The sequence below is a fragment of the Umbelopsis ramanniana genome (assembly GCF_025399195.1).
Source record: "Umbelopsis ramanniana AG unplaced genomic scaffold K450scaffold_23, whole genome shotgun sequence".
Taxonomy (NCBI): Eukaryota; Fungi; Mucoromycota; class Umbelopsidomycetes; order Umbelopsidales; family Umbelopsidaceae; genus Umbelopsis; species Umbelopsis ramanniana.
Window position 1 is genome coordinate 1 of NW_026252109.1, and position 238,086 is coordinate 238,086.

At 43.6% G+C, this 238,086-nt stretch overlaps 102 protein-coding genes and 1 non-coding gene across 103 annotated transcripts in view; 45 read left to right on the forward strand and 58 right to left on the reverse strand.

Moving 5' to 3' along the window:
* Positions 1-1,083: 1,083 nt before the first annotated feature.
* K450DRAFT_238228 (uncharacterized protein) lies at positions 1,084-3,376 on the forward strand. The gene is made up of 5 exons (XM_051588560.1): positions 1,084-1,505; positions 1,571-1,759; positions 1,832-2,298; positions 2,361-2,458; positions 2,531-3,376. Exons 1-5 carry the CDS (start codon positions 1,421-1,423, stop codon positions 3,186-3,188), a joined length of 1,497 nt encoding a protein of 498 aa, XP_051445117.1. The 5' UTR covers positions 1,084-1,420; the 3' UTR covers positions 3,189-3,376.
* A 2,264-nt stretch (positions 3,377-5,640) lies between these two features.
* Positions 5,641-6,671, reverse strand: K450DRAFT_187450 (uncharacterized protein). The gene is made up of 2 exons (XM_051584433.1): positions 6,400-6,671; positions 5,641-6,340 (listed from the first exon to the last, which is right to left on the reverse strand). The coding sequence occupies exons 1-2, from the start codon at positions 6,470-6,472 to the stop codon at positions 5,715-5,717; spliced, it is 699 nt and encodes a 232-aa protein (XP_051445118.1). The 5' UTR covers positions 6,473-6,671; the 3' UTR covers positions 5,641-5,714.
* Positions 6,672-7,338: 667 nt separating this feature from the next.
* Positions 7,339-8,768, forward strand: K450DRAFT_280111 (uncharacterized protein). The gene is made up of 3 exons (XM_051593351.1): positions 7,339-7,603; positions 7,690-8,431; positions 8,493-8,768. The coding sequence occupies exons 1-3, from the start codon at positions 7,396-7,398 to the stop codon at positions 8,545-8,547; spliced, it is 1,005 nt and encodes a 334-aa protein (XP_051445119.1). The 5' UTR covers positions 7,339-7,395; the 3' UTR covers positions 8,548-8,768.
* K450DRAFT_280112 (uncharacterized protein) lies at positions 8,493-11,471 on the reverse strand (the record flags this gene model as incomplete). Its single annotated transcript, XM_051593352.1, has 15 exons — positions 8,493-8,802; positions 8,872-9,146; positions 9,226-9,300; positions 9,372-9,603; positions 9,670-9,852; positions 9,911-10,017; positions 10,079-10,145; positions 10,211-10,248; positions 10,316-10,473; positions 10,536-10,630; positions 10,700-10,852; positions 10,917-11,020; positions 11,087-11,125; positions 11,213-11,233; positions 11,303-11,471. The coding sequence occupies 14 exons, from the start codon at positions 11,469-11,471 to the stop codon at positions 8,911-8,913; spliced, it is 1,677 nt and encodes a 558-aa protein (XP_051445120.1). The 3' UTR covers positions 8,493-8,802; positions 8,872-8,910.
* A 609-nt stretch (positions 11,472-12,080) lies between these two features.
* K450DRAFT_238236 (uncharacterized protein) lies at positions 12,081-13,321 on the reverse strand. Its single transcript, XM_051588561.1, has one exon. It carries the CDS (start codon positions 13,156-13,158, stop codon positions 12,109-12,111), a length of 1,050 nt encoding a protein of 349 aa, XP_051445121.1. The 5' UTR covers positions 13,159-13,321; the 3' UTR covers positions 12,081-12,108.
* Positions 13,199-14,056, reverse strand: K450DRAFT_238237 (uncharacterized protein). The gene has a single exon (XM_051588562.1). It carries the CDS (start codon positions 14,032-14,034, stop codon positions 13,309-13,311), a length of 726 nt encoding a protein of 241 aa, XP_051445122.1. The 5' UTR covers positions 14,035-14,056; the 3' UTR covers positions 13,199-13,308.
* A 311-nt stretch (positions 14,057-14,367) lies between these two features.
* K450DRAFT_238239 (uncharacterized protein) lies at positions 14,368-15,696 on the reverse strand. The gene is made up of 2 exons (XM_051588563.1): positions 15,466-15,696; positions 14,368-15,403 (listed from the first exon to the last, which is right to left on the reverse strand). Exons 1-2 carry the CDS (start codon positions 15,650-15,652, stop codon positions 14,499-14,501), a joined length of 1,092 nt encoding a protein of 363 aa, XP_051445123.1. The 5' UTR covers positions 15,653-15,696; the 3' UTR covers positions 14,368-14,498.
* A 1,133-nt stretch (positions 15,697-16,829) lies between these two features.
* On the forward strand, positions 16,830-20,656 carry K450DRAFT_238249 (uncharacterized protein). The gene is made up of 5 exons (XM_051588564.1): positions 16,830-16,936; positions 17,004-17,950; positions 18,026-19,142; positions 19,207-19,632; positions 19,724-20,656. Exons 2-5 carry the CDS (start codon positions 17,296-17,298, stop codon positions 20,499-20,501), a joined length of 2,976 nt encoding a protein of 991 aa, XP_051445124.1. The 5' UTR covers positions 16,830-16,936; positions 17,004-17,295; the 3' UTR covers positions 20,502-20,656.
* Positions 20,657-20,885: 229 nt separating this feature from the next.
* On the reverse strand, positions 20,886-23,062 carry K450DRAFT_238255 (uncharacterized protein). The gene is made up of 4 exons (XM_051588565.1): positions 22,318-23,062; positions 22,115-22,251; positions 21,751-22,025; positions 20,886-21,670 (listed from the first exon to the last, which is right to left on the reverse strand). The coding sequence occupies exons 1-4, from the start codon at positions 22,874-22,876 to the stop codon at positions 21,139-21,141; spliced, it is 1,503 nt and encodes a 500-aa protein (XP_051445125.1). The 5' UTR covers positions 22,877-23,062; the 3' UTR covers positions 20,886-21,138.
* Positions 23,063-23,613, forward strand: K450DRAFT_238261 (uncharacterized protein). The gene has a single exon (XM_051588566.1). It carries the CDS (start codon positions 23,250-23,252, stop codon positions 23,493-23,495), a length of 246 nt encoding a protein of 81 aa, XP_051445126.1. The 5' UTR covers positions 23,063-23,249; the 3' UTR covers positions 23,496-23,613.
* Positions 23,614-23,650: 37 nt separating this feature from the next.
* On the forward strand, positions 23,651-24,432 carry K450DRAFT_238262 (uncharacterized protein). The gene is made up of 2 exons (XM_051588567.1): positions 23,651-24,052; positions 24,133-24,432. Exons 1-2 carry the CDS (start codon positions 23,943-23,945, stop codon positions 24,389-24,391), a joined length of 369 nt encoding a protein of 122 aa, XP_051445127.1. The 5' UTR covers positions 23,651-23,942; the 3' UTR covers positions 24,392-24,432.
* Positions 24,433-24,453: 21 nt separating this feature from the next.
* Positions 24,454-26,255, forward strand: K450DRAFT_238270 (uncharacterized protein). Its single transcript, XM_051588568.1, has 4 exons — positions 24,454-24,474; positions 24,552-24,916; positions 24,988-25,446; positions 25,561-26,255. Exons 2-4 carry the CDS (start codon positions 24,747-24,749, stop codon positions 26,072-26,074), a joined length of 1,143 nt encoding a protein of 380 aa, XP_051445128.1. The 5' UTR covers positions 24,454-24,474; positions 24,552-24,746; the 3' UTR covers positions 26,075-26,255.
* K450DRAFT_238282 (uncharacterized protein) lies at positions 26,249-29,270 on the forward strand. Its single transcript, XM_051588569.1, has 9 exons — positions 26,249-26,934; positions 27,006-27,396; positions 27,502-27,659; positions 27,732-27,902; positions 27,977-28,449; positions 28,524-28,555; positions 28,624-28,729; positions 28,800-28,841; positions 28,920-29,270. Exons 1-9 carry the CDS (start codon positions 26,436-26,438, stop codon positions 29,172-29,174), a joined length of 2,127 nt encoding a protein of 708 aa, XP_051445129.1. The 5' UTR covers positions 26,249-26,435; the 3' UTR covers positions 29,175-29,270.
* Positions 29,271-29,993: 723 nt separating this feature from the next.
* On the forward strand, positions 29,994-32,464 carry K450DRAFT_238293 (uncharacterized protein). The gene is made up of 7 exons (XM_051588570.1): positions 29,994-30,338; positions 30,413-30,601; positions 30,667-30,732; positions 30,806-31,482; positions 31,555-31,969; positions 32,057-32,203; positions 32,267-32,464. The coding sequence occupies exons 1-7, from the start codon at positions 30,024-30,026 to the stop codon at positions 32,351-32,353; spliced, it is 1,896 nt and encodes a 631-aa protein (XP_051445130.1). The 5' UTR covers positions 29,994-30,023; the 3' UTR covers positions 32,354-32,464.
* K450DRAFT_238302 (uncharacterized protein) lies at positions 32,408-33,523 on the reverse strand. Its single transcript, XM_051588571.1, has 4 exons — positions 33,142-33,523; positions 33,012-33,071; positions 32,758-32,940; positions 32,408-32,687 (listed from the first exon to the last, which is right to left on the reverse strand). The coding sequence occupies exons 1-4, from the start codon at positions 33,154-33,156 to the stop codon at positions 32,463-32,465; spliced, it is 483 nt and encodes a 160-aa protein (XP_051445131.1). The 5' UTR covers positions 33,157-33,523; the 3' UTR covers positions 32,408-32,462.
* A 1-nt stretch (position 33,524) lies between these two features.
* On the reverse strand, positions 33,525-37,067 carry K450DRAFT_238306 (uncharacterized protein). The gene is made up of 8 exons (XM_051588572.1): positions 36,696-37,067; positions 36,500-36,628; positions 35,936-36,384; positions 35,707-35,858; positions 35,392-35,637; positions 34,040-35,301; positions 33,866-33,952; positions 33,525-33,778 (listed from the first exon to the last, which is right to left on the reverse strand). Exons 1-8 carry the CDS (start codon positions 36,772-36,774, stop codon positions 33,537-33,539), a joined length of 2,646 nt encoding a protein of 881 aa, XP_051445132.1. The 5' UTR covers positions 36,775-37,067; the 3' UTR covers positions 33,525-33,536.
* K450DRAFT_238309 (uncharacterized protein) lies at positions 36,658-40,679 on the forward strand. The gene is made up of 8 exons (XM_051588573.1): positions 36,658-37,065; positions 37,137-37,257; positions 37,318-37,787; positions 37,856-38,179; positions 38,260-39,654; positions 39,722-40,052; positions 40,148-40,476; positions 40,564-40,679. Exons 1-8 carry the CDS (start codon positions 36,952-36,954, stop codon positions 40,633-40,635), a joined length of 3,156 nt encoding a protein of 1,051 aa, XP_051445133.1. The 5' UTR covers positions 36,658-36,951; the 3' UTR covers positions 40,636-40,679.
* A 275-nt stretch (positions 40,680-40,954) lies between these two features.
* On the forward strand, positions 40,955-42,920 carry K450DRAFT_280124 (uncharacterized protein). The gene is made up of 2 exons (XM_051593353.1): positions 40,955-41,489; positions 41,580-42,920. Exons 1-2 carry the CDS (start codon positions 41,118-41,120, stop codon positions 42,636-42,638), a joined length of 1,431 nt encoding a protein of 476 aa, XP_051445134.1. The 5' UTR covers positions 40,955-41,117; the 3' UTR covers positions 42,639-42,920.
* A 198-nt stretch (positions 42,921-43,118) lies between these two features.
* On the reverse strand, positions 43,119-43,657 carry K450DRAFT_238315 (uncharacterized protein). Its single transcript, XM_051588574.1, has one exon. The coding sequence runs from the start codon at positions 43,610-43,612 to the stop codon at positions 43,316-43,318; it is 297 nt and encodes a 98-aa protein (XP_051445135.1). The 5' UTR covers positions 43,613-43,657; the 3' UTR covers positions 43,119-43,315.
* Positions 43,658-45,754: 2,097 nt separating this feature from the next.
* Positions 45,755-46,232, forward strand: K450DRAFT_280125 (uncharacterized protein; the record flags this gene model as incomplete). Its single annotated transcript, XM_051593354.1, has 2 exons — positions 45,755-45,818; positions 45,888-46,232. Coding segments are annotated over 2 exons (361 nt in total), but the record flags the coding sequence as incomplete, so codon positions are not given.
* A 102-nt stretch (positions 46,233-46,334) lies between these two features.
* Positions 46,335-47,821, reverse strand: K450DRAFT_238318 (uncharacterized protein). Its single transcript, XM_051588575.1, has 5 exons — positions 47,236-47,821; positions 47,046-47,162; positions 46,837-46,980; positions 46,664-46,769; positions 46,335-46,589 (listed from the first exon to the last, which is right to left on the reverse strand). Exons 1-5 carry the CDS (start codon positions 47,660-47,662, stop codon positions 46,499-46,501), a joined length of 885 nt encoding a protein of 294 aa, XP_051445137.1. The 5' UTR covers positions 47,663-47,821; the 3' UTR covers positions 46,335-46,498.
* Position 47,822: 1 nt separating this feature from the next.
* Positions 47,823-51,561, reverse strand: K450DRAFT_238326 (uncharacterized protein). The gene is made up of 13 exons (XM_051588576.1): positions 51,360-51,561; positions 51,023-51,235; positions 50,864-50,893; positions 50,714-50,791; positions 50,568-50,626; positions 50,353-50,490; positions 50,024-50,282; positions 49,795-49,960; positions 49,544-49,724; positions 49,285-49,451; positions 48,520-49,194; positions 48,221-48,453; positions 47,823-48,149 (listed from the first exon to the last, which is right to left on the reverse strand). Exons 2-13 carry the CDS (start codon positions 51,210-51,212, stop codon positions 48,043-48,045), a joined length of 2,283 nt encoding a protein of 760 aa, XP_051445138.1. The 5' UTR covers positions 51,213-51,235; positions 51,360-51,561; the 3' UTR covers positions 47,823-48,042.
* Positions 51,562-51,769: 208 nt separating this feature from the next.
* Positions 51,770-54,880, forward strand: K450DRAFT_271245 (uncharacterized protein; the record flags this gene model as incomplete). Its single annotated transcript, XM_051592998.1, has 2 exons — positions 51,770-54,338; positions 54,405-54,880. 2 exons carry the CDS (start codon positions 51,770-51,772, stop codon positions 54,878-54,880), a joined length of 3,045 nt encoding a protein of 1,014 aa, XP_051445139.1.
* A 296-nt stretch (positions 54,881-55,176) lies between these two features.
* On the reverse strand, positions 55,177-57,400 carry K450DRAFT_238334 (uncharacterized protein). Its single transcript, XM_051588577.1, has 8 exons — positions 56,903-57,400; positions 56,738-56,843; positions 56,587-56,675; positions 56,387-56,520; positions 56,086-56,307; positions 55,844-56,016; positions 55,724-55,776; positions 55,177-55,649 (listed from the first exon to the last, which is right to left on the reverse strand). Exons 1-8 carry the CDS (start codon positions 57,057-57,059, stop codon positions 55,219-55,221), a joined length of 1,365 nt encoding a protein of 454 aa, XP_051445140.1. The 5' UTR covers positions 57,060-57,400; the 3' UTR covers positions 55,177-55,218.
* A 443-nt stretch (positions 57,401-57,843) lies between these two features.
* K450DRAFT_238346 (uncharacterized protein) lies at positions 57,844-60,368 on the forward strand. Its single transcript, XM_051588578.1, has 3 exons — positions 57,844-57,912; positions 57,981-58,069; positions 58,292-60,368. Exons 1-3 carry the CDS (start codon positions 57,876-57,878, stop codon positions 60,098-60,100), a joined length of 1,935 nt encoding a protein of 644 aa, XP_051445141.1. The 5' UTR covers positions 57,844-57,875; the 3' UTR covers positions 60,101-60,368.
* A 1-nt stretch (position 60,369) lies between these two features.
* On the reverse strand, positions 60,370-63,219 carry K450DRAFT_238348 (uncharacterized protein). Its single transcript, XM_051588579.1, has 4 exons — positions 61,626-63,219; positions 61,361-61,550; positions 61,137-61,298; positions 60,370-61,062 (listed from the first exon to the last, which is right to left on the reverse strand). The coding sequence occupies exons 1-4, from the start codon at positions 63,052-63,054 to the stop codon at positions 60,462-60,464; spliced, it is 2,382 nt and encodes a 793-aa protein (XP_051445142.1). The 5' UTR covers positions 63,055-63,219; the 3' UTR covers positions 60,370-60,461.
* Positions 63,220-63,335: 116 nt separating this feature from the next.
* K450DRAFT_280132 (uncharacterized protein) lies at positions 63,336-65,013 on the reverse strand (the record flags this gene model as incomplete). Its single annotated transcript, XM_051593355.1, has 1 exon — positions 63,336-65,013. One exon carries the CDS (start codon positions 65,011-65,013, stop codon positions 63,667-63,669), a length of 1,347 nt encoding a protein of 448 aa, XP_051445143.1. The 3' UTR covers positions 63,336-63,666.
* A 41-nt stretch (positions 65,014-65,054) lies between these two features.
* K450DRAFT_238350 (uncharacterized protein) lies at positions 65,055-66,630 on the reverse strand. Its single transcript, XM_051588580.1, has 2 exons — positions 66,249-66,630; positions 65,055-66,107 (listed from the first exon to the last, which is right to left on the reverse strand). The coding sequence occupies exons 1-2, from the start codon at positions 66,598-66,600 to the stop codon at positions 65,197-65,199; spliced, it is 1,263 nt and encodes a 420-aa protein (XP_051445144.1). The 5' UTR covers positions 66,601-66,630; the 3' UTR covers positions 65,055-65,196.
* A 52-nt stretch (positions 66,631-66,682) lies between these two features.
* Positions 66,683-69,684, reverse strand: K450DRAFT_238356 (uncharacterized protein). The gene is made up of 9 exons (XM_051588581.1): positions 69,560-69,684; positions 69,338-69,495; positions 68,643-69,272; positions 68,407-68,578; positions 68,019-68,331; positions 67,652-67,953; positions 67,466-67,587; positions 67,052-67,394; positions 66,683-66,983 (listed from the first exon to the last, which is right to left on the reverse strand). The coding sequence occupies exons 1-9, from the start codon at positions 69,657-69,659 to the stop codon at positions 66,724-66,726; spliced, it is 2,400 nt and encodes a 799-aa protein (XP_051445145.1). The 5' UTR covers positions 69,660-69,684; the 3' UTR covers positions 66,683-66,723.
* A 41-nt stretch (positions 69,685-69,725) lies between these two features.
* On the reverse strand, positions 69,726-72,886 carry K450DRAFT_238359 (uncharacterized protein). Its single transcript, XM_051588582.1, has 6 exons — positions 72,775-72,886; positions 72,237-72,679; positions 71,666-72,121; positions 70,807-71,596; positions 70,376-70,727; positions 69,726-70,307 (listed from the first exon to the last, which is right to left on the reverse strand). The coding sequence occupies exons 1-6, from the start codon at positions 72,827-72,829 to the stop codon at positions 69,995-69,997; spliced, it is 2,409 nt and encodes an 802-aa protein (XP_051445146.1). The 5' UTR covers positions 72,830-72,886; the 3' UTR covers positions 69,726-69,994.
* A 66-nt stretch (positions 72,887-72,952) lies between these two features.
* Positions 72,953-74,750, reverse strand: K450DRAFT_238365 (uncharacterized protein). The gene is made up of 4 exons (XM_051588583.1): positions 74,644-74,750; positions 74,524-74,572; positions 74,197-74,347; positions 72,953-74,094 (listed from the first exon to the last, which is right to left on the reverse strand). The coding sequence occupies exons 1-4, from the start codon at positions 74,711-74,713 to the stop codon at positions 73,288-73,290; spliced, it is 1,077 nt and encodes a 358-aa protein (XP_051445147.1). The 5' UTR covers positions 74,714-74,750; the 3' UTR covers positions 72,953-73,287.
* A 1,651-nt stretch (positions 74,751-76,401) lies between these two features.
* K450DRAFT_238371 (uncharacterized protein) lies at positions 76,402-77,785 on the forward strand. The gene is made up of 6 exons (XM_051588584.1): positions 76,402-76,580; positions 76,839-76,889; positions 76,972-77,104; positions 77,166-77,313; positions 77,383-77,467; positions 77,538-77,785. The coding sequence occupies exons 1-6, from the start codon at positions 76,435-76,437 to the stop codon at positions 77,548-77,550; spliced, it is 576 nt and encodes a 191-aa protein (XP_051445148.1). The 5' UTR covers positions 76,402-76,434; the 3' UTR covers positions 77,551-77,785.
* Positions 77,786-77,876: 91 nt separating this feature from the next.
* K450DRAFT_238375 (uncharacterized protein) lies at positions 77,877-84,816 on the forward strand. The gene is made up of 17 exons (XM_051588585.1): positions 77,877-78,024; positions 78,093-78,144; positions 78,219-78,291; positions 78,355-78,545; positions 78,611-78,644; positions 78,713-78,882; positions 78,946-79,167; positions 79,239-79,511; positions 79,581-79,696; positions 79,784-80,939; positions 81,005-81,124; positions 81,193-81,480; positions 81,548-81,816; positions 81,891-83,916; positions 83,990-84,037; positions 84,099-84,617; positions 84,684-84,816. Exons 1-17 carry the CDS (start codon positions 77,990-77,992, stop codon positions 84,753-84,755), a joined length of 5,664 nt encoding a protein of 1,887 aa, XP_051445149.1. The 5' UTR covers positions 77,877-77,989; the 3' UTR covers positions 84,756-84,816.
* An 82-nt stretch (positions 84,817-84,898) lies between these two features.
* Positions 84,899-86,175, forward strand: K450DRAFT_238380 (uncharacterized protein). The gene is made up of 3 exons (XM_051588586.1): positions 84,899-84,934; positions 85,281-85,345; positions 85,419-86,175. The coding sequence occupies exons 1-3, from the start codon at positions 84,929-84,931 to the stop codon at positions 86,077-86,079; spliced, it is 732 nt and encodes a 243-aa protein (XP_051445150.1). The 5' UTR covers positions 84,899-84,928; the 3' UTR covers positions 86,080-86,175.
* An 18-nt stretch (positions 86,176-86,193) lies between these two features.
* On the forward strand, positions 86,194-87,364 carry K450DRAFT_238398 (uncharacterized protein). Its single transcript, XM_051588587.1, has one exon. The coding sequence runs from the start codon at positions 86,216-86,218 to the stop codon at positions 87,248-87,250; it is 1,035 nt and encodes a 344-aa protein (XP_051445151.1). The 5' UTR covers positions 86,194-86,215; the 3' UTR covers positions 87,251-87,364.
* A 33-nt stretch (positions 87,365-87,397) lies between these two features.
* On the reverse strand, positions 87,398-88,701 carry K450DRAFT_238400 (uncharacterized protein). The gene is made up of 4 exons (XM_051588588.1): positions 88,652-88,701; positions 88,416-88,523; positions 88,117-88,346; positions 87,398-88,056 (listed from the first exon to the last, which is right to left on the reverse strand). Exons 1-4 carry the CDS (start codon positions 88,674-88,676, stop codon positions 87,535-87,537), a joined length of 885 nt encoding a protein of 294 aa, XP_051445152.1. The 5' UTR covers positions 88,677-88,701; the 3' UTR covers positions 87,398-87,534.
* Positions 88,702-89,126: 425 nt separating this feature from the next.
* On the reverse strand, positions 89,127-89,464 carry K450DRAFT_271257 (uncharacterized protein; the record flags this gene model as incomplete). The annotated part of the gene is made up of 2 exons (XM_051592999.1): positions 89,127-89,236; positions 89,314-89,464. 2 exons carry the CDS (start codon positions 89,462-89,464, stop codon positions 89,127-89,129), a joined length of 261 nt encoding a protein of 86 aa, XP_051445153.1.
* Positions 89,465-90,422: 958 nt separating this feature from the next.
* K450DRAFT_238404 (uncharacterized protein) lies at positions 90,423-91,883 on the reverse strand. Its single transcript, XM_051588589.1, has 3 exons — positions 91,529-91,883; positions 90,953-91,274; positions 90,423-90,781 (listed from the first exon to the last, which is right to left on the reverse strand). Exons 1-3 carry the CDS (start codon positions 91,606-91,608, stop codon positions 90,695-90,697), a joined length of 489 nt encoding a protein of 162 aa, XP_051445154.1. The 5' UTR covers positions 91,609-91,883; the 3' UTR covers positions 90,423-90,694.
* Position 91,884: 1 nt separating this feature from the next.
* On the forward strand, positions 91,885-93,110 carry K450DRAFT_238411 (uncharacterized protein). Its single transcript, XM_051588590.1, has 3 exons — positions 91,885-92,351; positions 92,419-92,587; positions 92,659-93,110. The coding sequence occupies exons 1-3, from the start codon at positions 92,160-92,162 to the stop codon at positions 92,976-92,978; spliced, it is 681 nt and encodes a 226-aa protein (XP_051445155.1). The 5' UTR covers positions 91,885-92,159; the 3' UTR covers positions 92,979-93,110.
* A 27-nt stretch (positions 93,111-93,137) lies between these two features.
* K450DRAFT_209138 (uncharacterized protein) lies at positions 93,138-97,473 on the reverse strand. Its single transcript, XM_051584772.1, has 7 exons — positions 95,884-97,473; positions 95,465-95,717; positions 95,066-95,392; positions 94,368-94,994; positions 93,640-94,285; positions 93,499-93,563; positions 93,138-93,435 (listed from the first exon to the last, which is right to left on the reverse strand). The coding sequence occupies exons 1-7, from the start codon at positions 97,354-97,356 to the stop codon at positions 93,233-93,235; spliced, it is 3,594 nt and encodes a 1,197-aa protein (XP_051445156.1). The 5' UTR covers positions 97,357-97,473; the 3' UTR covers positions 93,138-93,232.
* A 40-nt stretch (positions 97,474-97,513) lies between these two features.
* K450DRAFT_238419 (uncharacterized protein) lies at positions 97,514-102,729 on the reverse strand. Its single transcript, XM_051588591.1, has 23 exons — positions 102,451-102,729; positions 102,281-102,381; positions 101,729-102,218; positions 101,588-101,654; positions 101,424-101,527; positions 101,182-101,353; positions 100,819-101,117; positions 100,728-100,755; positions 100,596-100,661; positions 100,413-100,509; positions 100,232-100,341; positions 100,081-100,169; positions 99,788-100,019; positions 99,616-99,703; positions 99,333-99,549; positions 99,007-99,263; positions 98,757-98,938; positions 98,613-98,688; positions 98,354-98,538; positions 98,134-98,277; positions 98,004-98,074; positions 97,831-97,937; positions 97,514-97,755 (listed from the first exon to the last, which is right to left on the reverse strand). Exons 1-23 carry the CDS (start codon positions 102,462-102,464, stop codon positions 97,550-97,552), a joined length of 3,402 nt encoding a protein of 1,133 aa, XP_051445157.1. The 5' UTR covers positions 102,465-102,729; the 3' UTR covers positions 97,514-97,549.
* A 4,699-nt stretch (positions 102,730-107,428) lies between these two features.
* K450DRAFT_238433 (uncharacterized protein) lies at positions 107,429-108,835 on the forward strand. Its single transcript, XM_051588592.1, has 2 exons — positions 107,429-108,419; positions 108,485-108,835. The coding sequence occupies exons 1-2, from the start codon at positions 107,447-107,449 to the stop codon at positions 108,757-108,759; spliced, it is 1,248 nt and encodes a 415-aa protein (XP_051445158.1). The 5' UTR covers positions 107,429-107,446; the 3' UTR covers positions 108,760-108,835.
* A 2,796-nt stretch (positions 108,836-111,631) lies between these two features.
* On the forward strand, positions 111,632-112,341 carry K450DRAFT_238435 (uncharacterized protein). The gene has a single exon (XM_051588593.1). The coding sequence runs from the start codon at positions 111,701-111,703 to the stop codon at positions 112,238-112,240; it is 540 nt and encodes a 179-aa protein (XP_051445159.1). The 5' UTR covers positions 111,632-111,700; the 3' UTR covers positions 112,241-112,341.
* A 522-nt stretch (positions 112,342-112,863) lies between these two features.
* On the forward strand, positions 112,864-112,936 carry K450DRAFT_t47. The gene has a single exon. It is a non-coding gene; the product is annotated as a tRNA-Thr (tRNA).
* Positions 112,937-113,013: 77 nt separating this feature from the next.
* Positions 113,014-114,366, reverse strand: K450DRAFT_299675 (uncharacterized protein; the record flags this gene model as incomplete). Its single annotated transcript, XM_051593712.1, has 6 exons — positions 113,014-113,356; positions 113,397-113,514; positions 113,581-113,675; positions 113,738-113,756; positions 113,826-113,986; positions 114,051-114,366. The coding sequence occupies 6 exons, from the start codon at positions 114,364-114,366 to the stop codon at positions 113,178-113,180; spliced, it is 888 nt and encodes a 295-aa protein (XP_051445160.1). The 3' UTR covers positions 113,014-113,177.
* Positions 114,367-114,857: 491 nt separating this feature from the next.
* Positions 114,858-115,633, reverse strand: K450DRAFT_238439 (uncharacterized protein). Its single transcript, XM_051588594.1, has 2 exons — positions 115,272-115,633; positions 114,858-115,203 (listed from the first exon to the last, which is right to left on the reverse strand). Exons 1-2 carry the CDS (start codon positions 115,598-115,600, stop codon positions 114,882-114,884), a joined length of 651 nt encoding a protein of 216 aa, XP_051445161.1. The 5' UTR covers positions 115,601-115,633; the 3' UTR covers positions 114,858-114,881.
* A 1,553-nt stretch (positions 115,634-117,186) lies between these two features.
* K450DRAFT_238450 (uncharacterized protein) lies at positions 117,187-118,660 on the reverse strand. Its single transcript, XM_051588595.1, has 5 exons — positions 118,432-118,660; positions 118,170-118,229; positions 117,558-117,815; positions 117,396-117,491; positions 117,187-117,327 (listed from the first exon to the last, which is right to left on the reverse strand). The coding sequence occupies exons 2-5, from the start codon at positions 118,219-118,221 to the stop codon at positions 117,302-117,304; spliced, it is 432 nt and encodes a 143-aa protein (XP_051445162.1). The 5' UTR covers positions 118,222-118,229; positions 118,432-118,660; the 3' UTR covers positions 117,187-117,301.
* K450DRAFT_238454 (uncharacterized protein) lies at positions 118,457-119,626 on the forward strand. The gene is made up of 5 exons (XM_051588596.1): positions 118,457-118,665; positions 118,736-118,800; positions 118,873-119,029; positions 119,104-119,301; positions 119,381-119,626. Exons 1-5 carry the CDS (start codon positions 118,663-118,665, stop codon positions 119,495-119,497), a joined length of 540 nt encoding a protein of 179 aa, XP_051445163.1. The 5' UTR covers positions 118,457-118,662; the 3' UTR covers positions 119,498-119,626.
* K450DRAFT_238457 (uncharacterized protein) lies at positions 119,577-121,152 on the reverse strand. Its single transcript, XM_051588597.1, has 7 exons — positions 120,941-121,152; positions 120,624-120,646; positions 120,469-120,538; positions 120,230-120,305; positions 120,098-120,162; positions 119,903-120,021; positions 119,577-119,830 (listed from the first exon to the last, which is right to left on the reverse strand). Exons 1-7 carry the CDS (start codon positions 121,095-121,097, stop codon positions 119,756-119,758), a joined length of 585 nt encoding a protein of 194 aa, XP_051445164.1. The 5' UTR covers positions 121,098-121,152; the 3' UTR covers positions 119,577-119,755.
* A 58-nt stretch (positions 121,153-121,210) lies between these two features.
* Positions 121,211-122,347, forward strand: K450DRAFT_238466 (uncharacterized protein). Its single transcript, XM_051588598.1, has 8 exons — positions 121,211-121,246; positions 121,308-121,353; positions 121,426-121,460; positions 121,532-121,635; positions 121,710-121,720; positions 121,805-121,867; positions 121,934-122,088; positions 122,177-122,347. The coding sequence occupies exons 1-8, from the start codon at positions 121,228-121,230 to the stop codon at positions 122,290-122,292; spliced, it is 549 nt and encodes a 182-aa protein (XP_051445165.1). The 5' UTR covers positions 121,211-121,227; the 3' UTR covers positions 122,293-122,347.
* Positions 122,348-122,698: 351 nt separating this feature from the next.
* K450DRAFT_238474 (uncharacterized protein) lies at positions 122,699-125,004 on the reverse strand. The gene is made up of 4 exons (XM_051588599.1): positions 124,573-125,004; positions 123,751-124,497; positions 123,539-123,661; positions 122,699-123,450 (listed from the first exon to the last, which is right to left on the reverse strand). The coding sequence occupies exons 1-4, from the start codon at positions 124,976-124,978 to the stop codon at positions 122,846-122,848; spliced, it is 1,881 nt and encodes a 626-aa protein (XP_051445166.1). The 5' UTR covers positions 124,979-125,004; the 3' UTR covers positions 122,699-122,845.
* A 148-nt stretch (positions 125,005-125,152) lies between these two features.
* K450DRAFT_238477 (uncharacterized protein) lies at positions 125,153-126,801 on the reverse strand. The gene is made up of 7 exons (XM_051588600.1): positions 126,604-126,801; positions 126,459-126,536; positions 126,241-126,375; positions 126,108-126,176; positions 125,880-126,009; positions 125,606-125,813; positions 125,153-125,535 (listed from the first exon to the last, which is right to left on the reverse strand). Exons 1-7 carry the CDS (start codon positions 126,700-126,702, stop codon positions 125,331-125,333), a joined length of 924 nt encoding a protein of 307 aa, XP_051445167.1. The 5' UTR covers positions 126,703-126,801; the 3' UTR covers positions 125,153-125,330.
* A 1,427-nt stretch (positions 126,802-128,228) lies between these two features.
* On the reverse strand, positions 128,229-129,443 carry K450DRAFT_238481 (uncharacterized protein). The gene is made up of 3 exons (XM_051588601.1): positions 128,655-129,443; positions 128,401-128,550; positions 128,229-128,333 (listed from the first exon to the last, which is right to left on the reverse strand). Exons 1-3 carry the CDS (start codon positions 129,065-129,067, stop codon positions 128,303-128,305), a joined length of 594 nt encoding a protein of 197 aa, XP_051445168.1. The 5' UTR covers positions 129,068-129,443; the 3' UTR covers positions 128,229-128,302.
* Positions 129,444-131,914: 2,471 nt separating this feature from the next.
* Positions 131,915-132,638, reverse strand: K450DRAFT_271274 (uncharacterized protein; the record flags this gene model as incomplete). Its single annotated transcript, XM_051593000.1, has 6 exons — positions 131,915-131,948; positions 132,014-132,072; positions 132,104-132,144; positions 132,210-132,334; positions 132,402-132,533; positions 132,601-132,638. The coding sequence occupies 6 exons, from the start codon at positions 132,636-132,638 to the stop codon at positions 131,915-131,917; spliced, it is 429 nt and encodes a 142-aa protein (XP_051445169.1).
* A 52-nt stretch (positions 132,639-132,690) lies between these two features.
* On the reverse strand, positions 132,691-135,979 carry K450DRAFT_271275 (uncharacterized protein; the record flags this gene model as incomplete). Its single annotated transcript, XM_051593001.1, has 7 exons — positions 132,691-132,731; positions 132,797-132,909; positions 133,145-133,306; positions 133,386-133,518; positions 134,004-134,037; positions 134,116-134,256; positions 134,333-135,979. The coding sequence occupies 7 exons, from the start codon at positions 135,977-135,979 to the stop codon at positions 132,691-132,693; spliced, it is 2,271 nt and encodes a 756-aa protein (XP_051445170.1).
* Positions 135,980-138,984: 3,005 nt separating this feature from the next.
* Positions 138,985-139,986, forward strand: K450DRAFT_238487 (uncharacterized protein). Its single transcript, XM_051588602.1, has 2 exons — positions 138,985-139,542; positions 139,606-139,986. The coding sequence occupies exons 1-2, from the start codon at positions 139,338-139,340 to the stop codon at positions 139,761-139,763; spliced, it is 363 nt and encodes a 120-aa protein (XP_051445171.1). The 5' UTR covers positions 138,985-139,337; the 3' UTR covers positions 139,764-139,986.
* Positions 139,987-140,037: 51 nt separating this feature from the next.
* On the reverse strand, positions 140,038-142,281 carry K450DRAFT_238490 (uncharacterized protein). Its single transcript, XM_051588603.1, has 9 exons — positions 142,011-142,281; positions 141,733-141,948; positions 141,579-141,665; positions 141,036-141,506; positions 140,922-140,954; positions 140,699-140,851; positions 140,530-140,628; positions 140,234-140,462; positions 140,038-140,169 (listed from the first exon to the last, which is right to left on the reverse strand). Exons 1-9 carry the CDS (start codon positions 142,266-142,268, stop codon positions 140,144-140,146), a joined length of 1,572 nt encoding a protein of 523 aa, XP_051445172.1. The 5' UTR covers positions 142,269-142,281; the 3' UTR covers positions 140,038-140,143.
* A 101-nt stretch (positions 142,282-142,382) lies between these two features.
* Positions 142,383-143,379, reverse strand: K450DRAFT_238492 (uncharacterized protein). Its single transcript, XM_051588604.1, has 2 exons — positions 143,163-143,379; positions 142,383-143,086 (listed from the first exon to the last, which is right to left on the reverse strand). Exons 1-2 carry the CDS (start codon positions 143,240-143,242, stop codon positions 142,537-142,539), a joined length of 630 nt encoding a protein of 209 aa, XP_051445173.1. The 5' UTR covers positions 143,243-143,379; the 3' UTR covers positions 142,383-142,536.
* A 400-nt stretch (positions 143,380-143,779) lies between these two features.
* On the reverse strand, positions 143,780-144,257 carry K450DRAFT_238493 (uncharacterized protein). Its single transcript, XM_051588605.1, has one exon. The coding sequence runs from the start codon at positions 144,220-144,222 to the stop codon at positions 143,995-143,997; it is 228 nt and encodes a 75-aa protein (XP_051445174.1). The 5' UTR covers positions 144,223-144,257; the 3' UTR covers positions 143,780-143,994.
* Position 144,258: 1 nt separating this feature from the next.
* On the reverse strand, positions 144,259-146,432 carry K450DRAFT_238495 (uncharacterized protein). Its single transcript, XM_051588606.1, has 2 exons — positions 145,429-146,432; positions 144,259-145,358 (listed from the first exon to the last, which is right to left on the reverse strand). The coding sequence occupies exons 1-2, from the start codon at positions 146,219-146,221 to the stop codon at positions 144,736-144,738; spliced, it is 1,416 nt and encodes a 471-aa protein (XP_051445175.1). The 5' UTR covers positions 146,222-146,432; the 3' UTR covers positions 144,259-144,735.
* A 2-nt stretch (positions 146,433-146,434) lies between these two features.
* K450DRAFT_238499 (uncharacterized protein) lies at positions 146,435-149,072 on the reverse strand. The gene has a single exon (XM_051588607.1). The coding sequence runs from the start codon at positions 149,021-149,023 to the stop codon at positions 146,681-146,683; it is 2,343 nt and encodes a 780-aa protein (XP_051445176.1). The 5' UTR covers positions 149,024-149,072; the 3' UTR covers positions 146,435-146,680.
* Positions 149,073-149,949: 877 nt separating this feature from the next.
* Positions 149,950-150,918, reverse strand: K450DRAFT_209180 (uncharacterized protein). Its single transcript, XM_051584773.1, has 3 exons — positions 150,766-150,918; positions 150,256-150,643; positions 149,950-150,190 (listed from the first exon to the last, which is right to left on the reverse strand). Exons 1-3 carry the CDS (start codon positions 150,897-150,899, stop codon positions 150,167-150,169), a joined length of 546 nt encoding a protein of 181 aa, XP_051445177.1. The 5' UTR covers positions 150,900-150,918; the 3' UTR covers positions 149,950-150,166.
* A 468-nt stretch (positions 150,919-151,386) lies between these two features.
* Positions 151,387-153,633, forward strand: K450DRAFT_238505 (uncharacterized protein). Its single transcript, XM_051588608.1, has 6 exons — positions 151,387-151,557; positions 151,650-152,031; positions 152,117-152,364; positions 152,451-152,864; positions 152,927-153,335; positions 153,403-153,633. Exons 1-6 carry the CDS (start codon positions 151,434-151,436, stop codon positions 153,596-153,598), a joined length of 1,773 nt encoding a protein of 590 aa, XP_051445178.1. The 5' UTR covers positions 151,387-151,433; the 3' UTR covers positions 153,599-153,633.
* Positions 153,634-153,705: 72 nt separating this feature from the next.
* Positions 153,706-156,540, reverse strand: K450DRAFT_238508 (uncharacterized protein). The gene is made up of 5 exons (XM_051588609.1): positions 156,198-156,540; positions 156,029-156,125; positions 155,885-155,938; positions 155,532-155,776; positions 153,706-155,449 (listed from the first exon to the last, which is right to left on the reverse strand). The coding sequence occupies exons 1-5, from the start codon at positions 156,512-156,514 to the stop codon at positions 154,192-154,194; spliced, it is 1,971 nt and encodes a 656-aa protein (XP_051445179.1). The 5' UTR covers positions 156,515-156,540; the 3' UTR covers positions 153,706-154,191.
* Positions 156,541-157,959: 1,419 nt separating this feature from the next.
* On the reverse strand, positions 157,960-159,485 carry K450DRAFT_238513 (uncharacterized protein). Its single transcript, XM_051588610.1, has 3 exons — positions 158,967-159,485; positions 158,794-158,887; positions 157,960-158,706 (listed from the first exon to the last, which is right to left on the reverse strand). Exons 1-3 carry the CDS (start codon positions 159,214-159,216, stop codon positions 158,154-158,156), a joined length of 897 nt encoding a protein of 298 aa, XP_051445180.1. The 5' UTR covers positions 159,217-159,485; the 3' UTR covers positions 157,960-158,153.
* A 416-nt stretch (positions 159,486-159,901) lies between these two features.
* K450DRAFT_238520 (uncharacterized protein) lies at positions 159,902-160,710 on the forward strand (the record flags this gene model as incomplete). Its single annotated transcript, XM_051588611.1, has 3 exons — positions 159,902-160,033; positions 160,113-160,332; positions 160,403-160,710. Coding segments are annotated over 3 exons (604 nt in total), but the record flags the coding sequence as incomplete, so codon positions are not given.
* A 922-nt stretch (positions 160,711-161,632) lies between these two features.
* On the reverse strand, positions 161,633-161,956 carry K450DRAFT_163305 (uncharacterized protein; the record flags this gene model as incomplete). The annotated part of the gene is made up of 1 exon (XM_051584034.1): positions 161,633-161,956. A coding segment is annotated over one exon (324 nt), but the record flags the coding sequence as incomplete, so codon positions are not given.
* Positions 161,957-162,283: 327 nt separating this feature from the next.
* Positions 162,284-162,857, reverse strand: K450DRAFT_166584 (uncharacterized protein; the record flags this gene model as incomplete). Its single annotated transcript, XM_051584058.1, has 2 exons — positions 162,284-162,716; positions 162,790-162,857. Coding segments are annotated over 2 exons (501 nt in total), but the record flags the coding sequence as incomplete, so codon positions are not given.
* Positions 162,858-163,180: 323 nt separating this feature from the next.
* Positions 163,181-164,657, reverse strand: K450DRAFT_238529 (uncharacterized protein). Its single transcript, XM_051588612.1, has 6 exons — positions 164,641-164,657; positions 164,355-164,540; positions 164,152-164,257; positions 164,036-164,088; positions 163,859-163,965; positions 163,181-163,787 (listed from the first exon to the last, which is right to left on the reverse strand). Exons 1-6 carry the CDS (start codon positions 164,647-164,649, stop codon positions 163,541-163,543), a joined length of 708 nt encoding a protein of 235 aa, XP_051445184.1. The 5' UTR covers positions 164,650-164,657; the 3' UTR covers positions 163,181-163,540.
* Positions 164,658-165,327: 670 nt separating this feature from the next.
* On the forward strand, positions 165,328-168,926 carry K450DRAFT_238540 (uncharacterized protein). Its single transcript, XM_051588613.1, has 13 exons — positions 165,328-165,543; positions 165,620-165,707; positions 165,776-165,915; positions 166,011-166,326; positions 166,402-166,482; positions 166,575-166,834; positions 166,900-167,139; positions 167,219-167,471; positions 167,538-167,585; positions 167,650-167,895; positions 167,988-168,125; positions 168,200-168,425; positions 168,500-168,926. The coding sequence occupies exons 1-13, from the start codon at positions 165,453-165,455 to the stop codon at positions 168,767-168,769; spliced, it is 2,397 nt and encodes a 798-aa protein (XP_051445185.1). The 5' UTR covers positions 165,328-165,452; the 3' UTR covers positions 168,770-168,926.
* K450DRAFT_238553 (uncharacterized protein) lies at positions 168,891-170,055 on the reverse strand. The gene is made up of 7 exons (XM_051588614.1): positions 170,026-170,055; positions 169,923-169,955; positions 169,779-169,844; positions 169,634-169,708; positions 169,522-169,575; positions 169,326-169,433; positions 168,891-169,254 (listed from the first exon to the last, which is right to left on the reverse strand). Exons 1-7 carry the CDS (start codon positions 170,042-170,044, stop codon positions 169,118-169,120), a joined length of 492 nt encoding a protein of 163 aa, XP_051445186.1. The 5' UTR covers positions 170,045-170,055; the 3' UTR covers positions 168,891-169,117.
* A 963-nt stretch (positions 170,056-171,018) lies between these two features.
* Positions 171,019-172,426, forward strand: K450DRAFT_238554 (uncharacterized protein). Its single transcript, XM_051588615.1, has one exon. It carries the CDS (start codon positions 171,068-171,070, stop codon positions 172,343-172,345), a length of 1,278 nt encoding a protein of 425 aa, XP_051445187.1. The 5' UTR covers positions 171,019-171,067; the 3' UTR covers positions 172,346-172,426.
* Positions 172,427-172,958: 532 nt separating this feature from the next.
* Positions 172,959-174,259, forward strand: K450DRAFT_238555 (uncharacterized protein). Its single transcript, XM_051588616.1, has one exon. The coding sequence runs from the start codon at positions 173,027-173,029 to the stop codon at positions 174,032-174,034; it is 1,008 nt and encodes a 335-aa protein (XP_051445188.1). The 5' UTR covers positions 172,959-173,026; the 3' UTR covers positions 174,035-174,259.
* A 157-nt stretch (positions 174,260-174,416) lies between these two features.
* K450DRAFT_238556 (uncharacterized protein) lies at positions 174,417-175,693 on the forward strand. Its single transcript, XM_051588617.1, has one exon. The coding sequence runs from the start codon at positions 174,568-174,570 to the stop codon at positions 175,423-175,425; it is 858 nt and encodes a 285-aa protein (XP_051445189.1). The 5' UTR covers positions 174,417-174,567; the 3' UTR covers positions 175,426-175,693.
* Positions 175,527-176,306, reverse strand: K450DRAFT_238557 (uncharacterized protein). The gene is made up of 2 exons (XM_051588618.1): positions 175,966-176,306; positions 175,527-175,896 (listed from the first exon to the last, which is right to left on the reverse strand). The coding sequence occupies exons 1-2, from the start codon at positions 176,181-176,183 to the stop codon at positions 175,629-175,631; spliced, it is 486 nt and encodes a 161-aa protein (XP_051445190.1). The 5' UTR covers positions 176,184-176,306; the 3' UTR covers positions 175,527-175,628.
* A 1-nt stretch (position 176,307) lies between these two features.
* Positions 176,308-176,952, forward strand: K450DRAFT_238563 (uncharacterized protein). Its single transcript, XM_051588619.1, has 2 exons — positions 176,308-176,746; positions 176,831-176,952. The coding sequence occupies exons 1-2, from the start codon at positions 176,431-176,433 to the stop codon at positions 176,908-176,910; spliced, it is 396 nt and encodes a 131-aa protein (XP_051445191.1). The 5' UTR covers positions 176,308-176,430; the 3' UTR covers positions 176,911-176,952.
* K450DRAFT_238566 (uncharacterized protein) lies at positions 176,925-179,908 on the reverse strand. The gene is made up of 8 exons (XM_051588620.1): positions 179,564-179,908; positions 179,309-179,480; positions 178,976-179,232; positions 178,477-178,901; positions 178,105-178,400; positions 177,687-178,043; positions 177,286-177,619; positions 176,925-177,220 (listed from the first exon to the last, which is right to left on the reverse strand). Exons 1-8 carry the CDS (start codon positions 179,652-179,654, stop codon positions 177,068-177,070), a joined length of 2,085 nt encoding a protein of 694 aa, XP_051445192.1. The 5' UTR covers positions 179,655-179,908; the 3' UTR covers positions 176,925-177,067.
* K450DRAFT_238572 (uncharacterized protein) lies at positions 179,564-180,844 on the forward strand. Its single transcript, XM_051588621.1, has 4 exons — positions 179,564-179,966; positions 180,033-180,114; positions 180,181-180,497; positions 180,560-180,844. The coding sequence occupies exons 1-4, from the start codon at positions 179,815-179,817 to the stop codon at positions 180,801-180,803; spliced, it is 795 nt and encodes a 264-aa protein (XP_051445193.1). The 5' UTR covers positions 179,564-179,814; the 3' UTR covers positions 180,804-180,844.
* On the reverse strand, positions 180,527-182,951 carry K450DRAFT_238578 (uncharacterized protein). Its single transcript, XM_051588622.1, has 7 exons — positions 182,793-182,951; positions 182,507-182,726; positions 182,361-182,438; positions 181,925-182,303; positions 181,565-181,850; positions 181,051-181,481; positions 180,527-180,999 (listed from the first exon to the last, which is right to left on the reverse strand). Exons 2-7 carry the CDS (start codon positions 182,719-182,721, stop codon positions 180,886-180,888), a joined length of 1,503 nt encoding a protein of 500 aa, XP_051445194.1. The 5' UTR covers positions 182,722-182,726; positions 182,793-182,951; the 3' UTR covers positions 180,527-180,885.
* On the reverse strand, positions 182,588-185,535 carry K450DRAFT_238584 (uncharacterized protein). The gene is made up of 6 exons (XM_051588623.1): positions 184,910-185,535; positions 184,091-184,845; positions 183,965-183,987; positions 183,415-183,895; positions 183,127-183,337; positions 182,588-183,054 (listed from the first exon to the last, which is right to left on the reverse strand). Exons 1-6 carry the CDS (start codon positions 185,084-185,086, stop codon positions 182,773-182,775), a joined length of 1,929 nt encoding a protein of 642 aa, XP_051445195.1. The 5' UTR covers positions 185,087-185,535; the 3' UTR covers positions 182,588-182,772.
* A 166-nt stretch (positions 185,536-185,701) lies between these two features.
* On the forward strand, positions 185,702-187,442 carry K450DRAFT_238605 (uncharacterized protein). The gene is made up of 2 exons (XM_051588624.1): positions 185,702-186,230; positions 186,387-187,442. The coding sequence occupies exons 1-2, from the start codon at positions 185,729-185,731 to the stop codon at positions 187,316-187,318; spliced, it is 1,434 nt and encodes a 477-aa protein (XP_051445196.1). The 5' UTR covers positions 185,702-185,728; the 3' UTR covers positions 187,319-187,442.
* Positions 187,443-194,013: 6,571 nt separating this feature from the next.
* On the forward strand, positions 194,014-195,763 carry K450DRAFT_238612 (uncharacterized protein). The gene is made up of 6 exons (XM_051588625.1): positions 194,014-194,129; positions 194,199-194,252; positions 194,320-194,530; positions 194,595-194,650; positions 194,722-195,113; positions 195,179-195,763. Exons 1-6 carry the CDS (start codon positions 194,026-194,028, stop codon positions 195,688-195,690), a joined length of 1,329 nt encoding a protein of 442 aa, XP_051445197.1. The 5' UTR covers positions 194,014-194,025; the 3' UTR covers positions 195,691-195,763.
* On the reverse strand, positions 195,764-197,280 carry K450DRAFT_238613 (uncharacterized protein). Its single transcript, XM_051588626.1, has one exon. It carries the CDS (start codon positions 197,178-197,180, stop codon positions 195,837-195,839), a length of 1,344 nt encoding a protein of 447 aa, XP_051445198.1. The 5' UTR covers positions 197,181-197,280; the 3' UTR covers positions 195,764-195,836.
* Positions 197,281-198,831: 1,551 nt separating this feature from the next.
* K450DRAFT_238617 (uncharacterized protein) lies at positions 198,832-201,367 on the forward strand. Its single transcript, XM_051588627.1, has 8 exons — positions 198,832-199,127; positions 199,197-199,326; positions 199,388-199,487; positions 199,544-200,109; positions 200,181-200,303; positions 200,374-200,598; positions 200,662-201,111; positions 201,190-201,367. Exons 1-8 carry the CDS (start codon positions 198,940-198,942, stop codon positions 201,226-201,228), a joined length of 1,821 nt encoding a protein of 606 aa, XP_051445199.1. The 5' UTR covers positions 198,832-198,939; the 3' UTR covers positions 201,229-201,367.
* A 394-nt stretch (positions 201,368-201,761) lies between these two features.
* Positions 201,762-205,059, forward strand: K450DRAFT_238622 (uncharacterized protein). The gene is made up of 15 exons (XM_051588628.1): positions 201,762-202,063; positions 202,145-202,250; positions 202,316-202,377; positions 202,441-202,524; positions 202,595-203,243; positions 203,311-203,414; positions 203,500-203,712; positions 203,779-203,860; positions 203,931-204,015; positions 204,092-204,129; positions 204,195-204,325; positions 204,391-204,445; positions 204,509-204,562; positions 204,622-204,770; positions 204,829-205,059. Exons 1-15 carry the CDS (start codon positions 201,824-201,826, stop codon positions 204,913-204,915), a joined length of 2,139 nt encoding a protein of 712 aa, XP_051445200.1. The 5' UTR covers positions 201,762-201,823; the 3' UTR covers positions 204,916-205,059.
* Positions 205,060-205,298: 239 nt separating this feature from the next.
* On the forward strand, positions 205,299-206,367 carry K450DRAFT_238625 (uncharacterized protein). The gene is made up of 4 exons (XM_051588629.1): positions 205,299-205,339; positions 205,649-205,736; positions 205,922-206,001; positions 206,081-206,367. The coding sequence occupies exons 2-4, from the start codon at positions 205,658-205,660 to the stop codon at positions 206,258-206,260; spliced, it is 339 nt and encodes a 112-aa protein (XP_051445201.1). The 5' UTR covers positions 205,299-205,339; positions 205,649-205,657; the 3' UTR covers positions 206,261-206,367.
* A 1-nt stretch (position 206,368) lies between these two features.
* K450DRAFT_238631 (uncharacterized protein) lies at positions 206,369-209,072 on the reverse strand. The gene is made up of 7 exons (XM_051588630.1): positions 208,849-209,072; positions 208,458-208,789; positions 208,043-208,386; positions 207,771-207,972; positions 207,273-207,714; positions 206,695-207,203; positions 206,369-206,612 (listed from the first exon to the last, which is right to left on the reverse strand). The coding sequence occupies exons 1-7, from the start codon at positions 209,036-209,038 to the stop codon at positions 206,478-206,480; spliced, it is 2,154 nt and encodes a 717-aa protein (XP_051445202.1). The 5' UTR covers positions 209,039-209,072; the 3' UTR covers positions 206,369-206,477.
* A 110-nt stretch (positions 209,073-209,182) lies between these two features.
* Positions 209,183-210,423, forward strand: K450DRAFT_238635 (uncharacterized protein). The gene is made up of 7 exons (XM_051588631.1): positions 209,183-209,220; positions 209,283-209,326; positions 209,392-209,406; positions 209,471-209,502; positions 209,578-209,644; positions 209,717-209,789; positions 209,863-210,423. Exons 1-7 carry the CDS (start codon positions 209,218-209,220, stop codon positions 210,016-210,018), a joined length of 390 nt encoding a protein of 129 aa, XP_051445203.1. The 5' UTR covers positions 209,183-209,217; the 3' UTR covers positions 210,019-210,423.
* On the forward strand, positions 209,601-210,423 carry K450DRAFT_238637 (uncharacterized protein). Its single transcript, XM_051588632.1, has 3 exons — positions 209,601-209,638; positions 209,717-209,789; positions 209,863-210,423. The coding sequence occupies exon 3, from the start codon at positions 210,052-210,054 to the stop codon at positions 210,364-210,366; it is 315 nt and encodes a 104-aa protein (XP_051445204.1). The 5' UTR covers positions 209,601-209,638; positions 209,717-209,789; positions 209,863-210,051; the 3' UTR covers positions 210,367-210,423.
* Positions 210,101-212,855, forward strand: K450DRAFT_238641 (uncharacterized protein). The gene is made up of 5 exons (XM_051588633.1): positions 210,101-210,783; positions 210,873-210,901; positions 210,971-211,067; positions 211,147-212,481; positions 212,549-212,855. The coding sequence occupies exons 1-5, from the start codon at positions 210,559-210,561 to the stop codon at positions 212,681-212,683; spliced, it is 1,821 nt and encodes a 606-aa protein (XP_051445205.1). The 5' UTR covers positions 210,101-210,558; the 3' UTR covers positions 212,684-212,855.
* K450DRAFT_238648 (uncharacterized protein) lies at positions 212,807-215,443 on the reverse strand. The gene is made up of 5 exons (XM_051588634.1): positions 214,815-215,443; positions 214,719-214,739; positions 214,280-214,657; positions 214,117-214,214; positions 212,807-214,037 (listed from the first exon to the last, which is right to left on the reverse strand). Exons 1-5 carry the CDS (start codon positions 215,287-215,289, stop codon positions 213,027-213,029), a joined length of 1,983 nt encoding a protein of 660 aa, XP_051445206.1. The 5' UTR covers positions 215,290-215,443; the 3' UTR covers positions 212,807-213,026.
* A 1,353-nt stretch (positions 215,444-216,796) lies between these two features.
* K450DRAFT_238654 (uncharacterized protein) lies at positions 216,797-218,698 on the forward strand. The gene is made up of 6 exons (XM_051588635.1): positions 216,797-217,117; positions 217,191-217,224; positions 217,283-217,441; positions 217,516-217,974; positions 218,069-218,128; positions 218,203-218,698. The coding sequence occupies exons 1-6, from the start codon at positions 217,003-217,005 to the stop codon at positions 218,465-218,467; spliced, it is 1,092 nt and encodes a 363-aa protein (XP_051445207.1). The 5' UTR covers positions 216,797-217,002; the 3' UTR covers positions 218,468-218,698.
* Positions 218,698-220,602, reverse strand: K450DRAFT_238656 (uncharacterized protein). Its single transcript, XM_051588636.1, has 3 exons — positions 220,404-220,602; positions 220,223-220,268; positions 218,698-220,149 (listed from the first exon to the last, which is right to left on the reverse strand). Exon 3 carries the CDS (start codon positions 220,135-220,137, stop codon positions 218,929-218,931), a length of 1,209 nt encoding a protein of 402 aa, XP_051445208.1. The 5' UTR covers positions 220,138-220,149; positions 220,223-220,268; positions 220,404-220,602; the 3' UTR covers positions 218,698-218,928.
* A 58-nt stretch (positions 220,603-220,660) lies between these two features.
* K450DRAFT_238663 (uncharacterized protein) lies at positions 220,661-221,846 on the reverse strand. The gene is made up of 5 exons (XM_051588637.1): positions 221,507-221,846; positions 221,385-221,434; positions 221,284-221,315; positions 221,115-221,223; positions 220,661-221,050 (listed from the first exon to the last, which is right to left on the reverse strand). The coding sequence occupies exons 1-5, from the start codon at positions 221,799-221,801 to the stop codon at positions 220,877-220,879; spliced, it is 660 nt and encodes a 219-aa protein (XP_051445209.1). The 5' UTR covers positions 221,802-221,846; the 3' UTR covers positions 220,661-220,876.
* Positions 221,847-222,017: 171 nt separating this feature from the next.
* Positions 222,018-223,607, reverse strand: K450DRAFT_238669 (uncharacterized protein). The gene is made up of 9 exons (XM_051588638.1): positions 223,512-223,607; positions 223,399-223,452; positions 223,226-223,335; positions 223,084-223,158; positions 222,666-223,018; positions 222,507-222,608; positions 222,316-222,443; positions 222,204-222,250; positions 222,018-222,131 (listed from the first exon to the last, which is right to left on the reverse strand). Exons 1-9 carry the CDS (start codon positions 223,562-223,564, stop codon positions 222,091-222,093), a joined length of 963 nt encoding a protein of 320 aa, XP_051445210.1. The 5' UTR covers positions 223,565-223,607; the 3' UTR covers positions 222,018-222,090.
* Positions 223,608-223,729: 122 nt separating this feature from the next.
* Positions 223,730-224,717, forward strand: K450DRAFT_238676 (uncharacterized protein). Its single transcript, XM_051588639.1, has 3 exons — positions 223,730-223,775; positions 223,843-224,325; positions 224,396-224,717. The coding sequence occupies exons 1-3, from the start codon at positions 223,736-223,738 to the stop codon at positions 224,605-224,607; spliced, it is 735 nt and encodes a 244-aa protein (XP_051445211.1). The 5' UTR covers positions 223,730-223,735; the 3' UTR covers positions 224,608-224,717.
* Positions 224,586-225,633, reverse strand: K450DRAFT_49545 (uncharacterized protein). The gene is made up of 4 exons (XM_051593820.1): positions 225,402-225,633; positions 225,281-225,336; positions 225,143-225,197; positions 224,586-225,068 (listed from the first exon to the last, which is right to left on the reverse strand). The coding sequence occupies exons 1-4, from the start codon at positions 225,592-225,594 to the stop codon at positions 224,827-224,829; spliced, it is 546 nt and encodes a 181-aa protein (XP_051445212.1). The 5' UTR covers positions 225,595-225,633; the 3' UTR covers positions 224,586-224,826.
* An 80-nt stretch (positions 225,634-225,713) lies between these two features.
* Positions 225,714-228,874, forward strand: K450DRAFT_238682 (uncharacterized protein). Its single transcript, XM_051588640.1, has 14 exons — positions 225,714-225,892; positions 225,962-226,134; positions 226,222-226,373; positions 226,432-226,522; positions 226,591-226,665; positions 226,736-226,908; positions 226,982-227,139; positions 227,211-227,361; positions 227,425-227,612; positions 227,687-227,760; positions 227,822-227,911; positions 227,993-228,106; positions 228,176-228,299; positions 228,369-228,874. Exons 1-14 carry the CDS (start codon positions 225,745-225,747, stop codon positions 228,827-228,829), a joined length of 2,172 nt encoding a protein of 723 aa, XP_051445213.1. The 5' UTR covers positions 225,714-225,744; the 3' UTR covers positions 228,830-228,874.
* Position 228,875: 1 nt separating this feature from the next.
* Positions 228,876-230,133, reverse strand: K450DRAFT_238687 (uncharacterized protein). Its single transcript, XM_051588641.1, has 6 exons — positions 229,952-230,133; positions 229,871-229,887; positions 229,695-229,803; positions 229,541-229,632; positions 229,291-229,474; positions 228,876-229,222 (listed from the first exon to the last, which is right to left on the reverse strand). The coding sequence occupies exons 1-6, from the start codon at positions 230,033-230,035 to the stop codon at positions 228,920-228,922; spliced, it is 789 nt and encodes a 262-aa protein (XP_051445214.1). The 5' UTR covers positions 230,036-230,133; the 3' UTR covers positions 228,876-228,919.
* K450DRAFT_238689 (uncharacterized protein) lies at positions 230,054-230,476 on the forward strand. Its single transcript, XM_051588642.1, has one exon. It carries the CDS (start codon positions 230,279-230,281, stop codon positions 230,435-230,437), a length of 159 nt encoding a protein of 52 aa, XP_051445215.1. The 5' UTR covers positions 230,054-230,278; the 3' UTR covers positions 230,438-230,476.
* On the reverse strand, positions 230,247-233,029 carry K450DRAFT_238694 (uncharacterized protein). The gene is made up of 11 exons (XM_051588643.1): positions 232,744-233,029; positions 232,328-232,672; positions 232,074-232,231; positions 231,706-231,995; positions 231,397-231,631; positions 231,258-231,338; positions 231,080-231,184; positions 230,853-231,014; positions 230,605-230,773; positions 230,400-230,536; positions 230,247-230,302 (listed from the first exon to the last, which is right to left on the reverse strand). The coding sequence occupies exons 1-10, from the start codon at positions 232,901-232,903 to the stop codon at positions 230,484-230,486; spliced, it is 1,758 nt and encodes a 585-aa protein (XP_051445216.1). The 5' UTR covers positions 232,904-233,029; the 3' UTR covers positions 230,247-230,302; positions 230,400-230,483.
* A 1-nt stretch (position 233,030) lies between these two features.
* Positions 233,031-236,349, forward strand: K450DRAFT_238703 (uncharacterized protein). The gene is made up of 5 exons (XM_051588644.1): positions 233,031-233,251; positions 233,336-233,441; positions 233,551-234,501; positions 234,577-235,804; positions 235,940-236,349. The coding sequence occupies exons 1-5, from the start codon at positions 233,202-233,204 to the stop codon at positions 236,185-236,187; spliced, it is 2,583 nt and encodes an 860-aa protein (XP_051445217.1). The 5' UTR covers positions 233,031-233,201; the 3' UTR covers positions 236,188-236,349.
* K450DRAFT_238706 (uncharacterized protein) overlaps positions 236,310-238,086 on the reverse strand; it is a 4,670-nt gene continuing 2,893 nt past the window's right edge. Inside the window, exons 12-19 of the mRNA XM_051588645.1 lie at positions 237,968-238,086; positions 237,692-237,906; positions 237,496-237,615; positions 237,300-237,431; positions 237,054-237,230; positions 236,899-236,988; positions 236,677-236,827; positions 236,310-236,613 (exon numbers count right to left, since the gene is read on the reverse strand). The exon at positions 237,968-238,086 is cut by the window's right edge and continues 478 nt beyond it. Of these exons, the coding sequence (XP_051445218.1) occupies positions 236,432-236,613; positions 236,677-236,827; positions 236,899-236,988; positions 237,054-237,230; positions 237,300-237,431; positions 237,496-237,615; positions 237,692-237,906; positions 237,968-238,086 (1,186 nt within the window). The 3' untranslated portion in view covers positions 236,310-236,431. The remainder of the gene's footprint in view (positions 236,614-236,676; positions 236,828-236,898; positions 236,989-237,053; positions 237,231-237,299; positions 237,432-237,495; positions 237,616-237,691; positions 237,907-237,967) is intronic.

The window sequence follows — 238,086 nt, forward strand, 5'->3', positions numbered from 1 at the left end:
TCCGATCTTGCAATGAGTCGGAGTCATCTAACGTCTTTGTAGTACAGGTGATAGAAAAAAATGGATTATAAAGGAGAGCTCCGCTGGCATGCTTCGGAGGTACCTTGGAAACGCATCATATTCTGCGTCTACCATGAATGCTGTGGTACTGTTACTGCACTCCAACATAATGAAATGACCAACAAATCTGATGCTACAAACAGAATGCAAAAAAGTGTAGTGGTTCAGGCTCTAGAAGAAAAAGGATTATGTGGGGGATTATGTGGGGGATTATGTGGGTTTTTTCAGCTAACTCCTTCCATTTATGGGTGACGATTTTATTTTTTGGCAGAGAACCTTAAAAATCCCCACATAGTCCTACGTATACTAATTCTAAGGAAGATCCCCCTCTGCCCGGTCGCTGCATTTCTGGCTCTGAAAAATCATCCAGGCGCGGCCCAACGACCGCCGGATAATCTCTTCGTTAACAGCCTCCACCCTGCCAAACCTATTTCGGTCGCGACAAAATCCTCTTGGCTTCGTGTCCTGACCAAGATGTCCACTGACTTGGTCCCAGTGCCTAGCATTCGCTCCTTAGCCTCAGACCTTGCTCTGTCGAGAGGTGTCCCCAAGGACGATGTCGTCACACTCGGAAACTGGTCCTCGGACTCCGTTTTCGAATTTCATTAGCGGCGCTCGCGCCTTCAGAAAACCAACATGTCTGCAGTCGTACTGCGTAACAGTCCAACTTAAATGACTTGGCGTACGCTGTAGCAGCAGTCATACCTGGAGGTTGTTTAAGTCCTACGGACAAGACTTATAATAAACGGTGATACGACGTCAGAGTATTTGGTAAATTATTTGGTTTTGGGGGGAATTATTTGGTTTGGTTAAACCAAAACCAAACCCCAATACCAACCAAATACCAAATAATTTGCGGAACTCATAAAAATTATGAGTGAACTCCCACTTGTGACTTGCGTTTATGAGTGAACTCTCGTTTGGGGCGCTTTTATGAGTGAACTCTCATTTGTGACGCGTGTTTATGAGTGAACTCTCATTTGTGACGCGCGTTTATGAGTGAACTCTGTTTTGGGTATTAGCGGTTCATTTCCAACCTCTCTCTATCGACATGTCCAGCAAAAAGCCTCAAACTGTCACCTTACAGCTAACTTGTCATGTTTGCGAAAAGGGTGGATATCGTACTGATAATTTCAGGAGACACCTAAGAAGTCACGGTATAAAAGACATACTGTAATGTAAATGGACTTCTTGAGACTGAAGAATTGCGCATAGGCATCGAGATTAAGGAAAGACGAGGAAACGGATTTAGAAGAATCGATAATGACCAGTAAGGAGCTCTATGCATTGATGAGTTAAACGTTTCTCAATTTCTGATGATTGTAGGTATATATATGCATCCGCAAACGATGTAACTGCCATGAAGCACCAAGAATGCATTGCTTGCGAGCATCATTGCGCTGATATATTGGATTTGAGAATACATATTATTGAAAGTCATACGGGTACTGTATGATATTTGGAGTTGTTTTAAGCAAATGAAAATGGGTAGTAACACTCGTACTTCTAGTGCTGCAAGTAGAAGAAAATGCTGGAAGCTCTTCTGATGGTAAGGAAGACGCTGCGCTGATAGTTGACATTGCCGATATCTTTACTGATGGAATTGTGGTAGAACGTGCGCAAGTAAAACAGTCTTCCAAGCGAAACAATGAGACTTTACAATCTCCTCCAATATCAGATGGATTGAGTCAAGCGTCAGGCAAGACTTTGATGGAACATGTGATTATGTTTAATTTGGACATGTATACTGATGATTGAGTTATCTCGATAGATGTGAGCGTAAAAAAAAGAAAAGGCTATGAGACGCCAACAGCAGTTCAACCGATTCAGCGGCATCGAAACTTGCTTGAGGAGTTTACGACCAGTCTGGAGGAAAATCCTTTTGATGATGATGACGACCCGCTTATCTCTGTTCCTACGGAAATCGGCTTCGAATTTAAGCGTGAAAGTGAAGAAGAATGGCTTTTGTATGGTGATGACGTCTTGGAGACTATCTACAATTACCAAAATACGAGTCTCAGACATTTACGCCAGAAGACTGCTATCAACGAGAATATCGAAAGGATACTGTCATTGTCTTCCATCATTTTACTCAGACATCAAAGCACGATATTTGATGGCAGCTCAGATCAATCGAAGCTGAGAGAAGCTATCAAATCTGAACAATTGAGCGCATTGCAATCGGAAATGAATAAAGATAAAAAATCTGATTTGGAATCGCTTCGGAAAACCTTGAAGGTGAATCTAAAGGCGGATTTCGCTAAACTGTCATCAGAGATTTTGAACTGACATGTTTGTAGATGACCCTTAAGGAAAATAGTCGTTCTTTAGGTTTGAAGGCAATCGATGCGACTGAAATGAAAGAGTTGAGTCGCTTGAAAGAACTGACACGCTATATGTAAGTCCACTTTCGTACATGTTACACATAATAAAGCGCAAATTCTCATTCACTTGTTGTAACAAGAATTAGTCAACACCCTTTTCGTGAAGTATCGCATGTCGGTCGTAAAAGTGAGACTGAGACACAGTGTACCGCAGCACACCTATACCCTTTCATGTTGAACATGTATGGTGATCCAGATAGGTTTCCAGTTGTCTTTGGTAACAGTTCTTCCACCGCTTCGGCAGCTCGCATCAACGGAAAATACCAAGCACGGCAGCCAGATGGTATCATACAAGTCGTCCATGGGCACACCATTCTTGAAGCTGGATATGTGGAGAACAAGTTCAACAACGCCACCAAGGCAAATGTTGCAAAGGACTTGATGCGACTTTGTCGATTTGCGAAGGACAGTTTGGATCTTCTGCGCAGGAGATCAGTGGATCCAGACCTCTTTATAACATTGAATCAAATTGTCGACCACCATGTGGATCTCCTCGTTGCAAAACGCCAGGCGGATGGCTACACCATAATCACTCAAGTTGGATCATACGAGTTGCCGAGCACCATTAGGGGCATGCTTGCTTTTCTAGATGATTATGAAGAACTGCACGCTTATTTTGATGCAAGCCTGGACTGCTGTCAAAAAGTTCGGCAAGTTCTTATGACGAACCCTCCGACATTGGCTGATACAGCGTATCGGCAATGTGTCAGCACACCAGATCTGAAAAAATTCTTGTTACTTTGAGATCTACGTACCCAAGATCATTGCTTGCATTTTCACCTACACAATCATCAACGTGTTTCATCTTTTGTTACATTAGCTGGATAAAACCATTTGCGTATACCCTCATACTTGCTCTCATTTACCTTCCTTCATTTTTTGCATTTTTCGTAGCTCAATAAACATCATCTCATTTATAAATTTGACACCTCTCATTATCAGACATGAAGCCATATATCAGATCGGTTATGTGTGAAAAACAAACGAAGGCCAAAACATCTTGCGTATTTAGGATGCGCATACATATACAAGTAATAGATCAATTTTGCAATCAGAGCCATGAAGGAGGTATCTGCGGCGTTGAAAGATTTTTTCCAAATGATGAAATGCTTTTAGAATTATGTTTGATGGGAGGCGGTGAACACATTTTGGCAACAAAACAGGAGTCAGCATAGATTTCCTCAGATTGTATATTTATCCTTGGATAGAAGTATGATGTTCTTCCATGTTAACAAAAGGCGTAGTAATACATATCTGAGTTATGACCCATACCTAATCGTACGCGAGGGGTAAAACCGAAGCCAGCAATTTTCTGACCTTTCGGATCACTTTCGCTAAACCCATCCGTACCGTGTCATAAACTGCCGTGGAAACTGGAAAATCATAAAAAGCAACCCTTTTTTCTTTCTCTCCCAATTTATTCAATTAAGAACTTTTTCAATTGCCATGCTCGAACACATGGAGACTACTTTCCAGGCCGCCATCGACGCTAGCAAGATCAACGGAGCTGTTATTTGTGCCACCGAGGGCCGCTTTGTTTACGAAAAGGCAATGGGCGAGCGCACACTACTGTCTGGCGAGAAACGTCCACAGAAGCTGGACGACGAGCTTTTCTCTCCTACTCCAGTCTCCGTTCATTTCCTTCTTCTCTTCTTCCTCAGTTCATATTTTTACTCGACAAGAACAACTAGGCTTACTCGCTTCGCTGACACTCGTTCCATTACGCAATAAAAGTTTCCTCAAATGTTATCGTGGCAAGCGAAATCTTACGACAGCGGGCTTTTAAATATTTCTCAGAATCTTGAACTCATGAAAAGGACATGAATGTCGTTCTACATTCCACCCTTCCCCAACTCCATCCCGTTCAGTTCCAACTTCAGTCCATTTCTACACCATTTTATTTTCTTATGTCATATTCTCCCAATATTTCATCATCGTCATCGCAGATATGACTGATTTAAATTCGACAACCTCTATGCGGCATCAACTCAACCAATCGATGTGTCCTTTACAGTGATAGCTCATTTGTACGCCAGGACCATGTAAGTTGACTTTCGTTTATGGATGTTAACATCGACCTTAGTGGCGAACATTAATGTTCATTTTCTCGGGTGAATGCCTAGGTTATATAGACTCAAACTTTCCCTGCGACATCTACACTTTCTAGAGTATACTGCCGTTGCCATGGATAGCCGATTTGAGCATTTGGTGTAAAAGGAACAGGAAGATGTATGCCATATGTTTTTATGACATAAATACGTATATATCCATAAAAGGCGAATTTACAAAGGCAACTAGTCTATAGTGAACTGCTTGATGTCGACGGCAAAGAGATACTGTACTTTATGCTCGCATTCAACAAATGAATTCTGAAATTTTGGCTAAAGATGCTCGGTTTTAATAAAAAATGAAAGCTCTATCCTTAAAACCATATCCTCTATGAAGAGGTGTGAAAGCCTAGCAAAATAGAGAAACATACGTCATATTATCAATGGTTTTGATGAATTATCGTTCAGAAATATAAATTTACAGACAGTAACGAAGAAAACACTTTCAAGGTTGGATCATTGTGTCCAGAATGCAAAATGTAAACACAAAACATAAAATTGAAATTCCACAAGTCAGCAAACATTGGTAAATGAACTATCGACTTTGTACAACGAATTTTCTTTACACTTACAGCAGATCAACATATATTATAGAAAACAAGGTAAGGCTGCAAACAGGTTGCCTCGATCACTGTTATTAAGCATAAGAACTGCTCAACACCAAGCACTTAGCACTTGTAAAAACTAGGCTGTAGTCGATAGTGTAAGCTATTAGCATGAGCACTTTTGCGCTTAAGAAAAACTGTATTAAGTACTGATGGCGACTTATACATCAATATACAAATACGTATTTGTCGCCTCAAAGTAGTAATCATCTTTGTGGCCGTGCTTTTTATCGTTTAGGATGAACGCATTCACTTTCGATGAGTATTGGATTTCAGTAAGTTTTCATGACATGTTGGACCTTTTGCTACGATTTTCTCCGATATTTACTGAGGTCTTCGCATTTTTCTGTGCCGTATGCGTAAGACTTTCACCAACGAAAAGATACAGCTTCTAAATTTTGAACCAACAGTCCACCATTTCCACCTCTTATCATTGTTATCTACGTTATATTTCACATCCCAAAGTCAGCACAAGCCAGAGCTGATGGTAATACCCTTGAATAATGGAGTGATTGTTGATCTCTTTATTGAATAGTGTAAAAATTCTGAGTTAACCTCTATTTCTTAGCTGAAGCAACGGCTCCGTTGTATCCGTCCATAAGTGCTTTATAGGTAGGGATGTGGGAACCGAACAAGTTTGCAAGACCCTCAAGATCCATTCGCCAATCACGGGCCAGCTCACAGGCAACAGCAAACCAATTCATGAGTTGAATTCCGCTAGCTTCCATTCGTGACCATGAAGCATCTCTGATAGCTTCATTAAATGTACCAGAAGCGTCGGTAACCACAAAAACATCGTAGCCAGCAGCCTTGGCAGACAAAGAAACGAATGTCACGCATACATCAGTAACAATACCTGAGATGATGAGCTGTTTCTTTCCGGTAGCTTTTACAGCTTTAACGAAATCAGGATCATCCCAAGCGTTGATCTGGCCTGGTCTAGCAACATAGGGTGCATTTGGGAACTTGGCCTTGAGCTCTGGCATCATAGGACCATTAGGACCGTCTTCACGGGATGTGGTCAAGACTACTTTCAAATCAAAGTATTTTGCAGTGTCACCAACGGCCAAGATAGTGTTCTTGAAAGAGTCTGGGTTAGTGTCTTGAACAAGATTGAAAAGTCCCACTTGGTGATCGATGAAGAGAACAGCTGCGTCCGAAATGTTCAAGCGATTGTAGCTTTCTACTTAAGGTGGTTATTATCATTCTTTCTTAAACACTTCCATAATGTACAATACGTACTTGCAGCCGAAGCATAGCTGGCAACGGACAAGAGACCGACGAGGGCGGTGGCAAAGTTGAAGTTGATACGCATTTTGAGAGAAGAGTTATTGTATTGGGAGACGAATACTTGTGTACTTGGATACTGACTGTGTGTCCTATGCTCGGTAGTCCTGATATTTATACTCCTGAATTGTGTATATTATAGCGAGATGATGGTGCCTTGAAATAAATTCCCGGCCGGTGTATACACATCAGATTCTAACAGTATAGCACAGCCACCGTGTTGGAACACGAAGAAGATCGAATACATGCATGTATGCTGTTAAAGTTTTTATCGGCATTATGATCTGGTATTAAATTCCAGTTTATGATCGTACGGCACAAATCATTACAAAGCTTTTGTGCCGGTGCAGATCTTAGATCCACAAACACCGCATATCTTCTCTCGCCACATGCGCTCACCCCCTTTAAGTCGTATGTCCGACCCACTACATCGAGTACTAATGTTAACTCTTATTAGCCGCCATGCTGTTTCTCGGATCTCCTCTATGGGTTCCAAGCAATGATTTTCTTCATTATAGGTGAATGACATTTGATAAAAATGTTTTTGGCTAATGCGTCACCTCATTCATGAGTGAGGTGGATGCTTAATTTCATTTATCGTACGAGTGTGTAGCCGATCACACGCAGTATTAGAATAAAGTTTTTTTTTTGGGCAATCGCTTGTGTGATTTTATTATGTTAAAGCGATGAGTAGTTGTGACCCCGCCTATTCTTAGGTCGTCCATGCAACTTTAATTTTGCCTTGGTGAACACTGCAGGGGAGAGAGCACCATAATATACATTGTGCAAAATAATATAGGATATTCAAATAAAATGACTTTCATATGTAGAATGAGAGCAGTTGAGGGGAACATTCCAGTAGCCATTCATGTCTCATGCGTTGAAATCATCTCTGCTCGGGATATGGTTGAACGTTAACTCTGATCTCAGGCTAAAATAAGCGTGACATCAATGGAGATCCCACGACATCTCTTTCTGTTCAACATGGCACCAGCATCAACATTACAGACTTCCGCTGCACAAGAAAATCGCCATATTACGACACAGTTGCAGTCAAATGGTTTCATGCTAGATATGTCTGACAAGCGACTTGGCTGGCTGACTCCTACTGACCCTCGTTTACCCACGGAAGCTTTACGTGAGATATTCGGAAAACAGGGTAAATTACTTGTTTAGCAAGCTATGCTGTGCGCACTGTAAGACATTCAGTTGCTAATAGTCAGTGCTCCGATCCAACAACTCCAGGGTATCTATTTCTTAAAGGATTAATTCCTGCGGAGTCTGCGCTGGAACAACGCCGCCATTTCTTCGAAAGTTACCAAGGTACCACGTTATTGGAACCTGGCACAACTCCTGAACAAGGCATTTTTAGTGGCGAAGACCCTGACGCTCACTCAGACCTTCAAATCAACTTTTATCACAAAACTACTGCCAGTGTCTATGATTTTGCTAAAAGGGATGACTTTTTAAAGTTTTGCCAACAATCTGCATTGAGGGAGTTTTTGCTCAAGTTTTTCGGTGAAGAGCCGTTTTTGTATACCAGGAAAATTATCCGATACAACCTTCCCAGAGAGGAACATTCAACTGCCGTTCATATTGACCGCACGTTTCTAAGGGACGCCTCCCCTAACTTAGTTTCAGCTTGGATACCGCTTGGACCAGCTACGGTTGAAATGGGTTCTTTGATGTATTTAGAGGGTTCTCATACTATTGGCATTGACATGGAGGAAGACTGGAAACAGGTCAATCGAGACTTGCCCCATGAAGAGAAGATCAACCCCTATAATGTCAATATGGGCGAAGGAGGTGCCATTGGCAAAGATGCCCCAGCGATTGCAGAAAAGTACGATCGACGATGGTTGGTAGCGGATTACGAACCAGGAGATGTTGTCCTACACACGCCGTACCTCATACACTCGGCGTGTCAAAATCAGGATACAGACATGACCATCCGACTATCAACTGATCTTCGCTTCCAACCTGCAAGGTTTGTATCACTTGAATCCTTACAAATTTCATCGTCATGAAATAACATGTTATCTTTGCAGTGAAACGATTTCACAACGTTGGTTGAACGATTGGGCAATTGGCGACAAACTATAATCTTAATTTATATGGCTTGCATTTTCTCATATTGTCTGACCTTGGTACAATGCGTGACTTTTTTGAACACCGGCACCAGTCTTTTTCATCATCAATGAGAAATAAAGAAAAAATTAACATTAACATTTAGATATGAGTAAGGCTATCAAGTTTTGTAAGAATCAAGTATTCAAAGTAAAGTGTTAAATCTGACATTTGGACCATGTGGTTTTTGTTTGCACACATTTGGAACCATTTGGTACAAGGGCATTTTGCCTGCTTCCGAGGAGGATAATTGTCAACATGAGATCACATACGGATGAAGCTTATTTAGTCCAGACTTACCATAAATAAATATTCATCAGTAACGATAAGACCTTTGCTCTACATTATCCAGCCCGATACTTTTGTCATCCATGCACGCCATTTCGGAACGTTATTCCGTTCAGTATCATCCAAGTCGTCTTGATCAGGTGGTGGGTGGAAGTAGTCTGTGTCAAGATCCATCTCACTCAACTTGACCCATTTTGTCTTATTTGCAATCTTGTGGTAGGCAAACAAAATAACGAAGAAGAGAACGGACACGTATGCACTGAAGAAACTCGATACATTAAATGGACCTGGTGGAAAAATAAAAAAGTTAGTTTTAAAATATTTCACGGGTATTTTAGCCTTTGCTCAATGTTGCTCGATACGTACTGAAGGAAGACCAGCCTTGAATAAACAGCATGATAATGTTGAGGGCGGTAGATGCTATATGCATATATGGGTAGCCTACCGAATGTGAATTCATGAGTATTGAGTTCATTCATATTCATATAGTTCCACTAGGTTTTTCAACATACCCGGTGCTCTATAAAGTAGTTCAGATTGTGAGCGACCCTGTGCAGACCATGCACGACGGAACCGGTATGCTCCAAATGTGATAGAAGCCCAGGCAATCATGGTTGTTACTCCGCTAAGAGCTATCAGCCATGTCAAAACCACACCGTTGCCAACAATTCCAGTGACGAAGCATACACAAGATCCGATGGAGGTCAGAAAAACAGCGACATATGGCACACCCCATCTGTTTGTCTTTACTATTCGGTTAATCCTTTTTTTTGTCATGAATTCATACTCCTGTTTCATAATAGCTCTTACCAGGGTTATGTATTTTTTGGCAAAAGATGGTCCCATATCTGATCGCACAAGTGATAGAAGAATTCGAGATCCACTATACATATTTGAGTTACCCGCTGACAGGATACTAGTCAGAATAACAGCATTTAGGATACTAGCTGCTGCAGACACACCGGTCTTTTGGAATGCAATAGTAAAAGGAGACTAGTTTTCAAGTTAGTACCTGTTTCACACAATCATAAAGCGTTCCTTTCATACATACCTCTACAACACTGTGGTCTGGACTTAGCAACCGTGGGTCCGTTTGACTGACAAGACAGCACATGCAGAAAATGGAAACAATGTAGAACAACAATATACGAATCCAAACTACATCATAACAGGTTAATACTGAAGAAGTTCAAATGTTTCATCTTCAAACGCAACCAACCTTTGTTTACTGCCTTAGGAATTGTCTTGTGAGGATCCTTGGCTTCACCAGCCAAAAGAGTCATGTTCTGTGAATGCGGATATGTAAGTAACAGGGTCAAGTTTAATAAGGAGTCATGCTACAGGGTCTTACTTGGAATCCACCATACGAAAATACGGCGTTGATCAACACTGAAGAACAAAAAAAATTAAAATCAATCACTGCCCTCGTTGATGTATCATACCAGTCGGTACTTACCATTGAGAACTCCAACAAAACCATCCTTGAATGGGCCGCCGCCAACATCAGAACCGAAATACTTGACACCGTATACAACGCCACCAATACCTCCACTGATGACACAAATACTAATGATGATAAAGACAATGATGGTGATGACTTTGATAAGGCAAAACCTTGAAATCCTGTGTTAGCACGAATTCATGTACCTTTTAGCAAGCTCTATCCAGTCACCTACCAGTATTCAATTTCGCCATAGACTGCGATACCTGGCATGTTTAGTAGAAGTAGAACCACCCAAAAGACGATTGACATAGCCCAAGTTGGTATGCTCTAATTTGTATGTAGCATATTAGTATTTTTCCTGTACATTTTGGAAATGCATGATGGGACTTTACTCACATCGTTCCAATACGCTACAACATTAGCAGCAGCAATCAGTTCAGATGCCAAGCCAGTGATAATATTAAACCAGTAACTCCAAGAAACAGCAAAACCAATAGAAGGATCTATAAAACGTCCTGCGAATACAGTCCAAGATGAGGCCACCGGTATCTGCGAATTCGTGATGGATGAGCCAGGGATGAGGAAATAAATGATGAGATGGGTTGACACTCACTGCGGTTGCCATCTCTCCCATGGCTTGAGATACAGCATACACCAGAAGACCAATAAGCGACCATGCAACTAATGCTCCTCCTGGCCCCGCTTGTGAAATCGTTGCTGTGTAGTTACAGACTTAGCCTAAAATAATTACCAACAAGATCACATGAATGCTCTCTCACATACCTCCTGAAGACAAGAAAAGACCAGTGCCAATGGAACCGCCTATCCATGCAGTATGAAGAAGCGTTCAGTCAGATTACTGATTCTCTTATGCTGTAAAAGATGATCTACCAGATGAAAATGGCTTACCGATTGCAATCATGGACATATCTATGATATGCAGTATGAACGTTAGGTGTATGACTTGAAAATCTTTAGTTTGAGCAAATCATTACTTACGTCTATCTTTCAACCCTCTTTGAAGTCCTGCATTGAGGGAGTTTGGATCCTTTTCAACGACATCCTGGTTGTCGAATATTTCGACGTTCTCGAGAGTGCTGATGTGCTGCTCTTTTGAATATCCACCAAACTCTAGATCTCCCGAGTTCCCAGTGTCTTTTAAATCCATAGTAAAGAGAACCAGTAAAAGAGTAATTTAGCAAAACTGGAGCGAAGCTTTGGTTCACTAGCTTTTAAAGGGTGGAGCGGATCAAATTGTCACTGCTCAAGAATTTTTCGGGGACTGATAAAACTCTATTGTTTCAACCCTTTTTTATGTGCCATCATTAGATATCATTAACGTCCGCGAAGTCGGATTTTGGCAGCTCTTTGCGTAACACTGCTTTTGCTAGAATGCGTGCAGTAACGATAGTACTTGTTGGACAACTTATCAACTTCATCATATACATACACTATGTAACATTGTAACAGCTTTACTCGATGGATCAAAAACTCATTACTCTCACAGTGATAAGAAAGTTAGGACGGGAAAAGTCTAGCCATATTGAAAAATAGTTGGTGGCTGGCTAATATAAACTCTACTTTGAAAGTGAAAAGGAATAGCCGGGAAGAACGGCAGCGGTGGAGGCAGCGGATTAATGTGAGGACAATTGACTTTGAAAACTGCAGTGGGAACATTATCCGAAAATAGTAATGGTATTCATGGTATATTGGATGTCTGGTTTCTATGAACTACTTTATTGTCGTTGAAACCATCTATTGTACAATGAAAAAACATCACCAACAAAATGTAATGGTAACACGCTTCACAAACCTAAAAGCTGTCGCATCTGTGCATCATCCAGTGAACTTTGTGCAAAGTCGTCAAAGTCATGATCGGTCACCCTGATGATATGCTGCTTGATAAAAGTAGCGCCTTCTACCGCACAAGCTTCCGGATGCTTGATCGCACACTCTGATTCCAAGACTGCCCATCCAGAATAGTCGTACTGTGCCAATTTTGTGAAAATGCCTTTGAAATCAATCTGTCCATCTCCAAGCGATCGAAACCGACCAGCCCGCTCTACCCAATTAGAGTAGCCTCCGTATACACCTTGTCTTCCATCAGGTCTAAATTCCGCATCCTTCACATGAAAAGCTTTGATCCTCTTGTGATAAATATCGATGAAAGCTAGATAATCCAGCTGTTGTAGTAGAAAATGGCTGGGATCGTAAAGGATATTAGCGCGCGGATGAAAATCAACTTCTTTCAAAAACCGATCAAACGTGACACCATCATGAAGATCTTCTCCAGGATGTAGCTCGTAACAGACATCTACGCCGACTGTATCGAAAGCGTCCAGAATAGGTTGCCATCGTTTGCCTAACTCCGCGAATGCTGTTTCTACGAGATTTGTCGGTCGTTGTGGCCATGGATAGACATACGGCCATGCCAAAGCACCGGAGAAAGTGACGTGAGTGGTCAAACCCAAGTTATGTGAGGCCGCCGCTGCCAGTTTAAGTTGACCTTCGGCCCAAGCCTGGCGCGCTTTTGGGTCACCTTTAACGTGTTCCGGGGCAAAGCCGTCAAAGAGTTGGTCATAAGCTGGATGAACAGCAATGAGCTGGCCTTGCAAATGAGTTGAAAGCTCAGTGATAACAACATTGTATTTGGCAAGTCTCGTCTTCAGATCATTGCAGTATTCTTTGCTCGTGGCCGCTGCTTGAATATCGATTAAGCGATCGTCGACCGGAACTTGGATTCCAACGTATCCTAAATCACTAGCCCATTTGGCAAGGTGGTCGATGGTATCGAATGGCGGCTGATCAGAAGTATACTGAGCCAAGAATATGGCTGGACCTTTGATTGTCTTCATCAAAAGGAAAGTAGCCCAGCCATTCGACCAACAAAATTATGTTGACATACTGGTCTAGCTGTTATTGAATCTCAGAGCAATCACCATGACATCGTTATACTGCTGCGACCAATAATGCCTTTAGCTTTCACCCATCCAAGGTGACCCAATTTATTCTGCCTTCACAATCCCTTCGTTATCCAAGGTTAGATCTGCTTCGCAAAAGTCGTCTGAATCCGGCAGCTCAATATCAATTTGTCGGATGATCGAGATTCCCGTGATACCTTTTTGTATCTCAAAGTCAAGACAATGACCGCCGGTAGTTCGGTCCTTTTTAATAAAGTGTAGATGATATCCAGCAACCGTGATCCCTTGATAGCATCCTGGCGATCTAAACCCTATCATAGTGCCTTCCACGTCTTCCATATCGATGACCCTTTGAGTCTTCGTTATGGTTTTCATCACATTTGCACCAGGTACGTCTTGCCCCTTCGCTATTCTAAATCTCATCTTCTTGAACACGCCGTCGAAGCGAATGGCAAGAAAGTAGTTTTTTGCGGTGGGAGTGATATCTTCTATGTGCTTCTGGAAGTTGGGTTTGAGCATGCCAGCTACAGCGACTGTGACGGTTGGTGTGTAGAATGTGACCATAGCGTACGGCAAACAGGTGCTTGGCTCCGCCACTGTAATGCTGCCATCGTAACTCATACGATAAGCCGTTCCGTCTACGAGAATCATCTCACCGTCTGCAAGTTGAAACGATCCAAGACCAAAATCACCATGCTTGCCGAGGTCTTTTAGTGGTATGCCATGCAAAGTCTGCCCGTCCATAAATGCACTGATTATAGAATACTGGTAAATTCTAGATGAGGTCTCCAATGGTTGGCTATCTGACATGACGATAAAATTACAGGAAAAGCGAAAAGTGGGATAAAATGTACCGACTGAAACCAGTTGAAATTTTAAGCTAGCAGGACGGCTAACCATCGGCCACTTTGGCGCATGTTTTAATGCCAGCAACACGGCAAATCATCGGTCACTTTGGTGCAGGTTAAAGGTTGATGATCATGTTTTCTGCGAATCCTGCTGTGAAAATCAGTGCCTAACTGTGGGCAGCCTGATTCAGTTTCAGCCATTGTTGTTCTTTCAGTTCCGTTAACTGTGCAGTTGTAATGATTAAGCACAGTACATAGTGCAATAAATAAACATCAAAAGAGACAAAGCTTTTACGCCTAGGACTAGACAGGAGGTAATGGTGAAAAATTCCATTTAATGTAGCAGGTCAAGAGCAGCTAATGGCTTCTAATTTTAATATACAAATAATTGATTCTAGTATCTAAGCATCTAAGAAAACTTCAGATTTACATCTTTGCGGTTTCATAGAAAGGATAATCAATATAGCCATCTGCTGACTTGTTGTTGTAGAAGGTGTTTCTGTTGTAGTTCGTCAATTCCCAACCGTTCTTCAAGCGAAGAGGAAGATCAGGGTTGGAAATAAACATGCGACCAAATACAAGGACATCGTTCTCGTGCTGGTTAGCAGCGGTAACGGCAGACTCCAATGTAAATCCACCAGCGCGAAGGAAGACTCCCTTCCAAATGTTGTGGAAAGGTTCCAAAGTCTCACTGTTAGCTACATCGTTTCTGTCAACATTGCCGTTGACACGAGCCTCAACAAAGTGAAGATAGGCAAGCTTGGGGAATCGGTCTTGGATCGCTTGAGTGACGGTGGACCAAGTTTCGTGAGGATTGGCGTCATGCATATCTTGGAAGTGGGAATAAGGCGAGAATCGGATGGAAGTTCGCTCTTGTCCGATGGCGCTGCTAACAGCATCAATGACTTCAAGAACAAGACGAGATCGGTTTTCGGCGCTACCACCATACTCATCAGTTCTGTGGTTGGTGTTGCTCTGCAAGAATTGATCCAAAAGATATCCGTTTGCACCGTGAATTTCAACACCATCAAATCCGGCCTCAACAGCATTGACGGCAGCCTGTCTGTACATATCTACGATTCCAGGCAATTCAGAGGTTTCAAGAGCACGTGGCACCTTGGGTTCTTTTCCTTCCTCAGCTGGGATAGGAATGGCGGAAGCAGAGACACTGGGGATGGCATCAGCACGGCCCAAGAACCAAAGCTGCATAAAGATATGACCTCCCTTATCGTGAACAGCCTTGGTGATCTTCTTCCATCCCTCGATCTGATCGGCGGTGTAAATACCTGGAACGTTGGGATAGTGTCCTGCAAGCTCAGAGATAAAAGTGGCTAAAGGTACAAAGTTAGATCAAAACTTTAAATGAAGTGGTCAGAGTTCTTTAGTATATTACCTTCTGTAATAATGAGACCTCCATCGCTTGCTCTTTGTTCATAGTATGTCTTGGCCAAATCGGTAGGGACATGGGCATCATCAGCACGGAAGCGGGTGAGTGGAGCCATGGCGACACGGTGCTTCAAGACGATGTTTCCAAGCTTGATAGGTTGGAACAAGTTGGATGTGGTAGTTGAGATGGTCATATTTTGTGAGGTTGATAGTGAGAAAGAAGAGCGACGAAATGTTTGGCCATTTATAGTATTTTCAATGTCAGGGCTGACAAATCCTACAGGCCTTTTACCTGCAAAAAATTTCTAGCGGAAAATTCCAGATCGGAATGTCACAAACCTGAAAATACAACTTGCATTATTAAACACCTTCGCAATATTCAGAATAACTAATCCATCCATCCACCTTCTCTCAAGTTAATTCATGTTATAGATTGTTACTATTACAGGAAACTCTTTTAATGTGTAGGCCAACCATTTTTTGAAAATATACACACAGCTGTAAACTTTTTAGTTTGTCAATGTTTGATTTGGATATACCTTCTTCCGTTAGCATTAATAAAGGCAGAGGCACGTCATTGGCAGTTGGCAATATCTTGCTGCAAGTAATTGGTTTCTCTATTATTAATTAAGATACTTTTGATTTTCGTCTTTGACTGTCTTTACAAAAGCTAAAATGATTCGTCTAGACACCCTGCCTTCATGTGGGTAATTATTGCACAATGAAAGCTTTGACCGAGAGAGATCGACCAATTTATCAAATGAAGCGGATACTCACAAATGCGTCTCAACGCCAATCTACAGCCAAAAATATTTATGTCACATGTATAAAAAGTACAAGTATCAAGAAAAACGCAACCTGTTTTCACTATAGGGGCAGATTTTTCTTGGGCGAGAGGCCACGGTTGTGGATGGATAAACGGAGAAATTTGGTGCCAAAATCTAAGGAAAGAGTTTTCTGAAACACAACCGTCTATTTTCTTCACGTGCATGTCTGAAATTGATATGGTTGACTCATCATTCTACTGAAACATAATGATATCAAGGTACAGCTTTCATATCACCAATATGGAATATTTCGTGCTGAAGCGAGAGAACGATACAGTAAACATAACATGATCTAATTTTTCTTTTCCGTACATTGGAAACCAGCGTCTAACAAAAAAAATTGAATTTCCGCGCTTACTATGGCCACAAGGGTCGGCCAACAAATCCGCCACAGTATAATAAGAAATTTTCTATCCTTGTGAGGATAGAATTTTACGACATTTGTATGGCATCGTGAGAAATGTAAGACAATGAAATAGCTCAGATCCCGAATATCTGCACCGCAGTTCTTTGCCATATTATAAGGAATGATCAAGGGAATCACTATGCTATACCCAAAATTCCATTATGTGAAGGTAGTCGTCGCAGCTGGGTGTATCGCCAATATACTGTATAGTGGCTGAATGCAATTGCTGTTGGTTATATGGAGAGGTATACAGCACTTGAGCGACCAAAAAAGAAAAACAAGATTTAACAAACAATTTTTTTTTAACTGCAGATGCTTTGGTAGAAGTTTCTTGGGTATCGGCCGGGCAAATACAACCAGTAACAAATATCATTCGCCAGTGCTGACTAACATAATTGATTAACCAAGTCGACACACACAATAGCAAATTGATCAACACGGTGGTGTATAGTCGTCAGTATGAGCTACAACTGCTTGTATGAGGTGATCAGAGTTTCGGCTTGTCGGTAGCAGAGCCCGCTACATCGGAGTGGTGTCAGGTTTTTGAGTCAACGTTTTTCAAATTCCGGTGAACTATAATCCAATTTTGCTTTATAAAAGTAGGATGGAAAGCAGAGCTATACTTTTTCTTGATGGAAATTACACTTTTATCCTAAATTTGTTACTTATTATCATGAAACAATCGAATATGGCAAAGGCCATCGATCAAAATCGACCTTGGCATATTCTACCGGAACAACAAGTCCTTGCTGCATTGGATACCAATACTACCACTGGACTTAGCACTGGTGTAGCAGAAAAGCGAGCCATTGATTGCGGTAAAAATGTCCTTGGCGGAAATGGCGGAAACGGTTGGTTCAGGGTACTCGTTCGTCAATTGGCGGACGCCATGAATTGGGTCTTTCTTGCTCTTGGTGCTGTGTCCTATGTGCTAGCCGACTACATTACTGGATCCATTTTGGTGACCCTTTCCTTCGCCAATCTTTATCTTTCATTCTCACAAGAATATGCTGCCGAACAAACGCTCGCTGCACTGAGAAATCTTTCTTCACCTACCGCGATGGTTATTCGCGATGGAAGAGAAGTAACCATTGACAGTAGAGATCTGGTACCTGGAGACATCTTAACAATGAAGGAAGGCGACTCTATTGCCGCAGACATTCGAATGGTCTACGTTTCGAACTTTGAAGTGGACGAAGCTCTGTTGACAGGAGAATCAATGCCGGTCAAAAAGACTATTGAAGCAGCTGAGGCTGAAGGTATGTCACAACGTCATCTTGAACTACAGAGTATGAACAGGAGGTTAAAATATGGTGTTTTAAATGTTGACTTAGATCAACCGCTCGGGGACCGTGTTGGAATGGGATACAGTTCGACCATTGTCACAAAAGGAAGAGCGAAAGGCATTGTTGTGGCGACCGGTATGAACACCGAAATTGGCAAAATTGCTAAAACAATCGAAGCATCTGGAAACGGAGATACCACTCGGCTTCAGCGCACACTCAACAAGATGTACATTGTACTGCTGGTAGCTGCTGCTATTGCCGCAATCATTGTGCTTGCTAGCAACAAGTTTGTGGTTAGTTACGATTTGGCCATGTATGCTATCACTGCTGCCCTTTCAGTACTCCCTGCCGGTCTAACGACCGTTCTTACCATCTCCCTTGTGCTCGGTGGACAAGAAATGACAAAGCAACGGGCCATTGTTCGTAAACTCAAATGTTTGGAAACCCTCGGCTCTATCACTCACATCTTCTCGGACAAGACTGGAACGCTCACACAAGCTAAAATGGCTGTCGTACGATTTTGGCTCCCTTCAACTGGATATTATTTTGTCACGACTAAAGGAATAGTACCCGAAGGCGACGTATATGCTACAAACACCTTTTTGGAAGATCAACCCACCAGCTCACCGAATTCTACAAAAATGGACAAGTCAAACATCTCTGCTGACTTGGAACAACTTGTCAAATGCTCTGCACTTTGCAACATGTCCAGCATTCACCAGGAAACCGAAAAAGAAAAGAGTGCGGATTCATGGGTGGCTAGTGGAGCCCCGACGGAGGTTGCTTTGCAAGTATTTGCTCATAAATTCAATATGGGCTGCCCTCAGCTTGAACGCATGGGATGGAGATTGATTCACGAGTATCAGTTTGACTCCACCATCAAGCGTATGTCCATCCTCTACGAAGATACTAGCAACAAGCAGCATATTGTATACACTAAAGGAGCGGCCGAACGCATCGTCACCTTATGTAACTTGGATCTCTCTACGCAAACCGAAATTCTCAGCCATGTTGATGCCTTGGCTACGAAAGGCTTACGGGTTATGGCCATGGCCTATAAGCAAGTTATCATGGACCAGGATATCATTGATAATATCAATCTTTATTCACGAGACGACATGGAAAAAGACCTTGTTTTCATTGGCTTAACTGGTATTTACGACCCGTAAGTAACGCATTCACAAACATTGGGCTAATAATGATTCTTCGCTAACGATTTTGACCTCTAGTCCTAGAGAAGAGAGCAGAAAAGCAGTCGAAGAAGCCCACACAGCAGGCATTTCCGTCCACATGCTTACTGGTGATCACGAAGCCACTGCTGTTGCCATTGCCAAGGAACTGAGAATTTTGAACGTCCACGAAATGTCGACTGAACAGATCACAAACCTAGTCACCACTGGTCCTAAATTCGATGCCCTTAGCGATGAAGACGTCGATAAACTGGAGGCCTTACCTTTGGTAGTCGCTAGATGCTCACCAGAAACCAAGGTTAAAATGATCCAAGCTTCCCATCGTCGACAAAACATTGCGGCTATGACGGGTGATGGTGTTAACGATTCTCCTTCTCTCCGTATCGCTGATATTGGAATTGCCATGGGCAAGAATGGCTCTGACGTTGCTAAACAGGCCTCCGATATCATTCTGACTGACGACAAGTAAGTTCCTTTCAACGAATCGATCATCACATCTGCTACATGGACGATTTTCATTGAGCTATTTGGACTTACTTTTCTTTTCATTCCACAGCTTTGCTACCATCATTAGTGCCATCGCCGAAGGTAGACGAATCTATCAAAACATGCAACGGTTCTTGTTGTACTATTGGATCTGCCTTGCCGGATGTGCTCTGATCATCCTGATCAACTTGTTCGTGAAAGACACAGATGGAACTCCTGTCGCGCCCATATCGACCATCCAGATGATCTGGATCTATGTCATTTTGTCACCACCGGCTGCTGCCTTGTCCGTACAGAAAGCTTCGCCAACCGTCATGCAGGAGCCACCAAGACCGCCTACCGAATCTGTGTTCAACCGTGAAATCATCCTCGATACCCTGGTATACGGCATTGGTATTGCAGTGTTCACGTTGGGCGTATTTTACATTGTTCTTTTCGGAGCTGGTAATGGCGTGCAAGCACCAAGCTGTGACTCCCACTACACAGACGGCTGCTATGACTTCTATAGAGCCAGAAGCGCCATGCTTGTCACTTTTTCGTACATCAGCTTGGTCTTGGCTATCCACTGCAGAAGTTACCGACGCCCAGAATGGAATCTTCGCGGAATTAAAGAGACCGTGCACACTACTACCTGGGTAGGAACCTGTGCCTTTATAACCATCGGCCTGTTGATATTCATTTACGTCCCTACCGTCAATATTCAAGGCTTCAGACAAGCTGCTATCAGCTGGGAATGGGGCTTGTGTATTGCATTTATTCTCCTTTGGATTGCATTTGGCGAAGGCTACAAGATGATCAAGCGTCACGTCATGAAGCCAATCCATGGTGCTCCACACTCCACTGTATAAAAAGCATACTCCAGTAATTAGCCATATGGTATTAATTTGTATTTAAACATTCCCTGTCTATTTTACCATAAATCATGATGATCCCAGCAATAAAGTTGAAGCAACGTCCTTTGTGTGATAGCGCGCATGGGTTCTACTATGAGTGCACGGTCGGGTTGTGGAGACTAGGTTGTTTGAGACCTTTTGGTTTGAGTCGGCTGAGCTGAGCTGAGCTGAGCTGAGCTGAGCTGGCCCATTTCAGCTGCAAGTGTCAGAAGACAGCGGTAGTGGCCACGTTCTCAAAGATAGGTGCTTGAATCGCATACCAGAAATGGGATGTGAGGTATGCCTTATACTTGCCGGGCGTTCATTCACATTCCTCGAGATGACTATTATGATCGAAGTGGCATATGGAAAAAAATTGGGGGATTTTAAAAAGTCATTATTATTAATTTTTTTGGGTGGCAAACTGACACTCGCCAATAACTCGGGTTGTGACGAAAAGTACTAACAGCTAAAGGCACAACTAAAGGTACTAAGAAACTACTGTATACATTAAACATAGAACAAAAGACAACAAAATTTATCGTCCAACAAAAAGGCAATGGCTGGTATATGGAGGACCGAATGATCCACAAAGAAACCTGTTCCAAAGAGCTCACTTTTGAGCTTCATCCGACTCTTCATCACTCTCAAGCATAGGCGAATCATATCCATTTGGATTTCTTCGTGTCCATCGCCACATATCTTCGCACATATCGTCCATGGTCCTGGTGGGGTACCATTCCAGCTCTCTATTGGCAAGCGTAGCGTCGGCGGTGCAGGTGGCAACGTCACCAGGTCGTCTGTCTGCGATCTTGTAAGGAATGTGTGCTCCGGTAACTCGTTCCATGGATTTGATGATCTGTAACACGGAATAGCCTACGCCTGTACCAAGATTATATGCAACGCATCTTGGTTTCTTTTCGAGCTTCTTGAGTGCTGCAACATGACCCGTAGCCAAATCACAAACATGAATATAGTCTCGAACGCCTGTACCATCTATGGTATCGTAGTCACTTCCAAAGACTTGAAGGTATGGTAAATGACCCTGAATAACCTTATTAACATACGGCAATAGATTATTCGGTACTCCTTGTGGATGCTCTCCAATCAATCCAGATATATGGGCGCCGACAGGATTGAAGTATCTAATTAAATTTGCCTATTAGCTTGATTGAAGTTGGTTCCAAACAACGCTTGATGCTAGCCAAAGCATGGCCCTACATACCTCAATAAACAAACGTTCCAATCTGAATCCGCTTCACACTGATCTCGCAATACCTCTTCTATGAAAAGTTTTGTTTTGCCGTATGGGTTGGTGACAGGACCTAGACGAGCTGATTCTCTGACAGGCGTGGTTTCGGGCTCGCCATAGACCGTGGCACTCGAGGAGAAGACCATGTTCTTGACGCCATGCTTTTCCATGACTCGTAACAAATTGAGTGAGCCAGTTAAATTATTGTGATAGTACTTTATGGGTAGTCGGGTGGACTCGCCAACGGCCTGACAAAAATAAGGTGATGTGTGGGTAAGGAAATGCGGGTGTGCTACCATTCCATATTCGGCACGCGGAAATTGGACCATTTTCTTACCTTCAAGGCAGCGAAATGGATTACAGCCCAGAATGTATACTTTTCGAAAACGGCATCAATCTCTTGTTCAGAAGTAATATCACACTTGTGGAAGTTGATTGAACGGCCTGCAAGCTTCTCAACTCTCCGCAGAGCCTCTATAAATACCAGTGCCAAGCATGAGTAAAAATACTAAGCGGTTGGCCAACTGAATTTGGACCTACCTAAATTAGAATTGCACAAATTGTCGATGATGACGATCTCGTAGTTGCAGCTCAACAGCTCCAGGACAGTATGAGACCCGATGTAGCCGGCTCCACCGGTGACCAGTACATACTTGTTGCGATTGACATCGTAGTAGTTAGTATAGCTACGGGTATTGGAATCTGGCAAGGTCTTAATGTGGGAAGCACGATCGATAGAAGTGTGTCTGTGGTGACGAGCTGAGGCGACCGACTTGGCTGGATGAGCGGTATTTTCAGCCTCACATTCAATTGAGTTGACGCCGCCTGGAGGTGGAAACAAAAATTGATTATCTTGAGCGATTGGTCGAGAAGACGGCATGAAAGAATGGTGTGGCGAAGAGGACAGGCCAAAGTGAGTGGAGCTAGCTGAAGACTTTCGTCTATGATGAGAGAACGATCGTCGTTTGGCAGTAGGAGATGAAGATGAGCCAACGTCCAAGACTTTTAATTGCTCTACGATGATCTCTGTCGACATGTTGTTTGGCTTCTGTCCTGAATCTATTTCGTACAGATGAGATGAGGTATTAGCCGGAGACATAGACAACGACAAGGGAGACAGGTACAAAATTTTAGGTTTCTCAAATTTTTTATTGCAACACTGGAAAGGTCTGAGCCAGTGGAAAAATCGGAATGGCACCAATAAGCAGTAAAGAAGTCAAATGAAACAAGAGCAATAAATTGCTTGGAAACCGGCTTTCCAGTCACAGCGGGTTCCGGCCCAAGAAATTCTATCAAAACCGCTGCTTACAAAATATCGTTCCACTTCTGAGCGCTTTTTTTCCATAGAACATGGTTTTCAAAAATCACATCATTTTTTTTATTACGAGGGGGAAGGAAAATTTTCCCAGAAATGTATATAAAGACCCGTGAATAACGATCAAGTCTTTCCACACACAAACACTCTCTCCAACATGTCCTCACATTTCTTCAAGCACTACTTCAGACCCGAAGTGACTCCTCTCGTTTTGATCATTGCTGGTGCTTTATCTGGTGCCGTCTACGTTAGTGCACATCAAGCCCGAGCACCCGATGTCGTATGGGATCACAAGACAAACGATCGACCTTGGAAAGACGTCAAGGAAGGCGATCAAGTCAAGTTCTGGCACACACAGGAAAACCCTCAATACACCCAGCGCTTCAAGCGAGAACGGTGGTAAATTATGATACCGTTTTGCAATCTCACCCACAAGGGCATGTATTATAGTTAATTAAGCTGTGACACGCAGCTTGTTTGAAATCGAATAAAACATTTTAAATTTTGGACTCGTAACAATTTGTTGGATTATTGAAACATGCAACACGGGCTGGGGTCCCCTAAATTGCTTTGGCTGTGGTGCGTACCAGAACAAGTAACTAGTATGTACGTGAGGAATGATAGGTCGTGAGAGATGCTTTGGATGACATTTAGTGAATGTGATATGGTATTTGGAGTAGAACAGTGAGCATTCACTTCCCTTCATAGAAGTCGAAGGGCCAGCGAATCTTAATTTGATTCTGTTGCATTTTCGGAGTTGTGAACACGCCACGCCCGGCCCTCAAAAAGTCACCAGAGGGTGGGATAAGGAGCTCGGTCCCCTTTGTCGCCCGCTTGTGATTAGTTCCTCATGCAAAGTAATGGCAATGGTAAATTGAAAAGCGTTTCTCGCCTGATTGGCAGAATGAAAACGCTGCAAGTAAAAGCTCAACGGAAGGACGACGCAGACGATACGCCAAGGTATGAGCGGCCTCCACAAGGTCCAGAATAATATCCATCCACTTTCTTCCCGTCCTAAATATGCTTACGCTATCTTGAAGTCCACCTCCCCATGTTCATAGAGCTGTTACTCATAAATCGTCACCAAATATAATCAAAAAGCTATCCAATGATCAGTTTGGCCTGCGAAAAGCTTATACAGCCGGCGACGAGCTTGCTGATTTGGATTTTGCGCCTTTTCTCGGAGACGATGACCGCTTTCGACCGAATGTGCCCAATGAGCTGTGGCAGGGTATATTCGAGCTTCTCGATGTCGATTCGCTATTTTCATGCCATCAGGTGAGCATTATTACCGGGTAGCGGATGGTAAAATACCGAGCTGGTAGCCCTAAGCATGCAATTTCTGTAGGTGAATCAACAGTTTCGGAAAATCGTCAAAAATAGTAGAGTAAGTATCAGCAAATTGTATCATGTCCCTTGGAAGGCAAAGTATTAAATTAAAACTGGAACATACGCTTAGGCATTTTACAATTATGTACATCATATATCCCTGGATGAACTGTACTCTTGGCCAGATCAGCTTCCAACTACATTGGACTCTCCTGTTTGGGCTCCTTTAGCTGTACTATTGTATACTAGAGAAAAAAATTGGGAAACAGGGAAAGTATGCTCCCTCAAAAGGCTGACAGGGCTGCCAAGCAACAATATCGGAAAAATGATTTTTCGGTACCCTTATGTGGTTTGTACGTTTCTAGACGATGATAGTCTTCGTCTGTGGGACCTAAAGACTGGTAAAACACGCTTGGTTTGCAAGCTACGTGGACTGAGGTTCTCCGTCATCGACATGGTTGTGGAAAACCATACGTTGGCCGCTGCTGTCGAAAAGTAAGTGATTCGCTGCACTCCGCTCAGCATAAATCTATTAGGGGCTCACCGCTTTCTTTTCCGCGACTCAGCTCATCGGTGGTCAAAGTGTACAATCTAGAAACAGGCTATACCCGAGACACGTATATAAACGATAACAACTATGGCACCATCACCACTTTGCGAGCGGAGCAAGATATCATCGTGGCTGGATATTCCTCTGGGGCGTTGGTGGTATGGGATCCCGCTGGCACCATGGAAGCTGATCCAACTCCTGACCCCAGCAAAATCGTGGCTGTTGATATATACGAACCGTATATCATCGCCCTTAGTGACAATGGATTGATCCGTGTATTCACCACAAGTGAAGAGGCCGGCTCCTCTAAGCTGGAGCATGTCCGTTCGCATGTTTTACCTCGCTTGCCTCCTAGAGCTCGAGTCAACTTTGCCCAGTTTACTTTGAGTGAAATGGGTCCTATCACGCTTATGGCCGCTGTCTCAGAACCACTCACATCAGAAACCCCCCAAGGCACTATCTTCAACTTCCACCAGTAAGTTTGGCTATGGGTGGGTCTCCACAATAAGGCCCTTGCATAGCGTGGGGAGAAGTAGGAGAGATCAGAGAGGGGATGCCCATGTACTGACTTATTCATCACTTTCCTTAGAGATTCGTTGTACCATTTATACCACATGACATGGCCTCTGCGGCACGAGGATGCACCCACATTATCGCCTCGTGTACGAATATGGCGAACTGAATTACCAGGACACAACGTCCGATGGGATACCTTTGAATTTGTGAATAAGAGTAGAGCCATCGTGATAGACACCGACACCAATACCCGAGGACATACCATCAAAGCGCTAGAATGGGAAAAAATAGGAAAGACAAAGCGAACAATCTCTCAGCGACTACATTGTCCCCACGACAGCAGAGTGCAACAGCTATTGGACAATATTGGTGTGGATGGCTTTGTTTGTACCGTTGGTGTCAGCGACGATTTCATGATCGTTACAGGTGAGTACAGCACAGAAAAAAAAGAGAAATGGGAGACGAAGTTGGGTGATACTAATTTGCCCTTGCATGCTATTAGGGCAATGGCAATGTCTGTTCGCTTTAAATTTTGCACCACAAGGACTGACGCGACTGATTGCACAGCTTTGATTGTGTCACTTTGAGAAGTTTGGGAATTGTTTCTCATGCCACTTTGGCTCCAGCGGAGGTTATATCCCTGGTTTAATCCTTTGTTCCTATGGCAAATGGACTATGCGAAAGTATCGAATTGTATCCAGTAGAGTAGAAGGGCCCAGCCTCCATAAAGCGTAATAAAGACACACTCTACACGTACACGCCATCCCTTTTTCACGGCGAGTAAGGTGTTGTAGCCCATGGGCAAGGCCGTGTTTGTTGAAGAAAGGATCAACCGCAGGTGGGGTGGGGTGCATCATGCAGCGGACTTCTTTTACGGGCTAATTTCGCCTAACACACTCCCCGACCGAAATTGAAGGACGTCCCGTCTTCCTTTGCTAAAAATACAGAATGTCTCGAAATGTGGCCGTGGACGATAAGAATACATCGGATACAGCTCCTGAGCCCCTATCCAAACCAAACCCTCGATTCCGCTTGAGAGCATCATCATTTACTCTCAGGCCAGCTGATGTCATTCGCCGCCAGAAATCAGACTCTAGCTTTCACACACAATATATGGGTACTCGGATAGGTCAAGAAACTGCTCGAAGACCGAGTTACGAGTCAAAGACCATGGCTCCTTCTCATAAATCAAGACTGGCGGCGTATAGCTATCAAGACGACCACTCCACTACCTTGTCTCCGCAATACCTAGGCGATAGCCATGGAAACTCATCTCATGAATCCGCTTCGGATGACGATGAACCACCTGTGCCTATTGCCAAAGATTATGACTACTCCACCACTCACACTCAGGATACCCTTCAACCGCAACCGCCAAGTCATTCCCTAGGGATGAACGGAATTTTCATGAGAAAAGCAACACGGACGCAATCGCAATCAGCATACCGTAAGTCGCATAAACGAAATTTATATTAAATATATCGCATAGCGTTTAAAAAGCATATACTGCCTTCTTAGTGACTCCAACCATGCCCATCCCTCTACAACGATCCCACTCCACCAATCTGATGAAGGCGAAATCTTCTGCCAGCTCCCAGCATTCTGACACCCCATTACCACCGTTACCTATACCCACGACGTCTACACCCACTATCACACCATCCAAGTCTCTTAGTACTTCGTTGAGAATAAAGTTGAGCCCGCGGAAACCTTCAACATCCTCACAGCCAACTCTTTTACCCCCTACCCCCACTATACCACGACGGAATTCTAGTATGCATTTCCTACACAGAAAGCAAACCGCCGCTGATCGGAACTCGAAAGATAAAGAGCATACTGAGTTATACGATGACGGCTCCCTATCGACCTATCCTCCTCCACCTCCGAAAGAAGACCCCGATGATGAAAGGTAGGACATTTTGGGGAAGGCTATGTTAATGTTGCTTAGAAAGAATTGGAAAGATTATCGGCGCACAAGGGTAGGTTTTCTCTAACGCAGCGTCTTTGCATTCAGAGATCAATATGGATTCAAGATGTCAAGCCAATGGCTATCAGTCGAAGATCATCATGAACACGACAAATTATACCAACCCATTGTCGATCGACGTGCTCAGAAGTGGCAGCAAATTTTAACGGAGAATGATGGAAAATGGCCAGAACCGAGCTCTAAATGTAAGATGATGATGAAGAGCCTTTCATGAAGCTATGGTAGCATGTCTTACAAAGAAAGCCCCTTTCCCATAGTCAAACGATACGTTCGCAAGGGAATTCCAGCGGATCTTCGTGGTGATGCTTGGTTCCATTACAGCGGAGCTGAAGCGAAATATACAGCGAATCCTGGATTGTACCAAACACAGGTGCAATTGGCTGAACAAGGAAAAGACGATAATGAGTTTTGTGAAATCATCGAACGAGGTATGGCAACCGAGCATGCTTTTTCATTTAAATGCGTAACGTGGCTCTTAATATGTTTATCCTGCCCCCTGTAGATCTTCACCGAACGTTTCCAGAAAATGCCAAGTTTAAATCCACCACCGATAATGCCGATGGCAGTGTGACGATGTCCACTGAGGATATTCCAGCCATTCTGTCTTTACGACGAGTGCTGTATGCGTTTTCTGTCTATTGTCCGCATATTGGCTATTGCCAGTCACTCAACTACATTGCTGGCATGCTATTGCTCTTCATGGACGAAGAGCGTGCCTTCTGGACATTGGTCACCATCATCCAAGATATTCTTCCTGATGGTATTTACGATATCACCATGGAAGGTGCCAATATTGATCAAACTGTCTTGATGATGTTCATATGGGAGCGATTACCCCATATCTGGAACAAGATCTCTAGTGGCAAGGGCTTTTGGGAATGTGAAAAGGATGTCGACGGCGCCACGATGCCTACCATTACGCTTGTCACCAGTCATTGGTTCCTAACCCTGTTTATCAACATTCTGCCAACCGAGGTAAGTGGGGCTTTTTATGACCATGTTGTGGTAGCACATCATGGCTGAACACGTTCCCGCTTTTTGTTTGACAGTCGGTACTACGTGTTTGGGATTGTTTGTTCTAGTAAGTGCTTTTCACTGTTTCCTTTCCGTTATGTATGTGCTGATTGTAGGCTTTCTTATTTTTCATAGTGAGGGTCAAAAGGTCTTGTTTAGAGTCGCCTTAGCCATTTTCAAGCTGAACGAGCAAAAGATTTTAGAGGTGGACGATCCGTTGGAAGTTTTCCAAGTTGTACAGGTCAGTATTCCCAGACAAGGTGACTGTAGCTCTCTGTTTTACCGTGCACAAAATAACACCCGCCTTTCAGAATATGCCAAAGAGAATGCTGGACTGCCATCGTCTCATGGAGGTAAGTAGTCTACAGCATAGGATTAGTGCCAAACCAAAAAAAAAAGGAATGGTTACGCTAACCTCACGGCTCTCTTAGACCACTTTTAGAAAACTGGGCTCACCCACTGACATCTCGGACGCTGATATCGAAAGGAGACGAGACATGTTCCGAGGAAGACGAAAAGAAAGACGAAAAAATAGTATTAATACCAGTAATCTTGGCACCAAACGATCCAAAGTACGCGGTACCATTATTCACAAAGCCATGGAGGCAAAGCGTCTGGTTGAGAGGACAAAATCTCTCAAAAATGGCCCTCGAAGTAGTGCCCACGATTCAAAGATAGCTGCATGACAAGAACAGCTGGCTGATTAGACCTTTGATCGAGTAGAATGATACCCTGTTGTTTCCTAATAAACCGGAAGCTATGCTTCTGAATCAGCATATAAATGTTGGACGTAGGGAAGGGGGAGAGGTGTGAGGTTTAGTCACAAATTTTGACACGTATTGCTGAAAGTGGGTAGAATCTGGCAAATTATAGGGCAACAGAGAATAGAGAAGAAGGAAGGTATTATGGAAGTCTTTAAAAAAGATAATGAATCGTTTTTGACACTTCTTTTATACTTTTCTCTTCATTGAATCTTAGTAAAGGTACGATTAATTTCTATTTGATGATGAAAAGCTACTGACGAAGACATCTTACCTTGGAAACGTTGCTTCTGGCAGACCATCGATATGTGTTTTCTTTGAAGATCAAATACGATGTTCACGCTTCGAGCGTATCTTAAATCTATCTTTTTGTAAAACCCGCATTGAAAACCTCACGGATTAGTCTACCATCCTTGTATAAAAGGGAAATCGTTTTTTCTGACCTTCTTTATTGGAGGTAGTAAGTACTTGAGCTGGCTGCTGAGTTGGTGGCACTCCACTATTGAAAATTGTTGGTAGTCATTGCGTCTTGTCAGTGCTTGTGTTGGCCGTTTTTCCAATTACTGGCCCTTATCAATTTTCTGATATGTCTTTTGAGTCCCTCGTTCTAATGTCTATTTGTATTAGGGTTGTTAAGAAAGAATATGTTTCTTTTTGTGCGTTAGGCAAACGAGAGGTCGAGTCACATGACGACGTGATCGCTTGGATTTTTTTGTTTGAGCTGCTTTTTCCATTTCAAAAAGACTGAGCTCGTCCTGAGATCCGCAAAACCTGATGGATCCATATCGACCAAACCCTTACGCTTACCAGCAACCCCCACCCAACGCTCCTAATCCATATGGACGACCACCGCCTATGAATCAAGGTCCACCTCCAGGATACGGCGGTCCACCTCCTATGCGACCTCCATTCGGTGGACCACCACCCATGGGATCACAATACCGTCCTCCAGGTGGCCCTTTTATGTCAGGACCACCGAATGCACAATCGCATGGTCCTCCTGCAGCAGACAATAGCAAACTTACCACTTTGTTTGTCGGTGCCATTGCCCCTGGCATCAGTGACGGATGGATTGAAGCTCTTTTGAAGGTGAGTAACCATATCTTGTATTTGAATAGAAAAAAAAAACCATTTGTCAACAGTACTAATTACTCTCTACATAGGAATGCGGTGAATTGGTCAATTGGAAGCGCTTGAGAGACCAAACCGGGAAGCCAAAAGGATTCGGGTTCGCCGAGTATGCTGATCCAGACAGCGTGTTGCGAGCGCTGCGCGTTCTTGGTGGCGAAGGTGGGTCCCCAGGCGTCACGCTTCAGGCACTTGACGGAAGCGACATCAAAAAGAAATTAATTGTTAGTATTTGAGTATTATCCGTTTTGCATAGCTTTGTCTAATCTTTTGGGAAATTTTATCTCAGGTCAAAGCTGATGACAATGTCCGAAGGTACCTTGACCAACATCAGCAATCTCGCGGATCCAACCCTGTAAGTGAAGTATTAAAGAAGTTGGGAAAAAATATTACATTGAACTTACCCTCCTGCCGCGTTTGTTTTACAGCAAGATCAAGAGTTTGATACCAAGGCAGAGGAAGCAGTCCGCCGACATGTCGAAGCCATGCTCACTCGATCAGAACCAGGAACAGCCGACATTGAGCAGCATGCCGCTCCAGCTGGAAACGATGAAGCTCATACTAATGATCAGCCAAACGAGATGGACGATGATATAACGGCCGAACAGAAAGATGTTATATCCAAGGAAATCGCCTACTTCCGCGAACGAGCCGCACAGCGAGAGCAAGAGAAGAGACGAAAAGAGGAAGAAAGACAGCGTGAAAGGGATAGATTAGAAGCTGAACGACGAGAACGCGAGTCACCTTTTGCCCTTCCTTCAGGTCCATCCAGAGACCATAGCGGAAGCAGCCACCACCATATGCCTCGACAAGCATTTGTGCGAGAAGCGGCCCATGATGACGGTATGATGGACATTGACGATGAAGATGAAGTGGAAAGAAGACGACAAGAGAAGAGAGAACAGGAAATGGATATTGCATTCCGCGAGCGTGAACGACGATGGGAACAACGAGAAGCCAAAATGGCTCGCAATTACGAACGTGATGCTAACAAGGAATTGGAAATCGCTGAGCGAGAGAAACTAGACAAAGAAACCATGGCTGTTCGGTTAGCGGAATGGAACGACGACAGAGAGGCTGAAGTTGAAGATTTTTATAGAAACCGGTAAATACATATGGCTCTGTTTCTATCGCTTTTTTATGTGGACACGACCCTTAACCTTTTCTTATCTTCCAGTGACAAATGGCTCTCCCGAAGAGGCCCTGTTCGAGATCGCGAAGCACAGGCAGACGATCGCGACCGAAAGCGAGAACAGGATGAAATTGAAGAACAGAGACGGCGTGAAGAGGAAGAAATCAAGAGCGGTAAAGGGCTTGCAGCGGGAGCCAAGATACATACCAAAATCAGCTTTGGCAAAGCTATCAAGCGACGAGCCAATCTTGTTGGTGGTGAAGATGATGAGGATGACGATGAGACTGCCAAGAGAAAGAAACGCGTCTTGGTGCCTTTGGACTATGGTGAACTCGATCACCCAGACACTGTAGGCAACCCTGAGGAGCGTAAAAGGAAGGTCAAGCAGCTTATTGATTCCATTCCTGCGTCACAAGAAGGTCTTTGGAGCTGGCATATCAAATGGGATGAATTGGATAATGTAAGTGGAAGTCAAGTCAAGCAAGATTTGAAAATACTATTCGTCGTGTATACCTACAGCATTTTTACTGACCCTTTGTTGATACAGGATACACTAGAAAAGAAATTGAGACCATTTATTTCCAAAAAGATCGTAGAGCTATTGGGTGTCCAGGAAGATGAATTGACCCAGTTTGTGCTGGACTTTTTAAAGAAGCGGCAGCCCCCTAATGCATTGGCAAAAGAACTTGAGATGGTAAGTTAGGTTTGATGATGGACAAACACAGAGGTGATGTGACTAATGCCCAATTTCTCCTAGGCATTGGATGAAGAAGCCAGTATGTTTGTCATGAAGCTGTGGCGTATGATCATTTTCGAGACAGAGAGTCGAGCCAAGCGGCTATGAACTCCATTTTGTAATTAATAAAATCGCATCGAGCCCACCGTTGTTATTAAATCACTGGTATTTTTATTTCATTGTAATTTTTGGATGTGATGCAGTAATAGTACAATATCTAGCACTCAATGTCATAGCCTTCTTCTCTCCAGAGTTCAAAGCCTCCGTTAAGGCTCTTGATTTTCTCATTATCATATCCCATTCGCTGCAATGCTTCAGCTGCCATGACACTACGTAAACCTCCAGCACAATAAAGGACAATGGGTCTGTTGGAGTCGATATTGACGATTTTTTCGATTCTCAACTCCAGAACGCCTCGCGGGATGGAAATAGCATGTGGAATCTATGGAGGAAAGGTTAGTCAGTTCAAATGACAGATTACATTTCATTCCTTCCTTCTCATCTACTGTTACCTTGCCCAACTCTAATTCGCTGCCCTCGCGAACATCAATGATAACTGGAGCAGTTTCAGACGAACTAGGACTCTGGCCTTGAATATGGTTGTTCAGCTCCGCAGCGGAAATCTCATGGATGTGAGAAGCCGCCTTGGTGCGATGAACGAGGTCAGACCACCGCTTGTTAGCGAGAAAGTGAGACTGTAAAATAAAGGACGACATAAGCTTTGCTGATGAAACATCTGAACTTTCAATCTCGACATGATCGTTACCTGCGAAAAGGATCGTCGACCCTGCAATGCGACACGGAATGCTGTTGAAAGCGGCGAGTACTGGGGAGTCAAGATAGAGAAACGGTCAAGACTCGAGATGTTTTCTAAACGGTGGTCACGGTCAGCTTACAGTAGTACGCAACATGAATGCTGTTGAAGCTTCAATGATGAGCAGAAGAGGAAAATAACGGGGAAAGCGTGACGGAAACTCAAAAAATTTCTTTATAAAAAAGACTACATTTTTAATACTAAAAGCTACTGTACATGTTGGTTGGAGGATGCTGCTAACTGGCCAAGGTTGGTGATGACTTTTTCTGCCACTTCATCGGGTTCATCTTCTTGAGCATAATGGTAGCGCTTTTCTTCAATCACGCGTTCAATTTCATCTATTTTATCATCTTCAAAAAGCTGTTTGTACGACGACAACGCTTTGGTGAACGGGAGGAAGTCGGTCAAGACCCTGGAAATTGAACCACGTCAGTTCTAGAAACTCAGACTCTTATTTTCTCAGTCCGGGGTAACCACTTACCGTCGTCGAGCGACATTCAAACAGTGCTTAGCATCCATTTGCAAGTCCATAATATTGGGGTAGTTGGCTCCGGGTGAGTAAGAAATGCGTAGAGAATACTCTTTTTCAGGCTGGATGGGACTACTTCGAGCTGGGCTACTGGTAAGAGGGCTGCCAGCGACAGGGCTGGTACTATGGCTACTGCGTCGATCAGGATTAATGTTTCGTTCGTAGAGTTCAAATGTAATTTGTGTAAGATCTGTTAACGAATAAAAACGTGAGTCATATTGCATAAAGTGGGTTGGTTCACATAGCAGATAATCTATAGTCATGGCAATCTACTTACAATCAAGCTCAGGAATATCATTTCGCTGAAGCAGGGTTGGTAGTTGTGACTGGAATACAACATTGAGTAGTGTATGCACATGGGATTCTGTTGGTTTTAAATGATAAGTTGAAACTGTCTGTATCGAATTTTGCCAGCAAGTTCTGCAAAGCACTGAAAAACACTATCACTCACCTTTTGTGAAATAGAACCGAGTCCGTGGTCCTTCGGCTGTTCTAATATCTTCAAGATCACTCAGGATCTTCCTGAGCAATGGCAAACTGGTAAGGAGACCGATTTCTAATTTTTCTTCAGCAGTAACACCATATTCTTGAGGGGCAATCAGATCGAATAAGGCACTGGCCATCTTGAAGAGCTCTTTCAGTTCTTCCAATGAGCCAGCTTCTCCTGCTTTGGCATTGGGGTCAACGAAGATGGTTTCCAGAAAGGTTCGGTTGTGCAGGGCATCGTATTTCAAAGAATCATACAGTTCTGACACCTTGGATGGGTCCCAGTGACCTTTTTCAACATCACAACATTCCTTGAACAGTTTTTCCCAGCGTTCTCTATAGAGGTTGGCAGTCTCATTACAGCACCATCGAGCCTGAATGTTGTCTACGTCCAGTTTTGTCCAATTCTTATGCATGGTGTCCCGCATTCTATGGAGTATGTCTATAACCCGATCAACAACAATTCTTGGTTCAGGTATGTCCTTTGGCCACATGTAATCTCTCCAGTTGGCCTGGTTGCCTTCCTCTTTCAAAAGTTCTCGAAGTTCAGCCTTGGCTTTGTCCATGGGCTCCTTGGCAGCATTGCTATCGTCCAACAAGGCTTTGCTGGTCACCACCATATTTTTTGGGATTTCTGCTGTGTTGAGGAAACTGGAGGCAAACACATCAGCGGTGGCTCGAACACGTCTTTCCGAGCTCGTGTAGATCTTCACGTTATCCAGCAGCTGCCGATTCATGACAATGATGTCTTTTCGCATATTGTCTCCTAAATCTCGAGATTGATGTAAAGCGGCGTGGGTGAATTCGCCACCCCATTTCACAATCAACTGTAGCTTTTGAACCTTTCCGTCTTCTTTGTTGATGCTCGGCTTCAACTGGACTTTTGTGCCGGGTAGGCTACTCTTGTTGTCTAAAATCTCTTTCAAGGGCAGTAGATTTTCCCGAGACTCACTGCCAATTTCTATGGCTTTAGCTGTAGCTTGAGCGACCAGTTTCAACTGATGCTCTTGGCGAAGAATGACTTCTTCGGTACTGCCACCTAGCAAATCCATAAACGGCTGACTTTTGAAAGTGAACTTCATTTTCTGCTTTGGGGTGCGATCAGCATGTCGGAACACCACGAGAAAACCTTTGAGTCTCCAGGTATTTTCAAACGAAGTCTCGATAGATGGTCTTAATTCCTGGACGGGCGATAGTCTCCATTTCTTGCGAATGACTTCGTGGAACCTACAACAAGCATTAGCACGTGTAGCCTACTGACCCCACACTATTATAATAAAAACAAATAAAAAAACATAAAACGCCAAAAAAACTTACATGTCGCTCAAAATTTTGGCGCAGTTGTCGTAATAGTTATCATTTCCCTTCACAAAAGACCAGCCATTGACATCAATGACATAGGATCGACCACCTACCCGCAGTAAATCGAAACCACAGATGGTTTGGCCAAAAGCTATGGTGATCTTACGAGCCATTTCTTTCTCGTCGGGAGACAACTCGGTAATATAACGAACTTCCTTTCCGTCGGTATTACGCCTCACTACACCATCGACCACTGGAGACCTAGTTTAGGGAAGACGGTGAATACTCCATTTGGGATGTGCTCATTAGGTTGCGTGCTGTGAAACTTACTTTCGCGTTTCAGCGTGCACAAAATTTGGACCAATGGTGTACACTTTGACATCCTCAGCGTTGTCGACGCTCATAAATTGCTCGTAAATATAGGATCCTTCGGTTCTTGGGTGAGAGAGTTCCTTGTCGTATTCGCTAGACTTGTTCCCGACCTAGGGACATCACGGGTTAAATCGGAAACCATTTTGCTCCCGTGTCCTTCCCAAAATTGATCACCAGCATGCATTACCTTCCTGAACAACCTGCGTCCACCGCCCCCGTGAGCTTTATCATAATATATATTGATATTATGATTTTCTCCGTCCACCGGCTTCTCAACATAAGGCTTTTTCATGGTTTTTCCGTCCACTTCAATGGTGTCGCTATCGATCATTTTAGCTTCATGCGTTGGAACAGGCTGGTTGACATTCATGCCATAAGATTTTGCCAAGGATGCGGCCAGGTCTTCGGGTAAGCGGGGTCCTCCGTCCCGGCTGACAGTCAGACGTTTTGGCGTAGGGACACCCACAGCATCCAATAATGACAGAACCAGACGTCTGTCCCAGAGAAGAATCTGCATTTCCAGAGAATTGATAAGGAAAGGGTTGTGTAGTTTAGTATAAGCAATGGCCTTTTCCAAAGGAAATCCGTTGGAGAAGAAGGATATGAGAAAGTCGCAGTATGGCCAGTCCTCAACGTCTAACAGTGGAAGAAAAGAAGTGGGTTAATATTTAATGGCACTTTAGTTTTTGTTCAACCCCCCACCCGATGGTCAGTGCACGGTCATCTGGGCCCACTGCATTTAGCAACCTACCTTCGTTCAAAATAACATTATCGCCAAATACAACCGTCTCGAAGTCTCCACGATCGAGCAATCGGTTCAAGATATTGCGCATAGGCTTGGATCGCGCTTTGGTGTCCAAAGCACATACTCCTACCACAACTACGTTGACGTTTAGTGAGCAGGTCATGGTAGGGTCATTGACCGTGAATCGACGTTGGTCACTTACATTTTGTGTGGATCTTGGGGGCATTAGGAGACTTTTGGGTGTTTATGTTGGGCACTGGAGTAATTTCGTTGGGAGCCATACTAGCATGCCTTTCATCTAGTGTCTCACAATGACTCAAACTTTTCTTTGGACCTTGTCAATCGAAAGAAACACAGTCCTGCGACAAGCAAAAATGAGTCACAAAAACTCCGTCTGGTAGTTAAAAATTGCTGTAACCAAACAACTCGTCAAATATTCATCCTGCTTTGCATCCAACATGGCCGACAACGCGCAAGAACCACAGGCAGACCAGCCAAAGACCAAAAATCAAATTAAGAATGAAGAGAAGAAGAAGGAGAAGTTGGCCAAGCTCGCTGCAAAGCAAGCCAAGGTAAAATAGTCAGCCAGGCACAACACTTGGATCGCTTCAAACTTGATTCGCTAACACCTTTTCATTCTTAGCTCGCCGCTATAGCCACTGAATCAACCGACAAGAAGAAGGCCAAGAAGCCAAAGGCTGAGAAGGAAGCTGCTCCTGTTGTTGAAGAATATGTCAATAAGACTCCCAAGGGCGAAAAGAAAGGTGAGTCAAGCATTCGCTTAGCGTGGCATTGATCGGCTATACTCATGCATATCGTTCTAGACATGTCTGAGGAAATGGCCGCCAACTACAACCCCAAGATCGTCGAGTCAGCTTGGTACGATTGGTGGTTGAAGGAGGAATTCTTCAAGCCTGAATTGACTGCTGAAGGAAAGCCCAAGCCAGAAGGCCTCTTCGTCATCCCCGCCCCTCCCCCCAATGTGACTGGATCTCTTCACATTGGACACGCCTTGACTGTCGCTATTCAAGATGCTTTGATCCGATGGAACCGTATGTTGGGCAAGACCGTTTTGTTCAACCCAGGTACTGATCACGCTGGTATTTCATGCCAGGCTGTTGTTGAAAAGAAGCTGTGGAAGGAAGAGAAGAAGACTCGCCATGATTTTGGACGTGAAGAGTTTGTTCAAAAGGTCTGGGAATGGAAGGAGAAGTACGGCAACCGCATTTATGAGCAGTTCTACCGTCTTGGTTCTTCCTATGATTGGGACAGAGCCGCCTTCACCATGGATCCTGTAAGCATGGTTTCGCTGATTTGACTGTTTGTGTGTAGTTTATTAATGCAGGATGATTGTGATTCTAGAAATTATCCAAGGCTGTCATCGAAACATTCGTCCGCCTTCACCGCGAAGGCACCATTTACCGTGCCAACCGTCTCATCAACTGGTGTGTCAAATTAAACACTGCCTTGTCCAACTTGGAAGTCGACAACAAGGAACTCACTGGCCGTACTTTGTTGAGCGTCCCAGGATATGACGCGGATGAAAAGTTTGAATTCGGTGTCTTGAACGAGTTTGCTTATGAGGTCGAAGGTACTGGTGAACGCATTGTTGTTGCTACCACTCGTATCGAAACCATGCTTGGTGATACTGCTATTGCTGTCCACCCTGAAGATGCCCGCTATAAGGTCAGTCATCCTATAACCAATGTAGAGGCTATTGTTATACCACAGTTTGTTTAACCTTCAATGCTTCTCAATCATGACAGGCTCTTCATGGTAAATTTGTTATCCATCCTTTCAACGGACGACGTATCCCCATTGTCTTAGATGATATTGCTGTCGATATGTCCTTCGGTACTGGTGCCGTCAAGATGACCCCAGCTCACGATTTCAACGATTATGAAGTTGGCAAGCGCCATAACCTCGAATTTATCAACATTTTGAACGACGATGGTACCTTCAACGAGAATGCTGGTCCTTTCAAGGGTATGAAGAGATTCCACGTCAGAGTCGCCATTGTTGAGGAACTCAAGAAGAAGGGTCTTTTCGTTGGCGTCAAGGAAAACCCAATGGTTGTCCCCGTTTGCAACAAGTCTGGTGATATCATCGAACCTCTCATGAAGCCCCAATGGTGGGTCGACTGCAAGGATATGGCCAATGAGGCCCTTAATGCTGTCACCGACAATAAGCTCAAGATCTTCCCCAAGACTTCTGAAGCTGATTGGTTCCGTTGGCTAGGTAACATTCAGGATTGGTGTATCTCTCGTCAATTATGGTGGGGTCATCGCATCCCTGCCTACTATATCCGCCTTGAAGATGCCACCGGTATCCAAGAGGGAGATCTTTGGGTTTCTGGACACAACGAAGCTGATGCTAAGGCTCAAGCTGAGGCTAAGTTCCCTGGCAAGTCATTTACCTTGGAACAAGATCCTGATGTTTTGGATACTTGGTTCTCATCTGGCTTGTGGCCATTCTCTATCTTTGGCTGGCCCGATAACACTGAAGACTTGAAGAACTTCTACCCTACCTCCTTGCTTGAAACTGGTTGGGATATTCTCTTCTTCTGGGTCGCTAGAATGGTCATGCTTGGTATCAAGCTGACTGGAGAGGTTCCCTTTGCTGAGATCTTTTGCCACGCTATGATTCGTGATGCTCACGGTCGCAAGATGTCAAAGTCTCTCGGTAACGTTATCGATCCCGTCGATGTCATTGAAGGTATCTCCCTTCAGGGACTTCACGATAAGCTTTACGAAGGTAACTTGGATCCTCGTGAGATCAAGACCGCTATGTCTGGTCAAAAGGCAGATTATCCTGCCGGTATCCCTGAATGCGGTACTGATGCCCTTCGCTTTGCCCTTTGCGCTTACACCTCGGGTGGTCGTGACATCAATTTGGATATCCTTCGTGTTGACGGTTACCGCAAGTTCTGTAACAAGCTTTGGAACGCTACTCGCTTTGCTATGATGAAGCTTGGCGACAACTTCACTCCTAGACCAGACACCAAGTTGACTGGTAACGAGTCCCTCGCTGACAAGTGGATTTTGCATAAACTCAACAAGGCTGCCATTGAAACGAACAAGGCTTTGGAGGATCGCAACTTCATGGCTGCCACCAACATTGTTTACAACTTTTGGATTTATGAACTTTGCGATGTTTTCATTGTAAGTTCATTGCTGATGACCTGGTTTTAAGTTCATCAGTGGAGCTGACATTTTTGTTTATTTGCAGGAAATTATCAAGCCCATCTGCGATGCTAACACTGAAGGCGATGAAAAGGCTGCTCTCGCTAAGCGCAGCTCACAAGATACTCTTTACACCTGCTTGGACCATGGTTTGAGACTCCTTCATCCTTTCATGCCCTTCGTTACTGAAGAACTTTGGCAACGACTCAACCGACGTCAAGGTGATGCTACTATTTCCATCACCAAGGCTAGATTCCCTGTTGAGGATCCTTCATACAACAATGACGAAGCTGATAAGGAATTCGATTTGGTCTTTTCTATAATTAAGGCTGCTCGAAGTCTTATGGTTGAATACACCATCACCAAGAACGCCAAGGGTAAGTCGAACTTGGATCACTAACGCCAGGCAGGCCCGGCGTTAGGGTTGATGCGCGTCAAGACATCACAGCTAACCCCCAACATTGTTTTGTAGTTTATGTCCAAGTCAACAACCCCAACGTTGCTAAGATTTTGAGTTACGAAACCCAATCCATCACCACTCTTGCCAAGGGTGTCAGTGAGGTTCAGGTCTTGCAAAGTGGCGACGAATTGCCCGTTGGTTGTGCTTTGTACACTATCACCGAAGAGATCAATGTTCACTTGTTGGTTAAGGGACAAGTTGATATTGAATCCGAAGTTCAAAAGCTTCAAAAGAAGATCGCCAACGTTGACAAATCCAAGCAAGGTCTCATCAAAAAGATGAACGTTTCCGATTATGAGAACAAAGTTCCAGCTGATGTTCGGGAAGCCAATGATACCAAGGTATGTTGTAGAAACATTTGCATTTGTCCGGTTCAAACTTGGATATGAGTTATTCATTTTTATTTTATTTTTAATTCCTCAACTTAGGTCAAGGCATTAGAAGCTGAACTAGATGCTTTGAACACCAGCATTGCTCACTTTCTTAAATTGAAAGAATAGAAAAATTTCAATCTTTCCTTCCCCCATCCCGCACTATCACCAACCAAAACGCACGCGCGATAAACGGCCAAGTACATGGTGTTTTCTATCACGTAAATAGCAGAGCTTTGAGTCTATCAAAATAAAAATCAAAAAGACTAGATATACAGAGGAGAGAGGCATGCTGGTAGGCAAACATTAGAACAAAGTATGTCCCTCCCATTTTGGGACACGGCATCATTCCTGATCGCGCGCGCCCAAATGTTAAGCGTGGACCGCATACATATTTATGGACAGTCAGTCTTGTGAAATGCCAACCAGCCAAGTCAACCATAAAAGATGTGAGTAACTTTCAAACCAGTACTTGATTTTCTTTCAATTGTAAACCTCCATTTTGTGCGTACTTCAGCATTCCCGTTGACATCGTGCCTCTCCCGCCCATTCGTATCTGCATAATTTTTTTTCTATATTGCAACGTTTTGTACTCCACACCCACAGTATAAATGGCTATTGATTTTACTCCTTTCGTTCAAGAAACATCTATCCACCCCCTATCTCCTAGCGCCTATGATACCTCCGCGATAGCAGGAAGTACAAACGGGACCTCGGAGAATATGTCCAGTAGTTGCCGCTCCAATTCAAGCATTTTGTTCAGTAGCAATAACTCAAGTTCAAGCAATCTACTAGCCGAAGAAATTTCCACCCTATGCATCCTTGACATTCCAGAGGATATGCGTGAAAGAGAGTTCAAATCCATCTTTTGCTTTTGCCCTGGATATGAAGCTGCCATGTTGTGGACTCGTTCAGGAAAGGATATGGAAGATGATTCATGGATGACCTTAATCCCTACCCCTAAGCAATCATCCAATACTCAGGTTAGTAACTGTGAAGAATCTGTGCATGGTAAATACTATAGTCACCATGTCGACTAATGACCCGTTCCACTGTTTTTCAATCGTCTACAGATCGGATTCGTGAAACTTTACACTAGATTGGATGCCTTGGAAGCCAAAGAGGTTCTTTCCGGCAAGCAGTGGGATCACTTGGGTCAAAAGTGTATCCTCAAAGTCGAAATGGCAAAGCGAAACTTACAAGTTAAACGCAACTTCAATGGTGAAAGCACCCTTATTTTGACTTCCAACCCACCGCCAGCTATTCCACGCAAATCAAGCTTTCAAGCCGCATTTGATGCTTTCCATTCCATTTCCCCAAGTATGACCGATGGGATTCATTTCAATGACGCTTCGTATGACCTATTCAGCAGTAGCCCATCAACTCCCACCTTGGCTACAGTAGAAAACAGCTCCTTCATAGCCAACCGCAGCGGTTCAGTCGATACCAGAAACGATGTAGGTGGACTTGTGTCGAGCCGGCTATCCAAAGGTTTAAATCTACGACTCTCTCGCAGCATGGCCGACGCCGACGATGAGTTAGCCCGCCAGCTCAGCAACCTCAAAACATCTCTACAGCCTAACAATGAACGAGGATTCAATAACGCCTTGTTTGGTTCCGATGATTTGACGCTATCCAGCCGATTTCTTAGCATGAACAACGTCGCATCGCCTCTTCCCTCGCCGGGTTTGGCTGCGACTTCATATCGCAGTTATAGCAGTGGAAATCTGACCGATCAAAATCCACCTTGTAATACGCTCTATGTTGGTAACTTGCCCCCCAACACCAAAGAGGATGAGCTTCGTCAAATCTTTTCTAGATGCATGGGATACAAGCGATTATGCTTTCGAAGCAAGGCCAATGGGCCACTGTGCTTTGTTGAGTTTGACGACGTTGTCCGAGCAACCCAGGCGATGTCGGAACTTAACGGTTATATACTTAGCAACTCATTGAAAGGAGGCATCCGATTGTCGTTCAGCAAAAACCCACTGTTTACCAAGCCTGTCTCCAACAGTCCAACTGCACTGTTGCCAGGCTTTTCGGCCATTGGATGCAATGGCTTGTTTGGAAACTCAATCTTTGGTAGTAGCGACAAAAGAGACACTTACTTCCTTGACTCTCAACTTTCTTAAATGGTCCTTCTGGAGACATTCAACTATAAAATGTATTCGAACAAGGTCTTATACTGGGTACACGACAACATCATTTTCTCTCACATTTTATATGGCCTGTACTACGGGTATCATTGCTTGTTTTCTCTCCTATCGTAGCCGATGTGCCATACCGAGCTATTTCAGTCCAAGTTCCTTATTTTCTTCCGTACTTTACATTATGCTTCTTTGTCTCTTTTTTATATATCACATTCAATTCATTCAGCATGGTATTATATGTTCATAGATGGTCATTGCAATAATAAAAATTTAATGAAAATACACCGGTATGGCTGGCGCATTATGTTTTGCAACTGTTTATCATGAAATCGCTCGCTCACTCCCGGTATAGGTAAATGTCGCTCCCCCTTGCCTTTCGTTATTCTCGAGTGGGTTTGAATAATAGGTCTGCACCTACTCACGACATGCTTCAAAATCCAAGCTTCCTTCCCGTTTCTTTTCCTCGTATGAGATACTCTGGCATAGTTTATTTGATAAAATAACTACCAATATTACATTATGATATTATTAAAAGATCCATCTGTAGCAGGATTCCTAACTATATACTTCCAATGAAACATCACTTCATTGAGCTACGTCTTGCTTTGATGAGAGGCACCGCCGCGCAAACGGAATTATTTTCGGGTATGAAGTGGGTTTTATAAGCATCGAACAGACTTCAAGGTGCCAGATCCCACATAGGCGTATCCTTGGCAATCGATTCGATTCCATTGTTCTTCGCACCAGACATCGGTGAATCCGTAGCACTGGACGTCACACGTTTCCGCTCTAACAGACGCTATGGGTCCGTTGACTTGATGATCTAATCGTACACATCGATTTTTTACAGTTGCCACGTTGGTCCTTTGTCCTTGGAAACCATTTTGGTCCCATATATCCAAACCTAGGACAAACGACAAAGAAACGGTAAGGACCAGAGAGATAGCAAGCTTCATGATGGATGTAATAAAATAGGTTGTTTTTAGAAGAAAAAATAAAATAAAATGCTAGAGCTGATTTCTAGCCGCTCGCTTCTCTGTCATCTTAAATACCAGAGCCACGAGTTCCCTTAGCCCCTTCAGACAAAGTTGTGTCTGACGACATTTTTTTTTCTTCTCGTTGTACCTAATTGCTTCTAATTGGCTGACCCTCAAACATGGTGCCGAGAAGCTATGTAGCGGCCAAAAATTGACTTTATGACGAAATAGGAGGATATCTCTCTTCCTATGAAGTCAGAAACCATGATACTTGCACTAGTCTATTAAATAGTGCGGATATTGGATGCTATCCAACTTATCAGTGAATGAGCTCCCCTGTTACCTTGCATACGGAGATATCACGCATCCCCCGACAGGCATTTGTTATTCCAGTAGGGAGTCAAGAATTTTTCATGCCAATAGAGGTGACAACGCGATTGGGAGGTACGTGATGCAAGCAGTACTGCCCTTGCATTAAGTAAAGCTTGTTGTCGATAAATTTACCGTAATGTTTGCTTGACTGCATCAGATAGCGTGTATCGTCACCAGCGGATCGGTTTTCGATACGATTTGTTGGACTTTTTCAGCCAGCAACGTTTCGTGAATGTGTCAATTTTTTGTAGATCTTTCACTTTTCAGACAGCTTCATAATTTCCCAGGATATGGGGATGTGATAGGAGAGTCAACGTTTGTGAACACACAACGGTAGGCGGCCTGATACGGCCTTTCAAAATAAAATGTCTGCTGTTCTCTGATGATCGCTATCTGTAGTTTACGAATAGTACGGACAGTGAATCAGGGCTATCAAATCTCAGCTTAGTTCGGTGGAGATAGCAGCCTGCTTTGCTCCCTGTAAATGGGTCCACTCCCATGCCATCAATCATGGTCAATACAGTTTTGTTGAAAAAAAAAAAACAAATTAAAGCGTGGAGAGACAACAAAAATGAGAGTTAATGCGATCGAAGCCTTCAATCATCTATCTACATGCAACCCAACAGTAGAATTGACTGGGATCTATATCTCTGGATTGACTGTTGCTACTTTAATAGTTTTGGTGAGTTTATAGCTACTTTTCATTATCAGGAACGTATACCAAAGGAGTTGAGAGCATCCACGTTTTGACTTTAGTTTTAATTGAATCAAGAGTAGCACAAAGGAACCATCACTAGAGGGCTACATTTTTTGGCATCTTCTTTAGGTCCTGTGCGGTATTATAGCACTCTCTCTGCCGGTATCAAATGTTTTTGAAAAGGAAAACGTGATCATGTTCATATAATGCGTTCAGCAGGTTTTAGCCCGTTAATTGCGCCCAGTTTTTTGAGATTCTCGCAGTATGCGGAAACATAAAAGGTCCACATCGCTTTAAATGTTAAACTCTGATATTCACGTAATTAGTTCACTCGTTTAGGATAGAACTAGATCAAATGGTCTATGTAGGCAGTCGATTTTACGCATCGCCATGCGAAGAATTTGGGCTGTTACTAGTTTGAAACTCTCGATTATTACTTTGATTTATTTTAGGATCGATGGTCGCTGTACTATTGCCTCCATTAACTCTGGTTATTTAAGTATATAACTGGTAGGACACATTTATAAGAATATTTACATAACTCTTCCTCATCAACAATACGCTGACTCAAAAGAATTCTCAAATCATCCACCCGTAAATGGTTGCGGGGTATGATTAGAAGAATAGTTTACAAGTTTAAAGAATCTCCACGTGGCAATTGCCGCAGGGAGTTTCGTTCAAGGGCCATTGTCAGATAGACAAGGATGAAGAGAACTGCTTTATTTTATTTCGCCTGGGATATAATCTGTGGCGCATTCGATCGAGAATGACTGTGATCTGTCATCACTTTCCCTGAACACATTACGGAACGCATTACGAAAGTATGAAGTGCACGACAAAAGGCAAACCAGTTACGCTTGGAAGCACTCAAAAATGAATGGCATCTCTCATAAATACGTAATATATGATCAGCAACTACGAAGCATAGTGAAACATGTAGTCATGGCATTGTTACATAACAATTAACCAACAAAATAGTATGGCGCACAGTATCAAGAAGATATATAAGTCTCAGTTATCCAATCTCACCCAACTTCATCTTATTAAGCCACTATGTCACCAGGAGATTCCAACTACGAAAGCAAAGACCCAAGAAATGTAGTCCGCGGCTACAAAGTAAGAATAGATATCGTCGTGCCACTCACTTTCATTTTCGACCATGGCATTAACTTGACTTGGAATTAGGCAACACTAAATAATCCTAGGGTATCCGACGAAGCCAAACAACATGCTGAGCAACAAATAGATGAAATTGGATCGCAGGGGCAAACGACACTAGGAAAATCGAGCGAGCTACAGCAAGATGAGGCCAGAACTGCAAGAGAAACAGACGCCAAGAGGCAAATAAATGCCACGCCCGAAGGGATCGACGAAAACTTGGATGAACAGGAGGAGCCGCTGTTTGTCAAAGGAGAAGAACAAGAAGTTGCCGAAGAAGACGAAGCGGATGAAGCATATGACGAAGATGCGGCCAGAGTATAAGAATTTTTCTCGGCGACTGAATAAAAACGATGCTTGCGTTGTTTTGTCAAAATCTGCCCCCAAATGTGTTTTACCCTTGCCTCAGTACGATGGCATTAAAGACAGCTAATTATCCACTACTCCACATGAAAATCTCCACGTCCCTCCCTTACCATGATGTATTATATATTTTATTCTAGACTGTATGCGATATGTAATGATGATACAAGAGAGCATTGGTTTGAAAAAAAAGAGGGGATGATAGCACATTGGTGCCTTTTTGCTCTAATGGCCTCATGCCAAATGGTGGAGTGTATATGGATTGATTTGACAAATCATCGTCCAAACCGCTGCTCTACTTTGGAATAATTATACATAGCCCTTATAAACAGTGGATATGATATGGATTTGTGGGATGGTATATTACTGTCATTCAAAAAGCAACGGCATGTAAGTTTGAATTCCGTATATCTGATCCACAACCCCAGTCTATAACCTACATGAACTCCGTTAGCCGCATGTGCCATGGAAAGAATCCACTGAGCTCTATGTAGTTGTGTGCAGTGCCATAGCAAATCATGGCGATTTCCGGCTCGGATATCCTCTCTGAAATAACCACATTTGCTCAGTATCGTCAATACCTGTGAACATGTTACGCTTGATAAACTCATACCTGACATCCACTTGTCTACTAGTTGGACATTGATGTTGTCGCTGGTAAACCGGTCTTCTTCCGTTACTGCCACGGCCATTTGCTTAGTGACTTGTGCCACATAGTTTTTTCCATCCTCCAATGCAAAAATTGACAATTTGAAACCTTTTGGGTCGTTCGGTTAAACGACATGTGTTGGTGAGGGTCAAGCGTAACAAAATGGAACGTACCTTTTGACGGGGTGGATTGTACACTACTGCCGTTCGATCCAGTGCTGCACATATGGTACTCTTCAAAAGCTTTTGCACGCTGCTTCTGGATGTGAGACTCTCGTCGCTTAAGGTAACCTAAACGAGAATAGATCAGCTCACTGCTTTGAAATTTACATTCTATCAACTCACTATTTCCGTCGGTTCGTACCTGATTGTTCAAATACAGACACTTCTTTTATACCTAGCTCCGAAGACCACACACACGTATTGCAAATATCATGGATAATGGCATCCCACTGTGCGGGTGATCGGTTGGTCCAAGCTTGTTCTTGCGACACAATGACAGCAAGGTGATGGGGAATCTTTGTGAGGCGGGCCCTGTCGGTCTCAATGGCTTTTGGAATGTCACGAGATATAACATGTTGCAAGATGAAGATCCAGCTTCGACTTGACCATGCTTTTATCAGGGTCCACAAGGCGAATGCCCAGTGCAAAAGCGTCAAGGCTATACGACCGGCCATCCAATGCTGTGGTTGCCGTTCAAAGCGATGCAGATCAGGGGCTGGACCAGGGCGAACATGAAACTGTGGTGGATCTAGCACCTGCTTCGATCGCTTGGTGACATGGGTCGACATGGGTGACAACTGGAGACAAGCTGAGATGCTGGCGGCGGGTTGGCTGCCAAGAAGGGTCTTTTTTTAAATGATATTCACATGTAAAATTAAATTGACGGCGGCAAAGGGGGTGAACCAATGAAACCGACGGCTGGACATTGAGACGTGGCACCACTCACAAACGACATTGTTTGTTTAATGTCGTCCAAGCGCAAGAGGGTTCCTATGAAAAGGGGTTCTTTTGGGAGCAGTGATGGTGCTTTGCTTTGCTTTGCTTGCTTAGACTTTTGCCGCCATCCACTTTTTTAAAAAATTTATTGTAGCAAGGATCCCAAACGTGTCACATTAATATACTGTATTCCAGCTTAATTACGATAATGTAGATTCAGTAGTTGAAAGGACTAAACGATGCGCATAGTATCGATAAGCGATTCATCAGGTTGCTTCATGTGTTTGGGAAAGTATGAAAGTAGGTGCTCATACAATCGATTGCGAGCATTAGCGAAGTCTATTTACATAGGAAAAAAGTCAGTACATGGTTCTATCAGGTTCAACAAACATGAGATCAAATTCTCTGACCTGTCTTGGACTTTCCATTGGCCATGCCCATGACCAAGTTTGTGCTTAATTGCCTGAATTCGGTACTTTCTTTGGGGTTCTTATGGTCAACGACTTGCGACAATTCGTTTTGCAAATATTGAAGGGCAGGCAATCCACTGTTTCCACCATCTGAATCTGCTTCACATAACTCCATGAAATGCTGAGCACGGATCTGGAACAAACATTTTCTTAGGATGTCTTGAGAGTTGGGTCTGCGCAAAGGTTGAGGTTACTTATTTTGACGAATGTGCACATGCAGACTGGACTTCGTGGTTTACCTGTGTAACCGCAGCTCCCAAAAATCATCTAACCGCTTGGTGATGTCTTTTTTGTCGCCGGGATTTCCGCCAAATAGATATTGCACTTTGTTAATATGGTCGTATACAAGCTGATGCGCGTACCTGGGGCAGGGCTCGGTTTCATTGACAATGCGTTGATTATCATCATTGATGGCTTCGTTCTGGTACACTTTCTTCCACACATTCGTGCGAATATCATACACCCAGAACGAATTCTTCACCGTGTCATGACCTTTCACTTTCATGTAACCAGACAAAATATAAATTTCCTGCTTTTCTGCATCCATAGTTGCCCGCTGAGTAAAGCCAGCATCAGGTCCAGCCTGTCGGGAGTAATCCCGAGATATTTCAATCACCTCATCTCGGTCGAGAGAATATGCGTAAAAATCCGAGAGATAGTCCTTAAGGCGTTGCCCAGCAAATATGTACAATAGTCGAGATACAGGGTCATACAGCATGGAATGTCCTACTCTCGACTTTAGGGTAGCTGGTTGGTCGTGCCGCATGCCATGTTGTGTCAGCAGAGGAGACGGTATAGATGGAGAAGAAGCTGCCGGCGATAAAGTGGACGCGCCAGGTGAAGTGGTAGCGGCCTCGGTTCCATTGTTGTTTTCATGTGGAGGGGTTGGAGGAGAGTGCGATGATACGTCCGATCTTAGTTAAAGGGGCAGCAGGGAAGACAGCAACATTAGCCTTGCTCGCCAAATTAGAGAAAACTTCTACCTAACCAAAATGATGACTCACCTCAGTAGTTTCCAAGAGTTCATGTTGGCATTATACCGATATAACCCACTGTAATTGTGCTGATTCGTATCAGGATGAACTGTTCTACCACCAAAAACGTACAACATTTGTTTTTCTGTATCCATGCACATTTGATGGTCGTAAATCAGATCAGGCCCTCCATCATTCTTGAAGCCAAAATTAAAAAAAATTAAAACATCAAATTAGCCATGAGTTCCTTACACTGTATTGGTCTCAGTTTCAATCAGTAACCACTTACCGAAGTATTGTCACTGATCTTGACCCACTGGTTGATATGCGTCAAATATTGATAGAAATCCGGATTTAAGTTGGCTTCCAGTCTTGCTTGTGATTCAACATACCGTCCTAATACAAAGATTGAGCGAGTCGATGGATCAAAGCAGATTTTGTGGCAAGATCTAGGTCCAGGTCCGCCTTCACTGGAGAGTAACGATGGTTTAAAGGCCATGATTCAGGTGAATAAATGTCATGCGGAAAAGGCAAACTCACTTTGCAGTGTTGGAGCTGATCATCGTCCATTGTCTCTGCCGTATGTTATAACACCAAAAGTCCGACAAATCCATTTTCCCATTCCATCCTCCTAGCAGATAAATCAATCCACCCTCAACGTCTATACACATCTGATGGCCACCTCGAACAGATGGAGAGGATTGATCTAGCGTACGCGACAGATCAGAACACATCATATATTAAGACATAGTGTTGTTACGAGGCTTACCGGTGTCGATACAATGCCATAGAGGGGTATAATCACATTCTTTCAAATAGGATTCAAAAAGGCCAGCCTTCGATGCTTGCGCGATAATGCGTTCGGCTTCGGGATAATTGGCTTCAAGCACTAACGCTCGATGCAAGTCTGTTAATAGGGGGTCCTCCAGTTGGACATTGGTTTGTCTACTCAGCGCATTAAACACTTCGGTCATATTGCGCTCTCTAAAGTGCTTGAGACACAAGCGGATGGTTTGCATTTCCTGACACTAGTAAAAAAATTGTGTAACGCTCAGTACCGACGGAAGTGATCCGATGAAAAGGTGGGGGTGGACGTACCTGCTCATATTCAATCTGAGCGCGATTGACAATATCAGGGTTCATGATACCTTTTAATTCTATGAACCATATGCTAAAGTTGAAGTTCGCTCCCCATGCCATGAGTGGCACAATTTTGATATATTGGATTGGGAATATCTAGTGAAGTTTGAAAGAAAAGGTTTACATTGGTACGAAGCCGGTGTGTATACCACGTTCTGACGATCAGTAATTACCACATTATTTGCTGTGTGCTTTAATGCAAACGTCTCTGGTTCATTATCGTTACGAAGACCTGAGAGGAAATGGCATTAATTAAAGGGGACAGGGAAAAAAAAAAGCGCGCGCTCCCTGCATTATTTTTTTTTCTATATGACATTACCGCTGTGCACCAGTTCGGTCAGCTTATTTGGCGTAGCTCCTCCCAAGACTTTGAACTCTTTTAAGTTACATACATGGACTTTTTGAGATAACGATAGTTAGAAAATCACGATTGTAATGGCGGCTTTTCGATGCAGCCTTTTCTTTTTACCTTTATGGAATTTTCCAAAAGTGACTGAATCTGCAGCGTTGAACAATATCAAGGAATGCGAGTCAAGAGGTTTATCGGAGAAATAAACGACGTGCCATCTGAATTGAAAGATTTGTAGCACGGCGGCTCAACAATAGCCAAAAAAAAAAAAAAGGATACGGACAATAGCAGGGCGATCAAGCTTGAGAGTGATATACTGCATCTGATTATTCGTGCCACTAGACCACCTTGAACTCTGGTCCATTGGGCTATTTTCCATGATATTGCGTGGGTGATATGAGGCAGAATGAGAGGAGAAGTCCCATATGGAGTATGGTAGGGTTTGTAACAGCGCTTGATTAACCGACATGGCGTGATGATTTTTCAGTGGATCTTTTGACCAGGCCATTAATGGAGAGTGATGGTAAGACAAAAGGATGGGTGCAGTGCTTGAGCAAAAATGTAGGTTGGGAGAGCTAAAGATTATCAAGTAGCTTAAATGGGGAGGTTACGTTACGTTAGATTGGACGCAGGGAAGAAAATGGGCGGCAGGCAGAAAGAGAGAGAGATTAGGTTGCAGACAGGCGATCGATGCGAAAGATTTATTTTATGATGATTTTTTTTATGATTTTTTTAAGCATGGGGAATTTGGGGATGCAATGCTGAGATGGATTGCCATGCTGGCGTCGCTCTGCGTGTTGCAGGCTCTCTCTCATAACAATAAAGCTTTTTGCAGTTGTGGACTTGCTTCATACGGACCTTTGTTATTGTTGTCAGCCGGGTGTTGAGTCCCGCCTGCCCGCTTTCACTTTTACTTCCTTTCGTTATTTTTTTTCCTTCCTCGTGGCGCCTTTACATTTCCATAAAACCCTCAATAAAATTCGGTACCATCCCACCCCGGTTGCGCATCATTGAGTTTTATCTCTAATGATGCCTACGGATCCTCAACAACAGCAGCCCTTGGACCCACAGACGGGTGATACACGACGAAAACGTGCCAAAATCGTCAGTGCCTGTAGTGAATGCAGACGGAAAAAGACCAAATGCAATGGAGAAATCCCTTGTAAAAACTGTGCAAAATCCGGCGTTAGGTGTGAATATCCAACATTGAATAATGAAGATAGGCGCAATGCCCCTACCAAGGCAGCAGTGGAGGCGATAGAGGATAGACTCAAAACAATTGAAGGAATGCTTCGTACCATCCTAGAAAGTGGCTCAGACCCAGCTTCTGCGTTAGATAAAGATTCTATGATGCAGTTTCTCATCAAAGACCGTTCTACTTCAAAACCCGTTGACCGTCCGGCGTCCTCTTCATCATCTTCCTCCCCATGGTCGGTCACTTCAAGACGTGAAACAAAAGCTTTTACACAGGAACCCCGCCAGAGGCATCATTCTATGACCACCGCTATGTCTGCCTCATCTAATTACGCTCCGCCTCCCTTGGCGGCCAGCATGTCATCTAGTACGTCAGCGCGAGATTATTATTCCTCATCGTCATATCAAACGTTTGCCTCTGCCTCTGCTGCCATGCGACGCGCCTCAGTGGATTATAAGCCTACCATGGATCATCCGCCAGCTCGATCACCACCCATGCCTACTGCGGCCACCGCGACCGAAGATATCATGGAAGGTTTAGAATCCGTTCAACCTCGTAAACGCGAAGTTCGGCTCCCCTCCATTGCGGATCTAGCTGGCCAACAATCGTTTTCGTTATCATCATCTGCTGCCGAAGAAGCTCTTTCATCACAACAGCTTCCTCCTCTCAGCGTCCAGGAATATCTATTTGGTATTTATTTTGATCACGTTTATATGTTCAGTCCCGTCGTTGACCGACGGGACTTGGAAATGAAATTGAAAGTCATACGACAGCAAAGCAGTGCCGACAATTCTCAGCCGCCTTCAACATTGTCTTCCTCCGCGGCGTCGTCGGTGTTATTGTTGGCGTACTCCATGATGGCCGTTGCTTCTGAGATCATTCCCTCTCACATCACTCTTCCACTATTTTCTCATAATGAGTACGTTCGTCACAGTGCAGAAGTGTGCAGCAAACATTTTTTCGACCGTGCCATGGCTCTTGCCGATACCCTTCCTACCAATCAGCTATCGACCATCTCAGCTTTGTGTATTCTCTCGCGTTACATTGGCAAAAATGACCAAAAGCAAGTGGATTTAACCATGTCTCTACTGTCACGAGCTAATCGAGCTGCCATCTCCTTTGGTCTTCACATGGGAGAAATGGTGGACCAAAACTGGGAAGACCCAAGAGAAACCTTGTTGCGGAAAAAACTGTTTTGGTCCATCTTCTGTCATGAACGCCTCTTGGGTGGCTTACATGCACGTCCCTTTGAAATCGAAGAAGATGAAATTTATGTGGATATGCCTGACCGTAACAGCGAAGCACCGGTCGCGTACTATTTAGAAAAAGAAGAGACGAAGAAGCGTGAAAGCAAGCGAGTTCTTCCCTACATGAACCAACCCTACCTAGACGACATGCTGAAAACCACCATAGAAAAAATATACGAGGACATGGAAACCGAAGTAGGCACAGTGGATTTCTTTTTGACCTATATCAAATTGGTCAAGTTGATGGGTCGGGTGGTCAAGCATAACAATGCCCAAGGCTCCAGAGGCGATTTTTGGCCCGTCAATACGTTGCATCGAGCTCTCACCAATTGGATGACCGGGCTTCCCCGAAAATATCAATGGTCACTTACGGAAACCTATAGCACGGAATCCCGTGCACCGGTTCATGTGCAGTTACTCCATTTCCTATTTCATATGACCATGCTCATACTTCATCGACCACATGCCATTGGGCGGTCCCGCCAAGAAGTCTCATACCAGCATTATTTCGAAAGCTCCAAGTCGATTATTCTTCATGGTGATGCACTCAGCACAAATGATGCCAACGTTTGTTATAAGGATATCATTTTTCAGCAAGCCCTCGTTTGTGCTACGAGAGCACAGTTGGATCTTTTAGGTAGCATTGTACGACAGTCTAGTGTCACTCCGTCATCGTCTACTTCGGAAGTGGAGAATTTGGCTGTGAAGAGTGTGAGTCAGCTCAAGGCTATGGTGCTTGCATCCTCCACAGCATCGTCGTCCGAAGCTGCCAAATCCAGAGACGACATCAACATTCTATACTCGGCGGTGGTGACACTTGAAAACGACCTGTATGCACTAATCAAGAAATACAGACCTGACGACGAGCGGGTTGGTGTTCCCATGAGTCCAGAACACAAGCGGGATCATGATTTCATGGAATCGGTATCGGAGAGCAGCTCCCCGGCACAAACTCCGGAACACAAAATGGAACGGCCGATGTTAACTCCCCGTTCTCCGCGAATGAAGTTGGCACAAATCCAACAGCAGAAGCAACAACAGCGTCAATCAACAGGACCTTCATTGATGTCGCTGGTCAATGGTGGACGGGCCTTCGGATCGGATGATGGCAAATCGTTCGAATTTGTTCCGGCTGTTTTCAATGCTGCTAGTGGTAAGTGGGACAATGAGAAAGTGGCACAGAATATACATTGGGTTGACGTTTCTCCTACTGGTTTAGAAGACAGTGGATTTCATCAACATTCTGCCAATGGACGCATGTCTCCACAACCTGGTCTATTGTCGCCTTCTAATTCCTCCTCTTCAGCGAATCAACAGCCCTCCCATCAGCAACCAAGGAGCTTATTTCAAATGATTTTATCGTCTGATCGAACACCATCTCCTTCCAATCATCCATCCGCCGCATCCATCATGACCCCTTCGTATTCTACTCCCACTACTTCTGTTCATTACCCTTTTGACTCTAGTCCATCATCGCATGTCACCGACTTACTGCATCCACGACCACAGTACAGCGAACGTGGTTCACCAGATCATTATTCAGACACTCGCAGCAGTGCTCATCCAACGTCACCGTCTGGCTCAGAAGCAAGTCGTTCCACCGATGCCAACTTAGATCAACCCATGTCATTATATCACCTAGCTGCTGCTGCTGCTGCTGCCGCCGCTGACCGAGAAGGATCAAACGAATCATGAGAGTTGACCTACTCCTCCAGGACACACGGCTGTCCTCATTCATTCATAATCTGCCACTTTCTTCACACTCTACTTTGGTACATCTAAATGTATGTTCAGTTCTTTTTAGCTTTTTTTTTTTTTTCCTACTCTACTATTTTTCCTTCTTTCTTTTACTTTTGTTGCAAATTTGCTTTTCCATTACTTCCCCAGTCACGTACTAAAAATGATATGCCAAAAACAACCCAGAAAATACACCAACACCTTTGGCATCGCTTGCCGCTATGAAAACAACCCCCCATAAGCACATAAAAAGTCAATCACCCGCCCTAGCTTGTTTGTCTACTGCATTTATTCTTCTATTGGGCACCGTACACTTGGTCCATGACCTTCTTCAAGATATGTACAGCATTGTACACGTCGCTGTAGGTATTGTACAAGGGTGTAGGAGCGATCCGAATGCAAGTGGGCTTGCGTTCATCGCAAATGACGCCATGAGATTGTAAACCGTCAAACACGTCCATCATCTTTCCGTGTCCAAAGGTGAATGAAATTTGGCAACCACGGTGGTCAGGGTTCTTGGGGGTGATAATGCTGTAGTTTGCAGCGTGTGGGGCGAGAACCCGAGTGGCGAGCGCTTCAAGGTAGGCTGTCAGGTGGACAGACTTCTCGCGAAGATTGGCAAATCCTGCTTCATGGAACACTTGGAGCGATCCAAGCAGACAGATGGTAGTGATCACACTAGGGTTGGACAATTGATATCCGGACGCTCCTGGCGTTGGGTTGAACTCTGTTGGGGGTGAATAATAGAATTTAGGGAACGAGCTCTGAACAGATTATCATCTACAAGCAAGTTATCCTCACCTTCTTTCATTTCAAATCGATCTTCCTTCTTATTACCCCACCAACCTTGTAGTCTAAGAAACCAGTGGTCAGACAACAGAATAGAGAACACACATACATCATGGAAGCATTCAAAGTTACCTTGGTCGTTGATCATTTGCGTGTTTTTCATGCACAAAAAGACCTGCAATACCACCTGGGCTTGAATTGAGGTACTTGTACGAGCACCAGGCGGCAAAGTCCACATTCCAATCGTGAAGCTTAAGTGGCACGTTTCCAGCAGCATGAGCCAAATCCCATCCAACAACGCATCCCTACCCGAACATTGAAAAGATGAGTGACGAGTGGCAAAACGGCATGGTTTTTTAAAAACGAGTTCGTACCTGTTCATGGCCATAAGCAGTGATCTTTTCAATCTCGAAATACTGTCCAGTGTAGTATTGTACACCACTCAGCATGATAACGGCCGTGGTTGAACCGTGCATTGAAATAGTGTTTAGAATGTCTTCAGTTCTAAGCGTATCTTCGCCTTCACGGGGAGCAATGGTGATAAGACAGCTTTCTGGGTCGAGGTCATGCAATTTGATCTGCGCCGCAACAGCATACTACGTGGGAAAACCCGCCACAAAAACTTTCAGCTTCACGTTTGGAGCTAGATGATTTGCACATCGATCTATCACTTACATGATCAGAAGGAAAAGCTTTCTTTTCAATGATAATCTTGGTTCTCTCGACAGTTGGACGATAGAAAGCAGAAAGTAATGCATGAATATTTCCAGTGAGGGTGTTCATGGTAGTAACCTCAATTGGCAACGCACCTATCGGAAAGCAGTTATAGGATCATCAGAAATGCTTTGCAGAAATCTATGCAAAGGTGTACATACCAACTAGATCAGCCATCATCCCTTTAACAACTTCATCAACAGTGGCCCATGGTCGGTTGTAAGGGTGATCCCAATGTGCCTCCACACCCCTTGAGAAATTAAAGTTAGTACACCTAGAATAGCCTATGAAGGTACCAGCGTTTGTACTTGCTTTTTACCCCAAACGTCAAACTCTTGCATCACTAGGTTGCGAGTGCGCAAGGGCATGAGTCCCAAGGAATTGCCGCACATATATATGGACGACTCCTCTCCATCACCTAGAGGTATATGAGTATGTGTGTCAGGGTGTGGTGCACATGTTGTAGTAATAGATTACCTTGCAGATTAGTACCAGCGACATCTTTCTTCAATGGAATAGAGAATTCGTCTCTGAATCGACGCAGAGAGTCCCTTTCGTCCATGGTCTTGGAGAATGCCAGGGAGTCCATGTCCATGTTCAGGCTTGCGGCCAAATCTTGTATGATTTCGGTCATAGTATTGAGGTTTAAAAGGGTCACACCGATTTACTTTCTCACGTATGTATGCCAATTCGCCCTGAGTGACACTTTATACCAGGCTGCCTGCTCGCCCGCCGGAAGTCCGCCTATGAATTTTTTACAGTCGCCATTTCTCCTTTTTTCCAAGTACTTCGACATAAGAAACCACTATCCTTACTAACTAGTTCAATCTGACGACATTGAATAGGATCAAGTTGATCACCGGCGATCTGTATATGGGGGAGGCTATTTGTACTCTTCTTCCTCTCCTGCAGCTTCATTTCATTCTATTTAACTCATTTCATTTTATTTTTTTCATCATGTATTGAAGGAGTGGCTGTCGTATAAAGGATAGCTGAACATTCTTTGATTGAGATCTCAAGCACTTTGGTGTTTAGGATGCATAAATGAATCTGTCTTCTTCTGGCTTTTGCAGCTATGGCTCATAGTAATTGGTGTAAACGCTAAATATGTCTCACAGCCTGAAACGGATCGACATTATCAATCGCTCGTGCCTAAAACATACTAAGGGTTACATCAACAATGGTGACAGCATATTGGTATCCTCATTATTTCCACTACATCTTCAGTGAATAGCTTGCAAGGTCCATCACTGTGAATGAACGAGCCTAGGGTGTGAGGGCTATCGATCAGGCAGAGTGGAGAATGGAACTCCGCGCGGCAGTGACTGGTTTTCATATTCATTGGTGGGCATTCACTTTGAGACAAAAAAAAAAAAAAATTAGCCTGAGCCTAATAAAGGCTTGCCCATTTCTCGTCCCTTTTTCTTTTCTTATACTTCGTACTTGAATCATGCCAGCTACTTTGAAAAGAAAATCTGACGACGAAGGTAATTATTCGCCCGTACTGATCTGCTTGTCCTCACACTATGTCTAACCCGGTGTCCTCCTTATCTAGTGTCTGTCGATTCGACCATGAGCAACGTTGTAGTCGACAAGAAGGATAAGAAGGAAAAGAAGGAGAAGAAAGAGAAGAAGGAAAAGAAGGAAAAGAAAGAGAAGAAGGAGAAGTCAGAAAAGAGAAAGCATTCTGATGATAGCAGCAGCGAAAAGAGCAGCAGCAAGAAGGTGAAGACAACCGAAGAAGAAGAAGTAACCACTGTTGTTGTCGATAAAGTCGCCCAGACGGTCGAGGAAACCACTCCTGCCAGCTCTGAAGATGAAATCCCCGAAAATTTGCGTTTGACCAGCTTCAGACTTTCACCACAGACTATCAAGAAACTGGAAGCCCGTGGCATCAAGTCCCTTTTCGACATTCAAGCTGCCACCTTTGATCACATCTACGACGGTAACGATATGCTTGCCCGTGCCCGTACTGGTACTGGTAAGACTCTTGCCTTCGCTCTTCCCATGATTGAGCGTCTCAATTCTGAAGACGACCGTGCCAACACTGGTCGTGGCCGCGCTCCCCGTGTCATGGTTCTCTGCCCTACTCGCGATCTTGCCAAGCAAGTGTGCGGTGACTTTGAAACCCTATCTAACTTGAAGACCCTCGCTGTCTATGGTGGTACTCCTTACCCTGAGCAAACCCAAGCTTTGCGTGAAGGTGTCGATATCATTGTCGGTACCCCTGGTCGTATCCAGGATCACATCAACTTTGGTAACCTCAAGCTCCATAACCTCAAGTTCATCACCTTGGACGAAGCTGATGAGATGTTGGATGTTCGTGGTTTCCAAGATGATATGTTCAAAGTTCTTCAAGTTGTCAAGGACCAAAAGCAGAACGCCAGAGATTACCAAACCTTGTTGTTCTCTGCCACTGTACCCGAATCTGTTTTGGAGACTATTCAACGCTTCTTGAGACCTGACTATACTCGTGTCGATCTCATCGGTAACTCCAAGAACCGTACCAACCAGAACATTCGCCACATTGCCATTCCCTCTTCTTATCAATCACGATCCGATATTATTGGCGATGTCGTCAATGTCTATGGTGGAACTGGTTTGACCTTTATCTTCTGTGCAACCAAGGCTGATGCCAACGAACTTGGTACCCATGAGAAGCTTAAGCAGGATGCTGCTGTCCTTCACGGTGACATTGCTCAATCTAGCCGTGAATCCACCATGAAGTCTTTCCGTGAGGGCAAGTTCAAGTGCATTATTTGTACCGATGTCCTTGCTCGTGGATTGGATATTCCTCAAGTCGATTTGGTTATCAATTGCCAACCTCCTAAAGATCCCGAAAGTTATGTCCATCGATCTGGTAGAACTGGTCGTGCTGGTCGTTCCGGTGTTTGCGTCACTTTCTACAAGCCCAACGAAGAAGGTCTTATCCAATATATTTCCAAGCGCACTGGTGTCAAGTTCGAAACCATGTCTGCTCCTCGTCCTGAAGACATCATCAAGGCTACCACTGAAGGAGCCATTGAGTCCATCAACAAGGTCAACCCCGATGTCTTGCCCCATTTCACTGCATCCGCTCAACAGCTGATTGAAGAACACGGTGCTGAGAAGGCTCTTTCCGCTGCATTGGCTTATATTTCTGGTTACCATGAAGGCATTGCCAGCCGCTCACTCCTTACCTCCCAAGAAGGTTTCGTTACACTTATGTTCACCTTGTCAAATGCCATTCAACACCCTGGCTATGTTCGCAACATCATCTCCCGTGAATTCCCCAACTTGGCTTACGAAGATGTTCGTGGTATGCGCATGACCAAGGATATGACCGGTGTGGTCTTCGATGTCTTGTCCAGCAAGGCTGAAATCAGAGAAGAAGATGGTGCTCAAGTCATCCTCCTCGCTGGCCGCAAGTGGTTCGATAAGCACAACATCACCATGACTGCTCCAGAGGTTCTTCCTGAACTTGCTGAACGTGATCGTCGCGATGGTCCTGGAGGCGGTCGCGGTGGTGGTCGTGGTGGTTACGGCGGTGGCAACCGTGGCGGTAATGGCTACGGCGGCGGCGGTGGTGGTGGCTATGGTGCTCGTCGTTCTGGAGGCGGCGGTGGTGGTGGTGGCCGAGGTGGTTACTCTGGCGGTAGCCGCGGTGGCTACAAAGGTGGTTACGGTGGTAGATAATTTAGACTAGAATCGGCGCTACAGGCGGCGCTTTAGACTCTCTTGAAAAATCCCTGTCTCTTTAACCTCTCTTGTTTCCCCTTCTTTTAATCTCTCTCTCTACTTTTGCATTTGCTCTCATCATGTATCTATAGATTCCATTTCAATCACCTCTTCTATTGCATTTTTCGACTCTTGCTAGAGCCTTCCGCCTTTTATTTTTTGTTTGATCGTATGTTGTTATACCAAGACAATAGAGAATACAGTTGTTTTTTATATATACAAGTGTGCAAGTTATTTTTCCACATGTGAGCCTTTGAACAGTTTGTTAGCGACACTCTAGATGGCTACTTTCTCATGCATGCAAAAAGAACGATCTATTTCAAGTCGGTGACTGATATGACTCCAACTTGGCCTGCGCTACGACTTGGGCCACCACAGGTCCTATGGGAGTATAATTTTGCATCCAGACCACTTTGAACACCCAGGCCTCTACATCCGCAACGGTATGAATGCACTGGTTGGGCACAGAAATGGAAATAGTGTTATCTGCACCTCGAGACCACGCAAGTCCTGCACATGGAGATCCAATATGCTCGATGATATCGCCTTGGGAAATAGGGATAGGAGACTTGATTCGCAGGGTATTGTTGGGTCGTTTGAGCGTTGTGATGTAGAAGGCATCGGCAGCAGAGGTAAAACGTAGGTCGCCCTCGTCGCTCGTCACCCACCAGTATGTGGTATTGTAAATCGCCTTACCGTTGACGGCAAGCCATGCGCCAATTCCCCTAAGACTTGCTTGTTGAGGCTCAGATATGCGGCCCTGAGCATCTGGGCCGACATCCAGAAGCAAATTGCCACCCTTACTGACTGAATCGACTAGTAGTTGGACCATGGAGCTCGCATTTGCATACTGGTCTGGACTAGTTCCTTGATTGTATCCAAATGAATGAGGATCAATACCTCGAGTGGTTTCCCATTTGCTACAACGTTAGATAAACCGTTAGACATTCATCATGTTAAAATACATAAAAAGCGGTACCGTTGGGGTACTTACTCGCGAGATGTGACAGCCAGCGTTGAATACTCAGGTGTAGAAAAATCGTTTGCTCTCATACCACAACGATCATTGATGGTCACTTCTTGGTTCCTGGCCTCGGCATTATTGAAAAACTTGGCCGCAAAAAACGTGGAATTGTTGACTCCACCGATGTCACACCTAGGGCAAAATATCAGTCTCATATAAAACATTGGACCAAATTGATATGGTCATACACTCACCAGATAATTTTGAGGTCATATTTCAGATCCACCAATTCGAGCAACTGTGGAAGCTGCAGCTCATTGACATAGTCTTTGAAGTCTGGACTGCCAGTGTAAGGCACCGATGCGCCTGTATAAGGATTTCGGGGAGTGTGGCCAAATGCGCCTGTAGTGGGGTAGGCAGAATTATACCATTCCGGCATAGAGACTATGCATTTATGTCAATAATCAATATGATATCCTCTGTTCGGCTGCAAGCACGAGTTTGGACAACATCACTTACAGTACAAGCCGGCCTTGAGATGACCATACTCTTTCTCTGCAACCTCCAGTACCTCATTGACAAAGTTGCGTTTGGGTCCCAATGCCACAAAAGATCTATTGCTGACCTTGGTATCCCACAAGGCTATCCCCTCATGATGCTTAGAGGTCAGCACAAAGTAATTGGCGCCACTCGCAGTGATCAGATCCAGCCATTCTCTAGGGTTGAAAAGCTGCGGCTGGAACAACGGTATGAAGTCATCGTATTCAAAGTGCTTGCCCCACGTTTTGGCGTGGTATTCGTACGTTTCATCCTGCGGGTGGTTGTAATTACTCCAGTACCATTCGCTGTACATGCCACCTGGTGGGCCCCACGCAGGGACAGAATACAACCCCCAATGAATGAAGATTCCAAACTTGTCTTGATCAAACCAGCGCGGCGCTTTGTGCTGCGATAAAGATTCCTCGTTAGGTTCCCAAGCATTTATTCCAAGCTGGAGAGGAATATTCATGGTGATGATCGCTACGTTGCTTCCTTTGATGCTCAACGCTGTAGCCAGGTTCCTTTTACCGAAAAACGAAGTTTGAACGCCAACATAGACTGTTCGCTTCTCTCCTCCTTCCAAGACATCCAAAACACCAGGAACAGTGGTGACTACTCCATGACCCAGTACAGACACTTTAACATTGGACCCATATAACCTTCTGGTCCCCGAGTTGTGGATGTCAACCTCGACCATTTGCCAGAGTCGACCGGATTCGTCGGGTATTTTGTTCGCAGTAGCGACGGCATGGGTGATGGCCAAATCTGTAGCAGAGCTGGCCATTTTACCTGCTGCAGCGAATATATGAAGAAGAGGGTGAAAAGAAGCCACTGGATCTCCCGCTGGTAGCGAGAGTTTGACAAGGGTTTTGGCTGGGTTGACATATACAGGAAGAGAGTACATGTGGCCATGAGATGGGACGGTGGAGCTGCCTTGGACAATGGTGGAAGTGGAAAAGGCACTGTAGGCACCTCCAGTTTGCCAGTCGGAAACGACGAACTTTGTGGTATCGCTTGTTCCATCACTGTATACAGCTGTAAGGTTCCCTACCGATGGGCCATGACTTGCCGTCACAAGCAGATACAAAGCACCATAGCGTCGCGGCGTCATCGGTATATCTTGACCAAACGCTGCAACGTTGTCATTCCCACCCATTCTCAGCTGATACGCCAGACTACCGACTCTAACCAACCCTGCGTTTCGAACTTCTTGCTCGGGAAATGCACCCCCTAGACCATCCAGATTTGCCGGAGACCCAGTGTTGCCAATTCCACGGTTATTGAAACTGTCAACCAGGGCTATAGGTGAAAAAATGGAGGCATCGGAAGTGCTAGTGATGACCAAAGGCGATGCACCGATGAGTGACAGGCTTAAGACGGTGACATACAGCGTAGCTAGTGTTCGCATCTTCGTTATGTATTGGGTGGCGCGGGCTTTATGCAGGGCAGTGACGATCGAATCGATTATCCCACGGTTGGAAGGGGATGTAATATGGTATAATCGAGCAGTTTATACAGTCTTTCTCGACCAGTCCAGCGTGAAAGTAGGCAGCACGGAATGAAGTCGATGACGCTAAGACAAAAGAAAGGTACGGCGCCGGTACCGCCTTGTTTAATTTGAATACTTCACGCATCCCGTGAATTTGTACGGACATCTGAGGTAGTTTACCGTATATGGACGCAGCAGCTGACGACTTGTGTGATTTTATTTAGGCATAAAAACAAGGTAAGGTCACTCTACTCTATCAAGTGGTGAGGATGCAATAAAGAGATGGAAAAGCACTGGTAATGACAGTCAGTGATGTGCAGACAAATTATAAACAGGTCAGGGCATCAAAAAAGGGGGAAGCAAATTTTCTAAGCAAGCAATTTTTAGCCGCCAGCCAGCCACTACGTTTCAAAAATGAAATGTGTGTCGTTCAAACAGGTAAACCGTCGTTATATACAAAAGCGTTGAAACAGTGACCACGAACACCATGTCATGTCGTCTACTATTCCTAATAAATCAAAAAGGTTTAAATCAAAGTTTGATATATATGCGTCTATAATCCATCAATGTGGCCACGGGCAATATCATAAGCACCACCCAAAAAAGACTCAGCACAAGACTGTCAAGGCCTTGTGGTAGCCATGATGAAAACATGATAGTTTGCATGGCTTGGTAAAGCGGGATACCAGACGGTACGTTGACGGCCCAAAATAAGTTGAGCACCAATTCCGACAAAATATAAATGACCGTACTATTGCGACCACAGGCCAAGAAAACATAGAGAAGGTAGGATAATGCGCGATAAGCAACGTTGGGGTGAGTGTGGTCAGCCAGACGCTTTATGTCGTAGAGATAAAAGCCGATGGCAAATAGGACGATGGATACAGAAGAAGTCAGCAGAGTGAAGGTAGGGGTCCACAATGGCTTGCCAATGGGTATGAAGGAGTTGAACATGCCGGCAATGCTAGCTAGACCTGCAGCCAGTAACTGCCAATGCGCAATGAGCTTGTACTGAACCAGTGGACGATGAAGCTCAGGTTTACGGCGGTTCAGGTGCATGCCGATCAGGAGACCGGACCAGGACGTAAGGAGGGAAGGCAGGGTAGAGATGGTTCCTTCTGGATCAAAGATACCCAACGAATGAGAGCCAAATAAGGCAGAATCAAACATGGTTTCCGTACAGCATGTTTCAGACAAGTCACCACGCGTCTGGCATGCCGGGTTATACACGGCAAAGGTCAAGCTCATCCACAGGATAAAAATGGTAGCCGGGTAAATGAAGTAGAGGTATCGACGGGGCCAAACAGCATCGGCTTTGGTTCCACATGTTATATAGAGCGCAGTGGTAACGACATAGCAGATTGCGGCTCGTTGAAGGACGCCCATGATTCTCCAGGTCTGCAGAAGGTCAGAGTCGGTAAAAGGGAAGGCATTGAGAAGCAAGCCGATGGCGAACAGCAGCACAAATCTTCTGGCGATTTTGAACATAGTTGGGTATTTAGGTTTGCGACGAACATTTTTGTAGGCAAAGGCAATGGCTACACCGGCTACGAATAAAAACAAAGGAAACACTTGATCGGCGATTAAATGGAATCCAAACCAGTCTACGTGCTGAAGAGCAGGATACGGATTATAACCTTGGTAGTTGACGATGATCATAAATAGCACTGCCACTCCACGCAAAGCATCCAATGACAAAAGTCGCTGAGCTGGCGGTGAAGTAGTGGTCGGAGACGAAGACGATACAGACTTGGTATCGGGAAAGTTCCAGCTACGGTCTGTAGATGAGTACCCCAGCAAAGTGGAGGTTGAGCCCGTTGAGTCGTAAATAGGTTGGATGGGCGGTTGTCTCGAAGCTGGTGGCGACAACAAGCTCATGCCTGGAAAAAGAAGCAAGAGAAAAAGGGATAAAGATTTTACCAGCGTTAAAGAAAGGCTTTATGGTTGGTCTCATAGGAGGAACGCCCAAAAGGTTTACAGTGAGAAAAAAATTTTATTTTTACATCCCATTTTTCGGTTTGGCTTTTACATGAGGAGAAAACGAATGTGCATCATTTTTGTTCATAGTTGCTGTTGCAAACCTGAAGTATAGGCTCCAAAGGATGGTTTTTCTTCATGGTTATGATTAGCTGACTCCGCTGTATCAGTGGATATGGAGGGTTTTTCCGCTGACTCTAAGGGAATGCTAGTGAACGAAGTACTGTCAACGGCTGAATCTAAGGGATTGCTAGTGAACGAGGTACTGTCAACGGCAGAGGTAACAGGGTCAACCATTGAGGCAACAGGTAACTGTGCGATTTGATCCTGCAGAAAGCCAGGGATAATGGGTTCAACTGGAGGAAGTTCTGACTCCGCAGCCGGTAACTCGGTGATATCTCCCGTCACAGCGGTCAAAGATGCAGCAGTAGGCTCTGTTGGAAGGGTTGAAAGCGGGTTGGCTATAGCTGGTACAATGGGCTCGGTGGTGTCTTCAAGAGCGGTGTTCGATGGAGTCGTGTCAACAGCAACATCGGCGAGTGTTTCAGCAGCGACCTCTGCTTGAATCGGGGTACTGTCAAGAACCGCTGGAGCAGGGTCGATAGGAGTATCGGTAACTTCTGCTTGGATGGTTGTGATCGGGGTGGTGTCAACCACAGCTGGAACGGAATCCGTTGCTGGTACAGTGTTCGTGGGCTCCGAAACTTGGCCACCACCATTCATAGACGGTTCATTTTTTTGAGTGACGGAAACGGACTTTCCAGTCATGGACTCAATACCTTGTGCAATACTTTGAGCAGGCGACACACCGATTTTCAAACTCTTGATACGCCCGCCTTTTTCGATGACTACATGAGAACGCTTGACACCTCCACCATTGCCAGACTGATTTTTGGTCACTCCTAAGCGCTTAAGCACATCCCCCTTGGGGTCACACAAGAGTTCATATGGTAGCGAATACTTTGTTTTCCATGTAGTTTGAGCCTTGGGAGAGTCTGTGGGGTGGTGCGCGGTTAATATTTTTTTTTTTTGTTACAAAGCCATGAAATAAATAAATTAACCGATGGACCGAACCCATCGCCAAATTTTCCACTCAACCAGCGTCCCACGGCATATCCAATACCATTATGACTTACCATAGCTCATACCATAGACTTTCCAGCCATCGGCCACCACCTCCTCATACCTATCACGGAAACCGCATGCTTGCGTAGTGCATCCAGGTGTATTGGCGCGAGGGTAAAAGAAGATGAGCAACCCAGATTCTTTAGCAAGATCCTGCACACGTACTTCTTCGCCGGTATTCGTAGTGACTGGACTCAAATCCTCAGGAAGTTCGTCACCCTCTTTCAGTAGTGTGATTGTTGACTCCAACTTTGGTTTTTTAGCGGATGCATCACTTCGGGAGCGAGTTAATCGAGTAGTGGGGGCTTGGATAGTGCTAATCGCTTCAGAAGCAGCTGATGCGGCCTTTCTTTTGGGTGGCATGGTTGAAAAGAAGAAGGTAGAAAGATGAAGCGGGATAGAAAACCATGCGAAATACATGCTTAAAGAGCCTCGCGGGGGCCAATCTGTTTTAACAGTCACAAGAACGTCATTTTATTGTAGAACTTATTCTTCCATGGCATCTATCTCCATGGCTTTACTTTCACCGCCTGCTGAAATAGCGTGATTCAATCCGCCTTTCCAAAGCTTGGTATTCCACTTGGGGAAGACTCGTTTGTATAAATACATCATGACGGTATCTTGCTGAGTAATGGGACCGTCAAACATGCACTTTACATAACCGTGGGTACCGAGAGATTCTTTGATGTGACCAGTGCGGCCATACTTGGTAGTCAATTGCACAGGCTTGAACCAATGGACATCCTCTGGGAAAAAAAAAGGTGTGAGCAATGGACGAGTCAATATTTGGGCATTAACCCAACCTTTTACTTACCGGAATTGAAAAACATGAATCGAATGACAGCAGAGCGCTTATGAATCTTGTATGGATGACCAGAAAGAATAATACGCTTGGCTACGATTCGCCTGGTGTCAGTGTCCATGAATGAACCAACCGACACTAAGATAGGATCGTTGACATCGTCGGTTTCCTTATAGAGCAAGCACGGCACTTTACCGAATACCGTAGGAGCATAGATGGTGGCAACCGATGGTTTGCCCATTTGCAAGAACCGCTCATACTTGTGAACATTATTGTGACCCTTTCCATTACCTCTCTGTGAATAAATGGGTCGAACTTCCATTCGTCTAAAGCCCATATGTAATATCATGGCATCCTATGTGTGAAATAAGGTTTAGTCAAGAAGGGACACCCAGGCAATGAAAAAATATACATAGATATATATACCTTGGACTTTACAGGCTCTTCGTAAGCGTTGTCACGAGAGATCTGGAAGTTAAGAACTGTCATCTTGTGTTCGTATTGCAAAAGACCAAAGACGACGAACGGCCGTGATGGACTATATGATTCTATAGAGGCAAAGGGGTTAGTGTCTCTACTGGCTGAGCTGTAAACACATACGAAAAGGCTTACCATAAGCTTCTTTGGGAACGTCTTTTATATACAAGGTGATTCTTGTTCGCGCTCTGAACTTGCCGACAAGATTTTGTGTCAAGATTCTGTTCTTGGTTCTATTATAATTTTCGTATTGGAAAATACGGGAGTAGTCTATTGGGAGGTTTTCGTATGGATCCCAAGGGCTAGTTCTGAAAGATTGCAAGCCACGATACCGCGCAAATCGAACTCGGGCAGGTGTATCCAATGGCGTATCGACTTCGTCTGGGAAATCGGTATGTGACTTGAGCTCTTTTTGGCGAGCGAGGTATTCTTGGAGCCTAGGGTAGTGTACAAATTAGTACAGCGGGTTAGCAGGGTAAAAAAAAAAAAATGCCAAACTTACTGTCTATCTTCTTCTTCGGCATCAAACTCATCGTCTTCGTCAGTCTTCTCCTTGCCGTTCATGTCTATGAGTTCGTATTCTTCATCATCATCATCAAATGAGGGGAATTCTGAATCGGCACCAGCAGGTTCAACATTCTCATCGTCATCCTCCATCATATCTTGTCCTTCTTCATCTTCATCAACGTCACTGTACTCGTCCTCTTCGTCAACGATCCACGCAGCTTGGTAGGCCGACGTTCCCTTTGGCACAAGTTTTGTCACCTTTCCTTCGGAATCCATAGGCTGACCACCATTCATTTGTCGTACTCTCTCTGTGAATGGCAAGGCAAGGTTAGTTTCTATGATGCTCTCATAGATACGTACGACACATTTGTAAATGTCCTTACCATCTGCCTCGGCCAATTCTTCTTCGGTTGGCCATGTTTGTTCATTTTCCATGAAATCAGGCTCGTTCTCAGAGACCAAATCATCCTGCTCGTCTGGATTAGGGATATCAAGCACAGCAGAGTCCTCCTGCATATCGGATACTTGAGCAGATGAAACTGGGGCCGACATGATCTGATGAGGGAGTTAAGTGCGAGTCCATGACAATAGCCATTACAGTCATCCTCTGTGTGCTTACCTTCTCAATTTGGAAATCGCCATAGTTTTGCAAATGAACAAGACGGTTGGCATTAAAGGGACATCCTCTAGCAACACCAGTCACTTTGAGAGTACCAAGTTCGCCTTCCTGCTCCTCAAACTCAACGTTTTCAGCCAACAAGTAGGGATGTTGTTCGCGCCACTTGATGGATCGAGGTCTTTGAGTGGCAAGCATACGCAAAACGGTCATGGCTTCGGCCTCGGTATCAAGGGTGTGCACTCTTGCTTCCTCGGGGTAGAACTGTTGCACGAAAGCGACGAGAGACTTTTTGATGTTGGCGCGAAGTTTGGGTGAGGTGCGTTCGAGATGCTGAACAACAGGAATGGGAGACACGAGACCTTGGTTCAAAACACCCAACAAACAGGTGATGCCAAACTTATCGACTTCAACCTCGGCGGACATAAGCATGATGGTGAAATCAGCGACCTTCATGGCATCCATCACGTCGATAAAATTGCGCTGCAAAGGCACAAATTGGAATTTGTGCTTGAATCGCTCAGATTGCATGTTGAGCGGTCCGGGAGTTTGAGGCACAGGTTGATCCACAGCCTTGTACAAATTCTGAATAGCCAAATCCATATCGATGTCTGGGCAGAGGGGCAATACAGCCTGTGGAACAAGAAGTCAGGTTTTGTATAGGGTGATTGAACCGATCATCGACAGGATGTACCTACCACAATCTTTGGAGCTCCGTCTTTGCCTTCAAACACTCGAGTGGTCTCGTAAACTTCGCTACGTTTCTTTTGTTGCGCTACTCTAGCTGCATGGCGACGGTCGGCCTTGTTGCTCGGTCCCTGACCTCGTTGCTTAATGGAGGATCGGTTGATTTTACCTATAATTCAAGGGTTAGATCTCGAGGACAAAAGCGTCCATTGAGGGCTTCTGAGGACACATACCCTTTGATTTTTCTTTCAATGAATTCTTGGAAGCATGCTTTGACTTGAACGGCTTATTGCTCTGTTTCAAGCCGCCTGACCTGTGGCGAAATGAGTCCATGTTGGCAAAGCTTTTTGAATCGCAGAAAAAAAAAAAAAAAAAAGTTTCTATAAATTTTAAAAAAACTCTTTTTTCGTGACTGCCAATTTTTTATTTCCAAAGGATATGAAAGAACAGAAGTGAGGTGGGATGGGTGGAGAGTATATGGGGGGAAGAAGTAAATTTGTTATGTATGTATAAAAAAAAAAAGAGGTTGAATGTGCAATGATATGTGCTGAGGCAGGGTGGTTCCTCAGCACAGAGTGTATTGTATGTGCTTGGTGTGATGCTTGTTGGTGGACGGGATCTGCTCAGCTATATTTCGTTTTTTGGTTGGAAGGTTGGTGGAGTACTTTTTAGATTTGAGAAATGGTAGAAAGGCCATAGATGAGAATGGCCTGCTTTTTGGCTTGGACGGTCAATAGATTGACATGGCATTTTTCTTCGTCTCTTAGGCTTAAGCCAAAATTCTTCCAATCGTGATAGCGAATTTCTTGAGGTGAATAGCACACCTTCTGGATGTAAGCTTTGTTTTGATTGGTAAGGTATGTGGAGATATCCGAATAATCATAATCTTCCTTGGTGACTCCAAATAATTTGAGAGCATAATACCACATGGCGTTACGCAGTGGTCCAGTATCGACTGAGCTTTCGGTCTGGTGGAAAATGCTTTTTTTGATGATGACAGTTAGAAGCTGCTTGTATGGTAAAGTAAGTTAAAAAGTCGATGCTCTTACCTCCAATCGCTAATGTTGACGACTTCATCGAACTCGGCATCAAGACAGTCACCAATACCAGGAAGGAACTGGTTGATGATATCACAGCCTTCGTCTTCCCAGCAGTATTCGCTTAGCATGAACTCATTGTTATCGTCGCTTTGGCTGAACTTGGTACGCTGAATTTTAGCGTTGGCAGATGGATCAATAAAACGATCAAGGTCCTCAAGGACGATGTTAGCTCTAGATGACAACTTGCTACAATGAGTCGTTGAGGAAGAGATATCAGAGGATGCATTGGTATGAATGCTCAAGGCACTGATGCGGGAAGCTCGAGAAGGCGATTCTGCAAACGAAACATGATGATCATCTTCTATAGGAACCGTTAGTACCATGCCAGTCAAGGTTTTTATACGTATATATATAAAAAAGGGTTAGGCAAGTGGGCTTACCTTCGTCATCCACTGTTTCCTCTGGTACAGTCTCGGGACGTTCATCCGCAACAGCAAGGCTTTCGGTGACAAAATCTTTCAGACCAGAATCCTTCTTCTTCTTTAGGATTGAAATGAGTACGCTCGTACGTCTCAAGCTGATGGGATTAGACAGGTCATCTTCATCCGTGGCCTCTTCTTCGCCTGCTTCACCAAATTGCTGCTTTTCCCAATTTTCATCACCCTCCAATAAACGTACGCCAAGGCCGAGTCCCATATCAGATGAGAACGCCTCGGGTTGCTTCGCGACAGGCTGATTCTCATCCAAATCATCGTTCCAGCCGGTGGCGGAGGCTGCAGCTTTGAAGGCGTCGTGTTCATTGGGCAAAGGGTGTCGTACAACGATATGTTCATCCAGTTCATGCTCGATGCCAGCACTTTGATGGTTTTGGGGAGCCCCAGCTATAAAATAGCCACCTCGGGTATCGATTTCAGGCACAATGCCACAGCCAAGGACAAAGCTGCTCAAGCTATGGAATGTAGCAATGACAACGATGGCCTGGATTAATTCGCCTTTGGTCCAAGAATCAGTAACAGGATTACCGCCATTTCTACAGTGCAAGAGATCGTGAATGTGATTTTCCGTCAGAGCCCATGGTTGCCTTGCCAGAAGGACCAAGAGAGTAGAAATGTTGCGAAGTTTAAGTGGAACATAGTCAATGCCCTTAAGCCAGGATGGATCGCCTCCATATTGGAGGAAATAAAGCTTTTGAAGCGACACCAAGTATTGGCACTTGTGTTCTGCAGCAGCCTATTTTGATGTGGGTGGGTTAAATTTTATGCATATACAAAAAGTGACAAAGTGGCGGTTTTTTCTTACCAGAAGGCCAAGATAGCTTCTCCAGGTTCGCTCCAAGGGGCCGACTGAAGATCGCATAATCTGATGGTAGGCAAGATCGAACTTTTCAAAAAAGGTGGGAAAGAACGCCAAGAGTCGAAAAGTGTTGGAGAGTCTTCCACTGTCTAAGTAATTTTTAACCATCAAATCTCTAATGTATTGATCTGAAGGTTGTCCCATAGGCGCTTCTTCATCATCATCAGAGTGACAATTTTCATCGTCAGCTTCTACGAGAGGACCGCCGTTGATGATGGTATCGTTGTGATCATTGCTGAAGGTGGAGCTTGCGCCGTCTGACCAGGGCGAAATAGAGATATTGGCAGGTCGAGGGTAAAACACATGGGCGGATGACGAGGATTCGAGTGAAAAGACGTCTTCTGGATGCACAAAGAACGAAGGTGATACGTTGACTGGTTCTGGAATGGTGATTGCGCTTTCCTATATAAAGGATATTTGGGTTAGAGAACAGAAATAGGATGAGCGAGAAAGTTCGGAGCGTGTGAGCGGTATTCTATGGAAAGTTAAAGCGGACAAACGGGATGTTGCCACAAACCTTTAGCTTCCTCAAAAAGTCTTTGAACGTCTTGCGAACATCCCGAAATGGACAGGTAATGGACAAGCGTACGATGGTCAACAAGTAGTTGTGAAGTTTTTCAGCAGCTTCTTCGGTCTCGGGATCAGAAGGTAACTCAGCGTCATTGTCTGAGAGTTCTCGTAAACTTTCCACCGAAGGGTGCTGCGGGTATGTCTTTTCTTGCTCGTACAAGTAGCCGTCAAAGTGCGTTTGTCCAGGGTTGGGCGTATTTGGAGCAGATGTATCAGTGGAAGCGGCCGATGCTTTGGAAGGTGAGTTGGGTGGGTATGCGGCGTGAATATACGATTTTGTTACATCAACGATTCGTTCAAGAGCGATGGCTCGGTCGTCTGGATCATCTGACTGCAGGCCCTTGAACAGCAGAATACGAAGTCTCGAGGATTCTACTCGACGTGCTCGAGCTACATAACACAAAAATAAATGATTAGAAACCAACAGACAGAGGGTCTCAGGAACGAGATGGAGATCCGTGGCAAAGCACTTTGGAAATGCTTACCATCTTTAGCGGTTGCAGCAGCAATGTCATAATCATTGCTCTCCAAGCTATTCATCTTGCTCAATGTCGATGTCAGGAAATAATGATTGAAAAACCGTCGAAGGAAAAGAGAAGAAAAAAAAAGATGGTCCTCCCAAGTTAGAGAACCCCGTCCCCATGATCATTAACATTCCAAACTCCGCACGCACACAGGCCAACTACGCTTCTTTCTCTGAGGAAGATGACCTCATATCATCCTTTGTTCAGGCTTATTTTGTATGAAATATGATCACCAGTCATGCTTCAATGATAGAAGGTAGAAGATGCCAAGGAAAAGCGAAGAAGCAGCAAGAAGGAAGTATGGTTTTTGTAATTTATTCCATTATGTTTGATGAGTGCATCATACGTTCGTTATTGCTACACTTTTGAGATGGATGGGGGGAGGAGAGACACAATATAATTTTTCTTTTTACAATAATGGACTGCGATCATACATGCCGTAAAGCAGCATCACGCACACACACTTATAAGAATCTAGTTACGCTTGACGTTACCGAGATGCTCGCAAGCTTCTTGGATACGCTTGATCATGGTCTTCTCACCCTCACGGACGAAGACACGGGGATCGTAGTACTTCTTGTTGGGCTTGCTGGCACCTTCGGGGTTACCGACCTGAGTGGCGAGGTACTCCTTCTTGGCGTTGAAGTAATCTCTGAAACCGCAAAGGTAGGCCCATTGGGTGTCAGTGTCAACGTTCATCTTAACAACACCGTGGGAGACAGCAGTGTTGATATCTTGCTGAGTGGAGCCGGAACCACCGTGGAAGACGAAGAAGACGGGCTTGTCATCTTCAGACTTGAGTTGCTCCTTGACATAAGCTTGGTGCTTGCCGAGAAGCTCAGGGTGCAAGCGGACGTTACCAGGAGCATAGACACCGTGAACGTTACCGAAAGCAGCAGCAATGGAGAAAAGATCAGTGATCTCAGAGAAAGCCTTGTAGATATCCCAGATATCCTCAGGCTGGGTATACAAGGAAGCATTGTCAACGTTCTCGTTGTTAACACCATCCTCCTCTCCACCAGTGATACCGATCTCCATCTCGAGAAGACAGCCGATGGGTGCAAGACGCTTCAAGTATTGGAGACAGATCTCAATGTTCTCCTCCTTGGGGTCCTCAGAGAGATCCAACATGTGGGAAGAGAAGAGGGGTTCACCGTGAGCCTTGAAGTAAGCCTCATCAGCCTCAACCATACCATCGAACCAGGGAAGGAGCTTCTTGGCGCAGTGGTCAGAGTGAGTGATGACGGGAATGCCATAGGCGGCGGCGACAGAGCGAACGTACTGTAAAATAAAAAAATCCAAAGCAACGCAAAGAAAAAAAAAATTGAGTCTCAGCTACACTATGTTATCAAGATATCGTTATCAAGGCGATTATGATCTTACATGAGCACCAGCGACTGCACCGAGGATAGAGGCCTTTTGACCTTCGTTGCTCAAACCCTTACCAGCAAAGTAGGCAGCACCACCGTTGGAGAATTGGATGATGATGGGAGAACCAATATCACGAGCAGCTTCGAGAGCAGCATTGACGGTGCTGAAGTTTAAAGCACACGCGAGAAAAAAAAAAATCTCGTTAGAACCACGCTCATAACAATCAATGCTGATCAGTGAAAGCGTCACAGCTCGCCCAAACGCATCTAACGCGCAAGTCTTCTCGAGAAAACAGTAGTTCCTCGATGAATCCCCCGAGCAAACTCAATAAAAACTTACCTGGTGGAAGTACAGTTGATAGCGGGAATGGCGAACTTGTTGGCCTTAGCTATCCGAGACATAAATCGTCAGTTAGGTGAAGATCATTATGATGATCAAAAACATCAGAGCATAACATACCATAGGCGAAAAGCTTGCGAAGGTTGTCACCAGTGACAACTCCAGCGGGAACGATATCGAGAAGACCCATGTTTATGTTCTTGTTATTAGTAGAAAGAAGAGATAGCAGACAAGTGTTGGGCAGCAACGTGGACATTAAATTGGCCCCCAAAAATTTCGTTGCATCATCACGTTTTCCGAGCTATTCCATGGCGCCCCCGGTTACCTATAATCCAGCTCCGATCTCACTATAGCGCTTTAACGCTGAAGTCATAATGAACTAGCTTGTCTTTACAAGCGACGTGAAATGAAAAATAGTCCCATTTTTACACTGAAACTAGAGAAGCTGGTAATGAATGTAATAGCGTCACATTTGCATGATAGCTGGACCTTTGCGAACAATGTCATCATCACATGAACAATAGCCCAACCATGAACACTGACCGAAGTTCCCACGGCTTCGCTCTTCTTCAGCTTCATGCCATCCGTTTATACCCGTGCTTTCCGTTCATACCAATTTTTGGCAGCCGCACCTTGTCAGCTTAGAAAACCCCTGGTACTAACGCTTACGTCTGTGACCTTGCGGATCATGATTTTCTCGGTCTGTTAAACTGTCTGCATGTACTGGCATTGTCGGTCAAAGGCCAAATAGAGAGATAATGGTGCATCGGCCATAGCGAGAAAGCTATTCTGGCACATGCTCCTTCTTTGGCAATGATCCGTACCTGAGGGCGGGCAAATTTTCATGTCCCTGAAATGTGGGTTCTATCGGCCAATATGGAAAATTTTAAGCATCCTTGACTGGTTATCACTGTAATGCTGTGTCCCGCACAGTTGGTCATATTTATTACAAAGGAAAAAATAGCCGCCGTAATGTGTGATGTTTTTATTATATGTCAGACCAGTGCAGGTTAAAAGAAACGATTTTCTTATAGCTGGAGGCAGTACAAAATGGCATTCGAACTATACCCATGATGTACTTGTTTTGTGGTCGCTGGATCAAAGATCGCAACTCGATGTTATCACAGGTGTCTCTTCATACGCTACGGTTCCCATTTCTTTTTTATGCAACCGATGTAAGCTTGACAGGTGCAGTTCAATTCATTACCAGATGAGACCCCGAGTTCCCTGACGCGTCGACCCCCTGGGCCCTCTTTCGTTGCGGCGGACATTGACTGGAGGTGACTGGCTTCTTCTTTACCCCCATCTGCGGTGAAATACTTTATAAATTGACTATGAATTGACCAGACGCTTAACAACGCCGCCAGGAAATACTTCACGTCGCTAAGATAGACTATTTTTTTTTCCTCTAATCTTTCTAATTTTGCTCAAAGCTTCGTGGTGCTAAATTGCAATTGCATCCCTTTCATATCATCTGTGTAGAGTAGATCCAAACCACTTGACGATCTGTCTATTCCCCTTGTTCATGTCAACAATAGATTTGCAGCATTAATAAAATTCAGAGCGCTCCTTTTGTTTCTCCTCTAACCTAAATCTGGACGGTCAATCACTATCTGCTCACAGCAGTAAAGCTGTCCCTGTGTACAGGAGATATCCTTTTTATCATTCTCGGTTTCTCTCATCATGAATACCGTAAATAAATGCGTTGAACATTACATTGTGAGCGATGTGGTCAATATAGATTAAACACACAGCATTATGCTTCATTGTCTCTGTTTGCCTTTTTTTTTTTTTTTTTGGGAGCTGGCAAAGATCAAAGTCACGAAATTCAGTTCCAGTGAAAGAGTTTTGAGAAATTTGAGTGTGCGCCCTTGGCTTTCGCGTCTTTTTCCTCTTGAACTCACAGTAAACATGAGCTCATCAACTACTCGCGGCTCTTCTCGTTCAAATACCACTGAATCACTATCAAATTCTACAACTGAAAACGCACCACCTTCCTCCAAAACTGCCACAAAGAAAAAGGATTCCTCCAAATCGCTCAGCAGCAGTGCTAAACGGTGAGTCATGGACCTTTTTTTCAAACATAAACAGGTTATTCAACCGCAAACCCCCGTCAATCGGTGTTTACTGCGGCAGCTCCAGTCAAATCCACATCGTATCGACAAGCTATTCTAGTGTTGATGACATGAATGACTGTTTGCGATCATCTTCCAACTTTAAATCACCGGCCAATGCATTTCTTCTTTTTTTGACGCGTTCTTCTTTCTCACCGGTCATGTGCCTTGAACTAATAAGTTATCTTGTTTAATTCACAGTATACAAAAGGAACTTGCAGAAATCTCTCTAGATCCGCCGTCAAACTGCAGGTATGGCACTTTTTTGCATGCATGTGAACCATCTTCAAAATGCCGACCGCCTAACTTTGACTAATCGCCACCTTCTTTCCAGTGCTGGTCCAAAGGGAGATAACCTTTACGATTGGGTATCCACCATTGCTGGTCCTGCTGGGTCTCCATATGCAGGCGGTATCTTCTTTTTGGACGTTCACTTTCCTCAAGAATACCCGTTCAAGCCTCCCAAGGTATGTGCCAATCAAATGTGTTCACCTGACCTCGGAAAACTTCCATCTAACTCCACTGTAGGTTGTGTTCCGAACTCGTATTTATCACTGCAATATCAACAGTCAAGGTGCTATCTGCTTGGACATTTTGAAGGATAACTGGTCTCCTGCACTCACCATATCAAAGGTGTTGCTCTCCATTTGCTCGCTTCTTACTGACGCTAATCCACGTAAGTGAAAGCAAAAGCACTTTATATTCCACTTCATCATCCTACAATTGCTAACATCCTTTACTATAGATGACCCACTTGTCGGAAGTATTGCACAACAGTACCTTAATGACCGAGAAGAGCATGATAGAACGGCAAAGGAATGGACTAAGCGGTACGTAACTGTTGACAGCAGCACTTGCAGATAACTTTGGATGAAATGACTGACCTCTTCTCTTCATTAGCTATGCATGCTAATCAGGCATTATTAATATCTCCATATTGACAATTTCATGAACGTTATATGATTGTATCGTACTGACACAAAACATGGACATAGCTTTTTTTCTGTCTTTCATTCTTCATAAGTACGTGCACCATTGGTTCATCAAAGAGGTCCTCCTTCTGTCTTTCTTTTTTATCTTTTCTTTTAGTAGCAAAATATTTCATGTAAAATAATAAAGCCAAACCATCTTATCATGAACATCTTCAACCTTTTCTGTATGAAAATTTACAAGCCTGTTGAAAAAAGTATAAAAATGAGGTCGGTCCTTGCTCCAGCAAATCCCCAAGGTCACGTGCCACGAATTGACGCACCGGATACCAACTGGGTATTGTTCCCGAATTTGCAGACTCCATCCACTCCCAACTTTGCGTCAATCGGCCTGTTTGTCGATCGCTCGAACAGCTCGATTTGATGCAGCGAGATATACTGAGAAAGGCCTTTACTCTATAAGTATTTCCGGTCAATGTTTGTACTCTCATTATCTTGATCGCTGACATTTCTTTCGATCTTTCACTAGTCACGAACGGTTCGTGATTGAGGTGGATCCAAGCAAGCGCTTGTTACAGGTATAAAGATCATAGCCTATTATATCAAAACTCTCATTCCATCCAGCTGACGCGATTTTTTATTCGTACACCAGGGCTATGCGGAACTGTCAATTCTCCCATTGCAACCCAACCTTGACCATGTTCTGATCAATTTTAAGCAAGGCAGTACGTATTGGTCACGATCTCTTCAGGACAATTTGACCCACTCTGAACTCTATTGCTTTTCAGGCATTACGCATGTGTCCGTCAATGGTGATCCGGCACAGTATGTTTATAAAGATCCCCTGACCGACGTTACAATGGGCCCGAATACAACCATTGCCAATCATCAAAGTTACAAGGGAAAATATTTGACGGCTTTAAAGGACGCAGATGAAGGAGAGCTCAAAGTTACGATACCCAGTGATGCAGTGGTCCAGGTTTGTTTGTAACTCATCGAAGGCTCATTTTTCTTGCATATCATACTCATCTACTCAAATTGTAGGCGAAGGGAGACGACGCGTATTTGGAAACAGCTGGTATGTTGTGTATCATGATTGATAACCGCATCCTGCTGTCAAGTGTTTAATTTTACTCGTACTCGCAGCCATTCTACCTACAGCTATAACGCGCGCCGAACCGTCTACACCACAAACTCCTGGCGGTCCCTCAGCCATGACCAACTATGCGCCTATCACCATACGAATTGATTATTTTGTAGAATCACCCTCAGCAGGCGTCATTTTTGTTGAACCAGACGCTGATGTTGCCCCTTACGTGAGTACCCTAGAGCGCGTTTTCTTACCAGACTTAATATCTCATCAATTTCAATGTTAAAAGCGTGACCGACATGTATATACGACCAATCAACCAATGTCAGGGGGTACCAGGATGTGGGTCCCTTGCGTTGACAAAATATCAGAACGATGCATGTGGGATATGATTTTCATTGTACCGCAGAAGATGACGTTTAGCGAGGATGATGTCTATGATGAATCCACGAACGACGTGTTCCAAGAAGGCGAGAATACAGTGGTGTGCAGTGGTGAAATAATGGAGCAGGTATGAATCTTTCACTAAAGGTGATCATGCCAGCCATTTGGTATTAGTGTAATTAACGTTCTTCTATTCAGACGACCCATCCCACCGACCCATCCAAGAAGATCGTTCATTATTCACTTACCGTTCCAACTGCTGCTCCATTCATTGGTTTCGCTATTGGACCCTTTGAAATGATCAAGCTATCGACTGAAGATTTACAACTTGAAATCGTTGCTGATGGCGAATTGGGCCTTTACCAAAAACAAAGCGCCATGACCGGTATTAACATGATGCCAGATATATATGCCTTCTGTTTGCCTGGTCTTGTGGATGAATTGACGCATTCGACCTCGTTCTTGGCTCATGTAAGTGTCGCTGTTTCTTCTCGCCCTGAATATAGTAATGTTACTTAAGTCACATACTGCATTATCTAGGCCATGCATTTCTATTCTCAAGAGTACGGAACATATCCCTTTGTAAATTATAAGTTGGTGGTCGTTGAAGAAGCTTGGGATCCTGTCATGTCGTGTGCTTCCATGTCGATTTGCAGGTGAGTTTTACGGTGTTTCTTTTTTTTTAGATTGGTTGGAATTAGTCTGATGGCTCATAAACAACTAATATTTTTTTATTATTTTAGTGTATCATTACTGCACCCACCAGAAGTTATCGACCAAACATACGACACTCGACGTGAGCTCAGTATTGCCCTTGCGGCCCAATGGTTCGGTGTACATATTGTTCAAAAGGTTTGGTCGGATATATGGTTGATTGCCAGTCTTGCCCACCATATGGCTTCTATTTTCTTGCGAAAACATCTGGGAAATAACGAATATCGGCTGCGGCTCAAAAAAGACATGCTACGATGCGTGTCCATGGACGTCAACAGACCACCTATTTTCAACTCAATGTTACCAGCACCACTTGACCAAGACGACCTTGACTTCATAACATTGAAAGGACCACTTGTTCTATATATCCTCGATAGACGCATGACCAAAGCTGGAAGCACGCGTGGTTTATCCCGAGTCATACCAAAAATACTAGTCGAAGCCATGAGTGGTGAATTGACGTTGAACGCTCTGAGCACCCATTGGTTTTTACGACAATGTCGCAAAGTTAGTGGCTACGACACCAAAACTTTTGCTGAGCAATGGATTTATGGCAGCGGATGCCCCAAATTTACCTTTAAATATCACTTCAATCGCAAGAAGATGGTGGTTGAAATCGATATGACTCAAGAGAATTCCAGCGCAACCTCTGCCCCACCTGCAGACGCCATTACCGATGTCAACAACACTCTGGCGTTCCAAGATACGGTCACTACCATATTCACTGGAAACTTCATTGCTCGTATTCATGAAGCTGATGGAACTCCTTACGAACATATCCTTGACATTCAGACGTCAGCAAAACGGTTTGAAGTCCAGTTCAATACAAAGTACAAGCGTATTCGTCGTAACACCAAGCGTTTTCAAGCTAAGCAAGCTGCTGCCGCTGCTGCTGCTGCTGAGGAAGAACAACTGGAAGGCGAGGAAGGCGAACAAGTCTCCAGTATTGTCCCCTCTCTTGGCTTAGGTATGCCATTGTTTGAGGAAGATCAATATCGACAAGAGTGGAGACTGGTTGAATGGGGTCAAGAGGAAGATGACACCAGTGGTGCAGCCAGCGCAACATTTGATTGGATTCGACTAGATGCCGAGTTCGAGTGGATCTGTACCATCAAATTTGAACAACCTGATTATATGTGGGCTGCACAATTGACCAAAGATTGGGATGTTGTTGCACAGTATGAGGTAAGCAAACTGCTTGATTGGTAAGAAGAAGAAAAATGGGCTGTTACTTACATCTCTTTGTACAGGCCCTGGAAGCTTTGAAGACTATGCCATCACCGATGACATCAACCAGTTTGTTGCGTGCCATTATGGACCAAAGATGTTTCTATCGAATTCGTATGCAGGCTGCAACTGCTTTAGCAAGGGTTGGTAGATTTTTCTTAGATTGAAACGCATAATAGCTGTTCCCTATCTGACTGGACTATCCTCTTAGTGTGCACGTCCAGACGTTGGCTGGGTTGGACTCTTGCAGCTGACGAAAATCTTTCAAAAAAAGTACTGCTTTACACCCCCTAACGAAGACGCATTTATTGATGCTGCATTGCCTATGGTGCAATGCATTCCTCGACCTAACAACTTTACCAATCTGGTCGACTACTTTCTTCAAAAGGCTGTGGTAGCTGCATTCGCCTTGATACGAGATGAAAATGGATTATGTCCGCTTCCGGTATGCAAACTGCTATTAGACTTACTAAAATACAATGATAATACTGGTAACGAGGTAAATGTCTTGGCCTGGCTGCGCTTTCTTTAATACCAATCATGCTTATGAATTTTTCTTTCTCTAGATGGAAGACAGCTATTATGTCTGCGCCATGATAAATGCGTTAGCGGATGCTCTCATGCCGATCTCCAGTGTCGACCCAGATCTCATTGATCCTAAACGCAAAATGTTTGTCGACACGGCTATTGCTGAAATCGAGCGATACCGAACTCGTGACATTGTCATTCCATCCTATCGAAATATTGTCACTGTCAACTGCTTACAAGTTTATACTGGTCTCATGCTCAGCGGCCTTATGAAGACAGATTTGATGCTTTTCATGAATTACTCTAGGTATGTTTGCTTGACCCAAAGAAAATATTGTTCTGAAGCGATATAACTAAATCTAAACAACCTGGGAATTGTAGATATGGCAATTTCGATGGTATTAGAACCGTGGCTTTCGACAGTATACTTCTACTTTGCGGCCTTTCGGACAACACTATTCTGAAATACATGCTGGATATTGCTCAGTATGATCCATCCTCCACCATTCGCCATTATGTTGCAAAAGCCCTCTTGGTAGCGCTTGGTTTGATGATTCGAGGAAATAATCGCGACAATTCTGCTGTAGAAGAGTTTGCAGAAGAAGAAGGCAGAGTTATCGTTGAAGACGCTTGGAGAAAGAGACCCAATGGCCTACTTGAATTTCATAAGGCCATCAATGATATTCGAGCCACCTTTTCGACAAATTATGAACTTCAGCATTACCTTTGGGATACCTTGAATAACAAAGCAGCCACTCGCTTGGATCACCGTGTTCTCAAGTACTTGTTGCAATTTTGCGAATACGCATACAAGCCTGTAGATGTTGGATTGAAGGTCACTATTCGGGTTCCAACACTCCCCCCTGTCCACGTTGCAGAGGAAGCTGAAAACACTCCATCGTCGCGTGCCACTGCCAGTCCAGTCAGTGAATCTCCTAGAATCAGTATACCGGTTCCGGCATCTACACCGCCTGTTAGTGGTACGCCGACAACACCTACCATTAGCAAGCCAAGTAAAACAAAGGAAATCAAAGAACATAGGGAACCTAAGGAACCTAAAGCTCCCAAGCCTCCAAAGCCAGTATCTGCGCAGACGGATGGTATGCAGTTCGACGATCTCAGGAAAGCCAAACGTATATTGAAAAAATTGTTCAAGCACAAGGCATCGTTCTGGTTCCGTCAGCCTGTTGACCCTATACGAGATGGAGCTCTCGATTACTTTAAATATGTCAAGATCCCCATGGATCTCGGCACTGTACAAACAAAACTAGACAACTCTCGGTATCGGACTATCAAAGAGTTTGAAAACGACATTCGATTGGTGTTCAGCAACTGCTATGTGTTCAACCCAAGAGGTACTGAGGTGTACAATGAGGGGCAAGCACTGGAGGCTTTATATGAAAAGGAATGGGCCAGGATCAATGGACAGGGCGATGGTGAAGATTTCAACATGACTATTGTTGAGTCGCCTGTACAAACTCCAACGGAAGTTGCACTCCCTCCTCCACCTACAAAACCTGCTCCCGCTCCCAAGCCTGTTGTGGTTAACAAGCCCGTTGCGATTAACAAACCAGCTGTCGTTAGCAAGCCTGCAGTGGCTACCAAACCTGTGGTGGTTAACAAGCCAGCTCCTGTTAGCAAACCTCCACCCACAGTCTCAGAAACAACGCACACTACTTCTGCACCCACTGCTACCACTCCATCTACCCCACCTGTCATCAAAACGAAACCACCCACGCCCAAGATGACCAATGGAGCAGCGGTAAAGACTGACAAAACGCCTATGGAACTGTGCCAAAGTGTTCTTCAAAAAGTTTTGCAAAATAAGTTGTCGGCAGAGTTTCGTCAACCGGTTGACCCAGAATTACAAGGCATTCCTCATTACCGACAGATCATTACTAACCCAATGGATTTTGGCACAGTGAAAACGAAGCTGAAGAAGGGCAAGTATGCCAACCCAAGGGAATTCGACAACGATATGCGCCTAGTGTTTAGGAACTGCTATACGTTCAATCCGCCTGATAACCCGGTGTTTCAGCAATGTAAATTACTTGAAAAGGACTACAATAAGCTATGGCAGCTCCATTTTGGAAACAAGACTGTCCCCGAAGCGTCAGCATCACCCGTTGAAGCAAGTGTGTCGCCTGTTCCCAAAGCCAGTATTCCAGTACCGGCGGCGCGTCCTCATGCAGCATCTGTCCCACCCAAGGCTGCTGCAGCTCCATCCCCTGTCATCAAACAGCAACCGCGACCAGCCTCAGTCGGTCCTGCAAACGCATCCGTCTCGGTGACGAGCCATTCTACCGCTCCTTTGGATATGACCATGAATCCACTCAATTATAGCAAGTGTGAGCGTATTTTACAAAAGCTGACTGACAGTCCGGCTGCTCTTCCATTTTTGCAACCGGTAAGACTTCATTCTATATATATGCGCGGGTGTAGGAATGCTAAGACTGACTCTTGTATGTTACCCATGACAGGTTGATCCTGTTGCATTAGGCATCCCCATGTATTTCGATATCATCAAGGTAAGATAACAACGGATATGGTTGGCATAGCCGCGCATATATTAAGCTTCGTAATTTTTAGGTGCCAATGGATTTAGGAACGATACGGAACAAGTTGTCGGATCAAAAATACCAAACTGTGAACCAATTTGCACAAGACGTGCGACAAATATTTTGGAACTGCTTCCGATTCAATATGGCTGGATCATGGGTCGAACAGCAAGGACGAGAATTGGAAGGAGTGTTTAATGACCTGTTTGCAGTGGACTATGCCCGACCTGGAACATTAACCGCAGCAGAACATAAGAGTGCTCGTGGTGTCTTGTTCAAATTGATGACACATGAAGCTGCCACCATCTTCTTGGAACCTGTGGATCCTAATATTTTACCCAACTACTATACTGTTATCAAGCACCCCATGGATTTCCGCACCATATCCGAGAAGCTGACATTTCCCAAGTACAGAAACTTGGAGGAATTGACTTTGGATATTGAGCAGATATTCACCAACTGTTTCACATATAACGCGCCTGGCGTGTGGGGTCACAACCAAGGCAAGAAGCTTCAAAAATATTTCCACAGTCTTGTGGGCAAAGATGCGGTAAGTTATGTTAGTATGATGCAACAACGAGTAGAGTGAACGGTTCCGCTAAACGAGATGTTTCAGGCTTGGGGAATTAAGCGTAAGAGAGAGGGAGGCTCAACGCCGAATGTTGGCGAGAAGAAACGCAAGGTTTAAAATAATTGAATGTAATCGTAAATAGGCTCGTTGTAATAAAAACATATCTTTCTGAGAAATACCCGGCCAATCAATTTTGTCTGGCGGAGTTGTAAAATTCATACGGGATTGTTGGACTCAAAACGATGCTTGAATTGCTAACCACTAGAGCCTCCTCTTTTTTACCTTGACAGATGAAGGCAAGTATTTCATTCATCTGTTAAAGATATCAGTACCTGTAGACCATCCATGGATGCATTCATCAATGGATGGATGGATGCAAACCGCCAAGCTATTTCGATTTATATGTTTTTCCACTTCGACATGTGGAATTTTGCAACATTGGTCTCCATGAACGATGTAAAATGCTTCATTTTGACTATACGGCTACAATCAACCTGTCAATATCACTATTCCAACGAACAGCGTATCAGACCACTTCCTTTCAGCACTTATATCATGCATCACTCCAGCCACACTTTGATCCCATTCCCTGAGTTTTTCATTGGAATCTTACCACTGACATTTTTCTTTTCTCACCATTAGCTTAACATCGCCAATCCCGCGACAGGCTGTCAAAAGCTTATCGAAATCGAAGACGAACGTCGTGTGTAAGTTGCCTAACTGATCTTTGTAGTCCATTGTTACACTTCTCTAAACATCCACCCCACCCCCTTTTGCTAGCCGTGTCTTCATGGACAAGCGTATGTCCGCTGAAGTTCCCGGTGATTCCATCGGTGATGAGTTCAAGGGTTACGTTTTCCGCATCTCTGGCGGTAACGACAAGCAAGGTTTCCCCATGAAGCAGGGTGTCCTTCTTCCCCACCGTGTCCGTCTTCTCTTGAGCAAGGGTCACTCCACCTACCGTGCCCGCCGCACTGGTGAGCGCAAGAGAAAGTCCGTCCGTGGATGCATTGTCTCTTCTGACTTGTCCGTCATCTCCCTTGTCGTTGTCAAGCAGGGTGAACAAGACATCCCCGGATTGACCGATACTGCTGTCCCCAAGCGTCTCGGACCTAAGCGTGCTAACAACATCCGCAAGTTCTTCAACTTGGAAAAGACTGATGATGTTCGCAAGTTCGTCATTCGTCGTGAAGTTCAACCCAAGAACCCCGAGAAGAAGCCCTACACCAAGGCCCCCAAGATCCAACGTCTTGTCACCCCCGTCACTCTTCAACGCAAGAGAAGACAACAGGCTCTCAAGCGTAGACGCGCTGAAGCCTCCAAGGAAGCCGAAGCTACCTACAAGGAACTTCTCGCCAAGCGCGTTAAGGAATCCAAGGAGCGTAAGCATGAGATCAAGAGACGCCGTACTTCTTCTATGCAAAAGTCCAGCAGCGCTTAAATGGATTGAAGGGAATCAGTCGTCAAATCAAATAAAAAGAAAAAATTATTATTTCAATTGAGTGTTAGCGAAGGGCTGAAATTTAAAAGGCTCAAAAAAAGAAAAAATTAAGTAAGAGCCTTCATTCCAATTTGTAATGACTTCCTCAGATTCAGAGGACCATCAACGTATAGCCATTGCACATAATGTTCGCCATTCTTTCTATACCTTACCTACGGAGATACTGGTCCAAATCACCAGTAGGCTATCCCTACCCACTTACATTGCTTTAGCCATGACCAGCAGCGTCCTGTTCTCCAGGCTTATGAGCCGAGAAATTATCCTGTACCTAAGAGCGAGATTTGACCTGAATCCTCAAAGTGGTAACATGATAGTATTTGCCTATCACACAGGGCTCATCATCAAAGCGCCCAAGGTGTGCGAGGCCATATTCCAAGAATTTTTCTCATGCACTTTTGACAAGGTGAAATCTACCACCGCAGTTCGGGACCAAACGGTTCGAGCATGGGCGGTTCTTTATGCTCTTCATCGTGCTACGCGAGTATGCTATGAGCCCCTACTGTCGGATGATAGCTCAGACTTTGGCCACGGATTGGATAAGGAGAAACAAAAACGAGTGGTGGTAGATTCACAGGAACGCAATACTTTATGTCCATTACACCAATGTATGGATATACGAATTCAGAATTTGGCTTTCATAGAACGCTATGTTCACTATATGCTCCAAGTGGATGATCAAAAGCATCTCATGACATCGGAAGCCTTAAATACAGCATTTTCTAATATTCATACCCGCAAAACATACCATACTATCTTTCTGCAAGTCCTGAAAGAAGGCGACTTGAATATCCTGGAGTTTTATCTACGTACTTATGGCCCTCCATTTCAACATTTCCGATTACGTGGCGACGAATACGATGATATTAATATCGGTGCTGCTTCCGGTGCCTGTCCTTTATGGCTTCCCATGCCGCAACGACTTTCACCTCCGAAATCACCACTGTCAGGGTCAGACACGACTCTCTTTGACCCTTCAGCTCATCATATTGACCATACGAACATTTGTCGCTGTCATCTCACTGTGCCTGCTTCATCTGGCCAGGAACTACGACGACAAGTGAAATCTATACTGGAGCAATACGGCGTTCATGTCATTGACGGCTTCCCATAGACGCCAATATATTACCTAGCCTTTTCTTTACATTGATCACATCTTTCATTCTCTGCTGTAAATAGTTGCTGCCTCAGACATAAAACCACATTCTCATCCCACTGACTGATCCTCTAAAAACTGCACATTTGGTAAAAGCTCCTTTGTCTGAATTTCGCTCAATCAGGAAAAGTCAAATCATCTATTCATGAGACAACATAGTAAGATAGAATTGTACAAAGCATAACATATAGTAAGATGCATATAATGAGGTGTGTATAATAGGTACATAATCTATGCATTGATTATATGCCAAGGAACTTCCATGAAGCGAATACCATGATGTTCCTTATGAAGTAGTAGTACCATCTACGACTGAAGGTCATGTAAGAGGCAGCAGGTATAATCAAGGCCTTTTCGTCAGAAGCAATAGCATGAACGTTGTGCAAAAGCACATTAACATCGTCTCCGAGAACACCGTCGACATTCCATCGGACAGTCTCTTGAATCATAGCAGGGGTATTAACAGTCCATACGTAGACCTTCTTGTTTGCTTCGTGGGCGTCTCGGATGAGCTTTTGGCCATCAATGCCGGAAAGTGCGGCGAAATGTAAACTGATAACATCGACATGCTCGAAGAAGTGTTTACGAGCAGCGGGTACAGATACGCCAATGAAGCAAAGACTATAATCTGGAAACAATTTCTGGGCCAATGGAATGAAACGTGGATGCCAAATACCAATTACGATTTGCTTGGAAAAATCGTGTGGCTCGTGCGCCAGGATTAGCTTGTGCAACTCCTCCAAAACACTAGGCGAGTTATCATTCTGGCAATACGTAAGCCCGACATTCTGCGATATGACTAAACTCATTATTCGCTACTTTACCTTGATATCAAGAACGAGATAGAGGCCATTCTCTACATTTTCTTTTTGCTTGAGGTATGACAGGACATCGCTCATACGAGGAATAGCGCAATGTGGCTCCTTCTTGGTACGCAAATTCTCCATGTAACCGTACCAATTTTGCTCCTTAATAACGCCAGTTCCATCGGTTGTGCGGTCAAGTCTAGGGTCATGAAGCATGACCATCTCGCCATCCTTTGTCATGTGAATATCTAAACACCAGAGTAAGAAGTCAATACTGTGGTTTCCCCCAACGTTGAAAATGACGAACCCTAACTAACCGGACTCAATGCCATTGGCCCCAGCCTTGACAGCTTCGTCGAACGACAGCATGGTGTTTTCTGGGTATTTGGCTGAGAATCCTCGATGGCCGACGACATGCGGGCAATCTATATGACACACAGGACAGAGAATGGTAGAAGTATGAGTTGATTGAGGTTGACAACGGGGAATCTTGGACGTCACTTTCAGGCAACTCCAACAAGACTATTTCTCGAATATAGAAAGAAAACTGTACCGTTGGTGGGTTCTGGGACGGTCATGGTTGAGGATGAGGAAGAACCTTGAATAGGGCCGACCGCAAGTCAAAATCGTGGTTTTAACAATTTTTTTTAAACTTCCTCCCCCATTTTGGCGCTAAAGTCAGGCGATCGTTATCATTTGATAACGACTGTAGAGATAAAATATACAAATGAACATCTGCGAGAAACATGTATTCTCATATGAGAATGTGGCTTCTTTCACATTGGCATGGAAGCAAAGCTATAGACTGTGTCAAAGGCACGATCTCCACCACGGCAATAAATAGGCCCGGTTTCCCTCTCCATCCAAAAAAGTGGCAATCATAAAAAGCGGTCACGTCTCACAAAATTGACAGATTTCATTAAGGACAATGGTGTCAATCTTCATTCTTCATACAGTGAATAATAAATATTGAAATAAGGCTATACTAAATAATAGAAATTCAACCAACTGTTCTCTGATGAAGATCTTTAAAGTGCCATGAATCCGATCGCAATGGCTGCAGGGACAGCTAGAGCGCCTTTGACAATGGTTTGAGTACTAGCGCCAGAGTGCCAATGGCCGTACTCGTCAACCCAGCCTGTAATGACAACAAGGAAAAAAATTGGGCTGAATATTCTGTAATGTTATGAGATGCTCTTCTTTCACACTTCTTACCTCCTTGTCCATTGGGACCGTAACCACCATAGGGGGCGCTGGGATAGTAGTTGTCTTCATCGTCATCATCATCATCATCGCGGCTTCTTGCGCTGACAGCGAAGACTAGGACGAGGAGAGTCAAGAAGAGGAAGATTGGGAAGCGTTGCATATTGGTTTTTGCTGATTGGTAAATATCTTTTTTCCAACCCACATCTTTGTCCCTTATATACCTTTACAGAATCGGTTGTCCTCCGGCAGCGAAATGGATCTATCTTAGGACACGAAAATTTTAGCGGCATGTATGGCAAAATGCACTATAATGCAGTGATGGTAAAGAAGGGACCTAGTCATCAGGGTATGATTTTTCACATCCCATATTACCCGGCATACAACCAGCGCATTGAATTTCGTAATACCTGCAGAAGTCCTTATTCGTAGGATGAGCCCATCATTCCACAACTTCTTGGGATAATCAGAGGACCTCTGTAGTCGTTTTGAATATCCAACGCACTGGTAGTTTCTCAATCATCTGGGAGAAATGACTCGAGACGCAACGATACTTCTCTAACGATGTCATGTCTTCTTGTCCGTGAAATGATCCTTCCGATAAAAATACGTCATCTCGTTCAGCCGAACTTGCTGCTTGTGAACAAATTGCTCCCTTTACCTTGTCTCATAATAACATGACTTGACGATAATGCACTACAATCTTCGAGCCAACATAATATTAAAAAAAATCAATGTGATTCGATTATAGAAAAAAGGTGTTATTAGGCACCCATCGTTCGTGAGGATGATGAATGGATTTTATAAATTCAAACATTGAATGAATTCTGTACACTTGTAAAAGGCTGATGGTACTGTTTTTCCCAAGTTCAATATTTTTTTGGACAGACATATGAATTACTTGTAGACCATGAAATCTGAATTGTTTAATTGTCTGCACAGACATATCCAACCGCGGTCAGTTTAATTTTGGCGGAAGAGAAAAATGGTCATTTGTAAATGCGCTCGTCAATTACCAGTACTACTTGGATAGCTAAATGTCATAGGTTCTAAGCATGCGTGCACCATCCATGTCGAAGTTAAGGAGAATCGCTAGGGAAGATCCCTGTGATATGATGTAGGTTGGATATTGCTCAATGCAGCTATAGATCATGATCTGACTTTTTACGTTCGTTCAGCGTTCTGATTCCAACCAGGGATCATCATGTATAATGAAATACGCAAGAACACAATGCATGTTCCATGAATATGACGAGTATTGTACCTGATCAGAATAGATTACAGATGTGACACCACCGAACGCGAACGTCAGTTTCAAGGAATAGCAAAAAGTCAACTGCTTTTTCTTTTTATTTTTAGTTTTTAATTATACAAAGTAGCCGCAGTACAGCCTCTAGATCTTTTGCATAGCAGCGACATCGACAGATTGGACATGGTCCTCGAGTTCACAGATCTTGTCGGAAAGATCATCAAGCAAAACCTAAAAAAATATTGGTAACTACTGGCTAGGAAAGACGCTTGGTCATGGCTCATCAGGTGTGTCTGTAAGGACTGCAATGCACAATATAAAAAAAAAAAAAAAAAAAAAAAACATATCAACTGTCAGCCATCAACGCTACATTGGATGAAAGCATAGGAATAAGAAACCCACCTTGTCATCTTCAACAACACAGTTGATCTGGAGCTTCTTGATACCGTAACCGATAGCAACAAGTTGGGAACCACCCCAAACCAAACCGTCCATGGTAATGGCCTTGACAGCAGCGGTCAACTCCTCCATGTTGGTCTCGTCATCCCAGGGCTTGACATCGAGAGTGACGGTGGTCTTAGCGATGGTCTTGGGCTTGTTGGCCTTCTTGGCGGCGTACTCAGCAAGACGTTGAGCCTTGAGCTTCTCGGCGGCCTCATCGACCTCTTCGTCATCAGAACCGAAAAGATCGATATCTTCATCCTCTTCCTCAGCGGCAGCAGCAGGAGCAGCATCCCTGTAAACCAACCAATGTTTAGTATTCCATCCTGATACGCGTCAAAACCAACCAGAGCATACACTTACTTGTTGACGGAGGCGTACCACTTGGCAACGTGGGCGAATTCACCAGCGGGAGCCGCACCAAGGGCCTTGGCGACAGCAGCGTCAGCGTCAGAGGCAGCAGCACTAAGGTAAAACATCGGTTAACGTGAATTCCACAACACTGAAGATGGAAAAAAAGGAAAAGATCAAAGTTACCCCTTAACGAACTCGTTGTTCTCGAAGAAACCGTTCAGGATCTGAAGAGCGATGGGGGAATCGATGGTGATGGAAGACATGTTTGACAAGTGGCAAGGAAAGAGAAAAATTTTCGCCCAACTTAATGCCAAAAGTCCTGAGGCTGGGAGCAATCCGCAAATTTGATTGGCTACAATAATCAATTGCCCGTCCTCTCCATCATGTTGACTTTAAGTATTGAATCCTCAGCTTGACTCCAGTGCAGACACTGGGACATAAATCACTTTCTACACTGCTTGCATCTTCGACAACCATCCACTTTTTATCTAATATCCACAGTATGTGTAAGTTGCTTTGAAGCCAGCTGGTATTGTATGATGACTAGTATTTGACGTGAAAGGATACTTAATAACGCTAAAATGTTGCAACGTGTGTCGCGTCGAACGGCCGATTTCATTGTTTCCGACTTGTCAAAAGGATGTCCCATAATGTTGTTCTGTCTTGTCAGTCTGGGATATCACCTATTCATCTGTGCTTTATAGGCTAAGTAGATAGATTTCTTCACAGCTCGAGTGCTCATATCAATACTTGATAACATAAATCATCTTTTGGATGATGTACCGCTGGTTTTTGTTTTCTATCGCACTACGGAATGTCTCCTCTGTTGCCGTACGCTCACAACACTGTATTATTGCAGTATCCACGTGACAGGACGGTTGTTGATATCCAAGGCACCAAAAAGGCAATTGGAGTTTTCTTACAACTGGGCATTCTCCAGTCGGAAACTATTTATCTTTTTACTCTTCTCTTCTTTTCGTCAAGACTTTCAATAACGATGGCTCCGGTAGAGTGGATACCTCATGTGCCCCTATTCCATGTGAACTTACATCTAATCGTTTCGTCTCTTGAAGGTTGGTAAAAAATCAAAGAGAAGAACTCCTCGCCAAAACTCAAACGTGTTCGCCATGTTCACACCTCAGCAAATCATTGAGTTCAGAGAGGCTTTCAGCATGATAGATACCGATCATGACGGCTATGTGTGTGCAGAGGATTTAGAGGAGGCTTATGTGCAAATTCTGGGTAAGTACCGTACCGTGGACTTTATGGCCCCAGCCAGCCTGATCTAATCGGAACTTTTTTGCGGATGCCAGGTTTGCAACCAACACCTGGAATGATACAGAATATGCTGGGAGACTCGACTTCGTCCATCAACTTTACCATTTTCCTAACGCTGATGGCAGAAAAACTTTCAGGCACAGACCCTGAGCCTGAAATTTTGCAGGCGTTCGCTGCCTTTGACGACGATGGCAAGGGCTACATCAACGCTGACGACTTGAGGGAATGCATGACCACCATGGGAGATCGATTCACCGATGAAGAGGTTGATGTCATGTTTAAGGGATGTCCAGTAGATGACTATGGCAACTTCAATTATCGAGAATTCGTACGAGTATTGAAGCATGGCGATTAATTATTATTTTTTTCTTTTACACGCCGTAGAAAGCTTTCCCTTCCAAACTATACCCTCTTCTTTGTTGTATATAACCCTTACGGCCCAGCTGATTTAACTTGTGGAAATAAATGCCGAGTTACCCCTTACCCAACATGGTGATATAAGACGGAATTCGTTTTGTGATGTACAGAAAGGTATTAAAGATAGATGGTATTTTGAAGAAAATTAAACAAGTAATTACATAAAATAGTAGACCGTTCAACACCAAATGTTTACAAATCGAAAAGTTTCCGAATTTCTTGGGTTGTGAGTTTGGTACTTTGTATCGCTCCATCACCAAGTGCTCCATGGATGATGCGAGCTTTTTTCTGCTGAAGTGCAACCACCTTCTGTTCTATGGTATGATTCACAAGTAGACGAACCACGTGCACGGGAGAGGTTTGCCCTATACGATGAACTCGATCGATAGCTTGTTCTGTGAGATAGAATAGAGTTAACAAAAGTAAAAGGTGATAGTCAAGTGTGCGGTGTGCATTACCTTCCAGCGCCGGGTTCCACCACACGTCGGTCAAAATAACTCTGTTAGCGGCAGTAAGATTTAATCTTTCATAATAAGAAAAAAAAAGTAACATTAGACAAGGAAAGGTTTCTCTCTCAAAAATAGTCTGTATGCACTTACCCTAGTGATCCACATTTGAGCGATATGAGCATAACTGTCGTCTCTGGATCATGCTTTAAAGCTTTAAGACTCTTCTCTCGCAGCGGATTAGGCATTGAGCCATCGTATCGGCAGTACTTGAATCCACATTTCTTCAACGGTTCCTCGATAAGATCCAACATGGCAGTGAACTGTGAGAAAATGATGGTTTTTTCCGTTGGCGCTGTGATTCTGGTCTCATCCAAGATTTCCATCAATTTGGTGATTTTGGCACTGGTAACAAAGCGTTGCGACACGTCTTTGCCGATTTCCGGTGGATCTTCCGATACAGGTGGTGGGATAGCAGCCTTCGTAACTTGTTCAGCGCACTCCCAACAGAAAGGCGACGTCGCATCCGAGTTGGAATTGAATAGCGTTCGACTGCATAGCTCACAAAATCGCTTGCCTGGTAGATTCTTGTCAAAGACAGACATGCCTGGTTCTGCAACTCCACCCCAACCAAGATCGACAGCCATTTTAGCCATCAAAGCTCGTTTCGCCAACGCTTCTCCTGCTTCCTTCGCTTCTCGACGACTATTGTTGATAGACTTTAAGCTGGTTGTTTCCAGTTCTAACGCATCAGCATCAGCTCCCATAGACTTGAGGACTAGCTGTGGGTGATTACAGGCTGTAAAGTAGGTGCAACAATTTAGTCTCAGACTCTGTGGTTCAGCTTGGCCATCTTTTCAATAGGTGCCGCATAAGCTTACCTTGTCGCAACCTCAACAGCATACATAGCATGTTTAGATAATTTTTCTCGTCTTTGCCAGACTTGAAAATCTTTTCCACAGTGGATTTGGTTTTCAGGGTCAGCATCTCGTATAGCTCTCGTTCCTTTGGTGAAAAATCCAAAAACACATCCTTCTTTTCTCGATCAGGTAGTTTGAGTGTAAGCTTGGTCGACAGAGGACCGTCAGAATCTTTGCCATTTGACTGACCGGATTCCACAGAAGCAGCTGGAGACATCGCTTCGGAACCTGTAGCTCCAGGAGTGGTTGCTCGAGATGGATTCGCAGATGGAGTGGCCTCTTCTTTCGAATTCATCTGCTCTTCCTTCAAAACACTCTTCGTACGACGTAGCATGATAGCCATCAGTACAGCTTTTAACCTTGCCATGGCAGTCTTGCTGTGTCCCGCTTGAATTTGCGCCGATATCGTCTTTTTAAAATTAGAATAATTAGCTAAGGGTTGTATTTGTAAAAATCGTAGCAAGCTGTAGAGTTCTTCGACATTGTTCTGAAGTGGTGTTCCCGTCAAACACCATCGTTTGGATGCTACAAGGCTGGTACATGATAAGGATGAACGGGTGTTTCTGTTTTTGATTTGCTGTGCTTCGTCTTGGATAGAAAAGAGGGTAAGGGGGAATATTCTTTTTGTTATAAATGATGTTTATACATGTCATACATACCTAATACAACTCTATACCACTTTGTTTGAAAAAGCGGCCCATATCCGCTGGTACTTTGTAAGCCTGAATCATACTCAACGGGAAGAATGCTTGCTTCGAATGCGCTTTGTCCTGGTGAGGACACCGCACTCGTTGGGTCGTCATCGAAATCGTCCAAGTCATTCCGCCGTTTCTTCGTATTCTGAAAACTAGGTTCCGACTGCGTATCGTTGTCCGTGTCAATAGCTGCGGATTTTTTCTTTCGTCCTTTCTCAATGGCCGGAAAATCAGACGCTACCACCTGGTAAGTAGTGATGACAATATCATATTGCAAAAAATGCTTTGGGTCTGCACAGGTTATGATAGTGAATTAGTATGACATGCTATCTTTGAACCGTGAACTTAGTTTATTGAATTTACCTTTCGTTCTGGATTGACCGTGGTGGATCAAAACCCTTAGTTTACCATCTTCTGTCTTGGATTGGATCTCGGATGCCCATTGCTGGATAAGCGCAAGTGGTGTGACGATCAAAGTCAATTTTTTGGGAGCTGTGTCGTTTGTTCGTACTGAGCCTTGCTCTTGAGGTACACATTGCGCAGTATCCTGTTGATTATCAGCATTCATAGTCGAAAGAATTAATCCAATGGTTTGAATGGTTTTTCCTAAGCCCATCTGTAAAATACGATAAGAAAGGTAAGAACAGGTTTCAGATTAGTCAAGCAACAGTAGTAATGTATACATACATCCTGCACAGTGAAGAAATTAAAGAAAGAATGAAAATGAGAATTAGTCAACAGCAAGACAATACGATAGCACACTTCAAATAATGTTTACATACATCAGCCAGAATTCCACCGTTACTGCTCTTGTTGGCTTCACGATCAATCATCCAGTTAACTCCGTGAACTTGATGCTTCATCAATGCAATCTTCAATCCTTCGATGTGTCGTTTACTGTCATCTAGCTCTTCATCATCATCTTCAATATCTCCAACATCTGGCATCTCATTATCCTCTAAAATGGTAATGGTGCCATTATCGTCTCTATATGATTGAGATAACTGAGAAACAGCTCGTTTGCGACCGAAGGAACTTGGAATACTATCCAAAAGCTCTGATATATCTTGTTTTGTTTGATCGACCGCGCCATGATTAGCAGAATCGTAAGCACTAGCACCGTAAGAATATTTGGAGCGACTGCTGGATGTATTGGTCGGCACGGGGTTGGGGTTATTGTATCGAGTGGAAGGATTAAAAAAAGGAGGTTCTTCTAAGTAGACGTTTTGTTGATAGAGGTTGGCACTAATGAGCTTGACATTGGCTGGTTGACAGTACAGAATGATATACACTGGTGTGCGATGTTGATTTGATTTGTTTCGAGGAATTACTGCATCCCACCATATCATGCCAGCATCGGCCATAGGGCCAAGAAATTTGGTATCTTCAAAGGGAAGCCATCCAAAGAACTTTTTGGGAGGAGATCTTGACGATACCACAAAGGAGTAGTTTCCAGTTCTATCGCGTCGACCTTCATTCAAAACTTGAATAGCTTCGTAACCTTCATCTTTGACAAGTTCAATAGATTTGATAGCAACAATATCGGTTTTGACCATGCCTAGACAAATGTTCTTATTGGTCATTTCTTCATCCAGAATCACATCGTCGTCGTCTGTACTAGTGTGTGAAGAAGATGTGGTCGTCACCACGGTTGGTATGGCTGCTGGTGAACTCAGCATGGCGACTGGACCTTGACGATTGATTTGGTTGTATACGGCTTGATGCTGCTGTCGTGCCAACATCAATCTGCTATAATCCATAGGAGACACAGCTACATTTCTATCCGTCGGTAGTGGTGTATAGGGATTTCGAAAAGGTACACCGCTAGATGATAACGATCGCACTAGATTAGTCGCATTATGAGGAGAATGAATGGAGAGGTGTTCAAAAGACGGCGTAGTGTTCAGTTGATTTGGCGTCTCATCTTTCTGAACAGGTGTTCCTGAAGACATTGGTAACTGCGGCCAAAACTGTTCATGGGCGACATAGGTTTGTACAGGTTGTTGGTGCCGGTGCAAATTATCAGTGGTTAGTATTCGTCGTCTTTTCTCAGAGTGAGGGGATTCTGATACGGGTTGAGGTTGTGGGACAGGATATCGGTGCTCTTGCGAGAATAAAAACGGGTCTGCTGAAGATGAATCTGAGAGATCTATGTACATTGAGTCCTGAGTTCGTTGAGCTGTAGACGAGACTATAGGACTGCTTCCTGCGCTCTGCGTCTGTCGGAAGGACTGATTCTGAAAGTCATAGTCCATTTTGTTTCGTACGAGATGAATCTGAAAGACGAATGCTGAGGAGAAGCAGCAGGTGGGTAATGAACCAAGCCAGGCGGGAAACTACTAGTTTGATAACACACACACAGCACTTTTCTCTGCCCACACGGTAAAAAAAGAAGAAATCGAAAAAAGACGAGCTGTCACATGATGTAATCGGACTTTTAATAGTAGATCACTTGACTTGTAACAAAATTTCAGTGACGAAGTCTTCCAGTCGACATTTCTCTATGAACACCGCGAGCTCAAACTGTTCACTTCGTAAGTCTCCCGCTACGTTTTCAATGTTAGAAGCTGTAATGATGGAAGGGAATCGAATCTTGATATCCCATTTAACTGGTCCAAGTTGGATTTGCCTTGGCCGCAATACATCTTGGATATCTGGACAAAGTGGTGGCCATTTCAGTAAACAAAACTAGTAATGCTATGCTGCATTGTTGCTGTCATATGACTTACTCTGATCCCGGCACCGATTGAATACTCGAAATGCCGTAGTTTGTCTCAATTGAACGGCGAGTTGTTTATCCGTGCACGTTTGACGGTAGGCATTAATATCATCCCATCTAAAAAGTGAAAAAAGTTAAACCATGGAAGTAAACAGAAGTTGAAGAAACCGTGGGCGATTTTACCTGTCGTTCGTGTAGATTCGTCTCCAAATAGTATTCAGCATGGCCAAACTTCTCTCAGCTGGTAGTACAGACTGCTAAAATTATTCAGTAACTCCGTACATATCGTAGCTACATCGTCATCATCTCTCACCTTGGCATTGGAGTACAACTTCAGCGCTGTCACATAATTATGGCTTTGCGATGGTCGATTATCTCTTAGAGTCAGTATGTCTACCAGCCCTTCCTCAGTAAGCATCTTTCCGTCCAAAATCAATCCCGTCAAGTACTTAAAAATCTATTAAAAGTCAGTTCTGGTATCAGCCAACAATGTATAATAAAATCATACACCATGCCAAACATAAACACTCTACCATCTTGAGGTTCGTCCATTCATTATCAGTTAATTTGGTACAGAGGATATCTGTGATAGCGGATGCCTTTTCTTGACTTGAATTGTGACTTTGCCCTTCCATTAGACCGTTGAATTCCTGCAACAGTTCTTCCTGGACACTAATGATTTTGAGTGCTCGGTCGATATTTTGAACAGGTCCTGCTTCTATAACACAGTCAATGTCGGAGTTTAGAATGCAGTGAACTCAAACTGGATCAAAACCCGTCTAAACAGCTTACTGTAGACTTCAAGACTGCTTGGAGTCACCTGCTCAGAGTTCGCCATAAATACCAGCTTAGCAGTGCTGAGCAGATTCTATTGGTGACCATAGATTAGAAAATAGGTTGGATAAGCTTTGAATTAGCAATCGGTTTAGCAGTTACCTTCTTCTTAGTAAGAACCGGCTCATTCTCAGCTATCCGCTCTAAAGTTTGAAACGCCTTATCATATTTTTTTAACCGAACATCATGCAACCATGCTAGTTTCAGATGATGCGTCTCTTCAAGGTATTTGCTGAGCTGATCGTTGTATTGATCACTAAGTTGCAGTAGCTCGGCTTCGTGTCCTATTGATAGGTTATCAGTAATTGCCCCCAACAAAACAGTACCCCATGCCTGGGCACAAACAATATACCTGATGTGATAAACCAGTCAAAGAGTAGTCTGACAAAGCTATCGCCATATTTCTCAGAAAAATAGTCAGCTTGTGATTGGGCGCTTCCACTCTCTGTAGGGTTCAAAACCTGGATGAGCTTGTCAAAAACTAGATATTCCTCTGCAAATTGTATGGCAATTTCCGGCTGGCCAATCTGATTCAAAGCGGCGATAACAGAAGACTGTAATTCTTTCAGAACGGATGCATCTCTGTCTTTTCTAACCTTTCGCTCATGTCTATTAGGCACATTCTGCTTAGTAACATATTCGAGCAGTGGGAAGAACAAGTTTCTTTTTCATCATTACCTTTGTCTGGCATTGTGCTGTCGCTGTGTTGCTCTCAACAAAAGGTCAGCGAGTTCAATTGCCTGTTTGCTAAGGATGGAAGAGAGTTGTCTTTGCGGGCTAAGCTGCCGTTCTTCTTCGTACTCCATTGCGTTGCTTGTAGTTTTCGAAGCCGGTTGAATTAGAGGTATTGAGGCAAAAAAGATAGACTTGAGTGCATGAACTATGTCAGCATTGGCTGAAGAAACGATATACCACATTAGCTTTAATAGAGCTTCACAGCAGTGAAAACATTACTCCTTACATGTCCATAATTCAGTCCTTGCCAAATCTTCTCCAAGGTACATATTTTCCAGTTCTAATCGTGCTTCGTGAACCGTCTTTAGAACCGTCTAAAACATATAAAGTTGAGCACCATTGTCAGTCCGGCAACGATATAATGTACAATGTTGATGTGATGTCAAAATGAGCCTTACCAATACTATTGAATTAGATGCTTGTTGTAGCGCGACTCTTCCAATGTCCGTTGCTAGAGGATGAGTTGTAGCAGATACCATGTTTCCAATATGAACGATTAGCTGAGGGATGGTATTTGCTTTGGTTTTAAGATAGGTTCGTAATTTTGCCTCGTCACTAGCCCCGGTTTCCAAATTGCGCTGTGCGGGAATTGCAGCAGACGCAACCTTAAAAGCAACTTCGGCATTGTCACTTTGATAAAATACGATTAGTTAAAATGGTAAGCAAGCTCTTTTGCATGACTCTAACTTACGGATAGTTGGTAATCAAAGACCAAAGTGCAGATGCAGCTTTCATGGTCTCATAATTGGTGCATAGCGTGGGTGGTATATTTACACCTGCCTATAATCCATAAGAGTTAATACCCGCTCATCGACATGAAAACAATGAAATTTAAAGCATACTTGTGAGGTCAACCCATTTCTATAAATGCATTCAAGTAACGACTTCAACGCCGAAACTCGCGTCAGCAGATGCTCTTGGAGATCAAGCCTTGGTACTAAGTAGGTAGACTCTGCAGATACATCAAAAGTTAACGTCTTGAGTGCATTTTTCCCCAAATGTATCACCACAGTCACACATTACCTCCCGACACTATTTCTTTACTCAATTCAACAGCGGATTGAGCAAGAATCGTTCCATAGGCAATGGAAGTTGTTTGCAGCGGAAATGTCAAAGGGTTCTGTTAAGCATGATGATTGATATTAGACATTTTAATGAGATCTTTCTGAATATACACAAACTTTATATCATGGTAATTGAACTTACATTAGGCTTGGATTCGTAAAAGACCACTTGCTCTAAATGTGATTTGGTCAAGACTTTCATTAAAGCCTACACAAGATGAAATTGTTACAAGTTGTCCTACGAAGATAAAGGCGCCGCAAGTGAAGCACTTACATTATAGCTGTCCGACTCTGCGTTGGGACTGGATATAAAAAAAAAAATGAGCAAAAAGCTATGGCACACAGTAGTTCTAACAGACAAATACCTTTCCGGAGTAAGAAGTTCGCTTAAATTGTTGATATCTACAGTTAACTCCAACAGCCCAGCTTGGGAGGTAAGTAGTTGAACACGAGCTGTAGGTTCATCATCTCTACTCCACGCATTTTCCTTGGCATTTCTCCAGAGCAAGAGAACATTGTCATTGGGGTTTTTCAATCCAATTCGCTCTTCCGCTACCAGACTAGCGTACATATGTCTATAGATGATGGAACTTCCCACATGCACAATAGCGATTGGTCCCCCATTCGGCAGTAATAGAGATGGTCGTGGGTTTTCAAGTCCATCCTGAAGGAACAAAACATTGGTTATTGAACCAAATTAAGGGCCCAAATATTGTATGTATACGTACATCGGTATATTCCAATTTCACAATATCCTCTATTCGTGGGCCACCGAATGGATCGTCCATCAATATGTCACCATCCGCTTCACTGTCATTTGTAACATTGGAAGTAATAACAAGTGCATAACCGTGTACATTCTTCTCTTTAAAGGCTACCAATATAACCAACTTCCCGGATCTGAAAAATCACGACCTATCAGCCATGTCTGACTATACTTTTGAGATCCGAATCAGCCTCAATCACTTACCTTTCAATTGCAAAATCTAGCATTCCAAACTCATTGATATTTACACCAATTTTCAATTTGAGTTGCTCCAAGATTTTATCGTAAATCTGTATGCTGTTCACGATCTGTTACAAACAATCAGCAACATGCCATTGAGTACCGTATTGAACCGCAATTTTACCAACCTTGCTTCGATTTGACGATTCGATTTGGCATCTAAGAACGGATTGACCCGATAACACAATAGCCTCACTGAAAAATAGAGAATCGACATTAGTACGTCATTGTGCTGAAGGCAGAGATTTCTAGGGCCATGCAATATTCACCTCTGATGAAGCCTGTTCGGCCGTGGATCCATATGTACTTTTAATATTTCTTCATTTCTTCCTCGAATAAGAGGTGTGTTGCCTGCACCCAACATGCCACGAAGTGGCAACGCATTGCCGCCGGTCAGCCATGAGCCAACTCGTTGTAGCATGCTGTTGCGTTTTCGGAGAGATGCAACAGAAAAAGATCCATCGTACTGTATTTCGGTGATGTAAATCTCGCCTGTGGATGTTCCTAGCACAAATCGACCCTCGTGAAAATCGCTAACAGCTGTGATTGTCTCCCCAAGCTTTAAAGGTACTTGTTGCTGAATGCTGTCGCCTTGGTGATATGACAAGGAGTGCCACAATGCCAAATTTCCATCGGCTGAACATGAGAATAAAGAGTATCCTTCTATTCTTGATGTTCCTTTGAGCGCAAATAGATGTATACGCGGTGGGGTTGAGCATCGAAAGGGAAGATCAAACTTGTATAGGTAGCTAGGAGCAGCTCCCTATACAGCAATGGGTCAGTCAATTTCATATAGTGCTTACCACCATTGATCTAAACACTACCTGTCCTAACTTCCACACCATGATTTGCATCGAATCTGCTATTGCCGCCAATTGAGCTTTGGGATCGAAGCTTGCGGTTGGAACAGCACCTTGCGAAACTAAACGATCGTTAGCTGATACAGTTGCCGTGAAGATGTGGTTTGAAATGCGGAAGAAAGGAAACTTACTGCTCGCACTGCATAGGTTCTTTGCTTGTTCTGGTAGTTTTTCTAAGCCGGCGACGGATTGAAAGCAAGATTTAGACCATTCAACATGAGCTGTAAAGACATCGCTGGACGGCGTCCCAATAAAACGAGATGTCTCGGGTATGGAAGTAAAATCATAGGGATTGCGAGGTGGAAGCTCTTCTTGCTGTTCATGCGATACGGTCCGATTCCTCGAACGCGTAGCGGTAAACATTGACTATTGCAGGACGTTGACAGGCACGACAAAAATGCCTCTTGAAAGTCGGGACGGAATTGAGAGGTGAAAGCGGTTTGGTAGTTTAGCAGTCACTAAGTTTGCTTTGCCATGGCCATAACAGACACAAAATCTTGTTAATTGTCAGCTTTTTGCCTTTTCATTCACAAAATGGATCATCATTTTGGTAATGCGACGCAAGACGAGTTCTCGTTTCTAGAGTACTCGGGAGATACGCAATCCTCTCAGTACGATTACAATGACCTTAGTCAACAGAAAAGCACTCTACAGGAACATGAGTCAGAATTGTCTTTAGCATCGATGTCCTTAAACTCGCAAGCTACCACCACCTTGACGCAGCTTGACGACCAGCAGACCTCAGAATTCCAATTTGAAGACACTGACGATCTGGATGTATTTGGTGACAATGGTAGTCATGGTTTGGACATGGACCTGCCAGCGCACGCTTGTAGATACTGCGGTATTCACTCTGCCTCCTCCGTTGTCAAGTGCATTACCTGTAGCAAGTGGTTTTGCAACTCGCGTGGAAATACCTCTGGCTCACACATTGTCAACCATCTTGTAAAAGCGAAGCACAAGGAAGTTATGCTTCATCCAGAGTCGCCACTTGGTGAGACTGCATTGGAATGCTATAACTGCGGCTGCCGCAATGTATTCCTTCTTGGTTTCATTCCTGCCAAGAGCGATACTGTTGTAGTTTTGTTGTGCAGGTAATTATAGAGCTTTTTATTTTCGCTGATCTTGCGTATGACTGAAAATTACTAATTGATTTGTATGTAGACAACCATGTGCCGCCGTACCCTCGTCCAAGGATATGAACTGGGATACTTCTCAATGGATGCCTCTGATTGATGATAGAAGTTTTCTTACATGGCTCGTAAAGGTTCCATCAGAACAAGAACAATTGCGTGCACGTCAGATCACTTCGGTTCAAATCAACAAATTGGAAGAGCTTTGGAAGGATAATGCCGAGGCGTCGCTGGAAGACTTGGAAAAGCCTGGTGTAGACGACGAGCCACACCCTGTTCTACTAAGGTATATATCGGCTGCACCTCATCTATCATTCGGTATTATCTCTAATATATATTATCCTTGACCTTTGCAGATATGAAGATGCTTACCAATACCAAAATATTTTTGGACCTCTGGTCAAGATGGAGGCTGATTACGATAAAAAACTCAAGGAGGCACAGGCAAGTATACAGATCATGTTAATGCAAACAAAAAGGTAATGTGTGAATTCTAAAACATCTATTTTTCCTATAGACCTGTGATGACATTGTCGTACGTTGGGATGTCGGCTTGAATCAAAAGAGAATAGCTTGGTTCTACTTCCCAAAACTGGAGATGGGTGAAGTCAAATTAGCTGTTGGAGATGAACTTCGACTGAGATACAGAGGAGAACTTCATGAGGCTTGGGAATGCGATGGCCATGTCATCAAAATACCAAACAGTAAGTCTATATTGCATAGTCTGGTATGACTGAGGGAACCGTTCTTCTAACTTAACTTGTATTATATAGACGTTAGCGATGAAGTTTGTCTGGAACTTAGAAGAGGCGAAAAGGCGCCTATCAACTGCACTCACAACTTTTCAGTCGACTTTGTCTGGAAATCCACTAGTTTCGATCGAATGCAATTGGCAATGAAGACGTTCGCAGTTGATGAAACAAGCGTTAGCGGTTATATTTATCACAGACTACTCGGACACGACGTTGAACCACAAGTGTTGCGAACCCAGATGCCCAAACGGTAAGCTTTTGGCGTTTTGCCCACCTCTCTTAGACTCATACTAATTCATCATTTTTTTCGCATCGAACAGGTTCTCTGTTCCAAATCTGCCTGAACTGAATCATTCCCAAGTATATGCTGTCAAGTCAGTATTGCAAAAACCACTCAGTCTCATTCAAGGTCCACCCGGAACGGGTAAAACAGTTACCTCTGCTTCCATCGTTTATCATCTCGCCAAGATGAACCCGGGCCAAGTACTGGTCTGTGCCCCATCTAACGTTGCTGTCGATCAACTTACCGAGAAGATTCATCTTAGTGGACTCAAGGTTGTGCGTGTCACTGCAAAATCAAGAGAGGCCTTGGACTCTCCTGTTTCATTCTTGACTCTCCATGATCAAGTCCACAATAACGATACCAATGTCGAATTGCAAAAACTCATCCAGCTGAAGCATGAGCAAGGTGAATTGAGTGCTGCTGATGAAAGAAAATACAAGTCTTTGAAGCGAGCATGCGAGCGCGAGATTCTTCAGGTACGGTGCTAGCATTCATGAAGGCTGCTTTTGGAATCATTTGACCCGAACTTTTTATTGACAACTCTTATTCACTCTTTAGAACGCTGATGTTATTTGCTGTACTTGTGTTGGAGCTGGCGATCCACGCGTTGCCAAACTCAAGTTCAGAACTGTCCTAATCGATGAAGCAACTCAAGCTTCCGAACCCGAATGTATGATTCCATTTGTACTCGGATGCAAACAAGCGGTCCTTGTCGGTGATCATCAACAGTTGGGTCCTGTCATCATGAACAAGAAGGCAGCACGTGCTGGACTTTGCCAATCACTCTTCGAACGTCTCGTCATCTTGGGTATCCGGCCAATCCGTCTTCAGGTGCAATATCGTATGCATCCTTGTCTCTCAGAATTCCCTAGCAACATGTTTTACGAAGGCACTCTCCAAAACGGTGTCACAACCCAAGAGCGTCTGCGTAAGAACGTCGACTTCCCCTGGCCAGTCCCAGAAAGCCCCATGTTCTTCTATTCTAACCTTGGCAATGAGGAAATTTCAACATCGGGAACATCCTACCTCAACCGTACGGAAGCTTCTAACTGCGAAAAGATTGTTACTCGGTTCATGAAAGCTGGCATCCTGCCATCCCAGATTGGTATCGTCACTCCATATGAAGGCCAACGCTCGTATATCGTACAGTATATGCAGTTCAATGGCTCCCTTCGCAAGGATCTTTACAATGAAATCGAAGTGGCTAGTGTTGACGCTTTCCAGGGTCGTGAAAAGGATTATATTATTCTCAGCTGCGTTCGTAGTAACGAGCACCAAGGAATTGGTTTCTTGAGTGATCCTCGCCGTTTGAACGTTGCTTTGACGAGAGCTAAGTACGGAGTGGTCATCCTTGGAAATCCTAAAGTATTAAGCAAGGTACAGTAACAGATAATTCGTAAGAATGGGTATAGAGATCATTTTATTAATATTTTATTCGTGTAGCACCCATTGTGGCATCATCTCTTGGTCCATTACAAGGAAAAAGACTGCCTGGTTGACGGAGCTTTGAACAATCTTAAGGTCTCCATGATTCAGTTCAACCGCCCCCGCAAGCAATACCGTAAGGATGATAAGTTCCGCCAAGGACTCGCCCACCAGGTTGACGCGCGTGAAGCTTTTGCTAGACCACCTTTGGCAGCTGACAGTAAGTGTAACGAGAAATGTGAGCATATTGTTCGGTAAGAATGTCCAGTTTCTAATATATACCTTGTTGCAGATCGCAGAAATCAAAAAGGATATGGTTCAGAGTTTTTAAAGACGCATGACCCGATCGGCTATATTCCATCCGACATGGGTTCCTTGCCATCGTCTCAATTCAGTATTCCATTGATTCCAGCTGCTAGTGGACCTTTCACCCAGGATTTATCGCAAACCAGCGTTTCCAACCGTAGAAGTGCACGACAATATGCCATTAATGGAAATAACAATGCTGGCGACTCCTCTGCATTTGCCAATCATAGCCTCAGTCAATCACAGAGCTCCGTAATGGGCAGCCAAAACATGTATAGCAGTCAGTCCTCTATCGGCCTTGCCCTCTCTCAAAGTGATCGTCTGCGCATGATGGCTGAAATGGCTTCTCAAAACGCTAACGGTGGACATGGAAGCTTGATGAGCCAAGAGAGTATGGGCTTCACATACGATGACTATAAATCTGAAGACACACAATCCATGCTCAGTCAGGACTTTGACCTACGAAGCCAAGCCAGCCAATCGTTTACTCAGTACTGAATTCTGGGAATATAATACCACTTTATGGTGAGGCAATAGTAAAGCAACCTTGAGCTCTCTCATCCAAATATTTTTGCGACGAAAAGACAGTGGCAACACCTCCAGTTTGAACGACAAATCTAGTCATCCCGGCAGGAGGATATTGGGCCCATTCTGCGACGAATGAAAGATAGCAGCTATGTTTCTGCTCCGCATGGTTTCTAAGCTGAAAAAGTGAAAGGCATCATGATCCCCCCTGACTGTATTCATGCTTCTACAATTCTTTTTATTATTCACTTGACAACGCGTGTACCATATAGTGATAGCGATTAATAAAGCCCATAGTTGTCTGTTTTCTATTCATGTTGCATACACGGTTTTTTCATCTGTTGATCTGCCAAGGGCGGCCAGTTCGATCCAGTGAAAACAAAAAGTCTCTAAAAGTGTCCGAAATCTGTTTATCCGTCTTTACCCCTCCTATCTTAATTTTAAGCATCATGATACTATAAGACACGCACAGCATTGCTGAAGCCTTCATTTTCGCGTAATTTGCAACCGCCGAGGATTTTCCAAGCAAACGCCAAGAAATGCATGACGAGTTACCCGCCAGGTGAATTTTTTTGAGTCAAAAATCCGGTAGTCGGGAATAGGTAAATTATCCTCACGGGTATTGACAAGGTATTTAAATACAGAGCGATCCCCACAAACACAGGCACTTTATCTATTGTATATACTTCTATATTATTCACACATGCCTATTCAAAAGGTTCTCATCGCCGGTGGAGGTTTATCTGGTCTGGTTCTCGCCCAAGGGTTGAAAAGAAATGGCATCCCATTCGAGATCTTTGAACGGGATGAATCTTCAGATGCTAGAGGCCAAGGTTACTCACTCTCGGTTCACTGGGCTATACCATATATAAAACGCTGCATGGACCCTGAACTCTTCAAAAACATCGGTGAAGCTACTGTTAATCCAGCAGATCCATCGGATATGGGTTTCGCGGTGCTCGACGGCACAACTGGTAAGGTCCTCATAAACCTTAACCCCACACCAAACAAAGACAATCCGAAAGGGTACCGTATGAACCGCCAAAGGTTTCGAAAATTCCTCGGCAAAGGCATTGATATCCATTGGAACAAGCGAGCCAAGGAATATGAGGTTACAGAGGAAGGTGTTGTTGTCCGTTTTGACGACGGAACGGAGACCAGAGGCGACGTTTTAGTCGGCGCGGACGGATCGAAGTCTCGTATTTGTAAAAAACTGCGGGGGCAGGATCTAGAGACAACACCGCTTCCTGTCGCCATCATGGGAACTATCATCTCGGTTAACGGCGAAAAGTTCAAAGAGTTTCAGGCCATCACTCGTACTCATGGCATAGCATTTGGGCCTGAAACAGGATGTGAAGGCACATACGCAATGTTTTTTTCTCTTAACGACAGTAACATAGAAAAAGATCAGTACGATATGCTCCTTGCATTTTCGTGGTTAAATGAAAGCGGTGAGCATGGCGTGCCGGAATCTCAGGCTGAAAAAGTTGCCCTAATCAAGAAAATTGGGTCATCTTTCTGCGAGCCTTTTAAATCTCTGGTGCAAAATATTAATAATGATCAACCAATACATGAGGTTCAAGTGACTGAAAAGATACCTCGTCCATGGAATAATCAAGGAAGAGTTACTCTAGTTGGCGATGCCGCTCATTCAATGTCGATGTTTCGCGGAGAAGGTAAAAAAGAATCTACCTTTGACTGAAGCGGTTCAAGGAATATATACTGATAGCTTACAATTTAGGTGGAAACCATGCCATGCGTGATGCAGGAGAACTTTGCACCCACATGGTCCAGGCACACAATGGTGAAAAGACCTTGCAGCAAGCGTTGGATGACTATGAAAAAGAAATGATTGTTCGTGGAGCTGCCGCAACAGTTGAATCTCACAAAGCTGCTTTCACTGCTCACGCGCCTTTGACATTTTTTATGCGGTGCCTTATATTAGCTGGCGCTACGTACTTGAAAGTATATTCATACGTACCTAATGTGAGATCGTATATCTTTGGTAGTAAATAAAAGATCCTTTATGTGTAAGCATAGAACACAGTCGGTACATAATGTTATTTAGTGAAATGAGGACGAGGATGTGGTGGCCTCTTCCCACAGAAAAAAATAAAAATCACGAAAAAAATTATTTAAGAACGTTCAACCATCCCGGACCACAAAGGCGAACTCGCTAGCGTGGCAAAAGAGATATGGGAGACATTAGATAAAATAATTTTATCATTAATATTACGAAGAATAAAAGCTTGACTCTAGAGCCTATAGCCACAGCCTCGTACTCATTCCGCCAACTAATAGTAGTCGAAAGATTGACAAGCAAAGAAAAAAAATAAACTAGAGCCTTGATATTTTGACTCACTGAAAAGATGCCTTATAAATTGTGTATAAATTGAATGCCGCAGTTCTTGCAGCTAGAAAGGAAGCTCAGAATTTCTGACGGTTGTAGCAAGCAGTACCTTCTGAGAATAATTTCATTCATTTATGGAAGAAGTGTGAATCATCTTAGATTTACCAGCCTCATCGGCCTTATTTGAGCGAATGATTGTTTATTCCGATGTGCCATCTATTCAAAGGATGTTTACGTTTTGGTACAGCCATGGCGGTAGAAGCTTGAAATTACACTTTTTTGAAAATACTGGGTTACTAAAATATAAAATATAAATAAACATAGTGCTTACAAAATTCACATAGACACAGATTATGTGATGGAAGAGCCTAAACCTTGTGATAGGTAGAATATACAAATTCCCAAATATTTGGTGCCTAAGAATCCTTGATGGTAACTAGGTACTACAAACTTGAGGTTCTCCTCTTTTTATCCATCACAATGATGAATTATTTGCTATTCATGTTCATCATCGAGGCTGAGCAGCTTTACTACGCAGTAGTCGCAATGGTGTCGGTATACAGTTTGTGCTTCAAGCCTGTTACTGTTTTGAACGATATTTCCTTTTGATTTCCATGTCTAGGCGCAAAGTGCCGTCTTGATACGTCTCCAATCTGCGTTCTGTTTTATGATGAGCTTTGATATAAATATGTTGAAATGTTCGCCTGTAGGCTGGCTAATCACAGGACTGCGTTGTCGAAAGATAAGAGGCAATGAAAAAATTATGGCTGTAAAGTCGTGGCACATTCCGTTGTTTGTGCTTAGCATTTAGAGCACATGCCATACCACTGCTTTTACATTGCGCTTCTTAGCTGGTCTATAAATGCCTTTCTATCAATTAATACAATCATGGACGCTTAGTATGACCGCAAGTCAAAGTTGACTACGGGAGACTAGTTGTGCCTTTTCTCGGCTTGAGGTTGCTACGAATAGCTTAAAGATTTGTTTAGATTCTTCCTGGTATCGTAGGGCCGCTTTTGGAACATAGTCACTTGCAGGGCTTTTTCCTTTTGGTGTCTGAGTGTTTATGGATTGTTGTGGTTTTTCTTCGGTCCAATCGCCGAAATATATGTCGAGGACAGACGCTCAAAGGATGGGGAGGCTCCCAAAGTTGTTGAAGAGAACTGGGAGAACGACGAGAATACCATAGCTTGTGACAAAGATATTTCACCATCATTGATGCGATCAATGCACAACACTAGGCGATGGTCTAAGCGTACGGACTATGAAATCGACAGTACCACCATCGATGAATCTCCAAACTTGGTGACTAAATCAAACGTACTTAAATAGTTGCAACAGGCGTAGCGAAGACGACAAAGTATTTTTTCATGCAGTATTTGGCGCTAATCTTTTGGCAACATGTATCTTTCAACTACTCAAGTTAGTTTTCTATTCGACGTTATGGCAATGGCCATAAGCTTAATCATTACCAGTTGCCTCACTTATTATGCAACTATGATCAACAACCTCAACGTGGCTTACTACTCAAAGTTAGATAGGGCTACTTCTCTCATAAGTCAAATTCCTCTGGTTTACAGACGCTTGGTGAAGAAAGAACCTGTTCACCAAAATTTACTTTTTGTAATCACATTAACAACACTGGGTTTGAGCTTGCGCTTCATATCGACGTTGTACTTCAAATTTTCGGAACCTGTCCAGTTCATTGCCAGTACTGAAGTTACCATGAACAGCATTAGTCCTCTTTACAATATCAGTGGCTGGACCGGAGGCTTCACGGAGAACAGTACTAATTTACAGTCACTGACACAGTATCTATCTAACAACAACCGCACCCTTTTAGATCAAGTTGTCAGGATCGACAAAGTTCCGTTCGTAAATGACAGCTCAGCTTTTAATTCTACGCCATATGCTAGAAATTCCATAGGGTTGATTCCTGATCTAGTGGATCCTACATCATCCCTATACTTCAATAGCGCATCCGAAAATGTATCGTCAGAGTTTGCAAATGGCAATACAACAATGTTCTCAACTTTGTTCACAGATGAAAATGCCACTTTGCCTTCCGCAAATATGGAACTGCTGACTTCATTACAATTCATCGACGGCTCAGATGGCTCAGATGCTCTTTGGGAATACGTCCCCTACGTTTGGGCCAGCCCTTCAATGTCTCTATGGCAGAGCACTGATACAGTCTACCCCTACATGAGCGTAAAAGATTCTGGTCTGTATGCCCATAACCCAACAAACTCAACGCTCATCATTGTGAATAAGAGAAGCGCAGTTTCAGTCTGTCAACCCTTCCACAACGTCACTAAAGAACAGTGTTTACTCAGCGGGGTATCAATGGACGAAAAATTCATACGGGGGTGTTCAGCTTATTTGAACAAAACTAGCCATCTTTACATGGAAGGCAGCTATCTGGAACAGCTTTGTATAGACTGGCGTGTAGAAAACGAAGAGTATACCATTAGTATCGTCGATGTATCTGGCGCGAGTTTCATTCAATTCAAGAAGTTACAGATAACCTATAACATGTATTACTCCAACGAAGTGAAGCAGATACTCGACCCGAAGGAAGGCTTCACTCCTCTAACAGATTTGGACATGTCAACTTACTCTGGTGATGTACTCTTTCTACAGCAACTGTTTGTGCAGAACCCAGCGAAAGTGACTTATACAGGCTCGCATCAATTGGGCATATACACCACTCCGTTCGACAATGATTTAGTAAATGAACCATTCCTGGAAAGTCTGTTGACATGGTTTGGAGCAGGATGCACGCTAAGTGGCTGTGAAAGAGGGCAAGTGGTTTACGAGTATGCGTCAGGCTACGAGGGGACAGCATTATTGATAGCGACGCTCGTGACACTGGTGTTAGCCCTTTGTACCATACCGCTGAGCCAAGTCAAAAAATACAGCTTGTTCAATGAACACATCATAGACACAGTGGGCAGAACTGTCGACTACGGTAAGGAGGACAGCCTATCTAGCAGGGACCATGATGGCTACTACTGGCGCCTAGTAGCTACGAGCGATGAAATTCATTTGGCAGTAGCCATTAACGACTTAGGTCAGCTAAGAGCTAGTAGGGTAGGTGAGGTCGAGATCAAGGAATCAACACCACTAAATGATTTGAAGGTGTAGTGGGAATCAATTGCCTTCCCCATGCAGACGGTATCAAAATATTGGTGCCCATGGACGGATGTGTCAGCTCAATATATCACTTAAACGTAACATAAAGTCACCTAAGGATGCAAATACATAAAAAATCGAATTTTTCTTTTAAATAACAATTTATGCTTATGGGTACATTGTAGTAGTGCTTTACAGGAAACGGGGAACCACTGGTTTCGATGTGCTATTAAAACTTTCCCTGCAAATTAGTTTTTGTAACTGAGTATTAATTCCAAACTCCGAAAGCTGAGACGTGTGGCCCGTGAGTGAAATGAATGAAGCTACTTTAATCTGAAGTGATGCGTTTATAACGAGAGTTCGATACTATTACAACGGTAAAAGCGTGGAATAGTACTGTGGTGGACAACACTGGGGATTAAATGAGGTTGGGGAAAAAGGAAGAGAATTGGATCCTGTTCTTTATTGTTACTGAATTGATATTTATAGGCGGCAGATACACGCCATTGAAGAGAAAGGCACGGATGAAGCACGTGACGGCCGAGGATAAATGTACTCGACTCAAAGCAATAGAAGAAAATAAGAATTGGAGTTGACGGCTCTTTACTTACACCAATCGTCACAAAGCAACAAATGCCTTCTTGGCTCAGTTGGCAGAGCGTCTGCCTAGTAAGCAGAAGGTCACTAGTTCGATTCTGGTAGAAGGCATTCCTTTTTTATTTCTTTTTGAAATTCTCACTGATTTTTTATTTGCTTAGGGAATATTCCTCCCTTCGCTCTTTTTTCTTCAGATTGTTCCTTTGGAGATTTATAGACGAAAAATGATAGTGTCATAAACATCTGCTTTTTATGGGGAGGCGAGATTTCATAAATCTACTATTATATGCTAGATATCAACCATTGTACAATATTTACACAACTACATCTCATCGCTTCTACTTCTTCATAATTAAAACACTTCTGTTTCAACCTCAATACCACATATTTGACACGTTTGTATAGAATTTCCAGTGTCTGGATCCTGAACTGGGTCTCCGTACTCATGCTCGTGAGCTTTGTCTCTCCGCTTCTCCCAGGTACTGGTCATGGTTCGCCTTCGTAAATCTACATTGAACTCAAAAGCATGAGCTACATGTTGGAGTGGGTATTGACAAAAATCACAAGTTACCTTTGAGCTTCTCTTTAAATTGCTTGTCCTTCTTTTCCTTTTTCTGCTGCTCTCTTTTCTCGTACTCAGCGTCTAACGCATCTGACCCACCCCATTTTTCGAATGCATACTCTTCAACCTACACGAAAAATGTCACAAGGTTACTCGCAATCCAGTACTATAAGCATAAGAATAACCATCGTACCATATATCGAACATAAAGCATCATGTTATTCCATGTCGATTTTCTAGGATTCGGTTTCGACCAATGTGGCAGTAAATCCTGGTCACGCAATTCAGCTGTAGAGATAATAGTCAGCACCTGTCAATGAATGGAGACAGATATGAAAGATTGCACATACGATCAGTCAAGAGGTAGTCCTATAGATGAAAATGATTCGTTAGGATGATACCAATTAAAAAATGCTATGGATTGAATTATGACATTACCTCCTTTGCCTCCGTTTTTGTGATCAGACTATACTTGTCAGGGTACTTTTCTTTGCAAGCACCGCAGATATTGATTTTGAAGATTTGATTGAAGTGAGGGTCGATATCTAGCGAATTGCATTCTACACACTTTGGGTTTTGGCTTGGGTCGATAGACCGAGCTGTCATCAGGAGAAATTAGCCGCTAGAGTTAACGGAAGCGCAGTCTTGCTGACTGTAACTTACGAGGGTTGAGCTCGACAACATGGGTTTTCTCATCGAACTTCTTCTTTTTGTCATCTTCGCTTTCATCGTCCTCAGCGAGAAAACCTCCTCTGGTATCCACCATTTGACTGAGGTCGTATTCAAAGATTGGCTTCGACCAACGAGCTCTACGCTTGGAAGGTCGGGAATCTTCGTCATTGCTAGCTTTGTTGGAGTCGGTAGCATCGGAAGTTTCCGTAGTTTGCTCAAGTTTTCGTTTTGCTGCTAATTTAGCTAATGCTTTTGCTTTGTTTTCTGCAATCCTCTGAAGAACCTCTTCGCTTAATGGTTGGGACATTTGGTAGACGATTTTGAGCATTGTCCGCAGCAACGCTTAATTTTGGCCCAAAAAAATGTTCAAAGTCACAAAGTGATCCAAGCGTCAAATGCGAAAGTTGCACACAGTACCACCTCTCACAAGGACTGAGAGGGAATACCTTGCTGCGGCATGCTAGCCGTTTCCAAACGTTTCATAAACATTCGATGATAGTAAAACTGCTTTCCACGTTCACTGCACGAAGATTGTATGGACATCACACCATGCCTCAATGAATACATCCAAAATCGTATCCTTCAGATATGACATTGGCGTTCATCTACCATCATGTCTGAAAGTTCGTATATAACTTGATGTTCAAAACAATACCAATTGATTTTCTTACAAATGGTGACATATTTATTGCGTTGGAGAAGGCAAAATATGAAACTATTTAAATTTCAACAAAAGACAATGATTACAAATCCAAGGAATCATAACGAAATGTAATTGCAATTTATTTTGTAAATGAGAGCTCAACTAAGGTTACAAACTACTTAAGCCTTGAGGGCCTGGCGGAAGTAGGTGTTAAGGGGACCCTTGGTGGAGAGGTACTTGACGTGGCAACCATCGTTTCTGATCTTGCCTTCGGCACGAGCCTCGACGAATTCCTCGCGAGTCAACTTGGTGAAACCCCAGTTCTTGGAGACAATGATCTTCTGTTGACCAGGGAACTTGTACTTGCAACGTCTGAGAGCCTCAACGACAACAGCCTTGTTGTTGTCCTTGGAGCGAACGGAGAAGATGATCTGACCAATGTTGACACGGGCTACAAGACCGTTGGGCTTACCGAAAGCACCACGCATACCGGTTTGCAATCTATACACAAAGGATGTGAGCTCGAATATACATTGCACAATAGTCTATATGGCAGTTGTAAGACTTACCTATCGGCACCAGCGCAAGACAACATCTTGTTGATACGGGTGACGTGGAAAGGATGGACGCGGATACGCATGTGGAAGGAGTCCTTACCACTGGTCTTGGCCATATACTTGTTACAGCAGATACGACCAGCTTCAAGAGCTTCAGCGGAAAGTTGTTCATATTCGTTGGAGACGAGATGGATGCAAAGAGGGAAGTCATCGACAGGAGCCTTCTTACGACCAAGATCGTAGATTCTGAGCTTGGCATCGGGGACACCACGGCAGAATCTGCTCTTGGGGTAGGGCTTGTTCTTGCAGTATCTATAACATCTTGCTGGACGGCGACCCATTTTGAACTAAAAAGTAGAGAAGAAAAGGATGATATGTCAGCTATGTGAATACCTTCCAGGATATTTAAGGGAAATTTTAGTGTCAAAGTCTCGTGCACCGCAGTCGCTCGCTTATTAAGCAGGGCAGGCAAATTGGACATTTCGAAATTGTCGAAGGAATTCATATTTTTTCAGGTTTGAAGAATCCAGATGTTTCTCGCAGCAATTGAGATATTGCCACAGCAGAGTAGTCTTGTTGAATTCGTTTGGCGTTAATGGACATTTCCGTTTCGCTCAATGTATTTTCATTTCAATGTGCATTGTCGATGACCGTTTCGAACGTCATATATCAATCCTTCGTGAGTCGCATCAATGCATCATCCATACAGATGAATCATCCATCCATATCGTATCGAATAGTGCAGCAAGGGTAACATGGATTTGAGGATCTACATACCACTAGGTGAAAAAGATGATGGAAGTTGTGAGTAAGGATCACATCCATTTTGTTCCCCTTGATTTCAGACCCCGCACGGCGTTCAATTTTGGGGGAGGATCTCTGGCAATGTGAATAAAATTTGCCACAATGAACTGGACTCTATACCGAATACTGTGTGAATAAAGCAAACTTTTATTTTTATTAAAATTGTAATCCTGAACAGCTAACGGTCACTCTTCAGAAAAATAATCGCTACGAATTGAACTCTTTTATCCAGTGTCGTCAATTATATTATCCAGGACTATCCGTCTTCGTCATTAATTTCATCCTAGTACCGTTTAACTATAGTAACAAAACCAACCTTCTCGAAATTTGCATATTTTGGTAGCTGGATTCTTTGTCTTTTTTGTCTCAACAGCATTTGCAAACTTCGGTGATCGCAAGGTACGCATATAAAATAAATTATTAGGATATTATATAACATTACAGCAGTTGTGGACCAAAAAACACGGATTATGTTCCTCTTAGCATATAATTACGTATCTGCTGCTCGCGCAGATATAACCATGTTTGCACAAATTGTAGCAAATGGCTTTCTGGAAGTGCTAAAATGAAATGGCAGTAATATTCTGAATACAATAATTGACCCCATACATTATTGTTGACATCAAAAAAACCCGTCGAAATAGCTCCCAAAAGAAAACTAGGACTAACAAAAACAATTGTACACTTGAAAAAACAGCAAATATAAATATCAGCGACTCCATGTTAGTTTCCATAAGTTCCAGAGGGGTGCCCAAACGAAAGAATACGAACATCATTTGTTGTCATTTTTTTCATCTCATTTATTTTTTAGCCTCAGCTTCGTCCAATTATTTGGCATTCGCCAAACGAAATATCTTCAGAGCATTGTTTGGACTATAATCACATCAAATGTATGATAAATGGTTGCTATTCATGATATATGTGGAAAGTCAGGAGGAAGCTATAATTCGTCGGCTGTGCAATCTGTAATCCGACATTGATATAAGGTAAAAGAAGATGGCATATTGGATGAATCTGTACTCAACATAGCTTTTCAACTCAACATCGCATTCGACATCGCATACCTAGCCCACAATCGAACTCGTTCGACAAATGGACACCCATTAACGATCTGTCTATCTAATTATACTGGACTTTTCGCAAACAAACACCACGTCTAGATTACGAATTTTTGAATTTTTAATTTGATTTTATGCATGCTTACTATATGATATTGCAATGACATTGTATACAACAGCTTATTGCTGCTCACGACGACCGCGGCCTGTAAATAGACATAAGTTAGATACAGGATCGTCATGTTCGACAAATGTATGAATGACGAAGACTTACCGAGACCACCACGGAACTCTGGCTTGAACTCACCGGAGGCACCTTCCTTGCGGCGGTAGTCATCACGGTCACCACGGGGACCACGGGGGCCTTCAGCTATAATGGGAGAAAAAGTCAGTCAATGGACATTTATGAAAACGATGAATTTTTCTTTCAATTTACCGGCGCGACGAGGAGCAGCGGGACGAGCAGCCTTCTTGAGAGTGGCAGGGACAATCTCGGTGGGAAGATGGAGGAACTCGCGAAGGTAGTCGATTCCCTCGTTGGTGAGGGAATAGTAGTAGTATTGCCAAGAGAACTGAGTCTTGACATAACCACGGGAGGTCAAGGATTGCATAGCCTTGACGACCTGAAGGTTAGGGACATCAATTTCAGCGTGCTTGGGGAGGTTGTAGTCCTTGGGGGCGACCAAGACACCGTCTATAGTAGGAAAATTCCATATGTCAGTAAACAGATCAAGATGAAGTGGCGGGCGTAGCATGTTTGGCGGTAAGGAACCATGATGAATTTGTTGAGCTATGGTTGAGAACATGCTGTGGTTGGTTCTCCCAGGTGTAACGTATGATTCGATTGGAACTGACTATGATATCGCAAAATCAGGGGTGAAAGTCCCTACGAAAATGTCGAAATTGGACTCATGTCCCTCGTCGAACAGTTCAGCTATGTGGACAGTCGCTAGTTCTCTTGTTGTAAAGTTCGGGGATAGATGGACGTCTATTGTAGTCAAGCATCCTGACTGTCCAGTCCACTGAAATACACGCGCAAGATGCTTACCCTTGAAAAGAGCTTCGTAAATGAGCTTCCTGTTTTCCTTGGAGATAAGCATGACGTCTGCTGCAGATCAAGAAATTTGGATCGGTTAATGATTTGTCTAGGGTACAATTCCATCTGCATACCATCCAAAATGTCGTCGATTGTACAAAATGTTAACAGCCAGAAGCCGCATTTTTTGGCGACATCTAGCTATTATGATCGATCGATGCAGACGATGGTGGATGGATGGATGCAGCCGGATACATGGAGGATCAATACTTACTCGGTTAGAGGAGGGTTTCGGATGGGCCCTGGGCTCGATTGTTCAAGTGGTTGCCGATTTGAATGAGCATTCTCAAGTTCCAAGTCTCCGCTTAAAGAAAGTGTGACGTTGTCTCAGCCGCTATTGATTGAGAAAGGAGTGGAGGCAAAAAAGTCAAAAAACAAATTTACAGGTCCAGAAATTTTTGTTTTTTGACGTTGCCAATTTAACAACCAATTCATTCAATAAGCCATGGTAACGTTTCGCTCACTACCTTTAATGCACTGACTCCACTCGTCTTCTAACGTTTGAGCTCTTACATCAGTCTCGCGCCGTCTCCTCTTTTGCATCCTCATTGGCTCGCCGTTCCGTTCGTGCAGTCCAGCCACGGTAAGCAGTCCTGTTCGACCGTCTTGTGTTTGTGTTTTGAGTCCAATATCTTAGCCGACTATTTTGAAACAGTATCCAGGCCACTGCCATTGGTGCCAGACGTTTGTATAGCACCGAGAACTTGCCTGCTCCCGGTGCAGGTGGCAACGATCCCAAGATCGCTTCCATTGTTGACGAGATCTCCAAATTGACCCTTTTGCAGACTGCTGATCTTGTTTCACAACTCAAGGTAAGCTAGCAAGCAAGCGAAGCATTACGCTTATCAATTCCCTCTTAATGACTCGATATGTTGTATTTTTCCAGACTCGTCTCAACATTCAAGATATTGCTATGCCCGTCGCCATGCCTGCCGCACCTGCTGGTGGTGCAGCGGCAGCTGTCGAGGAAGAGAAGCCTGCCGAGAAGACTGACTTCAAGGTTAAGCTCGAAAAGATTGACCCCGCTGCCAAGGCAAAGGTCATTCGTGAGGTCAAGAACCTTACTGGCATGAACTTGGTCGAGGTAATTTTATCGTCAAATGCGGTTTGTTTTGATACCCTAAAATGTGCATTTGGTTTAACTTTTTGTTTACGTATCATAGGCCAAGAAGTTCGTTGAGAGTGTACCAAAGGTCCTCAAGGATTCCGCTCCCAAGGACGAGGCTGAGAAGTTGAAGAAGGCTTTGGAAGCCCTTGGTGCCACTGTTGTTTTGGAATAAGGGAGCCAATGCAATCATTGTCCCTGTTTATTTCTTTTTTCCAACCAATTACCACATCAAACCCGCTCTCATCTGCTCTCCTCAGCTGCTGGACTCCACAAGGAACCAAAAAGAAAAAATAGACTTTTTTTTATAATGTAAATTTCTCTGAAATACAAAAATCGATACACTTGTTTTCCTCGTAATGAAGTCTGTCGTAGTCATGATGAGATGCGTTTAACAAGATTTATTGAATAAGTACTGCAGGTTTGGTATTATTTACCAGTCCTTCTTAATATCGAAAGACCAGTTCCACTCCATATGGGTAACGTTGTCGTCGTCAACGAATTTGCTCTGCAAAAATGAGAAGATGCAAAGTCAGATTGAGCGGATCGATGAATAACAGAACTGACAAGCACAACATACCTTGGCTTCATAGTGACCACGAGCAAGCATACCAGAGGGAGCTTCTTCAGTTTGGAATTTCTTTTCGTATGGTTCAGCATTGGGGCCATAGCTGCCAATCATCTCTTCGGTCTTGTCCACTAAAGCACGTGTGCGGCGTTAGGAAAAACGATCAAGATCATTAAGAATTGATATGACATATAGATGACAACAAACCTCGGAGACCCTTTCTCTTGACAACCTGCAGGTACTTGAGACCAGAAACAACATCGTGTTGAATTCTAAAATAACGCAGTTAATAAACATGTCCTGGACAACATGTCACATCCGTGAAAAAACGCAGCTCACCTGAACTTGACCTTCATGCGGTATTCAACACCTTCTTTGATGGTGAAGGGGTGGGATCTGGCCTGTTCGAGGGCGTCTATAATTTTTTTTTGACAGCTTTAGTGAACTTATTATTATTTCTTTTGTGAAACTTGAACTATCGTCAAATATGGCTATACAGCACGAGCTCCGATGCAAGTAAATGCGAGCCATCGCGCCAGTTGATATCATAGACAAATGTCATTGGGGGAGTAACTTACTTGGTGTAGATAAGTCAACAGTGACATCAGTACGTCCAGCAACTTCCAATGCAATACCGAGAACTACAACCTAATAAACCACAAAGCAAAAAATTAGCATTTGGGAGCAGGATGGCGTGTTTAAGCATGTTAATGCCATCCATGGTGGTACGCACTCTGCGAGGATCATCCGTGGGTGCTAATGCAAAGACGTGGGTCAGTTAAGATGGACACGATAGAGAACATGATCGAGACGAATGAAGCGTAAACATAACAAAAACTCAAATCGGCATCGCCACAGCCGCACCCATGAAAAAAAGGCGAGGAACAAAAACCGCGTCAATGGGATGGAAAATAGCCCAAGGACAATAGAAAAAATACGTATCATCAACAGATCAAAGAATAATATAAATAAATGCCTCTGATGAAAGGCAGAGGTAGAGTGAACTGTAAAAAAAATGGGGTAGGGAGGTCAAAGGAGTGAGTAACTTACCAGCAGCCTGTCCGAGACCAAGAGATGCCTTCCACTTCTTGAGAGACTCGTCGTTCGCGTCCAAAGTCTCGTATTCTTGAAGGCTCTTCTTCTCTCCAACCTTGTAGCCTGCAGTTTGGGTAGGTGCGAGTTCGTCTTCTTCGTGATGATCAGTCATGATTCGATGCTGTAAGTAAACAAGATGGACCAGTTGAGTTGGGAGGATGTTGAGCCTGAAATTTTTGTGACTTGGCTACGCCTCCGCTTCGAGTTTGGTTGTCCGCTTTGCTCTGCTTTGCTTCTGCTACATGTCAGCAGACGCCTATGGTAGGGAAAGCTCTCTAGCATTGGCTGCATATTTAGAAACCAAACTCATCTTCAAACCTAGATTTCTTATTGAAATTCCTCATCATTGGCGAATCCGGTGCCGGAAAGTAAGTAGGAACTGTTCCGCCTCCAAGGCTAATGCGAAACACCGACTCAATTACTCTACATTGTCTTTACAGGTCATGCCTATTACATCAGTTCCTTGAAAACCAATGCAAGTGTATATGCAAATTGATTTTGTAGTGCTTCGACGGAAAGCTTACTATCAGCCTCATCTTTTATCAGTCAAGGACGCTTCAACCAATACTATTGGTGTGGAATTTGGCAGCCGGATTTTGCATATTGCCGACAAATCGATAAAGTTGCAAATATGGGACACTGCTGGCCAGGTAAGGCCATCCGCCTTGCTTTTTATGCAATGTTTTTTTATGGGTGTTCTAATGAATATGGCTCGGGAACTTAGGAACGATTTCGGTAGGGAAAAAAAAACCCGGTTCAAGACATTTTGCAGTAAATTAGGCAGGCGGAAGCGCTTATTCATTCCATTCATTTCCACAGGTCCGTCACTCGAAGTTACTATAGAGGAGCAGCTGGAGCTTTACTTGTATATGATATAAGCAAGTAAGTCTCTTTGTAACACATGGATGGTATAGGTATCTCCCAGTCTTTATACTAACTGGCCCACAGCCGAGATACCTTTGTTGGATTGTCTTCTTGGCTTACTGATGTTCGAACGCTGGCCAGTCCAGAGCTAGTGGTCCTTCTGGTGGGGAATAAAACAGATAGAGCCGAAGACAGAGAAGTGTCTTACCTCGAGGCCAGTCGATTTGCACAAGAGCATGGTCAGTACATATTTCAAAGGAACCAAAGCACACGTGCATGCAGTAGAGAGATTAATTCAAATGTGACTCGTCCAAATTTCTTTTGTAGAACTGATGTTCATGGAAGCCAGTGCAATGACCGGCGATGGAGTAGAAGATTTATTTCTAAAGTGTGCCCGATCGATTTTGACAAAGGTTGAGACAGGTAAGAAAATAAAAATTTAGGAGGAAAAAGGAGGCCGCAATTACATTCGATCAGCTGCAGATTGAAAATGTGTACCTTTCTTTTCACTAACTGTCTACATTATAGGGCAAATTGATCCTGAGAAGAGCGGTACAGGTGTTCAGTTCGGCGACTCTAGTCTTCGACGAATGACGCAACGAACGAGGACTACAGTTCGTAAAAGAGACCGGTCTTCATGCTGCTTCTAATATGTAACAATTTTTCCCTTCTACTCTTTTTTTTTTTTTTTTTTGGCCCGGCTGGTTGCAAAATCTCCTAATTTTGTTTTCTTTTCTTATGACAACAATTCCTTTCACTTGACTTCTTTTCAAATATATCTATTCCTATAGCTTCTTATTGCCCATAGAATAGTATACATACCCCACAGGCTCTAATGTACTGTATTTTTATATAAATAATCTCTTTTTTTTTGGAAAACGTTGGAAGGGAGAACGCATGCATTTATTTCATGGTTGTTGATGTACAAGGACATGCGTGAAAAGATTATTATATTAAATGATTGGGGGGAAAAATATAAATTTGTGAGAGAGTGTATCAGGATGCAATGACTGTGAGTTTGCCAGACGTCAATGCACCTTGGAATGCTTCATCCATATCCGCTTCGTTTTCGAGAGGAAGTCTCTCGCCGGACAATTCGTCCTTGTAAGTCAAAAGAGGTTCAAAACCGAGACGTTCGGTAATCTTGTCGCTCAGAGGGCCAAAACGACAATCGGCTGGTACACGGAAAGCGATAATATCATCTCGATATATAATTTTAACTTTGACAGTGGATTGAGTGGGTTGTCCTCCAGGGGGTGCACGGTTGGGGGACACCTTTTTACCAGCGGATGAAGGCTTTCGTGTAGGTAATTTATCCTCATAAGCTTCTGATTGCGATGGTTCAGGCTGGGCAACAGAAGGGGTTGTAGATTCTGCCTTAGTGGTTAGCGGTGGCGATGGCTGGTGTTGATAAGCCGAACTATCCATGGCTGCTGAGTAAGAATCTCGAGAAGATCTGCCTGTACGCGGGTCATAGTCGGTTTCAATGTCACCGTCATTGATGCCAAATAGCTGATCTTGCACGATGGGGCTTTCAGCAAGATAATTTGGCAAGGCAAGGAGGTCCTTACAATACTTATCCAAATCACGACGTCTTTCAGCTGAAGGAGGGGCAATATTTGGGATCAGCAAGCCATGATTTTTTTTTTTTTTTCAATTGCAGCAACCATCAGAAGGATTGTGCCGTACCTGTGATCGTTTCATCTACTTCAGCCAATGGACCTGGCATATAAGGAAGAATTCTCTCCTTACTCTTCTTTCCAGCTTCAATAGGGAATTGGTGTAGCATATTGATTTGAAAGTCATAGAAATCTTTTAGGGTATAAGCAAAGGGGAGAGATCCAGGTTGTGTTAGGGAGGTACAGTATCAATGGGCATTGTTTTTCCCTAAACTAACTTACCTTCATACAAACGATACAAGACTCTGTGTCGACCATTGGCTAGATCAGCATAAACAATGAACCAATATTGGTCACCTTCCAGAATATAAGAATCCACAGAAGCTGAAGTCACAAGGGACGATTCATCGCGGTATTGGTCAGTGTAAGCATCGTGGTCATTCAAAGGAGAATTGGAGCGCGACTTTGGTAGAGTCAGACTATCTTCGGATATTCTGGCTAAATGCTGCATGCCATAAGCGTCTAAAATGCCGTCTTCACCATGATAATGATCGTATACATCTTCTTCATCGCCAAGGTCATCAGGGTGTCGGCCATATTGTTGTGAAGTTTGCATGAGCGGTGGCATTTCACCTACAGTAGGTGGTCGCTCAGGTCTTTGTAGTTGGTCTGGGACTTGCTTTTGCTTTTCAATAGAACCAAGTAAGATGCTGCTAGATTCGTACCCCTGAGTCATTTTCTTCCATTCTTCAACTTTTGGAATGGGAGTAGAGGGATTTTGCATGAGATCGGCTACATTGGTGATGGTCCTGCCAGTCACCGCATCGCGAATCTCCACAAAAGAAACTGGTATCAAGCCTGGTCCACCCAGGCGTCCGATTGGCTTGGCTACAAACCACTCGAGGTTGGATTGCGCAATGACAATGATAGGCTCTCCGGCCTTCGCTTGGAGTTCATCTGCTCGTTCCGCTTGGAAATCAAATAAAACGATACCGTAGAGTGGTTGCATACGTTTAGCTGATGATTGGTCTAGGCATGATAAAGGGAATGGGGTTAAAAAGGGGTCATGAATAGGAAACCTGATACATTAAAGCAATTACTCACTGCTGTCATGAATATCACCGAATCCAGAGTCTTTTGAATGTGGATTGGTAGGAATGGAGTTATTGTCACTCAGGATACGCTCTGCCTTTTCAAGCACTTGAAAAAAGTTAACTGGAACCAGGCCCTTTGAATTGGTTGCAGGGTTACAGGCTTCATACCATTGTCGATCGTTTTCCTTTCCAACAACATGGAAGAAATCGCCCTGTGAGAAAGAAAGTTCATGGGGACCTTTAGCCTTGTAATCGTAGAGAGCCTTGATCACCTTTTTGGGAGGAGCAATGCTAGGTGTATGTCTGGTTGGAAAGCTGACAGGAGTCGAGATTTTCTCCTTGAGCACTGATCGCCGAGCACTCTGCAAGCTTTTAGGAGCTTTCGCCTTCTCTCTCGGTAGATTGGCCGTGGTCATGGAACAAGACAAGAAAGAGATGATTGTTAATTTTTTCTTGTTCGGGCTCAAAAAAAATGGTCGGTTGCGGGGGCCCATTTCGTTTCGCGCGGGCTCCCAAAAAATTGATTGGGTTTAGAAACTGTATTGAAACAGGGAAAGGAGAACTCTTTGGGAATTTTTTAACATAGCAGATGGCCATTAGTGAACGTCTCATTTTAATGCGCAGGGAAGATGCTGTTATGATATGATTTACGTCTATTATTATTTTTTAAAAAACAAGAAAGAAAAAAAGACAGACTCTTTGATTGCCAGTGTGCGAAGCTGCCGCCTTGCATTAAAATAGTTAAACGGATAGAACCTGACAATCAGCTTAGACCGTGGCCGAGCGATTGATATCCACCTTTGCAAACTGTTTGGCAAGATCATTCAAACCTGGTAGGGCATTTCGGGCATCGAGGTTTTGGTCATCTAATGTCCCACTGATCTTCAATTTCTCCAAAAACTTGTGTAAATCTTGAGTGGTTTCGAATGCAAGCTCTTTACGTATAAATTCAATGTCGATCGATGGTCGGTAACTAATTAAATAATGATGTCAGTACAACCCTAAAACGACCGTTCATGCATAGAAAGAAATGATTATCTTACGCTTTGCACATGGTACGTAAGGCATATATCCGTTCCCGTTCAATAAATTGATGAATCAAGTAATTGCCCATGTTGGGAGTTTCCTTGTAAAGTAGAAAAAAACGATGATAGTTTGATGTTGCAAGAGACGACCGAACCTGTAGTGCGTGTTGAACCGCTTTATCATTTGCATGTGTTCCTTTTATCTCAGCCATGATGGCGTTTAAAGCTTTGAATGATGGTTAATTTGCAGGAAATTGACCACGGAAGAAGATTCAGCAATGAAACCGCTTACCTGATCGATTTTGCGTATGAAGCATATAAAGAATTCGATAGGCCAAAAACTCCATCGTCTCGCCCGCAATTCCTTTGGAATACAGGTCTTTCAGTTGCGTCTGGCACTGATTATACTCACCAAGGTCACCCTATTCACCACAAAAAGAAGAAGAAGAAAAAAAAAAACGTGGTTACCAATTGAACATCCTATCCCATCAATGTTTGCAGTCTCCTGCATGTGACTTACCATTTCCAGAGCAATTCGCGCATGAGTTTCGTAAACATGAACTGTGAAATCATTCTGAATTCGTTGGACCTGTTGAACAGCAAAAATACATTAGATGAAAGACGTACAAAGCAGTCATCGCTGCACAACATACCGTCAAGTCTTGTCGCATCGATTTGAACTGATCGCACATATAGGTATAGTTATGCTCTTTCTCCCACTTTTGTTTTATGAGCTCTAACGTCTTTCTTAGTACTGGTAATGGTCTTACACTGGCTGGATCGGGAGCCTGCATATAGAGATAGGAGATGCCGTTAGTGCTGAATGTAAATATAACGATAACAAGCCATACATCAACTATTCGTAACATACCGATGTTAATCGAAGATATTGTTTTTCAAGCTGAGAACTAGTTCCCACAATGGTATATTCATCCCAATCCATAACGTCCTAAAGTGAAATGGTCAGCAACAGAGACTATCGAAGCAGAATTGAAAATGGTGCTATTGTCACTTACCGGGTTCGGTGTCGCTGGCGTTGCAGGACTTGGTGCTGGCGATCGCTTTACATTGTTAGTATTTTTAAACCGTTGCAGTCGTGCTTCTCTTCTCCTCATCTCGTCTGCTGAAGGTGTTGACAAATTGGAAGAAACTGAGGCAATGTGTTTAATACGATTGGATATTGGGTGCCTAGTTTCAAAAATATAAGGTCAAGTTAGGTGATGCTAATAGCATTTGCTTTTCCTATAAAACGGCATCTCACCCTTTCTCTCCTGAGCGTTTCACTCGTTTTTTGCGTGATTCACAAGCGCTGTAGATTTAAAAAAATTTCAACATCGTGAAATTTTAGTGCCACAAACTATTTAAAATATAACAGGTTCAGCGATGTCACTTACGATGGCAAATCCATTTCAGTCCAATCCACCGTGTGCAAAGTACCTCGTCTCGTAGCATCTTTGATGAGTTCTGTGAGTTGTGTCTGTAGTGCATCTTCCTTACCCTTTGGACAACACTCAAACGCATCTGTAACATAATCCCTATTGAAAATAATAGTCCCAGATAAGTCATATGTTACCAAACGCCATACATTAATATGTAGAAATTTACTTGAATGATTCCGGCCAGTTGTCAGATGATAACGATGCGTTCGCATCATTTGCTGATGCCGTAGGCGGCTGTGCTGGAGTTGGTACTGGCTTCACCGCTTGCTTTGCTTGCTCCGATTTCTTGGTCATCAGCATCATTTTTGGCTTGGCAGCGGGAGTAACACCTGCAGCTTAAAATTTACGATGAGTCTACTGTTGTATAGACAAAGTTTCAAGCAAGAACACTCACCAGTTCCATTTGGAGCTTTATACTGCTGTGCTTTCTGCCGCCAAGGTGCTGACGATATGGATGCATCATTGACAGCCGTATGGGAACTAGCCTGTGGTGGTGCAGTATGGTTTGGACTATCAAAAAACCGAAAGCAAATGTAGAAACCGGTGAGTTATGAAATCATATCTCAAAAGATTACATTGACATCTGACTTACGGTTGTGGTGTAGAGGAAGATGAATAATATTGATTATAAGAAGCGTTAGCATTTGTCTGATTATTAGCAGCGGGAGGATATTGAGAATATTGCTGCTGAGGTTGTGAATGACCCTGTGGATATTGCTGGTAGTTATATGAGCCATACTGTTGCTGCTGATACCATTGTGCGTACGGATCGGCAGTAGTTGCATTAGTCGCTGATGCAGACGCGGTAGTTGTCGCTGCTGCAGTTTGTGGATATTGCTGATAGTAAGCATCGTAACTCGCTTGATCGCCAGACGATGGGTATCCGTACTGCTGATAGTAAGCAGCATAAGCTGGGTCTTGAGCATAGTAAGCGTCCCATTGTTGTTGAAGAGTCCTACACACATTATACAAATTAGTACGGAATTAATGGCAATAAACGCTGTAAGATGGATTCTTACCACGCTTCTGTTTGAGCAGCTCCGTTCTCCGGGGTAGTCATTAGATCTATTATCAGAGATTTAAAGGTGCAATGCTGAAATGGCAAAGTACTTTCAGGAATTAAAAAAAAAAATGAATGTGGGGAGGCTCTCTGACTGGGCGAGCTGGTTTGCCTGACCAATCACGTTCCCAAAACATTTCGCTTCTTAAGGCTTGTACGGATGCATTTGGGCTTTTTACTTTTATTTCAAATTCTAATACAGTAAATTCAATTACGCTAACGGTAAGGGTGATCGGCTTGCAAGTTTCTAGAAAGAAAGAAAGGGTAAATATCATCGAAAGCTTTCTTGGTGAATATATCCAATCCAAACATACCGTGCAATTTCGACTTCCCACTTGTCACCGTTGGCTAACAACTTTTCCTTGTTATACAACAATTCCTCGTGAGTCTCAGTAACAAATTCGTAGTTGGGACCCTCAACAATAGCATCAACTGGGCAAGCTTCCTGGCAGAAACCGCAGTAACTAAAAAAAAAAAGAGTGAAAGCATCAGTGAATGTGTTCCAATCAACACTGTGTCGAATAATATATGTGCGTCATCATAATCATTCAGCGAGCTAAATACTTACATGCACTTGGTCATGTCAATATCATAACGGGTGGTGCGACGAGATCCATCTTCACGAGGCTCAGCTTCGATAGTGATGGCTTGAGCAGGGCAAATGGCTTCGCAAAGCTTACAAGCAATGCAACGTTCTTCACCAGTGGCATAACGGCGAAGAGCGTGCTCTCCACGGAAACGAGGGGACAAAGCACCCTTCTCGTATGGGTAATAGATAGTGTATGGTGGACGGAAGAATTGCTCAAGAACAATCCACATACCACGCATCAACTCAGTAAGCAAAAGCCACTGGGAAGCCTTGTCAATGGCAGAGGGGCCCTTGCTGTAGTCAACTTGCTGGTTGTTGTCTGAAGCTGGTGCGGCGTGTGAGCGGATGGAAGTTGTGCTGAATCGAGCAGCCTTGATACCAAGTGGTACCATTGCGCTTCTGAAGGCGATGGAAGCTGAAAACAATAAACCATGGAGTTAGTATTTGTTGAATGGAACACTTGAATTATTGCTTTAGGAAAGGAAGTAATGGACTAGCATGTTCAGGTGTTGCAGCTGTATGCACAGATAATAAAGCTTCATTAACAAGTACACTGATGACAAGAGATGATTCTTACCCATAGGAGAGATTCTTCTTGGCTGGGCAAGAGCCATGGTCCTTGTCAACTTGAGGAAGTTCATTTTGAGCAAGAGAGTGGGGAGTTTGATCTGACGAACTGGCGCAGTAATAACACTTGTAGATGCAGTCGGATCAAATGCGTTTTATCCTTTGCAGGCTCTGTTTAAAGATTGACACAAGGGCGCGCTCACAAAAAGCTTGCTTCGAAAAACATGGTTAACAAGCTGGTAAGTGTGACGTCAGCAAAATTGCAGCGCTGAAATTGAATTAATTCCGAAAAAGGCTGACGTAGCAAGGTCTTTCCTGATGCAAACAGTAAGCGGTACGGCAAAGGTCTTATATCAGCACTGCTAGAGTACCTTTTGCCAATGAACAAAGCGAAAAAGCAAAAGAAAAAAGCAAAAGAAATTAATATAATATGATTTTTGTTCAGTTTGTCATATGTACGGCCCGTTCTAATAAATCAAATTATCGTTGATACATTCTATCATGTAAATTTTGCTCTGTCGAGTATTCAATCTCGTCTCTTTCCCAGTATACTTCGTTTATTAAAGTGTATACTAGCAATGAGTTGTTAACAATAGCTTAAATTTTGCTTATGTGAAGAAAAAATATAGGCATGAATTTTCCATCCGGATATATCATAATAATTATGACTTGGTTGTAGACATGATTTCTGTAGAACACTGGTCGAGTTCAGCGGGTTTTCGTTTCTTATCACGATTTTCCAATACCCTCGCCACCGGTATGGCCTAACAGAGTCAGCTACTACAGTAATTCTTTCCCCAATTCCAATTGAACACATAAGTCAACGAGAGCGGCAAGTTATGAGTACCTAAAGCCAAACAAAGGATGACTCGGTTTAGCCCAGTTGCTAATGGCAAGTTGGTCAAAAGCTATTCAAGTTCATTCCATCTCATTCCTGCTGGATATTCACGCAGGCACTCTCGGATGGAGAATGAGTTCCTTTGAAAGACGCTATCCTAAGATAACCAGTGTAAATTTCACCCCCTTCCAAACTTTATGAGATCCACAATTGGTTCACCAAAGACCAGGCACTCAAAAACCTTAGCCTTTGCAAATGATACTATACGTCCACAGCTTTATTTGACTGTCAAAAGTATTCATTCCGTAGTGCGCAAAGCCTAAAAATACAATTTTTTATCACATGCCCTGACCTAATACTCTCTCTTACTTACAGTTCCTTCAAAAACTGCTGCAACCAACGAAAATGCTCACTCGAAGAATTTGCCTATCTGATATTTCACGAAGTGATCGAGCAAGTCTTGGCTTCAGCATCGTGAGTTTTGCTAATCAAACGTTCAAATATCCGAAAAGAGCGTTGCAAGCCTGCTGGAAATCGAACAAAAAGTTACATTGCCCCTATTTACTAGCGTCACTTCAAGATGGAAATTCCAACAAGTAACAAAGTTGATGAAAAAGAAATTTTTCGCTTGATGAATGTCAAAAGTCTTTCTTACACATCCTAATGAAAGGGTAATTCTTTCGCTGCCATTGGAATGACGACTGCTTTCAGTTTCGGCTACTTCCTTTCGATTATTGGTTGCCCTAGACTTTTCCATCGGGATACCAAAAAGTGTGTTTTCGAGGGTTGACGGCAGGATTTAAGCAAATTCGCTCATCTGGACAACTGAATGACGGTAACGAAAGTCAGGAGTTGAAGAAATGATTAGCGTCAGTGCCTCTAATGGCTAGTGTTAGAGCTTATATAGCATATACAGATGCTAGCTGGGATTGACAACATCAAGAAAACTGCAAACTACTTTCGATCATACGCTGAAGCTGCCTCTGAAGACGCATGTTCTGTTGTCACTAGACTCTCTAATATTGTAGATAATTTTCTATTTAACAGAAAACAATCAACGCATAGCGAACGAGTGGATGATATACCATACGTGGTCTCTAATTTACACAGCTTAAAGGTTTTTAGCATCTGCAAACTTAGTCATATAAGATGAATGCTCACATCATCTCTATCTTACTCTTAGAAAGACCTTCTTCCTGAAGCAATAAATGATGCATCGATATCGAGCTTGCTATTATACTGATGTCTTCTAAAATCTTTTTCTTTATTCCATTTATCCTCATCGGCAACAAGATGTGAAGAAAATTAAGAGATAGGGCTTTAATTATGAATAAAGAATGAAACATAAGTAAAAAAGATTGAAGGAGTTCTCTTCAGTGACACTAGGTTTTCTCCGGACTACTTTAGACTTGAGACCTTTCATTCTCGTACAGGTTTGTTTTTGGAAGTGAGGTAAAGACTTAGAGTCTTTACTATTGACGCTGACGGTTTGTTTTTGGATCCTTATAGATTGGAGTTAGAGACCATAAATTGTTTCTTCAGATTTGCGAACTGAGTTTTAGAGTTGGCCTTTTGACAGCAAACCAATGATGTGGAGATATGGATTATATGTAGTATTACTTTAATAGATTTAGCGAAGTCTTGTTTTGGACATTTTTCGACGCGCTTGCCCTGCAAAGCATGGTTACGTTATAACCTTCCACTATCGAATCACTGTAATAATAATAAATGCTTACCAAGGCACAAGAAGGCAGCCAAGTTTATGTGCATCAATTTTGCCAAGCTTGAAAGATGTGTTAGAAGATTGTAGTACTAATAGTGCACTACTTGAATTTTATATTTGTGGGCTCTTGGCTCTTGCACTTGCCCTAAAAGACACTAGTATGTTAGTATATTCCCCTCACTCAATGATTATCTTAAGTATAGTACTTACCAAGGTGCAAGAAGGCAGCTGAGTTTATACGCATTGGTGCGCCAAGCTTGAAAGTTGAGCTTGAAGAGAGTAGTGCTTAGAATTCACTACATGAATTTGATATTTGTTGGCTTTTGCTTCTTGTGCTTGCCCTAGAAGACACCAGTATGTTAGTATATTACTCTTTCTCAATGAATGTCTTGAGTATAGTACTTACCAAGGTGCAAGAAGACAGCCGAGTTTATATGCCTCGGCACTACCAAGCTTGAAGGATGTGTTTGAAGAGTGAGTGCTAATAGTACACTACTTGGATCTGATATTTGTTGGCTTTTTCTTCTTGCACTTAGAAGGCAGAAATATGTTAGAGTCTTTCCATTTCTCAATGGTGATTTTCGAGAGTAATGCTTACCAAGGTGCAAGAAGGCAGCCAAATTCATATTCATCGACGGTTCCAAGCCTGAAAGATGCGCTAGAAAACAGTGTAGTGTTGATAATGCACCACTTGAATTTGATGTTTGTTGACCCTTGCTTCTTGTATTTCCTTTAGAAGACACCTATATGTCAGCATATTCTTCTCTCTCAATGGGTATCTAAAGTATAAGGCTTACCAAGGTACAAGAGAACAGCCGAGTTTATATGCATTCATGCGCCAGGCTAGAGAGATGAGCTTGAAGAGAGTAGTGCTTATAACTCACTACTTATATTTGATGTTTCTTGGCTCTGGCTTCTTGTACTTTCCCTAAAAGACACAAATATGTTAGTATATTACTCTTTCTAAATGGATGTCTTAAGTGTAGTCCTTACCAAGGTGCAAGAAGACAGCCAAAATTATATGCATCGACGTTGCCAAGCTTGAAAGATGCGCTTGAAGAGCCAACCGATAATTGGCACGGCAGTCAGGCTCAGTGAGGTTAAGACTACGTTAAAGAGGTAGGTCAGATAGGTGTAGTAGAAAATAATGTCAGTCAAGCATTTGATTATATGTTACCTGAAGACTCATACAATGGATGTATGCTTCCAAAGGAAGAGAAAGAAAAAAAAGCAACCTGGGAACAGATTGATTATTTAGTGGTTGATGTCAAAAAGGAGGGAAATGTGACTGATAAAATACTGACCATTTCTATCTTCCACCTTCATTTGCTGCATACAGACTCTGGTATGCAGCATCCAAGGGCCGTCCCTTCTCCAACGGCGCCGGCTTTCTCCAAAGATTGTTGGAGAGGAAACCTCATGTCCCAACCCACCCAGCCTATGACATGAGGTCTGCGGGCCAAATTGGCCCAAGAGCACAGTCGGCAAAGTGCCGAAGAGGAGCTGCGAAGTTCAGAGCGGTTAGTATGGGTATACATATTGCAAAAACTACTTCTCATTTGCGACGTAAAATTGTACATACCTCTTATCCCGAAGGACAATGATAGGACCCAACAAGACAGCGTTTTTTGGGGCATAAACGAAAGCCCAGAGAACAGAAACACAGAAGAGAACAGAGGCACTGGATTTTTTTTTGTTTTCTCTTTTTTTAAAATCTGAAAAATTGTTGATTAGAGTAAGTGCACTGAATTAGGGATGCAAGACGTTATCATAGAGGCTAATATCGACTTACTTTTTTTTTTTATAGGATTTTGTACTTTTTTTTTTTCTACATGATGAAGAAGGTCAGTCAGTATGTTAATGCAATAGAATACCATATTGAAGAAACACATGCACAGAGATAGAAATATCTATACTTACTTTTTTCAAATTTTCTACTTTTTTTTTTTGTTGCTATGATATGAAACAAGAGAGCGGTTAATGGATGGACATTTGTTATTGCTTTCGGGCCGAATTCCACTTACTTTACAACGCTATCTTGTTGGGGACAAGAAACAAGCTACTGAGAGCTTCTGCGGGAGCGACCCTAATGACAGAGAGAATATAAAAAATGGTGAGTTAAATCATATAGACATTTGGTTTAAAACGTTGCTATATACTTACAGCGCCCCCGCTTAGCCGGCAGGATCAAAGATCCCACCGGCAACAACCTCCGAATCGTCGCTTGAATATCCCTACCAAATTTTAAAAATGTTAAACAGGATAGTCAGTTAGAACTTCAAAGGACTTATGAATAAAAGGTAGGTACTTACGTCCGAGGGAGCGCGCTCCTCAAGGACGGCAAACGGCGTTCGGAGGTTTTGCTCCTCCCTCTCAGCCCTTGGGGAACCAGGCTGAGAGCTGGCATCCTCCAGCACTTGGAAATCATCCAAGGGCTGGAGTGTGTCGACGTCCTAAAGATAGAGTACGATGTTAACAAAATTCTTTTTTCTAGGAACTTTGATTACATAATATAAAGGGGCTACTTACGTCTTCAACGTCGTCGACCAGCACACAGACAGGACCATTTACTGGGCTGAGGTTGGCCTCAAGCTCCAATGGGGAAATGGTCCCGTCTCGCGATGCCATGGGAGGAGTACTATCCCGCGACGATGAGCTCGCGGGACCACAATGCTGCCATACAGTCATCGTGGTGGTGGTGGCTTTAGAAGCCACCAAAGGCAAAAGAACGGAAGGATCCAGCGAGGAACGAGAAGAAGGAATGGTGGGGGTGGCGGGCTGCAACTCTGAGCCAGCAGGTTGCGTTGGCACCGCCACCCGGCGACGAACTCGACGACAGCGCGCCGATGGCGAAGGAGAGCGGCTCCTGCACCAAGAACGGGAAGCAGGAGCCGGAGAAGGAGAACGGAACCTCGAAGTGGAAGACGAAGCTTGGCAGAAGGTGAACTCCCGCGAACGAAAGGCAAAGCGACCAGTGGGCATCGCGATCTTCCTGAGAGTGGGCCTCTCAGGAAGTTTGCCTGACGAACCGGGAGTTCCTGGCAGCGAAGAGCCAGGAGAGGAAGAAGCGCACGCCAAAGCTGCAAAAGGTGCAGTCTCGCGATCGACTGCCTTACCCTTCCAGCGAGAAAGTCCAGCAGCAGGAGGAGAAGCCTCACGAGAAGCAGGCAAAGATGCCAAAGGCAAAGCAGCAGCCGACAAAACCGGAGAAGAGGAAGGCCGCAAAGGAACAGCAGCCAAAGTGGCTTGGGAAGACGACCACACACCACAAGGTGCAGAAGAAGAAGCGGGAAAAGACTCATCGCAGGGCACAGAAATGGCGGGAGAAGACACACCGCAGGGTACAGAAATGGTGGGAGAAGACACACCGTAGGGTACTGAAATGGCGGGAGAAGACACACCGCAGGATACAGAAAGTGCGGGAGAAGACACACCGCAAGGTACAGAAATAGCGGGAGAAGACACACCGCAGGATACAGAAATAGCGGGAGAAGACACACCGCAGGATACATAAATAGCGGGAGAAGACACACCGCAAGACGCAACAGTAAAAGAAGAAGGCGAGGCCGAACGCACTGGTGAAGGCGTGGCCAAGCGAACGGGAGAAGAAGAAGGAGAAGGCGACGCCAAACGTCCTCGCACAACAGCAGAAGGAGTGAGTGAACGAGGAGACGAACATTCCCAACGGCTTCGTCGAGGCGGAGAAGGCGGAGAAGGCGAAGCCAAAGCTAAACGTCCTCGTGCAACAGCAGAAGGGGAGGGAGAACGAGGAGACGAACATTCCCAACGGCTTCGTCGAGGCGAAGAAGGCGGAGAAGGCGAAGCCAAAGCCAAACGTCCTCGCGCAACAGCAGAGGGAGAGAGAGAACGAGGAGAACATTCCCAACGGCTTCGGCGAGGTGGGGAGGGTGGACAAATGTCCATTGCCTCTGGCTGGTTGGTGGATCCCGGGGCTGGTGGACATTCCACCGCCTCTAGTTCATGAGGCTGGTCGATGTCCATGCGGACATCGAGGGGTGGAATGTCCACAGCCATTGACCTGGGACGCCAACGAAGGAGACGAGAAGGAGGACGAGGACGTGGAGGCCGGATGGTGGTGTAGCGGCGGTGGTTTTGGGCTAGATAGCGTTTTAAAGCAACTACGTATGCGCGCTTTGATATACGTGAGTGGCTCATTGTTAAAGCTTGCAAAGGTAAAGAAGTGCAAAAAAAAAAAAGGATTTTACCCGGTTCTTATAGTATTTTCTTCCGCGGACATCTGCATTTCATAAATTTTTAACATGGCATCCTATCATGCAACACATTGGACTTATTTTATTATAATTGAGATTATAGATTCGATGATATTGATGGCAGCGTCTCGGACAACGTTCCCTCCTGACATTCATTAGCATACTAAACATTGCCGCTGCAACTGGGAAAGACAAGTCTATCAGACAGGACGAAAGACGAGAAATAACTGGGGGAACCTCTTTTTACTTTGATCCCCCAAACAAAAATGCCCACGACAAACCAAATTGCCGGCTTCCTGTATGTTTCATACTAAGGTAGTAGTGATAGATGCCAAGTAGCAAAAGTCCAATCCGGTTTATATGCGCATACATCGTACGTTCTCATTTGCTGCAGCAGAACAGACACTGCTAATGCTAGCACTGCTTTGAAAACATGTGTCGTCAGTCCGAGCCACAATAGCAAGAATATCCAGGTAGTGTAAGAGCAGAAGCGATACTATCTAGTATAAGCGAATTCGTTAATAGGATATAGTAATGCCAGCATCTTTTCCAAGACAAGTTTATTGAAATAAAGTAGAAGTTACAGATTGGCATATTATCGATTTGTCAACATTGAACTCTTCCTCGGACTAAGCAGATACAAACTGGTTACAGGTAATTGTCTGACGTATAGTAGATAATGAGAGGCTTAATGTAAGGTATAGAAGATGTTCCTTCATGAATAAAAGTGAGAATAAGTTTACTAGAAGATGGCATAACATAGAACATTAATCAGTTTATAAGATACACTGAATGCTCCGCTTAATTGGAATGAAGACGTTCACTAGAAAATGCTGCATGTAGAAAATTTACCTATCAAGGTGCGAGTGGCACATAAGGTCCTATAAATTCACCAGAATATCAAGAAATGAATACATGGAGGCCATCCTAGACGAGTTCCCCACAAAGTATTGTCCAAATCGATCATTGGTCTAGCAAGATCGAGGTTATCTATACTGTATCGAATCCACAACTTCGGCAATATGAATACTAACTATTCATTTACCTGCTCATCTAACCAGTCCAAATTATGCATTATGCCACGGATAACATCGTGTGGGTCTTCACTTTTGGTGGTTTGAGGGATGTTTTCCAGAGCCGCGGTCTAGCATAGGCCTTGAGACATCAGAATAGAACGGCGCCCTGAATTGAGTACTTTTCATTGGATGATCCGAATAACCGGTTGAGCATCCTCGGGATAAAGCATCAATGCCATGGATACAGCCCAAATAAAGAAAACAGCTTGGCACTTAAAGGAGGGCTTGAAAGGGAAGTGAAATAGGCGAATGTTCTTCTTTGCAAAATACAGACGATATGAGCAGATGAGGGCCCGCAACTGTTGCTGTTCTACCAGCCAATTCATAAGCAATGAACTGGTTTACTACTTTGCTCGAAGAATATAGAGTACGAGGTAGTCGAAGAAAGCCCCAGTCCATTCGCTGACATATAGCAAACATCGCTGTTCCAATAATGTGATGGAGGCATGAATGATGAGTTCATGTTTTATGCTGTACGACCTTCTTCAAACCCTCGGAACGGTTGAGCAGAGGACTACGTCAGTTTGCCAGTGTCGATGGACATAGTCACTGCATGAGTAGCAGTAGGTGCCAGAAGGATGAACACCCGCTGCTGTATGTAGCGAACGATATATCAACTAATCTTTAAAAAATATCAGATGTTTCATTGATCAAATAATTTAATTAAACCAATGACATTACCTCAATTTTCTAAACAGTGTGTGTAGATTGATGCTACATCTGTTGCGTACAGTAGCTGTAAAAAACCTTGATAGTTGAAAATCGGCTCTGAAGAAATTTGACACTTGTCTTCCATCCACCTCTTTTGTAAAATGGCGTTATATAACTACCAAAGGAGACTCGGATACAATATAATATGTAGGTATGGGATCACCAATTATCAATGGAACGCATGTCAGCATAAGTAGGCTACTTGGTTTTGAATGAGAACAATGACTTGCCATTAAAGATCTAGTAACATAAATAGAAGCCCAAACGCCACAAATTTATTAAAGATTGTCAATGTTTGATGTGAGAACTTTAAATCAGGGATTTCGTATGGAAGATCCATCAATATCAGATTCGCGTATCAACATCCTCTACCAGCGTAAATTACGGAATTAGTCCCATATAGTTTCGCTGTGGCTACTGATTCATGGTGGTGGATACCAATTCGAAAATGTGTTTCGCAGACGATGTATAAATTGATTGAGACAATTTCCATCATCCTTTACTGGTCTTTCTTTATAAATAAATTCCTTCAGTTACTGTTAAAAATGTTGCAGTTCATAGATGAACCAACGAAGAAAGTCACTTCTAAACTATTTTGTACCTCTCGATGGGTACCGCTAATCAAGGCAATTTGGCTCACCGCATTTCAAGTCAGTCAGATATGCCCTGAATTAATGTCAAACCTTGAAGTCAAAGCGGCGAATGCTAAAGGTATGGTATCACTACACAAAAAGATAACCTCAAAAAAGCCACAGCAATGTGTCATGTTAATCAGAATGTTTAGCAATAGGATGTCGAAGCTCCCATTCTTGGTCGTTGGAGATGCCGTTCGGGTTCCTGACTGCGATCTGCAAAAGATCGATGAAGCATGTGAGGAGAATCTGCAAAAATATTTTGTAGACTTTGGGCACAGAATAGCTCCAAAATGGCTACTCTGGTGGTAAAATTGCCCTACCAAGTAAAAAAGCCAGGTTGTCGGTGGCAGCAATATATTTTTTATTAAGAAAAATAAAAAGGAGGGGTTTCTCTCTATGTGCGGGCAATCCAGCATCAGCCACAACCGACGTGGCGGGTGGACAAATCACGTGCAACTTCAAAATTCCACTCAGGGAGGTAAATGGCTGCTCAGCTGAAATTACTGTAACCTCCTTTTTCTGCCATGGTACGTTAAAGAGTCCCATTGCTAGATTACACATGTTCGATATACGATGAAAAGCCAGCTACCATCGACAAACCTCTTCGGCATCGATTGATCACTACGGATGCGTTGTCCTAGCAACTTTCAGGACCATGGGGCGATGGATGGATGAGTGTACAGAGCCTATCCATCCATCCATCCGTCCATCCATGTAGTCATCCACAGATACGAATACCATCAGCATCCGTCATGCGATTACTAGCAACACACTTCTCACTAGAAGCCATATATTATCGTCCTGATGAGCGACATTCAGATTGACCCTAGAACCTTGAATGTTATATGTCCAATGCTCGAATTGAACCAATTTAACTGAGATGTTTTTCTTTTTTCACTTTCCACAGACCACCAAGAGAAGAAATAACGGACGTAACAAGCACGGCCGTGGCCACGTCAAGCCCGTTCGCTGTCTCAACTGCGCTCGCTGCGTCCCTAAGGACAAGGCCATTAAGCGCTTCACCGTCCGCAACATGGTCGAAGCTGCTGCTGTTCGCGATCTTGAGGATGCCTCCGTCTATGAGGGTGAGTACGATTTCATAATGGCGCAGTAGCCTTCCACGCTTTGACTGATTTGTTCCATCATAGTCTATGCCATCCCCAAGTTGTACATCAAGCTTCACTACTGTGTCTCTTGCGCTATCCACTCCAAGGTTGTCCGTGTTCGCTCCCGTGTCGGTCGTCGCAACCGCGCCCCTCCCCCGAGATTCAGATTCAGCAAGGTAAGCAACTACACCCATACTTGAACAGATGCTGGTGAACGATATTGAATTGTATTTTTGTAGGATGGTAAGAAGGTCCAACCCAAGGCTTAAGATCTGACTTTTGTCAAACTGGCTATTGACTAGAACGCGCGCCCCAAGATGTAGTCATCTTGTAACGCTGCTGCCTTGTCAATATTCCATACAAAACGAACTATATACAATAAAAAAGCATTTTCGAAAATTGTATTCATTGGTGGTATGAAATGCGAGGTGGTGCGATCAAAGTTGTACCAGCTGATAATAAGACACAACACATCGAGAGGGGGACCGAAGGGGTTTTATTCAATGAAGTGGAAAAAAAAAGAGGGAGACAGGGTTGATATCTAACATATGGCAAAATTGATCAGCAAGCGGTCGAGCAACTATTCTTGGAGTTGAACATAGTTGGCTATAGAGATGTAGAGGTTTAGAAAGGATGGACAAGAGCATGTTACCACACATGGATCACTTACCAGGGAATAGACCAACAGCAGAGCCATCAGGCGCTAAACCTGACCACCAATCGTCTGACACAAACTGGATATCACGAATGACTTGGTTTTCTGCAAAGGAGATTTCATTTTCTTCACCAGCATCGTAGTCATAAAGCGCAACGGCCGAAGGACCCTCTGGTTCTGCCGGAGCTTCCGGTTCAACTGGTTCGGGAACATGGGTGGTTTGTGCAGGAGCTTCGTGCTCAGGCTGTCAACAAATGTATAAGTTTTCATATGCTTAAAAAAGTTCATTAACATACACTCGCGCTTCCTACCTGAGTTTCCAAAATCTGAACATAGTTGGATGGGAAAAGACCAGATCGACTACCGTCTTCACTTGTACCCGACCACCATCCTTCATCCAGTTGTTCAATCTATCAGCCAAGCATTAGTTTAAACGATCTACCCTATAACCCCAGTAGTAGCTATCAGTCAGTAGCTTACATTGTGAATAATTTCTCCTTCGACCATGCTAATTTCGTTCTCTTCCGAAGCATCGTAAGTAAAGAGTACAACGGCCGAGATTCCGTTGGCTGAGTGAGGATCAACAGCTACCTCAGCAGCGTGCCCGGCAGTTTCAGCTGCATGTTGAGCAGACTGTAGGGAATAACAGTGAGTACACCAAATCAAAAAAAAAAAAATGTGTTACATGCATATTTCAGCTTACCGCTGCAAGATCGGCTTCAAGCTGAGCTTGCTCCTATAGGATACAATGAGTGAGCGAGGAAATCTACACAAACAGAGCTGTTCATTATCATATCACGGTGACTGCATTCCATACCTGTTGTTGTCTAGCCTCATCTTCTTCAAGTTGACGTCTGTGTTGCTCTTCCTCTTCCTGCTGCTGGCGAGCTCTTTCTGCTTCTTGCTCTTCAGCCAGTCTACGTTGGCGTTCATCTTCTTCTGCTTGCTGCTGATGGGCTGCTTCCTCTTCCTCCCGTTGCAGCTGGCGTTGATGCTCTTCTTCTTGTCGTCGACGTTCTTCCTCTTCACGCTGTTGTTGCTGTCTCTGAGAGTCTTGGTCTTGTTGCGCTTGGTAAGCTCTGGATCGTTCTTCCTGTCTCGCAGCCTCTTCACGGGCTCTCTGTTCGCGCTCTGCTGCCATGGCTTGCTCGCGTTCCTGCGCCTCTTGTTCAGCTCTCTCACGTTCAGCACGGACTTGATCAGCCTTGCTTTGATCACTCTCCTGTGAACTACCCCATCGATCAGCTAACTTTCCAGGATTGGTGCGAACAGGTTCATGGACCGAGTTCTTCATATAAAAGCAATGTATAAGTTCATATGGCAAAAATTAAAGGAGCATGCCAAGGATTGGCTGACTTACAACAGGAGCGGGGGCCGGTTCGCTCTTCATGGTCTGACGTTGCATAGTAGCGATGTCTGGGATTTCGGTTCTCTTGTAGACCGAATTCTATGGAACAGGGGTGAGCACACATATAAAAAATCAAAAGAGCTGGTCAATCAACATGGGCTTTTACCACAGGAACAATAGCAGGTTCAGCTCGTCGGGTTTCCTTATGGAAACTATAGTTTGCCCCCGAAGATGCCGAGACACGCTTCATGATAGCCTCGGGGTCCACGTCGCCTTCATTTCTAGCGTTGATTTGAATATGGAAAGACTTGAAGAACTTTGAAACGTCGTTCAAGTGCGAGTTGAAAAGACCTTTGCGTGATTCGGGCACACCAGTACCACACTACAACGAAAGGGTTAGCAGGAATGGAACAGCACGTTTGCATGGAGTAGTTTGTATTTTACCCAAGCAATGAAAACAAGCTTTGGCAGCTCGGTGTTAGGGTCCTTCACTCGTGCAAGTGCATACTGGATTCTTCCGTCGATGAATTCCTCACTGAGTTCTTCGAGGCCATCTTCACCGGTTGCTTGAACTTTCAGATCATTAGTGCCTTTGTCATAGGTGTATATGAGCCAGTTGACGGAACTGTTGTTGTCAATGACTTGCTCGTATGCGTTCTTGAGTTCTTTTGAATGAGCCGAAAATCCTACTTGGAGACTCATGATGATTGTAAAGGTAAAAGTGTTTGCGACGTCATGTTGGACAGCGTCTTTCTTGGTTATGAGGGGCTCTCCGCATTTTGAAACGCCGCCATGCACACTCATTCAATTCAATGGTTCCTGGGTTAGATATTTTTGAATTTATTGATTACACATAAAGATGAATTAGATCATATACAGAGTTGAGTGTGATAATATGTTACAAAGCATATTGCATACAATAGTAGTGGGGGGGTTTGTTTTTTTTGTACGATAGGGATTCGTTTTACATTTATGCAACGCCAGCAGCACGAGCGTGGGCATTAGCTTGTGCATGGAGACGGTCAGCTTCTCTCAAATGGGCAACTTGCTTGTATTCTCGGTTAGCGGCTTGTTGTCTCTCGATACCTCTCATCTTCATGCTGTGGCTGCAGAACATGCCACCGAAGAAAGAGTCCATCTTTCCCTTGGTCTTGAGTGATCTGGCATGAGAGTTGCTGGGAGTGGCACCGTTGACACCGTTGACACCGTTGGCGCCATAAGCTCCGTGACCAGCGGCAGCAGTACCTGCAGCAGCAGTGGCGGGAACAGCAGCGTTATTGGCATGAGTGTGATGGCCAGGTGCAGTGGCGGCAGCAGCAGCTCTGCTGTGGCGAGCCTCTTCTTCCTTGATAGCGGCTTCACGCTTGTGCTTGTCATGTTCATGAAGTCCAAGACCAACACCACCAGCAAGAGCAGCATCACGAGCCTTGTGATCGTGGGTCTTTTCGGGGTGCTTCTTATCCTCTGACTTTTCGTGATGGCGAAGAGCGTAGTCGACACCTCCGGCGGCAACAACATCTCTGAAAAAAAAAAACCAATGTGGCGTTCATTTTCTGCTCATCAACAATGGGAGGATAGATGAGGCTATCAGCTTACCTTAGACCGTGGTGGTTGTGAGCATCCTTGTGGACCTCAGCATTAGATTCGTTGTGAACTTTTCTTCCAAAGATACCCATGTTTTGATTGTTGATTTGATTTGTTGTGTGTTGTGAATAATGGTGCCTAGAAACTCAAGACGTTGAAAGCATTTATACTCTTTTGTCTGAGCATTAAGCTACTGACACCATTGCCGAAAAAGGAAATTGCATCACTCCTGACATCATAATGAAACCATTCCAGTTACCGAATGCAGATCTAAAGGGCAAGTTCTTTAGTGGAGAAGTGTCTGAGCGGCAAAGAAGTCTATTACGTAGTGGACACAGAGTTTGCTGGAACAGATGATCGATCCGTGCAAGATCAGTTTTACAGTGGTGCTTGGCTAGGCATGCAAAACGGGGGAAAAAGCTACTCATAGCTCCCTGCCTAACTTGACCGGCTTGGGCCCTACCGTCTCAAAAAATAATAATGCCAAGGGCTAGAAATGGTGGCACCATTTACAGCTTGTAGAAGATGATAGAATGTGCACCCTATCCTGAGCCACACCTCGATTCGGTTAATGACGAGTGAGGCATCCAGCCAGCCAGGTACAAATGTTTAATTAACTTTTTAGATAAGCGATGATGAGTGTTCGCCTGGGCAACGATATTATTAAATTGGGAGGATCTGGCATGGTTTTATGTGGTGGTGAAAAACACGGCATTATGAAAATTGCATGTCATTGGGAAAAAATTGCGAGAACCATAACCTGCCAAATGTGGGTGACTTTGGAGGTCAGGGCGTAATTACTTTTTATATTTGCTGCCAAGCTGATGTGTTTTGAGCCATGCTGTCACTCCGCCAACGAAGTGATGGGGGTCAACAACAAACAATCAAGGTGGTGGATCAATAGTCGTTTCATGAGTACTGGATGCTGGTTTGCGGTCACTGAAAAAAAGAAAAAAGTTGTTTTTCCTACAGACGCTGTCGACAAATGAAGTGTGGAATACACTGGGTCAACTGGAGTCGGCAGGTTGGTAAGGTTGCAAATTAATAAAAGTGCCATCGAATGAAATGGCATGTGTGCACCCACACTATCCAACCTGGATGATCCATTAACTTGTTTGTACCCATCCGTCAAGTTGACAGAGGGCTGAGATAGAAATCGTATGAGAGAGGGTTTATTTAAACTATAAGTTTCGCCTGAGCACTGACACTGCTTCCTTGACAAGTTATACAAACGAAAAAAAAAAATCAAATCAAATCAAAACAAGAAGGATTGGAAAGGAAAGAATTTGTACGAGAAAATGATGGGAAGTGGGACGAAGGAGCGGGAAATATAAAAAGAGAAGAGGCAGCGGATGAGCTCGATCCTACTACCACTCTTTCAGTATACATAAAATATATATATGCCAAACAATAAGCACAAACACCCATCATGAATACATGTGGAAAGGGGGGGGGGTGCGTGTGTTGGCCTGGGGGAGGATGCTGTACAAGGAGTGAATGCATATGTGTTGTGCTATGATGTGTAGGTCATTCCATTCAATTCACAAAGGGGAGGGGAACAACAAAACATAGAAGAAAAAAGACCTTATGGCCAAGACAGATCTTCACCAGGATTACCCAAAATCGGCATACTAGAGTACCTATGGAAGTTATTGATGGATTCTTCGTCGTTGGACCAGTCAAAGTTGACCAAAGAAGAAAAGGGCTGTTGGTCATCTTCCTCTTCCTCTTCAATCATGTGTATCTTGTTGGATAGTTCAATGTTCAGGGCAGCCAATTGCAAAATCTGAGCACGAAGTTGACTCGCTTCACCGGTCAACATATGCTGTCTAAGTTGGGTGGCTTGAGCATTTTCCGTGAAATCGCCACAACGAAGCCAGCCGTCGGGACCCATATCCATGAAAAAATGAGGCACATCCGTTATATCGATGACAATTTCAGCTGCACCGGGGGTAACTTGTGAGATCTGATAGTCGATACTGGAAATACTATCAAAGGAAATATCCATTTTGAAATGGTATTCTTCGGTCCGAATATGCCAGGAGAACAGCCTTTCCGTCATATTATATTGGAGTTGTAAGTCATCTTTTTTGAAGCAAATACGATGCCATGATCCAACCGTAATGGTATTGGCCAAGAGATAACCATCGGTAGTGAAGTCAGAGGTGGAAGAAGGTTCCATGCTACTGCTGCCGGCCGTATCTGGGTCTAAGCAGAAAATTTTAAAGTTTAAACATGGCCATTCTAAATTTTGCCCACGCCGAGCCCTTCCACTTACCATAGCGTCGACCACTCTCATCGGTCATATCGGACGTAGGCGAAGAAGAAAATTGCGAACCATGTCGATAGGTTTGAGGTGGTAAAGAAAACGATTGTTTAGGCTTGGAGATGGGTAGGAGATAAGACGTGGGTGTGGGCGGGGGGTGATATAAAGGCTGTTGACTTTGCATCATGTCCGAAAAAGCCAGCGAAGCCATGCCATCCGTCAATTGTTGATCAGGTTGCGGCGGCTGCTGATACAATGGCCTTGGGTATGGGCGATAACTGTGGTGAGGAGGTGCAGTGGGAGGTGGTGCCATGGGATAATAGGGATAATTCCAGTGCGGAGGTAAAGCATGTGCAGCTGGTGAATAAACAACCGGTGGCGGCATGTCCTTTGCCATATCATAACTCCACGCACGATGGAAAGGCATTCGAGCGGCTACTGAGCGAGGGGGTTGTACGTTGGGCTGGGCCATAGGCTTGTCCACCGGTCGCTTATTGGAAGGTGGCAAACTACATGATGCTTTCTTGGCGGAAACCTGTTGTTCCTCCTTCATTTTGGCTCTCTTTTTCAGCAGTTTCACCTTGGCGCGTCGGTTCTGAAACCAGATCTGGATGCTCCGCTCCGACATACCTAGGTCGTCTGATAACTGTTTTCGAAGCTTACTATCTGGAGATGGTCTCTCCGTGAAGGTTTCTTCCAAAACCCGTAGCTGATTGAGCGTAGTTCGAGTCCGTTTGCGAGTGCCGATTCTAGCGTCGTCATTTGAGAACTGTTCTGGCGACGGGGATGGTCGATGATTATCCATGGGCCAGGCGATGAAGAGACAGGAAAGGGATAAAGAATTGAAGAATGAATGGGAAGAGCAGGAAGGGAAAGAGAAAGAAAAGAAAGGGTTTCCTTTTGCTTTTATAAATTCACCCAAAGGAAGCCTTGATATTTAAAAAAGAAAAAAACCTTGCTTCGCAGAGGGAAACTTTGATCAAAATGGATTTAGCTTCTTTCTTTTGGGATCTTATCTCCGCCACGGCCTTCTGTTCAATTTGGTCAACATCACCCACACCAGAAATTTTTTTTTTTCTATTTTTTGGTTTCTCTGGAGGAGGTCAACAAACGGGTTTATTGGAGGAAGGCAAAAAGTGTACACCGGTTTAGCAAAAGGAATGAACGAAGCAAAAGGAAAAGTTCTATCATACACACACGTACATCTTCTCACGTATGAAAAAAAGAGAGAAAAAAAAAAAAGAGCTGGGCTGGGGGCAACCAATCATGTGTGACTTGCAGGCAGTCTATGAAGGAGATCTCGAAAACCAGCTTCATCCCAAAATATGCCAATGACATAGTATACAAAATCACACGCCTGTGTAATCATTCTGACCGCTACCGAGGCTCTACCAAAGGCCTTGGCTTTACGTAGTAATCGATCTCCAGTGTACCAAGGCTTCTTCAAAGTCCGGTGTAAAGTCACTGGAGGAGCAGGCTGAGGAGGCGAACGTGGTGGTGGTGGTGTAGGTCGGCTTTTAAGTCCCGACGACACACGATTGGTACTGGTGGGACAGGCCGTCAATGTGACAGGGCTGTCCTGCACCGGAATGCCCAGGACAGTCTCTATTTCGACTTGCAAAGGAGAGGAGGGATCTTCTTGGAAGCATGGCGAAAGAACTTCTAGCATATATTGACCTTGACCTAGCTCCGCCATATCCAATATGTGCTCTGGACGGCCTTGGGTTAAGCCTACGGTTTTGAGCTTCACACCAGAGGGTCCAAAGGAGGATGGGCGGCCGAATTTGTCAAAAACTTCCACTACGAAAAGGTGGGTTTTGGAATTGGCTTCCAGCGTTGACCACATTGGATGGAGCTTGGCCATAGCGGGGGGTCCGACGGTGGTAGTTGAATTTGACAGGTGGAGCGTGCTCGTCGTACTACCTTGAAACAAACAAAATACCACAACAAATGGGATAAAGATACCCATGATCCAACGGATGAGGTTAATCTTCATGCTGGAAAGGTGAAGGCTCGCTTTGCTGTCACTAGGTGAGGTTGTTTCCATGGATTTTCGCTTGGCCCGTATGATGTCACGCACCGTTTCTCGCTTTACGGCCATTTCTCTGGATTTCTTCAGAGCTTCGTACACGGCCTTTTTATCAACCGAAGCAAATTGTTCGACAGTAAGAATCTGCCAAGGGGCAGGCATTAAGCTTGACGTTTCCCAATCTTCTTTATGGGTGTTATCGGGACTGCCACGCTGTCGTCGATGAAAAGACGGTCGACCAATTTCCAAATTAAGTACGTCAAGGCATTGAATACGATATTCAGCAAACATATTGGATAGATACGTTCGATTCTCCATCATCACTTGATTATAATCTGCATTACTGTGGTGAGAATCATGCCATCGATGGTGTCGACCATTGGTTCGAATAGGTGAAGTGCGTCGTCGGCTGGAACCTCCTGTGGAGCCCGATGAAACAGAAATAGGGGTATCGTGGTTTGGTTCATCCCGATGAATGCTAATATCACCACCTACAGGTTTTCGTCGCTTGGTGGTTATTAAGGAGGATAAGATGGGAAGCACAGGGATACCAAGTTGCCGCAGTTTCCAAAGGAGAATCATGTCATCTTCAATCTCGTTTTGACGTTCCTCGTCATTTTCAAGGCCACTGTAAAAGTATACAATGAGATCCACACCATCCGGGGTAGGATCAGGATATATGTAGCCTTCGAAACGATGAGAGCGACGTTGGGACGATGTCTCAGTAGAGTCATGCAATTGTTCGGTGTCCATGTGCTGTATCACATAGTCATAGATAGTGTCTGTCGAAGCATTTTTGAATTCTCGCTCGCTACTCCTGGTAAAATCGGCTTCAATGATAGCCAGTCCATTATCTTCGTAGGTTTCGATAGGCTCATCTACTGAGTCGTTATCATCGTCAGCGGCAAAACGTGCGGTGGTGGATAATGGCAGGACATTGTGTTTTCTTTCTTTGAAGAGACTGGGATCAGTATGAAGAGTCGAGCCAGAAAAGACTCGTTGATCAGTGGCGGACACATCGTCTTGCGTCTTTAGGTCATACTTTGCGTCTGGTGGGCGTTGTAAAAAAATTTCCGCTAGGCCTTCTGAGAGCTTTCTCAATATATTGGATTTGTCATTTTCACTGGCGCTGCCCATGTAAAGGACTCGAATAATGGTAGGGGCGGGAGAAAGTGATGTGGCTTTGGAGGTGCTGGTCAAGGTCACTGAATCAGGTAGTAGTAAGCTACTGCTGTCAGATGCTTCGCTTTCACTTTCGTCATCTAACATAGGGAAATGCGTTCCGATAGCGTGGAGTGTCGGCGTGCCCTGATCGCTCATAAGTTGCAAAAGTGCGTCAGGGTCAACGTCAGGGTTGTCTGACAGTTCCAGTGAGGGGTCATGTGTATCGGTATCTGATGCCACCGATGACTCGTCACTGTCGTCCAATGTAGAATGTCGAGACGGTAATAAAGCGTCTTGGAGACCATCGTCGGCTAGTAGGTCGTATTCGTCTGTGGTTGTATTGCTTATAGAACTCAGCTGTCTTTCAACTGGTTGTAGTGATCGGCTGCGGTTTGGCCTCGTGCGGCCTGTCATTTTTCTGTGGTTGGTAATGGACTGCGTTTGTTTAAAATAGGGGAGATCTGACAAAAAGAAGCTCAGGTCAGATGGTTTTAAATTAAGGTGGACAAAGCGGGTTTTGGAAATAAAATGCAGAGAAGTAGAAGTGGAAAAACTTCAAAAACGCAGAGGCCGCTATTTTATAACATTCTTGGCTGATACCACTGCTGCTGTGCTGACATGTCAAAGCTCGAAAGTGTGCTTGTCCAGCCGCCCCCTTGGTCACCTCCTGATCACTGCCGCAGGCTGCTTTCATCATGATTTTCTTCATAGTCTTCTTCTCTCCATTTTCCCCAATTAAAACCACTTGTACTTACATAATAGTGCTGTCAACTTCAGGTTTCGGTGTAGTTAGAAAAGGCTGTTGGATACAGTCAATAAAACGGAGGTTGAAAAAAAAAGAAACAGTCGAAAAGGTCGTGCGTTACATGAAAACAGTGGCGATCCAGTTCAAAAACGTAGAGAAGAACGGTTGGTCAATAAGTAGTAGTATGTATATGAAAGAAAAAAGGGGTTTCGTTAGTCATCTTATCATGATAGGGAGGGTTGGCAAGAGGTTTGGATAGGCATAAAGTGCCGTACCTGGCGGAAAGATAGACGGAAGGAGTTGAAAAGGTGATAGATAGAACGGAGTGACGCTGATTCTGAACAATTGAGATTAGACGATGGAATATATGACGATTCTTTTGCGTTTTCGTAAAGTATATGAAGCGTACCAAGACTTTTACGAAGATGGATTGAAAAATGAAGGGCAAAAAACGAAAAGACCATTTGGGTCAGCGATATTTCTATGTGTCACGAGGCATAACCCTAACCCTGGGTGTGTCGTCACTGGTGCATAGCCCGTCTGCGACATTCTGTATATTTTAGTGGAACACGTTGGGGGATCAGAGCGAAAGAGAGGGGGTTTGGTGAAATGGGTTAACTTTATTCATACAAAAAGCAGTATGATTTCGAGATGCAGGGTGTAGTGGATGTTGATGGCTCCATAAAAAGTCCGATAAAAGACGAGTATATTACAACGATGACAGCAAAATGGGAGAGAAGGGAAGACTGACAATAAGTAGCTTGGCGCAGCCGACCATGTTAAACAATGTATCCTCGCCAAACAATTTTTTTTTACAACAAGTCGAAATCGTCCAACTAGATTCGCAACCGTATTTAGTATGAGTCCATTCCCACCTTTTCGCCCAGTTCCATATTCTTACCTTGTCGTTGTACTTGAGGATCTTTCTCTTGATCTTGGAGGTATCGACCCATGTCACAAAATCTTCCAGATTTCTTGTAACGAGAAATGCAGGGTCTGTGATCGTCTCGGGACCGACACGAACATGCCCCTGTTCCACAAAAGTGACCGCCTCCTTGACAGTTTCTGACATTTTCAGTCGGCACATGACGATAGGAAGCCTTCGTCTACAAAAAGCTGATACAGTGACTTTGTTGCAGTCCGAGAACTTGGCTGTGGAAGTGATAATGGCCATGGAATACAATTTGTCTAACAGTGCCTTTTCTTTATGTGCTCGAAATGGGTCTCGTGGGTCGAGCAGCGATATCCGATTGGCGAGTTGTTTGATGTTACCTGCCAACTTGTTATACCTAGAGGAAAACAGTAGAGTTATTAGTTTGAGCATTTCTTTTTCTTAACAGAACAGTATGATTGCAAAGTATTTTGCTCTATATGGGATGGCGACATGTTGAATTATCAAACGGTAACGTACTTGTGATAATCTTCTCGTTTTTGAAGGTGATAACGTCGAATGATCTTGATCTCTCTTACGTCGTCATCTTTCTTCCATTGCAAGAAGTCGACCTTCTTCAACAACTTCTTTTCGTGATGCTTGAGCTGTCTCATGACTTTGTACTGATCAATGAATCACAAATGTTAATAGCCAGAAAAAAAAAATCTCAACCAAAAAAATGTGACTGTGATCTTCCAAGAAAAGTCCTGTAGCGACGACGGAATCCACCCATTAGGTCAAACGACGAGCCAGTCTCAAATACTTCAGTACGCAACTAATAATCATGCGAACAAAAGTCTATGCTGATAGAAGAAACTAGTCGAAGTATCGAATTTTTGAAATGTATTGCTAAACTACGTCTTGTAGTTTTGATCGTCCTTGTGTCTCAAAGACGAGGATCAAATGGAGCTGAAGAAGAGACTTCGTATGATATAACATTGTGTTATACACTACTTTGTAATAACCAACAATTTCATATGGGCGCATGCTAGCTAAGCTCATATCTGAGAGTCTATACTGTCTTCAATGGGTTCCATGTTCTATCAAGCCTGTGGGCTCTTACAAAACATTTTGACAGCCAGCGGTGATCAAAAAGATCGTTTCGTCGTCTAGCATTACACTCAACTCGAAACCAATCGCAATCGCTCATGTCTATGGCAGATCCACAGCTACCAATAGCCAATCGTGACGTAACGCAGCAACATTTGAATGAATTTCTCGCATGGCTGAAAGAAAACGGTGCCATTTTGGAAGGACTATCGTTTGGTGCCGGTATGTAGCAGCATTGCAGTAATCGCGTATTGAACTGAATGCACGCACCAACTCACTCGTTTTATAACATTTTCGACCTCTTGACACTGTAGACAAGAGCGGTATGAATGGTGTGATATTGACCAAGGACTTTGAAAACGATCAGACCTACGCTACTATACCATTTAAGCTTATGATTACGGAGCCTCTTGTCCGCCAGCGGTATCCGCAACTGAACGGCCTGTCGTCTAGGGCAGTTATGAGCTTGTTTTTGTCAAACGAATGGCAAAAGGGTGCAGAATCGTTTTGGATGCCATATCTATCTGCTATTCCTAATCGTATTATGACTTCCATGATGTTTGACGAGCAAGATCTCCAGATCTTGCAAGGAACCAATCTTCAGCTTGGAACCATTAGTCGACGAAATTTCTTGTATTCCGAATACGAAAAGATTGTTGAAATCCTGCCAGAGCCAGAGAGGAAAGGGTTTACTTGGTAAGCCATGTTTATATTTGCTCACCAACCCTGCCTCCGCTTAATTTCCCCTCGGGTCACGTCAACTCATCTTATACTACTGTAGGGAGGTTTGTTTGTGGGGATACACGGCTATATCGTCCCGAGCATTTCCGTATAGATTAATTGATGGCAAGGCTGAAGGAGAGATGATGGTTCCACTAGCTGATTCGTTTAATCATGATCCTAATGTCAAGGTCACTTGGAGTGGCAAAGGCACACCAGAGTCCGGTGCACTCGATCTTATCACCCGAGAGCCACTAAAGTCCGGAAATCAATTGTTCACCACATATGGACCTAAATCTAATGAAGAGCGTGAGTTATCAATTTTGTTTATCTTTTTGTTTGTGCGTACCTGTGACCACACTGTGCCCGATTTTGACAACGCTTCATCCTTTTAGTCCTCCTAGGATATGGTTTCTGTATTAAAGATAATCCATATGACTATGTGGTGCTGAAACCCAACTTTAGTCAAGACCCTGATGCGGATATCAAACAGCAAATTCTCCAGGACTGTAATTTATTATCTCAGACCGACAAAGACAGAGAGCTTGTTTATTTCGTCACAAAGGACAACATCCCGGAAGATCTTTTGGCTGTATTTCGGGTACTTGTCATGAACAGTACTGAAACAGAGAACTACATGTCCGCCGATCGACGAGAGCTTTTGGATTTTGTTGGTTATCGAAACGAATTCGCTATGCTCAATACCTTGGCTACGCTACTGAATTACAAAATGCAGAGTTTGCTTGGAACTGAACCCAATCTACCGGAACCCCAACCTTGGCAGCAGGATGCTTTAGAATATAGAGCAGGTAAAGGGCGACTGTGCAATACAAAATTTGATATGTCTGCTAATTTTCTTGTCATTGCGCAGGTCAAGTGAGAGTCACAACTGCAGCCAAAGCATCCGTAGCACACACCCAAAAGCAGCTGATGGTACGCATGCAGTCAAACTTTAGACGAGGTCAAATTGCCAAAATCTGGCCATTCTTAGGTATCCTCAACCCAGACGATAGCGAAATACTTTCCAAAAGCTATAAGGATCAAGTAGAGACCGCGGAAAAGCTCGAGAACAATGTTTTATTGACCGTGGAAGAGGCTTTCCGGTTGGACGAAGATTTCGCCACTGCCTTGCAGGAAGGATACCCACGCGAATCAATAGACCCATCAGATGAAGAGGCTCCGGATTTTGAAGGTATTTATATGATGCTTGTGCTGATCCGCGAACGGTCCAAGGCGCAAAGCAAATGGAGAAGATTTTTGAACCAAATCCCCTCGGAGATGTAAGTGTATTGGTGCATAAATCAATCCCTAAACACCAACTAAAAATGTAACCAACACTATTCGCAGAGCTGAAGACGATCAACAAGATGAATACATACTTAACATACATACTAGTATTATACAGCAAACGCTAATGCCTTCGTACCCTGCCATCTTCGACCCTAGTGTTTTCACGTATCAGGCTCTACTATGGGCGGATCTTGTATGTCAGGTGCATTCAGTCCACACTGAAAATGACACTGTTACCATTGTTCCAATGTAAAAATAAAATAAAATAGACATATAATTGAGATCAGATCAGGGCAGGTCATTTACGCATTAATTACGAGTCAGACGCGCATTTATCATTTTTATTTTTTTATTTTAGTGTCCTTGACGACTGTGTTGTAAATCATCAGGTTATCTTGTACTGTACGATGTGTGTGGGGGATTGATGCTATGTTGCGTTCATTGTCGACATTTATAAATCCTTAGTAGCGTCTACATGCGATGTGAGAAGGCAGGCTAAACAAAAATTTCGAGAGGAGAAATGATGGTGAAGGGATGAGCAGGTGAAGTGCGGGAATAATACAAAGTAAGAAAGGTCGGCAAGAGTTGAAACAAAAAAAGTACAAATGTATACATAAATACGAAACAGTATGTGATGGTATCGAAAAATTGTACGCTGAAAATCAAAAGGGAAACATGAAATATAAACTAAAAGGCGAAGATGAATAGGAAGAACAAGTGACCATAAATACAACAGGAAAACAATAAACAACAATCAAGTGTAGTGTTTTTTTTTGTTGAAATCAATGTTGTTGCCCATAGATTGGCATACAATACACCATTTCAGTTGTCCAGGTAATAATTTGATTAGAAATTTCGTTGTCCCAATGGCTGTTCCTGACCTCCCTTGGTATAGTCAACGGGATGTTTGCGTTTGCTCAGTAAAGTAGCTTTGGCCATGTTGAGTTCAAAAGGAGCGCGCTTGGTTCGATGTTGTGGTTGGTTTTGCGCTTGATTTTGGTATGGGTACTTGTTTATGACAATACCGCCAGCTGTGACACCGGCTTTCCTTTTGGCCATTTCGGCAGCAATCTTGTTCCTTTGGCTGACTTGAAGTAGATTGTTTTGATCAACATTGGGTGCAATCGTTTTATCCAATTCGTGTCTCAAGTTGGCCATTGAATACTGAGCATCTTCTGTACTTTGGTCACTTTCTGTCTCATCGGATGAAGATTCAACATACATGTCTTCAAGATCATCCGCTGTGAGAACTGGTACATGACGCTGGCCTTGGACTTTGCGTCTTTGCTTTTCGGCATCCATGCGCTGGACAGCGTAAGTAACGTCAAACAATTCCTTCATTGCTCCCACGCCGGGAGAGAACACATCAGCTCGCTTATTGCCATCGGAGACTCCAGGAATATCGTTAGGTGTATCGATGTTCATAGGTGTTCCTGTTCTTATGTCATGATGGTCAGAGTAATCGGAATCGAAAGAATCGAATTGCTGATTATGTGCTGGTTGTTGATATTGCTGTTGCTGATGTTGTTGTTGGGCTTGAGCTTGCAGAGGAGTTGCTCCTTGGACATTGTTTGGTTGCTTGGGTAGAGGATGGAATGGCTCGTTCTTAACCCAAGGATGGTTAAGGAATTCGTCAATGGTATAACGCTTGTTGGGGTCGACACAAAGCAAATGACTGATGAGGTCTTTAGCAGATGCCGATATAGGATCCCACCAAGGACTAAGGAATGTATAATAACCGCGGGCAACCTTTTCTGTGAGTAATTGAATGCTCTCGTCATAGAAAGGAGGAAAGCCACAGAGGATCGTGTACAGAACACATCCCAAGGCCCACATATCAACTGATTTTGAATAGCGCTGATCTCTAACAATTTCTGGTGCCGTATAGCCAACTGTGCCGCAAGGTGTCATTGTTGATTGATCCCAGATGATCTTAGAAAGGCCGAAGTCGGCAATCTTGACAAGGCCAATGCCGCCGCCGCCGACATCAGGACGAAATTCGCCTTCGTCTTCTTTCGGTTCATCATCGGGATGTCTTTGAGGTTGATTTTTGCTAGGAATAATTGGGATGCTATCGAATAAAATATTTTCTGGTTTGATATCTCTGATTAAAGAAGAGAAACTTGTGGTTAGTGATCGCGAGGACTTTTTTAATAGGTTATTTGGATCATTGGGTCATGAATTACCTATGAACGACACCGCAGTCCTCATGCATGTGTCGAATGGCTTCAGCAACCTGTTTGATGACGTGCCGACTAAGGTCTTCACTGAAGTAGGTCATGCGTACGATGCGATGGAAAAGTTCTCCACCATTGCACAATTCCAAGACGAGGAAATAGTATTCGTCGGATTCTGAGAAGGAAATGAGTTGTACGACATTTTGATGCTTTACGCTTCTCATGATTTGAATTTCTTTGAGAATATTTGCTCTCTGCTAAATGTTGACCAAACGTCGGATTACAAATTGATAAATGAAATGATGTTGTTAGCCGTCATCGATCACCAAAATTTTGAGTAGGAAGAAGTAAATATTCCATACCTCGGTAGCTTTAGTTTTCTTCTTTAGTGCAGGGTGTAGATGAGCTCTATTAACCTAATGATTTTACAAGTGGTGGATGAGATTTGTTAGTATATATAGTTGTCAAATAATAATAAAAAAATGGCAAGGTTGAAAGGCATTTACCTCTGACTGATCTAATTCAAATTTACGAACGACCTTGACGGCTACTTGTTCTTCAGTAACAGTGTCGTAGGCCCTATAAACATTGGAAAAGGCACCACTAAAGTTTGAGGTGTTAGAGCCATTACAATTCTCTTATCGCGCTCAGCCAAGCCTCGTTTTCTGTACTTACTCGCCCATCTTTTCCAAGAGTTGAAATCGTTCTAATCCACGATAAACAGGCATGGTATTCTTTGAAAGATTTTCTTCTTCAACGATTCTAGCTGCTTTTTCTTGGTTTGTCATGTGCTGATTCTTCGGCACAGTGTCTGAAAGATTCTGCGCTGCATCATCCATGTGCTGCTGATCTGGATGCTTTAGCAAACTGGCATCTGCTTCTCTTTGCTTTCCAAACTTGTCGGAACTGACGCTTTCGTCTTGTCCTTGAGCACTGGCAGCACCAACGGTGTTCTTTCCATGCTTAATAAGGTTCTTTATCTGATCCAACATTATCCAAAAGTATTAAGAAAGTGAAAAGTGTTGGAAGTAGACAAAGGTAAAGGGGATCTTAAAGACTTAAACAATTGTATATTATTTCATAGTCAATTTCCAAAAATGGAAATGACGTATTGATTTGGCGAATTTGACGATGTCCACAAAATTTTTGTCATCACCACTTCGTTCCATAAGTTGCGACGAGAAGGCTATAGAATATCTAGCTGGTATTTTAAAGTTTATTAGCCTTTTTACTTCACAGATGCGAGAATGTAGATAGGTGAAATGATGGAGTAGTTTCCTTACTACTTGTAGAAACCCACAGTAGAAAGTAAAGCACGAAAAGCAAGTTAATTTAAAGCGTCATAGGGCTAATAAGGAACACTCTGACGCAAGGTGCAAACTACGCCATCAAAATAGGTTCCAGGACGCTTTTCCAATAGCTTGGTAAACTATTCTGGAATTGTAAAAAGTAAAAAAACAATGTAACTAATTGCTAGCCATCTATCTGTTAAGAGGAAGTGGTGACTAATAAAATCCTGCAATTTTACGGTATGACACACTACTGAGTCGATGAGAGCAACAACCCAGCATCTGGGAAATTAAGGAATCAAAAAACCTAACAGATAGTTTGTCATTTCATTGAGAGTGCTATGTCAAAAATACAAGTTACTCTTCTTTTTGAGTTTCGATGAACGTCGTAGCGTAGAGATCATTCAGTGCAATAGGTGAAGGGATTTTTTATGAAGTCAGTGAACCTGGCTTCCATAAAGTTCTTTTGTGTGCGGCAGTCCTTGTGAACGCAACACACAGACCTCTTCCGATCAGCCCAGACCATGACGGTATGTGAATTGTGAACCCAGGTAAACTGCGACGCACTGCCAAGTCAATTCAGTCACACGGACGACGCAATTAAATGTACACTTGGGGTTTACATGTCAGCGTATTTATACAGCTCATTTTTATTTGCAGTGTTTCTAACCTGTGTTTTTATTTTTATTTATCGGTTGTGAGAGGGCGTTTGCAACATCTGTTATTCAATTAACCCCGTTTTGAAACGCAGCTTGAGGTGATGATGTTAAAAGGTGAAAGGCGTCGTTCTGATAGCACCGATGAAAGCATGGTATACGATGTCTTGTTTTCTCACAACCTTAACGAATGCCATGGCAAGCAGAAACTTCAAGGGGATGGTTTTGGGGTAAATCTAAGATCTCGCTATGTCTTACTTATTACATCGATGTCACCATGGCATTCATTCTCACCTTCATATGTGCTTTGTTTTCATGGCTCAACTGTAGCAACGTATAAAGACTCTTTGTTTTTCTAGCTTACTCAATACGCTCTCAATTGAAAGTCTTGAAACGCGAAATACCAACTCAACAAAGTGATATACATCCAAATCAGATATAGAGCATAACTTGATGGTGATTATTAACGTCAAGTCATCAGTATAACAAATCTCGCTAGTACTTTCGTGAATTACAGAGCACTCCCATTTTATTAAATTGTATAACTTACGCCTTCAAAGGGAAAGAATACACATAGGGCCAAGATGGATATGTTCTATCATACAGTTATGTCATAGGCTAAGGTTATAAATTTTGAGGGAATAGAAGGGTCATTTGCTCATAGTCGTATATACAAGCGATGCTGTTTAAGCACTGGTGATAGTAACGGTGGCAGAACCGTCAATGTTCTCAATGACAAGAACCTTGTTTCCATTTACACCATCCTCAAGCTTGTGAGAACCAGAGCCTTGGATGTTGACATTGACACCGGCAGGGTAAAGCTTGCTGCTGATGTCAATCTTAACAACGGAACCAGCTTCTCCACCTTCGATCTCAAGAGTATACTCCTTCTCAGCGTGCGTAAAGTGCTCGTTTCCGGTAACGGCGCTAGCTTCGGTGATGTATGGAGGGTAGCCATGAGTCTGGATATAATCAATGACCTTTCCAGCGCACAAAGGAATCTGTTGCTGAATGCTAGCAAGGAAAGAGCTAGGAATAGAACCAGCAATGTCGATTTGTGTAACGTAGGTAACAGCGATACCTTCCTCGACAGGAACGGCCTTCCATCCAGAAACGTAAAGAGTAGCACGAACATTGCCGTAAACTTCAGGGATATCAGCATCCTCCACCGAGGTCATAGAGACATAGACGGCATCGTCACCAATATCACGGATAGCAGTACCAGCGATGTCTCTTGGGCTAAAGTAAAAAAAAAAAAAGACGCGCGTTTAAACCGGGTTAGTTCAACACGACTCTGTAGCATCACGTACTACTTCAATGCATTACCTCATGGGCCATGGAGTCTTGAGTCTGCTCCAGAAAAGGGTCTCGCGGAAATTGAAGGTCTCCTTAACTTCGGCGACATCGAACTTCTCATCCCCTGTGCGACCAAGGAAACCGCTCGTTAACACCGGTGAACAAATAGCTTTGGGTATCAACTCGATGTCATGACTACTTACAAACTTTACGACTTCCAGGTGAGGTGGCAACGGCAGCTACCTGGGCCAGAGTGTATTCCTTTCCAGGGAGAATAGTATCACCACGGACGATAGGGAGTGTTTGACCGTCAACGGTCTTGCTGTAAAGCTTGACACCGTTGGACTCGGACGAAAAGTCCCAGCCGTCAAGTGAGCCAGTAAGCTCCTTGAGGTAAGCTAGAGCCTTGCGGGTGGTTTCAGCGTGACGATTGTTTGATTCGATGATGGTCATTTTGGAGCTAGAGTGCGTACGAGTATTCAGCTCAGTGGCCCCTTTGCTTTTAAAGCCTGGCGGAAACAGTAACACACAATCCCCGAATTCGGCTGTCGTCGTTTCACGTGGCTTTCATGTGAATACGTCTGGAAGTTAAATAGTTATATTCCTTCCACGGCAGCAGCTTATTACGACAAAAAGCTTTTCAGCTATGCGGATTGATCGAAGTAATAGGATGCTTGCATAAGTAGTATGTGATTCCTTGTTGTTATCAAAGCACAACGACCGACACAACTGGTGAATGGCAATGGACAGTTTGCTGAGATCCAATAAGACAAAGTGGTTTAAAAGATTCATGTGCAAAGATGGTAGCTTCGTTCGCATTATCCAATCAATGTACTGGTGCGTATTCAATGTTTTGCACACGATACTGCTGTACGACTGGCAATTCCAAACGCCTCTTCTCCCCGCACATTGGGAAATCAGCGGAGATCATTGCCTAAGGACAGAAGCCTCAGTTACCTCACTCACACGATATGATGTATGTATAATAAAACTACCTTTGGCTACATCATCTATGAAATAAAAAGCGATTTCCCAATGGTTGGTGAATTTGTCGAGATTGAAACTCCGGGCCATCGTTGCTGTGCCTGGCTATTTTTTTTTGTTGGTACTGAGAGCCACCATATAATTTGTAGGTCCACATGCAGGCATTTCGTGAAAGTAGGCGATGTCTACCTTCCATATTTCAGTATCGAACATTCTTCAGTCTTCCAAAGGTCATACCAGATATCTTTGATTCCAGAAAGGTTTATAGCGAACGCAAGCTTCTAAAGTACGTCCCACCATGGCAAGTTTTCGAAGCGAATGAGCGCAGCTACTGACCGGCCAGAACCTTTTTTTCTCGTTTGCAGCTATTCTCAAGCACAAGTTTACGACGTTGTTTCCAATGTTACCGATTACCACCATTTTATACCTTTTTGTTCTCATTCCAAAGTCTTTTCCACCAAAGCTGCACCGTCTCCCGTGGCTCCCAGCCGGGTCGTTATGGAGGCCGAGCTAGGTGTTGGCTTTAACCTGTTCAACGAAAAGTACATGTCCAAAGTCACTTGCGACAAACCGACTCTGGTCAAGGTAAGATATGGCTATATGGGTACTCGGAATACAAGAGAAATCAATCACTGACATAAGAATTTGCTATAAGGCGGAATCGGCCGATGCCACCATGTTTAAGGAACTCGTAACTACTTGGCGCTTTACGCCTAATTTGAACCGGCCAGGCATCGATAATGTATCAGCATCACATCATCCGTCATGCTGGGTTGATTTCAGTATTGCATTTGAGTTCGCCTCCCCACTCCATGCGCATGCGTCAAGTGTCTTTTTCGACAAGGTGTCAACCATGATGATGTCTGCTTTCATCGAACGCTGCGAAAAGGTATATGGAAAGCGGTAGTATAGATTGTTTTATTTAGATCACTCTATATAGATTATAGAAATGACTCGCTGTAAGAGATTCACATATAGACCTTTAGTTATCTACAAATGATAGACACCTTTGTCCCTTTTAAAAGTTGGCGCCTCCCATTTTCTTATCCATGTATCCGTCCACAACCTGTTCAGTTGAACCGAGATCTTCATCGACGTTTTTCAGTTTGCTTTGAGGAGTTTTAGTGGAAGCATCAGTTTCTTCTGCTGCAACATTGGTTGGCTGGTTTACAACAGTATTGGCTTGGCCATGTGAAGCAAGGTTCTGCTGCTGTTCAGTCAGGCTTTCGCTGGGTTGGCCTTCTTTTGTATCAAAAGGCGGAAGGTGGTAATCGTTTGGTGCTCCTTTTTGAAAATCCATTTTTGAAAAGTTGATAGGAAGAGAAATAGCTCTATTTCTTGGTATAAATATTGTTTCTTCGTTATCATGGCATTGACCGCATAATGACGCATAAGGTTCGCTAAGGTCTTCAAACTCAACCAACTAATAAGTTATGGCATGGCATGACAAAACGAAGCTTAAAATGCAAACTTGCAAAATCTGGTTATTTTATCAAGGGCCCATTCATTTATCTGGTTCTGACCACCATATCCTCCTGTCTTTTCTGTATGCTAACCGATACTTCTCGTCGTGAACAATGCAGTACGCACTTCTATTGCCATTTTTTATTTTTCAATTACAATATTACACACTGGATGGCTCCTTACTTTGAAAAATGAGGTGCAAAATATACAACTTTGACAGTCTTTCCAACCTCAGCTTGGTCTGGGGTCAGCAATACCGTGAATCCTTTCCTGCCTTATCCCATCGCTACTAGTCCGAATCACTTTCGCTGTCACTGTAGTTGGCCAGCATACTAAGACCGTTCGCAGGCGCTTTACCATTCGCTACATTTGAAATTGTTGTAGATTTTGACTGCTTGTCGCCAGTGGACTTGGGTGTGACGAATCGAGTCATCATATCTTCACTGTTCATAGTGGCTGTATCGGTTTGTAATTTGTTTTGCAAAATCTTGAAACACACTGCAATCTGCGTCTTGGGCACTTCCGTCAATGCGCAAATATCACGGAACGTACGATCCACTTTTTCCTGTCGACAAGCAATGAAAATGCAAGCAGCGATGATGGCGTCGCTTGCTTTACCCCTCAATAGTTTTTCGTCTTCGACTCGTTTATAAAGTTGTTTGGCTGTATCGCTGACTAATTCCGATAACGAGATAGAATCGCACATTGCACTGATCTCCTCATAGGCTTTTAATAAGGTTCGTTCACTCTTGATGTCGACTACGACAGGGTCTTTGTTGACTGTCTTCTTTTTAACAGTGATACCTAGAGAGTTAGTATCTTCAGCCTTTCGCTTCTTAGCAACCAAAGGCGTCTTGAAGGATGGCATGTTTTTCGCTAGTTCTGAATCGGCCAATAATGTCACAGCGTCTGGTTGTAGGTCGCCATCATGCAGTTTTCGTACTTTTTGTCCGCTCGCGGATGTGAAAATACTAGCAGCCAGTCGTTCATCCTCCAAATCATCATCGTTCAAAGCTTGCTGGACAACGCCTTGATCTTCCGTAGACAATTTTCCTAAAACATCGTCCACATCCACTCGCTCAGATCTCGCATTCCGCGTTCGTATTTCGTCCAAGGCGTCAAGAATATCCATCTCCCGTTTGGAGTCGAGTGTTCGATTTTCCAGTGCCTTCATAGGGTCGTATTCCTCCTCTTCTTCTTGTTGTTTTCTTAGCTCTTCACTTTCCGCTCCTTCGTCTCTCCATGGTTCAAAGTTACGACTGACACCATTTTCAGCTACGTAATCTGTGTTTTGGGGATCGGTCTTGAAGGTGATTTCGGCGGAGCATCGAGTGCATCGAATGTAGAATCGGAAAATCTTAATGTTCAAGTACGATTCTCCTTCTACCGTTTCTTTTCGAGCGTTGAACTTTTTTCCTTTGTAAATATATTCACCACAAGTGTTGCATCTCATGGAAAATGGTGCCATAAGACGAACTTTGTGTTGTAGATCTTTTGGCTTTTTTCTAAAAAGGTTGTTTCAGGGTTAGATTCTACAGTATGGTTAAGTTCAACTTCTTCAAAGCTTCATATACTTACTGCCTTGGGATCTGTGAAGGATCGAAGTTCGGTGGGAAGTACTTGTTCAGGACCTTACGTTCTGACATGGTGAGGTAGGAAAGCTAGCGATCTGTACTGGTAGCGCAGTTCCTAGGAAAAATTTGGTGGAGCGATAGCCATTTGAAATATTGCACGTGACTTCACTTTTTGGTGTCAGGGAATGTACCGACGTTGCATATTGGCACTGTACTGGTACGAAGAAACAAACCGGTATTTATGAAGTTACTGTATAAGCGTACGTCAAATACTTTTGATTTGTAATCTCGGCTAGATATCGCAAAAATTGCACGCGAGCCTCGGCAGCATCCGTTTCAAGGCTAAGGGGATCATCGTGTCTCTTCCCTTTGACCCAACGTTAACACAACTACACTATTTTTAAAAACGTTCAGATATTGTGTTTAGAGTATCATCATATATCTATGCATTAGACAATTTTATGGAAAATGGATAGGCAACAAGGTCTGGCGAAATCATCAGCCATAAATGTTGTATATGGCCTTCACCAAGTTCAAAAGGTGAGAGAGGAAAAAGGAAAGAATGAAGCAAAAGAAGAGGAAAAAAAGAGGGGGAGAGCTGAGAATAATGAAAAAATGGAAGCAATGCCTGAAGAGCTGGGAAAAAGTCAGAAACAGAAGCTCCTACAGCTCCCATAAACACAGTTCGACTGTCGATATGTACATACATCCAATTACTGATATCCCTTGTCGTGTACATGGAAGATCTTGCCACTCTAATATGGTGAGTAATAACCTCCTCTACCACGGCCACGACCACGACCACGATATCCAAAGCCGGCATTATGTCCGTACGGACCGCCGCGAAAACCTCCGCGACCACGCCCACGACCTCGTTGAGAAAATCCAGGAATATTGGTACGCTTAGGCGTCACCTTGAGCAAGCGACCTCGGAAAAGAGATTCATTCAATGTCGTAGCAGCGTTGACATGTTCTGGTTCAGCAAACTCGACATATGCAAAGCTAAGAATGTAAATTTATATTAACATCGATTTTGTGAGGGATTAAATCTTCAGCAGTTTTTTCAAACATACCCCTTAGGATGACCGGTGAACTTATCGCAAATGATAGTGACTCGATTAATCGTTCCACAGGATTGAAAGTGTGCTTGAAGTTCTTCGGGAGCAGTGCCGTAATCAACCTAAACACGCATGAGGGACTGCGGATTAGTTTGAAGCTATTGTGATTAGCACAAGTACGCAATAACTTACGTTTCCGACGTAAACAGATCTACTGTCTACAGCCTCCTTATCTGTTGTCATAAATAGCATCAATTAGTATAGTGATCAAGACGTTCCACCAGCCAAAAACTGTTGCTATAGCCAACCTTCTTCTGGGCCGTTCATTGTCTTCTCCACCTCTGCTTGCATGTCGCGTAATTTCGAGGCTTCCTCTTCCATTTCTTTGACTCGAGCCTTCATGGCTTCTAATTCCTATTGTAGGCAAACGCACACAGCGGAAAAAAAAAAAATCAGTCGATCCGCTGACATTAACGATTCTCGATTCAGATCTGAGATTTGTGAGTATTACCTTGTCAACCTCCTCTTCGTTCTGATCACCTTGGACTGCATCAGAAGCCCTTTCTTGAACAACGGGATCGTCATTTAGTTGAGGAAGAGCAGCTGCATTCTCTGGTTCTGACATGATGTTGGTAGGGAGACGTGCGTTACGAAGCAAGTTCGTTAGCGGCCATCCATACGAAAATGTTGTTTGTGACTGGCAATTTTTTTTCAGTCAGTACTGCAGGTCAGATTCCATACCGTGCTGACTTCAATTGTCTTTACGACGATAGAACAGTCGTTACAACTACACCTACTTCCTTCATTCTTTATCCGTTAGTTGTCTTGAAAGTTGTTTACAATCACAACAACAATGCAAGTAGATAATTTTCCATTTCCGAGCGATCGGGCTATCATGCAAGTTGTGACATACTTTACACCCTTCCATTGCTACCGTTATACCATATTCACAGCAACGTACATACAATCAGCAATTGCTGATATACTTACGCTTAGCAATTACTAATATTACTTAAGTTCGGTAATTATTGATAAGGATGCGGATTGTTTGTTGGCCAAGCTATGAAAAGGCTCATATTCTCAGTTTCATGTTTGAGGATATAATGCTTTTATTACATCTTAAAAGTCCTCAATGAGTGATAAGGTCAAATCGACTTTTGAGACTGGAAAGTTAACACATCCAAAAGTACTAAAGAAACGTCACTATGCCGTGTTGATATTGGCAACCCGGGAGACACTGTACAGACTCCGGCATCGGCATATCGCGCACAAGCACGCTCCAATCTCAGTCAGTCAAGTAACTTTGGCTATTTAAAATAATGTTCGTTTGTAAGACTTCCCGGAAAAACAGAATAGGATTGAGCTTGCCTGAGACCACACTGCAACAAACCCTACCTGTATTATGATTGGTTGACACTGCCACAGGTCATAGTGTGACTGCTGACAAACAGGCGAGGCGACATCGCAGGCGAATTTTCTCCGCCTCGAGGCAGCACTTACAACCGGGCGCAAATTGAGGCTCAGGATTGAGACATTGGCATCAAGTTTGCCTCGATTCCCTTACTAGAATCCTCAAAAAGTCACCGGATACATCTCCAGTAGGACAACAATGCCAGCAGAAACGCGCCAGGTACGTCTGACTGTCATCGCGGCTGATGGTCTGTACAAGAAAGATCTATTCAAGCTCCCAGACCCATTTGGTAAGTGAAGATGCCTCATGATTTCTACAGCATTAGCAACTTTTTAACTAAACCATTTTTTCTATTGTTACCATAGCCGTGGTGACAGTCGATGGCGAGCAAACGCACACAACTACAGTCATAAAAAAGACATTGAACCCATATTGGAACGAAAGCTTTGATGTGTAAGCAAATTATATATGGTTGGTGCCGTAGTTGGCTGACGGCAAACTCATGTAATATCAATCTACAGCCAAGTCAAAAACCAAAGTGTCATTGCAGTTCAAGTATTTGATCAGAAAAAATTCAAAAAGAAGGGACAAGGCCAAGGCTTTCTTGGCGTTGTTAACGTTCAAGTCGGCAATGTATTTGATGTTAGCATTGGTGGAGACGGTATGTAATGGATTCAGTCTACACATGATGTTTGTTACTTTTATTTTTAAAAATTATGCAATCCTACTAACGCAATACTGGCTTTCCTAACAAAGAAATGCTGACACTGGACTTGAAGAAATCCAATAGCAACGATGTCATCAGCGGAAAATTGATATTTAATCTTTCTACTAATGTCAATGCACCTATACGCAATGGAACGAATACTTTAGCACCCAATGCTTCTAATCGTGCCTCCATGAATGCCTCCAGCACCTCACTCGCCCCACCACAACAGCGCAATAGTGTTCAGTCTTCATCCGCTCCGCCATCCTCACTCCCCTTGACTACCTCTCTTGCCAACCAAGTTCCAGCTGGACAACCATCTGCTTCTTCTACCTCTCATAGTGCTCAGACGGATCTTCCTCCAGGGTATGTAAAAATGGCTGCTAAAATATGCTCATCATATTATCAATTTTTATTCTTACATATTTTTTTTTTCCTTAGATGGGAACGTCGAACTGATCATTTGGGTCGGCCATACTATGTGGACCACAACACACGAACCACGACATGGAATCGCCCAGAGTATGTGATATTTAAATTACCTTCATGGTTTCTGCTTCTTTATTACCACGACGATGTTTCTTATAAATTCGTCGTCTTCTTGCTTCCTTCAGAGTTGGAACAAGTCAGTCACAGAGAACGCAAGAGCAACAAGTTCAAACAGAAATGGAAAGACAGCGTCACAATGCACGTATGCTTCCTGAAGATCGCCCAAGCGCCAATGCTAGTTCTACTTCATTAGAATCCCCTCCAGCAGCTCCAGCGGTTAGCACGCCCCAAGCGCCGCAAGGCAATGGTCCTGCTGCTAATGGTATCTTGCCATTAAACAACAACGCAACCACAGCTGGAAATGGACCGCTGCCATCCGGATGGGGTCAGTTTTTGAAAAAAGTATATGGCTGCGTCTTATGATACCAATGCTAACGACTTTTACATTAGAAATGAGAACTACTGCTGAAGGCAGACCCTACTTTGTTGATCACACCACACGCACAACTACCTGGGTTGATCCACGCCGACAGCAATATATCAGAACTCTTGGTCCTGGCCAAAGCAATCAAGTCCAAGTTCAACCTGTCTCGCAACTTGGCCCATTGCCTTCTGGTTGGGAAATGAGACTTACTAGCACTGCAAGAGTGTACTTTGTAGATCATAACACGAAAACGACCACTTGGGATGGTATGCCAAACTTTAGCAAATATGTGACAAACTATGGTCACGTCAAAACTAACAATGGGCTTGTTTTATTTTACTTTAGATCCACGTCTTCCTAGCAGTCTCGATCAAAATGTACCACAATACAAGCGAGATTTCCGTCGTAAATTGATTTATTTCAGATCACAGCCTGCACTTCGACCCGTTCCTGGACAATGTCACATCAAAGTTAGACGAGATCGTATTTTCGAAGATGCTTACGCTGAAGTTATGCGTCAAGCTCCGGCTGATTTGAAGAAACGTCTTATGATTAAGTTTGATGGAGAAGATGGTTTGGATTACGGTGGTTTGTCAAGGTATGCTTTTGTGAAATTGCAATGGAGCGTCACCAGCTCGTAACACCTGCTAATGCCCCATTGTAGAGAATTCTTCTTCTTGTTATCTCATGAAATGTTCAATCCATTCTACTGGTAAGTAATGTTTCATACTCATTATTTGCCTTGGCATACTTGCTTACCCACACTTCCATCACAGTCTATTTGAGTACTCAGCTCACGACAATTATACATTGCAAATCAATCCCCACTCTGGTATCAATCCTGAGCATTTGAACTACTTCCGATTCATCGGTCGCGTGGTTGGATTGGCCATTTTCCATCGCCGCTTCTTGGATGCTTTCTTCATTGTCTCTTTCTACAAGATGATGATTGGAAAGAAGGTTGCCGTTGCTGATATGGAGAGTGTTGATGCGGATTTCCATCGAAGTTTAATGTGGATGCTGTAAGTTTGCCTTGGCAAAATTTAATTCTATTTTTAGTCTAGCCCTATGAATGCTTTAGCAGTGCCGGTTCTAATTTCAATCTATTTACCAGTGAGAACGACATCACCGATGTTCTCGACCTCACTTTCTCTACTGATGACGATCGATTTGGCGAAGTTGTGACCGTGGACTTGATACCAAACGGCCAAAACATCGACGTTACAGAGGAAAACAAGAAGGAATACGTAAAGTGAGTATCACTCTATAGAGGATTTTTTTGTGTATTCTTCATCATTTCTGATAATTAACCTTGCGGTGGTTTAGTCTCATCACAGAATGGCGTATCTCCAAGAGAGTGGAGGAGCAATTCAAGGCATTCAAGGAGGGATTCAATCAACTTATTCCCCAAGACCTTATCAATGTTTTCGACGAAAGAGAACTGGAGTTGCTCATGGGCGGTATTGCTGAGATTGATGTGGACGATTGGAAGAAACACACAGACTATCGCGGATACACTGAAAACGACGAAGTCGTGCAGTGGTTCTGGAAGGTAAGAGAATGATTTTGTTGTTACTTTGATGAACTACCGGAAAGCCGTATCTGATGCTTCAATTATTACATTAGTGCGTAAGGTCTTGGGATGGAGAAAAGAAGTCTCGTCTTTTGCAATTTACAACTGGCACATCGCGTATCCCAGTCAATGGATTCAAGGATCTCCAGGGTAGTGATGGGCCTCGTCGTTTCACTATAGAAAAGGCTGGAGAAGTGACTCAACTTCCTAAAGCACATACCTGTTTCAATCGCATTGATATGCCACCATATAAGTCCTATGAAGCCCTCGTTGCTAAACTCACTCTTGCTGTTGAAGAAACAATGGGATTCGGACAAGAATAGAACAAACAAAGCTTCTGCTGTTCTTCTTTATCATTAATTCCTTTTGATTGCTATCAGACACTTCTTTAACAGTACTCTACTTTAACCCTTTTTCTATTTTCCCTCATGCTATCTTCTAATGCTGTGACCTCTTTTCATACTTTGTCCCGTCAAGCGGACAGCGTTACCCCCCGCACACACTCCCCAACATTTGTATCCCTTTCAAATGATTGTATTATTCTGAATAACATCTGAACAACAGTAAAAATGATGGATTTGTCGATGCATCTCTGTAAAAAAAAAAAAAAAAGAAGGAAGAAGGCATTTTTATGGTTTATTCCGTCGCGTATCTACAATTGAATAGGTAAATCAAGGACCATCGACTGGTCGTGGTCCTCGCATGTCTTGACCACCGGGCGGAGGTCCATATCCATTTGGTGGAGGAGGTCCGCCTGGGCCACCATAGAATTGAGGAGGGGGAGGTCGCTGACCATAGGGGCCATGACCTATACAATGGAAACCGTTGAGCAATGTAATCATACAATATAGTGTAAGCCTTCGGCCTTTGCAAACTTACCCATTGGAGGAGGTCCATTTGGTGAGACGCCAGGTGGAGGGCCACCGGGGAATCCTTGTGGTGGTGGACCGCGCATTCCTGGCGGCGGGCCCATAGGTGGTCGGAACCCTGGAGGGGGAGGACCGCCTTTGAATAGAATTGCAAGTTTAATAGAGTGAAAGGCAACTGGCTGGCTTATTCTCAATTTTTTGCTTACCTGGTCCACCAAACATTGGAGGTGGGGGATAGCCAGCATATTGAGCCGGTATACCTAAAACCAGTGAGTATCCCAGATTGAGTTCAACAATAACCATCAACAGCACACCTACCACCAGGTCCTCCAGCGCCTTCATAAGCCTTTGTGATTTCGTCAATGATAGACTGTGCCTTATCCTGACCTAATTCTGTTTAATGGGCAGCTCGTTAGATCTCTATGTTTACGTGTTGGTATCCTCTATCGCTCTGAGATCATACCAGCATAGTAGTTTCGAACATTGGCAACGTGTGCTTTTCCTGCATTGTGTGCTTTCCGAACAGATGCTGGTAGATTTACGTTAATACATCCAATCAATTGTGTTAAAAAAAAAAAAAAAGCGAAACTATCCATTCCGAACTTACAACTGTCGTGTGTGAGGAAAATATCACAGTACTCTGCAGTGGCGGTTCATAACAATTAGTAAAAGAGGTTTGGATCATATAGCAGTGACGAATTCCAGCTTACCACAATAGTACTTGGGCATGTGGAATTCTGGATCTGATTTTTCTTCGAATTGGCCACCAAATTGCTCTATAACACTGGGAAACGGATATGGTCACGTGGTCCAACCCATTTCCACGAAAACCATGCCTGAGTACCCAGCATGGAAGCATGGCTGTCAAAGTATCCTTGTAACCATATATGACATATTTTCAAATCCATGCTTTCTTATCATTCGATTATGCTCGATTTTGTCAAAAATTCCTCCCTCAGAAAAAAATGCCTGGGAAATACCTCGATCGCTAGTTACCTGGTTGGCATGGTGATAAAAACTTTAAAAAACGACGGTCATTGAATTATAAAACTTTCACAATTTGAGCGAAATAAAAAGGTCGCAAGCTGGTCCAAACGCGTATCGCAATGTCTTACGAGATCCGTGGAGTTCCCATTTCAGTCTGCTACCTTTCAGTTATTTTGGATTACCTGGCGTTGTGCAAGGTGCCTGACGCCACCCAATCGCTAATTTCGTCCGCAAGCAAGGCATAGAAAACGGCTCAATAGTGAGCAATTGCTAACCATCAACCCCTTACCCAGCATATTTTGTTTATGTATTGTCATAACAATGTAACATGGTCTGATATTCGCGCATATCATGGGCACACTATGTTCCCATAGTCGTATCCCACCCAGACGATCGAGAGAACACATTGTTTCTCAAACCACGTTGAGCAACGTCTTTTTAGCAATGTTTATTGCATGCCCGATAACTGTCGGTTACGCAGACTCCGAGATCGCCAGAAACTTTTTTATTGACACTGCTTTGCAGAACATCCCCATAACATTGCATGGCTGTTATGATGATGTACAATTAGTCAACGAAGCGCTCACAATCAATTCGTACGATATGCAGTCAAATTTGGGCAGTCGCAGTTATAGTTGGCACGACCATGTATTTCAAGGGGCGATTGTACTACTACCGTGGAACACATAAAAGATCACACCTTTTTTTTTCTCTCTCTCTGTTTGCATCAGGTAAAAACGCAATAGCCGACGTATTCTATTTACCATGAGTGTCAACGATCCAAATGGCGGTATCCATGCCAGGGCAGTGAGTTCTACAGAAAATGCCGCTGCCACTGCTGCGACCAAAACAACCACCACAAAGGCAGCAGAAACGACTACAACTACAACAAAAGCCCCCGCTACTAGTACTCCTTCGCCTTCTCCCACAACCACCACGGCAGCACCAGTGACCACTTCCAAAGTTTCTTCCAGTTCGGTGGTGCTGGTGTCATCCTCTGTCAGTAAAATTGTCACTTCAAGCGTACCTGTGACCACCAGCTCTCTTCCAATCACCACAAGCTCCAGCATCGTACCATCTACAAGCGTTATGCTTTTAACAACCACTAGTGCACTGGCAAGCGTCACCCCTACCGCGGTAGCTTCATCCTCATCAAATGGAAGTCATACCAACCTTATAGGTCCCATTGTCGGCGCCGTTGGCGGTGCTGCCGTTATCCTTGGTGCAGGAATTCTTTTCTATCGAAGACGTCGCAGCAAGCGAGACGAAGATAATGCAGATCGAACTTTTAGCGATTATTTAGCCAGTAGCGATGCTGCTATGCGAGGGAGAAAGTCGCAACAGTGGACGGGCGGCGACAATGAATATAACCGAAATAGCTACATGCGATCGCCTGCTTCTATTGCTGCCGGAATGTACCAACAGCCTTCGCCAAGAATGGTACCAGCTGTAGGAAGCATAGCCGCAACCCAAGCTGCATGGGGGTCATCAAGCAGCCAGTCACCGGAGCCAACCGTGGTTGGTAGCCCCGAGCAACATCAGCAAGCCTTGTACTCGGCCGCTGCCGTTGGAGGCCACAACATGTACAATCACGGTTATGGCAATAACCAATACTATCAACAACAACCACAGTATCCTTCAGGACAAGGATATTACCAATATAATTCTGACCCATATCAGCAATATGGACAAGAATACCAGCCTTACTATGATCCTGCAACCGAGCAATATGTTTACCCCGCCAGCGCTGAGTACCAGCAATCCATCGCTGCCGAAGACTATGGCCAAGCCCCTCACACTTACGACGAAATGCCTCAACAAATGGCCGAACAGCAACGTAACTATGCCAGCAGTCCTTTACCTGCCATCCCTAACACGCATTCAATGGCATCCACTGTTGAAGAACCCCGTTTCCCACCCAACAGTCCTCCACTACACAATGCTAATGTAAGGGGTACCAGCAGCCCCATTACATCAGGTGACCCCCATAGAACACACACGCCAGACGTGAGCTCTGCAGGTCAAGAGCCACCATCCACCTAAGCGACAAATGATAATTCAGTTGCACTGTTACCAATAGTAAATAAATCTGTTCAAATATAGACCTAAATTCCATTGAAATGATTAGCCAGGATAGTGCCTCGCATGTACTCTGGAGCAGAGCAGCGCAACCTGTCCAGCCGGCCGTTAAGCTTATGCTGGTAAATTTTTCTTATCTCCCACCAGGCGGTTGCGAACAGCCAGCCAGTCTTCACTTATGCTTCAAAGGCTGTATACTGAGGCCAGTATAGGCAGAAATCTAAATCAATGGATAAAGTACTACTAGAAAAGCCTTATGACGAATAGATAAGAAGAGTGTGCATTTTAGATATCGGTTCTTGGCACATATGTTAATGCCGTAAGACAATCCCCTAGCTACAAGTATTGTTGCATACCGATGAAAAAAAATGGTATCGATTCAGCTTCATCAGGTCTATAATATCGAGGTTGTATACACCATTTCAGTACCTGGGAGCTGGTGTGGATGCTTTGGATGCTTACTAACAGGCTGTCCCTATTACTAAAAGCTCACAGCTTACCGCCGTTTCGCATCGGTCACGTGCTTCCACATTTCTTACCAACTGTGCTCGCAATTGGTGGCATTTTCCCATTTTTCCCGCATTACATCTAGCTACGCGCAAAGCAACTCATAAGTCACCTCTATCTAACAGCAAGAAAACGGATATGCCAGGGGAAGATCACGATTACACTACTTTGAACAATGGTGTGGAAAACATGAATGACAATAATGATTCAAGCTTGAAGAGACCTGCCGTGGACGAATTAGACGCTACCTCAGCTAAAGCAAGACGAACCTCGGTATCCGATGGCAAGGACGGCAAAGACATGGCGTTAACAGATAAGGACGAAGATGGGTTGGACGATGATAGCAGCGGGCAAGATCACAACCAACAGCAGGACGACGATGATGACGAGGACGAGGACGACGACGTTTCTAGTCTCAGTAACCAGTTGCCGATGCTCACAGCTGAGCAACAACAACAATTATTACAGACATATGCACAAGCCAGCGGACAGGATTTAGCTCATCTGACAGCGTCTTCTTTAGCACAAGCCATGGTATCACCAATAGCTGTTCCTGGACTAACGTCTAGTTTGCTACAATCTTTGCAAGGCGGCAGTGTCATCACCTCATTACCTGGCCCACCGCACCTTTCTGGAAATCTTCGCGCAGATGGGACAGGGGACGTAGATGGAGGAGACAAGCGAACATCTAGTACACGTAATCTCACGAATGACGAACGACGGCAGCGACGACTGTATCGGAATAGGGTGGCGGCCAAGGAATGCCGCAAAAAGAAGAAAGCTTCTATACAAAGCATGGAGGAACGAGTGCACCAACTCGAGGAGGAGAATGACAATTTACGGAAAGAGCTGGACGAGATCAACGCCAAGCTGGCAATGGGATCAATGCAAGGATCGGACAGTTATCGGTTGATGAAGGAGGTAGAAGAATTAAATGCTAAATTGGGACTAAGCCAAATGGCGAATGCAGGACACGCTTTGACAGCCGCCGTGGTAGCCGCCGCAGCATCGGCCCATCATCACCATCAACAACAAGGAGGTCAGACTTCGGCAGAGCAACAGAAATTTGCTCAACAGCTTCAACAACAGCTTGCCGAACGATCCAATGCTGCTGAATCGCCAAAATCTAAACTCGAGAACCAATGATGTAGCTTCCAACTAATAGTTGCCAATAGTCTTTTTTTATATCTGGAATAATATTTGTGTCAATGTCATTCATTGTTTTTGCTAACAATTGACGCAGTAAAGTTATTATCTCTGCTGGATTGGGCATTGTCTCTTGCAAACCATGTTGTAAGTGTGCAGAGGAAACAGACACTTTTAAGTTTGGTCGATAAAATCTTGGTTGAAGGATGGTGGCAAATCATCTGGAGAGAGAATGCGCTTGCTTGATTGAAAGTAACAATTGGTTTCGATTGGCTCTGGTGTCTACAAGCGACATGGCCTTTGGATGAAGTTTCGCCAGCATATTGAGTCAATTAAAGCTCGCAGTTGCAACGTCGCGCGCATTTGTTAAGTACACAAGTTGGTTCTTTGCAAGAAGCATGGTGCAAATTACCATTTCTTTATTTTTCATTGCGAATTAAAGGGAGTTTTCGTAATAACCCAGCTTTTACCTTCCCGCAGCAACGGCATTGCAATTTTCCATTTGCCACCGGAGCTTGTTCCCCTTTCTAACCATGGCCCACGGATTCAAATTCTCCAATGGTCTCGATTACTCCCTTCGACAGCTAGTGGAATATAACAACGTGGCCTTTGTTGGATATCTAAAGGACATGACGTTTACCCCAGAAATGTTTGAATCGTTTCTTGTGCCGCAGCACATTGTACATGGCCTGAGCGTTTACATGCATACGAATGAAGGACAATTTGTCGGATTCTCACGAACAAGTGTACGAGGAACGCGAGCATGGGTTTCAGGAGTTGCCATTGTACCTAATTTTCGTGGCAAAGGCGCGGGAAAGGTATTGATGAAGGAGTACCTGCGAGTGCTGAAGGAAAGCGGTCGGATCAAGAAGGTGCTTCTAGACGTTTTGGGAGATAACCCGGTTGCAAAGCGCTTGTACCAGAACTTGGGCTTCAAGGTTATCACCAGTGTGCACAAGCTTATGTTTCATGGCGAGATGGATCCACCTCAGCAGAGTCTTGGATCTATACGGGCGACCAGCGGTGTTGACATTCATCTCCCATGGCTACACTACGAACTCGAATACATGTGGACGAGAGAATGGTGCGTCGTCAGCATCAAGGACAATGCACAGACAGTGAGGTACGAGACGGAAGACGGCCAACTTTCAACTGCCGTTGTGGTCTTCGTTGACGAACCAAGAGAGACCCTAGTAGTGCATGCATGTGCCTTCACGAAAGATACCACTTCCAATGATTTGAGAGCCATCTTCGCTCACTTTTCAAAGAATCATCATATTACCAAGTTCATGTTACCATATGAACCTGCCGCATCCAAAGCCATCAAGCTATTCGAAGAATTGGAGTTCAAGGAAACTGACATGGAGTATATTATGGAGATAGATCTTTGAGCATTTGATTGTAATTGCTTGGTTTATGTTTTATATTTTTTTTTCTGCTAATTCAGGAAGATAGTAATCAAAAGAAAAAAAAAACTCTCCTCCCTCATTCAAATCTGTGATACCTTTCAGTGCTGATCTGTAGAAAACACCAAATTATGCAAAGACTTCCTCCCTGGGGTTCACTTGAAATGCAGACAGAACATAAGAACACTTTATCCTTTTAGCTCACGGGCAGCCTCGCCAAACAGTTTTCCAGCGTGCTTGAGGTCTTCATCGGAGTGACCATTGACTTTGATTGGAGCGTATTGAAGACCATGGGCGGTAAGTCTGTCCAACAGCTTGTTATCCAAGGGATGTGATATGCCTTGATCGAAGGTTGTTTTATCTGACAATACCACGCCGAGCAGCTTGCCTTCTAACGGCTTTTCATCATTGGGGTCGTTCGAAAAAAAATGCTTTTCAAAGACTGACAGGGCGCCACTGCAACAATCACCGTAACCAGTTAGTACCACCTCGCACACAGGGTAGTCACAGAACACATTTACTTACGTGGTTGAAAAGAGAAAGGCATCTGCGAGAAGAAGGTCGATATCCAGATTCTTTGCATGAGACTCGCTAAAATCTGTAGCAGCCGCAGTTTGTGGTTGATGAGCAATATCTTTGACTTGAACAGTGTGTCCTCCAACCGCCTGGATGCCTTCTTCCAACAGAGGAGCTATTCTCTTGGAATCAGTTGAGTTATCCGTGAATACATTGATCTTGGTCATAGTGATTATTTTTTGTTATATGAAGAAGAAACAAGCAGCGCCAATCAATTAGAACATTTCTTGCATAGTTGGGGCGGAATATTTGCGTCATTGCAGTCTTGGAGTCCTGGCCACGCTCGCCACGCCTGCCGATCGGTCCTTCAAAAGAAAAAAGCTACCATGTCATTTCGCAGTCACATACAAACAACTTGAATTATCGCGAAGTGCCGTTGGGTTTGGTTCATATTTCTTCATATTCAAATACAACATGGGTGTTACTGTAGAGACAATCAAGGCTGGCGATGGTGTTAACTACCCCAAGAAGGGAGACCGCGTCACTATCCACTACGTTGGTACTCTTTTGGACGGTACCAAGTTTGATTCCTCCCGCGACCGTCCCGAGCCTTTCCAGTGCACTATTGGTGTTGGCCAAGTTATCAGAGGTTGGGATGAAGGTAAAGTATCGTTTGTGAACTTGGGCATCATCACAAGGTGTAAGTGCTCATTTTTCTACTTACCCATAGGTGTTCCCAAGATCTCTCTTGGTGAAGTTGCCAAGATCACCGCCACCGGTGACTATGCTTGTAAGTTTTCATGCATGAATGGACGTGTTAGATAAGGCTATGATCTTTTTCCATCCATACTGACATATCAAATGCGTGAATCAGACGGACCCGGAGGTTTCCCCGGTCTTATCCCTCCCAATGCTACCCTCGTCTTTGAAGTTGAGCTCTTGAAGATCAACTAAATTTGTCTTTTTTTGCAAGCAACAAAAAATTATGCTAGCTTGTAAAACTGTTATGAAACAAGATGGGTATGCCTGATTAAACATCTATACTATAGATAGCCAATAAAAATGTACACTGCTTTGTAAACGTGCAATAAAATTTACAAAGCTACGGTATTTATAACATGACAATACGCATGCCGTTAAATTCCGCAATGGAGTATCGGAAGTTCTTTCCAGGACATGTAATAAACATGAGAGAAGTGGGTATTTCCAGCTGACGCGAGATAGCATCAACCGTACTAGGGTTAAACGTTCCTTGAATGAATAGCTATGCCAGCGCGGTTAATATTTACATTGGAGAGTACACTTCAGTTCAACGTCAATGCAGCTTACCAGATCAATTTGAATTTTGGGGTATATTTCATCGAGGATGGAATGGTTGGCTTCAAAGTGTTTGGGTATCTCTTCCAAAGATTTATACAGGTGAACGATCTTGATGTTCCCTGTTGGCTCGTTGTTTTGACAGTACATGATAGCCTTGTTTAGAATATGAGGCTCATCCGTTTTTGCAAAGAACACCACAGGCTGCTTTTTGAACTTCTTGATACCCTGCAAGATCGACTTCTGGCATACTTCGGATAACCGGTTGAATCGATGAAGTAAAGGAAGTTGATCCGCAAGCCAGTAGAAGGTTTTGTAAAGCCAAACACGATTTATCATTGTAAGTCTGTTGAGATGAAATGTAAGTTAAATTTGGTGGAAAGAGAATCAAGTAAGCGGCCATGTGAACTTACATCACGAGAAGGACAACTCCAAAGTAGATGATAAAGTACTCAATGATGCTTGGATCGATAACAATATTGCCTACCAAACCAGCTACTACGAAACCGCCCACAGTGACCGTGGTAAGCAGGTTAACAGAAGTATGGCGTGGTAAGCGATTACGCTTATATTTCATCAGGACGTTGACGATTGTAAACATCAGAAGAACAGCCAAGAAGGCCACAGCGAATACTCCAGATAGTGATGTAGTGTCGCCTCGAACAATGGAATACAAGGTGACGCTTAGTATAAGAAATACAAGAATGATATATTGAGCTGAGCCGGTAAATTTGTTGTGGATAAGGAAAAAGCTCGGAATAATTCGATCGCTGCAGATCTAATTAGTATCGAGATCTCTTACAGTTACTTTTTATATGTGGATGCACTTACCTTGCCATTCGTTCCATTAACCCAGTTGCTGCAATCAGACCAGTTAAGACACCTGCACAGAGGACAATGATGGCGTCGACCATGATCCATATGCGCAACCAACGGTGACCACCAACAGCGTATTGGCCAAGTATCGAAACAGCAATAGCAGAATTATTCCTCAATTCTTCAATGGGTACAAGGGCGGTAGCCACTAGGGTGATTGGAGAATTCAAAAGAGTCAAAAAGCCAAACATGTTTCGCATAACTTTTGGAAAGTCGCTCGGTTGAAGTTCCTCAATGAAGTTGCCTGCCGTCTAGGAATGGTCATGTTTGGATATCAGCACATATGAATAACAATCTCAATGTAAATTTTGCATGTAGCAACCCTACCTCGTAACCTGTAACGCCAAGCAGACCAACACAAAATCCATTGAATATCATCTTCACAGCCGATGAATTTTCTGGGTATGGATAGTTCCAATTCGCGATAAGTGTTGCATTTCCAACCTGGCCCCAATGGATGAAGGACGCGATAAGGACCGTCAGCATTGTTATTAAGTGGAATAAGAAGATAATCAGAGCCACAGTAGATGATTCTCTAATTCCAAGGAAGGCAATAAGTGCGAATGCAACCATAATAATGATAGCAAGGGCAAAAGCAGGTAGCTTGTCGGGAAGAGCTACTTCCGCCGCTAAGTAGGCGGCCGCCGATGCGGCTGACACTACACAGGTAGCCAGATAGTCTAAGATCAGAATAGAGGCCACAACACCAGCAAGCCATTTTGAGCTGGAGTTAAGCATTGCGCTGTAAATTCCTATGCAACCAAAAAGATCAGATTATGCGCATTACATTATATTAGGATTTCAATGCCCAACCGATTGAACATACCTCCATTAAGTGGAAGTGCAGTGCACACCTCTGTCATGATGTTCTTGGCTGGATACATTAAAAGCGCCACCAGCGCCATGGAGATGACAGAGAATTGTCCCGCTTGGACCATACACGGTCCTAACGAGTATAGTACAGAAGCGATCAAGTCATTGCCTGAGATGGAGGTCGCTCGCCATTGACCAATCAATTTTTTATCTTCACGTTGTACATTGATGTCGCTCTGCTCTAGTTCCATATAGTAAGTACTACCCCATCTATTATAAAAATTACAAAGTTCAAATCACTGCTCTAATAATGTATCAAGTTACTTGTGCGTTATCTTGCACTTACCCTGCAAACTCCCATTCATTGCTCAAAGTCGGGTATCTAGAAGGTGTTTCAGACCATTTTAAGAGATTGGATCCAAGGCGCTTCACTTGCCGTCGCTGAATAGTTTGAAATTCTGATTCTGCGAAAGAAGGTGGAACGATTTCGTTTACACTAGCGATAGACGGTGTTCTACCTATTGATATCAGGTGGACATAACTTGAGTTAGCAAACCGATTGTTGCACAGAAGGCAATACAAGGTAGTGGGGATATAATACTTTGCTTATCTTCGGAGGTGTTATAGACTGGTATTGGTTCGCTTTGACTAGACGAAGTCGTCTGCTTTGACGTGGAATCTCGTTTTGACATTGGGCAGAATTTTAGAGGAATATCTAGACAGCAGGGTTTTCCTTTTTTCTTTTTAAAGCCATTTATGGCAGACAGAATTTACGCAGTCACGTGTCGACTCCTCCGGTTTGTTTGAGTTTCTCTGCGAGGTCACTTGAAACGCAAATATCCTATCAACAGCATGACAGCATTGGCATTACTAAATGCCCTGGCCACCAATGAACAGTTAGAGCAGTCACCATCACAACGAGATGGCATCAAAAAAGAAAAAGAGCAAATCCTACTCAGCTTTGGCTGCGAATTAATACAAAGCGCCGGGATTGCTTTGAAACTGTAAGGCTCAAATTCAACCTTCGATCCATATGCCACCCCTCCCCACTAAAGCATTCTGAACAATAGGCGACAGGTAGTCACGTCTACGGCGCAGGTACTATTCCAACGATTTTTTCGAGTCGCTAGCCTTAAAAATTTTGGCATCCAGGTACGCAAATGAATACGCGTGATGTGATCTGGTGTATCTATACAGCTGATGCTTACACTGCAACAGGAAATAGGCATGGCGGCATTATTTCTTGCATCGAAGACGGAAGAATCACTTGTCAGAATATCAAGTCTTACTTTGGTCTACCATTATCTAATTCAAAGAGCTCGGCGACGGGAGATGGTGCCGTTGGATGGATTTTCGCAACAATCCTATGATCTGAAGAACGACTTGGTGGTGGCCGAGATGCAGATTCTCAAGCATTTGGCATTTGATGTTAGTGTCCAACTGCCATACGGTTTGATGGTCAACTATCTGCGAATTTTGGGCCTAGAGGATCATCCCGACGTCCCCAATAAGGCATGGGGATATTTGAATGACGGGTATGTGTTCTTTTCCTGGTACCATTATGTCCAGTAATGTGATGCTAACGTTTCAAGTTTAGTTTGCGAACCGTCATCTATGTTGCATACCATCCCCCTACTATAGCATGCGCATCTATTTGGTTAGCCTGCAGGGAACTTCAAATTAAACTTCCTACCCAACCTGGAGCGCAATGGTGGGAGCTATTTGAAGCCGATATAACGGACATTCAGGACATTGCTGGGCATATCCAAAGTCAATACTACCTAAAGTATGATCGAAGTGTTGTGCCACTCACGACAGATGAGTTAGCTCTCCATCAATAGACGTTAGCGTCCTTCTTAGGAACCCATACCACAATTGCATTTCTTTGTTTATTTTGTAAATATTGCTACATAAACGACATTTTTAAACTTGCTTAAAAAAAGAATTCACCACATCGACGACAATGACAGGTGGTGATACATTCATGTCAACTGACATGGACACTTCGATATCCGCAAGGCGAGAGATTGTTTGTACATGTGTTTGACTTGTGTTAGACTCATCGCTAACTCCATTATGTAACGGTACATTATCCAAAGCTACTATGACATCGTGTGTATTTTCTGTTGATGAGTGCAAATGACTTTTGGGTAGGTCAGCTTCAACATCTTCGAGAACCAGCTCGTCATCACCAGCGCCGAACCGATGGTCCTCCATCGACCATGTTAGAGTGATAGTGCCTGTAGTGGGGTCGTAGGTATGCTCTGCATAAATGTCATCAAGGAAGATGCGCTGTCGAAGATCATATGCATGGATGTAGACGTCGATGCTATCTTCTTGGACACAGAACACCGTAGCGGTTTGATGAAGGTGGGAGGCAATTAAGTTTTGTCGGTTGAGGTATGAGCATAAGTATAGATGCGAACTTTGCTCTGCAGCATTGCGTGAAGCATTTTCCCTAACATTACAATGCATTATAATTTTCTCATCCTCCTCCTTATCACTATGCCACTCCCTCTCTGTATATAAAAGCGGTAAAAAAGTTTTTAGTAAACGATAACTCAATTTCGGATGAACGACAATACACTGTTAAGGAGCGTACCTTGCTTCAAAGCTGCTTCCAGCTGCCGATGTACTACAATGGCGGCGTACCTACAAACAGGTGAAGTAAAATGGGTGTAGAGTGAAACGCCGTGTCCATGATGAAAATATTTGTTAATGTCGGTTGTACCGGCTCCAAAATACAACGCTGGGCGAGCTGATTTAGCCGCCAAAAATCGAAGTAGTCCTAGCTCTTCTACGTCATGAATACCAAGCAAAGCAGCTTCAAATGCATCCTTGCTGAAGGAATGCATATCTAAATTGGGTTCATCAGGCGCAAACGATTTCTAACATAAGCAGGTCGATCAGTTCCCATATGCACACTAAAAAAAAATCGTACGATAAATGAATTCAGTCTTACCAATAATGTATCTATGATAGGGTCTTGTCTTCTGAGCAAAGCATGCTCCGGGAAATGTTTCGTGATCTTTTGAGCAACACTCACATTAGCCATGATGCAGAGTTCTTGTAATGCGTCCTGTGCTTCACAATGGCTGGTAGTAGAGAGCGCCTCCGGGAATCCATTTGCATTGAGTTCGAAAGTCAGCCTTGTCTTTTGACCGGTAGCTGATTTATTCAGGCCCAATCGTCGTTGTCGCAATGAAATGGCAAGTGAAGACATCGAACGTAGTGCTTCTTCCATACCACTCGCAGTACAGTCATGTAGCTTGATAGACTCAGATAAGGTGCTTCCTTGGATGACGGACTGAACTTGAGCAAAACTAAACTGGGCGCATGATCTAAACAATTTTCATTTAGGGCAAGTTCTAAGAACCTATAATAAACCTTATACTTACTTGAGCACAGTTTTTCCAAACCATGTTTCATGTATGTGTCCATCAGAATTCATTGTCCAAATCACTGAAAACCCCAATCTTTGCACATGCATAGGAAGTTAAGCATTCACGTCCATATACGCGCCAGACAAAGAAAGTGTACAAACCTCTTTCGACCAGCTCTAAAGCTACAGAGGTTCTTGTGCAGAGTTTCAGGAAGCATCGAAATTGTCTTGTCGACTAGTCGTACCAGCAATCCCCTGTCTCGAGCTTCTTTGTCAACCGCTGTCTTGGGTCTGACGAAATAGCTAACGTCAGCAGCGTGTACTCCAATTTCGAAGATATCTTTGCTAATTCTCGTGACGGATACCGCTACATCCATGACAGCTATTTGCAAATTGATATTAGAACATTTTGAATCATCCATTGTCACTTAGTAGAGGGCGCATTTACCATGCTTAAAGTCGCGGTTCAAGGTAAATACACGGGTTTCAGGGCCATTGACATCGCGGCGGACCTTAGTCTCGGCGGGTGGTATAGGCCAGGGGATGGCAGGTAAGGTCTTGAGGCATTGCTCTGAAAAACCTTCACTAATGACATGATTGTCAGCGAGGATAGCCTTTTCCTCTGAAGTAAGTTCGCCAATTAGCCCTATCTCTCTGTCCAAGGTACCAAAAGGATGCAAAGACGTTGTCGGCCATCTACGAAAGGTTGCCTGCCGGTGTAATCCCAGGTCAGTTTAGATTTGTTGTTGGACAGATGACTAATGGTAATTTTCCGCACTCACGACAAATAACCGCTTTTGATATTCCTCATGGTACTGCAAAAATCCTTCAGGCGCTTGGTCGATGGGGATGGCAACAAGTGGCAGTTTCTTGTCTCGTGGTTTCAACCAAACGACAGCTGAGCTTTCTTTATTTTCAGACTGCAGGTACGAGTCGGATGGTGTACTATCTATGGATTCCTTGATGGCTGTCGGGCGTTGTCGTACTAATGTTCTGATTTAAGAAAAAATAAAAAATCTCATGTTAGACACTCGCGGATAAATGAAAATCATGCCATTTTTTTTTTTTACCCTGCCAGCGACGCATTGTTAACCCTTTCCAGAATAGCCACCACAATGCCACTATATTTCGGCGGCGGCTTTCCTGCGCTATTTTCAAAGTTATCTTCTTTGATTTCGGTCCATGATAATCCAGATGTGGATGACTTTCGATGAAAGCGGCTTCTATCTTCTCTCGAATTCTTAAAGTGCTTTTCAGACAAGGTTAGATCAACATCTACTAGGCGTACGGCAACAACATCGCCATGCAAAGCACGATTACGATTTCTGGAGCCGTATATATAAATGTGGGCATCCAATTCCTCACAAATGACATACGAATCAGAGCAGTCTCTTTCATCCACAAATAATATACCACGAAACAATTGTCGGTCATGCAATTGGCGTAATACTTCATCGTGTGGTAGGTGAGGTTGGAAAATGGCTCTCCTCTTAGACGGGTCGTTGGTATCATTTGATTGTATGGAGGTTACAGAGCGGGTTCTATGTCTTTCTACTTGCAAGGTACACAATCAATGGAGACACAACATTACTTTCAAGTAGCACCAAAAATTCAGCTTACCATTTGGAGTTTCTCGCGATACACTGATGCAAAAGAAAATAAACATAGTGTTAAACAGGCAATTGATATGCATATAAAATAAAAAAAATTGAAGTATAAAAAACGTGTGGAGAAGTTAGGCTGTACCTTGATGAATAGGACGAGTAACTCCATTTCCGACCATGAGATCCATAAGAATTCATACGTTGTGGAAAATAATGATTAGAGCCTTGCGATGTGCCCATCAAGCTTCCGTGTCGATAGTCCTCATCTACTGAATTCCAACTTTTTGAGTTTGGAAAGATGGGCTCGTGTGATGTGGGCGACTGGGACACGTGCCTGGAGATGATATTATCACCATGGTCGAGATCTGCAACTCGGAGAAAATCCAGTGGTGTTTGAGATGTGTTTGAATGAGGAGATGATTGAATATGGTGGTCCAAACCTCCTTTCGATGGTGGTATTTGCTTTAAGCTTGAAATCATCTCTTGGAGCGAGTTTAGCGCGGGTGATTCCTCTTCCTGATCTTCCATGTGGAAGCTCTTACTCCCACTTCGACTGCGTCTGCGTCTTCTTGATTTATCAGCATCCAGATTGACAGTGAGAAAGGACTGAGACCGCTGATCCGGGAAATGCAGGGTATTGGACTGAACTTGATTGACGGACTTTGAGCGGGAACGGGAATCACGCCTCCGTCTGTTAGGTGCATCAGCCAGCTGTGTGTCGGCAGGTTGCCAACTTTTGGATTGTATAGATGGACAATCAATAGGGGACAGAGATATCTGAACAGACTTTCGTCGCGTATGCTTATTTTCTCTCGGCGACGAAACTAGGATGGACTTCCTTCTAGATCGGGTATTCGGGATATCCACGGCGGAAGATCGTGAAGTGTCAAGTGGGTGCTAAGCAGTAGCAAATCGGTTATTTTTTCATGTATTTTAACTTTTATCAGTATAGAGCAGTTACCAAATCCTTCTTGGCTTCATCAAGCTTGGAGTCTCCATGAGATTCCTCTGCATGCATTTGAGACGCCATGTCGTGAGAAGCTGAGACTGAAGTTTCCTGAGGAGGTGTCTGGCTAGAGGCGTGACATTTTTTCCCCGTACTGGCTAAACAAAACTGCCTAGTTAAAAAATTTACCATCTCCAAGCACCCAAACTACTGTGGTTTCCCCCAGATATGGCGGGGCACACAGTCAGCACCTCTTGGTGACTAGCAGTGACACGGCTGTTCTAGAAGCTTTGTACTTAATGTGATGGCTGTCCTTAGCTTAATAACCTTAAGTGGAATTGATCTAAGAACATTAAAAAAAAAAAAAACCAAACGATTAAAGTGATCCTAATGATCCCTACAAGAAACCATCAGTAAGACCTTAGTTTATCTAGACCCTGATTCAGGCGATAAGCAAGCTCAAAGAAGTTGCGATGGTGAAATACACGGAGTCAGGAGCTGCCAAGTAGGATGTGAAAATATCTCACGCAGATATTGGCTTGTTATGATGATTAAACGGATATTGATGTTAATGAGAGTTCTCATAGCGCCATTTAATGTACCTTCCAGGCGCTCTTTGGAAACACTTCTCTGAGATTTTTATCCGTTTGCAGTAAAATTTTCCTCTGGTTGGTTGAAACCTGGCCCATCGTAAGCGGTCACAAAGAAAAAGTGGTCTGATTCAAGCAGCCCATTTCGGGCACAGAACAAAAATTTATGGCGTGATGTTCAATTTTACCTGAGCGAGCGTGGAAGCTTCCTGAGAGGGTTCTTGGTCTCATCACATATAAATATATGATAACCAGCTCAGCTTCGGACCCTGCTTTTAACTTTCTCTCACATTCTCAACAACTTCCTCGCCTTTCCTTTCCCTCCAGTATGCAATTTGCTCCAAGCCGCCAGCAGTCACCGCAGCCTGGTGCATCGTATGGTTGGCCAAAAGACTCCACAAATCAAAATCAATTTAATTGGGAGCTGTTTGACCAGCCGACACAAGGCTACCTTTCTCCTGATAGCCTTTCTGGCGACGATAACTTTCATATCAGAAGCAGTTCATCCGATAGTTCGTATTCAGTACCCACCGAAGAAGGAATTAACGTGCTGGAAGCTCAGTATCGCAACATTTCCGATATGAACCATGTAAAAGTAGAAGATATGGCAGCAACCAGTAACATGGATATGCCTATGAACACATATACACGAAAGCGACCTAGAAGCGATTTAGAAAACAGTGAATTTCAATCAGCGAACCCTTACAACGTTGCACCATCTATCACCATCCCTTCCAGCCCTGTCAGTGGCCTGATTGGGGCTCTTCCTAACAATGGCTGTCACAGCAACCCAATGACTCCACCCAACCCGATAACTCCACCCAATGAAGTTTCTTATTCAATGTTGGTACAAGACGCATTGGCTTGCTTTCAGCCAAGACCTTCGTTACGCGAAAGACAAGAAGAAGATGATGATGATGATAAAGAATTTGGATCTACCGACAAAATCAACAGAATAGCTCACAATGCCATCGAAAGACGTTACCGCAATAATATCAACGACTGCTTGAGCGATTTGAAGAATGCCGTTCCAGCTCTGAAATTCGCCAAAGTCAAAGATAATACTATCGATGATGCCCAATCCACCGTTGACCAAGGCAATGAGCAAGAAGAAGAATTGATCGATGGTGTTCCTGTTGCCACCAAGCTGAATAAGGCCACCATTCTTCGCAAGGCAACTGAATATATTGTTCATCTTAAGGCTACCATCGAACAAAGCGAGAGTGAAAACAAAGCTCTTCAAAACTTAATTTTGCAGCTTCCTCGTGGAGGAGAAGTCGTCTCCTACTACCGCATGCAAAAGCAACAATTCGAAGCCTACGAACAAGAACGTATGGCTTATGACCGACAAATGGCTCATGAACGAAAACAAAGAGAAAAACGAGAAGCGCGACGCAAGTCCAAAATGATTCGACGTGGTCAACTCACCGAACCCGTGGTCAAGTCTAGAACATCTTCTACTTCCTCCTCTTCGTCATCTAGCCAAACATTCATGGTTCTATTCCTCGGCATGACCTTCTTCTCAAACTCAAATTATCTCCAACCCGCACATAACATGTCCTCTGTGCCTCATGATACTGCTTCAAGCTCTATGATGTACGCTTCTAAAGGCTTTGACTTCTGGTATGTGAACGTTTTTTTAGTTGCTCCCACTTCCCAAACGAAACCTATTTCTAACTTGCAAAATTTTTTCTTTAGGTCATTACTCCGAATGTTTTTGATTCTGTTTGCTATATACAGTATTTGCAAGACAATCTTCAACAGCAACTTTCGATCAAGGAAATGCAAGAGCCTCGACGTACAACGATCAGAGCGACTCTGTACCTGTGAATAATCTGCCTTATACCCTCTCAACCACCACCACACCTCATTTTGCATATAAGATACTTTAGTTTGGTCTAGCCGTACCAATAAAATAGCTCATCCCTTCCATGCCATTAAGGGTATATTAGTTTATAATTGTTTTTTTAGAAAGTAATCCAACATATAAAAAACTTCCAAGTTTCAGTACTTCATTCATGGCGTGATTTTTATGTCTTAAGCATTGGCAATAAACAGTGATGCATGGCTTATCGCAGATATCTACAAATTGGTATGATGTAGGGGAGGGTGGCTCGTACGTCTAGAAAGCCCTGTTCCTAGTTTCCGTTTCTTTCGTGGTGGGTCTTGCTGATTTTCTGACCCTTCCCTTGCAATCAAAGTGGTGCTAGTCGTTGTCTCCGATACGGGTGATAATTGCGGCGATGTATCAACTGGCACAGGGGGGATATTTTCAGAGGCTTGCCGTCCATCATTACGTGTGCCGGTATTCATTTCTTCGTCCGACTCGTCATCACTTGTTGGCACTCGGCTACTGGACCGAATCACCGATACAGTGGAAATGACCGGCCGTACTCGTTTGGCCTGAGGCTTTCGTACCACCTTTCTAGCTTGCTCTAGAGCTGGTTCTGGGCCAATTTCTTCGTTATCGTCGCTTGCGAGTTGTTGCTCATCCTCGCTCTCATCGCTTGAATCAACCGGTATCTATTTGTAAAATTGTTAAAGATGGACCCACTTAGCCTTGTTCACGATCTGCAACCTGACTTAAAGTACCTGCGACGAAACCTCTGCACCCGTTATATCTCTGTGCTTTAATGCGCCTACAAGAATAGCAAATTAGAAGTGTAATCATTTGTGGATGCAGCTGAAAACTACGTTGCATACCTAAGAAGAATGCATTAGCTGGCGCATTGTTATCGGTCAAGAGAGCTTTCGCTTGATAGATGACGATTTCCAAAGCCTTTTTGAGAGATGGAACGTGGGAGGATAGCTGTATGTCTTGAATGATTTTGACGTGCGAGCAAATAATCTATGAAAGCATACGGAGTCAATGGAAACGTGCCTTTCTATTATGGCTTAGTAGATCAATCACTTACTTGCAGAGTTCTCGTTCCATTTTGAAATTGTTTCAGCATATTGATGACAGCATCTCGATGCGTTTTGAAATGAGAACTTAAATATGATATGGTTCGCTTGGTCATTTGTTCAATAAACAATCGACCCGACTTCAATATCACACTCAGAAGAGCCCGATCATCCTTTGCCTTGATGTAGGCTGTCATCAGCTCGAAACAAGCGATAATACGTGAAAGCTCTAGGATAGCAATATCATCGGTTTCCTGGTTTTCCTTGAAGTTGCTTTGCGCACTGACAACTTCACCGGCCAGTGCCTATGTACGAGTTTGAGTACATGCCATTCATTCACAACGTTTGTATTCTCAGATTCTTCATACCTGATAGTAAAGATGTAGAGTATCTTTCGTTAAAAGGGGATGTGATTCCAGTTCATCTGTATCACCATTGTCAAACCCAGGCAATGTCTTTGAAAGATAGCCATGGATGATGTCTAGTGGTGCGTCGGAAGTTTGAATTTCTTGCTCCACAAGGTAAACAATATGTTTCTAAGCAGCGAGTTAGGGGATATGACGAAACAAGAAATGGTTTAATCAAGTTTGGGAGCCTCACCTTCATGTCTTTGGCGTCACTCCACTCCTTCCTAAGTATGTTATCAGCGCTCTTCTGAACTTGGGCAGTGAGTGTGCTGTCAGGCACAAAACTAACCACCGCTGCCAATGCCTTGTGTAATTGTACCGTAGCTTCACCTTTCTTTAAGGTAGATGTAAATTTGGATAGGTAGTTGAATGCACACCGTGTTAAGCGCTGCAAATCGTGAAGTCTATTGATGGACTTGTCCGAGCGTATTGCCAGCACGCATAACAATGACTAGGAGATAATACGTATGAGTAAATAATGGCCAACCACCTTCAAGCTGTATTTATACATACCCTTTTGATGTTTTCATTTGTAGCATCCTGCAATTCGGGCCAAGTGATAAGTTGATACACCACATCTAATATCAAGCTGATGGAATGCTGAGCTTCCACCTCAGTCTAAGTGACATAAAAGGATCAGTATCAAACAACATCAAAAATCATGAGAAAAGGCACCTACAGTATTTTCATCCTGCAAAACGTAAAGGTCAGAATTTAACGATGATTAAAAAAAATATCTTCTCGTAAAAGACAAAAATGCATACCTCATCTCTATTAAAAGAAATGGATTCCCACCTATCCAACAAGGTCGGCAAGTGCGGCAGAGTCTACAGAGACATCAGATAGGTGCAATCGACTTGGTGATCATCATAACAAAAACTTACCTGTTCCACTACATCTTTGGGAGACATACGCTGCAAGTAACTGATGTTGAGCTGAATATAAAGTGAGGCCAAGTCTTTCTTCTTTTTGGCGAAAAATGGATTGAGCGTAGGTGGTGATAACGTTTTCTTCAACTTTGCTTGAAGATCCGTCACCAGGTAGTTGAATCCGGAGAGCTAAATGTCAAAGGATGAATGAACTGCAAAATAGATAGATGACAGCGTGATAGATACCTACCTTCAGAGGAAAGCGCAGGAGTTCGTGGCTTCCGGTATTCAAAATACGCAGGGTGTCGATCTGAGCAGTCAATGTGTTAGCCATTTTCATACGTTCTTTCCTGATCGCTCAGTATACCTTCGTTCTACCTTTAACTCTCTCATGAGCGGATGTAAGCTGCTGATATCGTCAATCATGGCACTAGCTCTTGAAGGCTTTTTCGTCGATCGAGATGTTGAAATCACAGATTCAGCTTCTGAGTCGTCGCTTCCTGTGGCGCCAATCTTTCTGTTTGCTTGCGAGCCAATCTGTTCAACTAGATATGAGCAACACAAAACTCCAAATTACTCCATCTACAATGCATCGAGTATCTTACGGTTAAGCCCTTCTTGGCATTGCTATCCTTGGGAGATGCATCATCCATCCCAGCTTTCAAAGTGTATCCCTGGGGGCTGAAAGAAGGTGTACAGGCAATCATCCGCATCAGCATCTTCTCCAGTTCAACAATATTGTTTAGACGTGTCACGAGTTTTTGAACGGTTGACTCATCCTCAGAATTGCAAAACGCATTTATAATTTCACGCAACCTATCGAAGGAATCCTATCGTCAGCTTAGATGCGTCAAAGACTATCAGAGCAGTATAACATACCAGTTGATGGCGTAGAACAGTGTGTTACAAGCACATTCCCGAGATTTCACATCCATTCTTTCTACGGACTATGCAGATGATTGTTTGAATTTCGCATCATATACCATTGTAATTCGAATTACCATACGTACCTGCTCTGCATCGAAAAGTAACATACCACAGCCAAGCAGTGCATCAATCGCATCTAGACATCCGTCATTCACGACTTTTTCACAAGCCTGCAATAAGTTGAAGATGGGACACAGTGCAGCGGCCGGGTATTGGTATTTTTTATGCTGCCTGTCAGTCGACTCGTCAGGCGAATCGACTAAGCGAAAAAGTTTTACAGTGATTTGAGAATCCTGATACCGAGTTAATATTTGTCACATATTATACAATTGTTATAAGATGAATACTAACCTCTCCATCAAGATTGAACCATGATTCTGGCTTTAACGGCAAATTTTCTTCGCGGCTCTCAATGTAAGTTTGCAGTTCGTCGCTATCGAAAAAATAGGTATCGGGAACTGCCGTGCTGATAGTCTCCTGAAGCCATAGTTCCAGACTGTGGTCAAGCAGTTTCTGCGATATAAAGTATGCTAGTTCGTCGTATGCCAAAGCGAGACAAGCCTAATTTTGATTTTGTCAGTTCTCTGGGTTGAATCTGGGCACTTCAGTTTCCAGGTCTTACCGAATAGTTAGAGCATGATCTGAAGACTGTCTCCAGCATGGTTTTTGCTTGCTGTAAGGTTGGATGTCTTAATGCTTGCGAGGAACTGACTTCAGCTAGCGGTGAAAGAGAGATGAGTCAATCTGAACGAGTCAACCACTATAGCGATTGTTTACTAGCGTTTTTCTTACCTGAAGCACTTCCAGCTGCAACTTCTCTAGAATAGCTAGCCGAACCCAATGCTTTGACGACAGACAGTGCTCCAATGATTCCGATCTTCTTGTACTTTTCTTGTGGGTTAGACAGCTGCTTTCGAATAATGATTTGCATATCGTTCATGAGATGCAAAAGATTTCGATCATCGGAAGCTCTACCATGAGGCTGAATGCATATGTTAGTAAAAGAGAGGTAAACTGAAAATGTTGCTGCTGAATAGGAGACCTCGCGCACCTCAAGAGCCAAGCGACTAAAAATGTCGAATAGGATGCCAATTTGATCCATCTCAAGCTTATCCAGGTAGTCTAGAACGCCTTTGATGAATGCAACGAAAGGTGAAATAGTCTCAGGATCGTCATTGACAAGATCCAAAAGCGTCTTCAAACCAGCATCGATTTCTGAAAAGTGAACACAAGAAAGGCACAGGTCAAGATTACGTCTGCGGTAAAAAGTAGACATAGCAAAATATTTTGAATGAAAAATATGCGCAAAAAGGATATTGTTCCGCTTCCAATATGGGTGACTATAATGCCAATGATTTCCTGTTTCAACGTTAGCATTTAACTCGTAACTAGTCAACATTTGATACAAACAACATCTTACCTGACGATAGTAAGTGCTACACATCTTGAAGGCATCCTTGTAGATGGCGGATGATGCCTTAGTGATGAGTGGTTGGTTTGAATTGGTGCGAAGTAGAGCTTCCGCTAGCGACAATATGGGCATCCAGAGACTGATGTGATTTTTTAAATTTCCATGGCCATCAAAACGAATGCATTCAGTATTGTTGCCTACCTAGTAATGCCTTCTGCATGGTGCAAAATAGTCTCTTTGATCAAGTTTACACTCAACACTTTGGAAATAATTTTCTTTTTAACAATTTGTTCAACCTTCTTCTTGGTCGGTGGCATGGAGTACATGGTAAACAAAATCAGCACGTCGATGACCTTGTAGCCGTTCTGTTATAGAAGAAGAGAAAAGAGCTTAGATGCGGCAAGGACGCCTATTGCAATGGTCTATAGACTTACAGTTGATTCTTTATCGTTGATAACCTTAATCCATGCGTCAGATATGAATTTGTGAAATTGTAAACCGAGTTTGATTGATTCTAGTTCGAGCAAGGTTAGTTATGCATCCCCAGGTTATCCATTATGCAGGAGATTCTTACCAAGCACCAAAGCTTCCGGGACTACCCCTTTATCCACTGGCGCATTGGCTGGCCGAAAGCTAACAGTGTTCTTTTCTACGGCTTGTACCTTGGCCAACGCTTTAAAATCGAGCTTTTGTCGAATTTTCAGAATAATCTCTTCTATTTTCTCTGCAGTAGCAGTCTGTAGTAAGAACCGCATAATCATGGGTAGATCACTCATATTTGCAGTATCTAGCTGATTAAGCATGGTATCTCGAATATCGTCCTGTAGTCAATTATTAGATACGGACGTCTTTCTCACTTACAACGTTGATTATGAAAAGTAATAATTACCAAATCATCGTTGAGCAGATTGAAGTTTGAAAGTGCATCAAGTATAGGCGCAACCAGCTCTTGATTGTTTTGCATCATGGTCGTCAAACTGGCTACCATGCCCTGTTCACTAGAGTTTTAATCCCAATTCTGTTGTCAAGGGTTATAGAGATTTTGCTTACCTTATGTTCTGAATCGTTCACAATATCTGGCAAAGCCGATATCATTTCGTGCTGAATTGCCTGCGGCGTGACTTGCATGACCTTGTTGCAAGTGTTAGATCATTGACATAACTGCGCCCCATAGTGCTAGGTAACATACCTCGACCAGCTTGTCTGTCAGATCTCCAGCCTCTACGATGTACTCCAACCATCGCAACTGGTGCAAAATCATACGAACAGTCGAAGTGCTGGTAGAACTGGGTATTTCGCATTAATAACAGTATAGGTCAACGTACAATGGTCGCCGAATGAGCTTACTTCTCTTCCAACTCATCATAAAATTCTGGAAGCCGCTCAAGAAGGTAGGTTATGAGCTTTGATTGTATTTGGTCGATAGATAGTAGATTTCGAATCAAACTTTCGGATGTATTTCTATCAGGAAGTAATGCGCTGTAAGTTTAACAGATATGATGCACAGGTCAATCAGTTTTGGATACACTACCGAGACAGCGTGGTGGATTGCTCAACTACTATAGGCATCAAACTTTGTCTCAGAGCACTCTCTTCTTCAAAACATGACTGCAGGGCCTCAAATATGTCGTCTGAGCTATATCTTGATTCAGAATCTAATCTTCTTGACAGCGACCTACGAAAGACCGCCGGCTCGGTGGCTGTAAGAGCGGTGTAAGTGAACAGTGTTATTCACACCAGGGTAATCGCCTACATGCACTTACTCAGAGTCACCGGTTGATTCGGATCCTCGGGAATGCTGCATCCGACTTCATTTAATATTGACTTGATGTCGAATTCTGACATTATGTGCACAAGCTAATATCGGTGTGCTTTGCGCCCTTACAAAAAAAAAAAGACGCAGGGGAATCCAATTTTCAACGCGTCGCGTTGTCGGTGGTTTATCACGTGTGACAGTTTTTTGTTGCTAAACGCGTGCGTCGCGTTGAAAGGAGACGTTTCTTTACAACCTTTCAATATTCCAATGTTGGCATCGCAGGACGGCTCTCAACCACTGCCTGACAATGACGTGCTGCATGTCAAGACTGCATTACTTCACTCTCCAAACCTAAGCATGAAGCTACGGTGGTAAGACTTTAAACTGATTCACTCGATCTGCTGCAACTTGTGGATCAAAACTGATCAAAGTAACAACAGCAACACATGGTTAAAAATGGAGAACATGCAGCCTTCCGGATCGTTTAAAATAAGGTAAGACTATTGCTGAAATGGATTCTGTCTTTTTCTATTCAAAAACTAACCATTCTTTGAACAACAGAGGAGTCGGTCATATGTGTATCAAAGCGGTGGAATTGCGAGGACCGTCCATTCATTTTGTTACAGCAGCAGGCATCAACACTTGCTTAGCCGTAGCATACGCAGCAAGGCAACTTAATGTTGAAGCAACTATTGTTCTTCCTAAAATTGTCAACCAGAAAATATTCGATATGATAAAGTTGGAAGGTGCCAACCTTATTATGTTAGGAGAGGTGAGATAATGCGACCATGATGTTCAATAATCGAAATGGCATAAAATTGATGAAATAATTGTAGGATTTTGAAGAATCAGAAGCACACGCACGAGCACTGCTATCGAAAATGCGCAACGGGTAAGATCAGCAACTGGAGTGCTCAAAGTATTGAACAGTCATTAACGATCGATCTCACATTTTCATAACAGCATCTATATACCATCTTCAGATAATCCATGTATATGGGAGGGTAATGCAACAATTATAAAAGAACTAGAAGTACAATTAAGGCACGAGCCACCAGCTGCCATAATATGTCCAGTTGGAGGAGGTGGTCTGCTAAACGGCATTATAATGGGACTCGAACAAGTCGGATGGAAACAAGTACCTGTTATAGCAGTTGAAACGCATGGAAGCAATTCTTTTCAAGCTGCAGTAGTGGCTGGAAAATTGGTAACTCTCCCAAAATCAAAAACCATCGCAAAGAGCTTAAATGTTCGAACGGTCAGCGCCAAATCCTTGGAACTCAGCTTAGATCATCCCGTGGTACCGTTTGCCGTTAGCGATGCCATGGCGGCCGATGCTGTGCGAAATTTTGCAGGTAAGGAATCTATTGTTAACTACACAGCATGCTTTGGCTTCAACTTTACTCACCTATTATCAAAGACGATCACAAGACTTTGGTGGAAACGGCGTGTGGAGCTGCTTTATCATTATGTTATACACAAGTTATTCGCGATATACTACCATCGCTCACGGAAGCATCCGATATTGTGGTTATTACGACTGGAGGATCTGACATCTTCCTCGACGACTTGGACCACTTCCGCCGAAAATATTCTAACCCACCTATTGTCGTCAAGAGCGGAAGTGAAGTGTTCCTTAAACTTGGAGACTCTCTCAGTAGTATAGCGGATGTTGATGCGGATCATGCCGTCGCAGCAGCCAATGGCGTTGTCCCTTTTGATAATATTCGACAAGATAGAGAAGCCGGAGCAATGGATGGGTTTACCCGAGTAGTGAATTCCGCAAAGGACTATGCTCATGATCAAAGGAACAGGATCGACAGTTCAAATGCGATAGATCATGCGAGGGAAAGCAACATGATAATGACGGGACTCGACGCAACTACGGCAATACCAGCTTTAGTCAAACAAGAAACGGCGGGAAGTCCATAATGTTTTTGGGCATGTTTATATTAAAAAAAAGTAATTTCACAAATGGCACAATTTTGTATATCATGAAGTTCATTTGGCACTGTAAGCGGTTCATTAGCATTTAGTACAGCGGTAAGGAGTATATAGCAGAGATACATCCGTCTAAATTACAGTAGTGTCGATTTCTCCTCGGGGCTGTATTTGATTGATCGCACCCTGCTCTTAAAATCATCGCGATTCAGATATGCACCGCAGAGTCTACGATGGCCAGTGAAGCTTGCTCGGCCATGCAATACTCTCCAATTGTCAAAAACAACCACCCTTCCAGGCTCTAGGCTTTCCCAATACTGGTTGCGGTCGCTAGTAAGTTCATCATTCCATTTTCGCAACGCGTCATAAAATTCGTCAACCTGACTGGCAGTCAAATTACTCAAGGTCGAACGATCATCGTTGTTGTATCTAATTTGGTATAGCGTTCCGTCAGAAAGATGGTTCAGAATCGACTGTTCCCGAGGCGTTGGGACAATCATGACTTTTTCGTCTCCGGCCGAGTGTGTTGGAATCTTGAGGGTTGACAAGGTGTCGTATGCCTTTGGGTGCTGTTCCTTGAGACTTTGAGCAACTTTGAAGCCATCCACAAATAGAGACTCGCCACCGGTTCCATCAAATTCTAGCTTGTGAAACATTTGCAGACCAACCGGGTCCGAAAAGTACGTTGTGTCGGTGTGAGCTTTCAACGCCAGATCAGTGTAAGCAGTGTCGGCGTGAGCAAGGTCGGAGGTGAAATCCCAGAGACCAGGAGAGTAATGCGATTCGCGAATAAAACAAATGTGACGAGCTAGTTTTTCCGTAGCTTCCAGAGAGACCGGCACACCATCAACGAAAGAGAAACCGTAGACCTCGATATTGTCTAACCATTTTGCAAGTCCTGCTTTTGTGGTCATGACTTCTTCATACTGGACAACAGGTGGGGCATTGGCTATACTGGCATCCCAAAGCACAGGTTTCGGTGAATGCAATTCTACCTTTCCCTTGAGAGGCGGATTATAAGAATGGTTTTTGAGCCATGCCCATTCGTACACGCTCTTGTGTTCATCATTATCCCAAACGACGGTGAGACCGCCTTCGTTTGCTTGCACCGAACGCGGCTTTATATCTACCGGAATGGCAAAGGTGTCGACAAGGCGTTGTCTGGTTTGCGGATGATAGCAGCTAGGGCATCTACAGTGATCTCTTAACCAAACATGTTGAAACAGGCTTTCAGTATTGGCATCCCATTGCACCTGTACTTGGTTACCATCGACAGGGTTTGCCCGGACATTGAAGTGTTGCTGAACGTTGAATAACTTGCTGGAAGAGAAGGTCCTGAGGATGTTGCATGAGTTTGCTTTGGCCCGGTTGAATAATATGCCATGCTTTAAGTGAGGTAGAGCAGCAGTGGTAGATACACCGGGTATGGTTTTGCTGAGGGATGCAGCAAGTGCTGAATGTCTAAAAGCTCGACTCAGCATGTTGTCTATTCGATATTATATGTCAAAGGAGTAAATGTGTGGTTTTATGCTGAGGCAGAAAGGAATGAATATTCACAAGTGCGGTCTGAATTAACGTACGTGTGAAGGAATGGCCTTTTCATATGAATTCAGGTCAGCAATAATCAGATCAAACTGTCAGGCGTGACTGCTCCAATACGAACACACAGAGCCCGGAAGCACATTTTGATAACCCTAGCCTCAGCAACATTTGCCGACCAGTACAAGCTCTGCATTCATGTCGAAAGCGGATCACGAGGAGAGCAATTCGAGGCACGATCTAGCAAACCTGGTCAGACAGCTGGATAAGCTACGACAGTCGGCCATTCCTACTGCCAAACCTTTGAGCTCCCCCACAACCGAGTCGGTACTACAGTCATTGCTAACGATAGAGTTTCCAACCAAGAATGTTACGGATCAGGTATGTACATTGAAGTGAAGGCATACTACACAACGGTTTATAGTATTGACTCACTAACTCTCTTTCAGAAATTTATCGACGCCATAGTATCGGGAAGTAAATCCTTAAGTTGCCAGGAGGCATGCTTTAAAGACTTTTGCGAGCTGATTTGTAAAGTGTTTTCGAAGCAGGTAGGCACCTCATTGTCAGTAAAGCGGCATATGTTCATTGAGTTTAATAATTTATTGTTGGGAACGATGAATAGGCGAAACCTTCATCTTTAAAGCAATCAGCGTACATTTCCGTTGTCACGTTTCTTCTGGAAAACTTCAATGCGTCAACGGACGCAGAGACTAAAGTAGATATTTTGCGAGCTCTCAGTATCATCCTGTACGATAATATACATAATAATTCCAAGGTCAGTCATGCGATTTCCGAATAATCTTACCTGCACTACTTTGTGATTTAACACGTCCAACAGAATTTTGAAGAATTGGTTCCGCTTTTGATTCAAGTCGCGGACAAATCGACGAGACCATTAGAAGTTCGTCGAATGGCTATTAATTGTCTTGGAAACATCTGTTGCAATGCAGGTACAAAATTGCAAAACTATTACTCGGCTATTTTTGAGGTTATCATGTCCAACATCAGCACGGTCGAACACACTTCACAAGGCACAACGATGATTGTCGCCAGATCTTTGGACTTTAATGATCAAGCTCTCAGAAGGGTATGTAGCGATTATTTTTTTTTGTTGATTTCATCAACCATCTCATTTTTGTCGTATACAGGTAGCTAGCAGTACTTTACGGTCATTACACCTTCTACTTTATGAAGACAAATCCATTTTAAGCAACAAGCTTGTAGATATTGTAGACATTATACGCACATTTGTCTTTTACAACATTAATCCAACGACATACAAACACGCTAAAGAGGATGCTTATTTAACAACCGTTAATTCAATGCAACTTCTACCACATCAGCAGAGAATGTCCCATTTGCGGCAACAAGAGCAAACCAAGCGACTTTCGGCTGGCTTCAGTCCGCTCAGTAACCTATCAAACAATAGAGATTACGGTGCCATGAGCTCAGATTCTGAAATATCAGACTCAGAGGCGATCAACCCTGGCTCACGGAGACATAGAGATAACGCAAAGATTAGAATTAATGCTCTTCTATGTCTTCAGGCTATTGCAAAGGTAAAGGTTTATTTAACGGTGACTTATCGCCCACAGGCACCATACTGAACCATTTCGATAGACATCACCAAAAGCGTTCTACCCTTACTGGGAAAGCTTTATACCCCACAACTTCGATCCATTTGCATATTACAACAAAATGAAAGGAACAAGCGAAACTCAGTTAGATCGGTCGTTGGCTTCATATCTTTTATATGTCGAGCATACCCATTCGCTTTTTACGATCCTATTGTTTGACCCCACCCCAAATGTAAGAATGGCTGTCAGCAATGTGCTTATGGGCATGTTGGATGGAAGCAAACAATATCTAAGCGTCGCTGTCGCAAGGTAACTATATTTTGTCAGACAAGGTATATTTTCCATTGTATCTCACTGTATTGACTCGTCCTATTGTAGAGATGCGAAGTCTACATCCTTCACCTCTTTGTCAGAAAAGGTCGCCACCATCGCCCGCGACTTACATAATGGACTACGGTGTGCTCTTGAAATGGAAACGAATCCGACGATCACAGTGCAGCTGTTCAAGGTAAGGTGCATCGATATTGTGCGGATCCATTTGTACTTAGTCTGACCAATCTATGCTGTAGTGTTTTACTCTGTTGATTCAAAATAGTTCCTACGACCGACTGGCGAAAGGTTATGTGCCCAAGATTTATACCAAGTTAATCCAGTATATAGATCATTCAGGTATGAACCTCGGCTGTTGCAGATGGAGTCCACGGTAGACTGACCAATTTCGATAGATCATCGGATAGCAGTAGGCGCTTTAGCTACTTTGTATGCACTTCTGGATAACAAGTCAGCGGCCGAAGAGATTCGATCAACTATCACATTAACAGACCCTTCGAATCAACTCGATGGCCACTTGCAGTTAGAATCAATGGGATTGAATGCCGACCTTTTCAAGTTTATACAGGATAAAATTAAACAACGAAGTCAAGCTGGCTCAGAGACATTAGAACCTATTATGTTTGCTCTCGAATCTTGGAATATTCTTTCAGCGTGCACGCGAACTCAACCTCTTTGGCTGCCACACTTATGGAAAATTGCAGCTTCCAGCTTCCCTGATATTTTGGATGATGAAGATGTAACATTGCGATGCAGCGCCATTCGCTTTATTGATAGCTATGCGAATGCCTTGAACGAAAAACCATCGTCGGAAATGGATCACCAGGCGACACTAGATTGGTGGACAACAGTAATAGAACAGTACATTCAAAAGACTACTCAAGACAGTGACTATCAAGTTCGAGCATTGGCTTGCGATTGTATGTCGGTGATATCTCAGGAAACATTTGAGGCAATGAATGTAAGTAATTTATACAACATCTTTGTCCACCTAGTTTTTTGCATGGATTACTAACTGCCAGCCATTAATAGCCACGACGTCAACGTCTTTGTATCAGCCTATTAGTGCCTCTAGCTGAAGATGAGCATGCTGACGTCCGCGCTGCCGCATGTCATGCTTTAGGAGTACTAGTTGTTTTCCCAAGTCTTAGAGAGGTAGGAGTGCCTTCATAATGATTACATTACATACATCTTATCTGACCATGAGATTTTCTTATGTCATTAGGATCCAATGTTTACATCAGATGTTGCTCTTGCTATGCTTGAACAAATGGAGGACAAAAGCCTTTTTGTTAAAGTACGCGCAAGCTGGACGCTAGCCAACCTTTGTGATGCCCTAGTACTGGAACAGCAAAGTAATTCTGATTTTGACATCAACGACATTCTTTCTTTGGAACTTTGGTGCAAGGTCACAGCAGCTGCGGCTGGTGCCGCAAATGACAATGATAAAGTAAGCTAAGGGGGAAGAATATTGTCTTGTAAATGTCTACTCAGCTTATAATCTATTCTATAGCTCAAATCAAATGGTGTCCGGGCATTAGGAAGTGTGACAAGGATTGCACCGCTCAAATATTTGGATAGCTTACCAGGAAGGCGATGCATAGAGCCCATTATGGGAGCAATGATCAAAAATATTGAAAGCGGAACGCTCAAGGCTAGATGGAACGCATGCCATGCAGCTGGTAACATTTTACGCAATGCTAATTTTCCTATCGGTTCCAATCGGTGGACGGTACCGTTCTATGAAGCCTTACTGAAATCGCTACGACAATGCAAAAACTTCAAAGTTCGCATACATGCTTGTGCAGCACTTGGTTCATCCACACAAAGATCCCAGTATGGTACTGAGGCAATGTACTTCAAAATACTCAATTCTGTAAAGGAATGCTTGAAGGATATAGATCAAGATCTCCCTGATATATCTTTCATGGAGATGCGGTATAAAGAGCAGCTCAAAGAACAGGCAAGTAGTTGTTTGGCGGGAATTTGGGGCGGTGACACTTGCGTTTTACTGACACAACCTTTTGCACGGTAATAATAGCTTGAAGAAACAGTAGCAAAACTTGAGCTTATTTCCTAGAGTTTGCATTGAGACGACTGCTGGATATCAGTCTTTGCAAAAGAACATTCTCCTCCTTTTTTTTTCGAAACTAATTCCAATAAAATGATTAATGGATATTGAAAAATAGCTGCAGTGTGATGCAGAAGCATCCAAAGACCTCAATTTCCTAGCCATTAATTGAAACTGCAGAGCAGCCTCTGAGAAAATTCGATATTAATGATTATCGTATAGCTTTGAATATTGTTGTCGTCTTTCATTTCAAATTACATTTTCCAGACTTGCTGAACTGTTGGTTATGCAAAATAAAAAAGATTGCATTTTGTGTGATCTCTACTACAAAAGCTGCCTATGCTACATTTCCGTAGCAGTAAAATGACTAGATTCAGTGGCTTTTATATTGAATGCGTCTTCTTCTGCTGTTATTTAACAAATCAACTACTTCTTTACTCGTATCGCTGGGCTCCGATTTGTTGCACACATTTCACATGTCAAAAATAATCACATGCATTTCAAAGTCACGTTGGCATTACAGTGCCATCAAAGCTGCTTCACTTTGATACTTTTGTTGCTTTAGGTGCTAGCCATTCCTTTTGATTGCCATCTCTTTTACCGCATGCCCAATATATTTTCGAAGTTGGCCATGCCAGGTGGTCCAGGCACCTCGGCATCTGCTCAGGCCAAGCTGATCCTGGACGAACTTATTGTTCGATACTCAAAAAACAGGACAACTATTAAGCGTATCGTCATAGCCGCCCTTCTCGCTTCAACTTTTAATCAAATTCGTAATACTATTAAAAAAGCAAAACGTGCCAGACCAGCATCAAAGGATCCCAAGCTGAAAGATAAAGTCGAGGTCAGTACAAAGTCCGCATCGGTGTGAAGGCATCGTTGTTTTGTCGCGAAACTCACCAAACTTCTTCATTTATTTGCACAGGTCGATGCCGTGTTTTTCCAACGATTGACAAGGTTATTGAAGATTGTCATACCTGGAATTCGTTCCAAAGAGCTATGGCTCTTGGTCGTGCATTCAGGTTTTCTAGGTAAAACGCCGCTTTCTGTATTTAGTCATGACCATGACATCTTTGATATTGACACATGTATTTAGTTTTCAGAACCATCCTATCGGTTTACATCGCTGCCTTGGATGGTAGAATTGTCAGCGCTTTGGTTAGTGTCTTTGAAGTCTGACATTTTGTCACCTAGGTATAAGCACCTAACATTGCTATTTAGGTCCGCGGCAAGGCTAGAGACTTCATTGTCGGTATCATTTGGTGGATGGCTGTTGCACTACCAGCAACATATACCAATAGCATGGTAAGCGTTTATCTCAAAGACCAATTCAAGCCATGATGATCTAAAACAGTGCTATATTTCGTTCCTTCAGCTTACCTATATGCAAAGCAAGCTTGCCATCCAATTCAGAACCCGATTGACCAACTTCATCCATGATCAATATCTCACGGATATGACCTTTTATGCAGTTGGAAATCTAGATGATCGAATTAAAAATGCAGATCAGCTCATCACCATTGATGTCATGAAGTTCTGTACATCTCTATCCAGTCTCTACTCCAACCTCGCCAAACCCATTCTCGATGTATTTATCTATAACTGGCAGCTTACAAGAAACGTCGGCTTCGAAGGTGTATTTGCTGCTAGTTTTATGGTACAAATCTCATCACTTGCCCTTCGAAAGTTGACTCCGCCGTTCGGAAAGATGGTAGCGGAAGAACAACGACTTGAAGGCGAATTCCGCTTCACACATTCACGCTTGATTGAAAACGCAGAAGAAATTGCCTTGTTTAGAGGCCACCAAATTGAGAAAACTATTTTGGATCGAAACTACTTTGGTCTTATCAGACACGTCAATCGTATATTCCGCATGAGAGTGCCTCATGGAATGTTGGAAGACTTTATTATCAAGTATTTCTGGGGTGCTTGCGGTTTGGTTCTGTGCTCTGTTCCTGTTTTCTTTGAAATCCCAGAGGCCGCTCTAGGAGGAAAGATGGGTGATTTGGGAAGTCGTACTGAAGGTAAATGTCCCAATGAATGTGTGGAATAGTATTTACGATTGGATCTTAATTGAATGTCTGCCACCAGGGTTCGTCACCAACCGACGCTTGCTTATGAGCTCTTCCGACGCCTTCGGTCGCATCATGTACTCATACAAGGAAATCAATGAACTTGCTGGTTATACGTCTAGAGTATGTACTCACATAGCAATGTTAATATTGACAAATATGCCCATTTACGCTGTGAATCATATTGGATTAACTTTTTTTTAATTAGGTCACTCAACTTCTTGACGTATTTGAGGATGTGAAGAAAGGACAATACGATAAGCGCCTTGTTTCATCCGCGTCCACTGATGAGCACGCAAAAGTCCTTGCAGGGCGAGGTAGAATCATAGAAAGTGAAAACATTGAATTCAACGAAGTCCCCATTGTTAGTCCTAACGGTGATGTACTTGTGGAGAAGCTGACTTTCCATGTCAAGCCTGGAGTAAGTGGTCACCGAGCTTCGATTAACAGAGTGAATTATTTTGCTCACTGATCATGATCTGAACAGATGCACTTGCTTATTGTTGGCCCTAACGGATGTGGCAAGTCTTCGCTCTTCCGTATTCTTGGAGGACTCTGGCCAGTTTATGGTAAGCTGTGGTTCAATATATACTTGTGTTTCATTGATTTTCGTATGCTAATATTGATGTTGTTCATCAGGTGGCACTTTGTATAGACCAAATCATAAGGACATTTTCTACATCCCTCAGCGTCCTTACTTATCTCTCGGCACTCTTCGTGACCAGTAAGCATTTTCATTACTCAATGTGGCTCCTTCTGCGTAACAACCTGTTTACTGAATACTCTTCTTCGTTCATTAGAATTCTTTACCCTGATACCATCGAAGATATGCACAAACGTAAGCATGCAAACTGGTATACAGACAGCTTGGAATAATCACTAATCATGTTTTCAATTATTTAGGCGGTGTGACTGATGATGATTTATTGGAGATCCTTGATGTTGTTCAAATTAAAGGCATTGTCGAGCGCGAAGGCGGCTGGGATCAAGAGAAAGAATGGACTCTTGCACTCTCTGGCGGTGACAAGCAAAGAGTGAGTAAATGCGTAAGATGTATTCAGTATTAGCAGCATCTCACTAACCCTCTATTTCACTCAAGATTGCTATGGCAAGACTTTTCTACCATTCTCCTAGATATGCTATTCTCGATGAATGTGAGTGAAGTATATGCTATTTGCATTTTGAAAGTATCAAATATTTACAATACGTCTGTTTAGGTACAAGCGCTGTCAGCATGGACATTGAAAAGATCATGTACACTCATGCAACCAGTAAGTGTATACTAGTCGAACGCTGTAAAATACCCCATTTTAACCATTGAATACTTCAGAACTTGGCATTTCGCTTTTGACCGTCTCCCATCGTCCCTCACTTTGGCAATACCATAACTACATCCTCCAGTATGACGGACAAGGAGGATATGTCTTCACTAAGCTAGACGCTGAGAAGAGATTAGCTTTGCAAGAGGAAAAGAATGCCGTAAGTATCATTAGCACAACTGGTTTCACTATAAAATATCTCATTATTATCGTTTTAGATTGAGCATCAGCTGCAAGAAATGCCAAAAATGCAGACCAGACTGGAGGAACTCCTTGCTCTTAAAGCCACTGGACAGAAGCAATAGACATGAACATCCCTTTATAAAAATAATTTTATGTATTCTCGCGATTGGAAGAGTGGAAGGTCTCTCTCTCTCTCCTATGGGTTTATGAATGCTGTATTGGAGATGTAAAATGACTGATAAACATAGAACGTTTGACTGCTTGAGGTACAATAATTGACTGGCACGTAATCAGGGGTTCAGTAGGTAACATATTACTATCAACATATAAAATGCCATCATAAATCACTCTGAAGGTGCACTGAAGCTTTTATTTAACGAGTTCATCGTCATATGAGAAAGAAAGAAAGGAGATATGGGTCCGCCCGCCTCATTTGGCAATTTTCACGTGACTCCGAAATTTTGCCTCCAGGGGCGTGCTGGGGTTATGAACAGAGCTGTAGGCTGCAAGGTAAAGATCTTCCTCTATCTTCTGCCAATCTCAAGGGTAATGCACACCTCACCTTTTGCAAACATGCGCCAAAGTTCATATTACTAACGGATGAAACCATTTTTCCATTATATGTTATCACTTTTCACTTTAAAATTGACCATCCATCCACCTATCCATCCATCATATATCTGCATGCATCTTATCATCCATGACACTATTATTCGGCATAATCCATTGTATCCATGATGATTTATGTCCATCTATCCATTATCGACCTCCGTGTTACGATATTCACGATATTGCTCAACATTCTGTACATTTCCTACCATCCAACTTTTTTTGGTGCAACATTTTCACCATTAGACATTCCAAATGGCCCCTCGAGTTACTTACAGACGTCGTCTTTCTTACAACACCCGTTCCAACAGAACCCGTGTCGTTAAGACCCCTGGTATGCAGCATTTCTATTCATGAATGGAAAAGTGATTCAGCGGTCGATGTAAACGAGCGAACAGAGCAAGCATTATGCCCATTTCTCTGTGCTCAGTTTTTGCTTCTTGACAAATGCTCATGAACGACACTTGAACACTACCACTCTCATTTGACAAAACTAACCGTGTGTCTTTCTTGCTCCAGGTGGTAACCTCAACCTCCAGTACGAGAAGAAGCCTGCCACCGCCCCCCGTTGCGGTGACTGTGGTGACAAGCTCGCTGGTGTAAGTGTTTTTTTTTTTTCTTTTCGTCGATGTAGGCGTATTGCATATAACAGACCCACTCATATTTGGATCATATTAGGTCATTGCTCTCCGTCCCCGTGAGTATGCTCAGGTTTCCAAGACCAAGAAGACTGTCAGCCGTGCCTATGGTGGATCTCGCTGCTCTCACTGCGTCCGCAACAGAATCGTTCGCGCTTTCTTGATTGAGGAGCAAAAGATCGTCAAGAAGGTCCTCAAGTCCCAGAGCGAGAAGAAATAAGTTGCACATTTTTCGTAAATGGGTACAAAAAATTTAAACCGAAATGCTTTGTGATTGAATAAAACCTTCATAAGCTATCATCAATAATCTTGAACAGCAGGCATGTGGAGAAGGAGGAGGTCACGAAGCAATTGTGATGCGAAATGGGGATTCTTTTATTATTATTATTTACTGAAAATGGGGTTCTATGAGTGAGTGGTTGCGAACAGTCAGTTTTTTAATTTGACTTGGACCGTTTGCCCTTGGGTTTTTCAGCACTACCCGCATTCAAAGCACCTTTTCGCTTGACAGAGCTGACAAGCGCAGCTAAGGAAGCGTCTTTGATGTTTGAGTTTTCAGCAGTGGATTGTGGCTAAAAAGGCAACAAATTAGTATTGCTTGTTCATTTCAACTGCTCTACTCAGCTTAAATTGATCTCGGTTCGAGCTACTTACTTTCTTAATTTTAGTGATCATACTGTTCTTGGCCCACTTTTCTTCAGTATTGCCGCCGTTCTTCAGCTTCTTTTGTCTGGACTGCATAAGCGTGGTCATAGCCTTGGTCTTCTTGAAGTGAGGGTTGGTAGGATCGATAGCGAAGTGATGCGACTCTTGCAGAGCAGCGAAACGAGGATCTTGTGTATTGATTTCAAAGTCATCAGTTTCCTCCAACAACTTCTTGGCCTTCTTGCCAATCTTGCCCTTCTTTGATGCAAGCTTTTCACGCTTCAAAACTTCCTTCATATCAAAACCTTCGCCCTTGTTAGCAGAGTCACCAAGTAGGAGCTCAAGCTCAGCCTTCTTCTTTTGCTGCTCAATGCGCTCTTCCTTGGTTTGCTTCTTTGATTTGGATTTGGATTTTGGCTTAGCAGGCTCTGCGCTGTTGAGAACAACATCACCCATTGCTTCCTTGAACCATGGATCTGAAGTGTCGATTTCACCTTCTGATGAGTCCTCATCCACAGCTTCATAGATGGGTCGTTAATATGGAATTGTTTCTATACCGTGGGAATTGATTCATGTGTATAACTTACCCTTAGCAGTGATAGCATTCTGCTTGGCCAATTTCTTCTTCATTCTCTTCTCCTTTGCCTTACGCTTGTACGCCTCAATGGTGGTTTCTTCAACCTCTTCCTCTTCGCTCTCTGGCTGCTGCTTCTCCTTAGCGGCTGTGACAGCTTCACTCAAACCAGGAGTAAATGTAATTTCCATGTTGCCTTCACCTGCTGCACCGTCATCATCTTCATAGTTGGCATTGCCGTCATTATCATTGGAGAGGTCAGCAAGCAATTTCTTGTACTTGGCGGTTGATTTCTCCAAATCTTCATCATCCGATTCTTCTTCCGAAGATGAAGCAAGGTATGCACTGAAATCCATGTTTTCAACGTCTTCCTTTGTGAACTTGCGGCGAGTCATATTCATGCGATCATGATCGTCTTCATCCCACGTAAGTTTGACGTTAGAGTGTTGCAAAGCCTAAGTAATACCAGTCAGCATCTGTAAACTTTGCATCATGCACTTTGTCTACTCACCTCTGTAACATATTCTAACGGTCTATAATTCTCGGGAGCATGGTTGGCCGTGTCTCGAGGAGTGTCATCAAAGGTCATCTCATCGGGTATATATCGAAGATCAAAGAAGTTTGCGCTGCGCTCGAATTCAGCGCCATCACATGATTCGTAGATGGAGCGAGCAGTGGAGAGCTTGTCGCATTCAATAACGGCATAGTAATACCTATATGACGAGTATGTCTTAAGATGCTGGAATATAACCAAGATAACATGAGTACGAATAAGTTACTTACTTTAGTCGATCCAACTGATATTTACGAAGGGCTTCTGCATCAAACTCTTCACCATTCTTTGTTTGCTCTGCCAGGATAGACTTTTCTGTGATTTCGTTGTCATCATCATCACTTTCCGCATCCTTCTTTGCTTTGGCATCTCGGAAAATCTCGGCGGGTGGACCTTCTACTTCCTCCTTAGCCATACGCTCCTTACCAAACTCAGATGGATACACTGTGACAGACTTGATGACGGAGCCGCTTGGCTTGAACCCATTCAAAACCTTGAGAATATCAAGGGCCTTCACTTTATCCCAGTCCAAATTGACCAATGCAAGGCGGCAGGTTTCATCACCGGTTGGAATCTAGCAAAGATCAATTGTAATGAGCAAAAAGGCTTTTTGCATGAATAAGATGAAATATACCAACAACATACCTCTTCCTCTTCCTCTTCTTCCTCTTCCTCGTCTTCTTCATCTTCCGATTCGGATGACGAGACGCCTTCACCACGCATACGATCCACGAATTTGAACTCTTCGTGGTCATCTTCGTCATCTGAGTCTTCTTCGTCGTCGAGGTTGCCTTCGTCTTCTTCCAGCTCTTTTTCAAGTTGCTCCACAGTCTTGTATTCTTCCTCATCAGAGCTGCCTCCCTGTTCTTCGTCATCGCTCGATCCACCTTCTTCATCATCATCTAGTCGATAAAATCGCTTCATTTCATTTTCTTTGCTTTTAGCCTGGAGTTTTCTACCGTACTTGTCAACCTTGGCTAATAAAGCATTATAAGTATCTCTATCAATGTTGTCCCAATACTGAGGCCAGACTTACGAGCTGATGTGAATTCGTCTTGATCCAACATGGATGCAAAACGCTTGTCAATGGCCACCTTGTTGTCCTTTCGCTTCGGTCTCATGAACCGAGGATCCCGGTGAACATGAGCAAATCTGGGATCGGTGGTGGCTGGAGCGTTATCATGTTGCCTTTGAGGCTTCTTGTTGGAACCCCTCTTTTGAACCATTGTATAGAACTTTGAACCAAGCGGGATACTATTCTGTGCGAACAAGGGAAAAAAAAAAAAAAGAATGGCAAAAAATGGAGGCTGTGACTGCTTTCAATTTCCTGGTCGAAGCTCGTTGAACGACCAGCGAGATCGCAAAGGACGTCTCGTATCCATTTTGATAGATCCAAGTAGCAGTCATGGTAAGAATCAAGTTTATTGATAACGCTATTCAACTTGCAAAGGCTCATATAATTGTTTACAGACTGTACACACCATCTTGCTTGTTCAGAATACACAAACTCCAAGGTAAAGAGACCTCCGCGCATTCACGCATCACGACGTATACTTATTGAAGCTTACACCCCTTGCAGCTCGAGAACATACTAGTAAGTTGATTTGGCCAAGAAATTGTGTGCATGCTGAACATTTATGATTGACGCATGTCATCAGTGACTTCAACACGGTAGCTGAGGCTATGGATCGTAAGCATCACTGCTGGACTCTGTTTACGATATGCTAAAGACGTCGTTGCTAAATCGATATTGATGGATTTGCAGAGATAGCAACCTTGTATGAACAACGACTTCAAAAGGAGAACCCACGGTTGGCACAACTTCAGTATAGGTGTTTGTCTATCTGACCTTTTGTAAATTTAGCAAGCGTGCGCGAACTAACGTAATTTTGGACTGGATTTAGAGCACAAGATTTATTACAATTCATCGATAATCATAGAGAATTTGTGGCATTGGTGTTTTCTCCTGCTCAACAGGTGAGTATTGCAATCTCACCAGGGGGCACATCATTTGAAAATATCAATATTTACTCACGTTGATCCCTCATAGAACTATGCGCCTCACGATAAAGAATGGATCAAAGAAAAACTCTTGAACCATCTTGGACGACAACAGCCAGCACCACAACAACAACAGCCGAGTCGCGGTGGAGCTTCGTCCAATAGATCCAATATTCAGAGTCGCCTCGGGAATCAGAGGTTTTAAGTAGAAAAATAAAATAAAAGGAGATGAAGCACGATGACAGTTGCCTTTTCCACCTTCACCCTTCAACTCCTCCCCTTTTTTTTTTTGGCTCAGGCTGACCAGTTTCCAAGTCTGTGCTCTTTCTTCTTTTTTTTTTTTTCTTCTCATCTGATGACGGACACTGTCGGTTACGCTCCGGTCATCAAGTTGCCACGATCCAAAAGCTCATCTTCCAACTTTCCAACGCGTCGTGATAAGTCCGACCACCTAGTCTCAGACACTCTCTACTTTGAAGGACTGTCTCGGACTGACCAAATAACAGAAGATGACTTGATGGACTTGATGCATGATTGCCAGCCCCTTGAGTAAGTGTGTGATCCATCATACATGATTCTGGGAGAACCTATGCTCAATTTTTGATGCTTCTTGACTAGAATTCACTTGGAGCCAGACACAGTGGTGGATGGTCATATCAAGTTCGCCACCAAAGATGGAGCTGACAGAGCGTATACTCTGTTCAACTGGATCAGTCTTCCTGACGGTGATAAGCTTCAGCTCCATATGCACCACCCGAGCGAAGGCGCCAATCCTAAGCCAGAAGCCATCATCTTGCAAGCTAAACATTTACCACTTCACACGAACAATAGTTCCTTGTACGACCTGTTCCGTCCCTATGGACCAATCTTTCTTTGTAAGACCGTGGCGGAAAATGGTTCGGCATTCGAAGGGACAGCGCTCATTCATTACTTCAAGCAACTGGATGCAGACTCGGCTTTGGGAGCTATGGTCAGTAGAGAAAAAGTCACGTTGGGTTTGGTCTTGGCGTGAAAATTTTAAAAAAAAAAATAACAATCTTTTCGTTTCATTGCTATTAGAACGGAAGTGAAATCGACGGTAATCTAATGTAAGTACAAATGACCTTAGCGAAGCATAACCCTGCAGCGTCTAAAACTCTCCCTCCCTCTGCTCTCAGATCTGTTGTTCCTTTCAACCCCCCTACGACAAGGAAGCGACCCCAATCCATGATGCTGCCGCCCACGTCCAAAATATCTGCATTTGGCAATTTCCCAGTGAGTGTTGCATGTGTAGTGCATGGGCTCCCTTCTTTTTTGAGACCACAAGTAAATTAATCCCCCATCGTCACAATAGAATTCACCAGGCCGAGAAAACCCTATCGAAAGCCCCGTGGATTTCAAGAACCTTTACATCAAGAACTTGGATATTGGTATTAAGAGCCCTGATTTGTTCAATTTGTTCAAGGGCTTCGGGCACGTTGTGTCAGCGAGGGTGATGAGCAATCCTGCTACCGGCTACTCCAAAGGTTACGGGTTTGTCAGTTATACCAGTCCAGTGTCGGCATCAAACGCCCTTCAGGAAATGAACGGTCGTATGATTGGATCCAAACCTTTGATTGTGGCCTTCCATGAGCCCAAAAAGCCCAAGCCTGAGAAACGAATGCAAGCGTCTCCTCCCGAATCATGGTCTTCCACAGCATACGGTCAAGGGGCTTACTCTCCACCCGAGACGTCTGACAGTGGAAGCTTCCCCCCTCAATCGTTTCAGGACTCCAAGCCGCAAATGGATTCACCACCTGCTGGCACTGGTTTAAACATCATTCCGAACATTGAGGAAGAGCCGGAAAATGTGAACCAAGTGTCCGAACGAATGAGAGATTTGGATATTGGTCAGAAGGCTCCTACTGAAGCCATCGGAAAGCTAAGTCAACCAAAACCTAGCGACAAGCCACGATCACTGGCTTCGCTGGCTTCACTAGCCTCTGGTACCGCCATCGCAGTTTCGCCACCCCAACTGTCGGGATCCAATGAATATAAGGTCACTATGGAAGGACGCCCGACTCTCCGACGCCGCAACTCTTTGGAATCAGTCAGTTCGGTAGTGACCGAGACAAGCTCGGCCATGAAGCACCAGAAGATGGCAGAGGCCGTCATGCAATGCGGAGATTATGGCAATAAGGTGAATGATATTGTTGACATGTTGTTGACACTCAAGCGCAAGGATCGCTCTCTGTGTCTATTTAATGAAGACTTTTTACGCGAAAAAATTGAACTCGCCTTGGAAGCTTTGGAAACTTTTGATGAAGAGGAGGAAGACGAGGAGGAGGATGAACCTGTGGGCTATTTACCTCCTAGTCGCGTTCAACGAACACACACCTCTCCACCTGATCTTGGTCGTAGCCGTGCAAACCATCGCATGTCGCTTCCCCCCAATTTTGCCTACATTATGCCCCCCAATAACCCAGCTCTCGCCGAAATTGCCTTACCCAAAAGGGAATCCAAAGCTATACCCATTGTTGCTCCACCTCCGGAGCAAACTCGACCCAAATCAGAAGTCGCCAAGAAGCAACCGGCTCCCGCAGCAAAGGAAAAGGGTCATGACATTGACAAATTCCTCGATTCTATAAAGGAGAAACCGATCCATGAGCAAAAACAGCAACTCGGTGACCGACTCTTTCCTTTGGTCAAGGTGCGTACTGAGCATGTAGAGAGAATGTATGTTAGCTCTTCTAACCCATCCCATTTGATATCACTAGGCGACAGGGACAAAGCAAGCCCCAAAAGTTACCATTAGACTGCTTGATACCATTGATTTACGAGAGCTGGCTCATTTGATGTACGATCAGGAACTATTAGCAGGCAAAGTGGAGGCGGTTTTTGCATCCATGTAACGGAAACCGGCTTTAAAAGCATCCTTCTTTTTACGTTCTTCCCACCCCCAATATATAGTATCATGTTGTTACGAATACAAATGGACGTCCCATCATGACTTTGAACAGTTTTGGTTTGGCTATCTGCATATAATCCATCCTAACACTGTATTGGTTCTCTTGTTTTTCTTTGTCTTCTTTTCTTTACGAGCATTAGCTTTAATTTATTCGTTTCATGCTGTAACAACCCATGGCTGTTCAGCGAACTCGTTGTAATAGAAACATCTTAAATATCATAATTATGCGGAGGATGGGTCGAAGGTGATAAATGCAAAATAGAAAGGGAATAGTACTGGAGGATCACTCAAGTTGTTTTTGGTTTGGTGACAGCCATCTTTTCATTGTCCTGTTCATGATAGTGCCTCAGTCTTTGCAATGCTGTATAGTACTCATGTGGAATATGATCCATGAAGAAAAAGGGATAGAGAGCCTCAATCAGCTGAATTGGATTTTTTCCGTTCAGCCAAGTGTCCAATTTGTCAAACATTCCCCTTTCGTCTAACTGGCGTATCAGGACGGGAATGGGCTTGTATGTTTCCGCTGGCTGGTAGTCACTGGCACTTCGTCGCTTAATCTTGGTCAGTTGCAAAATTTGCGAGCCAGATCGTGAAGACATGGATGAATCCGTCGCAGTGGGTGATGATACATTATAAGCCTCTTCATCTTCTGTGAAGCGCTCTTGTCCATGGATGATGTTGGCTGACTTGGACGTATTGTAGCCACCTAGCACCACCTGAACTTTCAAGCTGGGTTGATAAGTGGATGGATAGATTTTAGCTGGTTCTTCGTGCCACATGGACAAAAGCTCGATGGCTTGGCCAACATGCGAGTAGTTGAAAAAGTCGTTGCGGGTAAAATGTCTTCCAATGATCGGATTGTCGGTGCCAATAGGCAATCTAGTGAAGATATCCTTCTTGTTGATGATACGCCACAATGTCGAGGTTCTTGAATAGGGTGTGTTGGTATAAGACGCAAAGCCTGCAGCAAAATCGTTGTCTCCCACTGCTGGGGTACCAATGGTATATGCATCTCTCAAGACGCACAGCTTAGCGTCCATATCCTCTGAGCAACGAAGCCATCTAGCAAATATCAGGCAGGACATGGCTGAACCTAACGAATGCCCAGTGACCCAAATGTTAACCGGGTCAGTGGAATTTCTATGATTTTGGATTTTCCTGGCTCGTTCGTGCAATGCTTCCAATATGGTACCGTAAGGGTCTCTGGTATCATTTGCAAATCCACCTGAGCTTGGGAACACAGACTCGTAGAATCCCTGATGACATGACCCGAAAAGGAAGGGCCGGGCATCAGTGCGCTATTGGACGAAGTAAAGAGTTATTCAAAAAGCTACAGAATACTTTCTATGCGAGAACGAATAAAAAATGATACCGTACCTGAATGGCAGCATCCAACATGATTTCTTCGTAGTTGTCAATGGTAGTGCCTTTCAAGGTCACAATAATGCAGTTGTGTTCCGTGGACCAGAACATACCTATAAATTGGGCATTAGTATGCACGTAAGCATATAATGCTGGAAGTCAAGTTTTTTGACTTTACCGCAAAATGGTCCTCCGAGAGACTTAAGCTCAGATACGCCAGCAAAATGCAATCCCCAACGACGTGCAATTTGACGAACTCGCTTCTCTGACTCCCAGAGAAGAACGTGCATCTTGTTTTCTCTTGCTTCTTTTTCTTCGTCTTTTAATTCAGAATCATTATCATCAGCATACATTTGATAAGCCTCCTTGACCTTGCTCGCATCTCGTTCATAGATCAAAGCAGATAATAACATCATTACTTCGGCCTTTGAAATATCGAAGTACCGAACATGGGTAGCCGAGGGCGATCGGGTGTCGGATGGCGCTTCGCCGAGAGTAGGGATGGTGGCCAACATAAGGTCTACATTTCCCTGCGTATGGAATAAGTGCGGCGTAGCTATAAATTAAAGTTTTAGCAAGAATGGTCATTTGGCTGTTCCACTGCGGCACATCCTTACCCCAATTAACCGGTGAGAGTCCTAGAATAAAATCAAGCATCGTTCAAACCGAGTCAATGGATAGTTCTAGACTCACGTTCCTTTATCTACACATACCTCCACCGTATCGTAAGCTCAAATACGTGACAAGCTCTTGGCCACCGAGAAAGTCCAGGAATATCTTCAGTGACACTTCCACCGTAATCAGCAGTAAGATCATGAAAGGATAAACGGTAAGGACCATGATAGCATTGACTGGTGAGACAAACAGCATGGAATAGTCAAACAAGAATGTCAAAAAAAGATTGGTATAGGTGCGGACAGCAAAGTTGATAAGTGGCCAGCCTGAGGCTCGGGTTGGTTCAGGCAGCCAATTTTTTGGTAAATTTCGTCGAAAGTATCTTGTATACCGCTGAAGCGATCTCAGTGGTGCCATGATGCGGCTCTTATTTGCATTCGTCATCTGTCTGTTTCTTCGACCATGTAGCGCTAGACCACGGATTTCATTGATATGAGCTGATGAACTGTACTGCTCATCATACTCGTCAGTGTGATTGAGTACGTTCCTGTCAGAGATCTTACGGCCCAACATCAATACGAGAATCTAGCGCGAGATGAAAATAGGAAAGGAAAGGAAAGAAGGGAACAGCCTAAGCCCAAGCTTACGGTGCTTAGCTTTATTTTACAAAGCACATGCTGAATTGGTAAAAAATAGAAGCTCTAACTTTGTCGTACAAAGTCATGGATGAACAAAACACTTCATTATGACAAACAGCACACCCCCATATTGGACACCACCACCTGATAAATAAAATGTGGGGTATTAAAGTGTGCTGACTAGGCTTTAGCTATATATTAGCATAACCACCTTATGCTTGTTATTTGTAAAAGTGGGTTATCTCATAGGCAAAAAAGGCTAAGATATCGAAGCTCAGCCACCAATGGCTTGTGGATGTGACCACCACGACGGACACAGATTGTATAGAGCGAAGCGAGCCGCCGAACCTCATCTTTTACTCTTGAAGGTGCACCTGATGGGAATCTACGAAAGACAACCTGGTGGCAGACCAATTTTGTTGTTTGATCATCAAAGAAAAAAAAAAGCCGCATGACGTAGCCATATTGACCATACGTCGCTACGATGTGCACATATGTCTTTACTACCACGAGAGTAGAATAGCTGTAATCAAACTCCTTCGATCACAAACTGCACAGAAAGAATTTAATGGACACAGGGCAGTGCAAGAAGGGCAGTTCGATATGCTACACAAATTCAGAACATTGGTCTCAATCGCTCAATAAATAAAAAGAAAAATAATACATTTTATGGCAATTAAAGCTGCCAAAGTCAAATTATGAAAATGGGAGAATTCTGCCATGAGTTGCTGCCAGAGCTGGTATGCGTCATTGTTCAATTCATAGGGACAGTAAGGAGCTGACTAGCACACTACTGCGATATCTACTGCAAATGATCTAGCCTCACCTGAGCACGCTCGTTCCTTTCTCTCCACGTTACCGATGGCTGCCAGGCTCTCTGTGAATATGATTTTTTTGACATATTGTATTCCCCAAGGAATGTCACTATGAAATTTTTTAGCCATGCATACATGCGTATTTTTGCCAGGCAATACAAATTTTATGGTGAATAAAACTTTCAACTGGAAGAAAAGGTGACCATAGTAAACTATCTGAGAATAGGTTGTTCGCATAGGCTATCAACGACGACCAGCCGTATCTTGAACCTTTCGATCACATTTTGAAAGATGTCGTCACGGAAAGATGCCACATTCTAATTTCTTTACCGCAGAACGTGTTTCTTCTTTCATGGTTTGAAACCGTTTGTCAAGAGAAAGTAGGAGGAATTGTGAAAATTTAGTAACTTGCTTGGCGGGCCTGCATAAGGATAATACTTTTCACCAGAAGTTTGCTGCTATTAACGGTTCAACCTACGAGCCCCTATCAAGGGTAGTCACCCCCCGGGTCAAGTTGAAATGCAGATGTCCTCTAAATCATGAGTTTTCTTTTCTTTTCCTAATTGAACAAACTCTCTTCTATCAAAACATTGGCTGGCGTTGGCTTTTTATTCTTACTGACTGAAAAAATGTGTCAATACATTCTTTCCTTCTAAATTTTGAATATTCCAATCAACTAGGCATATCGACTACGCCTTGAACTCCTTTCTTTTTTCTATACACTTCCTGCGATTGTTCCCTTCATTCAATTCAATCCATACATACCCCCCGTCATCTATCCTTATCTATCAACTTTTCCGCAATATCTTCAGCAACCGATTCTCATCACCAACATGGCGACAATGAAAATAAATGAGAAACTCATGTGGATTAAGCTACGAAATAATTTGTGGATACGTCGATTGTGTCCCGCCTTCCTTATCATCGCTATTTTGGTCACGATCATCGGTAAGCCTAATAATTTCGAGAACTGTATAGCTTTTAACGACCATGTATGCTGAACCGATATGAAATACGATAGTCCCAACATGGCAAGTTTACACTGAAGAGAGCCGGTAAGTCAAAGCTACAAAGGGATCGCCAAATGATACAGATATTGACGATCATTTACAGTCAGGGCACGATAGTCAACTACCAAGATCCCAATGATCGCGGCGAATCACTTTTCATTCAAGCATCCGTTATGGATGTGGATTTTACGGCAAAATCATACAAGATACACTTTCTTCTGGAACCAAACGGTACTTTGGCAGGTGACAATGGAGTTTTGAGGTACGTACACTCTGCGGTCTATGCATATCTATGCAAGAATATGCTAAACCAATCCATTCCAACCCAACCGTTAGCCAAAATGTGACACTCTCATTGTACTCGATGCGTTCGTTTCAGTTTCCAGCAGGTGAGACAATGGAACCTGTGGAGATGATCTTCAACTACGATTTCGGAAATGATGTGGATTATCCTTTCGATCAGTACTCGGGGTACTTTGAAATCATGGCCTTTGCCTCTGGCAATATCAGTGCCACCATACCCATTAGCTTCAAACTGGAAGCAAGTGTTACGACTTACAATTTTAACCCCACCCTGCGACAATTCGGTTACACTACTGACAAGATTGGCCTGAAAATTGTAGCTGGCAGATCCACTACCACGCTTGGCTTCAGCATATTTATTTGCATTCTTATGTGGGCATTGTCCCTGGTCATTGCCTTGATATCGTACCAAGTTGTGATTCGTGGACGCCGTGTGGATGCGCATTCAACTATGCTGGGCATTACTATGTTGTTTGCTCTGCCTGCGCTTAGGTAAGCATTTTATATGCATATAATATGCTCAGCACACAAGATGAAAAAAAAAATTATTCATGTACTGAGGATCTTTTTTATGCGCTATTCACAGGTCTGCCCAGCCGGGAATCCCTCCGGTCGGATGTGCTGCGGATATTCTGGGCTTTTATTGGTAAGAACGTGAGCCTGTATCATTTGATCATCGGCTGATTTGGGCTAACGTTGGAAAACTATGCATTTCTTCAGGAACATGGCCATTATTGCCTGTGCAGCTGTTGCTATCACCATGTGCTGGGCCGTCAGATGGCGGCCAGAGGCGAACGACAGCCTCAGCATCACATCCATAGAAGAATGTCGATGCGACGAGTCAGTCACGGCTTGCGGAAGCGACTGCCCACATGAAGGAACATGTCGTGTCGAAGCTATTGATATTTTCGACGACGAAGAAGCAACCGCTGTATCCAGCCCCAATTCGCAAGCCGGGGGCTGCCATACAGGCCGCCAATATTAAACTACTCTACTGTATCATGTTTTTTATATGCCATCTAATCTCCTGATGAAGTATCTCCTCTGAGGCATTGTACCTTTTGGGATGTACGAATAACCAAGCGAGCCAAGATCAACAACAACAACTGCCCATAAAAGAACATTTTTCTTTACCAAAAACATTAAAAAAATTGGATGGAGGTGTGGAAACGATCCGATATGTATAGTGGTGATTGCAAAAAAAAAGGGAAGACGTACAAGATAGAAAGGTGCTTATTATATACGATGCTCAATACTGTGAGAGCAGTTGCGTGTTATAAAAGGAGATTGAGCAAATAATTACAACAAAGGGAAGAAAAAAACCACAGGGATCGGTTTGAGTGCGAGGAAAAAGTTGACTCTGTAGGCTCTGATGGTATATCCAGCATATTGATCAGAACACCCATGAGGATAGTGTAAAAAAAAGGGGAAGTGAGGTGAAGTCGTTTAGTTGTTCCAATCTACAGATGGAACGTCGGCTAACCCTAGACACAATTCAACATGTGGTTCTACAGGGTCCCGTATGACGCTTCGAATGGGCAAATCCATAGGAAAGACAATTTCATTACTTGAGTCGGAAATAATGATTCGTTTGCCAGGTGGAGGAGGAGCATTCATCTCGATTTCTTCCAAGATATCTCTGAACGTGAAGGTGTCGCTGATGGCCAGGTTGCGCACAAGGTAAGTTGGATTGTTCCTCCTTGGATCATGTGAAAATTGGGGTAGACTTTTGAGGGTCACTGTTTCGACTATACATGCTCCAGGGTGTTGTTGATAAGAGTAGCTACTACCACCGTATGGCGTATTACCTGCATGTGATATAGATGTTGGCTGCAAGTGCAGCTGTTGTTGCATGATGGCCGATAGTGACGATAGCGATGACGTATGGTTATGTGCTCCTCTTCTTGGTTTTAAAGGTGGTAATTGAGTGTTTGAGTGGGACAGATGAGGCTGTCGAATACTATCGGATGCCATTGAGGTGGGAGGATCAACAAAACGGACAGTATTATTTCGTGGGGCAGCTTTTTGAGCACCATGTTTGAGCGGCGTGGAAGTCGTTTTTCGAGGATAAGGCTCATCGTCGGCAACAGATTGCTTTGCTCTTTTTCTCTTTAGTGAAACCGAGGCGGTAGGTTTGATGGAAGGGGCGGGTAGGGGTTCTGCAGTATAATTTTGTGGAGCCATTCGTCTCACTCTGTCGGCCAGACCGCCCTCCCTGAACACAGGATTTTGCAGTGACTTGCGGGAATAATATGGATCGTTGGGTGGCATACTGGCATGGATGACACCCTGAGTGAACTGGTGTGGTTGCTCAACTTGTTCGTAGGTCAGCGATCCAGGTGGAGGCGTTTCTACACTGGTTGAGTCAGTTGGCGAGGGTGGCGCTTCATCTTTGATGTCGACAAGGTGTTTCTTCTTAGCTCGATACAGTGTGCTACTGTGAGCTTTACAAAGTGCAACCTCAGCCAACAAGTGGGCCTCTGGAACATCACCAGAACCATCATGGTAACAAGCATGAGCATTATCCCTTAACCACATTATAGTAAACTCATAATCCTCTTTATCGCTGCGATCGAGTTTTTTGGCTCTGGAGTCCAGGTAGCCTTTGGGAAGATTTTTCCCTCGCCTGGGCTTTGATTCTTCACACTGACACATTTCACCATACCTCTGTTAAATGAAGGAAAATGGATGAGTCCATATAAAAAAATGAAAATGACATGAAAAAGAGAACGGATGCTACCAACCTGTCCACAAGTGAAGCATAAATTGCATATGATGCAGGCGTTCTACAAAAAAAGGGGATGAACGAAAACAAACAATGTCAGTACTCGGAAGATGAAAATCAAGATGGTTGGGAGGGGTTCGCAAGTATGGAGGGTCGAAAACATGGGTCGCAAACGGCACGGGCAAAAGCTGCGTACCTGTCTTATCCTGGCTGCAGGGCGTGTGGTTTCGGCGTGGGGAAGATCTGGATTGGCATGGGGCTGGGCTGGCATCTCTGAAACGACTTGTGCAAAGTGAAAGAGGTTGTTTTCAGACATGCAGAAGAGCAATGAAGGCAGTCTGGGCAAAGAAAGAGAAAAGGAAAGAAGACGGACCCAGCGCCTCAACCAGTGGATGAGCGCGTGAGTGTGCCTGCCGGTGAGGCAAAATGCTACACTTGACGATTGGCCCCGTTTCACTTGGGGGGTGTGGTGTTGATAATTTTTTTTCTTTCTCCTCTTGTTTAACAGCTTGCAAGGCCGCAACCTATTTATTAATCATGGTTGGATAGCCATAAATGTAAACGTTTCTGTGAAATATACAGGGTGCTCATGCTACGATGCACTGCAGGTCAATGCGTGTGCTCTCTTTGTTGAATCGCTCTCAGGTTACACATGGGCTGCCCATGTGTTCATTGCTCTTTAGACTTTTGTTCCAACAGCCATACCAGCTTAGCAACCGCAACCGTGTCCAGCATACGGTCTTTGATAACCACTTCTTGCTCCACGGGCTCGTTCGTGCTTCCTTCAGCGGGTATCTTGAATTCGGATGACGCCGTTAACAGACCTCTTGCCGTTTTCATATACTACATACCCAAGTCCCATTTTAGATTTCCGCAACTAAATCAAGCCAGTTGTGACCTCGCTTACCTCAATGCTGAAATTAGCAAGGTTCGCCGAGTCTTCTTTCTTGAGCGTACTGTATGTGGCTAATCCGCCAACCGTTTCAGCAAACGTTGCCAATGCCATTGGTGAAATCCTACATCGATATCAGGTTACATGAATGGTATTCACACCACACTCCAGCCTCTATCCTTACCTTTTGTATTGGTTATGCGTGGTTTTTCGATCCTGTATGAAACACGGCTATCAGCACCCTCCTTTTCCGACAGCGTTGGATGAAGTTAAATCGACACATACCCTCATGATACCAGTACAAAATCCTTTGGATAAAGTTGAAACTCGAACATCTTTTTTTTAAAATAGAAGCAATTGATCACGTTCAGTGGGTGCTGATAAGATGCACTCGGCCGTTTACCTACCTATGGATCCAGAGAACGGGTTCACGTTTCGAAGCAAAGTAGCAAAAATCCATGCTCTAAACAGTTTGACCATGGGACGGTTCAGCTTCTCCCAAACAACCAGAGGTTGCTTCGAATTTCGAAGCGACAATGACAGATACACCACGGAAAGAAAAGTCGCAACCGCCACGCCAACGATAAATCGTGTCAAGATGGTCCATTCCAGTTCTAAAGCGACACGAATTAAATTTAAGGAGGCATTGATGTGCTCAGAGAAGGCAGCTGCCAAGAGGCCTTGGTTTGATGGTACAGCCATTGCCTTGGGTAAATGGGTCCTCGAGCTCTCTGGTATTGAATATGCATTTCTCAGCTCGCTTCCCTGCATTGTTGTAAAAGTTAGAAATTTGGGTGGCTTGTTGGTGTCTAAGCTTTCACTCAGCCAGCCAAAATGCCTTGCTCTTGTAAATCACTTTGGAAAAGGGCAAAGCAGCCTGTGCGTGTGCCCTTTAAAAACACATAATAACGAGAACTTCAATAGGCATTTTACAATTTTATTATATCCTGCTTGTAGTGCACATCCTTCCAACCACAAAACTCTTACAAATTTATACAGTATTCAGAAGAAGTACTGCTGAAGGCACTAGGTCTAAAGGGAAATGCGATGAATGACATATCCAAGGCGTGGGCCAAAAATAAAACAAATTTCGAAAAGCTTTACCTAATTCTTTCAAAGTCTTGGAGTATTCGTCAGGCTGGAAAGTTTTCCTATTGAAGCAATCCATTTTAAGTATCCGAGAACAAAAGGCACACCTCACGTCATACATAAATACCTTGGAAATGTTGTAGAGAGTGTGAAGGTCGATGCATGCCCGTTATCTCTTAGAAACGCTGCAACATCCTCAAGTTGACTTCCTGCTGGAAAAGTTTGGGTAACAGGAGTGGTACCCGGTAAACGAATCTTGAACACAAGATGATCAATTTGCTAGTCACTTTCTTCATGGCTATAACACTGATGATTTACCTGTAGTCTGGCTTCAGTATACTCCTTTTTGACAGAAGGTTTGGCAGCTTCGGCCGCATCGGCCTGAGCTTGGGCCTGTGCAACTTGCTTGGACGCGTCTCGCTAAAGGTAAGGTCAGCCATGACGAATTCTGCTCACATACATATTGCAATAGCATACCTTGGCAGCTCTTTCTCTTTTATCAGCCTCAATTTGGGCCTTGATCTTCGCTTTTGCTGCTTTCTCCTCTTCCTTTTCCTTCTTCTTAGCTGCAAACGCCTTTTTCATTTGTTCCTCCTCTAATTTCTCCTTAGCAAGAGTGATTTCCTGTCCAGTTTTTCTGCGAATTTTCTCATTGGACTTTTTCTCTTCCTTGTCCTGTACCTCTCGTAAGGCACGCTTTTCCGCCAACCTTGCTTTCAGTTCCGCCAACTTTTCTTTCTTTTCTTCTTCAGATAAAGGTTTGATGGCCTCGGTACTCTCAGAGAAGTTTTGATGGCTAGTACGAATAGCATGACGTTCGGCAGCAGAAGCTGAAATAAAAAGTTGTATTAGAAAACTCAAAATTTGGATGCGTCATTGTTTGCCAATGCCTTACCATCTCTGAACAACTTTTGACAATCATTGCAGATCAAGCTTTGAGCAGTCTGTTCACCATCTTTGATTTCTCCTTCTAATCGAGAAAATGAGATTAAAAATTCGCTGCAATTATTATTGATAAAGGTGGCATTGATACTTGCCATCATCAGCGTTTCCTGTGCTTGAGGCACTGGGTGTTGCAGCAGCAGCCAAGGACTGTCCTTCAGTCACCGGCTCGTCTATATCAGCGTCTTCCGAATGCTCTAATATCCTGTACCGAAAAACCATCAATATACGCCAAAAGTGCTACTTGAGCCACTCATTCCAGACATACCAGTCCATGGCAGGTTGCAGGCCCGCCCCATTCGTCTTTTTCCAGGCTTTTTCACTAAGTTCAGGGCTAATTAGTTACGCATTGAATATCACGTTAAAAGTCCTTTAACTTACGCCCTGTTTCTAGGAAATCCCATAGCGACTAAGGTATCGATGTCGGTTGCCATTGTTTTAGTTCGTGGATGACTTAGCAAACGTACGTGTCTACCTACGTTTTCATACGCCGCATGCCAAATCGGCAGTCGAAAAGGGGGTGGATGGGAAATTCTCACGTGACCAATTCATGGTTTGGAAAAAAAAAATCTCTGCAGGCACACAACTTCATTACAATACAACAAATGTCGTCGATTGGTCGAGCATTCAGTGCTTTGCAGAAGGGTAATTCTACTACACCTTTTGTAAGCATCAGTGAAAAAACAACACATTATACTTACCTCTCTCCCAGGAAATACCCTAGCTCATTCCGCATTATCATATCGTTCATTTCAATCATCGGCTATTGTTTGCGCCAAAAAGCACCCAAAGCAAATCAGAAAAGAAAATTTGGCAAAGCGAGCTGCCATTGTTACTGAATACGAAAAGTCCAAGCCATCACCCGTTGTAGCAGCACCAACCCCCTTCTATGCTTCTCTTCACACTTCCGAAACCGTCAGCCGAGCTACAGACACATACCAACATGGTTTGACCGCCGAAGACGCTGTGCTGTTGTTTGAAAAAGCTCCTCAAGCAATTACAGACATTACAAAGAGCTCTGTCGTCCGTAGCAAGGAGGAAGCTTTGAAGGTTGAACAACAAAAGGCAGATATTGTCAAGCAAATCGTGAGCTTGCAGAATGCAAACGCAAAGGCTATCCAGCTTTGGAACGTTCAACGATGCATTGAGTGGTTTGGCCGAAAAGAGGGTGACACTGGAAGCCCTGAAGTTCAAGGTAGGGTGCCACCCGTATAGAACTATTCGTTTGTTTGAAGCTTTCGTCTAATCATTCTTTTCGCTTTTAGCTGCCATTCTCTCTGTGCGAATCCAACATTTACATTCACATCTTCAACAGCACAAGAAGGATAGACACAACTATCGACAGCTTCGCTCTATGGTCCACCAGCGTGCAAAAATCCTCAAGTATTTGAAGAACAAGAGCTTGACAAGATATAACTCATGTTTAGAACAGTTAGGTTTGCAACCCAGAGCTGTTGAAGGCGAGATTATTGTATAGACATCCAAAATGTAAAAGTCATAATAGAAACCAACCATTAAAAATGATGAAGATCCTTTGATATTGAAAACCTTTATAATCATGTTTGAAAACATGCTTAAAACTATAATTACAATCGAAGCGATAAATACATTGTGTGAATATGCAATTTAGAGAGCTTTTACCCCACGGTGTGCACACTAAATTATTTTTTGCCTGAAGATATGTGTGTGTTAATATTCAATTACAAGGGAATGGAAAGATCTTAGTGAACATACCAGTGAATGGATCGACTCCTCTTCGTCTCTTGTTTGCACCTTGAGCTTTACTTTTATCGGTATGTGACTTATCATTGGTTTCTTCTTCTGACTCTTCATCTTCACTTTCATCGGATGCGTCAGCTTTTCTCTTTTGATCTGGGTTGCTTGCCAAAGAGGCCTTTACAAATCGATGTGCCGCAGCCTTGTCGACCGTCAAGGTTGCTAGTAAAGGAATGAACCATGTTAGTGGAGTCATTAGCATGAAAAAGACATGGAATGAATTAGCTGAGCCATACTTTTGTTGCGCGCTTGGACGTTTTTGATCTTTCCAACATATTTAGTTACTCTTTCCTATTATCATAAATAAATGTTGGTCAGTTACTGAAATGTACTCCAATGAAACAAGGTACTCCTATCCGACTCAAATGCCCTACCAATTCTCTAATAACCGCATGTTCTTTCGGGTTTTCTCCTTGTGTTCGAAGATAGACTATCATACACTTTCGTTAATCAAATCTTCTACTTTGCTAATTTTCGATCACTGTAATAACTTACTAAAGATTGTGGTGTTTAATGTGTATGAGAGCAGAATGTGCAGTTGGCATCGCTCTAAAACTGACAGTTTTCCAACGGTTTCGCTAAGCGGCGCACTGAGAAGTGGTTCCAATAGTTTTGTTACGGTGTCCAAGCGCTCATTGAGAGCCTGAACCACTCCTACTGGAGCATTGGTTGTCATAGAATCGGCCATGTTAAGCTTGAATGAAAGGATCTCAATAAATGAGCGGCCCAAAAAAAAAAAAAAAATTGACAAAAACCTCGATGGAGAATTTCAAGGTCCGTGGTTCGACAGTCTCGAGGGTGTTCCAACAAGCATTCTCAGTCGCGTTTTCAAACAGCCATGTCCAAACCTGTCGAGCAAAAGGCAAATTCCAATTTGGCTGCCATTACTGCTCTGAAAACTCTGTTTGAGGATCTTTCTACGAAATGGCGCTTGGCAGAAGATAATGCTGTCCTGGCTGAAGGCCAAGCCGGTGTCGACACCGCCAGTACGTCAAACTCTGATCGATTCCCCTTCTCAACCTACATTGCTCTAACTGCACCACCTTCTTCTCCAGATTTACACCCATTTGGCACAGTTAACATTGACAAATGTCGCCAGGATTTCTTAAACTTAACCACGGCTGTACGAACTAATTGCTCACAATTTGAAAGCGAGGTCATTAGCGATGTCACCAAGATTGGCAATGGCGCTGAATCCGCTTTTCGAAAACATTTGATGCACTTGAAGGTAAGGAAGGACTTTTGATTCAGCGCAATCAGTCAATGTGAATTGTTTGGTTTTAAGCGCTCAACCTCGACTGTAATCCATCTTTAGGAACAAGCCAATTTTGAAAGCACGGTCGTCAGAGTTAAAGGCAACCTTCAACAAACAATTCGAAAGCTGAGTGGAGCAGTTACCAACACGGACTCGGCCCCGTATTCCACCATGAAGATCAATGCACTACGAGAACTTGCCGAGGAGCTTGGGTAATTATCTCTAACAATTTTGATACTCTTACTTTTTCACCTTCTGACAGATCAACAGTCTTGAATGTTACCTAGATACGTCCGAAAAGCCAGGTTTCGAATCTTCAGTCACAACTATTACTGCAGCTGGAAACATTATTGTCGTTGATGTACGTAAACCGCGGAATTTCATCAACCTGCGAATATTGTTGGCTAACCAGAAGTAATGGCAAACTAGATCGATATAGATGAGAAAGGCGTCGTATTGAAAGCTAAACTAACTTATGCAAGCGACATACATCAAAACGACAAGGTGAGCAGTCGTAATTGTAATGCGGCTCCAGTTATGACCAAAGTACTAAATGACGCCTCGGATGCCTAAGGTGGATAAAATCCTGTTAGAGAACTTGCAATTGGACGACCCTTCAGAATTTCGTACAAACTTGAGCGTTCTAGCTTTTTGTGACAAGATGAACACAAAGCATAAGCCTATAGATTTTTTCATCATCATGAAAGATTTGACTGAGGATTTAAGAACTATCTATAACCAGGAAATGTACGCGACTTCATATCTTGAAAGATGTTTCTGGGAGGATACTATCGTGCTAATGAAAACCCTTTCTTTACAGATTGATGGCCACAAATGACGTTGGATTCGTTTTAAATAACGGCCATGGTATACCACAAATGCATGTTGCACATCCTGGTCTAACGATATATTATTGGGCTGGTCCCGCGGAATTACTTGATACTCAGTGGGGACAGCTTCAAGCAACCATCGAGAATGGTAAGTCATTCAAGGTGATAAAAAAAAAGTGGCATCCAGCGATACTAAAGGTGCACTATGCGATGGGACAGCCGAAGTTCCAAGTACTTTAAAAAATGCAGCAAAACTGTGGATCACGTTTGCGGAATCCAGCAACATTATAACATACCCTCCAGCACCGAAGCCACACTATCTATTGTCATTTGATGATACTCAAGAGAACATTCAAGCTGAACCAAATGGGTAAGAACAATTGTCACTGTTTAACGTGGCGTATGGACACAGACTAATGCCAACCACACAAAGGGAGCATTTCATAATTTTAGACGAACCTCAGTTCAATGATGCGGCTGCATCCATTCGTTATATCAAAACTCTCCCAACTCATCCAGAAGCTGTCTCTGTACCAATATGCTTTGTAGCCAATTTTGAACAACCCATACCTGCATCAGAATACACATGCTCACGCCTCGCAAAATTGATTGGACTGTCAGGTATAAAGCTTTGAGATCAATTTTCACAGTTATTCTCTCGATTCTGTGACTCATGTGTTTTTCTAAATGATTAGGAACCAATTCGCAGCAGACTTATGGAAATATTGCTATGAGCACCGAAGGAGATACGTGCCTGGAAGCATTGTTGGTATGTATTATGAATACATAACTGTGTGTAAGACCATACAGCTAATCATGTTTCAATCCAGATTGAAGACTGCGCTACTGGTGAACAAAGTGAATCAAAGCAAAAAGGAGATGTGTCCAACTTACTTGGAGATAATATGCAATGGAATGTGGTATGTTCGTTATATCAATCGGAAATTCAAATGAAGTTTAGAAAGCACACAATACTGATGGAAAATCTCAATCAATGACAGAACATAGACAATATGCATCAGCAATATGTATATACCAAATCCACCTCTATCAGAGGAAAGCTACTCCATCGCATCCCATTCGAACACCCAGTACAGCTGCTTAATATTTTGCAGGTGTGTATGCTGACGCATTACACATTAATTCTCATAATTCATACTCACTCACAACTGCGACCTTCATAGATTTTACGGAAACAAATCGTCTTTAATCACTTATTCCGTAGTGTATTTAATCGCGAAAGTATGCCGAAGGAAGCAGGAGAACAGCCTGTTAAATCTGAGATATCTCTGGCAGATTTGCTCCAAGGTGAGATCCTGTTGAAGTCGTCTTGTGAGCCTTGTACATAATAATCAACTTTTTTATCTCTCGTGCCAGACGAGGACGATGATACCAATTCCATGAACCTGGAGGTGGCTGTTTTGCAAGCACCATCATCAATACAAGTGACGATGATGGCACCCAAGTCAGACAACGATATCTTTTTACTTGTCACTTTCATCATCAATATCTCGGATGCAGCTCCAACGACACCCACTGTGACTATGCAAAAACCAACTTCTCTCGATGTGAATGGAGAGCAGCAAATGGCGTGGAATACTGAGATATTTGACCAGCAAAAGATGAACACCGTCATCCAACAAACGTGTAGTATCCCTTTGTTGGCTCGCTGGATGTGGAATAGAATGAAGGCATCTGCAGAGCCTTACGTCGTTGCAAGTGCCAAAAAGTCATTTGCCAGGACGAATTCTTACTTCGACAAGTCAGACTCGAGTAACAAGCGGCTGCGAAGTTTGATGGGCAGTCAATTAGGCGCAAAGAGCATGGACATAGATTAATGGCTTTGATCATCTCTATATGAAAATAAAGCATCATAAAGATAGATTTGTAAAAAGCATAGGTTTTATTTATGGTGGTTGGTAGGACAATTACAAGCTGGATCCGCCTATTTGCTCGGTTAGGCTGGGGTTAAAGTGAGTGACAAAGAAATTGGCAATACGGTTCCATGCTGCTGAACGTTCATCTTGTTCTTCGTGGATGACATCCTTTGACTTGTCAACCATTCCAAGTTCCTTGCGCATCTTCACACTCCAAGTTTCATCGTTCAAGAACGCGTGACCGAGATTAGGATATCTGAATATCTCCACGTCTGCCTTGCGACCTGTAGCGCTCTTGAGATTGAACTCCAAGGCGTCGACCGTCTCAGGGTCGCTCAATCCTTTCATGTTATCCTTTTCAATTTCATTTTATGTGAACATTCCGTTTTCGCTTCATGTGCATAATAGCCTGACAAACTTACCTTGGCGCCAAAGTGGCCTTGCACTGGGGTCACCTTGGTGATTTCGCGGACGTCGAAAATGTCTTTGGGTGGAGTGCCATAACAAGTCACAGCAGCGGCCAACGGGTGAGACGTGTTTGCAAGGTGAGTAGCCAACGCCAAAGAAAGGCCACCGCCCATGCAGAAACCGATGGATCCAAGTTTTCTAAAAGCAAAACCATTGAATCAACACCTGAACACTTTTCTCAATCCATGATAGGAAACGCCTTACGTGTATTTAGCTTCCCGAAGTTGCTTGATCAAGTCATCCAGCTCACGCATAGCTTGTCTCCAATCAAGGCCGTCCATCAAATGGCTAGCTTCCTGTATATTTGAGTCCATTAGCTAAAGTTAACCTGCTCCATGAATGTGTTACTCGCACTTGCCTCTGCTGTGACGCCGACCTTGCCTTTATAGAGGTCTGGCACCACGGTAACTGCCCCTGTTCTGTCGGCCAAGTTTTGAGCGTGCATCTTGATTTGGTCATTGATTCCCCTGCGAACGACAATAGTACAGTCAATGGAAAGGTTCTACGTAAAGAATGAAACGGGTTGCACCATACCACCACTCTTGAAGCACCTAAGGAAAGTTGCATAGGTTAGACATGAAAGTCAAAGACAGCAACAGCATGGGAGTTACATACGATGATAGCCGACTGGTTTATCCTGGCATGCGATTTTGGTTGGAATTTAAAAACTTGGAAAGGCAGCTGTTTGGCAGTATTCATATCAGTTGTTATTGTGAGTAAAGAACGACAGTAGTCGCCCGCTAGAGGTTATAAATTTTAAAACGGATATCATAATGATCCAATATCACGTGCATTGCGCCGAACGGGCCATACCATTCAGTGCGCAACTATTTGAAACAAACTGGATTACACGATAAAAAGCAATTCAAACACTAACACGCTCAATGGTTTCTCATTTTAAATTTTTATCGCTCGGGTAAAAGAAGATACAAAGAGAAGATAATGAGTGTAGAATTCAATAAAAATCTACAAATAAGGATGAATCTATCAGAACGTACATCCATATTTTCAAAGAGGGTACATCCTATAATATGCTTGCAACTGGTCGTGCTGGGTTATTTACAGTTTAACATCTTTACGTTTGTATCTCTTTCAAAATGATGGAATGCGGTGGAAGTATATTGGAGAACAAGACATTTCGCTTTGCTTAGGCGGTGGGGTCAAGAACCTTGGTAACCTTACCAATGGCAATGGTTTTACCTAAACAGACATTTTGTAAGTCAACGCTCACACTACAGGTCAATTATGGGGCTGAATTGATAACGAACCTTCATCACGGACAGTGAAACGGCCAAGTTGAGGATAATCTTCAAAGGTCTCAACGCACACAGGCTGAGCAGTCTCAATTCTGGCAATGACCTTCTGGCCTTGCTTGACGAACTGAGGTGGACGCTTGGTTCTTCTACCAGTCTTTTTATCAATCAAGTGAAGAAGAGCCTATGGAGGATAGCAGCAGAATGAAAGTTAGTTCCAAGTCTAGTCCTTCACACAAGAGCAGTCATCGAAGGACACTTACGGAAAGAGTGATCTCTTCAATACCAGTGTGGATATGAAGGACAGCAGTGTAACCAGCGCAGATAATGTTCTTGTGGTCGAGAATGGCGAGTTGAGCTTCGAAGACGTTGGTAGTCTTGACAGGCTTCTTCATATCACAGACGACGAAACCGTTTGAAATTTCCTACATGCAAGCGTTCGATTAGTATCAAACCGGCTGAAGCAAAAATGTCTTCCAAATACACTTACATCTTCTTCAACGTTCTTGAGACGCAGTCTAATGTTGTCACCGCAGATGGCATGCTCAACTTCATCCTCGGTCTCGTTGAAGATGGCACTAACTTCGCAAACACGCTAAAAAATTACGTAATACAAGCTTTAGTTTCATGCTCTCACACACAAAGGAGACAAGAGAATAGACATATACCTTGTTGGGCATGAGCATAATAGATTGTCCCTTCTTGACCTTGCCAGATTCAACCTTACCGACAACAATGGTACCCATATCCTAATTATATAGTCAATACCAACGTTCCAACAACGACATGAGTTTCACGTTTGCTTACCTTGTACTTCTCATTAATAGGCATCATAAGTGGGGCATTAATCTTTCTATCGACAGTTTGCATGTTGTCAAGGAACTCAAGAAGAGATGGGCCGTTGTACCAGGTGCAGGCTTTGGATCTCTCCTTGATGTTGGCACCAGTGTAACCAGAGACTGGCATCCATGTAACATCAGTCTTGGGGTTGTAACCAGTACCCTTCAAGAAGGGTCCGAACTTGCTGACAATTTCGTCGTATCTGTGAAAGAGACACGTTATATGAGTTTCCTCGCGCAGCACATTTGTATCAGAGAAAATAGATTGTCGACGTACCTTTCCTTATCCCAGTTGACGGTAGGGTCATCCATCTTGTTAACAACGACAATGAGCTTGTTGATACCAGAGGTCTTAGCAAGCATAGTGTGCTCACGAGTTTGACCACCACGTTCGTAACCGGTTTCGAATTCACCCTTACGAGCAGAGATGACAAGGACACCAACATCAGCCTGTGAAGCTCCACTGATCATGCTAGGAACATAGTTCTTGTGTCCTGGGGCATCAAGAATAGTGTATCTACGCTTGTCAGTTTCAAAGTAGGCGCGACCACACTCGACGGTCTTACCCTAATGAAGATGAAAAAATGAACGGTGGTGTAAGTCCAACCATCAATTCAACCCATTTCAATATGGTATTGTACACACCTTTGCTCTCTCTTCGGTGTTGGTGTCAAGAGCCCATGACAAGTACCAGGACTCACGACCAGCTTCCTTGGCTTCCTTTTCATACTTTTCCATGGTACGCTTATCAACCATTCCAGTCAAGAAAAGAATATTACCACCCATGGTGGACTTTCCGGCATCTAAGGTACAAAGCAGGGTTAAGGTCAGTATATAGATCAAGACGGGTCTACTACTGGTCAACCCGTGTCCTTTGAGAATTCAAGAAAGATACTAACCGACGTGACCCATGAAGACAACGTTCAAATGCTCTTTGCCATACAAATCTTCGAGTACCTCATCGTCAACAGCTTCCAGGTCTTCCTCGACGTTGGCAACTTCCTCGGGCTTAGCAGCTTCTTCTGCTTTCTTTGTAGGCTTGGGGGTTGCGGATCGAGAAGCAGGCTTAGAATCAGGCTTCTTTTCAGCAGGCTTGGGAGCTTCAGGCTTGGGAGACTCGACCTTGGCGGGGTTTGCCTCTTCGGCTTTTGGTGCGGACGAACCAATGCTGATGACCTTGGGTGCTTCGGTCTTAACAGAGGCATCGTTGCTAGGAGTTCCAATACTAAGAACCTTGGCAGGAGCTACAGAGAAGTAAAATGAGTCAGCGATGGATGTGTTGATGATCAATGGCAGTGGTGATGAAGATTCATACCAGCAGCAGTGGCGGCGGGTGCAGCAGCAGGAGCTGCAGGCTTTTGCATCCAGCTGGGGACGAATTCGGTAGCACTGAAGCTAGGCTTCCATTCGTTGGCGTTGGGATTCAACGAGAGCTTAGAAGTTCCCTTTTCGATGGAATCAGTGTTTTGACTCATGATTGATTTCTAATGCAATGGAAGCTTTCAATCAACTAAAGTATCGAAAAGAAATTTTTGGGCCTGTGACGTCTCTTTTTTTTTGGGTGAGCCAGCCAGCGAGCGTCTCAAATCCCGTACGCTCGGAAGCTTCGCAGTGTTCGGACCTCCTCTTCACCTTTACTTTTGCCTCGCACACACCTTTCTGTCAAGAGTCTACAAAAGAAACTTGACAAGCAACAGGCAACCATCTCCCAAGCAACCTCTTTTTTTCTCGTGCCCTTTGGCATTTCTGTGAACTTTAGGCAATTGGGCCGCAATGTCTATTAATGGGGACGACAGCAAGAGACAAAGAGTCAGTCGGGCATGGTAAGTTTGCTTTACGAGCGGCTGATGAAGGTGGCGAATGGGATGGTACGTTGATGAGTCGTTAATCATGCCTCTGAACAATAGTGACTTGTGTCGCCGGAAAAAAGTCAAATGCGACGGGCTGATTCCAGTCTGTAGTAACTGCCAGCAATTCAGTTACCTGTGTACATACAAAGATACGACCAAGAAGGTGAGCGATTTGGGCAACAATATGGGGCAACTGCGCACGGGTACCAAAGATGGAGTACTGACGGGGTCCTTCCCTATTTAAAAAAAATGTATCATTGGTTTTTTTACAGCGAGGTCCACCCAAGGGATACATTGAAGCCATCGAAACTCGTCTCAATCGAATGGAAGCACTGTTAGGGGACGTGGCAGCAAGTGATACTATGTTTGCCAGAGCAGCAGCAGCCGAATTGAATACGCCACTTGAAACGCCGCAGGGAGAGACAATTAATTCTCGACCAGTGCGACGGTCTTCGTCAAAGGCAGATATGAACGGGCATCATCATTCGTCATCATGGTCGTCTACAGCAACGAATGATAGGGAAGGGCACTACCGTCAGCGATCCTCTTCGTCTCCCGGCCAACGGGAAAATGAATTGCCACCTCCGACATCACTTTTACTCTATGACGACCCAACAGCAGCGAGCAACGCCTCGAGTTCTTCAAAAGAGAGAGCATCGCGTGATCCTGTAGGACAACTGTCAATGGATGAAAGTGGGCAAATGCGATATATTGGAAAATCTTCTGGTTTATATATGATCCCCAAACTCAAACCTCTGCAAAACGGGGCATATTTTATCCCTCGTAGAAGTTATCAACAACGCAACGAATCTGAAATGTCAGTGGACCGACAAAGAATGCTTGATCCATTTGAATTACCTCCACCTGATCTATCAGATCATCTAATTGGCCTGTATTTCGAGCATTTCTATCCATTTTTACCTTTGCTACACAAAGACAAGTTCTTGGCAACTATAAATGGGACAAAAGGGACTCCGCCTGTTCCACCAATCTTACTGAATGCTATATACGCCGTTGCCTCCAGAGTCTCCAATGATCCACGCGTTCGAAGTGATCCCAGCCTGGCTGGAACAGCTGGTGATATTTTCTTTGAAAGAGCTCGTATTCTACTCGAAGCTGAACATGATGTTTCCAAAATATCCACTATTCAAGCACTGTTATTAATGTCAAGTCATCAGCATGGCGCCATGCGGTCCACGCGAGCCTGGCTTTATAATGGAATGGTAAAAAAAAAATACCTTTTCATTTTGATTGGATCATTTGCAAAAGCTAACCTTCTTACTAATTGTTTAATGTAGGCTTTCCGGTTTGCTTCAGATATCGGCTTAAATCGAAACTGTGATGAATGGAACATTCCAGACGACGTTAAAGAAGAGCGAAAAAGAGTATTTTGGTGCTGTTTTGTGATTGATCGTATCACCAGTGCTACCTATGGCCGCACTTTTACGATTGACGAAGCCGACTGCGACATTTCATTGCCAGATGTGCCCGACGGGTCTGCGGGGCTCGTTAATGGCTCCGCTGTCATCGATCAATTCCAGCACCTGATACAGATCATCAAAATTTTGGGCTACATTATCCAAAACACCTACTATGTTAAGGCGCGAGAATCAGCATTCAGCCAAAATATGAATGGTGTCATCAACACTTTAGAAAAAAAGTTATCGACATGGTTGGAATCCCTTCCACCGGAGTTGCAAAGTCAATCCAATCATGCCACGGGCACGTCTGCCAGCGTAGCGAAATGCCAACTCCATATGTTTTATCATGCTGCTGTCGTTCTTTTATATCGACCAATGATACCCGCTGCAAAGCAATCCAATGATTCACATCAATCACCCTCCTGGGTTCGATGTAGCGCGGCAGCCGACGCTATTGTGGATATCGCGCAGGGCATGTTCGAAACTGGAAAGCTAAGATATGTTCACAATTATCTCATCTATGCCATCTTCACGGGAGCCATCATTTTTGTACATAACGCATCCTCTGTTATGGACCGTGAGATCGTCCAAGACTCCAAAAATCGCATTCATATGATCATGAAGTTTTTGAGCGTGATTGAACGAACTTGGAACACGGCCGCTCGCAGTAGTAGTATTTTGGGAGGTTTATTGGGTGTCCGCGATATTGATCTGGAACAACGTCCACCTCAGTATAAAGCCGAAGACCTGACCAGCCAAGATGAATCATTCGCTTTGAAATCAGGACCCAGTACTAGCTTCGAGCGACACAGAGGATCACCTCAGCAATGGTTACAAAGGAAACAAAGCGCCAATGGCGGAGGAAATGATCTCAAAGCCGTAGAGCAAATGCAAGGAACGACGGAACCCTACGGCGCAAAGCATCCATCCGATGCATCCCAGCGTCCACCACCGCCAGGGCATGTATACGATCATCCTGTCGAGGCCAATGCTTCAGGTTACTCGTACTCACCGGCTCAATCACAAATGGGACTTGGTCAACCCATGGAAGCTGGAACCTCGACGATGGATCCGTTCGCTGCACCAGGTACTGTTTTAGGACCTAGTCAAACGAACTATGATCCACTTGCTACTGCGTTTTGGGGAGTACCGTCGTCGTTGGATATAGAAGAATGGAATAGCTACCTTGGATCGCAAGGAATGCAACAACAGCAGCAAGGGAACCCGGATCCCCAAATGCAAATGTACCGTCAGCCTAATAATCACTCACCAATGGGACCTGGATCACATCAGCCTGCTTTACCGCATATGCCCCCGAAATCTTTACCTGGTGTAGATAATATGACCGTGCCACCACCCCCGAAATTGCCGCCCGTGCCTGCCAACAGTTCCTTGTTCAATTACTATAACAACGACCTACCCAAAGGTCCTGGTTACCAAAGACAAGATAATAACAACACCAACACATCCAACATGATGTATTGGTAAATATTCACACCAACAACCAGAAAACAAAAACGTTTCCTCTATACTGTCTTTAACAAACCAGTCATTCAAAGAGTGCTGCTGCTCATTCGTACAAAAAACTAGTCGTTTTTTCTTTTTTCCCCCTCTCATCTTTAGTATTTCTTTTTTGTATAATCGTGTATATTTTTTATTAGTTGTGTGCGTTCTGTCAATACTTTGCAAAAATAGATGCATTCTATCATTGACCGATTCAAACAATAACGTATCATTTCTTCTTGCTGAACTTCTTGCCTCCCTTCTTATCAGCCTCCATATTGGGCGACAGGACCTTGACCTTACTCATCATGGTTCCGATCGACTCCATGTCTGGCACGCTCTTGATGAGCTCCTTTTCACGCTCGGTTGCTTCATGGTGGCCTAAGAAGAGTGCTTCTACCTGCTTGACAGCTGATGGAGGAGACAAGGGTGAATGGGTTGTGACTTTTCCACGCCACCGTGTATTCTTCTTACCTTTTCCTTTCTTTCCACTGCCAGGCACGAGCTTGACCTTGTACTTGTACTTTTGCAGAGCTGTATAGGGAGCGCAAATGGGTATGGCAAAATGCAAAATGTCCTCGGGAACAGGTTGGGCAGTGAGGGAGTCCAGAACGGACAAGTTGGCCTAAACACATCAAACGAAATGCGTCAGTAAGATAGTGCAATACAAACACTGCTGAGGGAGGCGATACTCACAATTTCATCCGCTTCCAAAACAGTGATGTTCTCCTCTTTCAGCATTTGCTTGATCTCTTCGGTTTGTTGTTTCTTCTCCGCGCGAGTTTCCTAGTTCGATAAAAACCGGTGTAAATAACAGTACTGGTTGGTAAATAGTAGATCCATGAACTTACTCTGGTCTTGACAGGAGCTTCAGCAGCTGCTGCTTCACCTGCAGCCGCAGCTTCCGCACGTTTTCGCTCGTATTCTTGTTTAGCCTTTTCTTTGGCAAGCTGGCGGGCAAGACTCTCTGTCTTGGCTTGCGCTTCCTTCTTAGCCTTTTTACCCTTTGGTTGAGGCCCTTTATTGGACTAGAACGATGTTACTTGGCTTGATCGGTACACACGGGTAAAAAAAAAAACAAAGGGGAAAACACTTACACCCAACAGTTCCATGCGTAACTCTCGCTCTTCCTCATCCTGATCAGCATATTTTTCTTTGATTTTCTTGCTCTTGCCCTTCTTACCACGGGACGGTGCTATTGGCTGAGATTTCTTGCTGTCCTTGTTAACCTGAATCAAGGATGCTTTAATACGCAATTTCAAGCGTGGCAAGTAATATAAACCCCATCTTTACCTCTTTGTTAGGAGTCTGCTTTGCTTCATTCGCCTCTGGCTCAGGTGACTGTGTTAATTCATCCAAAGTTTTGCCCTTTTTCATCATTCGTCGCTGCTTGGCAGTGATGTATGACTTTCTCTAAATGCCCATCAAACGAACGGTGTGAGACATCATGAGAATAGACGGTATGTACAATTACAAACTGCTCGCTTACGGTGTCTGTGTCATGCTGGGACGCTCCGTCTTGATCGAAAGCATCTTCATCGTCGCCAAGGGTTTGTAGGTTGTATTTATCCCATTGAGAGCCGCCTGCTGCTGGTTGATTCACTTGGGTGTCAGGGAACGCCATATCTTCGTCATCATCATCGCTGCTATCGCTAGCGACAGACTGATCTTGAGAAGTCGTTTGTCCAGAGGACTGCTCTTCACCTAAATGTTCCAAGATCAGAAATTCGTATTTTCGACCATTAACCCATTATGTTAGACCTACCTCCGCTTTCACCGTCTTGCTCAAAGTCAGTAGACAGCTGTTGATCAGAAATTTCGCTAGTGACACTAGCCGCTGCTGAATTCTCAGTGCTTTGCAGGCCATCGAATGATGCCTCAGAG

Coding starts and splice junctions, on each gene's coding strand:
- K450DRAFT_238228 (XM_051588560.1), top strand. CDS start 1,421: ATGAAGCACCAAGAATGCATTGCTTGCGAGCATCATTGCGCTGATATA. Junction 2,299..2,360: donor CGCTTCGGAAAACCTTGAAG/GTGAATCTAAAG, acceptor ACATGTTTGTAG/ATGACCCTTAAGGAAAATAG. Junction 2,459..2,530: donor AAAGAACTGACACGCTATAT/GTAAGTCCACTT, acceptor AACAAGAATTAG/TCAACACCCTTTTCGTGAAG.
- K450DRAFT_187450 (XM_051584433.1), bottom strand. CDS start 6,472: ATGCGTATCAACTTCAACTTTGCCACCGCCCTCGTCGGTCTCTTGTCC. Junction 6,341..6,399: donor CAGCTATGCTTCGGCTGCAA/GTACGTATTGTA, acceptor CACCTTAAGTAG/AAAGCTACAATCGCTTGAAC.
- K450DRAFT_280111 (XM_051593351.1), top strand. CDS start 7,396: ATGGAGATCCCACGACATCTCTTTCTGTTCAACATGGCACCAGCATCA. Junction 7,604..7,689: donor TGAGATATTCGGAAAACAGG/GTAAATTACTTG, acceptor CAACAACTCCAG/GGTATCTATTTCTTAAAGGA. Junction 8,432..8,492: donor CTTCGCTTCCAACCTGCAAG/GTTTGTATCACT, acceptor TTATCTTTGCAG/TGAAACGATTTCACAACGTT.
- K450DRAFT_238236 (XM_051588561.1), bottom strand. CDS start 13,158: ATGAAGACAATCAAAGGTCCAGCCATATTCTTGGCTCAGTATACTTCT.
- K450DRAFT_238237 (XM_051588562.1), bottom strand. CDS start 14,034: ATGTCAGATAGCCAACCATTGGAGACCTCATCTAGAATTTACCAGTAT.
- K450DRAFT_238239 (XM_051588563.1), bottom strand. CDS start 15,652: ATGACCATCTCAACTACCACATCCAACTTGTTCCAACCTATCAAGCTT. Junction 15,404..15,465: donor AGGTCTCATTATTACAGAAG/GTAATATACTAA, acceptor TTGTACCTTTAG/CCACTTTTATCTCTGAGCTT.
- K450DRAFT_238249 (XM_051588564.1), top strand. CDS start 17,296: ATGGAAAGCAGAGCTATACTTTTTCTTGATGGAAATTACACTTTTATC. Junction 19,143..19,206: donor TTAACTGGTATTTACGACCC/GTAAGTAACGCA, acceptor TTTGACCTCTAG/TCCTAGAGAAGAGAGCAGAA. Junction 19,633..19,723: donor ATCATTCTGACTGACGACAA/GTAAGTTCCTTT, acceptor TTCATTCCACAG/CTTTGCTACCATCATTAGTG.
- K450DRAFT_238255 (XM_051588565.1), bottom strand. CDS start 22,876: ATGTCTCCGGCTAATACCTCATCTCATCTGTACGAAATAGATTCAGGA. Junction 22,252..22,317: donor TTTGTGCAATTCTAATTTAG/GTAGGTCCAAAT, acceptor TGGTATTTATAG/AGGCTCTGCGGAGAGTTGAG. Junction 21,671..21,750: donor TGGAACGTTTGTTTATTGAG/GTATGTAGGGCC, acceptor AAATTTAATTAG/ATACTTCAATCCTGTCGGCG.
- K450DRAFT_238261 (XM_051588566.1), top strand. CDS start 23,250: ATGTCCTCACATTTCTTCAAGCACTACTTCAGACCCGAAGTGACTCCT.
- K450DRAFT_238262 (XM_051588567.1), top strand. CDS start 23,943: ATGCAAAGTAATGGCAATGGTAAATTGAAAAGCGTTTCTCGCCTGATT. Junction 24,053..24,132: donor GACGCAGACGATACGCCAAG/GTATGAGCGGCC, acceptor GCTATCTTGAAG/TCCACCTCCCCATGTTCATA.
- K450DRAFT_238270 (XM_051588568.1), top strand. CDS start 24,747: ATGATTTTTCGGTACCCTTATGTGGTTTGTACGTTTCTAGACGATGAT. Junction 24,917..24,987: donor TTGGCCGCTGCTGTCGAAAA/GTAAGTGATTCG, acceptor TCCGCGACTCAG/CTCATCGGTGGTCAAAGTGT. Junction 25,447..25,560: donor ACTATCTTCAACTTCCACCA/GTAAGTTTGGCT, acceptor CACTTTCCTTAG/AGATTCGTTGTACCATTTAT.
- K450DRAFT_238282 (XM_051588569.1), top strand. CDS start 26,436: ATGTCTCGAAATGTGGCCGTGGACGATAAGAATACATCGGATACAGCT. Junction 28,556..28,623: donor GTTTGGGATTGTTTGTTCTA/GTAAGTGCTTTT, acceptor TATTTTTCATAG/TGAGGGTCAAAAGGTCTTGT. Junction 28,842..28,919: donor ACTGCCATCGTCTCATGGAG/GTAAGTAGTCTA, acceptor CGGCTCTCTTAG/ACCACTTTTAGAAAACTGGG.
- K450DRAFT_238293 (XM_051588570.1), top strand. CDS start 30,024: ATGGATCCATATCGACCAAACCCTTACGCTTACCAGCAACCCCCACCC. Junction 30,602..30,666: donor ACATCAAAAAGAAATTAATT/GTTAGTATTTGA, acceptor ATTTTATCTCAG/GTCAAAGCTGATGACAATGT. Junction 30,733..30,805: donor AATCTCGCGGATCCAACCCT/GTAAGTGAAGTA, acceptor TTTGTTTTACAG/CAAGATCAAGAGTTTGATAC.
- K450DRAFT_238302 (XM_051588571.1), bottom strand. Junction 32,941..33,011: donor GTCGACGATCCTTTTCGCAG/GTAACGATCATG, acceptor TTTATTTTACAG/TCTCACTTTCTCGCTAACAA. Junction 32,688..32,757: donor GCGAATTAGAGTTGGGCAAG/GTAACAGTAGAT, acceptor TTTCCTCCATAG/ATTCCACATGCTATTTCCAT.
- K450DRAFT_238306 (XM_051588572.1), bottom strand. CDS start 36,774: ATGGCTCCCAACGAAATTACTCCAGTGCCCAACATAAACACCCAAAAG. Junction 35,859..35,935: donor GACGCAGGTTGTTCAGGAAG/GTAATGCATGCT, acceptor TGATGTCCCTAG/GTCGGGAACAAGTCTAGCGA. Junction 35,302..35,391: donor GCCAAAATTTTGAGCGACAT/GTAAGTTTTTTT, acceptor TGCTTGTTGTAG/GTTCCACGAAGTCATTCGCA.
- K450DRAFT_238309 (XM_051588573.1), top strand. CDS start 36,952: ATGGCCGACAACGCGCAAGAACCACAGGCAGACCAGCCAAAGACCAAA. Junction 37,788..37,855: donor CCGCCTTCACCATGGATCCT/GTAAGCATGGTT, acceptor TTGTGATTCTAG/AAATTATCCAAGGCTGTCAT. Junction 39,655..39,721: donor AACTTTGCGATGTTTTCATT/GTAAGTTCATTG, acceptor GTTTATTTGCAG/GAAATTATCAAGCCCATCTG.
- K450DRAFT_280124 (XM_051593353.1), top strand. CDS start 41,118: ATGGCTATTGATTTTACTCCTTTCGTTCAAGAAACATCTATCCACCCC. Junction 41,490..41,579: donor AGCAATCATCCAATACTCAG/GTTAGTAACTGT, acceptor AATCGTCTACAG/ATCGGATTCGTGAAACTTTA.
- K450DRAFT_238315 (XM_051588574.1), bottom strand. CDS start 43,612: ATGAAGCTTGCTATCTCTCTGGTCCTTACCGTTTCTTTGTCGTTTGTC.
- K450DRAFT_238318 (XM_051588575.1), bottom strand. CDS start 47,662: ATGTCGACCCATGTCACCAAGCGATCGAAGCAGGTGCTAGATCCACCA. Junction 47,163..47,235: donor GTCTGTATTTGAACAATCAG/GTACGAACCGAC, acceptor ATTCTCGTTTAG/GTTACCTTAAGCGACGAGAG. Junction 46,981..47,045: donor ACAATCCACCCCGTCAAAAG/GTACGTTCCATT, acceptor ACGACCCAAAAG/GTTTCAAATTGTCAATTTTT.
- K450DRAFT_238326 (XM_051588576.1), bottom strand. CDS start 51,212: ATGTCGGTTAATCAAGCGCTGTTACAAACCCTACCATACTCCATATGG. Junction 50,792..50,863: donor TTTTGGAAAATTCCATAAAG/GTAAAAAGAAAA, acceptor TATCTCAAAAAG/TCCATGTATGTAACTTAAAA. Junction 50,491..50,567: donor AGCACACAGCAAATAATGTG/GTAATTACTGAT, acceptor AAACTTCACTAG/ATATTCCCAATCCAATATAT.
- K450DRAFT_238334 (XM_051588577.1), bottom strand. CDS start 57,059: ATGACCGAAATCATACAAGATTTGGCCGCAAGCCTGAACATGGACATG. Junction 56,308..56,386: donor AAGCTTTTCCTTCTGATCAT/GTAAGTGATAGA, acceptor TTTCCCACGTAG/TATGCTGTTGCGGCGCAGAT. Junction 55,777..55,843: donor GCAAATGATCAACGACCAAG/GTAACTTTGAAT, acceptor CTGGTTTCTTAG/ACTACAAGGTTGGTGGGGTA.
- K450DRAFT_238346 (XM_051588578.1), top strand. CDS start 57,876: ATGCCAGCTACTTTGAAAAGAAAATCTGACGACGAAG. Junction 57,913..57,980: donor AAGAAAATCTGACGACGAAG/GTAATTATTCGC, acceptor CTCCTTATCTAG/TGTCTGTCGATTCGACCATG. Junction 58,070..58,291: donor AAGAGAAGAAGGAAAAGAAG/GAAAAGAAAGAG, acceptor CTTTCACCACAG/ACTATCAAGAAACTGGAAGC.
- K450DRAFT_238348 (XM_051588579.1), bottom strand. CDS start 63,054: ATGCGAACACTAGCTACGCTGTATGTCACCGTCTTAAGCCTGTCACTC. Junction 61,551..61,625: donor TCTCAAGGCCGGCTTGTACT/GTAAGTGATGTT, acceptor ATAAATGCATAG/TCTCTATGCCGGAATGGTAT. Junction 61,299..61,360: donor TATGACCTCAAAATTATCTG/GTGAGTGTATGA, acceptor ATTTTGCCCTAG/GTGTGACATCGGTGGAGTCA.
- K450DRAFT_238350 (XM_051588580.1), bottom strand. CDS start 66,600: ATGCCACCCAAAAGAAAGGCCGCATCAGCTGCTTCTGAAGCGATTAGC. Junction 66,108..66,248: donor AGTCTATGGTATGAGCTATG/GTAAGTCATAAT, acceptor ACCACCCCACAG/ACTCTCCCAAGGCTCAAACT.
- K450DRAFT_238356 (XM_051588581.1), bottom strand. CDS start 69,659: ATGGACTCATTTCGCCACAGGTCAGGCGGCTTGAAACAGAGCAATAAG. Junction 69,496..69,559: donor ATTGAAAGAAAAATCAAAGG/GTATGTGTCCTC, acceptor CTTGAATTATAG/GTAAAATCAACCGATCCTCC. Junction 69,273..69,337: donor ACGGAGCTCCAAAGATTGTG/GTAGGTACATCC, acceptor CTTGTTCCACAG/GCTGTATTGCCCCTCTGCCC.
- K450DRAFT_238359 (XM_051588582.1), bottom strand. CDS start 72,829: ATGAATAGCTTGGAGAGCAATGATTATGACATTGCTGCTGCAACCGCT. Junction 72,122..72,236: donor ACTTTTTGAGGAAGCTAAAG/GTTTGTGGCAAC, acceptor TCCTTTATATAG/GAAAGCGCAATCACCATTCC. Junction 71,597..71,665: donor GAAGCTATCTTGGCCTTCTG/GTAAGAAAAAAC, acceptor ACATCAAAATAG/GCTGCTGCAGAACACAAGTG.
- K450DRAFT_238365 (XM_051588583.1), bottom strand. CDS start 74,713: ATGGGTCTTCTCGATATCGTTCCCGCTGGAGTTGTCACTGGTGACAAC. Junction 74,573..74,643: donor TCGCAAGCTTTTCGCCTATG/GTATGTTATGCT, acceptor TGTCTCGGATAG/CTAAGGCCAACAAGTTCGCC. Junction 74,095..74,196: donor GTGCAGTCGCTGGTGCTCAT/GTAAGATCATAA, acceptor TTTATTTTACAG/TACGTTCGCTCTGTCGCCGC.
- K450DRAFT_238371 (XM_051588584.1), top strand. CDS start 76,435: ATGAGCTCATCAACTACTCGCGGCTCTTCTCGTTCAAATACCACTGAA. Junction 76,581..76,838: donor CTCAGCAGCAGTGCTAAACG/GTGAGTCATGGA, acceptor TTTAATTCACAG/TATACAAAAGGAACTTGCAG. Junction 77,105..77,165: donor ACCCGTTCAAGCCTCCCAAG/GTATGTGCCAAT, acceptor ACTCCACTGTAG/GTTGTGTTCCGAACTCGTAT.
- K450DRAFT_238375 (XM_051588585.1), top strand. CDS start 77,990: ATGCAGCGAGATATACTGAGAAAGGCCTTTACTCT. Junction 78,546..78,610: donor CCAGTGATGCAGTGGTCCAG/GTTTGTTTGTAA, acceptor CTCAAATTGTAG/GCGAAGGGAGACGACGCGTA. Junction 81,817..81,890: donor CTTTTCATGAATTACTCTAG/GTATGTTTGCTT, acceptor TGGGAATTGTAG/ATATGGCAATTTCGATGGTA.
- K450DRAFT_238380 (XM_051588586.1), top strand. Junction 85,346..85,418: donor ATCGAAGACGAACGTCGTGT/GTAAGTTGCCTA, acceptor CCCTTTTGCTAG/CCGTGTCTTCATGGACAAGC.
- K450DRAFT_238398 (XM_051588587.1), top strand. CDS start 86,216: ATGACTTCCTCAGATTCAGAGGACCATCAACGTATAGCCATTGCACAT.
- K450DRAFT_238400 (XM_051588588.1), bottom strand. CDS start 88,676: ATGACCGTCCCAGAACCCACCAACG. Junction 88,524..88,651: donor CGTCCCAGAACCCACCAACG/GTACAGTTTTCT, acceptor TGTGTCATATAG/ATTGCCCGCATGTCGTCGGC. Junction 88,347..88,415: donor GGCCAATGGCATTGAGTCCG/GTTAGTTAGGGT, acceptor TCTGGTGTTTAG/ATATTCACATGACAAAGGAT.
- K450DRAFT_238404 (XM_051588589.1), bottom strand. CDS start 91,608: ATGTCTTCCATCACCATCGATTCCCCCATCGCTCTTCAGATCCTGAAC. Junction 91,275..91,528: donor AACAACGAGTTCGTTAAGGG/GTAACTTTGATC, acceptor GGATGCTGCTCC/TGCTGCTGCCGCTGAGGAAG. Junction 90,782..90,952: donor GTGTTGTTGAAGATGACAAG/GTGGGTTTCTTA, acceptor ATATTTTTTTAG/GTTTTGCTTGATGATCTTTC.
- K450DRAFT_238411 (XM_051588590.1), top strand. CDS start 92,160: ATGTCTCCTCTGTTGCCGTACGCTCACAACACTGTATTATTGCAGTAT. Junction 92,352..92,418: donor TTTCAATAACGATGGCTCCG/GTAGAGTGGATA, acceptor CGTCTCTTGAAG/GTTGGTAAAAAATCAAAGAG. Junction 92,588..92,658: donor GGCTTATGTGCAAATTCTGG/GTAAGTACCGTA, acceptor TGCGGATGCCAG/GTTTGCAACCAACACCTGGA.
- K450DRAFT_209138 (XM_051584772.1), bottom strand. CDS start 97,356: ATGGACTATGACTTTCAGAATCAGTCCTTCCGACAGACGCAGAGCGCA. Junction 95,393..95,464: donor CGGTCAATCCAGAACGAAAG/GTAAATTCAATA, acceptor TAACCTGTGCAG/ACCCAAAGCATTTTTTGCAA. Junction 93,564..93,639: donor CTCAAATGTGGATCACTAGG/GTAAGTGCATAC, acceptor TTATTATGAAAG/ATTAAATCTTACTGCCGCTA.
- K450DRAFT_238419 (XM_051588591.1), bottom strand. Junction 99,264..99,332: donor CAGCACAATGCCAGACAAAG/GTAATGATGAAA, acceptor TGTGCCTAATAG/ACATGAGCGAAAGGTTAGAA. Junction 98,278..98,353: donor AATGGACGAACCTCAAGATG/GTAGAGTGTTTA, acceptor GACTTTTAATAG/ATTTTTAAGTACTTGACGGG.
- K450DRAFT_238433 (XM_051588592.1), top strand. CDS start 107,447: ATGCCTATTCAAAAGGTTCTCATCGCCGGTGGAGGTTTATCTGGTCTG. Junction 108,420..108,484: donor GTCGATGTTTCGCGGAGAAG/GTAAAAAAGAAT, acceptor CTTACAATTTAG/GTGGAAACCATGCCATGCGT.
- K450DRAFT_238435 (XM_051588593.1), top strand. CDS start 111,701: ATGTCAACTTACTCTGGTGATGTACTCTTTCTACAGCAACTGTTTGTG.
- K450DRAFT_238439 (XM_051588594.1), bottom strand. CDS start 115,600: ATGGGTCGCCGTCCAGCAAGATGTTATAGATACTGCAAGAACAAGCCC. Junction 115,204..115,271: donor TCTTGCGCTGGTGCCGATAG/GTAAGTCTTACA, acceptor CTTTGTGTATAG/ATTGCAAACCGGTATGCGTG.
- K450DRAFT_238450 (XM_051588595.1), bottom strand. CDS start 118,221: ATGCTTATCTCCAAGGAAAACAGGAAGCTCATTTACGAAGCTCTTTTC. Junction 117,816..118,169: donor TTACGAAGCTCTTTTCAAGG/GTAAGCATCTTG, acceptor TTCCTACTATAG/ACGGTGTCTTGGTCGCCCCC. Junction 117,492..117,557: donor CGCTGCTCCTCGTCGCGCCG/GTAAATTGAAAG, acceptor CTCCCATTATAG/CTGAAGGCCCCCGTGGTCCC.
- K450DRAFT_238454 (XM_051588596.1), top strand. Junction 118,801..118,872: donor GTTCGTGCAGTCCAGCCACG/GTAAGCAGTCCT, acceptor ATTTTGAAACAG/TATCCAGGCCACTGCCATTG. Junction 119,302..119,380: donor CTGGCATGAACTTGGTCGAG/GTAATTTTATCG, acceptor TACGTATCATAG/GCCAAGAAGTTCGTTGAGAG.
- K450DRAFT_238457 (XM_051588597.1), bottom strand. CDS start 121,097: ATGACTGATCATCACGAAGAAGACGAACTCGCACCTACCCAAACTGCA. Junction 120,539..120,623: donor CCACGGATGATCCTCGCAGA/GTGCGTACCACC, acceptor GTGGTTTATTAG/GTTGTAGTTCTCGGTATTGC. Junction 120,163..120,229: donor CGCATGAAGGTCAAGTTCAG/GTGAGCTGCGTT, acceptor GCGTTATTTTAG/AATTCAACACGATGTTGTTT.
- K450DRAFT_238466 (XM_051588598.1), top strand. Junction 121,461..121,531: donor TCAGTTCCTTGAAAACCAAT/GCAAGTGTATAT, acceptor ATCTTTTATCAG/TCAAGGACGCTTCAACCAAT. Junction 122,089..122,176: donor TCGATTTGCACAAGAGCATG/GTCAGTACATAT, acceptor TTTCTTTTGTAG/AACTGATGTTCATGGAAGCC.
- K450DRAFT_238474 (XM_051588599.1), bottom strand. CDS start 124,978: ATGACCACGGCCAATCTACCGAGAGAGAAGGCGAAAGCTCCTAAAAGC. Junction 124,498..124,572: donor CGGTGATATTCATGACAGCA/GTGAGTAATTGC, acceptor TATCATGCCTAG/ACCAATCATCAGCTAAACGT. Junction 123,662..123,750: donor CTTGTATCGTTTGTATGAAG/GTAAGTTAGTTT, acceptor ATACCCTAAAAG/ATTTCTATGACTTTCAAATC.
- K450DRAFT_238477 (XM_051588600.1), bottom strand. CDS start 126,702: ATGAGGAGAAGAGAAGCACGACTGCAACGGTTTAAAAATACTAACAAT. Junction 126,376..126,458: donor AATATCTTCGATTAACATCG/GTATGTTACGAA, acceptor CTCTATATGCAG/GCTCCCGATCCAGCCAGTGT. Junction 126,177..126,240: donor CGATGCGACAAGACTTGACG/GTATGTTGTGCA, acceptor GCTGTTCAACAG/GTCCAACGAATTCAGAATGA.
- K450DRAFT_238481 (XM_051588601.1), bottom strand. CDS start 129,067: ATGGTACCACTTGGTATCAAGGCTGCTCGATTCAGCACAACTTCCATC. Junction 128,551..128,654: donor ATTGACATGACCAAGTGCAT/GTAAGTATTTAG, acceptor TTTTTTTTTTAG/TTACTGCGGTTTCTGCCAGG. Junction 128,334..128,400: donor TGGGAAGTCGAAATTGCACG/GTATGTTTGGAT, acceptor CTTTCTTTCTAG/AAACTTGCAAGCCGATCACC.
- K450DRAFT_238487 (XM_051588602.1), top strand. CDS start 139,338: ATGTTTTTCTTTTTTCACTTTCCACAGACCACCAAGAGAAGAAATAAC. Junction 139,543..139,605: donor GGATGCCTCCGTCTATGAGG/GTGAGTACGATT, acceptor GTTCCATCATAG/TCTATGCCATCCCCAAGTTG.
- K450DRAFT_238490 (XM_051588603.1), bottom strand. CDS start 142,268: ATGAGTCTCCAAGTAGGATTTTCGGCTCATTCAAAAGAACTCAAGAAC. Junction 141,507..141,578: donor AACCGGCCCCCGCTCCTGTT/GTAAGTCAGCCA, acceptor TTTTATATGAAG/AACTCGGTCCATGAACCTGT. Junction 140,852..140,921: donor TTGAAGCCGATCTTGCAGCG/GTAAGCTGAAAT, acceptor TATTCCCTACAG/TCTGCTCAACATGCAGCTGA.
- K450DRAFT_238492 (XM_051588604.1), bottom strand. CDS start 143,242: ATGGGTATCTTTGGAAGAAAAGTTCACAACGAATCTAATGCTGAGGTC. Junction 143,087..143,162: donor CACAACCACCACGGTCTAAG/GTAAGCTGATAG, acceptor TTTTTTTTTCAG/AGATGTTGTTGCCGCCGGAG.
- K450DRAFT_238493 (XM_051588605.1), bottom strand. CDS start 144,222: ATGCCATTTCATTCGATGGCACTTTTATTAATTTGCAACCTTACCAAC.
- K450DRAFT_238495 (XM_051588606.1), bottom strand. CDS start 146,221: ATGGATAATCATCGACCATCCCCGTCGCCAGAACAGTTCTCAAATGAC. Junction 145,359..145,428: donor TGAGAGTGGTCGACGCTATG/GTAAGTGGAAGG, acceptor TTTTCTGCTTAG/ACCCAGATACGGCCGGCAGC.
- K450DRAFT_238499 (XM_051588607.1), bottom strand. CDS start 149,023: ATGACAGGCCGCACGAGGCCAAACCGCAGCCGATCACTACAACCAGTT.
- K450DRAFT_209180 (XM_051584773.1), bottom strand. CDS start 150,899: ATGAGACAGCTCAAGCATCACGAAAAGAAGTTGTTGAAGAAGGTCGAC. Junction 150,644..150,765: donor AAACGAGAAGATTATCACAA/GTACGTTACCGT, acceptor GTTTTCCTCTAG/GTATAACAAGTTGGCAGGTA. Junction 150,191..150,255: donor TCCTCAAGTACAACGACAAG/GTAAGAATATGG, acceptor TTGCGAATCTAG/TTGGACGATTTCGACTTGTT.
- K450DRAFT_238505 (XM_051588608.1), top strand. CDS start 151,434: ATGTCTATGGCAGATCCACAGCTACCAATAGCCAATCGTGACGTAACG. Junction 151,558..151,649: donor AGGACTATCGTTTGGTGCCG/GTATGTAGCAGC, acceptor TTGACACTGTAG/ACAAGAGCGGTATGAATGGT. Junction 152,365..152,450: donor ACCTAAATCTAATGAAGAGC/GTGAGTTATCAA, acceptor TCATCCTTTTAG/TCCTCCTAGGATATGGTTTC.
- K450DRAFT_238508 (XM_051588609.1), bottom strand. CDS start 156,514: ATGTTGGATCAGATAAAGAACCTTATTAAGCATGGAAAGAACACCGTT. Junction 155,777..155,884: donor AGAAAACTAAAGCTACCGAG/GTATGGAATATT, acceptor AACATTTAGCAG/AGAGCAAATATTCTCAAAGA. Junction 155,450..155,531: donor GACTGCGGTGTCGTTCATAG/GTAATTCATGAC, acceptor TTCTTTAATCAG/AGATATCAAACCAGAAAATA.
- K450DRAFT_238513 (XM_051588610.1), bottom strand. CDS start 159,216: ATGACCATCATCGAATCAAACAATCGTCACGCTGAAACCACCCGCAAG. Junction 158,888..158,966: donor ACCTGGAAGTCGTAAAGTTT/GTAAGTAGTCAT, acceptor TTGGTCGCACAG/GGGATGAGAAGTTCGATGTC. Junction 158,707..158,793: donor AAGACTCCATGGCCCATGAG/GTAATGCATTGA, acceptor TTTTTACTTTAG/CCCAAGAGACATCGCTGGTA.
- K450DRAFT_238529 (XM_051588612.1), bottom strand. Junction 164,258..164,354: donor ACGAAGAGGAGGTTGACAAG/GTAATACTCACA, acceptor TGCCTACAATAG/GAATTAGAAGCCATGAAGGC. Junction 164,089..164,151: donor AATGAACGGCCCAGAAGAAG/GTTGGCTATAGC, acceptor AATTGATGCTAT/TTATGACAACAGATAAGGAG.
- K450DRAFT_238540 (XM_051588613.1), top strand. CDS start 165,453: ATGCCAGCAGAAACGCGCCAGGTACGTCTGACTGTCATCGCGGCTGAT. Junction 166,327..166,401: donor CAGACGGATCTTCCTCCAGG/GTATGTAAAAAT, acceptor TTTTTTCCTTAG/ATGGGAACGTCGAACTGATC. Junction 166,835..166,899: donor ACCGCTGCCATCCGGATGGG/GTCAGTTTTTGA, acceptor CTTTTACATTAG/AAATGAGAACTACTGCTGAA.
- K450DRAFT_238553 (XM_051588614.1), bottom strand. Junction 169,845..169,922: donor TTTCCTCACACACGACAGTT/GTAAGTTCGGAA, acceptor TAAATCTACCAG/CATCTGTTCGGAAAGCACAC. Junction 169,576..169,633: donor AGGCGCTGGAGGACCTGGTG/GTAGGTGTGCTG, acceptor CACTGGTTTTAG/GTATACCGGCTCAATATGCT.
- K450DRAFT_238554 (XM_051588615.1), top strand. CDS start 171,068: ATGAGTGTCAACGATCCAAATGGCGGTATCCATGCCAGGGCAGTGAGT.
- K450DRAFT_238555 (XM_051588616.1), top strand. CDS start 173,027: ATGCCAGGGGAAGATCACGATTACACTACTTTGAACAATGGTGTGGAA.
- K450DRAFT_238556 (XM_051588617.1), top strand. CDS start 174,568: ATGGCCCACGGATTCAAATTCTCCAATGGTCTCGATTACTCCCTTCGA.
- K450DRAFT_238557 (XM_051588618.1), bottom strand. CDS start 176,183: ATGACCAAGATCAATGTATTCACGGATAACTCAACTGATTCCAAGAGA. Junction 175,897..175,965: donor GCCTTTCTCTTTTCAACCAC/GTAAGTAAATGT, acceptor TGATTGTTGCAG/TGGCGCCCTGTCAGTCTTTG.
- K450DRAFT_238563 (XM_051588619.1), top strand. CDS start 176,431: ATGGGTGTTACTGTAGAGACAATCAAGGCTGGCGATGGTGTTAACTAC. Junction 176,747..176,830: donor CGCCACCGGTGACTATGCTT/GTAAGTTTTCAT, acceptor TGCGTGAATCAG/ACGGACCCGGAGGTTTCCCC.
- K450DRAFT_238566 (XM_051588620.1), bottom strand. CDS start 179,654: ATGTCAAAACGAGATTCCACGTCAAAGCAGACGACTTCGTCTAGTCAA. Junction 179,233..179,308: donor AATGAATGGGAGTTTGCAGG/GTAAGTGCAAGA, acceptor TTTTTATAATAG/ATGGGGTAGTACTTACTATA. Junction 178,401..178,476: donor TTGGCGTTACAGGTTACGAG/GTAGGGTTGCTA, acceptor GACCATTCCTAG/ACGGCAGGCAACTTCATTGA.
- K450DRAFT_238572 (XM_051588621.1), top strand. CDS start 179,815: ATGACAGCATTGGCATTACTAAATGCCCTGGCCACCAATGAACAGTTA. Junction 180,115..180,180: donor TTAAAAATTTTGGCATCCAG/GTACGCAAATGA, acceptor ACACTGCAACAG/GAAATAGGCATGGCGGCATT. Junction 180,498..180,559: donor TGGGGATATTTGAATGACGG/GTATGTGTTCTT, acceptor TTTCAAGTTTAG/TTTGCGAACCGTCATCTATG.
- K450DRAFT_238578 (XM_051588622.1), bottom strand. CDS start 182,721: ATGGATGTAGCGGTATCCGTCACGAGAATTAGCAAAGATATCTTCGAA. Junction 182,439..182,506: donor TTTAGAGCTGGTCGAAAGAG/GTTTGTACACTT, acceptor GCATGTGCAAAG/ATTGGGGTTTTCAGTGATTT. Junction 181,851..181,924: donor CTATCATAGATACATTATTG/GTAAGACTGAAT, acceptor TGCTTATGTTAG/AAATCGTTTGCGCCTGATGA.
- K450DRAFT_238584 (XM_051588623.1), bottom strand. CDS start 185,086: ATGGTAAATTTTTTAACTAGGCAGTTTTGTTTAGCCAGTACGGGGAAA. Junction 183,988..184,090: donor TACTCGTCCTATTCATCAAG/GTACAGCCTAAC, acceptor CTTTTGCATCAG/TGTATCGCGAGAAACTCCAA. Junction 183,055..183,126: donor ATCAAAAGCGGTTATTTGTC/GTGAGTGCGGAA, acceptor TTACACCGGCAG/GCAACCTTTCGTAGATGGCC.
- K450DRAFT_238605 (XM_051588624.1), top strand. CDS start 185,729: ATGATAACCAGCTCAGCTTCGGACCCTGCTTTTAACTTTCTCTCACAT. Junction 186,231..186,386: donor CATCCCTTCCAGCCCTGTCA/GTGGCCTGATTG, acceptor GCGAAAGACAAG/AAGAAGATGATGATGATGAT.
- K450DRAFT_238612 (XM_051588625.1), top strand. CDS start 194,026: ATGTTGGCATCGCAGGACGGCTCTCAACCACTGCCTGACAATGACGTG. Junction 194,253..194,319: donor TCCGGATCGTTTAAAATAAG/GTAAGACTATTG, acceptor TTTGAACAACAG/AGGAGTCGGTCATATGTGTA. Junction 195,114..195,178: donor TGCTGTGCGAAATTTTGCAG/GTAAGGAATCTA, acceptor CTATTATCAAAG/ACGATCACAAGACTTTGGTG.
- K450DRAFT_238613 (XM_051588626.1), bottom strand. CDS start 197,180: ATGCTGAGTCGAGCTTTTAGACATTCAGCACTTGCTGCATCCCTCAGC.
- K450DRAFT_238617 (XM_051588627.1), top strand. CDS start 198,940: ATGAAAGGAACAAGCGAAACTCAGTTAGATCGGTCGTTGGCTTCATAT. Junction 199,128..199,196: donor CTAAGCGTCGCTGTCGCAAG/GTAACTATATTT, acceptor GTCCTATTGTAG/AGATGCGAAGTCTACATCCT. Junction 200,599..200,661: donor CCGCAAATGACAATGATAAA/GTAAGCTAAGGG, acceptor TCTATTCTATAG/CTCAAATCAAATGGTGTCCG.
- K450DRAFT_238622 (XM_051588628.1), top strand. CDS start 201,824: ATGCCCAATATATTTTCGAAGTTGGCCATGCCAGGTGGTCCAGGCACC. Junction 202,251..202,315: donor CGTGCATTCAGGTTTTCTAG/GTAAAACGCCGC, acceptor ACATGTATTTAG/TTTTCAGAACCATCCTATCG. Junction 203,415..203,499: donor TTGCTGGTTATACGTCTAGA/GTATGTACTCAC, acceptor TTTTTTAATTAG/GTCACTCAACTTCTTGACGT.
- K450DRAFT_238625 (XM_051588629.1), top strand. CDS start 205,658: ATGGCCCCTCGAGTTACTTACAGACGTCGTCTTTCTTACAACACCCGT. Junction 205,737..205,921: donor CCGTGTCGTTAAGACCCCTG/GTATGCAGCATT, acceptor TTCTTGCTCCAG/GTGGTAACCTCAACCTCCAG. Junction 206,002..206,080: donor GTGGTGACAAGCTCGCTGGT/GTAAGTGTTTTT, acceptor GGATCATATTAG/GTCATTGCTCTCCGTCCCCG.
- K450DRAFT_238631 (XM_051588630.1), bottom strand. CDS start 209,038: ATGGTTCAAAAGAGGGGTTCCAACAAGAAGCCTCAAAGGCAACATGAT. Junction 208,790..208,848: donor AGACGAATTCACATCAGCTC/GTAAGTCTGGCC, acceptor ATGCTTTATTAG/CCAAGGTTGACAAGTACGGT. Junction 206,613..206,694: donor TGATCACTAAAATTAAGAAA/GTAAGTAGCTCG, acceptor TTGCCTTTTTAG/CCACAATCCACTGCTGAAAA.
- K450DRAFT_238635 (XM_051588631.1), top strand. Junction 209,503..209,577: donor GGTAGCTGAGGCTATGGATC/GTAAGCATCACT, acceptor ATGGATTTGCAG/AGATAGCAACCTTGTATGAA. Junction 209,645..209,716: donor TTGGCACAACTTCAGTATAG/GTGTTTGTCTAT, acceptor GACTGGATTTAG/AGCACAAGATTTATTACAAT.
- K450DRAFT_238637 (XM_051588632.1), top strand. CDS start 210,052: ATGACAGTTGCCTTTTCCACCTTCACCCTTCAACTCCTCCCCTTTTTT.
- K450DRAFT_238641 (XM_051588633.1), top strand. CDS start 210,559: ATGCACCACCCGAGCGAAGGCGCCAATCCTAAGCCAGAAGCCATCATC. Junction 211,068..211,146: donor CTGCATTTGGCAATTTCCCA/GTGAGTGTTGCA, acceptor TCGTCACAATAG/AATTCACCAGGCCGAGAAAA. Junction 212,482..212,548: donor GACTCTTTCCTTTGGTCAAG/GTGCGTACTGAG, acceptor TGATATCACTAG/GCGACAGGGACAAAGCAAGC.
- K450DRAFT_238648 (XM_051588634.1), bottom strand. CDS start 215,289: ATGTTGGGCCGTAAGATCTCTGACAGGAACGTACTCAATCACACTGAC. Junction 214,740..214,814: donor GAGCTTACGATACGGTGGAG/GTATGTGTAGAT, acceptor ATTTTATTCTAG/GACTCTCACCGGTTAATTGG. Junction 214,038..214,116: donor TGTTGGATGCTGCCATTCAG/GTACGGTATCAT, acceptor TTCGTCCAATAG/CGCACTGATGCCCGGCCCTT.
- K450DRAFT_238654 (XM_051588635.1), top strand. CDS start 217,003: ATGGCGACAATGAAAATAAATGAGAAACTCATGTGGATTAAGCTACGA. Junction 217,118..217,190: donor TATTTTGGTCACGATCATCG/GTAAGCCTAATA, acceptor GAAATACGATAG/TCCCAACATGGCAAGTTTAC. Junction 218,129..218,202: donor GATATTCTGGGCTTTTATTG/GTAAGAACGTGA, acceptor GCATTTCTTCAG/GAACATGGCCATTATTGCCT.
- K450DRAFT_238656 (XM_051588636.1), bottom strand. CDS start 220,137: ATGTGTCAGTGTGAAGAATCAAAGCCCAGGCGAGGGAAAAATCTTCCC.
- K450DRAFT_238663 (XM_051588637.1), bottom strand. CDS start 221,801: ATGGCTGTACCATCAAACCAAGGCCTCTTGGCAGCTGCCTTCTCTGAG. Junction 221,316..221,384: donor TTTGTACTGGTATCATGAGG/GTATGTGTCGAT, acceptor TGTTTCATACAG/GATCGAAAAACCACGCATAA. Junction 221,051..221,114: donor TTGCTAATTTCAGCATTGAG/GTAAGCGAGGTC, acceptor TTGGGTATGTAG/TATATGAAAACGGCAAGAGG.
- K450DRAFT_238669 (XM_051588638.1), bottom strand. CDS start 223,564: ATGGCAACCGACATCGATACCTTAGTCGCTATGGGATTTCCTAGAAAC. Junction 223,336..223,398: donor CTGCAACCTGCCATGGACTG/GTATGTCTGGAA, acceptor TTTTCGGTACAG/GATATTAGAGCATTCGGAAG. Junction 223,159..223,225: donor CACAGGAAACGCTGATGATG/GCAAGTATCAAT, acceptor TTTCTCGATTAG/AAGGAGAAATCAAAGATGGT.
- K450DRAFT_238676 (XM_051588639.1), top strand. CDS start 223,736: ATGTCGTCGATTGGTCGAGCATTCAGTGCTTTGCAGAAGG. Junction 223,776..223,842: donor ATTCAGTGCTTTGCAGAAGG/GTAATTCTACTA, acceptor CCTCTCTCCCAG/GAAATACCCTAGCTCATTCC. Junction 224,326..224,395: donor TGGAAGCCCTGAAGTTCAAG/GTAGGGTGCCAC, acceptor TTTCGCTTTTAG/CTGCCATTCTCTCTGTGCGA.
- K450DRAFT_49545 (XM_051593820.1), bottom strand. CDS start 225,594: ATGGCCGATTCTATGACAACCAATGCTCCAGTAGGAGTGGTTCAGGCT. Junction 225,198..225,280: donor ATGCGGTTATTAGAGAATTG/GTAGGGCATTTG, acceptor TTATGATAATAG/GAAAGAGTAACTAAATATGT. Junction 225,069..225,142: donor CGTCCAAGCGCGCAACAAAA/GTATGGCTCAGC, acceptor TTCCTTTACTAG/CAACCTTGACGGTCGACAAG.
- K450DRAFT_238682 (XM_051588640.1), top strand. CDS start 225,745: ATGTCCAAACCTGTCGAGCAAAAGGCAAATTCCAATTTGGCTGCCATT. Junction 226,135..226,221: donor AACATTTGATGCACTTGAAG/GTAAGGAAGGAC, acceptor ATCCATCTTTAG/GAACAAGCCAATTTTGAAAG. Junction 226,374..226,431: donor GAACTTGCCGAGGAGCTTGG/GTAATTATCTCT, acceptor ACAGATCAACAG/TCTTGAATGTTACCTAGATA.
- K450DRAFT_238687 (XM_051588641.1), bottom strand. CDS start 230,035: ATGAATACTGCCAAACAGCTGCCTTTCCAAGTTTTTAAATTCCAACCA. Junction 229,633..229,694: donor AGGTCGGCGTCACAGCAGAG/GCAAGTGCGAGT, acceptor TCAAATATACAG/GAAGCTAGCCATTTGATGGA. Junction 229,223..229,290: donor AAGGCCACTTTGGCGCCAAG/GTAAGTTTGTCA, acceptor GAAATTGAAAAG/GATAACATGAAAGGATTGAG.
- K450DRAFT_238689 (XM_051588642.1), top strand. CDS start 230,279: ATGAGTGTAGAATTCAATAAAAATCTACAAATAAGGATGAATCTATCA.
- K450DRAFT_238694 (XM_051588643.1), bottom strand. CDS start 232,903: ATGAGTCAAAACACTGATTCCATCGAAAAGGGAACTTCTAAGCTCTCG. Junction 231,632..231,705: donor GTCAACTGGGATAAGGAAAG/GTACGTCGACAA, acceptor TCTCTTTCACAG/ATACGACGAAATTGTCAGCA. Junction 230,537..230,604: donor TTTCACTGTCCGTGATGAAG/GTTCGTTATCAA, acceptor ATGTCTGTTTAG/GTAAAACCATTGCCATTGGT.
- K450DRAFT_238703 (XM_051588644.1), top strand. CDS start 233,202: ATGTCTATTAATGGGGACGACAGCAAGAGACAAAGAGTCAGTCGGGCA. Junction 234,502..234,576: donor CCTGGCTTTATAATGGAATG/GTAAAAAAAAAA, acceptor TGTTTAATGTAG/GCTTTCCGGTTTGCTTCAGA. Junction 235,805..235,939: donor AGGTACTGTTTTAGGACCTA/GTCAAACGAACT, acceptor ATCCCCAAATGC/AAATGTACCGTCAGCCTAAT.